General features: G+C 35.6%; 2 protein-coding genes across 2 annotated transcripts; both read left to right on the top strand.

The window, feature by feature from the left end:
- The first annotated feature begins 71728 nt into the window (after positions 1-71728).
- LOC145692451 (juvenile hormone esterase-like) lies at positions 71729-72774 on the top strand. Its single transcript, XM_081767760.1, has 2 exons — positions 71729-71965; positions 72619-72774. Exons 1-2 carry the CDS (start codon positions 71780-71782, stop codon positions 72772-72774), a joined length of 342 nt encoding a protein of 113 aa, XP_081623886.1. The 5' UTR covers positions 71729-71779.
- A 36291-nt stretch (positions 72775-109065) lies between these two features.
- On the top strand, positions 109066-212804 carry LOC145692450 (cholinesterase 1-like). Its single transcript, XM_081767758.1, has 7 exons — positions 109066-109254; positions 110348-110492; positions 125709-125894; positions 181681-181871; positions 208114-208288; positions 210360-210452; positions 212689-212804. The coding sequence occupies exons 1-7, from the start codon at positions 109066-109068 to the stop codon at positions 212802-212804; spliced, it is 1095 nt and encodes a 364-aa protein (XP_081623884.1).
- Positions 212805-248412: the final 35608 nt, after the last annotated feature.

The raw sequence follows: 248412 nt of genomic DNA, 5'->3' as shown, positions 1-248412 counted from the left end.
TATATATAGGTCTATCTCTCACAACTTGGTCAGAATTTACAACATCGGGTTCTGTTTCTATTCCCGAAAACTCACTTTCACTACTTTGTTCAACTTGCTCAACGTTATCTCCTTCATTGTCACTGCAACTGTTCATTATTTCACTTGCACTTTCATCTGCGTCTTCCCTTATGTTCATCTCCCTTTCCACCTCATCCATCCATTGTAACACTTTTTGTACAGTTTTGTCATCCATAGTTTAATATATTTACCTACAGTCAATGTATTTGTAGTATTCAGCACTGCCAGAAATAGTAACGTAACAGGGCGCAAGGTGAGATAAAATCTCACTGAATTGCAAAGCTTCTAACAATGCACTGCTAACAAAAACAACGATTCTTCATCAACAAGCTGTAGTTGCAGATTGAAGCTAAAAATAGTGAACTTGGAATACATAGCAGGATATACACGTGCGCATAACCATTGCGCAGTAGTACATGGGGAAAGCAAGGAGTGAGGGATTGCCTCACCACGCGCCCTGTGCCGGGTTAACAAATATATTTTATTTGGTGCAACTATTGTTTAAGTTACTGCATATTTAGTACAGTAGAGAAACATTTTGTTCTAGGACTCGTAATGAGGGAAACAGGAGTAATGAATCTACTTTAACTAACACAACCCGAGATCTTAATTCTGACAAAATATAAACATGTTGGTTGAATAGTGTTAGTGGGTGGAACTGGACTAATTCCATAAGAATAAAATAATGCGATGTTGTGTAGCATAAGGGCAAATAAATTGGGACCGTAAAAAATCTGATTGAATCTATAAGTATTCATTAAGCTCAATTGTTTCGGCTTGAATTTGTTTCTAGCTTAACGTATTAAATAATTTATGGAATATTCGGTTCATGAGATTGAATTGTATAACTGACATATGTCAATTTCAAATAATGGTGATTAAAAATAAAAACTACAATATGTGGTTGTCAAAGTAGTCTCCGTCTTCAAGAACAGATTCTTGTCAGCGCTTAGTTAACGATTGGATGTGATGAAGATGTAGTTTGAGATGGGAAGAAGAATCAACCACTCAACCATTGTGAGAATTCTTCTCTATGAAGAGAATGAGAACATGCAGGAAAATGTAGTAGTCAGGAGGGAAACCTAAAAAGAATACGAAGCTTTTTCGTATAATGTTTAATCTACGTGCCTTCGGTGAGGTTGATTAGGACATTAAACTGTAGATCCATATTTCATATAGTCTCGTTGCTGAAAGGGGCGTTAGACCTCAAATCGATCAATATTGTCAAGACAACACAGTAAGTGAGAAAGATTTTCCTCCTCTAATTCATAGAGGTGTTACATCGTTTTTTAGACAATATGTAGGAGTGTCCCGTCAAGAGTAAAAAAAAAAAAAATGCCTGTTGATAATTGACTCTTGGGTACAAGTTTGTGGTATTCCATTCACTTCAACTCTTTTAAACTAACCGAAGTAGAGACCCAATTATTGAACTAAACCCATTTCTTTTAAACATACCTACAATTCGATAATTCCCGGTTATTCCGTATTCTTCACTGCACACATTCAGATAAGAACCCTTGTTGGTCGGTTTCAATTCCTGTGTTATCCATGTGATTAAACTTTTCGTCTTACCGATTGTGCGGAGCAGCCGAAAATTTGTATTCTGTAATATCTTATTCATGTGCGATTCATGAACACGTTAGCAAAGTTAAGATTCCATGGTATTTCTGATTAATTTATCAGAACATTTGTTCATCGTGAGCGCTGTGTCTAGGGATGCACGCGAGACTAAACGAGACGAGAAATGGAAAAGTCGCGTCTCGTCTCGTAGCCTCAAATGTTGGTCTCGTCTCGCAAGTGCGAAGTCTCGTCTCGCGTCTCGCATAAAATTTTGTGTCTCATCTCGCGTCTCCTGCGAGACTTTCTCGCATGGTCTCGCAGTTTCGCATATATTCTGGGTCAAAATTTAGCAATGTGTTATTCTATGGCTGTTAATGAATGATGTGATATTCTGTCCGAAGGCAGGTATTTGACCTACAAGTCCCTTGGCAAGGTGAGTCCATGGTGATTTGCCATTTCTTTCGATGGGATGAATGTTCATAACATCCTAAGGAGACGGAACCTAGAGTTCAACATGGTATCCGAACTTGTGTCCCCTCCGCTCCAAATTAAAAGAAAAGTTGTGCTGGAATTTGATTGCTGGATCAGTAATTTTTGTCAAATTAATAGCATAATTTACAGCAAAACCAGCGTAAATTATTGCTGGATCCAACATTGTTTTCCAGCTTAGAGGTCTCTAGCAATATTTTCCAATATGCCATGCGGGCGCATTTTTGCCCCGAAAAAAAGTCGCCAATGTAATTAGGATAGAAAGAATATAACATTTCCGTATATGTTTTCCTGAACTCATTGAACCAAACCCGGATCATTTTACTATATATATATATATATATATATATATATATGTGTGTGTGTGTGTGTATGTGTGTGTGTGTAAATTTCTTCGTCTTTATTTAACCGGATTTCAACCTTGTCTTTTCCTGCTTTTAGTCCGAGGAATGCTTTAACGTCACAATATCCAAAATTCCTTAGAATATGTTTGAACTTTCTTTCCAGAAAGTTTAAACTCTCTAGCATTAAATTTGTGGAAGCAGCAAAGAAAATATAAAAATACGTTACTTGTGTCCAGTGGCGTAGGGAATGGGGACAAAGAGGCTGCCTCCCCAAAGAGGTTCAACAATGTACTTTTGTACTTTGATGTTTGTAATTTTTTATATATATTTTTATGTTTATATATTTTTTGTTTGTAATTTCTCTATATGTACCTATAACAGCAATTGCCCCCCCCCCCAACACACATTCTGGCTACGCTACTGAGGAGAAAAGTGCTGCCATCTATTGTCGCCTATCTCCCTTTACACCAACCACCAAGGAATAACATTACTTGTGTCAACGGACTTGTGGATAACGCAATGTGTTAACAATTGCGAGAATCAAAATATCCAGCAAATCATACTTGATACGAAAAAAGCTTTCTGGATCAATTTCCAGATCATACAGTTGAACTAACTGCAGTGTTGCCAGAATATCAAAACCTGAAAAGTTTTGATTAACCCGACAGCACTGGTGTCAAGCCAAACAGACACAGACCACATGTCCTTTGATCTTGAGCTAAGTAAAATGCTGACCTTATAAGAACGCGGTTTCGTCTAACTTTCTACTTCAACACCTTAGTTGTAGACCGCATTTTATCGCTTGCTGACAGGCATTCTATCCGAAGCCATCTAACTAAAAATATCATGTTATTTCTGCGAGCCGGGTCGGGGATAAACTTTGACGAGAAGGGATTTCCCCGCCATCCCCCAACATTAATCGCTAGTAGTAATGTGAAAAAGACAGAAACAACAGAAATGTCACATTTCGCAGCAATAGGGGAGTCTTGTTCGATTTTCAGACCAAAAACAGAAGTTCGTGTATTCGTGATCGCCCGCGTGTGTGTGTTTGTGTCGCAAAATAAAGTCCTAAATCGATGCTGTAATACATTTCCAATGTACAAAGCTTTTCTTTTATAATGATGTTTGGAAACTAAAGAAGGCTTTAATTCTGAAAATCAACCTTGATAATAATAAATCACATAAAATGTCTATTGCCCCAATCACTTTTTTGTTCCTGGAGGCATTAACGCTCAACTTAGAACACTCAATAAATGTAAAATCACTAAATATACAATTAAAAGTAATTCATAAATGTTGCGAGACTGCGAGAAGTCTTTCGAGATTTCTCGTGCGAGAATTAACCGAGTCTCGTCTCGCATGGTTCAGTCTCGTCTCCCGTCTCGCATAAAATTTTCACTTCTCGTGTTTCTAGCTGTGTCACCGGTATGGATTTCACAAGTGAATGGCTTTACATCATTACTGCATTTATTCAAATTTGTAACTCAATTGCATTGTTTATATATTTGAGTAGCTATATATGAGAATTTTCCTGTTGGAACAAGTAAAGCAAAGTAACTCTCAATTTTGTACTCCATGATGTGCTTTCAAAGAATTCTGTTCATTCATATATTTCTTTATCTGTAATTGGGCATCCTAGTCCATTTTGTGATTGTGTACTGTACCAAGTTTGTGATAAGCAGCTTTCTTCACAGGATGGCGAATATATATATATATATATATATATATATATATATATATATATATGTGTGTGTGTGTGTGTGTGTGTGTGTGTATCTTTGTAGAGCACTGAGAAACGCTTGTTCAATTTGTCACTTAAAAAATTCCACAGCACCATAAAATCTAAATTAACATCTTTTCATCACTGGAAAGTCTGTCTACACTTTACTTCTTTCTTTTCCGATATTCAGAAACGCCAGTCCCTAAGAAATGGGATTATATTAAAATTTTTACATCCATTTTCTTTATTTATTTTTCTTTCATTTCTTCTATTTTTCTTCTTCTCTTTGCATGGATGCTCATACAGCGGTATTAATAATTTACTACTAGTACCATCATGTCTTGGATTGATTGATTGATTGAGTTTTACGTCCCGTTCAGCAGCGTGGCTATATGAGACGTGGACCTACTGATTAACGTGGAATCCGAACCACATGAGCTCCCGCCGGGAATAGAACCCGGGTCTCCCGCGCCAAAGGCACGTACGCTAACCGCTTAGCCACGGAGGAGCTCTATCATGTCTTGGACTTCCAACTTTGGGGCTGATATTTTTTATGCTTTTATCCTACATTTTTAATAGGGAACACTGAATTTTTTAAGTAGTGCTAAGTGTGAAAATTATTTTGTAATGTCAAGATTTGATTGATTCCCGAAAAAATGTTTGTCAGGATATATCTACCTTCTCAACCATCTGTAAATACAGATAATTGTAGGCGTCTAAAGTATTCAAAAACCACTACGCGTATTATTATTATAAATATTCAATGTGTCGGTCACATCCTTTAAATGTGATGCTTTTACGTGATTCCAGTATATTGTATATATGTACTACTATGACCAAAATAAATGACTCGTCTCTTTATTTTCGAGTTTTTTTTTAAATATCTCCGTTTTCTTTATATGTTCGAAATTTCGGAAGGTTTCCCCAGCAGGACAGGTTAATAACAAACCCGTTTTTAATATTTGTATTAGATATTAGCTTAAAATAAATAAATCAGAAGCAAAAAACATTAAATCGACAGAAATCTCGAGAATTACCAACTCTGCTAAAGTGGGAAATTTTCAAGAACGCGAGGGAATTCTGCAGTTCAACACGAAGCAGCGACATCTATTTCATTGAGAGAAATGTGGATTAGATGTACAAACTAAACTTTTAACGAATATTTCTAATATGTCTTATTACGTGCATTATCTGCAAACTCCAAATATATGAATATATGCTAAGTATTAACGTAAAGATAGAGCAAATAGTGGAAATTATTTATGGAAAAGGACGAATTGGTAGCACGATCGTAATGAAATATCGTCTTTACCGGGACAGGCTCACTTTACGTAAGTAAACAAATAGCTCATTTAGTTAAAGCAATAAGTCTGTATGCCAAAAGTAGTGGGTTCCATCCCATGGAAGTGCCGTTGTCATTTTTATCACTAAGGTTATTTTATTTATTTTTTTATGTGGGAAAGAATCAAATTGTAACATATGAGTAAAACTCATGACGATACCAAAAAAAGAAAAAAAAAAATGCCGTTGTCGCACTTGCATTAGCGTCCCTAATTTTGTTTGCAAACAGTTTCGTAATTATTTCCCCTGTGCTCACTGCTCACCATATGCTCGCTGGCGCATAACGAATGTTTCCCAGTAAATGTTAATTCTAATTTGGAGAATTTTATAAAGTTTCACAATATTTCTCACTAGATAGTCTTCTATCTACGTGTTTCGATATTCTGATAACAGATGTTCCTATTAAATGTTTAATTTTCCCTAGATGTTTAATTACGGAAAATTTTACAACGTATTTGTATTGAATTGAAATTGTTTTGAATTTACTACATAAGTTAAGTAGCCCGAAGGAGGAGAACTCAAGTAATTGATATTCTACGTAAAAGCCACCTATTGTAGAATCATGATGCTTCTTACCTTCAGCACATAATCTTTACGTTAAAGAGTTAGACAGAGAAAAATCCTGGTTTTTCCTCCCCTATGACCACCCATCTTAAACCTCTACATATCATTGTTCGTCTCACATAGTTTCGGTGCTCCAAAAACATTCATAATAATAATAATAATAATAATAATAATAATAATAATAATAATAATAATAATAATAATAATAATAATATGTCATCCGTACATAATGTAAGGATATCTTAGTTTCTTAGTTTAAATCTTAAATATCTTAGTTTAAAATGCTTTCTTTAGTAATTATTTGAGCAACCATGTACGAGGGGGTACGACGTTTTATTTTGTCCCTCTCATTTCAATACCCTTCTAACAGAAAGTAATTTCTGATAAGCAGGGCAGACAAAATGAATAAAAAATATATTTAGAGCATCCTCTCCCCTTTCATGATTGGAATATCACGTAAGATTTTTTATTCTACCAAAGATGGCCCTGTGCGGTTAGGGGTAGGTAACTAAAGAAATACCTTATATATAGCTCCCCATGTTTGTAATATTATCGCTTCTTTATTTGTATGAGGGAGCCCCTACACAATCAAGGGTGACAAAAACAATAGGAAAAGTGTCTATTGATTCCAGTGGCGGATCCAGCACGAACTCCTGGGGGAGGGAAGGGGAAGTGAAACATTCTTTTGATGATGTGAAGCTGACAAAATTTACCACTTATCTAAACTAAACAATAGTGGGGTGAACCGGAACCCAGTCAGTTTAAATTGATGTAAAAGTTTAATTTTTGGCTTCATATTTAACTTTTGGTTTCAAATGAGAATTTCAGTCCAAGTGGTCAATGATCAAGTCTCGTAGGGCTCTTCAGTGTAGGCTAATACGGCCCCCTTATGAGAAAAGAAAAACTATTAACATGTTTATAACCTTCCAATTTTTCGTCTATTTTAAAGAAATATTTTGCTTCGTATTAAAGTGTTGGTTCCAAATAACAATTTCAGTCCGAGTGGACAATGATCAAATCTCCGGGGGTGGGTGGGGGGCTATTCAGTATAGGGGTCTACGGCTCCCTTATAGGAAAAGGCAAAAATTGAAAATGCTTATAACTTCCGAATTTTTCATCTATTTTAAAGAAATTATTAACTTCATATTAATTATTTATGGCTTCAAATGACAATTTCAGTCCGTGTGGACAATGATCAAATCTCGGATGGCTCTTCGATGTAGGAGATTCGCCTTCTTTATGGGACAAGGTTCACGTAGTTGATATTGCAAAATTGTTTGTATACATGAGTGAAAACTTGCACTATTTCGTTAATTTTACCTCTTATATTTTGCAGATTCAAATTCCAAGCAATAGTTACTTCGCAGAGCTAAAAGAAGGCACTTACTACTTTCATTAAAATGAAATGTCTTTAATGAGAAGTTGTCATAGAGCAGACGGACGAACAGCTACCAAACGTTGGTTGGGTCGTACGGTTGAAACTCGTTATCCTCGCTTCAATTATTATTATTATTATTATTATTATTATTATTATTATTATTATTATTATTATTATTATTATTATTATTCAAGATCTATTCTCTCAGAAGTAGTTCTCTGCCTTAAATTTAATAACGGCATTTGTGATTTAAAAAAAGATAAACAATGCCTAAAGTTAATAGTTAACTTTTCGAAAAGAAGCTTCATTAAGGGTGAACCTGAAAGATGTCCACAAACTTCGGGAGATGATTCGTGACATCAAAAGGAGACTAATGGTCCTCTTGCAGTTTTCGAATTCAGCTTCGTTGTCGAGATACAGGGTTGCTAACTGGTCGTGTTTGAGAAACTCACTGGAAATAAATTCAACTCCAAGAATAAACTACTACTCATATATTTTTCAGGTCAATTGACTTATACCATGTTGTAAGGTTAAATATTTATTTATGAAGTGTGTACAAAAGTCGCCAGAGTCTTTTCTGAGAAAATCGTCGAGAAAAGTCACCTCCAAGAATAAACTACCCCTCGTAAATGTTTCTAAGAGAAATATCTGATACTGCAATATAGGGTTGTTAATTAAATATTGATTAATGAAAAATAAACAAAATTGTTAAAACCATTTTTGAGAAAAGAGCTTTTTTCGATTTTCGGCTGTTGGTAAACCACACTTATTTTAGGTGGTAGGAAAAAATTGGAAAAGCTCCTGTAGGAATACTATGTAACCCTAAGTTTAAAATTTGTTGTAGATAAGTTGAACGGTATGGCGTCTAGGCGAGTGCATAGAAAAGTGTGCCGAACGGACGGACCGGAAGAACGGGTGTCGAAAAGTCACATTTTCGGAATGTAGACGCCATGAAACATATAAATTCGTTGAAATCTGAATTTGATATATTATTTTCACAATCACTATATTTTCTTCTCTCTTTTGTCGCTCGAAAAAGAAAAGCCTAAGTTTACCACAAAAAGCTGGGGACTTTACCAAAAAATATTCAATTACAGGGCCACTGCACTAAACTTTTTCAATTCAATGTCTTAACTGTGTTAGTTCGCAGTTGTTACTGAAGTGTGTATTTGGATAATACAAATAAAATTATCGTATTATTCAAATATATCGAATGTCAGATTATCGAATAAAAAACTTCGATTGAAGAAAATCCACACTACAAAACTAACTCAGACTTTGAGCACATTTCATTAGACATATAATAGATCAATTAATGCAATTATTGTTTATGAAATATGAAAAATAATCAAATGAGTCATTTTTGAGAATGTCGTTCAAAAAGAACACGTCAGGAGTAACCTACCTCTTGTGAATTGTTTCGAACAATGAGTTAAGATATACTTTTGGTTATTAATGAAATATTTATTTGCAAAATTTGAACAAAATCGCCTGCGTTCGAGAAAATTGTCGGGGAAATAACCTTGACCCCCAAAATAAACTATCCGTTGTAATTGTTTTTCATACAAATTACTTATACTAAAATATAGGGTTATTAATGAAATACTTATTTATGAATTATCAATAAAATTTTCCGAGTAATTTTTTAGAAAATCGTGAGGGAAAAATAACTCCCCGAATAAACTATCTCTTGAGGATTCTTTGAGGGTAAGCGAGTTATTCCGTATTAGTAGGTTTTTAATGAAATATTTATTTCTGAGTGCGAACAAAATTGCTTGACTCATATTTGAGAAAAACCGTGGAGGAAAAACATCCCCAAGAGTAAACTACCCCTCGCATATTTTTTCAGGACAAACGAGTTTTGCCATATTGTTCGGTTATTAACGAAATATTTATTTTTGAAATATGAATAAACTCTATTCAGTCGTTTTTGAGAAAATCGCCCAGACAACACTCCACCAAGAATAAACTACCCCTCGCATTTTTTAGGACAAACGAGTTATGCCATATTGATAAGTTACTAATCAAATCTTTATTTATGAAGTATGAACGAAAACACTTGAGTCCATTTTGAGAAAATCACTGAGAAAAAACTCACCCCTTAGTATAAACTACCCCTTGTAGAATTTTTAGATAAATGCCTTATACCACAAAATAGGATTGCTAATTAAATACTAATTTATATAAAAAAGAAAGAAAACAAGATCGCTAGAGCCAGTTATGAGACAATATCTTTTTCTATTTTCATCGTACAGGAAACTACCCTTGTTTTGGAAGTAGGAGGGAAATTAAAAAAAAAACTATAGGAAATACTATGTAAATCTTAAACTAAAATTTGGTGCAGATAAGTTGAACGGTATGGCCTCTAGGCGAGTGCACAGAAAAGTGTAGCGAACGGACGGACGAACAGATGGCCATGTATCGAAAAATAACTTTTTCGGTGTTAGGGGCTATAGGCTAATACGTGTAAATTCGTTGAAATTTCAAATTTGATTTTTTTCGAACACCATACTTTCTTCTCTCATTTGTCACTTCAAAGTAAAAGGAACTCAGAACTACAGATAAGAGACACCTACTTTTACACATAGACATTTATTGATTTAAAACTTTTAGTTTGTGTCATTTCACTTCCAATTGAAAGGTTTTACAATGATTAACGGCATACCAATGACGAGACTGAAGTTTTCAGGAAGTAAACGCATTCAGAAGTCTAGACTGCATTACGTCTATCAGCCTGTTTTTACTTCTGCAATTGTTGGGAGCTGTAATTTCGTCCAAACGCTACATGAAATACTTTTTGGTTGACGTCATTGTGTTACTATTTTAGTATTGTTCTCTTCAGACTTGGTTGGAGTTTTGTCTTAACGGTTATACATTTTTTCTTATTTCATCGTTACACGTAAGAATAAAATGTTGTGGTGACTGGATAGATTCGAACCTACGAACATTGAGTTTTTATTCATCCAACACTTTACCAATGGACCAAGATTTGTCTTCACGTTAACGCACGGTTACAGGGTTTATTACGATTTAAATAAAATGGCTGGCTGTTAGAGTTTCCTGCTCACATATTTCGATAAAAAAATTTTCATTGCTTCGTAGATTCATAGAGCAATGTTTAGATACACATTTTAGGAGAGTGCATTTTTTTGTATATAATAATTTCATGCCAGATAAAAGCTGGATAAGTTTTGATAACATGTTTCATATGTAGTTCTCAATAATAGGCTTGCTGTTCGGGATGACGTTCCAAGGTTTAGCATTGACTAGCAGTTTTTGTTATTAATATCCCTTTTAGCAATATTGGCAGTGGACAAAAGTTAGCCCGTGTTGAAGCTTTTTGCTCCTAATTTAGTTATTTTACTTTATTATTTAACGAATATATTGAAAATTGTCAGCAGACACGTATGCAGTAATTTATTTCGGCAGGGGTCCGACTTCAATATTAGGATAAATTGTAATAAAATTTTAAAAGATAATCCCCAAAATTAGGGTAAATTTACAGAAAAATTGGGATTTCAGAGGGGGTCCGGACCCCCTGGACCTACCCGTAAATGCGTCCTTGTTTGTCAGTAACGTTTCCTCATTTTGAAACCCTCAAAAACTGCGTATAGACTATATAAAGGAAAACGAGTTATTTTCGTTGAAATATCACTTCAAGGAGACGCGTCAGTTTTATTGCACATGGTGATATCCCACGTTCACAAAGGCAAGAATTCCTTTCTTCTGATTCTCTGTCATTGTGCTCTATCGAAACGTTAGATTTGAAAATATTACTTCTACGAACAAGCATGACTGGCAGATAGGAATACTGAACAGAACTCTACAGAAACGCATGCTGAAGTTACGTTTATAGCCACCCTTTGGTGATTTGCTCTCAAGGTCAATCGAGTGGTAATTCAGTTTCGTCTCTGTTTTTAAGCCATATTCGTATTACGTCGAACAGTTTTGATAATGAAAAGCATGCCTCTTAATATAACAGACTTCTTTCGCGTAAGAAATCGAAACTCAGTTGGTCAGAGCAACTAGTCTGTACGAATTAGGTTGTTAGTTAATTAGGAACCCAGTGCGAGTAAGGGTTTTTATTACTATTGTTTTTATCTTTTTATGTGAGGAAAAATCAAACTGTGACATCGCGATATCAAATGAATTTGGTTAGGTAGCTTTGTCTTACGAGGAAGGTCCATAAACCGTGAGAGTTAAATTTTGATGAAAATTTGTGACAAGATTCAGTTCAAGTTGCTAAGTAATGTAGTAATAGTCACTCGATGCGCAAATGCTTCGTTGAGCTGCTACACCGACGCCATCTTATAATCCAGTAGGCAATGTCCAAGAATACCCTTTTGGCACAAAAATTGAAAAGCTTTTGATGGATATGACTTCAGTATTGTAAACCTATTTAGAGCATCTATATGTGGGAGTACTTCCAGTGCATGGTCGACATCTTGAAAGGCGCCATATTGAATCGCAGTCAAATATGATAAATAGCAAGGGGGTCATGTGGGGTATCAAATAGCACTGAAATTTACTCCTGAATCCATTTCCGCAACCAAAGTTTACATATCTGTTTTCACTTCGGAGTTAAGACGTCTCTTAGCCACAGGAATATATAAAAAATGTGCGAGTTAGGCTTATGTTATGAAACACGTTCGTGCGAGCACTTGCAGGATTTTAACTAATGCAGTAGTTAATGCAGTATAATAGCTACTATAGTAATCAAATCTTGAGACTAGTAAGAGAAATCGTTAATTAAATTGAAATGTCTGTAGTGAAAAATGGAATAGCAGCACTGTAACAAATTATACCTATTTCAAAGTGCGCTATATATATGAGTATGTGTGTTGCGATTATGCATAGCATTTAAATGCTGTAATATAAGTTAGTGCAACGGCACATATGACTTGCTCTTCAGTTGTGATGATGGAGATCCAAAACGAAGTGATTAACACACACCATCATGGAACAGTGCAAACACTTAACAAATTCACTTTTGTCACAATCTTCATGACCACAGACACTATTTTTTACTAGTCTCCAGACATTTGTAAATGAATCAACTATTGCTCCTGTTACGTACCCACATTTCTGCAATGCATATCAAGCATTTCCTTTAGGACTGGCGCACAAAATTGACGATACATAACAGAATGCATTTTCTTTATGAACATTCTGCTATATAACTTGTACGCCGAACAAGTGAACACCTCCTACAATTAGTTATTTATCATAGTTTTGATATGAAAACTAGTCTTGCCCTTATTATAAGCAAGTGTTTTATCGTTAAAGGTGGAAAGATGCAGATATTTAATTATTTAATATTGTAGGAAAAATCAAGAAAGAGGCTTGTTTTATGGATAGCAACTTGGTATTGAATCTTGTAATATTTATTGCCATCTATTTTTAGCAGGTGTGTATGTATTCTCTTATCACTAATAGCAGAACAGACACAAGAAAAGTGAATTCTAAGTTTCCGGGAGTATCTTCTTCTAAGAATAGGCTGTGGATTGATAATTTAAATCCACTTCATTGTTCAATGCGGCAGCAATAAATCGATTGTATTTAGGCAAACTGGCAAAAAATACATTAAAGTATTTAAACTTCGTAATATACACGGTGAATTATAGGTTGTCAAGTATGAGTATTGGAAAAGAACGCAATATTCTGCAACAATGATGGTCTTTGCCTAAGGTTTCAAGATTGGAGAAGAAAACAACACACTAGAACGGACCACGTAAAATTGCCTAAAATAGATTTTTGGCTTGATACAGTTCAACGTCCCACACTTATGCCTGCTACGCTAAAGGAGACGTAGACCTATTGATTATAGTGGAATCTGAACCATTTTGGTCGTTCAAAGAATACGAACCAGTTTATATCATTTTCTAATATATATCCGAACAATCCCTTTGGTATTCTCTGTTCGTCAGCACTATTAGGCATGTGTTTCATCGACCAACAGTCTATTCCATCGCACTTTGAAATAGGTATAATTTGTTACAGTGCTGCTATTCCATTTTTCACTACAGACATTTCAATTTAATTAACGATTTCTCTTACTAGTCTCAAGATCTGATTGATTAGTGGCTATTGCACTGCATTAACTACTACATTAGTTAAAATCCTGCAAGTGCTCGCACGAACGTGTTTCATAACATAAGCCTAACTTGCACATTTTTTATATATTCCTGTGGCTAAGAGACGTCTTAACTCCGAAGTGAAAACAGATATGTAAACTTTGGTTGCGGAAATGGATTCAGGAGTAAATTTCAGTGCTATTTGATACCCCACATGATCCCCTTGCTATTTATCATATTTGACTGCGATTCAATATGGCGCCTTTCAAGATGTCGACCATGCACTGGAAGTACTCCCACATATAGATGCTCTACCTAGGTTTACAATACTGAAGTCATATCTATCAAAAGCTTTTTCATTTTTGTGCCAAAAGGGTATTCTTGGACATTGCCTACTGGATTTCAAGATGGCGTCGGTGTAGCAGCTCAACGAAGCATTTGCGCATCGAGTGACTATTACTACGTTACTTAGTAACTCGAAGTGAATCTTGTCACAAATTTTCATCAAAATTCAACTCTCACGGTTTATGGACCTTCCTCGTTAGCTAAACTTTAAACATCAGTAACCGTCGAAATTATTTCACTAACCGATCACTTACTGAACATTTCAAACACGTCAAACCAGTGGCATAACATGAAGTTAACCGTTCCTCCGCAGTCCTTAGTTATGCGTCCGTACTTTCAGGTGCGGACCAAGGGCCGGACGACTGCCCGGGGCGCCAAAGAAAGAGGGGCGCCAAAACGAGCCTCAAAAATTAAATTTTATAATGTGTTTTCTACTGACGTTTTTGGTTTATATTCTTGTAAAGTAGTGGCAATTACATGATCTTTTTCCATTTCACTATGGAAGAAGAGGGTTTCATAGTACTAAGGGGGCTGTATCGAAAAATGGAGAGATGGCATGTAGAATAAAGAGTGCCGGGAATTAAGTATTGTTTGTTTGTTTGCTTGAGTTTAGCATTCCACGCTCACGCCTTAATGGCCAAGGGAGTTGTGGATACTAATCATAGTGGAATCCGAACCACTTTTATCGTTCAACAGTAATCCACCGGGAATTGTACCGGTACCACAGAAGGCAGGCGTGGTAGCCACTAGACCAGGGGGAGGCGGGGTTCGTATTTCTTATATTCTTTGTGAAGTTTTCCTAGGTAATGGATTTCTTTTTGAAAATGGGTTTAAAACAGGGGCGTCATTTAGGGAGGGCAGGGAGGGGCATTTGCCCCCCTGAGTTTGAGATGTATATAGATTTTATCATTAGAATAGTAGTAAATCAGTGAAAAACGCGAAATTTTACTTATATCAAGAGGTCTTGCCCCCCCAAAGCAAAATCTGAAATGACGCTCCTGGCTTAAAATATTAAAAACACTATGATAAAATGTAAAATATAGGCTAGTACCAGGGGGAAGGCGCCAAACAATCACTTTGCCCGTGCGAAAATTTGGCCTGCTCCGCCCCTGCATACTTTCTGTATTTTTTTGCCTTGCAGCTTGTGCGGTTCCCACGCCACAGGGTTGCGGGGGCGCTATTTACGCCTACGCTTCGAACGTAATTGAATAACTGCTTAAGAAATTCTACCATCAGCGTGGAAACGAGAATATTTTTTCTAATAGTCCCATAGAACTTTCACTCAGAACGCCAGATGCAATTTTTCAGAGTGGGTTCTGGCTAAGTAGAAGGAAGATCTGTTTCCTAAGTAAGTTCCTTTCAGAAAGTTTGCTATTTATTTAATGATGTAAATAAACATACTCATAGTTATTAGTTCGACACCAAACCATCCTGAACAAATCCCTCTAGAACAAGGATCGGCAAAAGTTATTCTGCCTAATTTTATAAGGGACGCAAGGGTGAAACACTTGTTAACGAAAGCAATGCTGTGTATATACTGCCTTGTTTCTGACAAAATATAAAGTGTTTTGTAATCTTTAGACACTTTTCCTATTCTTTTTGTCACCCTTGGTTGTGTAGGGCAGCCTCGAAAAAATAAAGAAGAGGTAATATTACAGTTAAGGGGCGCTATAAATATATTACATATTTCTTTTGTTACCTAACCATAACGGCCTAGGGTCTTCTTCAGTAGAATAAAAAATGCTACGTAATATTCCATTCACGAAGGAGGAAAAGATGCCCTAAATATATTTCTTATTCATTTTGTCTTCCTTGCTTCTCAGAAATTATATACTTTTAGTTGGAGGGTGCTGAAAAGAGAGGGGGGAAATAAAACGTCGTGCCCCTCATACATTTTTAATTTTGTAACGTCGTTGCTCAAATTATTACTAAAGAAAGCACTTTAAACTAAGATGTATAAAGTTACTACATTATGTAAGGGTGGCATATTCAGGAATAATAATAATAATAATAATAATAATAATAATAATAATAATAATAATAATAATAATAATAATAATAAATATGAATGTCTTTGGAGAGCAGAAATTATGTGACACGAATCATTATAGGTAGAGCTTTAAGATGAGTGGTCATAGGGGAGGAAAAAACAGGACATAACGTTAAGATTATGTGCTGAAAGTAAAAAGCATCATCATTCTACAATAGGTTGCTTTTACGTAGAATATCAATTACTTGAGTTCTCCCCCTTTGGGCAACTTTCCCTATGTAGTAAATTCAAAACAATTTCAATTTAAGACAAATATTTATAGAGAAAATTAAACATTTAATAGGGAAATCTGTTATCAAAATATCCAAACACGTAGATAGAAGACTATGTAGTGAGAAACATTGTGAAACTATAAAACTTTCCAAATTAAAAGTAACATTTACTGGAAAACATTCGTTATGCATCAGTAAGAACAGAGGAAATAATTACGAAACTGTTTGCAAACAAAGATTAGAGACACTAATGCAAATGCAACATTTTCTCTTTTTTTAATATCGTCATGAGTTTTACACATATGTTACAATTTGATTCTTTCCCACATAAAAAATGAATAAAATAACCTTAGTGAGAAAAATGACAACAGCACTTCCACGGCGTTCGAATCCACTACCTTCGGCATACAGACTTGTTGCTTCAACTAACTGAGCTATTTGCTTTCTTACGTAAAGTGAACCTGTTCTACAGTAAAGACGATTTTTCATTACGAATGGGCTAACAATTCGTCTTTATAGGTAATTTACACTATTTGCTCTATCTATACGTTAATATTTAGCATAGATTCATATATTTGGAGTTTGCTGATAATGCATATAATAAGACATATTAGAAATATTTCGTTAAAATTTTCGTTTGTAGATCTAATCCACGCTTCTCTCAATGACATAGATGGTGCTGCTTCGTGTTGAACTGCAGAATTCCCTCGCGTTCTTGAAAATTTCCCACTTTAACAGAGTTGGTAATTCTAGAGATTTCTGTCGATTTAATGTTTTTTGCTTCTAATTTATTTATTTTAAGCTAATATCTAACACAAATATTAAAAACGGGTTTGTTATTAACCTGTCCTGCTGGGGAAACCTTCCGAAATTTTGAACATACAGTCGCTCTCACAATGGAGCGTACACCTTGTTTGTTAACATAAAAATGCACAAAAGACATCTACATAAGTGAATTATGTATTTCAAACTTAAAATATTACTCCTGAACAGATCTGGAACAAATTAGAATACATTTTCTTCGTAAACATTATTTAAGTAATGAGCAAAAAAATTAGAAACAAAATAGTATGTGTATTTGGAGTCTCAAAATTGAGTGTACACACTTGAATACACATTTGAATATTGAGCTTACACATTTGATTATTGAACAGAAAAAATATTCAGTATTTTGTGGCACCACCTTTGGCTTTTATTACAGCAGCTAACCTTTTAGGCATGGAGTGTACATATTTGTGATTCAATAAAGGAAGTATTTTGCTCCATTTTTTTTGCAGAACCTTTTTTTCACTCAGTTGTATTCGTTATTTTATGTTTCTGCACTTGTTTTTCTAATTCCCAGCACAAATTCTCAATTGGATTTAAATCCGGAGACTGTGATGGAGTTTCCAACCTTTTTGGAGTGTTATATAATAACCACAGTTTGACAATATGGGCAATATGCTCAGGATCGTAGCCATGCTGAAAAAATACAATGACCCCATATCAAGTTTATTAGCACTTTCCTTGATATTATTATTTAACATTGACAAATACCCGTATTTGTCCATTGTGGTATCAATAAACTCCAGTTACCGACACCAGAAGCAGACATACAGCCCCAGAACATTACGGAGCCACCTCCATGTTTGACAGTAAGTTGTAGATTTTCCTGTTGTTCGGCTTTATTGGTCGCCGCCAGATATACTGCAGTCCATCTGACCCGAACACATTAAACTTGCTTTTGTCACTGAATATTACTGAATCCCAGAGTATAAGAGGCTGTGAAATATACATTTTAGCGAACGCTAATATTTTAACTTTGTTCACTTCACTCATCCATGGGTTCTTTCTGGCTATATGACCATGATATCCAGCTCTTTTCAACGTCCTACGTATCTTTTCACACGAGATTGCTTTTCCCATCTCAAATAGAATTTTCGTGGCCAATTTTGGCACACTGTGACATGACATTCTTCTTATTTGCATAACTACATTTCTCTGCTCTCGCTTATTTACAATAGATTTTCTACCCCTCCCTCGTTTATTGCGCACTGTGACTTTATATTTAAATTTGTTAACAATTTTGTGCACTGTACAATGCGTTTTATGCACAAGCTGTCCAATTTGACGCAATGATTTACCTTTAAAGCGAACTTCACTATTAAGTTTCTGACTTCCATAGTTGTCTCTTTTCTTCCAGTCATTTTGCTCTTGTTTTCACACAAAACACATTCGGCGCATCAAGATAGGTATTGATGAAGCACAACGTTCACTGAGTAAGGCCTATTGCACCTTTGTATCCCCTCTACAATCTTGAAATGGAGACAAATACTAAGGTGTACGCTCAATTCTGTGTCTTTGTTTTTTAGATCCTGCGGGCCCTAGTATGCATACATCCTTCCAAACACAGCAAATTCTTATTTACATTGGCTAAACAAGCTTCAAATTCCTTCAACATAGACCCATGCTAATTTATCGAAACAAAATATTATATACGTAGACATTATAGCAGTTTTAACATAATATCTACAAGTGTACACTCAATTGTGAGGGTGACTGTATAAAGAAAGCGGAGATATTTAAAAAAAACAACTTCAAAATAAAGAAACGCGTCATTTATTTTGCTCATAGTAGTACATATTTTCCCTACATTTAAGGAAGAAAAACAGGAGTGATATATTAGGTACATGTGGCACATACTTTTTTCAAAACACAATATTATAACACATTAAATATTGATACATTTACAACTGTTTTGTGGTCTCATTTGCTATACTTGTTCCTTAAGGAAAGATTGTATGCCATGATACTCAGCATCGACACTGATTTTTAATTTTGATTGCCTACCGTCTCAAAAAAATGAATTTATTTTATTCATTTCTCCATCTGTGACGTTTGAGGTGCCACAGTATTCTTCAAACTCGGCTGCGTAGTCAGCGGAAACCACACCAATGGTCGCTCTGTTATATGCTACGCTTTATCAAATAACATAAAACTCTTCACGGGAACATTGGACGTTGTTCAACAGCCAGCAGTGCCTGCAGCAGTATGTGGGAGGTGGCTTCCCTATCTGCCAGAGAAATTAGCAAAAGTCATTTCTCCTCGAGGCTCGAGGATAGCGATTTTATTGAGATTTAATGTTTTCGGCATAGTGCGCTCGTGGAACCACCGCTTTCATATACAAGTCACTGGTCCCATATTATGTTAAATAAGAGCACCAATGTCAATGGAGGAAAAAGCACATTATTCATTTTTGCTCAATTCTAAAATATGATGAAAAAAGCGTCTTATTCGATGACGAGGCATCTTTAGACTGTATGCAGGTAATGTCAACCCACATTGCCTACTACTAAACTGTGAGTCTATATGTGCCCTTCGCTTACCGTTATTAGGTGGCATACTCGGCTCCTCAGCTGTTTCATGGTGCGTAGTGCTTATCAATTGTTTGTCCTTCCATGCCTTATCAATTCTGCTATATTTTACTTCTTGCAAGTCTCATCCTCGGCGCTTTATTGTAATGGCGAGTAGTGTATTTAAAATAAGTGTTTCTAAGTAATACTTAGGATTTAGATTAACTAAATTATGAATTAGGTATATTATGAAGAAAATAGGATTGTAATAGCCTACTGATTTAATAAAATTTATGCGATACAAAGCTTACAATACAAGTCTGAACAATATTGAAATGTCATAGAAATAAACGTTGGTATTCAATAAATTGTTCTATAATTCTTGAACTTATATGTTATTTAGTAATATTTTTAATGTTCGTATTTCATAATTACTCATCATTAGGCTACGCCAATGACTATTTGGAACCTAACAACTATACTACAGACCCCGAACTTCGAAGAGATCGTTTAGTAGAATCACTAATCAGGCAGTGGGGTGAGTAATATTTGTTAATATTAGATCAATCAACCTTTACTATTCTGTACCTATTCACGAGATGTATGGGCATGCATGCTATGCAAATTTCCTTTCACCATTTAATTCGTAATAATTCATTTCTCATCATTTTCTTTCATCTGCAAGACAGAACATTGGGTATTACAATTAAAGAATAACTAAATAAAATATTTACAAGAAAAACTCGTTAATATTGATACTATACCTACTTCTAAAACGGTATACCCTACCGAATTTTGTAGATGCTAGGTTTTGTAATATTTCTTAAATATAAAACTACTTCTCATTTAACATTTAATAGAAACATTAATAAAGTAACAAATATAAAATCTAACAAACTAAATTCAATGTCAAGTTTCGTAGCAAAAAATCTCAATACGAAGACAGACACACACGAAATAAAATGAACACTTTATAGCTTGGAAGTCGAACTGGAAAAGCTTCATGGCATCCTTCTGAACGAAAGTAAGTTAGTAGCCTGTTATAGAGATTTTTAATTAATAAAAGTTTTAGGTAGGCTTCATTATTTTAGAGTAAGAGAATACAATATCTGAGTTTTTCACAATATAGTACTGCACGGTAGCTCAGTGATAGAGCTCTTAACTGTTGTCTGGTGCTTACCCTGGTTCGATCCTCGTCCAAGTAAGTTTGTTGTGAGCTACCTCGTGCTCGCGGGTTTTCTCAGAGTACTCTCGTTTCCTCCCACTTTTACATTCCATTATCATTCACTTGCTTTAATCATCGCCTCCCTTAGCCTAAAGGGCATTAACATGGGACTTTAACTCAAAGTACTATATCAAAAGTAACGCATTATATACATAGCTCTGGTCACAAAAGTTTCACTGTCTTCCAGAGACTAAGTCGAAAGAAAAATGGACCTTGACTCTTACTAATTCTTAGAACTATATGATAATATGTTGTAACAAAATGTCATCAAAGAGGAAAAAAATATTCAATTACCTACCATGTGATACAACATATTGCGCATGATTATTTGGCAACTTTTACCCATAAAAGGGATCAAGAAGGAATCAAATTTACAGAACTAGATATTTGAGTTCTAGAGAACATTTATGAAAGTTTGTTTCTCAACATATTTTTAAATTTAAGGGGTAGATTAATATACTCGTCCCATAATTTAAGAAGAATATGTGAATGTATCCATACCTTATGAAAAAGATTAAACCTATTTGCTCACCAATATAACCATATAACCTGATACTATATACGTTATTCCAATGACCGTAATTTTTGGGCAACTAGTAGGCACCCTTGTATTCCTATATTCTTCACACGATCTATCTATGAATTCCTCTAAAATATTCTTAAATGATTTTACTAGTGTATTTATGGGAACCTGCAATATCAATTCTTCATCCATATCTTCTATATTTTTGCAGCAATCCTTATTAAATGAATAATCTAAACAGCTACATAGAAATTTCAATTTTTAAATTTCAGTTACTATAAAATTATAGAACTAAATGGTTTATAAACAGAACCCTAAGATTTCTTGGCTGCTTAGTTGAATTGGAGCTTAACGTTTCTTTACTTCACGAACCGTGAAACTACAGTTTAAGATTAGAACAGGAACAAATGAGTTCGCACTGGGAATCAAACGTGAATATTCCATGCTAAAAACATATGATAATTATATAGCCACTAGGAATCTCTCTCGGTCTTTTGTTAACTTATAAATGTTATTCGAATCTTTGTTATTCCTGTTTTATTTGAAAGGCACGGAATATTCTAAAACAACTCATTTATTCTACTACTTGTTACAGTGTAATTAATTATATGATTACTAATAAAGTGTATATAATTTGTTTTCTAAAAGTGTCTTTATATTCTAATAAAATATTACTTTTTCGAGTGTAAGTAAACCTTAATTCATCACACTATATTTTCATAGATATTTCGGATCCTGGTCATGTTCTTGTTGATGCTGTTCAAGAAAAATATCTAGGTTATGCTAATATGGACAACTTCACTGAACTCATACCAGGCATTGTTGATGTGAGTATAATAAAAGTTATTTTTAGTTTCTATCTTAACAAAGATAGGTAAAAATTTAATGACTAGAATGAGGATACTTTTACTATTAGATTAATGAGCCAATTAGGATATTAATAATGGGGAATAAAATAAGCCAGAACAAGACAAAGTGGTTTGAGTTCCGTATTTGAAATAAACAAAATTCGGTAATGACATCTTTTTGGTCACCACTTAAATATAATTATTTTTGACAACAGTAATAATCAATAAATTTACTAAATATATAATTTTAGCAACAATAAGTAAATCACCTTTATATTGCCAGGGATTCCGCCATGTAACGTTTTGAAACGTCACACATGATCTCTTTATCCACATAGAAAAGTCGTCATTCAAAATCATCTCCGATGAGGAAATGAAAAATATTAGGATACATTGTTGCAAGTTTCAATTATAGATACATTAAACTTGATGACGGTGAAATAGGGCCAACGAATATATAATTCAGCCAGGTGTGAATATATATCCGGAGAAAGCTAAAAGTATCACTTTACATTTTTCGTTTACGAATACAGCTAGATGATTAAAAGTACATAAAATGACACCAAATCAAAGGTATTTGTCAAGAAACTCACTCAAACTGTTCTTCACTAATCATAGTTTCTGAGACGATATGAATTCCCAATGTCAATGCTCCGTTAATTTCTTTGGGACATCAACATGTAATTGAGCGTAGAATATCCCTCTGTCCTCCGCGAAACTCGTATTTTATATTATATACATATAGTATTGCTAAATTCCACATCTAAACTGTTAATGTTAATTCTCCTTATATACAGGAACTACGATCATGCTCATATTCTTAATTTTACTTGTAATAAGTTCGTAACATTTTACAAAAATTTTTAAAAATAATTGAATTTCCTCCGTGTGTGAAATATTGTGTACAAGCTACATTTCTTTCGGAAATTTTAATGTAATAATTCACACATTTCATATTACACGAGTCACGTTAAACTATTTCTTAAGAATATAAACATACATCATGATGAGTTCACAAATGTCTATATTATTTTCCTAACAGTTTTTATTTATGCTTCATCAATCTTAGATTCACTATGCAAGTTATGAATAGTATATTTAGTGTTAATTCTCTTCCAAATAATGATTTTGTGATTGAAGACGGAATAGTGAAACGACACTATATATATATATATATATATATATATATATATATATATATATATATATATATATATATATATATATATATATATATTTCAAAACAACATTGGTAACATTTGCGAGGTGATTCCTAACACCAAGATAAGACAAAAGCGTAGACCAACCTGAGTGCACAAATGGTTCCTTTATGAGTTATAGGCTAGGTTGAAGAAAACATGATTTTATTTATTTATTTATTCACTTTCCATGAATAAATGAACTTTAAAGGTCCATAGGTCCAAAACTATGGGACCTTGCGTAGTCGGGTCAATACTTCACTTAGGAACTAGTATGTACCCTATCCAAAAATACATGTTTCAGAATCCTAAGGTACTCACGCAACAATTAGGATAGACGCAGTTTGGCTACAATCATACAATTTTTAGAACTCACCAAGTATCTCTTTAAAATTGTTCCGGAAGTACCCTAGGATTCTGAAATTTGGATATTTGGGTAGGGCACATACTAGTTCCTAAGTGAAGTCTTGACCCGAATACAGTAGGTCCCATAGTTTGTAAGCTATAGACCTTTTACAGTTCATTTTTTCATGTTTTCGGCAGCTTATAACTCCGAATGGAAGCATTTGTGTACCCAAGTTGGTCTGCATTTTTTGTCTTATCTTGATGTCAGAAATCAACCCCAAACGTTGCCGGTGTTGTTTTGAAACAACATATATATATATATATATATATATATATATATATATATATATATATATGGAGGATTTCTATTTTTTCCTTTTTCGAGAAGGAAAATAAAAAATTCACTTTTGTAATAGGCAATGTAATAAGCAAATAATTTTAACAAGTAACAAACAAAACCATTATATTAGTATATTGTTACATTATTGAAATACATAATAATTATTTAGTAATGTATATTTTTAGTCAGAAAATATATATCTGAAACATTTCTTCTTTTGAAATAAATATTATTACTTATACATTCTAATAAGTACTTATGCGAGAGTAGTATTAACACTGTAACCGTGATATAACACTTGAAACGTTAACTCCAATACACGGTCTTTCAGACCGGAACATTAACTTTTATTTATAAACCACACATTTTTGCAATTTAAGCGACAGAAAGAAACTAACATCTTTACTTTATTCTTTCTACGGTTATATATAATGTTTAAAGTTATATTGTGAGTGAACTTCTTCGGTATATATCGTGTTTTAACTAGCAAGTATATATGGAGTATTATAACTCGCAAGTATTTGACAAAAGTATACACAAATGCAATAAAAATAATTAGTATATGCGTTAAGAACTTTTGTTAAATACAAAACTATTACGAAAATGTACAAATGCACCATGGGTATGGTGGACCATTGTCGTTCTTTCTCAGTCGACCAAAAATATACTCAGCAACGTTTCTATTATCAATAAGTAGTCCAGTTTTCTCCGGTATCTCACATTCCATTTCATCATCTTTCTCATTTTCATCTCCACTATCACACACGTAACTTGAGTTTTTCCATGTTTCTTCTTGTGAAAGTACATAATCCGAATCAGTATCGGAGTCATCCATACGATCACGCATTTCACTGCCACTGTCACTAATTTCTCCGCCAAGCGTTTTTACTTGTACTTGACTGTTTCATGATGACTAAAGCAAAGCGTATGTTGCTAAAATAATAACAAACTGTACACTACTATAATTAAACTAGTCAAAATAGTGTATATGGCTTACAACGTAATATGCGGTACGAAAGACCGCTGTGAAAGTGACGTATACTGCAATATCCGGTATATACAAGACCAGGAGTGTTTCGAAGAAACAAACAACAATCGAGTCACCCACTCAAACTGCGAAACAACAAGATTATTGTGTAGAGGATTAAAGAGTGGGAAGGTGCTGAGACGTAGAGGAAGCTAAGTGAATAAGGGCTACCGCACGACAAAAACAAATATTGTTGAAGGTCTCACAGACCGGTATTACGGTTAAGGTGTTAACAGAAATGATGTTACACACACACACACACACACACAGACAGACAAATATATATATATATATATACGTATTAAAGAGAGGAAGTTCTACAATATATATAAAGAAAGTTTTGAACCGGCACCCACGACAAACCGCTTTAGCTACAGACTTGATATCTAAACAGTGCATAGGATTTGTGATGTAAATTTCCCTTAAGGAAAGATTTTTGGAAATTCAATGTAAAGGAAAGGTAGCAATTAATATCTTAAAATGTTGATATCTCAAAATATCTTAAGTACAGACATGAAATTTGGTATATGAACTTCTGGTATAAAATAATTAGACATGCATTTCAACATTTTTTGATATTCTCTCTAGAAGGGAAGAAGAAATTATAGAGTTAAAATTGAATGATAGTATCTCGAAAATTTATAAGCTGAGAGATATTGCATTCAAAACATTTGAAGATGTGTTTCAAGACATTTGGATATTTCTCTTGCAAGGAATGGAAAAAGCGAGGCGAATAAGAAGGAATCGGTTAAAGAATATCGCCATATCTCAAACTTCTTTAAGGATAGCGGCACGAACATTTGTCTTTAACCTTTCTAAATTAAAATTATTAAATATGTGTTTCAGAGCTTTTGGTCATTACTCTTAGAAGAAATGGAAAAAGCCGGAAAGAGAAAACCGGGGTTGCTATTGTTGAAGTAAAATGACTACATCTCGAAATCTCTTAAGAGTACGTACCTGTCAATTAAATACGTGTTTTAGCGTTTTTTGATGTTTTCGTTGAAATTGAAGAAAAAGGGAGGGGATGGCAATTTTTATAATAAGATGGCCACATTTCGAAATCCCGTACGATTATAGATATGTTAGGTATATGAGAGGTGCGACGATGTAGGCCGAGCAAATAGTTAGGTCTAGCAGCAAAATCCTCAGCCAGCTGAAGGTTAATTATAACTATATCTCAGCAGTTGCAGGTCTATGACTGGTATTTGTAAAGTGATCATCCACTTCGGATTTTTGCAGCTATAGAAAATCATCATGAGAATTATGTAACGCAACAATAAGAAGCCGGATAAAAGGAATTTGTCCTATCTAATCCTAATCCTAAGAATTGGGATCGTTAAGTTCACGACATATTCAGTAGGTGCGAAGCAGGTGTATCAATTGATTAGCATCTAAGGAAAATCTACAATCAATTCAGGATTTTACCAGATAAGGATGATAGATCAGAACTGTAAGCTAGTACAGATCCCCAATTATACTTACTGTTGTCTATATACAAGGTTTCATAAATCTGTGAAACATTTTGGAAAACACAATAATTAAACTACGAAAAGACCCCAAGTTTTAGTACACTATAATATTTGACAAATTTGCCTAAATATTTAAGAGATGCTCAGTGCATCCATTTCTCGTGATACAACACATCTCAGAAAATATATTTTCTTTTATGCTCGTAGTAGGATTGCACGTTCCAACAAAGCCCTGCATTGATGATATGCTTTGAGAATAATGGGCTTAGCAAGGAGTGGAGGTAAATATGCCATACCCTTCACAAACGTCTCAAAGTAAAATTACTGGGACTAGTTCCAAAGATCAAGATTGCTATCGCATTAACCTTTTATCGTTTTTGTCCTATTTGTCCCTTCAAACTGTTCGAGCACATTTCAATTTAGATACCTGGAATGTTTTTGCAAAGTAGGTTGGTAGCTATCCTGTTGAAAATGAAATAATTACTCTCTTCTTTAAATTAAAGCATCTGATAGCTGCTTAAAGTCGTGGCTCTGACGTTACCAAAATATAAAATGGCTTTTACTGAATGACATACTTGTTATTATTGTCTCAAAGCGGCACACTAATACCAACAGGACTGATGGAGGTAAAGTTGGGATTGTTTTCCATCATCCTGCGTTAGAATTATGGATTTTATTTGTTTAGTTTATTTGGTGCTATTCCAGAATATTTCACAACAGTTTTTAAACACTAATATTTCTTATTATTAATGCAATTATTTCCATTATTCATAATACTATTTTTTTAATTTTAAGTTCATGAGTGTATCTTACATGAGAGGACATACATTCAGAGCTCTTCAAATCAACTCCAGATACAACACAAGCTACTGGTATGCCTTCGACTATTACCAACCACAATATTCTCAACCCAATGAATATAATATTGCAGGTAAGATGATACACGAAATACTCATGTATTGAAATCTAGCGTTCTCTTGACATACTATCAGAAAACAGGATTTTAAGTGTCGTATTTGAATAATTTTTATGATAGTGATAGGTTTACAAGATACTTAAAGACTATGTGTTTTCAGAAATTTAAATCGTTCTATAAACAGGAAATAGGATTAATTGGAAAATACGATTTAATTTATTTATGACACGAAAAGTCTATCTTGAAAGAAGCTGGAATCAATACGCTTTAAGTTAAGTGAGAGAGCAGATATAATCAGAAAAATAATTTGATTGCATATTGATTTTGTAATAATATTTGTTTTTGTGTCGAGGTTGTTCTTGTTACGAAATACTTTCTGAATAATTGAAACTAAGACGAAAACATAATTGACTTTGTTTTATTAACAAACGTTTATTATCATTTGCTACATTAATCTTCAAGTTTCCGCCAACAGAAGAGTTTATTTTGATTTCATATAATGTAAGGAAAATCATCACCAGTTATAAAAGATATTGCAGAAATAGCTTACGCATGTTGAAATGTTATTTGAAAGGGCTACAAATGAGATGAAAGTATCAGTGGCTGAAAAAAGTATTGATAAAGTTTGATATATTTTTCTCACATCCTACTCTTAATGTAACTTTAAATTTTATGGATAGTTAATTATGAACTTCAGAAGTTGTTTATATAAGTTTTCCGCACGTTCTTCGCAGGTATAGATCATTCTGCAGATATGAAGTATTTGTATCCTAGAGATGAAAGAGGCCAATCATTGGACGAAGAGGGGGAGGAAATATCTTTACGATTGGTTAAGCTATTTGCCAACTTTGCTATATACGGGTAAGTGAATTCATTATTGTTCGATAACAGTATTCACGTTGTTAGACATATGCTATATATCTGCAACAGATCCCAGAAATTATACAAAAATTATATACACGACTAAAACTATTTATAGAAAGAAATACGGGTTGCTCACTAGGTTAGACGCTAGAGATTACTGCGCACTCTATGATTACACAGCTACAATTTTATGATATATATTTGAGATCATAGGCGTGATAGTCGTGCTCTCCATGCTTTCTTAAGACTAATATGCTTCGATCGTAAAACAACAAACTAAACAGCCAGTCATCTGAAAAGAAAATATAAGGGAACTACATATTACACACTACAAGCTTTATGGGTCTTACGCAATATTGCTGTTGCAGCTAAAGCTACTCGAAAAGCGACATTTTTAAGTGAACTGCTTTTCCGCTTTCAATTGTGGACTGGTTGAATTATTGGGGGCTCGGCAGCTCAGTGGTAGAGCGTTCACCTCTGGTGCTTGGGGTCCCGGGTTCGATCCCAGCCCCCGCCAAGTGAACCTTGTGGTGGACAAACACCGTGTGCGTGGGTTTTCTCGGGCTTCTCCCGTTTCCTCCCACTTTCTTCATTCCACCATTTCGTTCATCACTCACCATCACCGTCTCCTTTAGCCTAACCGGCATAACCGTAGGACGTAAAACTTAAAGATTTCATTTCATTTTCATTTGGTTGAATTATTACTCTATACCAGTGTTTACCATTCTTGCTTACCTTGCTTGCACGTATAGTAAACCTTGAACATTTCACGCCTCATATGTGTTTTATGTTTTACTTCTCCTGCGATTTCAGATGCAGCATTAAATCATCAAATCGTTATTATTATTATTATTATTATTATTATTATTATTATTAATAATAATATTATTAATAATAATAATAATACCTATCTTAGCTATCTTAATCCTTTCGCAGCAGGAGAAGTTTTCAAAGGAAGTATAACAAAATTTAAATCATGTTTGTTACTGAAGTAAACTGTATAATAATTTCTGTATGTTTAAACATTGATAGACGGTCTTCATTGTGTTCGTATAGAAATTTGATCAATTTATAGTTGTTTATACGATAAGTAATAATACAATATAATCGTGTCATAAATACTACTTGGAGTAAGTAGTGTTGCCCACGAGACACAAAAAATTAATCGCCTCGTCTTGATTTGAAAATCAAGATGAGAAGAAAAATTTCTCGTACAACAACTTGACAATGTTTTCGGAGGAAATATTAAGAGGTACAATGATCAAATTATGAAAACAGACATATGGTTTCTCAAATAAGAAGACAAATTTTGTTGAGCCTTTGAGTTATCGCTTGAAGTATGTATGTATGTATGTATGTATGAGTGAAGATGGGCAAAATATTGGATCTAAATTAATGAGCGTTGCAGATTCGTCTACTTAGGTAAGTAGCTGCCACTGCCTTAAATGGTATTCGGATCGTCGCATCATCACTATTCATTTCAGTGACCCCGAATGACATGAATGTCACACTAATGCCGGTCATTTTAGGTTGTTTTTACATGTCATTCCTTGGATCTCGTATCCTTGGGGTATCACCCCTTGCATCTCGTATTCTTGCGGTGCCTTAATCCCACATTACTTTTTTTTTTTTTTCAAATTGTAAGTCGCATGTCTACCAAGTTTGATTAAAGTTGCTCCGGTGTTCCAGGGTAAAGCTGGAATATACATTCATATGCTTAGATCCAATTATACCTATATAAAAGAATAAACAACGCTTTTGGCGTTGCACCTGTAAATTACCAATGCAGAATACATGCCCTTTCTTGTTTAAACTTTGTCTTAAATGGCATCGGATGTCACGCGATAGATTGGCGACCCTAAAAATGATGAGTTCGACAATATTTAAATTTCTTGAGCCATTTTAGTTTACACTACTTCTGACCTAACATGCCACTCAGAGCTGAACGCGGACTTCAGCGGTATCGATAACTTGATTATTTATTTCACCGACCACGAAAACTATGAATGCGACACTAATGTCGGTCGTTTTAGATTATTTTACATTTCTCCATTTTCACCTTAAGAATCCACATATTAGTAAACATTGTCTTAAATTGTATCGGGAATTACATTATTCAGCTCACCGATAGCGAAAACTATGCATTCATCACTAATATGTATTGTTTTCGATTAACGCTACACTCTTCCACACCTCTGTCGGTGTGCTACTTGAATCTTAACCCCATAGTATTGTTATAAAAGCTGTAAGTATTATGTGTACTAAGTTTGGTTGAAATTGGTCCAGAGTTATGCTAGATCATACATGCATTCACACATGCATCAAGGTGACCAGACGTCCCTTTTTTCCAACCGTTGTCCCGTTTCTTTCTGACTCTCGAACGGGACGCCTAAATGTCCCGTTTTTAAGTAAAAAATGGCCTAGGTGTCCCGTAATTATTATTCAAAATATAAATCGTCAATGCAAATTCTCTCTTCCGTACCAACACTCGTTGCCAAGGCCCAGCCGTGTCTAGAACTTTTGAATTTTCAAAATGGAAATTGAGTGTTCGTGGTTCAAGTGGGAATTCTGAGTGTTCAGCTAGTTAAAAGAACGCGCAATCGGGAACCATTATTTGTTATGTGGTACACGTAAAGTTTGAAAGGGTGTGTTATCACTCTTGTGTATTTTGTAAATTGAGAACACTGCTGAGTCCCAAAATGCAATGTGGAAGTCAGATATCCCCCCCCCCTGTAGCAGATTCGTATGCGTCCCGTTTTCGCAAGTGAAAATTCTGGTCACCTTGACATGCATGCATCCATTTATATGTGAGCAGGTCGGGCAAACTTTCGATTAGAGCCACTTCCAAAAATAATTAGTTATCAGATGCAGTTCATTGGGAAATATTTCTGTGAATGTCAGGGGAAAGTTTTGGGCATGAGTCATTGCATAGAAGTGATGAATCTTCGTTTCCAGTTTTCTCGAAAGGTAGAAAGTGTGATGCATCATTGTATTTCCCTTAGTCGCTCATATATATAGATCTCAGCCCATGAACAATTTTTATAATTTTTCATCTCATATCGTTAGTCGACAATTTGTTCAAAAATGTTTACTAAATTCTGTTCTATAACTTTTAAAACGTTAGAGACGAGAAAATCAAATATCTTGTATCTTCTCGAAGTCCACAAAACGTTCGATTGCTTTGGTATTTAGCGTCCCTTTCAACAGATGGGCTATTTGAGACGTAGACGTGCGTGTTAAATTGGGATCCAAACCACATATGCGCCCTCCATTCCTCCCTCCATATGTGACATTATTTCCGTTATTTAGTTGTGTGAGTTAATATTGGGTCATAATTAACCTGCGCCACCGTTTTACTGGTGCTAATGGCCGAGAAATTATAGTCGGTTATCTTGTGTTTCTTCTGTTAGATTGAGATTCTACGCTGATCTGCAATTATTGATTGAAAAGGTTTCGAAATTATTTAATTTGAAATAAAGGACTTTTCAAACGATTGTTCAAATTGAATCCAGATTAAATTGTAGTATCTTATATATATATATATATATATATATATATATATATATATATATATATATATATATATATATATATATATATATACTAGTGATTGTGCCTGTACATATTCAAGAGCATACTTTTTAATAAGTTGTTACGGTTTCCATACCAAGTGACATTTTGCCTTCTGCAATTAAATGATCATCCTTTTCGTATTATATGTAATAGTGTACAAACCTATTATAATGTTTTATTTATGATGTTATAACAATTTTAATTGAATTAAATAATCACATGTAATTTAAATGATGAAGTACATTAAATAAATATTAATTATGTACAGTGATGAGCAATTCATATCCAAAACAGTAGCTCTAATTTTGTAACTTACATATTAGTATGGTCAAATATTGATATGCTCGTGGATATTGTACCCTACTGCAATCGTACTGCCTTGTCTGTATAGATTGTCACTCGTAATGAACGGACAACTGTTCGTGCGCTATATGCGGCAAAGATAATAAACTTGATCAACACTCTAAAGCTGTATTTTATTTAATTGTCATTTTAATTAACATATTGCGTACCCATTACTGATGTACTATTTAACATAGTTAATGTATCCTGTTTTCTTTCTTATTGAGCTGTTCTGCGTTGACAACATACTGGCAGACATAAGTTCGACGCAATACTGTTGAGGGAGCAGATATCAACATGTATTATTAACCGATCTCTCACGTAACGTATATTTGATTATATGTGGAAAGCAGAGTGGTTAACTCAAGACTGGTTTCACCATATCTCAATTTGTTCATTAATATTGTTGTTAAATGCTGAGGAAACTTGATTTTTCTTGCTCGGAATTAGATAAAGGATAATAATAAATTATAAAGAAATAATTTCGGGCTTGGATCAGCCTTTGGACCCTTGTACTTAGAAGCTCGGCTCAACGTAACAGTATAAACAATACTCATTGCGGATTACCTACGCCATACCAGAAATGCAATAGACGGGACATCCCATGTGCATAGAACAAGGTGCAGAAGAAGTAGTAGGTTATCGTGAACACAAAACGACTAAAAAAACATGGGATAAAGAACATATGCTACAAAAATGAGGGAAACGCGGAACAGTTTAGAAGGAGGAAGGCAGAAAGATGTACAGACAATGAGCTGCGAAGGAAAATAGACAGAGCAAAGGAAGAATTTTACAAAAGAAAATGCTAGAACACGTAAGAATTACGGAGTTGGGAAATATCACAAAATGTACAAGGATGTGAAATCAACGGAACTTCGGAGGAAACAAAGGGCTATTACTATGGCAGTAGAAAATAAGAATGGGAAGGTAGTCAGCTAGGGAAGGGAAGTTTTAGGAAGACAGAAAGAATATGTTGATCACTTATACAAAGAAGGTTAGTAGAAAAGAGGAAAGAGGCAAAAAAAATGAAATAAAATCTTTGAGTTCTACGTCCCACGATTATGCCGGTTAGGCTAAAGGAGATGCTGATGATGAGTAATGAATGAAATGAAGAAAGTGGGAGGAATGGGAAAACCCCGAGGGAACGCACACACGCACCACAAAGTTCACTTGGCGGGAGCTGGAATCGAACCCGTGACCCCCAGCACCAGAGGTGAACGCTCCACCATTGAGCGACAGCGACCCGCAGGAAAGAGATGTATGTTGTATTTACTGATCTAAGAAACGATTTGGACCGCGCGAAATTCGACTTTTAGTTGGAAGTTCTAAGGAAAACTAAGTTGGAATGAAAAGAGAGGAGGCTCATAAGAAGCTTTTTTATCAATCAACAAGTAAGGGTTAGACTAAGGGAAATAACAGAGGAGAGTGCAATTGGAAGGGGACTTCAACAGGGATGGTATCTGTTGTCAACTGTACTTAATATGTACCTAGAAGAAATAGTGAAAAAGAGGCTATGAAATAAAAAAGGCATTTTATAGGGGTAGAATGATTAGATGTATATGGTTTGCAGATGATACGGCGCTTGTTGCAGAAACTGGAAAGAAAATCAATAATATATTAGGAAACTCGAAAAAGGTTTCTAAAAAATATGGGATAAAAATAAATGTTAGAAAAACAAAAGCCATGGAGATTGGAACGAATCGGTCGGTGTCCAATATATATGTAGTAGGGGAGGAAATAAAAGAGATGACTAGTTTTTGATACCTGAGTATTATTATAAGTGATGATACAAAGTGTAAACGTGAAATAAAAGCAAGGATGGAAAGACTTTAGGAGGAAGAAAACGGTATTTTGTGAGTTTGAATAAGGAGGTGAGAAAATGATTCATAAAATGATTCGTGTGAAGTATTGTACTGTATGAGTCAGGAATATGGACGTTACACAAAAATGATGAAAAATGAGTGGAAGCCTTCAAAATGTGGGTGTAAAGAAGGATGGAGAGAATTAGCTGGGTTAAGCGGTAAACAAATGAGAGGATATTAGAAATAGTGAGGGAGAAATAAACAGTTCTAGATATTATTAAGAAGAAGAAGAAGAGAAACTGATTGGGACATTGGCTACACAGTATGGTGGGAGGAAAGAAAGGAAGGGGGCAAAGAAGGCTAGAACTGATAGACAATATCAAAATAGAAAAATCATACTTGAAGTTGGAGAGGTTAGCAGAATTCTGTAAAGCATGAAAGCTTTTCAGTTGCGGTAAGTGACCTGCAAGTAAATGCAGAATACTTATAATGATGAACTTCAAACGTACAAAGAAAATTTATATCTCTAACAAATTTCATAGTTTTAACCCTTAAATGCATAACATGGGTCTCAGAGGCCTAACACCTTGCACAAAATACATTAATATGGTCATTTTTCAGATTTTCACCATAGACGTCTCTGACATTTTTCAAAGTATATTCAGGGCTAACTTCATAGAAGCAATTTACTTAAATTGTCAGACATTTCTTGACAGCTTTTCACTTTTACCCGTTATTACATAACATGGGTCTCAGAGGCTTGCTAAGCTTTTATCCTACTTTGTTCTGTATGTCTCACGGACACATTGTGCTTTTCGTTTCTTAAATTATACTTACGAGTTTTTCTGCTTTTAAAGTGAATGGTATCGTAGAATGGGGCGCTTCTGTGGTTGTGGCGTACCGGTGTTACTGTCTAGAGGAGAGTACGGTAAGAAATTTTTATCTTTTATATGTATTATTTTTTCAGTTTCAACTATATATAAAAATAATAATTGTGAGTGATCCATTTACATGTTTGTAAACCCTAAGAATGGTGGAATACTCAAACTGGTTTCCAGACCTTAGTCTATATTTAGTAGAATAAAAAGGTCGAAAATGTTAAATTCCCTGTGTATGATATGAGTGGCCTAAGATCGATTAAAATCTAAACATTTAATCTCCCTTTTGGCGTAGTTGTTCGGTATAAATAACGTAACTTAACTGAATACATATTTGTTACTAAATACATTTATCAGATTGTAATGTATTTACAATTTTACAGCCAAGTCACAAATCAATATGTAGCTATTTCTCATAAAAATCTATACTTGAGTAACTTTATTTTCAATATCAATGAAATACAGATAATAATTTAATTTTGCTGTTCCTAACTTATTATCATGTATTTATTTCGATTTGTTTTTTTTTCTTTTTTTAGGAGAAAATGGAAGTACCGTTAGATGATGAGGATATAAGAGATATATTACGAAACGATGACTAGTAGAGTAAAGAGGAAGATAGACCAGGAATAAGAGTACATGCCTCGGATGAAGAAGATCCAGATTGGGAACAGTTACCCTCAACGTCTTCATGTGAATTGCCAGATCGTGTGATAATACTGCAAACACAAATGCTTCTTCATGTGGGCGTACACAAACGATTCAAGTGAATAGTCATATGTCTAAGTCTGCTGCAATTTGGTCTTGTGATCCTCCATCAAACTCTCATACACCGGTCCGGAACATACTACGTTTCAGGGATGGACCAGCTCGTTTCGTAATTGCTTCTGATATAAGAAGTTCATTCGAGAATTAATCGAATTCAGGACGAACTCTGACTTTTGATAATTATTTTCCTCTGTTTCTTTAGCGAACGAACTTTTTGCGAGACAGTTAACAATGGTTGGTACTATAAAACAGAACAAGAGAGAAGTTTCACCTATCATAAAAACAAACAAGGAAAGTTTAGACCAGGTAGTTGAATTTAGCTTTTCTGAAAACACGACAATGGTAAGTTATGTCTGCAAACAAATCAAACACATAGTTCTTCTTAGCATAACATAGAGACAAAAATATTATTCCAGAGATTAAAAACAAACCAAAGATAACTATATATTACAGAAAATCGAAAGTAGCAGTGAATTGTCTAGACCAGATGACAAGAACCTACATCAGCAAAAGAAAATCGGAATGATGACCATGTGTTTTGTTACTCAACACGCTAGCATGTAATCTTTTTATTAATATATGAGTCAAACCATGTAGATTTCTTTCCCAAGAATTCATCTAAGAGAAGAGGTGTTCTTAATAAGTTGGCAAAAGAAATACTGTTACCTAAATGCAACAAAAATAAAGAAAATGTCCATGTCTGAAAACAACAAGAACTGTATTCAAACTCTGTGGATTCAATAATCCCGCTGACGACAGCCACGATCTTCTTCCGGGAAAACGAAAGAGATGCTATAAGTGTCCACCAAGCAGAGACAGAAAACGTAAACTGATTTGTGTCGACTACAAACAAACTGTACTGGTGAGCACAGTATAATTGTGTGCAGAGAATGCAAGTACTAATACCTCAGCTTCATACGGAACAATTTATGGGAGATGTATCACAGAGAAATTTAAACTGGTGCTATTGTGTAAGTTGAGTGTAAACGAACTGCAAAGTTTACCGTAGACGGTAATGAGTGTATTAACGCAAAAATATTCTGTGTTACAGTTAGTAGAAAACTTGGTAAAAAATTGTTATATACTAATACAGTTATATACTATATTGTTACATACTAACACAGTTTGTAATATATATGGGCAAGAAGCAGAATACAAGAAAACAGTCATTTGACTTTTAGCTATATTAACCTCTCTGTTGTAATTCTGAAATATAATAAAAGTTATATAATAAATGCAGAGTTTTCATTTATTTGAAAGGCGGGTCTGAGAGAACTATGTTATTCACTTGTGTAGGAAAAATTGGCCATGCATTAGAGGATTGAAAACTAGCCTGATATTTAACTTTCTTCTACCACAATTATTTTTCCAGTCGTTGTACTATTAACTGATAATTTCAAACTTACTCAACTTTCGTATACCATTTTTTAGTTGACAGCATTCAAAAGGACACAAGCTTGAATATTAATATGTGAGTTTTAAAATACACGTTTTGTTATTTATGGGCATCTTATTGAAATTTATTTCAAACACCAATAACAGCACATTAGACAACTTTCACTAATATGTTGAATAAACATTTATAAGTTACCGTACTCTCAGTGTACATCTTCATAACCTGCTCATCATTTATTGAAACTTTACATTTGTGTCATTATTACGTATCCAGTTCGAATTAGAACAACTCAAAATTGATTCTCTTAATATGATGCGTGCAGTGCATAATGGAATCAAATCAACGTGTGGTTATTTTGGACATATTTAGTTATCAAGATCTTTATTTGAAGCTACTTTCAGTGGTTAAAAGATTCATGTTCAGATATTACATACAAACAACTCTCATAATAGAAACAACTCTTCCGTGTACTTAAGCGTGCGTCACAAACTGGCACACATCTTGTTTTCTCACAACTTTCAAATTGAACTTGTTTTTCTTGCGCTTTTGATTCTCCATACGTCTGGCTTTGAAACAACCATTAAATATATTTTTTCTCTCTTTCAAACCGAAATGGGATGAAATATTATACTATAAAGGTTTTCTTGTTTTGTTTCTTACAGAGATCCTACAGCTCCTGAAAATCCTGTTGATGGCGTTCGAGAATGGCCTCCCTACACAAAAGAAGATGAGCAATATTTAAAGATAGACAAAGAGTTTGTTGTTCTTCAGCATTTTAAACATGAATTTACAATTTCAGCAGAGGAGGGTTTACCACAACCCCAAAAGCCGAATTACTAAATTATTCTTTCCACCAATATTACAAAATAGTTGTCTTCCGCTAGTGAAACAATACATATGAGTGAAAAATTTATATGAATAAGGAGGAAAACAGTTTTTAGTATAGAACATAAAATATAATATTCTATTTCACTTTCTATTAAATGAAATGACAATTTTGATTCTTTCTTTTGCCACTAGAAATATATCAGTGATACTCAGTCGATCAATTTTGTAATGTTGACATAATAAATGATAACTCTTAAGTACAAAATATATCACAGCTCAACAAGCACTTGACATTGTTAAACAATGAGAACTTCAATGAATGAAAATTGACAACTTTTTATATTTTTATTGTGATGGTGACTAATAAAGACGAAACAAATCATAAGTTTGCTTCCATTTCCCTTTTACACATATCTCCATATATTGGGTAGTTAGAACAAATTTACTCCAGGGGAGAAACTCTGTTACAAGTTTGTCGATCCACAATCTCAGTTGGTAGTTATTGAATCAGGTTGTTTAGGAAGTATTGATACTTTGGAGGTCTAAACTAAAGACGTTTATTATTATTAGAAAATAATTTTATGAAACCACTTGTACAACATTTTGTTCGATGACCTGTAACTTTTATGGCAACATCATATTCCCTTCGCATAGAACTTTGTGGTTTCTGGTCAAACAATAGTTATACATGTTTGTTTACATGCTTTACCAACATTCAACAAGTTATGCAGAGACCAAAACAAATAATTGACTAACGATGACGGGACAAGGCTAGACGTTAGATGCATTAAAACCTTTTAGCCATGGTGCAGTGATGGGCAGTGGGAATATTCCCGGTGGGAAGGAAAATAAAAATGGGAATATTCCCTGGTTTCTTCCTGGCATATAAATTCCCGGAAAGGAATTTATATCAATTTCATTACTTTATTTTCTAAATCATATAGAAAACATATAACTAATTACCTTATCTTCATTTATTAGCATTTACTTTTAGGTTTAAAATAATTTAGAGCTTTCAAAATTGAAATTCGTTGATTGTACTTTATATAACTAATTAATAATACGATTTTTCATTTTGCATTTCCATTTCCACTAGAAAGTAGCAAAGTACTAATTTATAAATGATCATACGGAACCAGTTTGTAAAGTAATCTAGTAATTCTATAGAGTTAGAGGTGAATTATTATCAATACACCGCGAACCATTATCAGTAATAGATTTCGGCCTGTCTGCTGTCTCGAATTTTGCACTCAGAGAAAGAATCAGATATTGAATAAAGAAATCTCTGTAGCCGTAAATACATATACTTTTAAAATGTAATGTTTACATTAAAATTAGGGTTGCTTCTCAGGATATATCATTAGTACCGGTGTTTCCGGAACTGTGTTAATTAGGATTTCTTTGCTTCCTTTTACGTATGCACCAATGTACCAAGCTTAGTTGGCAAAATTTTGTAACACAGTGTATATTGTTCGAAATAGATTATCTTCTTAAATTAAAGATCTAATAGTACACAGTAAGAACACAGTAACAAAGCACAGTGTACCTCAAATCAACATTCTGTAAATATGTTATCCCATACACTGGTAACCTTACGAAATTTTGGAGAGATTTCTGGCAGTTACCGACCCAATTTGTTTATAACATTTTAAAATATAATATACTTATAATATTAGTAGTCGGGTCAAGTTTAGAAAATCCACTTACATATAAATTTAGGTGGAGCTTTACTATATGGATCCAAAGATTCTTAAATGTACAGAAAAAAATTGAGGAAGTCTTTAACTTGCCCATTTTATGTCGAGAACAGAAGCCAACAAAGTCCTGAGGGGATTCTAACCTGTTCCTATTACTACTACTACTACTAATATTACTACTACTACTACTACTACTACTACTACAACCATGCTATGGATCCGTATAATAAAACTGCACGTAAATGTAAACTGTTTAGCGGTGTAAAGGTATGTGGACTTTCTATACTAGATGTTTTACCTACATAAAACATATTGTAAGTAAATATACATTTATGTGTAGTCTCTAAATAGGGTAAAATAATAATAAAATAATATAATACTGTTGAGAATATACATTTTAAAGAATCCTCTGGAGGCAGCACTCACAAGTATATTGAGATTAAAATGAATTTGATTTTAAAATCATAATATAGTAACAGAATGCAATTTTTTATGTTTTAAATAAATACCCGGAACATTCCCATTTTTGGGAATCTTCCTAGGGAATATTCCCGAAAAATGTTTTCCCGGGAATGTACCCATCACTATCCAAGTCATCTCAATTTCTGACGAGTCGTTAAATGTTTATTTGGTGTAGCGTTGTCAATAGAGTATATTACAGCCTCTATGTTAAACTGTTCATGTCATTTCTTTTGAAGTGGTAAGAACACTCACACTAATTGTCGACAATACCAGTCCAAATCTATCGTTCTGCCTGGAAGCACTAGCTTGTAATGTCCTTCAAATCCCACCAAGCGCACATCATAACCTTTCTGGACACTAGTGTACTCTTTGTCAGAGACTGTGGAACTGTGAAATGCAATATATGAGTTTTACCTCCCACGATTATGAAGTCTAAGCTAAAGGAGACGGTGATGATGAGAAATGAGTGAAATGGTGGAATGAAGAAAGTGGGAGGAAACGGGAGAATCTCAAGAAAACCCACGCACACGGTGTTTGTCTACTACAAAGTTCACTTGGCACGAACTGAAACCGAACCAGGGACCCCATGCACCAGGTGAGAACGTTTTACCACTGAGCTACTGCTGCCCCTGTGGAACTGCGAATAGAAAGTTTACACGATCGTTTGTTCGCCCGTTGTTGTTCTCATAGGTTATGTTCTTGAACACTCGTGAGGAAGCATTTCGGAAATGACTCGAGTTCATTACGTTTTAGTAGGGATTCGCACGATCTAGTAGACGCTTTTTAATCAGATCATGTGGCATCCAAATTTAGAATTTTGTATGCCTGTTTTCTGCAAACGATTAAACGCTGCTTGATGATTTCAAAACTGGTTAAATGTTAGTCGTGTTCGACTTTTGGCAGAGTATCATTTATTTTAGCTGTAATTAGTTACCCACTGAGCGTAGTATCTCAAACATGGAAACGTAAGACACTAAAGCAACTGAAATACCTTTCGGATGTTGTGTTTTATAACATCATATATAGCTTATATTCCCCACAAGTAGCTTATATTCCCATTCTTATAGAAATGAAACTGTAAAAGTTAGTACAGTTTTGCGGAAAGTTTGCTCATTTTCAGACCATAATTCCTTAAGTCTGATTATAGGACGTCATTATTTCTTGCGCATCTACTAGTTTGAAGTGTTAGCTGTCAAATGAAGCTAAACCTCGATCAAGGCGGCTAATATATTCCGAGACTTAGGAGAATAATTATATTTCGTGCACAAACAGCAGAATTATTTTTACATTACCTAATATTACAATTATGTAAGTAACATTCTTTTCCTGTAGCTTTACACAAAAACCAGGGATACTGTATGAGTACTGTGGACATATTCAGCAACCTCTATAGAGACGGTAAGAGCTTGGTAGTTTTTTTCGATAAATAAATACGACACAACTTTATGTAAAATGTGATGCTTTTTGTGTTATGTGCATTGGTAACATTATTTTCTGAAACTTGCGTGTCACATCGCTATTAAAACAGACTCCCACACTTATTTTGCTGAGAAATCAGTGATTCAAATTCATTTTCAATGCCAGAAGTTGCTTGTACTTTTTGTGCCAACAATATCGAGAATATGATTAACAGATAAAATGCACTATGTATTTTGCTATACTCATTGGTTATAAATAGACGACGAACCCTGCAAACAACTTTTATTTTCTCAAGGCACTCACGACAAAACAGGATACTTATATGAAAAAAGCAAACTGAGGAACTATGTTAATACTGCGTCTGGCATTCGTCTGGTTCTACAAGAGAAAAACTGTTTGTGTTGGAACCGTCTGTAGAGATTCTAATGAAGCAAGCACGAAAGCTCCAATTAAGGTACTTTCAAGATACTACCACATAAAATGATTTTAAATTTGATATAACTGTTCCTTTTCCTATGCCCCACAGAAGTAATTACGACATAATTTGTCTCATAAGAGATTTGAATCTTGATAAAAATAAGGCAGAACGTTTAAAATTAAATCCTTTCAATATTGTAAAAGAAAATTGTATCTGAAGAACCGTACTAGGAAGAAAATCTACATTATCTCCTTAATTGTGTAAGCCAGTATTGTGACAATGTTAATTTGCACAGAGTAATCGTTCATGAACGGGAGAACAACCGGTTTGGTCACCACTGTAATATACACTTGAGCTATCATGGTGTTAGGAGTAATCACTAGAGAGTTCCTGTGGTTATACGAAATCCCTCCCCATACCATAATGCCCGGGGTCGGACCGGTATAAAAACGACTAATGCAGCTTGGCAACAAACATTCATCAGGCCGCCTCCTAACTACTGTACGTCCATCACTGATACCGAGGGAGAAACGGCTCTCCTCCGTAAATAATACAGAGTTCCATTCGGCTCTCTCGAGACATCACTGTAGACGGTTTTGACGGTTGGTAGGAGTAAACGGCATCACTCCACAGGAAGTCTAGAACGGAGCCCACACTCCAGTAGCACTTTCACAACAGTTCTTGTACTCACGCTAGGTGTTACTGCAGCTCACATTTCGGCTGCAGACACCCTCCGATCCGCTAGGGCTATCCTCGCCGGTCCTCTCTTTCTCCGGTGAACCGGCAAGGCTCGGAACCCGGTCTTCTGGTAGTAGTTCCTTCCCGGGACCATTGCTGCCAACAGTTGTATATTATGGAGATGTCTCTACCGATTCTTGCTGCGATGTCACGAAATAAAAATCTACCCTCTCAGCCCTACCATGCGGCCCCGTCCAAACTGCGTTAACTGCCGGTAAACAGCTCGTTGTCGTCTTCAATACGTTCTGTACACTCGTAGCACGCGTTATCGTAGACTGGCATAATGACACTTCTGCTTCTCACGTAGCACGTGTCTAATGGTTCCACTCATTCCATATTTACATAGCAGTGCACGTGCGCCCTTGGAGTTGTGACTTTATAACTGGTATCACTGGAATAGAACATGTAGATGAATATTCTGTGTAAGTTCCATTCACCTACCGTACCTACTTCTTGGTGCTGGGATTTTCCTTTCCGTCAGTGTAGTAGTAAGTTATATTCACTCTCAATTTGACATGATTTTCATGCGAAAGATGTTCGTAAAAACACGAAAAAGTTATTCCAAATCATGGTTTGTAATCACTTTCAGCTGCTAATTTGTAGAGACCTAAAAGTAATTTAAATTTTACTGAATAAGCATTTAGTTTATGTTGAGAAATGTTGATTTATTTGTTAATCTAATTGTAGGCTTCGTTTGTCTTGGTACTCCAAAATAAAATGGCATTCCAGGAAATATTTGCAGGTAGGTAAGGAGTACATTAAATGTAAAGCAATATTTGACCCGAATAGTACTTCCCTTTCACTGTGACAACGAAATTAAGAATTTAAACATATCAGTGAAATGTTTGATGTTAAGACCTTTATCTATTTAACGGATATATTCCCTCGATTAAGTGAGGGTAAATAAATAAATCCAGGCATATTTAAATGTAACAATATTTGACTTTTCAGAGATCTCAATATCATTGAATACTTAGGCAACAAAGATGATGAGAAAGATATATAGTAAGGTTTCGAGGTAGCTTTTTCGGAATTTCTACGAAGTAACAGAGCACACAATTGAAGCCATTACTTCAATAACCATACCAGTCCAGCTGAAGAGATATTAAGAAAATGAATAAAAGTTGAATATGTCTTGGAAATTTGTACTTTAAATATGTCAAAATCAGATTTTTTCATACGTACAGTTTGCTGAATAAGAAATGTCAATAAATATTAATATAACGAGTATTATAAGCAATTTGTCTATAATAAAATAATGAAAACATTGGACTCGTGCTATTATGAAACTCATTAGTCTGTTACATTGGTCTTAGATACTATAACTCTGATTTGGAAAAGGAATATAGTGCCGTTCATTAGCGGTTCGTCAGGTCAGGCAGGTGAGGCCTGACCTCACCTATACTTTTGAACAAAACTAAATAGAATTTCTGCAATAAATTTCAAATTAATCAACATTTCTGTGTAATTTTTGAAATAAATAAATTCAATTTATTTAATGTATAACACAAAACAGACTTGTTAAAATTCATTTGCTCAAGTGTAGAAAATGTTTGTAAAATATAATAGAAATTAAAGACAAAAGCAAAAATTTATATTCTTTGGCATGATAATTTCAGTTTTAAAAATTCCAATCCTGTATTGAGGACTGAAACAGATTTGGCCTCCTCAGCAGCAAAGCATTGTGGACAACGAAGGCATCCCTCTTGCAGCCTGAAAGGGGTGAGAGGTAACCTAGAAGCAATAGTTTTGAGTTAGGAATTACTCCAATGTTCCGTGTCTCAAAGGCGGCCAATTGAAACTGTGCCTGTCCACACGCACTGCGCTTGCCTGAACCAGAGAATGACACTTGTCATACTCTCCCCTGTTCCCCAGATTAGAGCATGCAGTGTAGCAAATTCAATAAATTTAAACGTAAGCGCTAATTACATGCTTTTTTTCCTACTAACATTTAAACTTTTAAAATGTTCTACTCAGGAAGTATAATATTTCCTTTGAAGAGAATTTTTAATATCTTGCTTCATACAGTAGTCCAGTCGCTGTCCATAAGACCCGTAGGAATTTTGAGGTGGACTAAGTTTCTCTTCAGATCCAAGTAAGACACGTCTCAGTGATGGAAAAAGTCTTGGGTGATCATCTGGCAACCCGGGCATAAGTTGGCAAATTGGAAATTCAATATGTCGGCCATGTGAAAATGCCATATTTACCTAAAACACGAATATCTCATCATTAAATGAAGCTAGAAACTTCATTCTTGTACCGAATTCAAGATAATGAACACTGTAATCAAGAAACATTCGTAACGTCGAAACATAGTGCCGCCATTTTTAAATATGGCGGCAGATTTTTCGAAATTTCGATTTTTTTCGTACAATATTATCATTTATTCGAAGATAACTACGAAACTATAAGAGATACCATAAACATACCTCAAATAAACGGGATAGAGCATAATGAGAGCTTTCCAACGGTAAAAATATCTTTTTCCTATCTTTAAATGTGACGGAGTTATTGACATTTTAGTAGCTCAAGGTGTTTGGCTTCAGATTAAGTTAAGAAAGGTTAAGCGCTAAAGCAAAACTATCCATGATTTTTCTGCACAAGTTTTAATGCTGATAAATTACTCTAAGATCTTACAGTGAGATTTCCAGGTAAAAGTGCAAATGGTTAATAATAATAATAATAATAATAATAATAATAATAATAATAATAATAATAATAATAATAATAATAATAATAATAATAATAATAATAATAATAATAATAAATCGTGGTTGCTAAAATAATAATTCAACAATTTCAGTAGAAAAAAACAATATAATTAAAAGTGATGTAAAGTTAGTACACTAATACAAATAATAATAAAAGCACCATATTTATAATATAACAAAGCTTTATGAAATTACTTGGTTTTGGTTTTCTTACAATCCTGTGAGAAATATTTTGATCGGTCTTGTTGAGGGCAACTAATTAAATGTTATTAATAAGTTCGTTACATATTTTGTCTATATGGATTGAGTTACAGTTCGTAACATTACCGATTATTACAAATCATTTTGCACTTACAGAAGGTCGTACAACTAACAATTTTTTAAGGTATTTGCATCGTCTTGTAGAACAGCTCTTGCAAGTACATGTTCGAATAACATCTTCTGGTAGCTCATTAATGCTAGTATCCGGTGTGAGCGATGAATCATCTGCATTGTATGTCCATCCAAAATCCGTTGGATCTAATGGTTCTTCTGCGCCTAACACTGTAGAATACGAATATACCATGAAAAAGGATCTTTTCAGGTGACCCTGTAATGACGAACTGGTGCAAGGTAATTCCTGTAAGCTATGAAGACTACTTTGTTTCATAATTTCAAATCGGAGAGTGTCAAATGTCTAAGATCTTGAGCCTGATTTTACAACCCTGACCAAATATTCTTCATCAAGTTCAAAGCACTCAGCACTTGGATAAAGACTTCGTCCAAATTTGCACATATACTTTTCCGGTTCTGCCTTAAGAGCGGATATTTTGTTACCTATCTTACTGGTAACATCAGACCCTGTAAGAAAGTGTGCTGCAGGAAGGGCATCTGTTGCTGCAAATATTTCGTTGACAAGTGTGTGAATTGGTCGGATCTCGATTTTCGCATCCATAATTCTGAAAGTCCATTTTCATGTAGGATCTTGTAAAAATGAATCAGTAAAACAAACACATCTGTGCCATTTGAGAGCACTGCAACGCCTTGTATCCCATGCTTAACCGCATGGAAAACGTGAGGGATAATGCGTATGCCAGCCTCCTCAACAGCTACTTTGAGAGTTCCTGATATTTCAGTGAATCTCTTATCTTTGATTGATACAGCTGGAGTAGGATCAGCGTCAAGCAAGACGCCACTGAGAATAGTTTCCCAATCTCGATTTATTGTAACTGTGTTCAAAAATTCAGCCAGAGCAGCCTGAATCAAAAGTTTGTTCTCAGATGATGCCCAAAATCTGTCCATCTGTACAGGAAGTGTTGTGGTAGTGCTTATTGATGTCAATGGTAGTGGCTGTACAGAAGATCTTCTTTCCCTCTCAGCACTTTTGATTGATGTTGGAAGATAGCTATCAAACACATAGTCGACACGGCTGAATTTGCAGGCATTATTTACAATGGTGTCAAGTGATGTGAACAAGTCTTTAAATGTAACATTTCCTTTAACTTTCAGTCTTCGAAACTGGTTCATTACATAACTACAACACAGGTTTCGAGAGGATCATATTTCTGGAAATTTATGGCCGTGGTATCTAATCTTTTTCTCAAAATATTCATAAGCTGAGATTTTGAGGGTTTCGTAGTGGCGCCGTTCTCATCTAGTAAGGGTGAAGGTGAAATATCATAACTATGAATTTCTGCCATCGACAATCCTCTCTCCTTGGCAATTTCTACTTTTTTTGAACCAGTAATTGATCCTTAATAACGCTTCTCACAGTTTTCTTTTTCATCTGCATGCTAGGTTGTGTTATATTTCAAAATGTAGGATGATTTTGTCTGTGAATGGGTGCCATCAGTAATTTTGAGCGAGATATAAACCTTTCCTGTCGGAATGTGGCAAAAGCTTCTTCGGCAGTCATCAAAAATTGTAAAAGTTTCTTAGCACTCTATTCCGGGACACAGTCATTGGTTAGAAGTTTGTGAAGCTTCAGTTCGCCATTCACAATATATGATTTTTTTTCTGCTCTCAATGTACTGGAACATGTTTTGGATGCTTTCTTCCATTTTATTTCTGAGCCTTCCCATTAATTCATGATGCATTTTTAACTCATAATCACACGGTATAACATTAAGAACAGACTGAAATGTTTTTCGTATGAGCAGTACTTCATGGTAAGCAAGCTCCCATTCTGCAATATATTCCTTCCTTTTGGTTTGGCCAATAATCCCTCCAGCTGATTTTTGAGAACGATTTATTGTCTGTTCGAGAGCCATGTCAATACCCACAGCGTTAAATTTTCCACTTGTCCTTCGTACAAAAAATGTCCTTGTTTGAACTTGTTATATATTTCAGGATGGCGTGTTTCAAGATTCAGCATTTGCTCAAAGAATAGTGAACCCCATCTCAAATAGTTTATTCTGTCAAATACCTGAAAAACTGGAAGGATATCTTTTAGTGTTTGAAAATAGAGACTCCAATTACCTTCTCTGTCAGCTCTTATGAGGTTCTTTAAAACACTTATTAGATGTAAGAACCCCTCAAGGAATTGACACTGCTCAGACATTCTCATCTGCTCTTCAGTGAAAACATTTGAGGCTTCCAAAACTTCCTGTGATGCTGCAATCAGCTCTTTAAACTTTGTTTGCGCATCTTCTGTTGTTGAGTGATTCATAGCAGTAAGAACTTCTGCAACTCTTGTAGATAACTGATAATCATCGTCAGAAGTATGCAAAAATGCTTTCCACTTTAATCTCTCCACAACTTCTGCTAACATTAACATTCCTTTGAGTGACCTTACATAATTACTCCCTTGAAGGACACTTTCAGCAACTTTAACACCAAACACGTGATTTTCGATGAGAACATTTTCTAATCCACTCCCATTTATGTACTTACCGATACAAGAAAGTAAAATTTTGGTCATATGGAAAGATCCCAAGAGCAGCACTAGGTTTGGAAATTCATTTGAAACTAACTGAATTTCTGCTGCAATATGAAAAACGCCTTCATCACATGAAATTGGCAAAGCTGGTTGATCGAGAACTGAAAGCAAGCTTTGAAAGTTTTTCATACATGAATATACAGTATCATAAGATGTTACTGGATAAGGCAAAATAGGGAGAAAACCAACTTGTTGTAGTGGAACATCAACTTCTGAAATAACAGCATGAATTCCAGACCATGTCAATGTTTTTTTGTTTGTCAATCCTTCAACAGCTTGCAACATACTTATCACTACTTCTTCTTTCTTGATCTCATCACACGGCAAAGTGTAAGCATCTTCAATGATTTTAAGATCCTGTGGAATGTTCAGCGGTGTTGATGGTTTCTGGTAATCTCTAATTTGTTGACATGGTAGAAGGACACCAGTTCGTTTTCTGAGTTTGTTAAGAGCTACTTCAGATAGTGGTGGCTTACTAGGATTTACACTTGGAGTTTTCTGGAATAATACCGTAACAGTATAATGCGTACCCTGTAGACCGGAAAGGCTTGCCTCTTCGTGGTCAAAGTTATCCATAGCACCTACAGTAAAGTTACTACTGACAAAATGACTTGGAAGTGCAAGGTTCTGTGAGCATGCCATCATAGTGTATTGTGCAAGATTATGACGAGATTCCATAACTTCATTATAGCTGACTGATAACCCAGCTTTATTGAATAATGTTATCAGCTGTTTGCTCTTACATTTTTCATGAATTGAATGGCCAGTCACTAAATGCAAAGGAGTTTTCCTTTTTCCCTTATGAACATTATAAAACATTATCTGGAAAAGGACTTTAACTCGATTTGTTATAGGAGTTTCTCTTCTATCGTTGTTGTCTTCAATTTCACTGCATTCTGCTTCTTCTTCGTCTGAGCTCATAAATGCTTGAATGTTATCATTGATGTGAGAAAACAGTGTCAATTTATCCACGTTGAATACATGAGAGAAAAAGCCAATTAGCGGTTGGGGAATAGGTGTTGTCTTCCATGATTTTTCTAGTTGATTCGCATCTTCAAATTCATTGTCTAGGTTGAAGTCTGTTTCCAGAAGTGATTTTCTAATTAGCTTTCCAGCCTCTCCGACAGAAGAAACAGAACGTAGTTTGTCAGCTATTTCATCAATAGTGAGGTTTGATGAATAAACAAGTTGGGACTGCTTTCTTTGTAGTGGTTGGCAAAATTGAATAGAATCACCAAATATATTTTTCATGTATAGTTTGACCTCTTTGTTAGTAATTAAATTCTCTCCAGCCTGCTTGTTAACATAATCAGGAATCTCAGAAAGGGTTAGGCCATAGCCATTATTTAGAATGTTCTGAAAAAGTAGTCGACTATCCTCCATTAATTGACTTTTTGTTTTTTTGGTATATATTCTTAAGGCAGAACCGGAAAAGTATATGTGCAAATTTGGACGAAGTCTTTATCCAAGTGCTGAGTGCTTAGAACTTGCTGAAGAATATTTGGTCAGGGTTGTAAAATTAGGCTCAAGATCTTAGACATTTGACACTCTCCGATTTGAAATTATGAAACAAAGTAGTCTTCATAGCTTACAGGAATTACCTTGCACCAGTTCGTCATTACAGGGTCACCTGAAAAGATCCTTTTACATGGTATATTCGTATTCTACAGTGTTAGGCGCAGAAGAACCATTAGATCCAACGGATTTTGGATGGACATACAATGCAGATGGTTCATCGCTCACACCGGATACTAGCATTAATGAGCTACCAGAAGATGTTACTCGAACATGTACTTGCAAGAGCTGTTCTACAAGACAATGCAAATACCTTTAAAAAATTGTTAGTTGTACGACCTTCTGTAAGTGCAAAATGATTTGTAATAATCGGTAACGTTACGAACTGTAACTCAATCCATGTAGACAAAATATGCAACGAACTTATTAATAACATTTAATTAGTTGCCCTCAACAAGACCGATCAAAATATTTCATCACAGGATTGTAAGAAAACCAAAACCAAGTAATTTCATAAAGCTTTGTTATATTATAAATATGGTGCTTTTATTATTATTTGTATTAGTGTACTAACTTTACATCACTTTTAATTATATTGTTTTTTCTACTGAAATTGTTGAATTATTATTTTAGCAACCACGATTTATTATTATTATTATTATTATTATTATTATTATTATTATTATTATTATTATTATTATTATTATTATTATTATTATTATTAACCATTTGCACTTTTACCTGGAAATCTCACTGTAAGATCTTAAAGTAATTTATCAGCATTAAAACTTGTGCAGAAAAATCATGGATAGTTTTGCTTTAGCGCTTAACCTTTCTTAACTTAATCTGAAGCCAAACACCTTGAGCTACTAAAATGTCAATAACTCCGTCACATTTAAAGATAGGAAAAAGATATTGGTACCGTTGGAAAGCTCTCATTATGCTCTATTCCGTTTATTTCAGGTATGTTTATGGTATCTCTTATAGTTTCGTAGTTATCTTCGAATAAATGATAATATTGTACGAAAAAAATCGAAATTTCGAAAAATCTGCCGCCATATTTAAAAATGGCGGCACTATGTTTCGACGTTACGAATGTTTCTTGATTACAGTGTTCATTATCTTGAATTCGGTACAAGAATGAAGTTTCTAGCTTCATTTAATGATGAGATATTCGTGTTTTAGGTAAATATGGCATTTTCACATGGCCGACATATTGAATTTCCAATTTGCCAACTTATGCCCGGGTTGCCAGATGATCACCCAAGATTTTTTCCATCACTGAGACGTGTCTTACTTGGATCTGAAGAGAAACTTAGTCCACCTCAAAATTCCTTCGGGTCTTATGGACAGGGTCTGTATTACAGTCGGCTATACTTAATTTCCAGTAAACATGCTAAGAACGTTGACGGTAAAAGCAAAAAAAGAAAAAAAAACAGTTATTGCAATACAGTGAAACACATTTATGTAGTCAGAGCTTGAAAATCGACGGAGAGCAGGTGTAAATCACGATTTTTCTACATGTTTATGTGTTTTCAAGCGGTATTATGCGTTGTAAGATATTTACTTGTGGTTTTATTTTTAAGTTGTTTTCAAGCGCCATTGTTCGTTTGTAGGATATTTATGTATGGGTTATTTTTTTTGTGTTTGTGATAGTGTGTTAGAGGATGCTTGTGGTGAATTAATGTATACATGAGGGAGGACATTGCTTCGAGTGATATCATCCTTTCGTTGTTAAAGAATTTTCTAGGCGAAGTGAAGTGGCTCAACGAGTTATTCTTAACAATGAACCAATATCTCTAATTTATCATTGATTCAAGTAGATGGTAAGAAGGCTAGATCTTTTAAGAAATCTTGGTACTATGCATTAGTATTGTAGTTGGTTTACAGTGTTTCTTTCAAATATGTTTTTGGGGGCACTGTCCCCCGGAGGAAACCAATATTATACATTCGTAATATAATAATAAATCTAATAGTACAAGAAGTGTCCCTCCGAATACTAAGTGTGCCCCTTGGAAAATTTTTCTGAAAGAAACACTGTCGTATACCTGTTGGTATACATGAAGAAAGAAAAGTCAAAACCGATGAGCTTTATCTTATTTTTTTCTTATATTTTGTTATTTTTGTAACAAAATCTAAAAAGGAAATATAGGTTAAAGAATCACTTCTTCCTCTATGGATATAACATTATCAGTGACGTCAATAACAGCTCTAGAACGCGGAAAACCTCGACTTTTATGCCCCCCTCAAGTCATTAATTTCATAGATTACTAGGAGCCCTAAACTCGGGGGAAATCCAGCAAGGGGGGAGCAAGAGCAAGTTTCAGCGCCAGTTAACACTACTACCAGGTTTTGTGTGCCTTACCTATTTATTTAGCCATGAACCGCCCTTGCTGAAGTTTGAGCAATAGTCTTTGGAAATGAAACAAAATACAGTCACACTTCCTACACCCGGTCTTTATTTTCACAATAGTGTTATAGATCTAATAACACATTTAATTTACACGTCTTTCTATCACTTAATTAGAAACCGACACTTCATTTTCTTATTCCTCACCACTTGGAGTCTGATTATTAACATATTGGTCCAAAAGTCTCTGAAAGTAAGGTTACTCTACAGGTAAAATTGAGGACAAGTATTTTTGAATATCCCTGGTTTTAGGTGCTTTCACGGAAATGTCAGGTATATATGCTCCCTCAGAAAGATAAACAAGATACATAAAGGGCGGGGGGACCGCGACATGAAATACTGTGGTTATTACACCAGGAGCTCGATCAATATAAACTATTTTACTGGCAACATATATTGGTTTGTTAGGATAATAAATTGAGGATATGAGAGTAATTATTTTAATAACAAACTATGAAGAAATCTCGAGTAAAATAATTTTAAAAAGTATTGAAAAAGACTACAATATTTACGTTCCTTGCTTTGTTCATTCATATACGTATAACAATTTCACTTACATTATGATCTCAACTAAAAAGTACATATCCCATAATGTCTTCTAAAATATTTTACAATATTAGCGTTCCCTTGTCTGTTGAATCAAATGTTAACAGAACTTTCTTTCCATATAACTTGTTTTCATTGTTCCGTCAACTACTGTCTATTCCAAATCACAGGTTAAAGGAGCAGTAGAAAACTTTTTCTCAAATAAAATGTTTGATATTCCAGGAAAGCGACGACGAAAACTTATGACGAAAATGTCTACACTGGTACAGAACGGCACTATGCTTTCGAAGGCTTGAAATTTCCCTCAGTAGTAGCAGAAATTTCTAGAATTCCGTAACTTTTCTACAAATTTCAAATTCCCTGATTTTTCCAGGATATCCCGCTCATTCCCCACCATGTACTGCAAGTAATACAATTCTCCTCATAAAAAGATTAACCTAAAGCTTGTTGTAGTTTGTTATTTTTAATGCCGATTCTTTTTCTTGTTTCTTTTTGTTTCATCCTTAATTAAGTTTTTCATTTCTGGTCTCGAAGGGGATGGGGCCGGGCCCCCATCGCCCTTGGCTACGTGCCTGTTCTTTAACTGTCACCATTAATATTTCTATAACTAAGCCCCTTGATGTCTTACTTACACTTATGGTTTTCGATTTGTATTCAGTTAAATTAAAAAATGTAACTTTTCATTCTTCTTGTTCTTCAGTAACTGGAGACGGTTCTTTAATTTAAGAAAAAGATCAGCCTTAATATTTTTAAACAAACTTTGCTCCACTTTAACCACATCAATATTTCATGATGCACTTTACTTTTCATCCTATCACCAGGTATGCTTACAACGTCCTGCTTACAGTTAATTAGTAGAACGTAGTGTTGTTATGATTCACATCCGTTCTAAATTCGTGTCGGCTGTTTGCTTTCCAGAACAACACAGGCCCATGGAATTTTTGTGTTAATGGAACTCAACACGCGGAAGATTTTGGAAATTGTGTGGTTTCGAATGTTAGACGATTACAACGATATAACTCATACAGTGCCAAAAAGTAGACTTGTGTTGTTATGGAACTCACGTCTTCAACTACAATGAACTGGTAAGAAGTTGCTCTTCTCCAATGAAAATCTTTGCTACTTCGGAACTTTCCAGGTCCATATCCTTCATTTTAAACATTTTCCCCGAATTTTGTTAGAGTATAGTCAATGACCACGCTAAGTAATTTAATCAACATATTACAGCAGAAAGTAGAGGGAGTAATAAAAGTATAGCATATTACTCCCGCTCTACAACCTGCACAAAAGAGTTTAGCAAAGCACATTCTTCTTTTCTCTGGTATTAATAAATATTAGTTTTAAACAGGATTATTTCTTACTAGTTTATGTATTAGCAACCTGTGTTTGATATATGTCGATGCTCGCAATCCATTGAATTTAACTTCAAAATTCCTAACAATATTCCACTTACTAGGGAAGTACTAGAATTGGTACGTGGGGTACTGCATGTATATCGTTGGAAAGGTGACACCGAGTTCACCACACGTGTGAAATATCTCACTTGAAGGGCCCTGCAGGGGGCGTGGCGATCATTTGAAGAACAGAACAAGGCACGTTTTGAAACATTAGAAAACGTGGACAAAATAAGAAGTTATGATGTAATTGTTTCGAGACGTGGTGTATATATAGTTTCAAAGCTACCTAAATGCGAATATGAAATCAAATGTTTAAAAATCAAAATGGTGGATCCAACATGGCGTACACAAATTACAAAAGGAACAAGCTATGGATCTGAAATTTAGTATATGGACATATTCGACGTCGGTATGTGTGAATCGGACACAAAAAGTGTAAAATTCGAAACGGCGGATTCAAGATGGCGCACAAAATACAAAACACTCCTATGGAACTGATAGCTGGTAGGTTGGTAGAGGTGTTCGTGGTCGCGGAGTACGAATCCAATGTTAGAAGTAGAAAATGCAATATGATGGATCCAATTGCGGGAAAAGTGCAAAATGTAATATAACGGATCCAATATGGTGGACAAATGTGTAAACATAAGTCCAGAACGGACATATGAGATTATTGCACATGTAGTAGCAAAACGTATAGTACATAACGGGGCAAGTATGTGCAAGTGATATTTTACAAGAAACGTGGAGTGTGTTTGGCTATACAGCCATGCCAAAATTGGGGCCTTTAATCATAGGCAATTATTTAACTATCAACTGCTCCCGCCCCCGAAGAGATACGCTGGGCTCCGAATGGGCTATGTATCGCTGGAAAGCTTGCACCAAGTACACTTTAGATCTGTAACATCTTGCTTGAATGACACCTGTAGGGCACGTTGCGATTATTTGAAAATACCATCTGAAGATCCGAACAATGTCACTGAAAAGTGCGCTTTGGAGTGTAGAACATCGTTATGTTTTCCTAAGTGTCTTTCCGGTATTACATTATGTCGTGTATACTTGTGAGCCGAATGTATGACAAGTGTCCACTGTCATGAGTAGGGACGGTAAAAACACAGAGACTAGTCTCGATCTCTCCTCGAATTTGGAGACCGAGACAAAGATGTGCTGTTCCAAATTAAGACGAGACCGAGACGGAGTGTATTTTCGTCTCGATACCATACCTACTCATGAGGGTTTTCCAGAAACTCAACCGCCCCACCCGTATTAGTGTGAAGGTGAGTGATGGTAAAATAAATTTCGTGGCGGTGAGTGAGAATAAAATCATTTGATCTTTGTGAGAGTATATGAAGATGAGGCCAAGTGGTTGTCGTGAGGATGAGCGGAATTTGGGCCAAATGGTTAACCTGAAAGTGAGCGTGACAACGTTGCAATTAAATTAAAGATCTTTCTGTCAGGTTCCACTGCTGCCATGCAGCCACAGGGTGGGTTTTGCTACCATCAGTGGAAAGATTTTCTGAAACAGTTCACCAAACATGCCTTCCTAACAGGAAACGAAGTGCTGCTGTACAGGCGTGAAAATATCTTGAAAATTCAAAGCCTCATTTTGAATCAACTTCAGTCGACACTTTGTTGGCTCTTGCTTAGGTACGCCTGGTACAAAGAGGGTTTTGATGAACCACACATTCCATTTCAAGGTGTCAAATAATTTTTCTTTCGACGAGCACATTTGCCATAACTACAAACAAGAAGAATCCTGCATTGCATGTTCTTATGCATCTTGTCGTAAAATCCTGTGCTACACCTGTTTCTTTGACCTCTACCATTATCATTAGTCATTTTACACTCTCTCCCTTATCATCTTACACGCATGTTACCCACAGCAGTGCATATCTAGGGTCTAAAAGTGGAAATGGCATAATGTGATACCAGATAGACGGTTGTCAAAACATAACCATATTGTCACTCGAAAACGCGCACCTTTTCACTGTCATTGCAATATTTCAGTTCCGTAGCAGTCTTGCATTTTGTCCGCCATCTAGGATCCACCATTGTGTTTTTTACACTTTTGGTGTCCGATATAGCAACATCGAATATCTCTATATACCCAATTTCAGATCCATAGCTTGTTTTCTTGTAATTTGTATCCGCCATTTTGATTCTTAAACATTTGAAGGCAAATTCGCATTTACCTACCTTTTAAATCTTTATACAGAACGTCTCAAAGTAATTGCATCATAACTTCCTATTTTGTCCACGTTTTCTAATGTTTCGGAGCGTGCCTTGTTCTGATCTTCAAATGGTCGCTATGACCCCTACATGGTACATTTAAGCGAGATATTTCACACGTGTGGTGTACTCGGTGTCTACTTTCCAACGATATATGACACATTCAGATCCCCGCGTACCACTTCTAGTACTTCTCTAGTTAGATTTATTTTAACATAATGTAAAACACTTTCAGATAAATATTTAATTGTCATCATTCTGAAAATAAAGCTAATATTTTCCCTTCAAGAGAAAATTTTCAAATACGCTGAAACCTGTGCTCCATTATTTTTATTATGAGTTTACATGCCAAATTTTACATCTCTAACTGAAGCGAATCCTCACATTCGGTAATTTGTGAACAAATAAAGTGTGAATAAATAAACACTCGACACTGCTGTTCCACTGCGCCTGACGTAGTATCGAGACCGACCTAACACACCGCCACCAGCGGTCCGGCGCTGCGGGCGCCACGACACCACTGCCAACTATACATCTGACGTGTTGCCAACTACAGGTGTTTCCATTTTTCTGATCACAATATATATATATATATATATATATATATGTATATATATTTACATCTGTTAATGATTGTGACATCAAACACAATTCCAAGCTTTCTTGCACCCACTGGAAAACGTGAAGTATATTAATATTTATTTGCATATAATTTTATTGTAAACTGTTCCCATAATGCCCACCGACTTCGATTTTATAAAATTTGAGAAATAAATTTCACTTTTTATTTTGTGGTCAATTTGAAGGCATTTTGTTATACTACCATTAAGAAACCCATATACATCATATTACGAATCAATCATTAGGGAACAATTTCATGTGTTACAGGCAGCAGTGGTACCTATCTTTGCAATTTTCATTTACAACATTTTTCTTTTTTTAATTGATTTTGTGAGTAATGGTGCATTCAGTATAAAGGTACAATAAGATTTCTCTCTCTCTCTCTCTCTCTCTCTCTGTGTGTGTGTGTGTGTGTGTGTGTTCCTAGTTTCCGGCGTAAACGTGTGGATACTACCAAATATACTTCCGTGTGTACATATGCTAGTGTGTGTGTGTGGCGGGGGTATATGAAGCATTAATTGGGATCGTGCATTAGTGGAACTTATCAATATTAGTACGTATATACATGCAGCCGTTACTTCACACGATAGCTTTGGAAGAATGCGAATTTTTTTAATTCTGGTTTTTGCAATAAATAAGTAGAGTGATTCCTCTCGAGGGAATTTGTTAATAGAGGTGATTCGCCAACTGGAAGTGGTAGAAATAAGACATTTCCGATTTTAACCTTGATCACTATAGAGCGGAAAAGGTAATAAATAGTAAAAAGCAGTTTTCGGCAATCGATAAAGGGTATCAAGGATAACTTTCAGCTTCATCCTTAACAGCCTGGTAAAACCGGAAGAGATAGAAATTAACTATGATTTCTGGCTTCAAATTAATCTACATAGTGAGATAAGAAGAAGCTGTTTTAAGAATGAATTTAGCATTCCCACAATGTACTTTGAAATGTTCAGTAACTGATCGGTTAGTGAAATAATTTCGACGGTTACTGATATTTAAAGCTTAGCTATGATAAAGTTACTTAACCAAATATATTTGATATCGCGCTGTCACCATTTGATTTTTCCTCGCATAAAAAAGAGAAAGGCAATAGTAGTAAAACCCCATACTCGTACTGGGCTCAAACAAACCACCTAATTCGTACAAACTAGTTGCTCTGACCAACTGAGTTTCGAATTTTTACGCGAGAGAAGTCTGTTATATTACGAGGCATGCTTTTCATTATTATCGTGCTGTTAATTTATTCTTTCGATAGGGAGTTTCCACTGTTTGCTTTATCTATATAGATAAATGTATGTATTCATATAGTAATAGTCTTTGGGTAATGTGTATAATAATTTGACGACAAGTATACTTGCTTAAATGTATGCTATGATTTGCCCTGATTGTTCCTTTGGTGGTGGGAAAACAAATACGTCAAAACTGTTCGAAGTAATACGAACACGCCTTAAGAACAGGGACAGAACTGAGTTATCACTCGATTGACCTTGAGGCCAAATCACCAAAGGGTAGCTATAATCGTAAGTTCAGCATGCATTTCTGTAGAGTTCTGTTCAGTATTGCTATCTACCCAATCGCATTTGTTCTTAGGAGTAATGTTTTACAAACCAAACTTTTCGATAGAGCGCAATGGCAAAGAATCAAAAGAAGCAATTCTTGCCCTTGTTAACATGGATTACCACCATGTGCAATAAGAATGTAGCGTCTCCTTGAATTGATATTTTATCGAAAATAACTCGTTTTCCTTTATATATATTCGACGTTTTTAGGATTTCAAAATGAAACAATGTTACTGACAAACAAGGATGTATTTAGGGATGGGTCCAGGGGGTCTGGATCCTCTCTGAAATCCCAACTTTTCTTAAAATTTAACCTATTTTTAAGGATTATTATTAAAAATTTTATTATAATTTATCCTAATATTGAAGTCGGACCCCCCAAATACCTTTGGACCGCTCCCAAAATAAATTCCTGCATACGTGCCTGCTGACAAATATATTTTCAATATATTCGTTAAATAATAAAGTAAAATAAATAAATTAGGAGCAAAAAGCTTCTACACGGAATAACTTTTTTCCACTGCCAATATTGTTAGAAAGGATATTAATAGCAAAAACTCCTAGTCAATGTTGAACCTTGGAACAGCAAGCCTATTATTGAGAACTACATGTGAAACATTTTATCAAAACTTATCCAGCCTTTATCTGGCATGAATTTATTATATACACCAAACTGCACTCTCCTAAAGTGTGTATGTAACCATTGCTCTATGTATCTACCAAGCAATGAAAATGTTTATCGAAATATGTGAGCAGGAAACTCTAACAGCCCGCCATTTTATTTAAATCGTAATAAACCCTGTAACCGTGTGTTCACGTGAAGACAAAGCTTGGTCCATTGGTAAAGTGTTGGAAGAATGAAAACTCAATGTTCGTATATTCGAATCTATCCAGTCACCACAACATTTTCTTCTTACGTGTAACAATGAAATAAGAAAGAAAAAAATTATAACCGTTAAGACAAAACTGCAACCAAGTCTGAAGAGAATAATACTAAAATAGTAACACAATGATTTCAACAAAGAATTATTTCATGTAGCGTTTGGACGAAATTACAGCTGTCAATAATTGCAGAAGTAAAAACAGGCTGATAGACGTAATGCAGTGTAGATTTGTGAATGCATTTACTTCCTGAAAACTTCCGTCTCTTCATTGGTATGCAGTTAGTCATGATAAAACCTTTCAATTGGAAGTAAAATGACATTTTACACAAACTAAAACCCATTTAAATCAATAAATGTCTTTGTGTAAGAATATGTGTATCTTATCTGTAGTTCTGAGTTCGTTTCACTTTGAAGCGAGAAATGAGAGAAGAAAGTACGGTGATCGAAAAACAAATCAAATTTGACATTTCAGCGAATTTACACGTATTATGGCCCCTAATACCGAAAAAAGTTATTTTTCGATGTACGTCTATCTATTCATCCGCCCATTCGCTATACTTTTCTGTGCACTCGCCTAGAGGCCATACCGTTCAACTTATCTGCACCAAATTTTAGTTTAAGATTTTAATACCTAGCTAGTATGTCTACTGTTTATTTATTTCCATCCTACTCCTTAAAGAAGGGTAGTTTCCGGTACGATGAAAATAGTTAAAAAGGGAGTTTCTCAAAACTTGCTCTAACGATCTTGTTTTCTTTCTTTTTTATAAAATAATATTTAATTAGCAACCCTATTTTGTGGTATTAGGCATTTATCTGAGAAAAATCTACCACGGGTAATTTATACTTAGGGGTGAGTTTTTCTGTGATTTTCTCAAAATGGACTCAAGCGTTTTCGTTCATATTTCATAAATAAATATTTCAGTAATAAAGTGACAATATGGCGAAAGTATTTTGATCCGAAAAATGTACGAGGGGCAATTTATTCTGACCTTTTTTGAACAATTTTCTCAAACACGACCTAGGAGATTATGTTTACATTTCATAAATATTTCATTAATAACAACAATATGACATGACTCGTTTGTACTTAAAAAATGCGTGAGGTATTTTATTGTTGGTGGAGTGTGTTGTCTGGGCGATTTTCTCAAAAAACGACTCAAAGGAGTTTATTCATGTTTCAAAGTAAATATTTCGTTAATAGCCTAACAATACGGCAAAACTCGTTCGTCGTGAAAAATATGCTGGTGGTAGTTTACTCTTGTTTTTTTTCCTCCACGATTTTCTCAAAAATGAGTCAAGCAATTTTGTTTATTCTCATAAATAAATATTTCATTAAAAATCTAATAATATCGAATAACTCGCTTATCCTGAAAGAATTCTTAAGAGATAATTTATTCGGGCAGTTATTTTTCCCTCACGATTTTCTCAAAAATTACTCGGGCAATTTTATTGATAATTCATAAATAAGTATTTCATTAATAACCCTACAATTTAATATGTCATTTCTATGAAATACAATTACGACGGATTGTTTAGTTTGGGGCATCAAGGTTTTTTCCGACAATTGTTTCGAGCGACAGGCAATTTTGTTCAAATTTCGCAAATAAATATTTCATTAATAACCAAAAGTATATCTTAACGAATTGTCCGAAACAATTCACAAGAGGTAGGCTACTCCTGACGTGTTCTTTTTGAACTTCTTTCTCAAAAATGACTCATAATTTTTTTCAGATTTCATAAACAATTATTGAATTAATTGTTCTATTATATGTTTAATGAAAATGTGCTCAAAGTGTGAGTTAGTTTTGTAGTGTGGATTTTCTTCAATCAAAGTTTTTTATTCGATAATCAGATATTCGACGTATTTGGATAATATGATATTTTTATTTGTATTATCCAAGTACACACTTCAGTAACAACGGCGGCCTAACACAGTTAAGAACTTGAATTGAAAAAGTTTATTGCGATGTCCCGTACCCTATAATTGAATATTTGTTGGTAAACTCCCTACATTTTAGTGGTAAACAAAGGCTTTTCTTTTTCGAGCGACAAAAGAGAGAAGAAAATATAGTGATTGTGAAAATAATATATCAAATTCAGATTTCAACGGATTTACATGTTCTAAGGCGTCTACATACCGAAAATGTGATTTTTCGATACCTGTCTTTCCAGTCCGTTCGTTCGCTACACTTTTCTGTGCACTCGTCTAGAGGCCATACCGTTCAACGTATCTGCACCAATTTTAAACTTAGAGTTTACATAGTATTCCTACAGGAGATTTTTCATTTCTTTTCCTAACGCCTAAAATAAATGTGGTTTACTAGCAGCAGAAAATCGGAAAAAGGTATTTTCTCAAAATAGTTTCAACAATTTTGTTTATTTTTCATTAATCAATATTTAATTAACAACCCTATATTGCAGTATCAGATATTTCTCTTATAAAAATTTACGAGGGGTAGTTTATTCTTGGAGGTGACTTTTTCTCGACGATTTTCTCAGAAAAGACTGGCATTTTGTTCCTACTTCATAAATGAATATTTAACCTGACAACATGGTATAAGTCAATTGACCTGATAAATATATGAGTAGTAGTTTATTCTTGGAGTTGAATTTATCCCCAGTGAGTTTCTCAAACACAACCTAGTGGATTTTGTTTATATTTCATAAAATTTAAAAAAATAGGGTGAACCTAAAAGATGTGCACAAGCTTTAGGAAGTCATTCGTGACATCGAAAGAAGACAAAAAAAAGTCCTCTTGCAGTTTTTAAAATTCAGCGTCGTTTCCGAGATACAGGGTTGCAACGCGAAATCCTAAATCGACTCACTAAAAGTTTGGAAATGAGTACAAAAATGTGGAGAAGCTTCTGGAGGTGATTCTTGAGATCAAAACAAGACAAAAAGTCTTTTTGGTTTTTTTTTTAATTCAGCTTTGTATTCGATATTGCTAGCGTGGAATCAAAAGTCGAATCCTGATGATTGGAAGTTAATAAAAACAGGTGGACAAATTTCTTAAGGTGGTTCCTGAGATAAAAACAAGAATAAAAAGTCCTCTTGCCGTTGTTTTGAATTCAGCTTCGTTTTCGTGATACGGAGTTACCAACTTAAATAGACTCCTGACAATTGGAATGAACACACACATGTAAGCAAACTTTGGGAGGTTATTCATGAGGTCAAAACAAGAAAAAAAGTCGTTGTTGTTTTTTATTACAGACTAGTTTTCGGAGTCGATGTTGCAGTCCAAGTTGGCAACCCTGTATCTCGAAAAGGAAGCTGAATTCGAAAACTGCAAGAGGACCATTTGTCTCCTCTTGATGCCACGAATTACATCCCGAAGTTTGTGGACATCTTTCAGGTTCACCCTTAATGAAGCTACTTTTCGAAAAGTTAACTATTAACTTTACGCATTGTTTATTTTCTTTAAATAACAAATGCCGTTATTAATTTTAAGGCAGAGAGCTACTTCTGAGAAAATTGATCTTAAAAAATAATTTTAAAACTTAGACTTATGTTTCTGAGACATTCCAGACAAGTCGAGACCTTTTACAAACTATCTTGTATCCAAAGCATTTGACACGTTTCATCTTGGATGCCACAAAGCGGGTCTCGTCTCTTTCTCGAGACATGTCTCATCTCTTGCGCATTCTTTAACACTTAGCACAGGATTATCTTTCTACTCAAGCATTGTTTTTATAATAGTTGCATATTTATGATAATTGCCGTCAACATAAATTATAGTCCTTTCAGTTGAATTAATTGTTTATTATTATTATTATTATTATTATTATTATTACTATTATTATCTTTGAAATTAAAATTAAATGGAATTTCTAGTTTAACGTTGTACGTTATGCACCTACGTTAAGGGAGAATGATGATGAATGAAATGGTGAAATGAAGAAAGTAGGAGGAAAAAGGAAAATCCCAAGATAACCCTTGCACACGGTATTTGTCCACCTCAATTTTCACTTAGCGCGAAGTGGAATAAAGCCACGGACCCCTAGCACCAGAGGTGAATGCTCTACCACTTCTTTTTACTTCGTCCCAACGGGGATACTCAATTCTATTGCCAAACTTTTTATTCGATCCTTTGGTCACCTATATACGGCAGGGACATAAACACAGAAATATCAAGAATATTTAAAATCACAAAGGTTCTTACACCGGGAATGTAACCCGAGATCCCGTACAGTAAAGGCGCACATGTGTTAATAATTAACAGGACAGGATACGAACAGGGTCTCCTGTTTTGCAATTCCAAGCCTTATCTTTACACCACACATGTATAATATAATAGTAAAAATTGGGAATAGAATAGAAATACTGATCTCAGCAACTATGTTATTTTGTTTTGAAAATACTAGATTGTGAACAATGAAACTTCTTGTTACTTTATTTTTCATTCGAAACAAAAGTAGTATACTAAATGTTAAAACTAAATACTTCAAATCAATGAAAGGTGGTTGCATGTCTTTCTACTTCTTTTATTATGAAAAAAATAAGAATATTAAATTTACGTAGCCTACTAGTGCGGTTATAGCTTTATTTGATAGGGTTCCAAACCTTGCGTGAAGAACTATCTTCTAAAAGTAAATACTGTACAGATATAAAAGTAGATTAAGTAGATAATAAAGATAAAGTAGATAATAAAAATAGTTATTAAGAGAAAATCGAATTGGAAAGTGCAAATATTAGTCTAATATCCTGTTATGGAAAAATAATTGACTATGGTAGTTCTTGTTGTTAATAACACTATGTTTAATGACTATTAAAAAACTCATTTGGAACAGCATATTATTTCTGGGAGTTTGATAATCTTTACAACCCTTTGAGCAAATACTGATTTAACGCACTTTGCACACTCCCGCCAATTTATAAGACTCACAAACAAGAATTGCGAAGTATCCTTCATGGAAAATAATTTATCACATAAAAAGAAATAATCATGAATTACAGAGCATACAATGATGGCGTTGATGTTTAGTTCTTATTATTTCCTTTATACAAATTCAAATAGTATAAGATTACTTTCTGGGAGTGACTTATTTATGATTTTGTTTTACAGTCTTACAAGGAGAAAGCAGATTTTGGCAAATTAATTTCGGAGCCATGTTTCGCGAGGTAGTAATGGACATTTAAAGTGTTGATATTACAAACTGATAGAGCGCAATAGCCAGAAATAGCTCAGAAAAATCGTCTTAAACTTTCCGACTCGGCGCATATATGCTATGGGACGTAGAGCTGTCAAGTGACGGCGTGCAGGAATGAGGAGCAGCTGCGACTTCCAGGCAATGGGTCCCGGGTTCAATTCCACAGGAATTAACCTTTTTTGATTTAACCAATAACTTAACCATTTGTAACTACAAGTAAAAATTTGTGACCACATATTTATAATGCATAAAACAATAAAATGTTCAAATCAGTTGTAAAACAGTTTCATGTTAACCAAAAATGTAAACTGTTTCGTAAATATATTGACATCACGAGCTATATTATGGTTACCACAGTCGTTGTGTAAAAAATGCTTCGATGCTTTCTGTCTATATCTGTGGACAGTGTAGTTAACATGGAACATTCAATGGTTTTACAACTGATTTAAACCTTTCTATTACTTTATGCATTATAAACATACGACGAAATAATATTTTATTTGTAGTTACAAATGGTTGGCTACTTTATTAGTTAAATAAAAAAAAACGAAAATAAAAGCTTACCCGAGCAGAAATCGAACCCGGGACCGTTTTCACGTGAGTCATAAATGCTCCTCACTCTGTCATACCGCCATTTGATAACTTCACGCGCCGTATCATATATGCAGCGAGTCAAAAACTTTGAGACGCCTTTCCTCTGCTATTTCTGGCAATTTCGCTCTATCAGTTTGTAATTTTAACACTTTAAATGTGCATTACTATCTCGCGAAAGATGACTCCGAAGATAATTTGCCAAAGTCTGGTTTTTCCTTGTTAGTTCAACTCAGTATAAGACTTTCGAATGTATAACGTTCAGTAAAGCATATTGCAGTTTTGAATAATGAAGCGCAAAGGTTCATCTCGAAAAACTTTGGGGCCTTACTCAGGAAATACTAATAGTACGAGACAAAAACAACCACAATCACTTATTATTGTTATTATTATTATTATTATTATTATTATTATTATTATTATTATTATTATTATTATTATTATTATTATTATTATTACTAATAATAATAATAATTGAAGCGAGCTTAAGGAGTTTCAACCATTCGACTCAACCAACGTATGAGTGCTTGTTCATTCGGCTGCTCCATGACAATAAACATATTTCATTTTAATGAAACTAGTAAGTGCCTTCGTTTGGCTTTGCGAAGTAAGTATTGCTTGAATTTCAATCTGCAAAATATAAGAGATAAAATTAACCAAATGGTGTAAGTTTCCACTCATATGTACAAAACAATTTTGCAATATTAACTACGTGAATCTTGTCCCATAAAGAAACCCTACACTGTAGAGCCCACCGTGATTTGATCATTGTCCATTAGAACTGAAATTGTCATTTGAAGCCAAGACGTTAATATTAAGCCAATATTTCTTTTTAAATAGACGAAAGCTTTGAAAGTTTTAAGCATTTTAATATTTTTGCCTTTTCCCATACGGGGTCATAGCCTCTACACCGAAGAGCTCCCAGAGATTTGATAATTTACCAAACGGACTGAAATTCTCATTTGAAACCAAAACTTTAATAGGAAGCCAAAAATTAAACTTTTATATCAATTTGAACTGACTGGATTCCGGTTCATCCCACTATTATGTTTAGTTTAGTTAAGTGGTAATTTGTGACAGATTTACATAATCACAAAAATCTTTCACTTCACCGCCCCGCCCCCACGAGTCTGTGCTGGATCTGCCACGAGTCACTAGATACTTTTTCTATTCTTTTTGTCACCTTTGGTTGTGTAGGGGTTCCCTCGAACAAATAAAGAAGCAGTAATATTACAATCAAGAAGCGCTATATATTAGGTATTTCTTTAGTTACCTGCCCCTAGCCGCACAGGGTCATCTTCGGTAGAATGAAAAATGCTACGTGATATTCGAATCATAAAGGGGGAGAGGATGCTGTAAATATATTTCTTATTAATTTTGTCTGTCCTGCTTATCAGAAATTTCTTTCTGTTGGGAGGATACTGAGATGAGAGGGGCAAAATAAAACGTCGTGCAACCCTCCCAAATGGTTGCTTAAATTATTACTAAAGAAAACATTTTAAATAACATGTCTTAGGTTACTACATTGTGTAAGGATGGCATATTCAGGATTATTATTATTATTATTATTATTATTATTATTATTACTATTATTATTATTATTATTATTATTATTATTATTATTATTATTATTATTATTATTATTATTATTATTATTATTATTATTATTATTATATGAATGTCTTTGGAGCACCGAAATTGTGTGAGACGAACCATAGGAGGGAGGAAAAACCAGAATTTTTCTCTGTCTGACTCTCTAACGTAAAGATCATGTGCTGAAGGTAAGAAGAATCATCATTCTACAATAGGTTGCTTTTACGCAGAATATCAACTACTTCAGTTCTCCTTCGGGCTACTTACCTCATGTGGTACATTGAAAACAATTTCAATTCAAGACAAATACATTGTAAAACTTTTCTAACGTCCAAACAAGTAGATAGAAGAATATTTAATGATAAAATTGTGAAACGTTATAAAATTCTCCTAATTAGAGTTAACATTTACTGGAAAACATTCATTATGCACCAGCAAACATATAGTGAGTAGTGACCACAGGCGAAATAATTACGAAGCTGTTTGCAAACAAAAATTAGGCACACTAACGCAAGTCCGACAACGACATTTTTTTTTCTCTTTTGGTATCGTCATGAGTTTTATACATATATTAGAATTTGATTCTTCCGCACATAAAAAATAAACAAAATAACCATAGTAATAAAGACAACAATTGCACTTCTATGCGATTTGAACCAATTAGCTCCGGCATACAGACTCGTTGCTTTAACTAACTGAGCTATTTGTTTTCTTACGTGGAGTGAACCTCTTCTACGGTAAAGGCGATTTGTCATTATGATCGTGCTACCAATTCGTCCTTTTCCATAGCTAATTTCCACTATTTGCTCTATCTATACGTTAATGCTTGGCATAGATTCAGATATTTGGAGTTTGTACATAATCTTTATATACAAACATAATAAGACATATTAGAAATGTTTCGTTAAAAGTTTCGTTTGTAGATTTAATCCACATTTCTCTCAATGACATAGATATCGCTGCTTCGTGTTGAACTGCAAAATACCCTTGCGTTCTTGAAAATTTTCCACTTTATCAGAGTTGGTAATTCTCGTAATTTCGATCGATTTAATGTTGTTTGCTTCTAATTTATTTATTTTAAGCTAACATCTAATACAAATATTAAAAATGGGTTTGTTATTAACTTTTTGTGCTGCGGATGCCTTCCGAAATTTCGAACACATAAAGAAAAAAATCTTTAAGTTTAACGTCCCACGGTTATGCCGGTTAGACTAAAGGAGACGGTGATAATGAGAAATGAGTGAAATGGTGGAATGAGGAAAGTGGGAGGAAACGGGAGAACCCCGAGGAAACCCACGAGCACGGTGTTTGTCCACCACAAAGTTCACACGGCGCGAGCTGAGATCGAACCAGGGAACCCAAGCACCGGAGGTGAGCGCTCTACCACTGAGCCACCGCGCCCCCCTCATATAAAGAAAACGGAGATATTTTGAAACAGCTTCAAAATAAAGAGACGTGTCATTTATTTTGATCATACTGGTACTTTGTCCTTAAGTTTATTTTATTTTATTTATTTTTATTTGTTTATTTTTATTTATTTATTTATTTATTTATTTTGCTGAGGTCAAAGAGCATATCTTACTACAATATCTCGAGCTCATTTTTATGTTTTCACATTTTCAGCATCGGGTTTGAAAATAATTTGAATGTTTGATAACCAAAGCGTATTTTGCTCACCTGGGATCTGTGTGTACTATTTTCGTTTTATTATATGATACGATATATGTCGCAAACTTATATTGGCAGTTTGAATATTGAATTTTTTGCCTCTAATGTTGAGTTCCTACTTTTCCCCCAAGGAAGCGATTGAAAATATCAGACGCTATTAAAAAATAATAGGAGTCCCAGTCTCAATGTAATGTAAACATCAATGCAAAAGAATATTTATACTTCAATTTTTCAGAGATACTTCAATTGTCAGGGAAGGCAAAAACGATACGCCCTACGTTGACATATAGGAAACTGTCATTTCTTGGAACTTAGAATTCTTGAAGTACAACTCCACGATGAGTTGTTTCACTCTTAAATGTTGCAACAAAATAAATGATTACCTGCAGCATGATCTTTCGCAAAAGGGGTAAAGTTCAGTTTATTGTTTTTTTTAGTAATACACACACAAACACACATACACATATTTCTGAGTTTTTGTCATATAAGATTCATCTGGAAATAAGAAATGGGAAAGGATATGGAGAGTCATCATCAAAGACCTGGTTTGAATATTGTATTATTTCGGAATTTACAACAGTTTTTTTTTAGGACGAAAGACATATTTTATTTTTTTCTTATTTTGCTGATCCACCTGTTATCGCGTAACTAGAATTTCTACAAAAAAGTTTGTAAAAATTATAAAATTTAGAGAAGTTTAGGTAATCGAAAAAACTTACTCATATCGGAAAACTTAACCCGGGAAAGGTCGACAGGTGAGCGCAACGCTCACCCTGGTTTATGTTTTCGTTTCAAAGCCGCCCTAGTGGGGTCACAGACTTGAGGCGCCGTCTAGCTGTCTCTTGATCTGTCTTGTGTCTGAGAGTCAAATGTAAACTTTTCATTCCCTTCTGTTGGAGTAGCACTGGCTTTATAAACGTGACTATGCGTAATTTGTGAGTGCCACGCTCCCGTGTCAACCGACGCCGAGAGTGATTTTCCGAGATCATGGACAAAAAGAAGGAGCAGATTCAGCTACGGCTTGCGAGAAACAGAAGAAAACGGTACGATATGATGCCTGTTAAGTGCTAATCTGTGGGAAACACATTGTCAGCATCTTCTATAAGTATAATGGATAACATCAGTACAGTGATGAGATATGCAATCAAACAACGTCTTATTGAAATACCGACTCTATGTATCAAGAGACATAATTACAGTGTTTACTCTAAGATATTTATACCTTTAATTTCATTAGAAATTTCCAACTCAAAATACGAATAATTCTAACATATGAAGCATGTACTGAAAACTCGCTCTAATTATGTAAATATTTTTTTTAAGAAAATGTAATCCTTATGTGATATATGTGATAATGATAATAAAAATATAATTTTATGTGACAATGATAATCAACTAATTGTATTGTTTAACGGATAACAGAAGTTGAATTCATTAAAAAAAACCTTTAATAATAAAAATAGATATAACTTTAAGAATAAATGCTAATAAGAAATGGTTTTATACAAACGCATCATAATTTTATTTGCGATTTTATTTTAAAATAATAATAATAATAATAATAATAATAATAATAATAATAATAATAATAATAAATGACAAAATCTCAACATTTAGAAATGTGTCCAAAATAAATCCCATATAAAGTCATTAACAGATATAGAAACGATTTTATTGCAAGTGAGGCCGCACTCACCTGTCGACCGCTCGCGTCACAAAACAACACTCGACCGTTCCCGGGTTAATTCAAATTATTGATCATTGAACTTCCTGGAAGAGACCATGACCCTTTTTTCCCTGAAGTGGATTTCCAATAACAGCACATTATTTTCTTAACATTATTTGACAATTAGACAGTATTTTTGGATTATAATTTATACTTACACAGTTCTACAAGCAGTTGCAATCTTTTTCAGAAATTCTTTTTCCAGGTATTAACAAACGTAACTTAGTAGCTTCTGACTGTAGTCTACGCTGAGTCAGGTTGGCAGTAAAGTAACGTTCTTGAAGATTGTGTAACGTGGATAACATTATTTAAATATCATACAACAAAGAAGTATTCTATACATCAATTTAACAACTATATTATAAATACAAATGTACAATATTATAAAATGTAGATGCATGTAAGAGACATCGTACAGTATAAACACATGCAGCTCTAAATCTCATATAGGATCGTTGCTAAAAAGGGACGTTAAGCTCAAAATCAACTCGAATCAAATCAAGTGAAGCTGTAACTGTACATTTTATATTATGCTGGAGTCTAATATGTTAAAATATAATTAACTATGTAAAATTAATTTTACTTCCATTCTGTATTCTTAACATTCTTCTTCGCTTATTGTCTTACACATATACATACTGGAATATGTCATCTTCAGAAATATGCTTTTAATTTGCTATATTAATTAGTAGCGTCATTCGTCAATATTCCCCGCCAGGAATAACTAAATTCTATATTCAACTAGTTTGTTTTATTAAAGTTAGAAAACCGAGATTACTTTTATTTGAGAGAAAACTCTATCATAAACATAGTTTCAGTTGAAGAATTGAACTAGAAGTTAAGAGAAAACTTTTAAACGATTGTAAATTTTGTATTACTAAATATTTTAAAAGAAACATCTTAGCGTAAACATTATTTACGTAGTAGCTGTTAAAAATTTATCTGCTGCTGATAAGTATCTGACCTCTAAATTCAAAAATCAGTTTCGTAGGTGATATATCTACGTGAACGCTGTTCTTTTCTGATACTAGTTTTGTTTTCTTTTCAAAACATTCGTAACTCGTGATGCTGTAACAAATATAGCATTTTGATAGAAGCTTATCAATTAATTTTGAAATCTCAATGTTTGCCCTAGTAAGATAATGTGAGTATACATTTTAGTTTACGATTCTGATGTTTAGATACTAGATACTAGATGTTACAAGTACCTAGTAGGATGTTATGTTCTGGTTATTATTTTAACATGTCAAAGCTAAACCTTTTCAACAAAATACCAACATAGCCAATTGCCATGTGATCATTTATGAATAATCTCTTCATTCAATTGTCATTTATATTTTATTTCATGTCAAGTTTTATTCCAAATTTTTGAGAATACATTTTAGTTACTTTACACTATTGTCATGCACCTGTAACTTCCAAATATGGGGCAAGTCAATGTTTAATTTATGTTTCTAGTAATGGCATTAAGTTAAGAACTGATATATCTGTCTTATCATTTTATTTATTCGCTGATATAATTTAATAATAATATCAGCTGAAATTCAAGCAAAATTGTAAGTCTCAACAACTACGAGAGTATCTAATCTAGAATCTTCTTTTGTGATATAAACACGAACTTAGCATTTATCACATATTGATTATTTAATCTCTCTTGATACTACGAAAAAAGTGCATAAATGAAGTGACTTTGTAATAGTTGTAGTACAGTTTGGCTTAACGATGAAAGAAATTTGGATACTTTTTGCGATTGCTTTTGCAACGTATGCTCAAAATAATCCAGTAGTGAATATTCCGGGACTCGGGGCTCTCAGAGGGACAACTCTATTGACCAGAGGAAACAGGACTGTCCTGTCTTTTCTAGCTATTCCTTATGCAAAATCACCAAGTGGTGAGAGAAGATTTCTGGTGGGTACATAACAGTTCTACTGAAGCAATTTAGCTAACACTATATAAGTACAATTTTTGTTATACTCTTTTGGAAAACGTTCTTATGCATTTCTATTTTTATTAGTTTACTTCGAAGGAATATATAAATAACTACAAGAATGTATATATAATATCATTAGCAGCAGTATCCAGTACTCTTTTGGAAAACGTTCTTATGCATGTCTATTTTTATTAGTTTACTTCGAAGGAATATATAAATAACTACAAGAATGTATATATAATATCATTAGCAGCAGTATAATAACCAATCACTGAAATTGTAATCTTACATGTTTTCTATCATGCAGGTTTTAGGTTTAATTTTTTTGTGCATGTCTGGTTCTAACCACATTCTTTAAGGGAAACTTCTCTTACATTATGCAATGATTTTATTAGGATAAGTTCCTTATTCTAATACTAAGTACTAAATACTAATACTTAGTACTAATACTAAGTACTAATAAGAACTTGGAAAGTGTTATGGAATATATTATATTATTATATAGCTTTATAACTTTTACATATAGTTCAATTCTGAAAGAGAACAATGTCATAAATTTTGAAGATAAGACTGTTAGGTCATTTATGTATCAACAGATGCATCTTTAATGTAATTTGATTCTACTTTTCAGCCACCAGTTGACGTCGATCCCTGGGATGGCGAATTGGACGTGTCGAAAGTAGGAAGATTCTGTCCCCAGAATGGCATTCCTGATACAGAAGGAGACATTGAAGATTGCTTAACATTAGATGTATATACACACGAGGTAAATGGCCCATCGCTTTAGAAATAATAGATATATATCTCCACGAAGTTTGAAGTTCTTAATTAAACATTTATAATACAGAGTATCATTACTGGTCTTCCAGAATTGGAAAAATAAAATTTATTGATAATTGAATCGAATTATAATAAAGTAATAGAATTCTACTTCAAATCAATTATTGATTTAAAATTAAATGAAAGATTGAGTAACTTTATCTTGAGTCTTACACTCGCAGTGTATTCATCAGTAATTTCCAATATATTAGTTTGATAATTAAAAAGGGGTAAGGGAAAAAAAGTCATGCGCAAAGAGGGCGCTATAATAATGTAACGTAAATTAGTCGTGATTGGGAACCCTTCATCCATTATGTAGATATTCATGAAACTAGAAGCTTATGTTTATTCATATATCATTAATTTGTTAATTCAGAACGTAGCTATAAGGTTCAACCAAAGTGAGTAAACTTTCATATCGGACTTCCGAAGAGAAATTAATACATAACAAATGACCTTGTTTGTATAAATAGAATTCCTAGTCACGACCAGGGTGGAAAAAATCATGATTTTTTTAAAAAAAATCATTTTTGTTGATTTTTTTTATTTAAATCAAATCTTTCTCCTCGTATAATACAAGTCGCGAACTGAAGAAAAAGCATTAGGAATTAGTATTAAATGCCAATTATGCCATTTAAGTGAAAGTATTGGGGTTGAATTTTGAATTATCCCCAATCGTTAACCTATATCAATCTCAAACAATGTTCCTTAACTCTTTTAAATTATGGCTCTTTTTAAAGGTAAATTATAGACTTTCAGTCAAGCAGCTACAGCATCCTAGGACCATGGTACATACAATAGAACAACTTTTCAAACGACAACATTCACATTTCTCTATCATGTCCCTGAAGCGGGAAATTTTGAAAGTAATCGGATTTTTTTTACTTTTTTTAAAAAAATTGATCCCCTCTGGACTCCCCTGTGTAAACGCACAGATCTTAAAATCAACTGGGAAATACTAAGGGGTGAACTAAATGTGTGTACAAAATTTCAAGCTTCTATCTTGAGTAGTAAGGGTTGAGTTGATTGTGGTTTAGCATCCCTTTCAGCAGCTGTATGAGACATGGACCTACTGATTTACGTGGAATCCGAACCACGTGAGCTCCTGCCGGGAATCGAACCCGGGTCTCCCACGCCATGAGTAGTAAGGGTAAGGGAACTATTTAACAATGAGCTAAGAACATTCCCACAATGCCCCAGATGACCTGGATATAATATAAAAATTTCCTCAGACATCCCTATTTATCCTAGGATCATAATTTGTACATTATTTTCTTCAGAATAAAACAAATTTTCACACGGTACACTTCAAATGTCTACATCACGTATCTGGGGCGGATAAATCACGAGAAAAGGAATTTTCTGTTTTTTTTTTTTATTTTTACCTCTGTGGGCCCCTCCCTCTGTTTAAAGGCAGGGGTCTGAAACAAATCTGAAAAATACTGAGGGGTACACTGAGTAAAGGTGCAAAATTTCAATCTTGTAGGTGCAAAAATAAGCCCGCGAAAAATAATATTCCCCAAATACCCCAGATTCCCGTATAAAACAGGACCCCAGGTAACAGTTTCCTGAGACATCCCTATTTATCCTAGGAGCATAGTACGTACATCATTTTCTTCAGAATAGAACAGCCTTTCAAACGGTACCATTCATGTCTCCATCTGAGGCGGAAAAATCACGAATAAAACTTTTTGTTAAAAATATCCTATTTTAAAAATCAAAAAATATCTTTTTAAATTTATGACGTCATCACACACTATGCAGAAAGGCGTGAAAGCATATGTAACGTGTTCTAAAATGCCTCCAGTCTAGAAGAAAACGAAGAAAAAAGCCTTATTGGTGCTTTTTTAATTGAATAATGAAGATTCTACCCTATCATCTAAAAATAGGTGATATAATTTAAAAGGTTAAGCATTAAGGAAAAAGTACAGCAACGTTTATCAAAAAGACACTTTTTTTTTCACAAAAGTTACTGATATTTGGCAGGGGCCTATTTTTAAAAACTCAGAACTAGCTTGTGGCATGAAATACATAAATATCGCCTAAAGTTATAAAATTAACAAAAAAAGGGGGGATAGTACCCCTCTAAATACGCCTTATTATCTGGGAACAAACAAACAGACACGCACAAAAAAATTTTCATCTTAAATGTCGATGGTGATTTCCCCGTTGGAATAATTAACGATTTTAAAACCCAAACCCAATGTTACGAAAAGAAGAAAGCAGGATTGTTCCGTTACCTGTTCAAAACGGGATTTTCCCTAATCATCCTCTGCATGACACTTGTTTTCATACTATACTGCTGTACATTTGAGTCTCATTGTATTATGATTATTAACTTCCATAATCGAAAGAACAGAACAGAAACGAGATTTTACTTATTTTCACTTTAAATTAATTTATTTAGGAATTTTATTTAAATCAACGATTTTTATTTAAAAAATCAAGTGATTTAAATCTTGATTTAAATCGTGATTTAAATCTTGATTTAAATCGTGATTTAAATCAGACTGGTTTAAATCAATCCACCCTAGTCACGACCCCCTTTTCGGTTTTATTCGAAATAGGAAAAGAAAAGATTAGGAAAGGGAGAGGAAGATAGGATATGAGGAGAGGAGGAAAGGCAAGGAAATGAGAAAAGGAGAGAAAAACTATTCCTGGATACTTTTGAGGAATACAGTGAAGGGAAAATGAATGGTTGTTGAATCGAAAATTTTTTACAAGTACTATTGGGTGAGGATCTATTACGAAGTTGATCAGAGATAGACACAGGTTCACTCATACAGCCCAGACCTAGATCTAGGTGGCCTCGACTACTGTGTTATCCCAATCCGGCCCTGAGAGAGATGAGAAAGTTTAATTTAATGGTTTATCGATTATTGAAAAAAAAAACTCCACTAATGTCTAGTACTTGATGTACAAATCCTGGGATCGATCGTATATTTAAATTGGCCCAAGGAAAAAAGTATTGAACTAACGCATATTCTTTGTAGATTATGGATTCGGAGATTCCATAAAGATGATCGTTTGTTCCGGCTCTTTCTGTTCTCTTTACTTCTCCTATAGAGCCGATTTAAGTTAAGTTTGTATTCTTCTTTAGTAAATGTGATTGTTAACTACTGTTAATCACAGACAATTACACATATATTATGGAAATTAGTACACTGAATTAATATCAGCGTTACAAGTTAAAACTAAATCTACTATTCAACCGCACACACATTCACACAGGACAATGTATAAATCGGGTTATATTCAGTTAAGGTTAATTAATCTAGCTACTTTTTATAAACATTTATTTACATCTGTTTAAAAAATTGAAATAAATGAAAAAAAACAGAAGAAAATTATGAATACATGAATTGTTAAAATTTATGTCATTAACATGCACAAAATGCGTTATTACGCAATAGTAGCATGTAGTATATCTTTATATATATTAATGAGTTTAATTACATTAATAAAGAAATGAGTGACATTTTAGATATTCTAGATTCAATTTGAAGTAACTACATATCAAAGAAAAAGAAAAAATCCATTACGAATTTATAGTTCTATTTGAATAAAAAATCTTTAAAAGAGATTTAGTTGGGTGCTTCGCCTCTTAAGACGAAATTTCGACATTTTGAGTCCTCTCTCATACGTCGACACAGACGTTATTAATCAGTAATTTCATATACATCATTTATAGTGTTCATATTCACTTTTGTTCGGTCGTCAGAAAGAAAAACATATGTATCAAAGGGAGAATATATATATTTATCTCGTTGCATCACACAATAAACTTCACAGAGGTTTAGTCCATATTCACAATTACCAAATAAATATTTGACACATTAAATCTTTAGAACAAAGTTTATACCTAATCGTAGGGAGCATAACTTTCGTTACGAATCATTTTGGTGGATTCGGACCAAATCTTAGGTCCTTTATACCATTTGGAAATGTGTCGAATTAGTTATAAATCAAATTCGGGAGCACCAAAATTTTATTTCGTTTTCGAATCGTAGAGATTTGGATCACTGAACTGGTAAGAGCCAATAGTTATATTTTCAAGTCGTACAGGGAGGATTTGGGGCACACTGTTCCATAATTTATTAGGTGTATTATTCCACAAGAGAACTTTAACTCCGGATTTACGGCTATTTTCACGGCCTGCCATCTATTTTATTTACATGCAATTTCAATCACAACGTAAACAGTTAATGGTTACATGCACTATATTACGAAATCTATTAATAAAAATCTCAAATCTTACCATTTACATATTACGGGGCAGTACGCTACAAGTTAAGCGTTACTCCTATCGGGTGTTCAGAACTATGACAACCTCTACACGTCCGGGGTAGATACCGAGCCCTTTATGCACATATCCATTTACATAACTTCATATAACTTCCTTTACTTAACTTCACTTTAATATCAATTTCACATTTCCTCTATAATTATCTTTCAGCATATATATTTCTTTCATATTTCAATAAACCTTTACACTTTTTGGTTCCATGATCCCGACAAACAAATTTTAATATGGTTGCTACACTACATATACAGTCCCGACATTTTGTAATAAATTGAACATACTACTGTTCGAGTGTAACGATCAATTCAACATTTCATAAATTTACATCGAAAAAGAGGTTTTGATGAATATAGCAGGCACGTAACATCCCAATATATATATATATATATATATATATATATATATATATATATATATATATATATATATATATATATATATATATATATAAACAGAGGTTACTCTAAATGTTTGGGCCCAAAACTACTATAACACCATTACTATTTAGGAAGGTCAATAGAAAGAAAATCAGAAATTGTAAGCAGTTGAGCGAGAATTTTCAACGATCAATGAGAGAGAAAAGACACACACAAAAAGAATTTAGAATGCAATGTTATAGTGTACCGACCCGTCCATCACCTCCGTAGTGGGTCAAAAGTTATAGAAGAAGGTCCTCAGTTGCCGTAAAATACTGAATACCTCCACGAATCGTATCTCTCGATGTCTCAGGGGTTGGCTCACTCAAATGCGTAGCTCGAGGGGATCCTTGTTGCCAAGGTGCAAGTCTGTGGGCCGTCAGATCCTAATCTCACAAGGGTCCGCTTGTAAGATTGAAATCCGGCCCAGACCAACAAGGTAAGAGGAGAGGGGAAGAGGACCAGGTAACTGCGTCCCCAATTTTGAAATCTCTAAATAAAAACATCCGACCCCTCAGAAGCTAATAAGTTCGAGGACAGTAATGAAAACTAGGGTAAGAGTGATAAATAAGATACTCCTAACTAATGATTTGCCAAAATTAAAAAAAAAATAAACTGAATTTTGTACTGGTGATTTATTTGCCAAATCTCACCAGCGGCGTCCCCATTCACAAGAATGCCAAGTCTTGAGATGTCGATTAATTCCGATAACTAACTAATTAAAGCAAGAAAGGAAACAAAAAATATACTAAGAGGGGCAAGGAAAGTTCGACATCTGGGTACGATACAAAGTTTTCCGTAACCAGTTAATTTGATTTGCAATATCCGACCGGTCGTCTTTATGAACACTGTATGATAATCCATGTAAGTAACGTGGGAAAAGATCTCGTAAAGTCAATGGATATTATAGCTACAGCTAACTGAAACGTAATTTTCAACAGTCCCAGCTTTCTCTAACAGCCGTTTTGTTTCGTAATCAATCAATGAACCTTTAGAATCGATTTCTGTATGATATATATCACTACACGGATAAAGATACACTGGGCTCATACGTAGGCATATGGGTGTCCCATCATATATTTACTTTTTACTACAATATATTCATATAATATCTACATTATCATTTTACTCATATGTTTATTCATTTCTCACGACGCCGTACTTTATAGACACCCTATTTTTTATACCTATGCCCAGACTATACGCACGTTGCATTGTATACATTATACTCCTTCACGTCTCGATCACCACACAAAACACCCTCAAACCTAAGACTCTCTTATCACGTATATATACGTTTACTGAAAGTAAAATTATCCACGATAATACTATTTAAATTTGATAAGGGTATGAAAGCAACAATGGAGTTTATACTACAGCCACGGGAAAAGAGAATTTAATAATGTAATTTCAGAATGGAAAGTAGCATCATGCAGACTGACTTTAGTTAACGATAAGGGTATTCATTATTTATCTGGATATTTCGGTTTCCAAACAGAGCAGAATGTTGTAGCTTTCAAAATGGTTCAATTTCATTCCATTTTATTGGTGTAAATTAGGAATAAAAGGTCAAATTTAAACAAACTAAGTCACTAACCCATATGAGGACGTAACGTAACCATTTGCTAATACCAAAAGTGAACACAAAGGCGCTGCTAGCGAAACAGTTTACCCGTGTACTAAAAATATAACCTTTACACTACGGTTGACGATACGATATTATGAATTTTAGTTGATTATAAAGACTTTGAATATAGTAATATGGTTGTAATAGATTAAGACAAACGATACACTGTCCTGACACCAGTAAAACACTCATTCAAACAGACACTACTTGCTATGCAATCACTAAATCACACAATACATATACGAACATATTAAAAACTAAACAAACACTAGTAAATGAACATGCTGGTTACGAACACTGTCCTGTATATTCAGGTTTCACTATTTTATACCGGCTCTATTACACTTCGAGGGGAAAAATGGAATTGAGAAAGGGTCGAACTGACCCTGCCGAAAATCAAATCACACTTATAAATGTTCAACGCCCGGGGGCACGTCAACAACTATTATTAAGGGGCCCCTTTCCTGATGGGGAGAAGGACCCTAGCTAAAACGCTATTTACCCCCTTCCCCGCTGGAAATAAATCAATTTGGGAGGAAATAGGAGCCCTTGTTTTTAATCTAAGCGTGCATGTTAGAGTCACACATCACAGTATCCAAAACTACTAAAAAGCCACGCTAATACAAGGTGTGAGCAATAACCCTAATACTACAGAAAATTCTTTGCCGTCACTGTCACTCACACTGTTTGAAAAGTAATGATGATTTTGAAAGAAACTGGCCTTGCAGATATATCGTAACACTATTAGCAAGATATGGCGTTAATCAGAACTCACATATATATTTCACTGATTTTGATTATTTCCGGATATAATCTAGTTCCTCCAGGCTCCTATTTACTGCCACTCAGTGTATATTTTGAATAAAACTAATGTTACCATATATTTCCTCTATATTCCGGTAATTTTTACCAAATCTTTCGGACAAGCAATTATATCCTGTTCTCCTCAATAGTTCAGCTTCTGGGACGAGAGCAATTGCGTCCAGAAAGATAACGTGGGTAGATTCCTCCAATCAGAACAAAGCATTTCAGCCGCGAAAATACAAAACGAATAAAAAATAGTAAAATCTGGATATAACCGGATCTCTAGGTGAACACGGAATCTTAAGAGGGGGTGAGAAGGCTTTAAATTACCTTGCCAAATTTTACATTGGTCGGAAATTCCGAAAATTTATATCCAATGGTGGGGCTATGTTTCCGTATAACGTCAGAGCGGTAAAACTTGTAACTATTCAATTTACATATTCAGAGGTGGGATTTACGATTTATTAAAATGTAAATAAAGATATTATTTCCTAAAAATATACTTTCTAATAAAATGTTTCAATTCGTTGTTTTAATTTTGAATAAAAGAAGATAAATACGTAATTTAGTTAAACCGAAAAAAAATTTAGAAACTTCACTAGGTACAGTACCTAAAATAATTTCTGGAGTCCTCCCTACAAAAATTTCCATTACACCACTGTAATGTCACATTACATAATAAAACAAATTACATTAGATCCAGCGTCTGTTCCTAGTACAATAATTATTTAATCTCATTGATATTCTATATTAACAAAATGTGGCAGGGAGGCGGTATGCGTTTGCGTAGACCGGCACCCACACAAGAGAGTTTAGTAATTAACCAAAATACTCCTAATTGGTCAACAAAGTTTCTGCAAATTACCAATTAATACTCGAGCGGCAAAGGTATACTGGAACAGGAGCTCAGCTAACAACCAATCTGAAGATCTTAGCTTTTACAAGGTAGCGATGGCCTCGGGCAAGACTTCACTTCTAACTAGAGAACGATGGAGTCGTTATCTCGACGAAAACTTGATAGTTACCAACTCCTGGGGATGTCGTTCCAAAGCAAAAACTCTGAAATAAAGTTCCTTGCCTGCAGTTTATTGTTCCTAAAGTTTACAAGTCCACGAGCTTGGGGTACTAAGTGTGGTTATGTGTTGGTATAAAAAGTGTAACTTACGTGACAGGTTCCAATCGTTAATCAACTGCACAGAGAAGCAAAAAATAAAATAAAACTTCACTAGACTGGGAGGGCACGAGTCAGTCCTAGTAGAAGTTTAGGTGCAAAAGCTGTAACTATTTGATTTTCGTCTGTTTAGGCCAGCTAGGCAATGAACCTAGAGTCTGTCAAAACACACATCAAATAGGGGGAGTAACAGAACTTCGACCGTCAACTTCCTAAGCTCGCCAGCAGTTTCTGGGCGCACAGGTCCCGGCTGGAGCTAGCTTTCAGAAGTAGATTGCCAAGTTCGAAGGAGGTATCTATGACCGTCAGTTTCCTACGCCGACCAGCAATTATGGGCAGACCCCTGGCTGTCGTCAAGCTTTCAGAAACAGAGTGCCAAGTTAGCCACTAGGATAGGGTATGGCTGGAACCAAGAGAGTAGGTTGGCCTCCGGAGAAGCCGAGAGAGTAAGAGGCAGACTGACGGCTAGGACAACTAGGAACTTACTCGGAAGTCCTGGGCTAGATCGTGCCTAAGACATTCCGGGCTCAGTCTAGATAGCACGACCTTGAGGGGCCTTGTCCGACGATCGAGCCAAAACACGACTTTTTAAGGGGCTCGGTCAGCTTTGTACACGGCACTAATTTACGTTACGTGTGCACGATTCTAACGCGTGCAAACATTGCACTCGGACCGTGAGGTCAGAGGTTGGACATGCGTGGTAGTCCGAAAGTTCCTTGGGGAGGAACCCAAGAGTAGCAGGCAGCCTGAAAAGAAAGCAGATTGGTGTGCACACGACACTAAGGGCAAAGTAAGCTGAGAAAAGTGCTTCTCCGAGGGGCGGAGAGAAAAGCAATTGGAACACGTCATGCTCCTAACACCAAGATTGGTTTACAATACGGTGCCTGGGCGGCGCTAAATGAGAAGAGAAGATTATGTTGGTGCGCATGCGTGTATATGTACTCCGTGTTTTTGTACGTGTTATCCCCAAACTCTGGCATAGTGGTATACATCGAGATATACAATATTCCTACATTGAATCACTTAAAATTCATACATTGAATCAATTAAAATATGAAATATAAATGGTTTTAAATACTAAAGAACAAAGATTTTACATATATTTGAACCAAGGATCATCTTACTATAATTTATCTGTAGACCCTTCTAAGATAACATTAATAAACATCTGCAGATTGAGGGCAGAAAAATAATCATATTAGATGCAAAAATGAAAAGATTTTTAAACATACAGATTATATGGACTTCGTTAAAAGTCTTCTACCACTAATAATAATAATAATATAATTAATACAAGACTACATATATGTCATACACAGAGCTAGATATCTCACTGCCGAGAAAGGATGTTGTAAACTACCAGATGGTTGACCCGGAGGTCACGAAGGGGAACTCGGTTGCTCAGAACAGGAAGACAAAAAAGTCTTTCGTTCTAAGAAAAAAAGAACAACACTCAACACGTATTTGTATTTTAAAAGAAGTAAATGAAATACGAATTCTGTTGCAGTTTTAAAAATGCAAAAAAATATATTCGCAAAATGGAAGTTTTTAGAATATGCGTACACTACAAAAATTTCATATATAAGTTTCTGTGACATAATTTTGCAATCCTACATTTACTATGTAAACAAAAAAGTTTCAGATTTTTAGAACTACGGATAATAAAAAATACACTGAATAACGTTGTATGACATTGTTTCGAATAAGCACGGTTATCCATGAAATCATGCTATGTGGAAATGTCTAGGATATACAATTTAGCCAATCTTGAGGAATGTTTTCTCTTGTAGTCTAGGAACATATTACATATTTTCTTCGTTTCTCTCGAGGGTATTGAATTCAATCATCAGTGATTTTTTTTGTGTCGCACAAAGTTCCGGAAACGTTTGAAAAAAAATCGTTTTGTTTATTTTTAGTCAATATGGATAAAAATTCCCATTTTCAAAACAAATACCATGCAAATCATAATAAATGATCTTCAATGTGACGTTTTCTAAGTTTTCAACTTATTAATGTAAATTATGTTTAACCCACGTAATTTCAAGATAAAAGAATCTCATGCAACACTAAGATTAGGTCATTTTTGACAAATGTACTACTATGAGCAAAATAAATGACGCGTCTCTTTATTTTGAAGTTTTTTGAAAATATCTCCGTTTTCTTTATATGTTCGAAATTTCGGAAGGTTTCCCCAGCAGGACAGGTTAATAACAAACCCGTTTTTAATATTTGTGTTAGATATTAGCTTAAAATAAAGAAATTAGAAGCAAAAAACATTAAATCGACAGAAATCTCGAGAATTACCAACTCTGCTAAAGTGGGAAATTTTCAAGAACACGAGGGAATTCTGCATTTCAACACGAAGCAGCGACATCTATGTCATTGAGAGAAATGTGGATTAGATCTACAAACGAAAATTTTAACGAAATATTTCTAGTATGTCTTATTATATGCATTATCAGCGAACTCCAAATATATGAATCTATGCTAAGTATTAACGTATGGATAGTGCAAATAGGGAAATTACCTATGGAAAAAGACGAATTGTTAGCCCAATCGTAATGAAAAATCGTCTTTACTGTAGAACAGGTTCAGCTTACGTAAGAAAGCAAATAGCTCAGTTCAGTTCGGTCTGTGCAGTCGCGGTGTGCACATCGCTCGTCTGCTGTGTGCTTGTAAGCTGTGTGCAGTTGCGAACGCTTCGTTTTTGTTCCTCGTGTTTTGCACATTTGTGTGTGGTATTGGACTGTGAACGTCTTTATTACGACCCAGTGCTATTCTTTTGGTCTTTTGATAACGGTTTTGCGACATGGTTAGTTTACGAGTGAATACTATACGAATTAATTTTCGTCCTGTCAGTAATCGTCCCACGTCGATTAAACTCCATGAGTGGATTGCTTCAACCTTCAAATTATCCCCGGACCAGGTTATCTCAATAGAAATGGACTTCAACAGGAAAATATTGTATATTAAACTCTTAAACCAGATTACTTATGAGCAAATACTACGTGATTCACAAGGTAAAGTTGTGTACAAAGATGATGACAGTGAATTTGTTCTGGACCTTGATTCTGCTAGTAATATGTCGCAATTAGTTAAACTCCACGTATGTCCTAGTGAACTAGATAATGCTAAAATCATCAGTGTGCTTTCTAAGTACGGCGAGGTGCAACATATTGAAGACGAATACTATGATGCAGGTCACATTTATAAAACTCGTACTGGCAGGAAGTTGATACGCATGAACATTAAGCATTCCATACCTTCCTATGTGACAATCGCAGGTTTACGATTGTGGGTCACATATAATGGTCAAATCAAGACATGCAGTTTCTGTGATAGTCCTCTACATTTTTTCCAAGATTGTGATAAGCGTCGCTCTAGTACCCTTCCCCTATCCTCTCGTCCCGTACTCCGATCTTCCCCTTTGTCACGCCCTGCTCCTGTTAATCTTCCTTCCGCAACGCCCACACCAGAATTACTTAATTTCAACACCTTCCCACTTTTGACCTCGCCTCGTGACATTCCTGCTGTCAAATCGCCCGATCCTCCCGTGCACCTTCCTTGTGATTCCATGATGCATACAGCTCCGTCGACTTCTGATACTATGGATTCTGCTAACGGCACAGTGAATATTGAAGAGGCCCCTCCCATTAGTGATGACCATATTGTTGAGCCTCCACAGGAACCTGATACAGGTTTATGTTCACTTTCTGACCAACGTGTTCTCAACAGTGATGACGTTCCTTCTGTGCACCGCCAATCTGATGTGACAACTCTCACCTCTCTGTCCCCTTCTGGTGCCCCACCTAGTGTCAACGCCCCACCTACTAGTGATAGTGTTTTGCCCAGTGATGTGGTTGTTTCTACTGCTAGTAACCTTAGTGCAAGTGAAAATGTGTTTTTGTCCCAAACCCGGCGCAAGAAAAAGAAAACTGAAAGTGGCGACAGTGATTTTTCTTTGAAGTTAATAAAGTCTCAAGATAGTTATATTGTAGAGTCCGCTCGTACCCGTTCAAAGTCTCGTCCTAGGAAAGGGATTGACAGTGCATCGGATCTTTCGTAATATCCCTTCTCTCTCTAATGTCCTCTTCTTTCTCCTTTCTACATTTTTTTTTCTTTGGTGGCTCCAAATGTATAGTTTTCGTATCGCCACTCTAAACTTAAACGGTTTAAGTTCCTTGGTTAAGCAACATGCTTTGAGTGATTTCATCCGTAAAGCAGAGATAGATATCCTCTTCACACAGGAAGTGGCTTTGCCTGAATTTTCCAACCTCTTTAATCACTCCTGGTGCTCTAATTTTAATCCCCAAGGCTTAGGAACTGCAATTATATATAGAAGTGATATAGACTTTCTTGAACACCCTACTCCTCTAACTGATAGACTTACTGTGGGCCAACTACGGACTATACGGTTATGTAACAGTTATGCTCCTGCTGGGAACTCTCAAACTAGGGCACGGAACAATTTCTTCGAAACTGATCTCATGCAGGCGTTATATAATGGGTCCAACCCCTGTATCCTCGCTGGAGACTTCAATGCAGTACTTTCAGAGATAGATGCCCAGCCTCATTACCCCTTCTCACCTTCCCTACACAAAGTGATTGAAACATATGACCTCGTCGATGTGTGGCGTTTCTATTTTCCCAGCGTTCCGGGTCATACTTTTTGGACATCGCATTCATCCTCGAGACTTGATCAAATTTACGTCAGCCGCATCTTATTGCCTTACGTCAAGGACATCAAAATTGAACCTGTGATTTTTAGTGATCATTATTGTGTCGTTATGACTATCAATTTACCTGTAACAAAATTCCTTAAAAGTAATTCATTGTGGTATTTTACTACGTCGATCCTCGCTGAAGCGGACTATCAATCTGTCATCCGTGCTGAGTGGGCATCCTTAATGGAGGAGAAACGCAGCTATAAAGGTACTGTTATGAACTTTTGGGAGAAACGTGTAAAACCTGTGTTTCGTTTTGTTAGTAAACAATACAGTATTCATCGTCATCAGGCCTTCTGTGAACAGTATGCATATTATTCTAAGCTTTTACGGGACTATGTGAAGGCGCAGGCTCAAGGAGAATCTGTTCGGCCTCAAATTCATCAAATCAAGGCTTTTCTTCTCTCTATGCATCGCCGACGTATGTACGGCCATATTGTTCGTAGCAAGATTCCTTCGACTGATTCCACAGAATCTGTTAGTACTGTCCACGTACAGCGAGAACGTAGTAGAGGTAAACAACAGCTGATTTCGCATCTTAAAGACCCCGATGGACATTTATATGAGGGACCTCACGTGACTGCATATCTTATAGAACATTTTAAACATCTCTATGCCACGCCTTCTTTGTTTGTCAGTGATGATACTCTTTTTGAACACATACCAGTTACTTTAACCGATGGTGACAGGGAGCGTCTTAGCCAGCCCTTCACGGTAGACGAGGTCATGACCTCCATTAAACTTGGTAAACGAGGCAAATCCACTGGTGTCGACTCCTTGCCCGTGGAATTCTATGTCACTTTTATCGACATCCTTGCTCCCTTTCTCACTGACCTTTTTAACGAGTATCGTGATAGTTGCATTTTAGGAACCTCCTTACGAACGGGTATCACTGTGTTGGTTCCCAAACATGCAAACGCCCATGACGTTGATGCCCTTCGACCTCTCAGCTTACTGTGTACGGACCTCAAAATTTTGACCCGTTGCCTCACTCTGCGAATGAAAACATACATTGAAGATCTCTTAAGCCCCTGTCAATATGGCCATGGACAGACTCGCCGTATGTATGAAGCGCTATCCAATCTTCGAGATTTTATAGCATATTATGAGTGTAGAACTGATCATACAGTGGCTATTCTTTCAACGGACTACTCTAAGGCTTTTGATAGAATTCAGCATCAATATTTGTTTAATGTGTTAACTCGCTTTGGTTTTGGTGACAAATTTATCTCTATGATTAAAGGTGTCTATTCTCAGAGAATCACTAAGATGAAGATTAATGGTGGTTTAAGTGTGGCGATTCCTTTTAATAACGGAATCCTTCAAGGCGATAGCATGTCCAGTATTTTATTTAGTTTATCTCTGGCTCCTTTGTTATTTTCTGTTCAATCTCTTTTACCAGGGGTCCCTGTATATAATACTAAAATTGTTGCACAAAGCTATGTCGACGACACACATTACTTCGTGAACAGCCCTGTAGAAATTCAACATATTCTGTATTTACTAACCAAGTATCAAAGAATATCTGGTGCAAAATTAAATGACAGTAAAACGAAAATTATGTGTTTAAATGACAATTGTACTCAAGAGTATGAGGTTTATTTTGCGGTTGTCGACTCTCTTAAAATACTAGGAATTGAATGGTTTCCTAATACCACACGTACCATTACTACTAACTTTGCCCACGTTGCTGCAAAAATTAAAAATATTCTTTATTTTCATAAACATCGTCATTTTAGTTTATTAGGCAGAATGTTGTTTCTTAAACAGACTGGGTATAGTGTACTCTGGCACCTCGCCCAGATTTATCCCCTCCCCCACAATATTGCCCGCTCCTTACATAGTTCTGCGTTGTTTTTCCTTTGGCACGGCAAATTATTACGTGTTTCTTCCACTCAGTTACGTTTGCTTCCCAAGGACGGTGGCATTGGCTTTCTAGATATAAACATTCAAGCCAAAGCTCTCTTGTTACATCGCAGCTGTCAGGTCGCGTGTTCTACTCACAGCACTGTCTCTGCAGCGGTGTTTGCAGCGTGTTTTGCCTGTATTGACCTTGAGGGACCTATCAATGCCTTCCCGTGGAGTTGGAAATATCCTCACCTGAAAGACGTCATAATAGACATGGCTTATGCACTTTTGACAAAATGTGAAATAGAATGCATGTCTGTTAAGGACTTGTATTGGTACTATTTAAACATTCATCCCGCAGTTACACCACATATAATAGTCAAGCAACCCTCTCATAACTGGTCTCGTATCTGGTGTAATGTTCATGCTAAATTTCTGAACTATACCCACAAATCTCTTTGGTATGTTATTGTTAATAACGCATATGAAACAAAAGAACGTTTGTATCACTTAAACATTGGTGCTGATAACTTGTGTAATGTTTGCCAACAACCTGACTCTCTTAGTCATAGATTCGAAACTTGCTCCTCAGTCACTAGTATTTGGCAGCAGTTGTGTGTACTTTTAAGCAAAATATGCCGTCTTCCTCCTTCCTCTTTTCGTGCCACTGCTTTAATACTTTACCCAGATTTTAATTACTACCCTGTTACAAAGAATAATACTGTTATTTGGTTTGTGGCACACACTATTGTCTATTTGTTAACCACCCCCGGACCTTATCACCCTGATCTTTACCTTGCTTTCCTAAAATCCGCTGCTACCAGCATTTCTATTGTTCGTAAGCGGAAATATTTTGCTAATTTTTTAACAGTCTTAACTTAATCGTCTGGTCTTTTGTATATACTATCAATATATATTGGTGAGTTTTTTTTTTTTTTTTAATGTTAAACCTTCCTGTGATCTTTATGTACTACTAAGCATGTAAATAAATAGTTTAAAAAAAAAGTTAGATAAAGCAACGAGTTTGTATACGGAAGGTAGACGGTTCGAATCCCGTGGAAGTACTGTTGTCATTTTTATCACTAAGGTTATTTTATTTATTTTTTATTTGGGAAAGAATCAAAATGTAACATATGTGTAAAACTCATGACGATACCAAAAAAAAAAAGTTTGGATATTTTGATAACAGATTTCCCTATTAAATGTTTAATTTTCTCTATAAATATTTGTCTTAAATTGAAATTGTTTTGAATTTACTACATAAGCAAAGTTGCCCGAAGGAGGAGAGCTCAAGTAATAGATATTCTACGTAAAAGCAACCTATTGTAGAATGATGATGCTTCTTACATAATCTTAACGTTAGAGAGAGAAAAATCCTGTTTTTCCTCCCCTATGACCACTCATCTTAAAGCTCTATCTATAATGATTCGTGTCACATAATTTCGGCTCTCCAAAGACATTCATATTTATTATTATTATTATTATTATTATTATTATTATTATTATTATTGTTATTATTATTATTATTATTATTATTATTATTATTATTATTATTATTATTATTATTATTATTATTATTATTATTATTATTCCTGAATATGAGCCAGAGCCCACTCTGAAAAATGCATCTGGCGTTCTGAGTGAAAGTTCTATGGGACTATTAGAAAAATATATTCCGTTTCCTCGCTGATGGTAGAATTTCTTAAACAGTTATTGAATTACTTTCGAAAGGTAGGCGTAAATAGCGCCCCCGCAACAATGTGGCGTGGGGACCGCACAAGCTGCAAGGCCAAAAAATATACAGAAAGTACGCAGGGCGGAGCAGGCCAAATTTTCACACGGGCAAAGTGACTTTTTGGCGCCCTTCCCCTAGTAGTAGCCTATATTTTACATTTTATCATAGTGTTTTTAATAGTTTAAACCAGGAGCGTCATTTCAGATTTTGCTTTGGGGGGGCAAGACCTCTTGATATAAGTAAAATTTCGCGTTTTTCACTGATTTACTACTATTCTAATGATAAAATTTATATACATCTCAAACTCAGGGGGGGGCAAATGCCCCTCCCTGCCCTCCCTAAATGACGCCCCTGTTTTAAACCCATTTTCAAAAAGAAATCCATTACCTAGGAAAACTTCACAAAGAATATGGCCCGCTATAAACAATACCAACTCCACCCCCTCTGGTCTAGTGGCTAGCACGCCTGCCCTCTGTGGTACCGGGTCCAATTCCCGGTGGATTACTGTTGAACGATAAAAGTGGTTCGGATTCCACTATAATTAGTATCCACATCTCCCTTGCCCATTAAGGCATAACCGTGGAACGCTAAACTCAAGCAAACAAACAAACAATACTTAATTCCCGGCACTCTTTATTCTACATGCCATCTCTCAATTTTTCGATACAGCCCCCTTAGTACTATGAAACTCTCTTCTTCCATAGTGAAATGTAAAAACATCATATAATTGCCACTACTTTACAAGAATATAAACCAAAAACGTCAGTAGAAAGCACATTGTAAAATTTACTTTTTGAGGCTCGTTTTGGTGCCCCTCTTTCTCTGGCACCCCGGGCAGTCGCCCGGCCCTTAGTCCGCCCTTGAAAGTACGGACGCATAACTAAGGACTGCGGAGGAGAGGTTAACCTTCATGTTATGCCACTGGTTTGACGTGTTTGAAATGTTCAGTAAGTGATCGGTTAGTGAAATAATTTCGACGGTTACTGATGTTTAAAGTTTAGGTAAGACAAAGCTACCTAATCAAATACATTTGATATCGCTATGTCACAATTTGATTTTTCCTCACATAAAAAAGATAAAAACAATAGTAATAAAAACCCTTACTCGTACTGGGCTCCTAACTAACTAACAACCTAATTCTTACAGACTAGTTGCTCTGACCAACTGAGTTTCGATTTCTTACGCGAAAGAAGTCTGTTATATTAAGAGGCATGCTTTTCATTATCAAAACTGTTCGAAGTAATACGAACATGGCTTAAGAACAGAGACGGAACTGAATTACCACTCGATTGACCTTGAGGGCAAATCACCAAAGCGTAGCTATAAACGTAAGTTCCAGCATGCATTTCTCTGGAGTTGTTTTCAGTATTCCTATCTGCCAGTCATGCTTGTTCGTAGGAGTAATATGTTATAAACCTAACCTTTTGATAGAGCACAATGACAGAGAATCAGAGGAAAGAAACTCTTGCCATTGTGAATGTGGGATACCACACTGTGCAATAAAACTGACGCGTCTCCTTGAAGTGATATTTCATCGAAAATAACTCGTTTTCCTTTATATAGTCTATCCGAAGTTTTTGAGGGTTTCAAAATGAGGAAATGTTACTGACAAACAAGAACGCATTTATGGGTGGGTCTAGGGGGTCCGGACCCCCTCTGAAACCCCAACTTTTCTGTAAATTTAGCCTAAATTTAAGGATTATCTTTTAAAATTTTATTATAATTTATCCTAATATTGAAGTCGGACCCCTCCCGAAATAAATTACTGCATACGTGTCTCCGACAATTTTCAATATATTCGTTAAATAATAAAGTAAAATAACTAAGTTAAAAAGCTTTAACACGGGCTAACTTTTGTCTACTGCCAATATTGCTAGAAGGGATATTAATAGCAAAAACTGCTAGTCAATGCTAAACCTTGGAACGTCATCCCGAACAAGTCTATTATTGAGAACTACATATGAAACATGTTATTAAAACTTATCCAGCTTTTATCTGGCATGAAATTATTATATACACCAAAATTCACTCTCCTAAAATGTGTATCTAAACAATGTACGAAGGAATGAAAATTTTTTATCGAAATATTTAGGCAGGAAACTCTAACAGCCAGCCATTTTATTTAAATCGTAATAAACCCTGTAACCGTACGTTAACGTGAGGACAAAGCTTGGTCCATTGGTAAATTGTTTGAAGAATAAAAACTCAATGTTCGTAGGTTCGAATATATCCAGTCACCACAACATTTTATTCTTATGTGTAACGATGAAATAAGAAAAAATGTATAACCGTTAAGACAAAACTTCAACCAAGTCTGAAGAGAACAATACTAAAATAGTAACACAATGACGTCAACCAAAAATTATTTCATGTAGCGTTTGGACGAAATTACAGCTGTTAACAATTGCAGAAATAAAAACAGGCTGATAGCTGTAATGCAATCTAGACTTCTGAATGCATTTACTTCCTGAAAACTTCCGTCTCGTCATTGGTATGCCGTTAATCATTGTAAAACCTTTCAATTGGAAGTGAAATGACACAAACTAAAACAGTTTTAAATCAATAAATAATGTCTATGTGTAAAAGTAGGTGTCTTTTATCTGCAGTTCTGAGTTCCTTTTACTTTGAAGTGACAAATGAGAGAAGAAAGTATGGTGTTCGAAAAAAAATATCAAATTTGAGATTTCAACGAATTTATACGTATTATAGCCCCTAACACCGAAAAAGTTATTTTTCGATACATGTCTATCTGTTCGTCCGTCCGTTCGCTACACTTTTCTGTGCACTCGCCTATAGGCCATACCGTTCAACTTATCTGCACCAAATTTTAGTTTAAGATTTTCATAGTATTTCCTATAGTTTTTTTATTTCCCTCCTACTCCCAAAACAAGGGTAGTTTCCTGTACGATGAAAATAGAAAAAAGATATTTTCTCGTAACTGGCTCTAACGATCTTGTTTTCTTTCTTTTTTTATAAATCAATATTTAATTAGCAACCCTATTTTGTGGTATAAGGCATTTATCTGAGAAAAATCTACAAGGGGTAGTTTATACTAAGGGGGTGAGTTTTTTCTCGTGATTTTCTCAAAATGGACTCAAATGTTTTCGTTCATATTTCATAAATAAAGATTTCATTAATAACTTATCAATATGGCATAACTCGTTTGTCCTAAAAAAATGCGAGGGGTAGTTTATTCTTGGTGGAGTGTTGTCTGGGCGATTTTCTCAAAAACGACTCAAAAGAGTTTATTCATATTTCAAAAATAAATATTTCGTTAATAACCGAACAATATGGCAAAACTCGTTTGTCCTGAAAAAATATGCGAGGGGTAGTTTACTCTTGTGGGTGTTTTTCCTCCACGGTTTTCTCAAAAATGAGTCAAGCAATTTTGTTCGTACTCAGAAATAAATATTTCATTAAAAACCTAGTAATATGGAATAACTCGCTTACCCTGAAAGAATCCTCAAGAGATAGTTTATTCGGGGAGTTATTTTTCCCTCACGATTTTCTCAAAAATTACTCGGACAATTTTATTGATGATTCATAAATAAGTATTTCATTAATAACCCTATATTTTAGTATAAGTCGTTTCTATGAAAAACAATTACAACGGATAGTTTATTTTTGGGGTCAAGGTTATTTCCCCGACAATTTTCTCGAACGACAGGCGATTTTGTTCAAATTTCGCAAATAAATATTTCATTAATAACCAAAAGTATATCTTAACTCATTGTTCGAAACAATTCACAAGAGGTAGGTTACTCTTGACGTGTTCTTTTTGAACGACTTTCCCAAAGTGACATTTGATTTTTTTCATATTTCATAAACAATGATTGCATTAATTGGTCTATTATATGTCTAATGAAAATGTGCTCAAAGTGTGAGTTAGTTTTGTAGTGTGGATTTTCTTCAATCGAAGTTTTTTATTCGATAATCTGACATTCGATGTATTTGAATAATACGATAATTTTATTCGTATTATCCAAATACACACTTCAGTAACAATTGCGGCCTAACACAGTTAAGAAATTGAATTGAAAAAGTTTAGTGCGGTGGCCCTGTAATTGAATATTTTTTGAGAAACTCCCTAGCTTTTTGTGGTAAACTTAGGCTTTTCTTTTTCGAGCGACAAAAGAGAGAAGAAAATATATTGATTGTGAAAATAATATCAAATTCAGATTTCAACGGATTTACATGTTTCATGGCGTCTACATACCGAAAATGTGACTTTTCGACACCCGTCCTTCCGGTCCGTCCGTTCGGCACACTTTTATATGCACTCGCCTAGAGGCCATACCGTTCAACTTATCTACACCAAATTTTAAACTTAGGGTTTACTTAGTATTCTTACAGGAGCTTTTCCATTTTTTCCTACCACCATTTTTTCCTACCAGCCGAAAATCGAAAAACGCTATTTTCTCAAAAATGGTTTTAACAATTTTGTTTATTTTTCATTAATCAATATTTAATTAACAACCCTATATTGCAGTATCAGATATTTCTCTTAGAAAAATTTCCAAGGGGTAGTTTATTCTTGGAGGTGACTTTTTCTCGACGATTTTCTCAGAAAAGACCCTGGCGAATTTTGTATACACTTCATAAATAAATATTTGACCTTACAACATGGTATAAGTCAATTGACCTGAAAAATATATGAGTAGTAGTTTATTCTTGGACTTGAATTTATTCTCAGTGAGTTTCTCAAACACGACCAGTTGGCAACCCTGTATCTCGACAACGAAGCTGAATTCGAAAACTGCAAGAGGACCATTTGTCTCCTTTTGATGTCACGAATCACCTCCCGAAATTTGTGGACATCTTTCAGGTTCACCCTTAATGAAGCTTCTTTTCGAAAAGTTAACTATTAACTTTAGGCATTGTTTATCTTTTTTTAAATCACAAATGTCGTTATTAATTTTAAGGCCGAGAACTACTTCTGAGAGAATAGATCTTGAAAGATAATATTAAAACTTTCGAGACATTCCAGACAAGACGAGACATTTTACAAGCTATCTCGTGTCCAAAACATTTGCCTCGTATTATCTTGGATGTCACAAAGCGCGTCTTGTCTCTTTCTCGAGACATGTCTTATCTCGTGCGCATTCGTTAACACTTGGGAAGGATTATCTTTCTACTCAAAGCATTGTTTTTATAATGGTTGCATATTTATGATAATTGCTGTCCACATAAATTACAGTCCTTTCAGTTGAATTAATTATTATTATTATTATTATTATTGAAATTGCAATATCTAGTTTAACGTTGGTCGATTATGCACCTACGCTAAGGGAGAATGATGATGAATGAAATGGTGAAATGAAGAAAGTGGGAGGAAAATGGAAAATCTCAAGAAAACACATACCCATGCACACGGTATTTGTCCACCTCAAATTTCACTTGGCGCGAAGTGGAATCGAGCCACGGACCCCATGCACCAAAGGTGAATGCTCTAGTATTATTATTATTATTATTATTAATAATAATAATAATAATAATAATAATAATAATAATAATAATTGTAGCGAGCTCAACGGGTTTCAACCGTTCGACTTAACCAACGTTTGGGTGCCTATTCGTTCGTCGGCTCCATGAGAACTTCTCATAAAAGATATTTCATTTTAATGAAACTAGTAAGTGCCTTCTTTTAGCTCTGCGAAGTAACTATTGCTTGGAATATGAATCTGCAAAACATACGAGGTAAAATTAACCAAATGGTGCAAGTTTCCACTTATATATACAAAACAATTTTGCAATATCAACTACGTGAATCTTGTCCCATAAAGAAGCCGAAACCCCTACACCGAAGAGCCCTCCGAGATTTGATCATTGTCCACACGGACTGAAATTGTCATTTGAAGCCAAGGCTTTAATATGAAGCCAATAATTTCTTTAAAATAGACGGAAAATTCGGAAGTTATAAGCATTTTCATATTTTTGCCTTTTCTTATAAGGGAGCCGTAGTCCCCTATACTGAAGAGCCCCCCCCCCCCGGAGATTTGATCATTGTCCACTCGGACTGAATTTGTCATTTGGAACCAACACATTAATACGAAGCAAAATATTTCTTTAAAATAGACGAAAAATTCGAAAGTTATAAACATGTTAATAATTTTGCCTTTTCTCATAAGGGGGCCGTATTGGCCTACACTGAAGAGCCCCACGAGATTTGATGATTGACCACTTGGACTGAAATTCTCTTTTGAAACCACAACTTTTAATATGAAGCCAAAAATTAAACTTTTACATCAATTTAAACTGACTGGGTTCCGGTTCCCCCCACTATTGTTTAGTTTAGTTAAGTGGTAATTTGTGACAGCTTCACATCATCAAAATAATGTTTCACTTCAACTCCCCTCCCCCAGGAGTTCTTGCTGGATCCACCACTGGAATCAATAGACACTCTTCCTATTCTTTTTGTCACCCTTGATTGTGTAGGGGCTCCCTCGTACAAATAAAGAAGCGGTAATATTACAATCAAGGGGCGCTATATATTAGGTATTTTTTTAGTTACCTACCCCTAACCGCACAGGGCATCTTTCGTAGAATAAAAAATATTACGTGATATTCCAATCATGAAAGGGGAGAGGATGCTGTAAATATATTTCTTATTCATTTTGTCTGTCCTGCTTATCAAAAATTACTTTCTGTTGGAAGGGTACTGAAATGAGAGGGGCAAAATAAAAAGTCGTACCCCCTCCTACATGGTTGCTCAAATAAGTACTAAAGAAAGCATTTTAAACTAAGATATTTAAGATTTAAACTAGGAAACTAAGATATCCTTACATTATGTAAGGATGGCATATTCAGGATTATTATTATTATTATTATTATTATTATTATTATTATTATTATTATTATTATTATTATTATTATTTGAATGTTTTTGGAGCACCCAAATTTTGTGAGACGAACAATGATATGTAGAGGTTTAAGATGGGTGGTCATAGAGGAGGAAAAACCAGGATTTTTCTCTGTCTGACTCTCTAACGTAAAGATTATGTGCTGAAGGTAAGAAGCATCATCATTCTACAATAGGTTACGTAGAATATCAATTACTTGAGTTCTCCTCCTTCGGTCTACTTACCTTATGTAGTAAATTCAAAACAATTTCAATTCAATACAAATACATTGTAAAACTTTTCCGTAATTAAAAATCTAGGGAAAATTAAACATTTAATAGGGACATCTGTTATCAAAATATCCAAACACGTAGATAGAAGACTATGTAGTGAGAAATATTGTGAAACTTTATAAAATTCTCCAAATTAGAATTAACATTTACTGGGAAACATTCGTTATGCGCCAGCGAGCATATGGTGAGCAGTGAGAACAGGGGAAATAATTACGAAACTGTTTGCAAACAAAATTAGGGACGCTAATGCAAGTGCGACAACGGCATTTTTTCTTTTTTTGGTATCGTCATGAGTTTTACACATACGTTACAATTTAATTCTTTCCCACATACAAAATAAATAAAATAACCGTAGTGTAGAGATAAAAATGACAACGGAACTTTCATGGGATCGAACCCGCTACCTTCAGCATACAGACTCAGTGCTTTAACTAACTGAGCTATTTGTTTTCTTGCGTAAGCTGAACCTGTTCTACAGTAAAGACGATATTTCATTACGATCGTCCTACCAATTCGTCCTTTTCCATAGATAATTTCCACTATTTGCTCTATCTTTATGTTAATACTTAGCATAGATTCATATATTTGGAGTTTGCAGATAATGCATATAATAAGACATACTAGAAATATTCGTTAAAAGTTTAGTTTGTAGATTTAATCCACATTTCACTCAATGACATAGATGTCGCTGCTTCGTGTTGAAATGCAGAATTCCCTCGTGTTCTTGAAAATTTCCCACTTTAGCAGAGTTGGTAATTCTCGAGATTTCTGTCGATTTAATGTATTTTGCTTCTAATTTCTTTATTTTAAGCTAATATCTAACACAAATATTAAAAACGGGTTTGTTATTAACCTGTCCTGCTGGGGAAACCTTCCGAAATTTCGAACATATAAAGAAAACGGAGATATTTTCAAAAAACTTCAAAATAAAGAGACGCGTCATTTATTTTGCTCATGGTAGTATATTCTTCATTATAAATGAAGTACGTGTTCAAATTTAAGGTATTTTAAAGTATGGGTAGAGACTCATTAATTATAATTTTTCGACTTTTACCCATAGAGAATGAAAGTTGTGGTTTTTCCCTTACCGTTATCGCGACTTCACTCGTACTGACTAGTGCAAACAGACTCACGATGACCATTAACCTAACTAAAGGCACTTGAGTGGGTTTCCTTAGTTGGTGTTTTTACTTCCTCCAAAATTGAGAGATTGTAGAGTGTAAGCCGTTTGACGAGAACCATGTAGTTGTTTGAGCGGGAAACAACTGTTTTTTAAAAATATAAATTCAAATGTAGACATTGTTTTACTAAACTTAAGTTAAATTGACCCATGCTTAATTATTTTATTAAATTATTACATAAGAAAACATGGCATCAGCATTTTCTCTTTATCGAAAGATTTTTGGACAACTTGGTGAAGAATCATATAACCCACTCTTGTGTGTAATGATTAAAGGATAAAAAATAAAATTTTGACGTCATGTGTCATTTCACTCAACTTCGGCTTTTTTAGACTTTGTTTTATTTTAAGAACAGTAATCAAACAATACATTTATTTTACACCACTTCTGAGGGAATATAATTCTGTTTCTGTAAATCAATCTGTTAAATTGCTTAAATTTGCATTTTAATATCTAACTATTTTCTGCTTTTGATTAAATTACAAAGCGATTAAAACATAGCTAATACTATATTTCTTAATAAAACCCTTTTAAGGAAATCGGAATAAAATTAAGTTGTCAGAATTAAGTGCCTGGTTTACTGTGATGTACTACCATGAGCAAAATAAATGACGCGTCTCTTTATTTTGAAGTTTTTTTGAAAATATCTCCGTTTTCTTTATATGTTCGTAATTTCGGAAGGCTTCCCCAGCAGGACAGGTTAATAACAAACCCGTTTTTAATATTTGTGTTAGATATTAGCTTAAAATAAAGAAATTAGAAGCAAAAAACATTAAATCGACAGAAATCTCGAGAATTACCAACTCTGCTAAAGTGGGAAATTTTCAAGAACACGAGGGAATTCTGCATTTCAACACGAAGCAGCGACATCTATGTCATTGAGAGAAATGTGGATTAAATCTACAAACTAAACTTTTAACGAATATTTCTAGTATGTCTTATTATATGCATTATCTGCAAACTCCAAATATATGAATATATGCTAAGTATTAACATAAAGATAGAGCAAATAGTGGAAATTATCTATGGAAAAGGACGAATTGGTAGGACGATCGTAATGAAATATCGTCTTTACCGGAACAGGCTCAGTTCACGTAAAAAAACAAATAGCTCAGTTAGTTAAAGCAACGAGTCTGTATACTGAAGGTAGCGGGTTCGATCCCGTGGAAGTGCCGTTGTCATTTTTATCACTACACTACGGTTATTTTTATTTTTTTATTTGGGAAAGAATCAAATTGTAACGTATGTGTAAAACTCATGACGATACCAAAAAAAGAAAAAATGCTGTTGTCGCACTTGTATTAGCGTCCCTAATTTTGTTTGCAAACAGTTTCGTAATTATTTCCCCTGTGCTCACTGCTCACCATATGCTCGCTGGCGCATAACGAATGTTTCCCAGTAAATGTTAATTCTAATTTGGAGAATTTTATAAAGTTTCACAATATTTCTCACTAGATAGTCTTCTATCTACGTGTTTGGATATTTTGATAACATATTTCCCTATTAAATGTTTAATTTTCCCTAAATGTTTAATTACGGAAAAGTTTCACAATGTATTTGTATTGAATTGAAATTGTTTTGAATTTACTACATAAGGTAAGTAGACCGAAGGAGGAGAACTCAAGTAATTGATATTCTACGTAACCTATTGTAGAATGATGATGCTTCTTACCTCCAGCACATAATCTTTACGTTAGAGAGTCAGACAGAGAAAAATCCTGGTTTTTCCTCCTCTATGACCACCCATCTTAAACCTCTACATATCATTGTTCGTCTCACAAAATTTCGGTGCTCAAAAAACATTCAAATAATAATAATAATAATAATAATAATAATAATAATAATAATAATAATAATAACCCTGAATATGCCATCCTTACATAATGTAGGATATTTTAGTTTCCTAGTTTAAATCTTAAATATCTTAGTTTAAAATGCTTTCTTTAGTATTTATTTGAGCAACCATGTAGGAGGGGGTACGACTTTTTATTTTGCCCCTCTCATTTCAGTAGCCTTCCATCAGAAAGTAATTTTTGATAAGCAGGACAGACAAAATGAATAAGAAATATATTTACAGCATCCTCTCCCCTTTCATGATTGGAATATCACGTAATATTTTTTATTCTACGAAAGATGGCCCTGTGCGGTTAGGGGTAGGTAACTAAAAAAATACCTAATATATAGCGCCCCTTGATTATAATATTACCGCTTCTTTATTTGTACGAGGGAGCCCCTACACAATCAAGGGTGACAAAAAGAATAGGAAGAGTGTCTATTGATTCCAGTGGTGGATCCAGCACGAACTCCTGGGGGAGGGGAGGGGAAGTGAAACATTATTTTGATGATGTGAAGCTGTCACAAATTACCACTTAACTAAACTAAACAATAGTGGGGGGAACCGGAACCCAGTCAGTTTAAATTGATGTAAAAGTTTAATTTTTGGCTTCATATTAAAGTTGTGGTTTCAAATGAGAATTTCAGTCCAAGTGGTCAATGATCAAATCTCGTGGGGCTCTTCAGTGTAGGCTAATACGGCCCCCTTATGAGAAAAGGCAAAATTATTAACATGTTTATAACTTTCGAATTTTTCGTCTATTTTAAAGAAATATTTTGCTTCATATTAAAGTCTTGGCTTCAAATGACAATTTCAGTCCGTGTGGACAATGATCAAATCTCGGAGGGCTCTTCGGTGTAGGGGTTTCGGCTTCTTTATGGGACAAGATTCACGTAGTTGATATTGCAAAATTGTTTTGTATATATAAGTGGAAACTTGCACCATTTGGTTAATTTTACCTCTTATGTTTTGCAGATTCATATTCCAAGCAATAGTTACTTCGCAGAGCTAAAAGAAGGCACTTACTAGTTTCATTAAAATGAAATGTCTTTTATGAGAGAAGCAGACGAACGAACAGGCACCCAAACGTTGGTTGAGTCGTACGGTTGAAACTCGTTAAGCTCGCTTCAATTATTATTATTATTATTATTATTATTATTATTATTATTATTATTATTATTAATAATAATAATAATAATAATAATAATAATAATAAAGCATTGCAGGGACCTTTGGTGCAGGGGGTCCGTGGCTCGATTCCACTTCGAGCCAAGTGAAATTTGAGGTGGACAAATACCGTGTGCATGGGTATGTGTTTTCTTGAGATTTTCCATTTTCCTCCCACTTTCTTCATTTCACCATTTCATTCATCATCATTCTCCCTTAGCGTAGGTGCATAATCGTCCAACGTTAAACTAGATATTGCAATTTCAATAATAATAATAATAATAATAATAATTAATTCAACTGAAAGGACTGTAATTTATGTGGACAGCAATTATCATAAATATGCAACCATTATAAAAACAATGCTTTGAGTAGAAAGATAATCCTTCCCAAGTGTTAACGAATGCGCACGAGATAAGACATGTCTCGAGAAAGAGACAAGACGCGCTTTGTGACATCCAAGATAATACGAGGCAAATGTTTTGGACACGAGATAGCTTGTAAAATGTCTCGTCTTGTCTAGAATGTCTCGAAAACAAAAGTCTAAGTTTTAAAATTATTTTTCAAGATCTATTCTCTCAGAAGTAGTTCTCTGCCTTAAAATTAATAACGACATTTGTGATTTAAAAAAAGATAAACAATGCCTAAAGTTAATAGCTAACTTTTCGAAAAGAAGCTTCATTAAGGGTGAACCTGTAAGATGTCCACAAACTTCGGGAGGTGATTCGTGACATCAAAAAGAGACAAATGGTCCTCTTGCAGTTTTCGAATTCAGCTTCGTTGTCGAGATACAGGGTTGCCAACTGGTCGTGTTTGAGAAACTCACTGGGAATAAATTCAAGTCCAAGAATAAACTACTACTCATATATTTTTCAGGTCAATTGACTTATACCATGTTGTAAGGTCAAATATTTATTTATGAAGTGTATACAAAATTCGCCAGGGTCTTTTCTGAGAAAATCGTCGAGAAAAAGTCACCTCCAAGAATAAACTACCCCTCGTAAATTTTTCTAAGAGAAATATCTGATACTGCAATATAGGGTTGTTAATTAAATATTGATTAATGAAAAATAAACAAAATTGTTAAAACCATTTTTGAGAAAATAGCGTTTTTCGATTTTCGGCTGTTTGTAAACCACACTTATTTTAGGTGGTAGGAAAAAATGGAAAAGCTCCTGTAAGAATACTAAGTAAACCCCAAGTTTAAAATTTGGTGTAGATAAGTTGAACGGTATGGCCTCTAGGCGAGTGCATATAAAAGTGTGCCGAACGGACGGACCGGAAGGACGGGTGTCGAAAAGTCACATTTTCGGTATGTAGACGCCATGAAACATGTAAATCCGTTGAAATCTGAATTTGATATTATTTTCACAATCACTATATTTTCTTCTCTCTTTTGTCGCTCGAAAAAGAAAAGACTAAGTTTACCACAAAAAGCTAGGGAGTTTCTCAAAAAATATTCAATTACAGGGCCACCGCACTAAACTTTTTCAATTCAATTTCTTAACTGTGTTAGGCCGCAGTTGTTACTGAAGTGTGTATTTGGATAATACGAATAAAATTATCGTATTTTTCAAATACATCGAATGTCAGATTATCGAATAAAAAACTTCGATTGAAGAAAATCCATACTACAAAACTAACTCACACTTTGAGCACATTTTCATTAGACATATAATAGACCAATTAATGCAATCATTGTTTATGAAATATGAAAAAAATCAAATGAGTCACTTTGGGAAAGTCGTTCAAAAAGAACACGTCAGGAGTAACCTACCTCTTGTGAATTGTTTCGAACAATGAGTTAAGATATACTTTTGGTTATTAATGAAATATTTATTTGCGAAATTTGAACAAAATCGCCTGTCGTTCGAGAAAATTGTCGGGGAAAAAACCTTGACCCCAAAAATAAACTATCCGTTGTAATTGTTTTTCATAGAAATGACTTATACTAAAATATAGGGTTATTAATGAAATACTTATTTATGAATTATCAATAAAATTGTCCGAGTAATTTTTGAGAAAATCGTGAGGGAAAAATAACTCCCCGAATAAACTATCTCTTGAGGATTCTTTCAGGGTAAGCGAGTTATTCCATATTACTAGGTTTTTAATGAAATATTTATTTCTGAGTACGAACAAAATTGCTTGACTCATTTTTGAGAAAACCGTGGAGGAAAAACACCCACAAGAGTAAACTACCCCTCGCATATTTTTTCAGGACAAACGAGTTTTGCCATATTGTTCGGTTATTAACGAAATATTTATTTTTGGAATATGAATAAACTCTTTTGAGTCGTTTTTGAGAAAATCGCCCAGACAACACTCCACCAAGAATAAACTACCCCTCGCATTTTTTTAGGACAAACGAGTTATGCCATATTGATAAGTTATTAATGAAATCTTTATTTATGAAATATGAACGAAAACATTTGAGTCCATTTTGAGAAAATCACTGAGAAAAAACTCACCCCCTTAGTATAAACTACCCCTTGTAGATTTTACTCAGATAAATGCCTTATACCACAAAATAGGGTTGCTAATTAAATATTGATTTATAAAAAAAGAAAGAAAACAAGATCGTTAGAGCCAGTTATGAGAAAATATTTTTTTTTATTTTCATCGTACAGGAAACAACCCTTGTTTTGGGAGTAGGAAGGAAATAAAAAAAAAACTATAGGAAATACTATGAAAATCTTAAACTAAAATTTGGTGCAGATAAGTTGAACGGTATGGCTTCTAGGCGAGTGCACAGAAAAGTGTAGCGAACGGACGGACGAACTGATGGACATGTATCGAAAAATAACTTTTTCGGTGTTAGGGGCTATAATACGTGTAAATTCGTTGAAATCTCAAATTTGATTTTTTTTTCGAACACCATACTTTCTTCTCTCATTTCTCACTTCAAAGTAAAAGGAACTCAGAACTACAGATAAAAGACACCTACTTTTACACATAGACATTTATTGATTTAAAACTGTTTTAGTTTGTGTCATTTCACTTCCAATTGAAAGGTTTTACAATGATTATCGGCATACCAATGACGAGACGGAAGTTTTCAGGAAGTAAATGCATTCAGAAGTCTAGACTGGATTACAGCCTGTTTTTATTTCTGCAATTGTTAACAGCTGTAATTTCGTCCAAACGCTACATGAAATAATTTTTGGTTGACGTCATTGTATTACTATTTTAGTATTGTTCTCTTCAGACTTGGTTGAAGTTTTGTCTTAACGGTTATACATTTTTTCTTTCTTATTTCATCGTTACACATAAGAACAAAATGTTATGGTGAGTGGATAGATTCGAACCTACGAACATTGAGTTTATATTCTTCCAACACTTTACCAATGGACCAAGTTTTGTCTTCACGTTAATGCCCGGTTACAGGGTTTACTACGATTTAAATAAAATGGCTGGCTGTTAGAATTCCCTGCTCACATATTTCGATAAATAATTTTCATTGCTTTGTAGATACGTAGAGCAATGTTTAGATACACATTTTAGGAGAGTTAATTTTGGTGTATATAATAATTTCATGCCAGGTAAAAGCTAGATAAGTTTTGATAAAATGTTTCATATGTAGTTCTCAATAATAAGCTTGCTGTTCGGAGTGAAGTTCCAAGGTTCAGCATTGCCTAGCAGTTTTTGCTATTAATATCCCTTCTAACAATATTGGCAGTGGACAAAAGTTAGCCCGTGTTGAAGCTTTTTGCTCCTAATTTAGTTATTTTACTTATTTAAGGAATATATTGAAAATTGTCAGCAGGCACGTATGCAGTAATTTATTTCGGGAGAAGTCCGACTTCAATATTAGGATAAATTATAATAAAATTTAAAAGATAATCCTTAAATTTAGGCTAAATTTACAGAGAAGTTGGGATTTCAGAGGGGAGTCCGGACCACCTGGACTCACCCCTAAATGCGTCCTTGTTTGTCAGTAACGTTTCCTCAATTTGAAACCCTCAAAAACTTTGGATATATAAAGGAAAACGAGTTATTTTCGATAAAATATCACTTCAGAAGACGCGACAGTTTTATTGCACATGGTGGTATCCCAAGTTCACAAGGGCAAGAATTCATTAATTTTGATTCTCTGTCATTGTGCTCTATCGAAAGGTTAGGTTTGTAACATATTACTCCTACGAACAAGCATGACTGGCAGATAGGAATACTGAACACAACTCCAGAGAAATGCATGCTGAACTTACAGCTACGCTTTGGTGATTTGCCCTCAAGGTCAATCGAGTGGTAATTCAGTTCCGTCTCTGTTCTTAAGCCATGTTCGTACTACTTCGAACAGTTTTGATAATGAAAAGCATGCCTCTTAATATAACAGACTTCTTTCGCGTAAGAAATCGAAACTCAGTTGGTCAGAGCAACTAGTCTGTAAGAATTAGGTTGTTAGTTAGTTAGGAGCCCAGTACGAGTAAGGGTTTTTATTACTATTGTTTTTATCTTTTTTATGTGAGGAAAAATCAAATTGTGACATCGCGATATCAAATGTATTTGATTAAGTAGCTTTGTCTTAGCTAAACTTTAAACATCAGTAACCGTCGAAATTATTTCACCAACTGACCACTTACTGAACATTTCAAACATGTCAAACCAGTGGCATAACATGAAGGTTAACCTCTCCTCCGCAGTCCTTAGTTATGCGTCCGTACTTTCAAGGGCGGACTAAGGGCCGGGCGACTGCCCGGGGCGCCAGAGAAAGAGGGGCACCAAATCGAGCCTCAAAAAGTAAATTTTATAACGTGCTTTCTACTGACGTTTTTGGTTTATATTCTTGTAAAGTAGTGGCAATTATATGATCTTTTTCCATTTCACTATGGAAGAAGAGAGTTTCATAGTACTAAGGGGGCTGTATCGAAAAATTGAGAGATGGCATGTAGAATAAAGAGTGTTAAATAATAATAATAATAATAATAATAATAATAATAATAATAATAATAATAATAATAATAATAATAATAATAATAATAATAATAAATATGAATGTCTTTGGAGAGCCGAAATTATGTGAGACGAACAATGATATGTAGAGGTTTAAGATGGGTGGTCATAGAGGAGGAAAAACCAGGATTTTTCTCTTTCTAACGTTAAGATTATGTGCTGAAGGTAAGAAGCATCATCATTCTACAATAGGTTGCTTTTACGTAGAATATCTATTACTTGAGCTCCCCTCCTTCGGGCAACTTTGCTTATGTAGTAAATTCAAAACAATTTCAATTTAAGACAAATATTTATAGAGAAAATTAAACATTTGATAGGGAAATATGTTATCAAAATATCCAAACACGTAGATGGAAGACTATGTAGTGAGAAACATTGTGAAACTATAAAACTCTTCAAATTAGAATTAACATTTACTGGAAAACATTCGTTATGCATCAGTGAGCACAGGGGAAATGATTACGAATCTGTTTGCAAACAAAAATTAGAGACACTAATGCAAATGCGACGATATTTTCTCTCTCTTTTTTTTTTGGTATCGTCATGAGTTTTACACATACGTTACAATTTGATTTTTTCCCAAATAAAAAAAATAAAAAATAACCGTAGTGCAGTGATAAAAATGATAACGGCACTTCCACGGGATCGAACCCGCTACCTTCAGTATACAGACTCGTTGCTTTAACTAACTGAGCTATTTGTTTTTTTACGTGAACTGAGCCTGTTCCGGTAAAGACGATATTTCATTACGATCGTCCTACCAATTCGTCCTTTTCCATAGATAATTTCCACTATTTGCTCTATCTATACGTTAATACTTAGCATAGATTCATATATTTGGAGTTCGCTGATAATGCATATAATAAGACATACTAGAAATATTTCGTTAAAATTTTCGTTTGTAGATCTAATCCACGCTTCTCTCAATGACATAGATGTCGCTGCTTCGTGTTGAACTGCAGAATTCCCTCGCGTTCTTGAAAATTTCCCACTTTAGCAGAGTTGGTAATTCTCGAGATTTCTGTCGATTTAATGTATTTTGCTTCTAATTTCTTTATTTTAAGCTAATATCTAACACAAATATTAAAAACGGGTTTGTTATTAACCTGTCCTGCTGGGGAAACCTTCCGAAATTTCGAACATATAAAGAAAACGGAGATATTTTCAAAAAACTTCAAAATAAAGAGACGCGTCATTTATTTTGCTCATGGTAGTACTTGATTCTCAAAACACATATTATTTTTTAACACTACTCACTTGATTTGTTTAACATTAAAATCACCTGGTCAAGACAAAATGTTACACATGCCAATAGGTGATATACACAAGCAAGTGTGAGCATGGCGATGTTCTATCCACGGATTTATTGACTTAAGTTCAGCGCACAGGAAACATATAAAGACTATTCAAAATGACTTGCAGAGGGAGGCCAAGCTCGATCGTGAATTTGTTGGTCAGTCGTTCATAACAACAAGTGTTACTGCCTAAGGAAACACAGCTTTTTCACGAGGAAGGGCACGTTTCAGGGACAGATACATCAGAGTGTACGTGGTCTCCAATCAAACATTATAAAATACTAACAAGGGATTCAGACCAAGCTTGCAACTTAACCACTCGTACACCGTAACAAGGTTGGAAACTTATTGTTTAAGCCTAGTCTGTGTCCACTTTGTATGAATTGAATACTTTTACTGGAATTGAATACTTTTGTAAGACTCTTTTGATATTGGGAAATGAAGTATGATTAAAAGATTTGTCTACAGGTATCATAATATCATACAAGTAGTTCACAGCACGCGCTTTTATGATTGTTAAACATGTGGTTCATGATTCCATATTGTGATATCCTTCAAAAACCATCACACCAGTGACTGAGTTCTTTGCAATGTAGGAAGCATTGGAGTGGTTCCGATTGATAATACTACATTCAGACGGTCATTTTTGGAATACAATGTACTCCCTAATGTCAATAAATGTACTCCCTAATATGATGTGGAATAAATTACATTTGAACCACATAACTACATACTTGCCACTTGCCTTTATGATCGTGCTCTACTATGGCAGCAGAGTTGAAAAAACCATTTGTACGACGAAATCATAGATGATCAAATAGTATCTGGAATATATTCTTCCGTAACGGATTTCGTTGCAGTCCAGTCATTTTATTCCTGATGACTTGAGAAGTCCTCGGACTCATTCAAGGTAATGAATCCACGCTGGCATATTTGTAGTCCGGTTGACCAGCAGATAAATAGTTGTGATTGGTCGAATAGGTTTCAATATGCCTCTTAAGTTCTGACTTCCCTTAGACATATCAACAACTATCTGATTCTTGTATGTTTATCACTGGAACTGAAACAAAGAATCATAACTTGTTAACACATTGAGTGTTGAAGGAATGTAACTCTACACTATCTCCAGCAAGTATGTCGCATTTTGGTAGTTTATTCCTGGTTACTTACAACACCGACCAATTTGTCTTGATAATTTTGCCTAGTAGTATTTGTTTCTTAAAGATGGTAGTAAATAAATTTTGACTTTTAATTTTACACCAGTTTATTCAAACTTACCATATTCCCAAATGTTGGCAACACTACTAAGCATTAATGCAGCAATAGCAAAACAGCTACAGAAAATTAGATTAATTACTTAGCAAAAGAAACATTTTCAATTGTCTAAATGACATATTGAGGCGAATCAAGTGAAAACTACGTATTTTACACGAAGAATAGTTTTTATATGTGCCCAGAATAATACAGGGTTGTCCATAAGTCTTAGTACAGTGGATTATTTTGGAAACAAACATGATGAAAGCCAATCTGACTAGCGGAGGTTAGACTTGGATAAAGGAGCTACCAATTGATACATGCGTGGTGAATGGCGACCATCTTGGATCCAGGTTATTTTTTTAAAATAGGAAGGTAGGCATGTGACACATGAATTAACTGTTTTTTCAGGGGAATGCAGTCCAGCAAGCAGATATGCGTTATCATTTCCCGTTCCAAAGTAATGACGCCCCAAAGTAGACGGGTTTTTGTTTCCTTGCAGGGATAATGACATGGCACTAACGCTGCAAGAAAGACGTGACGTCCCAAATTTGACAGGTTTTCTTTTCGTTGCATCTAGAGCGAGATGGTACTTTAAAAAAATAAAAATAAAAAAGTACCATCTCTCTCTACGTGCTACGAAAAGAAAACCTGTCACGTCTTTCTTGCAGCGTTAGTGCCATGTCACTTTCCCATCAAGGAAACAAAAAACCGTACCACATGTTTCTGTGTTGAGGATTCTCTATACGAACAAGTGGCATCCCTTCAAGCTGCAGCTTGTCCACAACCTTTCATAAGATGATGCAGACCGGCGCATGGAACTCGCCAATTGGGCTTCGTCACAATATGACAAAGATCCACATTTCGCAGCCAGTGCTGTCTTCACCGACGAGTTAAACTTTTATTTGGATGGGGAAGTGAATCGCCAGAATATGCGATATTGGTACAAACCTGCATGCGATCAATCCCTGCAAGAGTGTTACCCCTGTTCATATCATGGTGTGGTGCGGCATGCGGAACACGTCGATCATAGGAACCTTATTCATTCCTGGTACCCGAAATGGTGTACGATTTCTAGATATGTTACAGGAGTTGGTGTTTCCGTTGCTTCCTTGACCTGATGCCACCTTGCCACGATATTTCCAGCAAGATGTTGCCCTGCCGCCTGTGCTGGAATGCTTGGATCTGCATTTTCCTGGACGTTGGATCGGTCGCCGAGGCCCTGTGGAGTGGCCAACCTGGTCGCCGGACCCCACTACCTTGGATTTTTTATGTGGACACTTAAAATATCTGGTGTATCAGAAGATTCGGGTTGTTACACACCTACAGGGAGGTATTCAGGACGCCTCTGATAGCATCACCCGCATTGTGTTGTTACGGGTTCAGCAGGACTGGATTAAGAGACTCCGCTTGTGTGCTGCAATGGACGGTCAACATGTGGAGCACATCCTGTAGGTGGGACTTTTGGGCGTTATAACTTTGGAACGGAACTTGATAACGAACTTCTGCTTGCGGGACTGCATTCCCGTGAAGAAGAAAAAACAGTGCTAATTGATATGTCACATGAATACCTTCACATTTGAAAAAAATAACCTGAATCCAAGATGGCCGCCATTCACTACGCATGCATCAATTGGTAGCTCCTTTACCCAAGTCCGCCTTCCGCTAGTCAGATTTGCTTTAATCATGTTTGTTTCCAAAATAATCCGCTGCACTAAGATTTATGGAACACCCTGTATAATATAATTGAAAATGATAAAGATAGCTTATAAGCATACCTGAGTAATTGATACTTAAATATAACAATATTATAAACATATAATCGATTAAATTACTTATTCTAAGTAAATAGTTTTGTAAGTTCTTTGTTCAATTTCAAATTAACTGATTATTCGCTACACCATGTCAGATGAGATTCCATAATAATCATATAATGCAACTCAAGCCACATAAACTTCAAAACAGGGAAGTTCAATAAATTGTGGAATTCAAAGACATGAACGGTAAATTTATAGGCTTTACTAAAATCAATATTGTGCCTGCATGAAAGAATGGCCAAATCTATCAACTTGAAGATAAACTATATTTTCCTTCCAGGTGTCTAACGATTCAAATACTCCAGTGTTGTTGTACATACATGGAGGTGGTTTTTATGCTGGTTCCAGTACAGGAATGAAACATGACTTTTTAATGGACGAAGAAATAATTTTAGTTAGCATTCAGTATCGACTGGGACTTTTAGGTAACTTTATTATAAACGTTTTATTTACCAACATTAAATAAATATTATAAATATTGAACTCTAAATGATCTCTTAAATTGTAAGATATAAAATTACTATTTCTAATGAACAGTGTAATACATGGTACAATTTTTCAATTGGGCTATTATTTCTTAATAATTAGAGATTTTAAATTAGAGTTTTGTTGATATATATGCTATAGTATTTTTGTGCAAAGGTTAGCATTTAGTTAAGCACATTTTCTATCTATGAAGTAAAGTTCGGGTAGGAAAATTTTTGTCTACGAGATTTTACGTCGAGAATGGTCTGAAACAAGGTGATACGTTATCGCCATTATTATTCAACTTTGTCCCAAAGTACGCTATAAGGAAAATTAAAGAGAGCAACAGGGCCTAGAGTTGAACGGTATTCATCAGGTTATGGCATATGTTGATGATGTAAATTTAATAGGGGGTGATAGGAGAACAATCGAAAGAAATGGAGAGGTCTTATTAAATGCTTTCAGGGACATGGGTTTAAAAGTAAATGCAGAAAAAACTAAATACATGGAAGTTCATCGGGAGCGTAATAAGGCAAATTAAGGGTGCATTAAACATTAAATAATACTTTTGATAAAGTAGATACTTTCAAATATCTAGAATCAATATTAACAGACGAAAACCATATTCACGAAGAAATTAAATGTCGACTAAAAGCAGAGAATTCGTGTTATTATTCAGTTAAAAATTTCTTGCCATTGCGAATTCTGTCGAGGAATTTGAAGCTTAAAATATATAAAACGATAATCATGTCTGCTGTCCTGTATGGTTGCGAAACATGGTTGCTTATTCCGAGAAAACAACCTAAACTGAAAGTATTCGAGAACAAGATCCTGAGACGAATATTCGCACTCCAGATGAACGGGAATGGGGAATGCCGGAAACTTCATAATGAGGAACTACTTATTTTACACGGTTTACCAAACATTGTTAAGATCATTAAATCTAGGAGGCTCAAGTGGGCAGGTCATGTAGTCAGGATAGAAGAAAGTAGGAACGCTTTCAAAGTCTTAACTGGATGTTCAATAGGAAAACGGATATTAGGAAATCTAGGCGCACATTGTTCTTTTCTCAATTAACGTATTTTATTCAAATCTTTGTCTGATAATAACAAAATATTTTGTTTGTCAGTAATGCATTTCCTTTGGTAGGAATCTAAATACTTCGATCTATCAATAAATAACTATTAGTTTCCAATGTAATATAAAGAACAATAATATTTAACTACATAATGGTTAAGGCCGTACGGATTTCTCAAGTATTGTAAATCTTGTTACGTAAAAAAACAGTTGGCATTTTTACATTCACAAGACTTCATGAAATACGTGTATTTTCATGTTATCAACGACAAGTGAACACAAAAATTAGAAAATTAAATTGAAAACTTTAAGTACATCATTCAGTACAAGCCCAGAATTGTGATACGTTAAGAAACAAATAACATTATAACAAAATGATAACCAAAAAGTTCAAGTCAATTTTATATTGGCCACCTTATCTGTTATAACGAAAGCAGTCAAAACGCACAATTACTAAATCAATCAAAACGTCCAGTCGTCTAAAGCCAGAATGCACAGTGTTCACATAGTTAACAAACATTGTCAGAAAATGGTTCAAAATTAACAGAACATCCAATTTTCGAAGTGAAGAGAAAACTCCATAAACAGAGATAAGGTGCAAAAGCCCAAACGTTCAAAACTTTCATAGAAACGGTCAGAACTCGGTAAAACTGAAACGATGAGAACACCCAATGGACATATAGCCCACAAGAACTGTCATGAGATCAACATAACTGTTAGAATTTCCAATTTCCAAAACGGGCAGACCATCCCCAAAACAGAAGCTGTCAAATAGTGCAAAAGTGAAAGGCATTTTATTAGTTGAATTGGACACATTCCCTTTCACACAAAGTGACCACAATTGACACATATATGTTAGAATTCAAACTAGGAAAATCAGTCAAACCACCCACCTGAGCGATCATAACGCCGAGGGAAATAATCGGAACAGACAATTCTGAAAACGATCAGAATGACTTATAGCGAGAGCGCTGAAGTTGCAGTCGTATAAAGGTTAAAACTCTAGTACCTTAAACAGGTAATATCCCACGGTTACAGAAAATGGGATTAAATAAGCGAAAACGCGAATATTACTGTGTATTAGTTGTAGTAATAAATTAGATTTATTATGATTAATAATAATAATAATGTTTGGGAAATACTTCAAATCTATTTTAATCTAATGTCACAGTAAGGCCATAAGAGCTTAGTAAACATACAAAATTTAATATGGTATGTAGGCCTTCTTTTACCCTCATAATGAGTAATCGAAGTTGGGATATTTATTTAGTAAAATTTTCAGGGATGACCAGGTCATCTGAAAGGTATTGAACATTTTGCAAACGAAATGGCGTTATTGTCCTAACTCTCAGGGTATATAAGCGGGTCAGTCACGATATCTTTTCACAGCTGACAGTTGGAGCTAGTAATTATGCAACAAATTGTTGGAATTCTATCATCGAACGTAAGGTATTGCGCTGTGAAGATGTGTAAACTTTGCGAAAAACTACGCTACATTTAACAACGACCTTTCAATAAAGACGATAATGCGGCGCAACTTGTGAAAAATGAATTGTTATGGGCAAAATAAGTTATCAAAAGATGGTTCCTTTCGTTCTGGAAATTTCTATGTCCCAGATGTTTTTTATCGTGGGTGGTCGAAGTGGAGAAAGACCGGCATTAAGCAATCGTCATGGCCCCAATGTCCTAAACGGCCATCTCTAACTCTTAAACCATTTGGAGAAAGCTAACTACAAAGATAAGCTCATCTGCGTTTATCATCTCTTTTATCTTTGTTTTCATTGTTGCTTCCAATGATGATATCCAATTTAGATCATTCGAGTTACAAAAGACATAACTTTTTGTGGGGTTGGCAACACTGTTCATTTAGTGATATTCAACAATATACGGGCAGGTGTCCTCCTTTCAATAGTTAATTTGTGTAAAATTTCGTTTCTTTGTCTCTTTTGATTTTTCCGTTACCACGATTGTATCTTCTAAATTATAATATAATGTGGAAACGTCAATTCACGACTTTGTCGTCACTTCGGAACGGGTTAACGTTCTCGCAGGGAGCTACTATTTCACAAAGGGGAGTTTACTGTCACATAGTATACATCTCGTGGGTGTGCGTACCATAACACGAAATTACCTTATATGAGGTAATATATAGGTGATATATATGGGGTATGCCAAGTGTAATGACAAAAATGAAACCACAGATTCCTGGCACCGAAAAAAGCAAAACAGTTTATATGATATAGTCAAGAAGTGAAGAGGGACAGAGCTAGACAACTTTGAATGTGGAGAAAAATTAACTTCACACCTGCCTACCGGGAGAATGATAGGAGCTGGATAGACCACAGTGAGCATATAGATTGGACTCCAAGATCAACGGGAGTTGCATCATATTGATTTTGTATTTGGAGACACCTCAAAAACGTTATTTACAACTATCCTATTGACACAGTTGCCGACTTACAAAACAACTCTGAAGATACTTGTGAACAGTTAGGCAACACACAGGGAGTGATAGAACGTATTCTAAACTTACTGCAGCTCCGATTAGCACGTTGCATATATGTGGGAGGGCAGCACTTTGGACATCTTTGAACATCTGTGTTAGATACTACGTTACAAGTAGAGTACGCCATTGTGTATTCTGCCTATTATCTCATTACATTACACGACTAGTTATACTTGTTCTTATTGCTACCCTCCCTCTGCAAATGTCTATCTGGTATACTACTTTCCATTGCTCCCTGAGATTATGCAGCCATGTTCAGTGGTCTTTGCTTTGACTCCCATTGTAAATGAGCGTGGCATCATGCCATGGATAACTACTTCTTTGTGTATGGTTTCCATCTTTACTGAACTGTCTCATTACCTCTGCGGTACAGATATTTGGTGAATCCCTGCATAAAGTACGGAGAATCCCTAACGCAGTTATGTACTATGCGTTTAAAGGTCCAGCCGATTTTATTTTAATTAATTTCTGGACCCCATTCCTAGGTGCTATCATTATTCCATTAGGCAGGTGTGAAATTACTTTCCCCCCATATTCGAAGCTGTCTATCTCCGCCCCTGTCCATTTTCAAACTGTATGTCACATAAACATTTTTGCTTCTTTTGGCGCCAGAATGTGTGGTTTCAATTTTCGCCATTACTTTTGGGAAAACTACATCCCATGTGCACCAAAATTAAATATATCGGATATTCTAAAAATGGCGCCCATGAACTACAGAACACTATTCTACATGTCAAAATAAAGTGAAAAATATATATAATTGAATATATTTCGGGTTCTCGCCTGAAGACGCGAATTCCTAAAAAAAATAAATAAATAAATAAAAAATAAAAAATAAAACCAGAGTAGATATACAAATTCATTAAATAGTTGCATCCATTCTGTACAGATGGCAATTAAGTTCGACAGATGTTAACACTAGAGCCACATATTAGCGTAACAATCAATGTAAGTGCTTGATGGATCACAGAACAATGCTAATAGTCCCAACCTTATTTGCTACTTTGCAACATAGTGATTTTTTTATTTCCCATAGCTGCTAAAAGAGGCAATGGAGGGTAATTCATTATATAGTATTTTCATTTTATTTTGACCTGTAGAATAGCGCTCTGTTATCCGTGGGCGACATTTTTAGAACACTCGATATATATATATATATATATATATATATATATATATATATATATATATATATATATATATATGCTATTTTACATTTTGTGTAGTAAATGGCGATACAAATTGAAATTTGTAAATTTTGTATCCCATTTTCTATACTATAATGAGTAATTATAGATTCATAAAAAAAAGGTCCAATAAATACGAAAGTACTTCACAAGTCCATTCATTATGAATGGAATTGTAAGTTACTTTCGCATTTATTGGATATCTTTAATGAATATATTATTATAATTATTATTATTATTATTATTATTACTATTATTATTATTATTATTATTATTATTATTACTATTATTATTATTATTATTGTTATTATTATTATTATTATTATTATTATTATTATTATTATTATTATTATTATGTACATATTAATAGAAGTGTGTGTGAACAAAAATATTCAGAACCAAATTGAAGGTGACTGTGTTTGTGACTTAATCTCTTGAACCACCCGACCGATCTCGATCAAAATTTTGACGTAGATGCAGTTCTGACCTGCGAGAGTGTTTTTAGCTATTCACTTTGACGGTAGAACGTAAAGAAAGTGAAGGATGGGGAGTTATAAAAAATAATTAAACTTAAAAACTCTTCAACCAAACGACCAATTTCGATCAAATTTTCAACATAGATGACGTTTGTGTCTGGAGTGAATTTTACCCTTTCACTTTGACGATTAAACGTAGGGATGGGAAGGAGAGGAAGATAAAAAAAACAATAAATAAAAAAATAAAAGTGACCATGTTAGTGAGTTAATAACTGTTGAACCACCCGATCGTTCTTAATCAAATTGTGAACATAGATGAAGTTTCGAACCTGGGAAGTTTTTTTATTATTTCATTTTGATTGTAGAACTTAGGAGAGGGGAGAGGAGGAGGGTAAATATATGAAAATGAAAAAAAGTATTAATTCTTAAGCACACGACCTATTTCGATCAAACTTTCAACATAGATAAGGTTTTGAAGTGAGATGTTTTCATTATTTTACTTTGAAGGCACAATGTAAGGGATGGCAAGGGTGACATATATGTAAAAATAAAATGAAATAAAATAAAATAAAATACAAGTGACCATAGGCGCCGACTTTGGGGGGGCAGGACACTTTTGTCCCCCCCCCCAATATTTAAAGGTGGGGTCCTCGCCCCCCCAATATAATCCAGTTTAGGAAAAATTAACAAAGAGGAGTAAGAATTTCTGACGTAAACTTCGTCGTACCTCTAATTCAATATTAGGAACAGCCTTCTTATTCGATAGAAAACGCCACTTTTAAAAATGTTGTGTTTAATAGAGCAGTGAAGCTTCAACCAACATTATCGCAGCACTGATATGACAAGGGAAGATCAATGTGGTGCGCAAACTTGCAGTGAAGTTCCGAAATTTTGAACTTGAATTTGTTTCAGGCAAATTTGATTTCGGTTGTGAATTTCGCAGCGGAGCGGATGGAGCGGGCCGAGATTCTGTGGGGAGAGGCTTTTATCAAGCAGTTGATAGAAAACGTCTGAATATGATGATATATTTAGTCATTGTTTGCCCCCCCCCCCATCGGCGCAAATCTGTCTTCAACATTGGGGGGACCGGTATATATATAACCGATGTTCAAAATATTTATGAAGTTCAAAAACAATGCTGTGGAGGATCAGGGGAGCAGAGTTGTCTTCATTGGCGTATAGGGTGCTATCGCGCTCAAGCTCGCCCCGTAATAAATTTGTTAGTTTTCGCATTCCACTTAGAACAATAATCAATAATCCTTCTTAGCATTTCTAAGAATTTCATTGACTTCCCATTTTCTTATGCTCTTTGTTCAGAAATAATACTGCATTTGTCAAATTTCATTCTAAGTAAGAATTGCGTTCTTTTTCTTTCTTTTGTCCTTTCTACTTTTCTGTTTCTTTTTCTTGATGTTACTTTCTTTCGTTTCGCCTATCATACTTTTGAGCGTTGTCAGTTGTAATTCAAGTCGGCCGTCGTCAGTAACACCAAAACTAAGAGGAGTTGATAAGCGAAACTGATGTTCCACACCAACTTGCGCGGATATCAACATAACGGGGCTTTTGTTATTATAGCAAAGGAAAAATGATATAGTTTTGTTATTTTAAAAACAAGGAAATGTTTGAATTAAAGAAAATCAAAACGGAGGAATAATTAACCCGGAAAATTAGATAGGCCAAGAGTATACTTTCTTTTTCTTCTATGGATAGAATAAAAAGTGAGATTCACTCCTAAATTTTTGTACTATATAGGATTATACTATATAGGATTTATCAGTCTGCAATTCTTGCCATTAAAATTTCAATTTATGCATAAATTAAAATACATTTAATTCTCAAACTCAGGTGGGCAATTGCCCACTTCCTTCCCTGTGTTGGACATTGATCTCGAAGCAAAATCCTAAAGGCACCCCTGGTTATCTTCAACATTGCGAGGTGGGCAGATTTGAGACTTACTCTAGGGAAGGGAGATGAAACCCATATTACGGTAAGGGGCTGCAGTGGCTCAGTTGTAGAGCGTTCACCTCTGGTGCATGGTCCCGGGTTCAAACCCTGCTCCCGCGAAGTGAACTTTGTAGTGGACAAACACCATGTGCGTGGGCTTATTCGGGGTTCTCCCGTTTCCTCCCACTTTCTTCCTTCCACCATTTCGTTCATTTCTCATTATCACAGTCTCCTTTAGCCCAGCCAGTATAACCGTGGGACATAAAACTCAAAGATTTTCATATTACGGTAGATGAATCTGATTTCTGAGGTGAACATGTTGTAGAGTATATTATATATTAGGCGATGTAGATAAAGTAGTAGTAGTACCTATCCGTATTACAAATCACTGCCGTAAACACATTCTGAAATCTGAATACATGCATATTTATAATTGGTATTTTTCCATTTAGGCATCAACAATGATCCACGTTAAAATTTTGGACACTTGTTTTATAATAATATAAATAATGATTTCCCCAAAACTATGAAGAAAGAAAATTATGTATGACACAACAATACTCTTATTTGAGCAAAATGATGATAATCTCAATAGCATTTCAGGAATCGTCACAGAAATCTGACGCATGTCATATACTCTTGCGTAACTCTAGGCATGTTTTTAAAAGTATTTGCTGCGATCAAATTTTTTGAACTCGTTTTGAGACATTTTTTAAAAATATTTTTTCATCAGGACTTCTGGCTAGCAACACAAAAGTTACCTGGTTGGGGGTCTGTGAACACCCCGCGCGAGTACTTAAGGGTTACAGATATAACCTTAAGTTTACGGAGAAAAATATTCCAGCAATTAAATTCTTTTCTTTGCTTACGAAGCATGAGTAGATGCCTAGACTGATACTACAAATAGATGAAATGCGCGTTTGCTGAAAAGATGGGTTCTACTGACATAGGGTAGTCTATATACTCTTCGTGTGCTAGGGCCTAGGAATGAGGAGGAGATAAGATTTCACATCAGGTTACGTCCCGCACAGTCGCACACCTTCATTTTCATTAAAAATGGAAAAGCCAAGAGAAATCAATTTCATCTCACTTTCTTTTGAGGCAGTCGGACACAAATCATCACACTTATCTGCAAAAAGCACTTTTCAAATCGGATTATTGGGGAAGCCTCAAGTTCCAATGTTGGGGGGACATGTCTCCCAATTACTCCGGAATTTGTGCCCGTACCTACAGCTGGGACAATTTTCCAGAATGAGGAGAGGGGCATATTCTCCTCTGGCATCTATTGCAATTTGTGCCCAAGTAGCGGATGTGGAACTAATGCATATTGATGAGACTACTAAACGCACTAGGGATGCGCACGAGACGAGACGAGACAGAATTTTCCTGACAAAATTCGAGTCGAGACAAAGCCCTTCTAATAGAAAAATGTACATTTTTCGAGTCAAGACATCAGTTTTACAGCACATTTTCGAGTCGAGACAGCCCCAAAGTTTGTCTCGTGCGCATCCCTACACTACAGCACGAAGTTCAGTTTGAACTACTACAGAATACGATTCTTTCTAAAAAAAAAAATAAAAAATAAAAATAAATGTACCGGTAAAAGCCAAGAGAAATCAATTACATCTCACATTCCTTTATGGCAGACGGACACAAATCATAACACTTATCCCAAAAAGCACTTTTCACGTCAGACTATTGGGGGAACTGTCCCCCCAGGTTCAAGATTGAGGGGACATGTTCCTCTCATCATCCCGGGATTTGCGCCAGCCCCCCCCCAATATTTTCTTCAAGTCGGCGCCTATGCAAGTGACTGTCTGTTTGACTTCTTCTTGCTTAAATCACCGAACCGTTCTTAAGCAAATTATCAACATAGATGAGGTTAGGACCAGGGGTGGTTTTATTCATATCCCTTTGACGGTAGATCTTAGGGATAGGAGAGGAGGAGGAGGAAAATATATAAAAATAAATAAAACTTAATAACTCTTGAACCACCTGACTGATCTTGATCAAATTTTCAACATAGATGACTTTCGAGCCTAAAAAAAAAGAAAAAAAATTAAAAATATTTTCACTTAGACGGTAGAACCCATGGGAGGGGTACAGGGGTGGGAGATTAATAAATAAAAATAAATAGAACTTAACTCTTGAATCACCCAACCGATCTCGATCAAATTTTCAACATACATGAAATTCGGGAATGGGATAATTTTTATCATGCCCTGCCGCGCAACAAGGGGAGAGGGATATATAAAAATCACCGAAAATGACCAATATCAAAGAGCGTTTTAGTAATAGTAAAAACGAAACATATTATTTTTTTTCTTAATTTAACCCAGCGAAATCGGGGTGCGTTTTAGATTCGAGGACGTCTTAAATTTGAGTAGGTAATTATCGAGAAATTCTTAATTAAAGATATTATTAACGTGCTATTAAAACTACTTTGCTAGTCATAAATATTTTAAATTTTATATCACATGCAATCATTCGGACAACAATATTATCCTGCGCTTGCACAGGACGTGCGCGTTTGCTAATTATTATTATTATTATCTATAGTTACGTAGCATTGAAAGCAAAAAAATTTTGGTAAATCAGAAGCAGTTGGTTGGTTCATTACAAGCTTCATAAACATGGAAAGTAAAGTATCAAGAACATACGTAACAATGAATTAGAAAAAAATAATTTGAATCCTTGACACTTTCAACAGTCCTTGCAAATTACAGTAAAATTCATGCATTAATATTTGTTGGCAAATAAATTCCTTGATAAAAATACAGCAGGAGAAAATTATTGACTACGAAACATGTACCAAACTGTCACTTTATAAATCAGCTGAACTAGTACTCGGTCTGGAGCCATATGGAGCTGTTTCTAGCTTACGTGATTTCTCTTTAAAAATATCTCTGCCGAACTTGATGGTGAAAATGGTGCCAGTGGAGGACCTTCAATAAAAATTCTCATCAACCAGTCAATGTATTTCATTTTTGAATTGATTTCGATAGTCCGTTTTCACGCTATTCATTGTTGAGAATTTACTTTCAAATGAGGAATTGGAAACAAGAAACAACCCCAAAATATTTATCAGATGAACGAATTTCGGAAAATGTTCCCCATTATTCTTCATAACAATTATCCCAAGTTGACTTCCCGGCAAATGTCTCATATTAGCGCACCAGAAAATGTTGAAGTCCACCCACTTATCAGGAATTATGTCAATTAACACTCTATTGTTAATAATAACCTTTCATAATGCTTGCAGAAGAAAATGATTTCATCCACCCCATTTCTTTCTTAGCCATGCTTTATCGAATAGGATTTTCATACAATTTATTAACAGATTATTTTCGTCCAAGTCCGGAAACCTATTGTAAACAATGTCGTGCAGATTTGTCCAAATATCTTTGTAGCTTCTAGAAGCTTCAACGGAAGAAGGATTTGTCAGCGCTATCCTTTCAAATTTCAAATTGTCTGAGTCTGAGGTCCCTTCAATTGTTTCAAAGAGTAACATCGTAAGAAGCTAAGAGAAAATACCGGATTTCGCCATTTAGAGAGGTGTATAAACGTTTGAGAAGGTTCATAGTGTATACAATGTCAATTTCATCCCCTTGCAACGCATGCGATAGTTTAGAGAAGTGATTCAGTATTTCTTTTTTAAAAGAAAGTAGCATTCACACAATAAACTTTGCCGACTTAAGTTTTCGAACCAACCACAATAATTTAGAACCGATTTGATGAGAAAATTTTGAATAGCAAGTGTCTCGAGCTGATTCACAGTAACCCCATAGGTTTTAGGCTGAAAATCCAGGGCCTGCTTTTTGTGAGGAAACCATCGCAGTCCCTCCACCTAGTCAGTGGCACTGAACAATTTTCACCTACTATTAATACAGCCAACTCCCGACACTGATCTAAACGAATGTGGCTTTTACGTTAAAAGTCATGCACGTCCTATAAAGAACTAAGTATTTCTGAATTTCTGAAAGGTAGGTCCATTTGATACAGTCAATTTAATACACAATTCAAAGCGATGACTGAGGCAGTGGACTGTAAGCAACCAAGCGCAATGTTTCTTCAATTCTTTTGTTACACCCTTTCTAGAGCCCAGATTAACGGAAGTCCAGATTAACGGGAACACCTTCATTGTTTTTCGTCATTTTTCACAAGGATGGAAAGAGCAACCGAGATAAACAATTCGGTAAGATCTACACTGACAAAAGATTATTGTCTCTATGAGATGAGGGGACCCTTTCTGAGTGAGGCATCTGCATTTTGAAACTAAGTGCGCTTCCTCGACTACAAAGAACAAGAACTGCGTCACTACTGAACTAGAGGTGAAATTGACTTCGAATTGGAAATAATAGATCTATGCATTTAATTCCGGGGAAAGGCTATAGCGAAACTTTAGAGTTTACTACTGGTCTTTGTATTCCATGCTTATTGTTGGACAAACTGTATATTGTTATATTCTTTGTCAAGTTTAGCGAAATCAGAGTTTTACGATAGAAGCAGATTCAACAATTAGGCTCCGAAAAACAATGAAAAGGCTGTTATTCCTTCATATATATATATATATATATATATATATATATATATATATATATATATATATATATATATATATATATACACAAAGAGAGAGAGAGTGTGTGTGTGTGTGTTTGTCCTTTTGGTCGGGATATTTTTTGAGCTAGGTTCGTGGAGTCTCGCGAGGAGATGTTCCAAATATTGTATGTTGGTTTTTACAAGGGGTAGATAAATACTTTAAAGAGAAGTATTTCGTAAAAGTATAAAACCCAAAGTTCTTTATTGTACATTTGTTACAACGTTAGGAACGTAAATGTAAAAAATACAAATAATAACAGTATTACAACAATTATGAACAATAAAACTCTTTCATATAGGTTCTGTGTTTTTTACTGTTCTATTGGAACAGTTTAGTCCTTACTTATTTAGAAACGTGAATATTAAAAATATATTTGCAACGTTTAACGAGAGGGATTGTAGAACTATTAATGAATTTCCGACCCTTCCCTTTACAATGTGCAACATGGTAACTCATAGTTAGTTCAATTGAAATTGGTTGGATTGTCACTCTCGTTAAACGTTGACACAATTGTTATAATCTATCAAAGAAACAAACAGAAAATACTCTTAAAATCAGAACTAATAGATAAATTATTATGTTCCATTGGTCTCTTCCCATCACCATTACTATATTATATTGATTAAATATGTGGGCAACAACTACCATCTTTACATGCTTGAGCTAATTGATCGTAGAAATACATATAATCTTGCTCCAGACTTCTCTTCGTATTTTGTAAATCACTGAACTTACGTGTGGTTATAGGCAAAAGTTCAGTATACAGGAGTGTGCGTACCATTATAGCATTTGATGTGGCAATGGCATCCACGTATCGCCGAAATTTAATTTAATACTTATTCCGAAATCTATGGTTACATTATATCGTAAAGTTCAAACATTTGTAACTTCAGGATAAACTTTCATTCCTCCGGTTCTTATTGTAGAGTTATGAACAGGACCGTATTTATAAAATCATGGTACGTGACAGATGTAACAATGTACGGCTTTGGATTAGTCCTAGCAGCCTTCATGACGCGGACTACATGAAGGTATATATATATATATTTTTATTAGCGATTTTCCTTTATATCACACTATGTGCGGTATCCCCTTTCATCTGTGTATGCCCAACTTCTAGATATTTCTATGTAATTGCAACCATTGTTTGAATTGCCAGGTGACGTATAGTAATTGGCCATGTTAACATTTCGGTTCTGACTTGTATATCCGTCACTGCATATGATTATCTCTGTTGGATTGTGACTTTCAATTTCTACTTTGAGAAATGATTCCGTAAGTGACGAGATGTTTATACTTCCTACACCCCCGCTTCCCTCATGCCACACAAAGCAACGCTCATCGAGTATGACCATGCTATAAATTACGTATTTGTGTAGCTTCAACCTCGTCTTCTAGTACGATGCAGATGACTTCAGGTTAGGGCACAGTAAAGTTTTTTGAACGTGAACATTATACACTAGAACACGTGAATTATTCATGACAGTTTTTCTCCTCACGAGCTGCTCTTTTTCTTTCTTTCCTTTTCTTTTTATCTTTTTTTTTTGTTGAAGATACTATTCATGTTCGTTCCATGAAAATACTCCTACTTTGAAATGCTGACATTAGTTGCATTGACAAACTGATATTCTTGTGCACAGTACTCATGAATGTTTTCCACCCTCCATGAAATAGAGCATTTCTCTTAGTAGAGAAGGCTTTGTACTCTTCATAAAGAGCACAAGAAGAGCGACAACTTGGTTCTAGGTATGCTTTTCTGGAAGTTGCTCTGCAGTAATGGGACTCCATCTTTGAAAGTGGATCTTAGAACTTCATCGCACTTTGAACATGAGAACTTGAACGTGTTCTTGGTTAGCGTTTATTGTAGATTGTTACGACGATTTTTTCAGTACCTAGTCTCTAACAACTCTTTCACCATTTTCTAAGGAGGATAGAAATATTGTTTGGAATGCACACTGTCCATGACCTCTTATGTGCAGATAATACTGAAGTGAAAATCCCTTGGAGGAAGATTCTGGATATTAATTCTTCCTTCTATGTTGTGTAGCTGTATGTTGAACCCAAGATGTAATTAGAGTCCTCTAAGCATCCCATGACATCTTCCGAAATCTATCAAATACATTTTCGTCCTTCTTCTGTTATTCTACTACAAAAGTAAAATGAAAAATCCTGATTTCTTTTACATTTGCATCGCTCTTTCAACTTTCTGTTTCCTGTTGTTACACCTACCTAATGCTGAAATGGAAGTAGCTGACAATATCTCAACTTGCATCGAAGTAATTCATTGTCGATACAAAAAAGAAAAATCTACATACAACGTTTTGCAGGATTGAAAATCCGCTACAAAAATAAACAACATATTTCAATTCCTTAGACTCTGCTATTATTAGCCGGATACTTACGGTATTTTGCCAACTGATGAAACAAGTTCTGCCAGATACAATCTTGGTGTGAACTAAAAATGCTCTAATTACTTTAATATGCGAGGTATTGCGAGATACAGAACGAATATATATATATATATATATATATATATATATATATATATATATATACATTGTGCTGGTGAAGTAGATCGATAAACCGAAACAGGTCATTCCTCACATCAAAGTAAGGAAATATTTCATATGAATCTGTGATCACAAGGGCATAGTTTCAGAGCTTGAGCTGTCGAAAACCGTGAGAAAATGACATTTGGAGGTAAATATATCTAAAACTATTAGCCGTTGAGCTGGCGCGGCATGTTATTGTTTTAGACTTGTACTCTGCTATATCAAAAAATACAAGATTTTGAATTGTTCAGTGGCGGCGACACAATTGAAAAAAAGGTTCAGAATTTTGAGATCTGTGAAAATATGTGATGGCATTGATGTGTCATAATAATATGTTATGGTAATCGATATAATATACGATTAAATTTACATATGCTGAATGCAGTTCGTACACAACTTAGTGTGATTACTGTAATTACCACTAGTGTGATTACAGTATACGACCAGAAACGACAGTTAACAGTTTCAAGTATTAATTATATTTAGGCTATATTAGATTGGAGTAATTGTTAGATTCAGATTGCCATATGTTATATATCTGGTAAAATGTGTGCAAATATTTTCATAATAATAATAAAAAAATAATTACCAAATTGGCACAAACGATGTGACTTCTGCTGAGTTTTGAACTCTGCTTTCTATTGACAAAGTTTCTAATACAAACTGTTATGTGTATTACACATACTATAAAAATTGCATAGTGCTTTAAGTTTTGAATACCAAATATTCTCAGAGTTCCAGCTAAGAAACTGCCTCTTTAAGCTAATATTTATAGAATGAACCAATATGTTAATATTGCAGCTTTTAATGGATATTATCTTCTTTTTAAAGGTTTCCTTTCGCTTCAGACGGACGAGATTCCAGGCAATGCTGGAATGCTGGATCAAGTGAAAGCAATTCAATGGGTTAATCAAAATATCCAATATTTCGGTGGTGATCCTAATCGCATTACTATATGGGGACAAAGTGCTGGATCATTGAGTGTCCATTTCCATTTAGTCAGCCCATTGTCAGCAAGTAAGTTTGCAATGTTTCAAATAACGTTAAGGAACTTTCGCATATACCTAACATTCAGAAGCTTGTGATTTTTATTTACTAATAGCATCTTATTGAAAAAATTAACATGTCTTGACTACTTGTTATTCGTAATTGAAGCACTGTATGCGTTTATTTATTCTGGTCTAGTTCTTAATTATATTCTATATCTTAATACCACTATTGATTCATTTCTTTCATTATTTTAGTCACCTTCTTCTACAAAAGTCTACTCTACCATTGCGTATAGACTATTGTTGCCTTAACCCATAGCTTCCAATTTTTAAATTTTTTTTGTAGTTTCTCACTTTACTTGGTCTATTTAGAGTCCGAGTAACACAAAAATGTGACAATTCATTTTTCTGAACGTTTACCTGTGCACAGGTGACCGCCCCAAAAATGGGGCAATGGGAAATGGAGGATAGGTTACATAAAAAGGACCAGTAAAGGATAGCAGCAGTTTGGTATATACTTTAGAAGCAAAGAAACAGATTGAATTTGAAAGTTTTGTTTCATTTAGCACATTATGTCTTATATTTTCTAAACTGGAGTAAAGAAGTATTAAAAATATAGAATTGAGAAAAAAGCATACTTATAAATGAGTTGTTTTTGTACCTTTTAGTACTTTGATCAATTTCATTTTCTCATTATGTTAGGTTCTTTCTTATTCAAAATCAATATATATCTTGTACAAATGTTATAGCTGTATATTGTTAACTGACATAAAACTCAGGCACCTCAATAATGGGGCAGTAGGAACTGTAGTCACAGTGGCAGTATTATTTGCATATGTTGTTGGAGTAGATTGGTTACATAACTACCAGCGCACTTTCCCCCTCCACCCCCTAACTAACAAAAACTATGAAGCCGCCACTGTGCACTTTGACACAGAGGGATACCCCAAAGTGAGATTGAATATGCTTTTATGACATTTAAAATCATAAAAACTTACAATCCTACACAAAATATATTTATCGCATCTTAATCTCCAGTTTATAAGCTTTCATTTGACACTTGAATCATGAAAATCCGTTAATAATTAGCTTTAAAAACTCAATGAGAAAGAATACATATAGCTTCGGAACAGGTGATCTGTCACTGATTCATTTTGAACGATTCCAGTACTAACATTGGAACATCACAACACGAGATCATAAGAAGTAGGTTAAATAAATATGTTTAAAAAATCAGAGTTTATTTTAGCAAAACTGCCGTCGCAGAAATCCTAGGATCCATCTGAGAGGTCAGCGCTGATGTTGTTGTTGTTGTTTTCCCCCCAAGATAGATCCTAGGATTTTTTGTTCAATTTCTATGTGCCTTTCTTCTTTCTTTCTTTCCTTCCTTCCTTTGAGGTCTGTAAGTGAACTTGTGGCTTTCCACCCAGCCTCAGTATAGCTACCTATCTGAGTACGAGTCACAACATTCACCCACACAGCTCACAATCTTATTGCATCCATCCCATCCCATCCCTGGCGCCAGGTTCCCCTTCCTTCCCTCTTCCTTCCCCCCTTTTGCTGCCCCAAGTAACAGAGACGCCCAGCCATATCCACACATGAGTCAGAGGTGAGAACACTGTAACCATCTGTGATGAAAGACAGCAGTATAGCTCAGTTCACTTTACAGTTCCTTGAGAAATTACAAATTTATACCCCGGCCGTAGATATAAATTTGCAATTCCATGGCGAGGATTCGAACTTACATTATCAGCTACGAACCACAAGCTTTTTGGAACTGCGCGCTAACCAACTGAGCTACGGATTAACGCTGTATATATGAGTGAAAATTGGTCCTTATATATGAACAAATACTTCTACAAGCAACGCCATCTATTAGCAAAGTGATAAACTACATGATATACAGCACTATCTACTGAGTAGCTGAGTAACTTCTTAGAATGTCCACCTAGCTAGGAAATATAGCTAAAACATCAATGTTCAAAAAAAGAAAAAAATGTCAGTGTTGCCAACTAACTTGCTCAATATTATAGTGTTTACCCAAAATATTTTTAATAGGGTAGTCTTACGTCCCCATAGTTATAATGTGCTAACTCATCAAATAAAAAAGTTGGCAAATTTCTGAACAAAAATTATGAGTTGGTATACACTGCAAAAATAAAAATTCAGACATTTGAAAAATAAAAAATACTAGCATAATCTTCACAAAATTCTAAGACTTTTTTAAAGAATAACATTTTCCTGAAAACTCAAAAATAAACCCGTAAAAAATTCCCGAAATTTTGATTTTTTTAAAAATTCTCTGTAACTTCATCGAATATTAACCGATTTTCAAAATTCAAACGACATTCGACAGAGAAATAAATTTGCCATCTTGCGAATGTATTGTGGGTTGCATACCTTTAAGGATACTATTCCGAATTTGTTATATTTCCGTTGCTTATTAACCGATTTTCAAAATTCAAACGGCAATCAATAGACAAATAAATTTCCTATCTATCTTATAAATTGGATAACTCTAAGGATATAATTACAAAAAACTCAAATAAATCTCTTATTTATGTATGGATATTTAAAATTCGAATGACATTCAAAAGTACTGCTTCTCCTTATGCATTGTGTATGTTTAACGATCTCAGTTTTATGGCTTTATCACCATAAAACACTTAGAACATACTTAAAATTACAAGTTCGGATACTCATAATGGAATCTTCTGTTAACTTCGTTCTCTATAGGAAACAATGACTTCTTAAACTCTGTCCACTGATCGTAATTCAAGCTGAATAGACAACCGTTAATATCAAAAACTACTTGAACTTCGGTTTGCACATTTTTCACAATTACATTGAAGTTATTAGTAAGAATGAACTTCTTTTGGGGATCCATTTCTAAACACTCAATTTTTTACTTCTGACAACATATTTTTGTTCATTTTCGTTCATTTTTGGATTTACATACAGAACTCAACAGTTGGATAGTTACCTTTTAGACCAGTGTATTTGATTTTTATTCCATCTTTAGCGATCTCATCAATCATTTTATCTGTTAAGTGTTTTGTAAATCTAGGTAAAAGAAAAACCTTGAACTTCTTACACTCAGCTAATATGCTCTTCCCAAACTTAGTTTTAATCTTTTCCATTTTCACAATCTTATATTCTGTATTTAATTCTAATTCTCTTAATCCAATAACCTCTTTTTGTTCAAGACTTCCAAGCTTGTTTAAAAAATCAACGTGTTTTGCCATCGTATTTATTATATAGAAAATCAACCTTCAATTTTTATCTTCACCAAAAAAATATTTAATCATTTTTATCAATTTCGTTTGATGGAAAAACTTCCATAAAACAATCGTTAATGAAAACAGTTTGAGGGTATCTTTTCGATACCCTTATGCCCGTTGATATTTTGCTAACTAACTAAAACTCTTCTACTACTTTTTCATTCTTGGGATCATATGTAAAGTTCTTTCGCCCAATTAAAATCGCATAACATATAGTATCACCAGCCACAGCTTCTGCAAAGTCTACAACAATCTTTATGTTTGTTCTCTCATTTACCGATACATTCTTCCTCTTACTACAATTAATCACATACATTGGCCTGTTATCTATAAACTCTTTAGGGTCATAGTACATTTCGGTGTTACCACATGTTATTCTCTTAAACGCAGTATAATCTTCGTACATCTTAAAGTAATCCTTGTTAGCAATATCTAAGTTTCTTGATTCTTTCGGAAATACCTCATTCTTCCCATTCTTAAGATAGATATTATTTACCTTACAATGATCAAACTTACTTGCATCTGCTGTTTGTTTACCACTTCTATCAGTTTGAAACATTACAACTACGAAATCAGGCATATCAAATTGTCTAGAATTAAATTGAGTAGTAACATCAAACTCCAAGAAAGAACCTACAACAGTCTTTTGAACACATTGATAAGTATGGAATGAAAACATGATTTTTGGTTCTTTAAGAATGCTCAACTTTAACTTGTTTTCATAATTAGATTCGTATTCAACAATAGGCATTCTTATCTCCATACTTTTTATTGTTATTTTTCCATCATGAGGAGCTGCTCCTGATCCAGCCCATTTGTACAAGACATCGTTATTGTTGTTAGCTTTTGTAAAAGTTATTCTCAATCCACCTTTCCACCTAACCTCTTTATAATCACTTAAGAAGCCTGGAATTAATCTTAATGGATACAAAACGCTAAAGTCCTTTCTTAGACCAAGTTTATCATCTGTTTCAAATCCTGCTTGTTTTAAATATTCAACTTCTGGCTTGGAAATCTTTAATGTTCCGACAGCTGTAGATGTAATTCCAGGTAGCTCAACCTTATCTATAACAACTCCATGCTTTCTAACCTCAATTTGAGAAAAGAAGAATGGGAAGAAGTTATCTACAAGTTTTATAGTATCATTTGCACCAAATGTTCCTCCAGCTGATGCACCAACAACTTCAAAAGTCATATGACAATCTGCTTTGTGTGGATGTATAAAGCCGTCCCATACGTTGAAATCAAACTCAATATCTTTGTTAGCTTCATTCAAATTATTAAATGTTCTTGTGTTAGCTTTAAAACTTTGTAACTCATAACTTTCAATACTATCCATTTATTATAAAGAAAATCTTGAAACAGCGCTTTATGGTAAACACCATCAAGCTATATAAATATTAGCATTGTCGTAAAGTCGACTGAGGAAAAATTTTCTGAAGCTTATAATCCCCATCCCAACTTAACCTTAGCATTCATAGCAGTACCAACTCCAAAAGCAGCTAATCGTTCACCAATTGGCGCATCACTACTAAATGCTCTTTTCCATGCTTTAGTTTCCAGTTCCTTATCTGCAATATGTCTCGATTCTGTATCTTTATTGTCTCTGTAGTATATATCGTGTTCTTTACAAGCCTCATCTAATGGGTTAATACCTTCATCACCTCTCTCTAACCTTTCTTGAAGCTTCGTAAAAGGCCCGCAAAATCTGAAGCCTGGTATATGTAACTCTGGTATCCCCTTCATGTTTAAAATCTTATTCATTAGTCCTTTTCCAAGCTTCTCATCATTCCAGAATCGTGGTGGTAATGTATTTAAGATCTTAATCAAATAACCTATACCTTTTGGATCATTAGGAATAAACTGTGAAAGCTTATTATTAATCATACTCACTATACCTACTTTCTCATTGTAAAAGTTATCATTTCCAGCCTTTTCTTCTCCATCTATAACTATTAACCTATCTATAAGCTTTCTCACATCATCCATCCATATATATTCTTTAGGTATCTCTGTATATTGTTTAATTCCTTCACCAGTCCTTTTAGGTGTCGTGTTCTTTTTAGGAGTTGGAGGTAAAGTTGGTTTAATATAATTATCCCAAATAGGCTTGATAATATTAATGTACTTTGAACCCCTACTAGATGCTACCTTTTTATCTCGATTATATTTTTGGAAGGCAGCATCTGATTCTATAATTATTTCCTTGTACTGTTCAAAATCATCATCATCATAATCTTCAATGGTTTTATTAGTATTCATCGTTAACAATTCCCATAGACATTCTGTTCCTTTATAAGATTTACCATTAATTATCAAATCATCACCATTCACTTTAACTTCCAAATTTCCTATCTTGTTTATTATTTTTCCATCTTCTTCTGCAGCTCTTATTCCAAACACAGTGTCATTTCTTTTACTATAATATTTCGTTGCAATCTTACCAAATGACTGTGCTGTTGTTAAAGGTTCTACTCCTTCCACTTTGTCTTTAATCTGTTTTCTCATTTGTTTTATTTCTCCCGTTATAGGCGTATCACTACTACTTGGAGAACTATCATAAGCTGTCTTTTTAGGTGTTTCTAATAGACTAGGATCTATTGAAGCCGTCTTATGTGCAACTGGAACAAGTTCAGTTATTAGATTTTTATTTTGCTCTGCTACTTCTTTGATCTCACTTCCCAAGTTTTGAATAGCATCGATTACAGGTTGCTCTTGTGTCTTAAATTTATCGTATATACCTGCTCTTTCTTTCTTCCAAGATTTGAAGCCCTTTATCAAGAACTCCTTCAACTTAATATTCTTATCAATTTCTTTCTCATCCATTTATTGTATAGCAAACGAACGAACGAACGTCAATGAACGTCAAAGAACGTCAATAAACGTCAAACAACGTCAATAAACGTCAAAGAACGTCAAACGTTAAAACGTCAAACGTCAATAAACATCAAACGTTCAAGAAGTGTTTTATCTTGTTCCTATACTTACCATTGTTTACCTTCCTTGTCATATCAATTACTATGAAACCATAATCTTCTTGCCAACATTTTGAACATATCTCTTTAAATTTATCATAAGACATATCTCCCCCAACAAACTCATTATACACATGTTTAAGATTAGTATCATCTTGCCTGAATATACATAGGAAGTTGACGTTATCTCTTATAAGCTGTTTAGGTACTTTTGAATATGTTTGTGCAAGATAGAAACAGTCTAAATGTCTATGCCTACCTCTTGTAAAGTAATTTCTAACAGTATCTTGATTCTCCAAAATGTAATCATCAAACACAACAACAGAGTATTTTTCACATTCATCAATAGGCACAATTGAATCATTACCGCTTAAGAACGTTGCTATTTGCTTCTTAAACTTTAGTTCTGCCTTTTCAAATCCATCTTTTAACTGCTCATACTTTGGCTGATTCATGCTTTTAGAATATATGTAGAAGTAATTATTGTTTAACCAACCTGGCTGTAATAAGAAGTTAAATAGCAAAAACGTTTTACCAGACCCCGACGAACCTACGATAAGACAACGAATATCATCAGGTATAAGCTCTCTATTTCTTTTCTTAGCTGTTGTTTCTTTTATCATCTCTTTTACTTCCCAATTAATAGTTTTCTTACTCATTTATTATAGAGAAAATCGTTCTTTTATGATTAGAGAGTACTGGCCAGACTCGTTGATGAAGATTGCTTTACCATCACAACGGCCGTCGATTTTCCCGACGTCTGTAAAAGACTTAAACTCGCGCCTGTCTTACGTAATGCGAAGGAAACAGTTGAAACGTTTACAAGACTTTTAGGCCCTACACATGTGAAGGGCCAAAGATTAGAGTTCTTTAACAAATCAAAAGGAACAAACAAGCTTGATCTTCTTATCTCGGGCACATACTACCACCCAGACATCATAGTTCACATTGCGTCATGGGTTTCAAAAGTGATTGCTTTCAAAGAGTTTGAGGATGAACTGTAGGGTGAGCGTTTTGCTCACCCTTAAGAACATTTTGGACCTCCGAATACAGCGGGGCAAATTTTATGATCTTATATCTTTAAGTTGTTCTCTGATCTTAAGCAACGTATCTTTTATATATTCGCCATCCATTTCACCATTCAATGTTATTATCATCTCTAACTGTTCTTTAAATGAGTTAATACACGTGACAATGGTTTTATATTCATCTTTTCTTTTGCTTATGTTCAACTTCGAAGACAAACCTGTTATTATAGCACTTCCAGTTGCAAGAGACGTTGTCAATATCGAGTAAATTGTTACAGGTATAAAAATATTAATAAACCCAGTTGTTGCAGAAAGAATAACTGATAACGTGATCAAAGTGTAGTATGCATATTTAACAATTCGTAGTTTTCTATTTTTCTTCTTTAAACTGCATTCTAACTTTCGAATGACATCTTCTATTAACTTGATTACTTTCTCTCTTGGAATATCTCTAGGTAAGTCAAACTCGTTCATTTATTATATAATAAATGGCTAAGGTATTTAAGCTAACGAGTGATACTTCGGTTTTAAAGAAGAAACTCCATTACGAATTAGACAACAAGAGCAACTATTTAAGAATAGGGCTAGTTGGGTTTTACAGTACATATCTGACACCAAACATAACAACACAAAAAAACAGTTTCTCATACGGTGATAGACAAGTTTTTATACCAGAAGGGCAATATAGCTTAAAAAGTCTTAATGAATATTTAAAATCTCATTCCAAAACATAACATTATCAGATCATTTAAGAAATAGAGTTAAAATTGAAACTGATAGTAATGATGTTACAATTGGGAGTATAGGCACTGTCCTTGGGTTTAATGTTTTTGAAGTTTTAGAAAAGAACAAAACACATATTGGAAGTAAGTTGCCAAAGTTTCATCCGTTTGATACTATAAATGTTCACTGTTATATAGCAGATGGCATGTTTGTTAAAGATACAGAATACACACATAGAGAAACAGAGTTCATAGCATCATTCAAAACAGATGCTGAGTTCAAACATAGTATTATTTACGAGCCTACTTATCCATTATTTTTCCCTGTATCCAAAGACAAGGTTGACAATTTTGAGATAAGGATAACAGATGAGAATGATTCCTTAATTGATTTTGGTGGAGCTACAACAACTGTACTTTTACAAACCAAGATTTTCTCTTAAATAAATAGGAAGATTTGTTCTATTAAAGGTTGTATGTTTAGTGTTCCATATAACGAACTATAGGATCTAAATATTGATCATGTATTAACAAAGAAACAACTTAACGATAAAGTTAAGAAAATTAAAGAAGGTAAAGGAATGGATTTAACTTTAACTACTGCACAAATGAAAAAGATTAAGAAAGAGCATATTGGCGGTTTTATTTTTACAATTCCAGCCATTCTAGCAGCTTTAGGAGCAGTTGGTTCATTAGCAGGTGGTGCAGCAGCGATTACTAAAACTGTACTGGATGCTAAGAAGAATAAACAAGAACTTGAAGAACAAAAAAGACACAATATGGCTATGGAAGAAAAGCAAGGGGCAGGTAAACCAAAGAAGTCAAAAAACTAAAACCATTGACCAACTTCGATATAGAGAGGTTGGCTAAAAAACTAAAGATAAAACGATTTAGAGGTGTATTTATGAGTGATGAACTTCCACAAAAACCCTATGTAAATGAGTGTGGTGTAGTTAACCTTGATAAATCTGAAAACATTGGTACTCATTGGATATGCTATTGGAAAGATAACAACATAAAGTACGTGTTCGATTCTTATGGTGGTGTTCCTCCTAAACAACTGGTACAATATCTTGGTACCGAAAACTTACTTTACAATGACGAACGAATACAAGACTTTAACTCAGTTATATGTGGTCATCTTTGCGTTAAGGTCTTAAATCTTCTAAATCAAGGGTATTCTTTTAGCGACGTTATGTATATGATTAAAAATGATTAAGTGCTTTTATGGTTTGTATCAATAAAAGTTTTGCTTTAAGATAAATATGGAAGCTATACACAATAGATTTTTAGATTATTTTGAGAAGCATGAGGATGAACTAGATGCACTAGATAGATATAATTTTTATCAGTATTTTCAGGATTTTAGCAAGATAGACTTAAACGATAAAAACAACGTATACAATGTTATTGATCTATGGAAAAGGTTAATACCAAAAGTTTTGTACACGGAAGAAGAGTTGAGAAAGTTACGTCCAATAATTACCTTAAAGGACTTGTTGTCGAGTTATAGCTCTAGGCCATTACAATGCAGTTATTGTGGTAGTAAGTCATTAACAAAAGGTATGAGTAGTTACATTTGTGATGATTGTTCTGTAGAGAATGGCTGGGTTTACAGTACTTGTGAAGAAACGAAAGCTGCTTGCGTACGAAAACCATGGTATGATACTATAAAAAGATTTAAGTTACAGCTATCTCGTTTGTAAGCTTTACAGGATAGAATTATTCCCGAAGAGGTGCTCAAGGTGTTAAATGATGAACTTAGAGATATACCAAGAGATTTAATATCAACAAAAGATGTTCTAGAAGTACTAAAGAAAAACAAATACACAAAATATTATGATGATGTCTATTTAATACACTATCACCTTACCGATCAAAAACCATTAAAATTACAACATATGGAGGAAACACTTATAAACGACTTCGAAAACTTACACGAGGTCTTTAGGGAGCTGTATCCGGAAAGAGCATTGTTTATTAACTTGAAATGTGTATTGCACTATCTGTTGAGAAAGCACGATGTTCATGTTGATATTGATTTTAAACGCTCACCTAGACAAATAGAGATGTTAAAGAAATGTTTTGAAAAACTGGGATGGGCATTTTCTGTATAATAAATGAGTATCGATATATTTGGTAATGTTAAAGATAGAAAAGGTGATGTTGATATTAGTGAAGAAAAATTAAAATTGTTGGAGAATTTAAATGATGTTGTTAGCGTAAGTCAACTTAGATCAATAGAAGCCCAATTAGAGAACGATAGAAAACGATTTGAAGATGCATTAGAAACGTTACAAGACACATACATAAAGAAAGAAGATTTTCAAAAGATTAGGATGGATACTACTAAACTGGTTATGCAGAAAGAAACCATGCCTCTACTATATCGATTAAAAGTTAAATACGTTAAGGAGCCAATCTTTAGAATATTTAATCTCTCTAACGGTTACAAATTTCTCTATAATGGAAAAATAATGCACATGAACTTAAGTTTGGATAAATACTTTCTAGATATATATTTGGGTGATACTTTGATTAAAGATATACCTTTTGACTTTAAGAAGAACGATATAATTACGATTAAACCAAATAAAAATTCTGCTATGGAAGAAGGACAATTATTGTTTGTTGTAATGTACATAGAGAGAGAGCTTTCCTAAAGACGTTTGCTATATAATAAATATGGATATCTTTGGTAATGTTAAAATGACATCAGAGTTAGATAATGCAGTTGTGAGAAAAGACATTGCTATGTTGAAAGAAGAGCTTAACTTCATCAAACGGAGTTATGATATAGAGCTTCATAGTCGATTGATATCAGAAAATGTTGAAACTCCGTTCTTTTTAATACATAATCTCTCTATCACATACAAATTTCTTTATAAAGGTAGGTTAATGCATATAGAGTCATCTTACAATACGTATTACATAGATCTATATTTAAATGATTCTCTAGTTGAAACTTTTCCATTGCACTTTAATACAAATGATAATTTGGCAATTAGACCATCTAAAGGTTCTGATCTGAAACATGGTAAATTACTATTGCTTCTTATGCATGTAGAAAGAGAAGACGAAGATAGTGATGATGATGGTGAGAATGTTGATAGCATAATATTAAACAGCGATAGTTATTGATTTTCTATATAATAAACAGGATGTATTGTGTTAAGTGTAAGAAATTGACAGATACGAAGAAAGATACCATTAGAATTGAACAAACAAAGAATGGAAGATATCTAAAGAAAGGTATTTGTTCTGTATGTGGTGTTACTAAAACCCAATTCGTTAAAAAGCCTAATTGACTAGAAGAAGGTAAAGGTGTTAGAGAAGACATTGTAGAAGAAATTCACAAACCATCTAGAAAAAACTTTGACAGATTAAGTGTGGTTATAAAAGGTATCGATGATCTTTGGCAAGCTGATCTTGTAGAAATGGATAGTGGTGTGTTAAAAGGTGTTTCCAAAATCAATAAAGGTTATAAATATTTGCTAACGATTATAGATGTGTTCTCGAAATATGCGTTTGCTGTTCCTGTTAAAGATAAGAGTGGGAAGAATGTTACAGAAGCATTCGAATCCAAATTAAGAACGAGAAAACCTAGTAACTTACAAACAGATCAAGGTAAAGAGTTTTACAATAAAGAGTTTAAGAAGTTAATGGATGAAAATAAGATTAATCACTACTCAACCTATAGTGGTAAGAAAGCTTCTGTTGTTGAGAGATTTAATCGAACGCTTAAGCAGAACATATGGAAAAGGTTCACAACACAAGGGAACTACAAATGGATAGAGATATTATCAACACTAGTTAAAGAGTATAATCATCAAATTCATAGAACAATTGGTTTAAAACCTATAGAAGTTAACAAGAAGAATGAGAGAACAATATTGGAGAAAGTGTATCAAAAAGAATATAAGCGTGTTAAGCCCAAATACAAGTTAGGTGATCATGTTCGTATAAGTAAGTCGAAAGGGTTATTTGAGAAAGGATATACACCTAATTGGTCAACAGAAGTATTTGTTATTAGTGAAGTTATTCCATCTAATCCACCTACATATAGAATTAAAGATTTAGAAGAAGAGGATGTGCAAGGTAGATTTTACGAACCAGAACTATTAAAGACGAAACATAAGGATGAATACTTGGTAGAAAAGGTGTTGAGAAAGAAAGGTGATAAAGTATATGTCAAATGGTTAGGGTTTGATGATTCGCATAATAGTTGGATAGATAAGAGTAATGTTGTAGTGTAAATATAAATGTTTGTCTTTTATGGTTATTATGCCATAAAAGGATAGTTTGAACGAGATAAGGGGATAACAAAACGATACCCCTCATAGCATATTTCCGGGGTCGGTATTTCGACTGTGGAAATTATCAAAAAATAAGTGGACCGAATTCGGGCTACTTTGAAAATTCATCTTACACAGTAATGAAACGTTACTCTCATAACATATATTTCCAGCGCTTGTATTCCAGCTGTGGAAATTATCAAAAATTAACAACACAACAAACTTCGAATTCGTCGGGATTCCGACCACTTCAGAAACTCATCTTACACAGTAAAACTAGCGGGTAACGAAATAAGCAGTCTACAGAGTTAATTTCTTATATAAAACCATCACAACGAATTCGTGGGGATGACTTTAAGATTAGTAAGAAGTAAGAAACTACTTGAATATTATGATAAAAATTAGCTGGCCTACATCCAAGCCAGCAAAACTCAACGTATTATATAGAGCCAAAAGGTACAAACAGTGATCAAAGATTTACTCTCATAGCATATATTTCCAGAGCTCACATATGAGCCGATTAAATCTTTCAAAAAATAACACGTGGTAACGAAAATGAAGTTAAAAATAAAGATTTTCTATATATAAATATGAGTACTATGGATAGTTCACTTAGCTTAAACGATATTTGTTATGAACAGATCAAGGATCAGTATTGGTATGGTATTTTTGGTGATTTCAAGTTGATTATAGATAAGAGTACAGGATATTTCAATGCTACCAAGTTGTGCCAAGATGGTGGAAAAAGATTCAAAAAATGGTTAGAAAACAAAGAATCAAAAGAGCTAATAGATTATATTTCCAGGGACCGAATTCAGGCCGATGAAATTATTAGAAAAGTAACAGGAGGTAAAGGTGAAACATGGAACAAAATAAGAGGAACATATGTATGTAAAGAGTTGATTTTGGATATATCTCGATGGGTTTCTCCTGAGTTTTATCTTAAATGTAATCAAATCATTATTAACTACTTCGTTAAAGACTTTCAACAGCTATACCTTACTAGCAACGATCAGCTTCAAACAAGAGTAGAAGAGATAGAACAACAAATGAACGATTTAAGAATAGAGAACACAAGACTTAGAGAGATAGCTGCAGAACATACAGAAGATCCAGGGAAAGTACACAAACTAGTTATTGTTAAAAATAATCTCTCCCCTATTCAACTACAAAAGATATTAGAAAAGTATGAAACAGACAAAAGAGAACAAGTAAAGAGCTATGAGAGTTACAGGTATTGGGTTGGAAGAATTCAAGAGTGTAACGTAAAGACAAGATTACAATGCTTACAAGAAAAATATCCAGACATGGCTATATTGTTTAAAACCAAAGACCCAAACTCGATTAACCTCCTAAACAAAGTAAAAGAAAAGTGTGATTGTGTTATTTCGCATCGTTGTCATGTAGATCTAAAGAATGCAGATGGAGAAGATGATGAGTTTGTTATTGATTTGTTTTTAAGTATAAGAGATTTGTAGAGGTAAAGGTAATAAGTTTTGGTTACAACTGGGGGCCAACAGCACTGGCTCCCTTTCAAACATACAACTTTTATGGTATAATAGCCATAAAAGATAATTAGTTATGCATTAACCCTCTGCTGCAACATCGTACGCTAAATTCAGCATACTACCTAAATCAGGATTATTATGATATTTTCTTATTATGGCTCTCCAATCTACGTAATGTCTAAATATATATATAAAATCTACAGAGAGGTCTTGATAAGTTGAAATGTTAGTCCAATGAACTCTACCTTCGAACTCTGCAATAAATTCTTCTGTTAAATTTTGAGACATTGAAATCATTTCCCAATTTACTTTGTCAGCGTAATCTCTTATAAAGTTTTCTGATAATTGACGAGTTCCAGATATGTACCACCAATTAACTCTATCTGCATGTTCTCGTATAAAGGCTTCAGAGAGTTCGTTTTTGTAAGATATAGCATCAAAATCAACTTTATCTATAAACTCATTAATAAATTCTTCAGATAGCTTTTGATGATACGATACTTCTTTCCAATCAACTCTATCTGCAAATTCTCTTATAAAGTCTTCTGATAAGTCTTGGCTTCCTGAAATAATCTCCCAATCAACTTTATCAGCGAATTCTCTTATAAACTCTTCCGATAACTCTTTCCATAAACATATTTCAATCAAATTAACTTTCTGTAGATATTTACGTATGAAGTCTTCTGTAATGTGATCATAGTTGTATTCCCCCTCATAATCATCATAGCCTATAGATAGCCATTGTTCATCAGTCAGTGAATCTAATATCTCATCTGACAAGTTCATAACGTTCGCATAGAGAATGTTTTGTGTAAGAAATGAGTTGTTTTCTTTAGTAGCCTTCTTGAACAAATGATCTAACATACCTAAGGATACGCTAAAATTTATTTTGTCTTTGTCATTATAACCACCAATATCTAAATGTTTACATACACAATCAAATACAGGTTTGTAAGATAATATTTCCTTAGCACTAGTCATGTTTGTTTTTATTCTTAGATTTTAAAATTTATTTCATTTTTGTTGGTTTTCTATATAACAAATATGGAGAAAGATTTTGATTTATTATATGATAGACTTGAACTAATTCATCATGATCTTAAACTCTTAGCAACACTACTAGAGAAGCAAATACTGTTAATGGAAAAAGAGTTATTAGTAACGCAGCAAAAAACATCTGATTTGAGTAGTGATGATGAATACAAATATGGTAGTGATGATTATGATGATGCTGCTGCTGCTGATGATGATGAGTAAGTTTACAAAAATGATTCAGTTTAAAATGTGTATATGTGACTTTGATGGGTTAATCCCATAAAAGCCGTGTTCTAATACAACGCTTAATATGTAGACAATGGCAGGAGTGTACAATGTTAAGCGTTGTACTAGGACAAATGAAAATGAACTGAAATAACCCGGTGAAGAGTACTAACGAAGATTTTCTATATAACAAATAAGATGAGTAATTATAATAAGTTTACTGTAATAGAGTTAAGACGACAATGTAAAGAGAGGGGAATCAGAAGATATTCCCGATTAAGAAAAGCAGAACTGATAGACCTTCTTAAACAACATGACGATGAACAAAGCAGAAGGCAGATTAGAAATGTATTCCCATTTAAACAAGAAGTAATTGAAGAACCAAGAATCAAAGTTGAATCACAACCAATCGATGTAAAACTTAAAAGCACAGCATTCAAATCAAGATTAGAAACATGGAGATTTATAACAACTTACAAAGAACATGATCCTCTAGAACAATATATCAATTCAACATCAAAAGCTTTAATAAATAGATTGAACATCAGCTTACAAAAACATGGATCGTTAAAGGCTAATCTCCTAATAAGCTGTCAATATAAGAAAGGTAAAGAGATTCAAGACATTTACTTCAACATCAATAACAAAGAGGTATTCCAATCAACCAATCTAAAAGAATTCATAAGTGATGCTAAACAAATATTACGAGCAAGAATGGACGAGTTCCAAGCTAGAGGTTCTGGATGGACTCTTACAAATATAAACTACTTGGAGTTAGCTCTTAATAAATATGCACCATATAGAGGATCATCATATAGAGAACTACCAAAGGAAATCAAAAGAAAACAAGCAGTTATCAATGTAAAGAACAAAGATGAAAAATGTTTCTTGTATTCAATTGCCTCTGCATTGCATCCTGTTGAAAAAGATCCTCAACGGCCACCAAAGTACAAGCAAGTTGTTAAGGACTTAGAAACAATATTAAAAGATATTCATTTTCCTGTAAAACTAAGTGACATCCCAAAAATTGAAAGACGGCTCAATATATCATTTAACGTTTATACATATAGTGATGATGGAAAATATACAATATACGTTTTATATCATACTAAAAACAAGAAAGACATCCATGTGAATTTATTATATGTAAAAGAACAAAATGAAGACCAAGTTAAAACACACTATTGTTGGATTAAAGATTTAAGTAGATTAGTAAGCAGCCAAATAACTAAATGGAGAGCTCGAAAATACTTATGTGATAGACGCTTGTTATATTTTTACTCACAAAGTGCATTAGATAAACACGAAAAAGATTGTTCCACTCACGAAGCTGTTAAGATAGAAATGCCACCGAAAGATACATACGTTGAATTTAAAAACTATCAATTTACGATGAAGTTGCCATTTGTGATTTACGCTAATTTTGAATGTCTGCTACATAAGGTTATGGGATGTAAACAATGTTATCCAGAAGATGAGTCATATACCAAAAAATATCAACAGCACAAACCATCTGGGTTCTGTTACTATATTGTAAAAAGTGATGGAAGTTAAACTAATCCTGTTGTGTATAGAGGTAAGAACACTGCTACTAAATTTATAAGACTGTTAACAAAAGAAGCCAAACACATATCGAACATATACAAACAAAATAACGAATTACCATTAACACGTAAACAGATAAAAGAGTTCAACCAATCCGAATCCTGTTCTTACTGTAAAGTAAAATATACACCTGAAAACCACAAGGTTAAACATCACGATCATATAACAGGAGAGTTTGTAGGACCTCTATGTAATAACTGCAATTTAAAAGTTAAAGTACCAAAGTTTGTACCAGTGATTATACATAACCTATCTGGATATGACTCTCACTTGTTTATAAAAGAGCTAGGATGTAATAAAGAACAAATAGAATTAATACCTAATAACGAGCAACGCTACATATCATTCAGTAAAAAAGTTGGAACCATCAAATTAAAATTCGTAGATTCATTTAGATTTATGGCATGTAGTTTAGACAAATTATCATCAAACCTAACGAGAGAACAAATGGTGCACACACAACACTTCTATCCTGATGAAGAACAATTTAACCTTGTAACAAGAAAAGGTGTTTATCCGTACGATTATGTTAACAATTATGATAGGTTTAGAGAAAGAAAATTACCACCAAAGGAAGCATTCTACAACAAGCTTAACAACACACATATAAGCGATGAGGATTATAAGCATGCAAAGAAAGTGTGGAAAACATTTAAAATTAAGAATCTCGGACAATACCATGACTTATATCTAAAAACCGATGTGTTGTTATTAGCAGATGTGTTTGAAAACTTTAGAGAAACATGTCTTAAAGCTTATGGTCTCGATCCAGCTTGGTATATGACAGCACCAGGTTTAGCTTGGGATGCAATGTTAAAGATGACAACTATAAAACTAGAGTTATTAACTGATTACGATATGGTATTGATGATAGAAAAAGGTATAAGAGGCGGGATTAGTCAATGCTCAAAAAGATATGTGAAAGCAAACAATAAGTATATGGAAGATTACAATAAGAATAAAGAAGATTCTTACTTAATGTATCTAGATGCCAATAACTTGTATGGGTGGGCAATGAGTCAATATATGCCGTATAAGGGATTCAGATGGTTAAGTGAAGATGAGATAAGAGAAATAGATTTCACAAATATACCTGATGATTCTGATACTGGTTACATATTAGAAGTTGATCTTGAATATCCTAAAGAATTGCATGACTATCACAAAGACTACCCATTAGCACCTCAAAACATGTGTCCACCTGGTTCAAAACAATCAAAACTCTTAACAACCCTATATGACAAAGAAAAATATGTAATTCACTATCGAAACCTAAAACAATGTCTTTCACTTGGATTAAAACTTACCAAGATACATCGAGTAATAGAGTTCGAACAATCAGATTGGTTAAAGAAATATATTGATTTAAACACGCAGATGAGAACTAGAGCAACAAATGACTTTGAAAAAGACTTTTATAAGCTCATGAACAATTCAGTTTTTGGAAAGACTATGGAAAATATTAGAAAGAGATGTAAACCTATAAAAATAGAATGTGATCCAACAAGAGTAGAAAAACTAATTGCTAAACCAAATTTTAAAGATAGAATTATTTATACTGAGAATCTATGTGCGATCATAATGAATAAAACAAAATTAACTTTCAATAAACCAATATATGTTGGAATGAGTATCTTAGATCTATCGAAATATTTAATGTACGACTTCCATTACAATGTGATGAAACCAAAATACCAAGACAAAATAGAAGTATGTTATACAGATACTGATAGCTATATATATCATATCCAAACAGAAGATGTGTACGAGGACATGAAAAACTACATTGATTACTTCGATACCAGTGACTACCCTAAAGATAACAAATATAAGATACCGCAAATCAATAAGAAAATACTTGGTAAAATGAAGGATGAGATTAAAGGCACAATCATAGAAGAGTTTGTGGGTTTAAGAAGTAAGATGTACAGTATAAAAGCCCCCCAAATAGATTTAACAGATAAAGACTTTAGAGGTAAGTTCGATAAAGAAAAGTGTTGTAAGAAGGCTAAAGGTGTTAAGAAGAGCGTTGTGTATAAAGAACTTTCATTTAACGAATATAAGGACTGTTTGATTAGCCAAAAAGAATATTATAAGAAGATGAACTTGATTAGAAGTTATAAGCACGATTTGTACAGTATAGAAGTAAATAAGTTAGCTTTAAGTTGCGTGGATGATAAGAGATGTGTTTTAAAGGATGGGGTCAATACCCTACCATGGGGACATTATAAGATAGAAGAAAAATAGTTTTAGATTGTAAGTTTTTAGATGTAAGTTTTTATGATTTTAAATGTCATAAAAGCATATGTGCAGTGCAATTACCCAATCTCGCTTTATGCTATCCTTCTGTGTTAAAGTTCAATGGTCAGTGGCGGATATGTAATTTTTTTGGTAGTCAGGGGTGGAGGGGGAAAGTGCGCTGGTAGTTAGGTAACCAATCTACTTGTTGGTTTGCGTAACTTTACCTGATACTTGCAATGTGGATGTATATAGATAACGATATTTACAATACTTGATTCTTGTATCTGCGTTACCCACATTTATGGTAACTTTAGACTCTCTCTCTCTCTCACACACACACACACATACACACACCTATACACGTATTTGCGTACTTGTTAGCTCCGAGTTGGGAAACCGACTTATTGGAACCAAATGTGCATAAAAAACTGAAAGAGATACAAGAACAAGAGTGAGATCAAAATCCATGACTTTTATTGATATTTGCTGTGGGAAAACACTTATGTTTTTCGGATAGATGAACCGGACTTTTGATCAGGATTTTGTACTGACCAGATCCAACATATGAATTTAAATGTATGGCACATTTGACACTTCAAGGAACAACTTAATTACATTGAAACATGAGCACACAGTACAAATATTGCACATTAGAAAATGACTCTTACAACTTTGGTACCGTTTGTACGTAAATTCTAGAATTCGAAAATGTTGTAATAATCCTGGTCACTGTGTTAGTTAATTGTTGTGGCCATCATTCTTATATTACTGAATGCGTCTCTAACAAGAGAACTTACGGAAGTGTAACTCACCGATTTGAATATACTTTGTAGACTTGTAGAATATCGAAAAATAATCGACACGTATTTTTTTTCGGTAATGCTGCGAGTTTAAGGTCCCTCAGTAACTCTTTGAACATTAGGGAAGATTTTGAAGCATAGACAGAAAACAATCATTTAATGTAGGAGAAAACATAGTCCCAGGGAGGTTTTAGGACAGCTGATTCAGAATCTAACGTCAAAATTAAAAAATTCAAAATGGCGGATCCAATATTATGGTTACAGTTACAAAAGTCTTCTATTTTGAAATGGTTTGCAGTTAGCCAAGAACAATCGTAGTTGGCAGGGGTCACTGCGAGAAGATTGCAGACCGATTTGAAACCCCTTTCTGTACTTATTTTATCGGTATGTTTGGTTAAAGTGAGTTCCCTCACCTCTCGGTATTCGGGGTGCTTGTTTAAAGTGAGTTCCCTCACCTCTCAGTATTCGGGGTGCTTGTTTAAAGTGAGTCCCCTCACCTCTCAATATTTTGGGTCCTTATTAAAAGGGAGCCTCCTTTCCTGTCACTATTCGGAGTACATATTGAAAGTGAGTCCCCTCGCCTCTCACTAGTCGGGATGCTTATTTAAGTGATTTATAGTATATTTTAGTATGAGTTAAACCTCAAAGGAGTATCTCAAAATAGAAACCATTCCTGCAGGGTCAACAGGATTTAGCATCTTGATGTATTCTTCTTTAGGCCATGGAAAAATTTCTTGTACATTTTTCTCACATTGTACTTCTCTATAACATAAATTTACATCTCAGTAATAATATAATTAAGATCCAATCACTGATACATAATCAGCTTTCTTCTCCCACATTTGCAAACATTATTAGGTATCTGAGGTACGAAAGCGGTTATTTTGATTAAAAACCACATGCGTTTGGCAATCCCGTAACATTTTATTGCAAAGATTATGCAGCATTTTGCAATTGGTGCGCAATTATTGCTGTAATAAAGTGTGCGTTCTGTTAACTATGTTTATGCATGACATATCTTTTTACGGAATATCATTACTGTAAAACGTTTTCTCAATAAATTCATAATTATAACAATTGAGGATATACACTGAGAAAATAATGTAGGTGGCGTACTTAAAACGATAGGTTACATGCGTAATTCCTGTAGTTTTTGGACTTAACGTACAGCAGGCGTATAACTGAAAACGCATGTTTTATAATACTTTCCGTATAAGTGTTCCATCTATACATACTTTCCGTATGAAACAATGTAGGCGGTCAGAATCTCACATACTACTGGACGTATATAACATATAGCTGACGAAGATAACATAAGTATATGTATGTGATATACGGAAAACTATTAGATGTCAGACATCCTGCAACGGCATGATGTAACATCTAAGGACAGTGCCTATGTAGCATACGGATAACGTATGCTCCGTACTGATTTCTATAGTAAACAAGAGGATACCATATATTTTACAATGTGCCGCTGTCCGGAGAACGGATTTTTCTCTGTGTATGAAACTCTAACATACTGACAAGTGAGGGGACTCACTATAAACAAGCACCTCGAATAGTGAGAGGTGTAGATATGAAATTTAATCAAGCATCTCGTTAAAATAAGAACAGAAAGGTATTTCAAATCGTTCTGCAACCTTCTCGCAGTAACCCCTGCCAGCTATAATTGTTCTTGGCTAATTGCAGCCATTTCAAACTAGAAGACTTTTGTAATTGTAATCACCATACTGGATCTGCCATTTTGAATTTTCTAATTTTGACGTCAGATTCTGAATCAACTGTCCTAACTCTTCCTCCTGGCAGTATGTTTTCTTCTACATGCAATAACTGTTTTCTGTCTATCCTTCAACATCACCCCTAACTTTCAAAGGGTTATTTCTACTTTTAAACCCACACCATTACCGAAATAAAAAAAATAAGTGTCGATTATTTTTCGATGTTCTACAAGTCTACAAAGATTCATTCAAAACGGTAAGTTTCACTTCCGTAAGTCTCCTTGTGATATAAACATCTTAACCATAAATGTTTAATCTGTCTCTGAAATTAACTTTTTAGCGTAACATTTATCTAAAACATGCATTTTATATAATGTTTGATGATATAACGCTTTTCTCAATATTCACTATCGCTCCCGTGCTCTAGAAAAAATAAGTTGTTTAACGTAATCTCTTGTCGTGCGGAACGTACATGGACATTTCATGTGCCTCTACAGCTTGATTGTTTTTTTGGTTCGGATTTTAACATGCCTGTTGAGCAGTGAATCATTTGAGACGAACTTCTGTCTTACCATCATGTCCGAACCCCTTCAATTCCCACCGGGAATGTCGTTGATTTCAGTTGAGTGTCCCTATATGAGACGTGAACCTACTGATTAACGTGGCAATCGAATCATATAATCTTCCGCCGGGAATCAAACCCGCGTCTTACACCGAACGTGCATATGCCTACTATATAACAATAAGTGAAGTGTGTGTGTGTATATGCAGCGTTTCTCTTGGAAAATTGCCAACTTTTGAGGTGAAAGTGGTCGAATCAGAATCACATTCTAAATCGTTTTTTGAATTTGTATCCGAGATCTGGAATTGAATCTAAATTGGAAATATAGTTCTTTTGAATCGTATTGTTAGAGAATTAGTTTCCCTCTCTTCCTGGCATTTGAATCATATCAATATTGGTAAATGAAAAGAATAGGTAACATAGCCAAATAGAACATTTATATTTCGTCACAGGTAATTTCAGTGAAATTAGGGTTGCCACCCTTTCGGCGTTTGCCGAGCATGTCCGACATTTTATGATTTTTCAATGTCCAGACGTCATTCCAATTATTTTTGAACAGTCTAACATTTAATCATATTTCTATTTGTTCAATATTTTGCTTTAAAAATTAATGTTTCTCAGTTGCGCTAGAAAACTGTCCTTCATTGGTTTTTAATCAAATCTTTATTAAAATTGATACTCGAAAATGTGTCGAAGTCCAAACTTCAAATTTGATCTCCTCTAACTCGGGAACTAAAAGCCTGCACATCATAGTATTTCATATGAGTAAAACGTTGTCAAGATTTACAATCATGCCAAGTTTGATTAAGATCAATGAGTTAGGTTGAAATCGTATTGTATAACTCCCCTTGATCTTTCAGAAAATAATCAATCAAAGACGAAACTATAAATGATAGAAATTTTTAAACGGTTTGCGTTACGTAAGTAGTTAAGCATATAACCTAGGCTTAATAACTCATTATGTGTCCATTATTTTATATGAGTTCTTAGTCTAGAATGAAAAGGGCCTCGCACTTTTCTTATGGATAGTGGTTTTCGGCTAATGTTGTTGAAACTTCGCTGGTTGATAGTTCTTAAAATGTGGATCAAAAGTATCAATGGGCACAAAGACCGAAATCCACTCCTTCCCCCCAAAAAACCGCCTCCAAGTAGCTGGGGAGGGGGGAATTGAACTGATTTCAGCATGTAAAACAATTTGTTGTTTTAATCAACTCAACAAGGACCCCAAACAACCACATGTTAGACTATCAAACTACCCCACTTGACACCACCCTTTGCCCCCCACACATACCCCCCGCGAATTACCTTACGGATGTTCCATATTACTGTAGTTTATAGTTGCGCGTATGTGTTGAAATACATACAGTTTTGGTCTCACCGACGATATAATGGGTTTCACGTATCGCTGATTACGAATCTGAGGTGAGAGTTCTAGAGTTCAAGATTTAGGATCAATATGGCGGATCAAAAACACGAAACTCCTTAATGTAGCCACAAATAGCTGTTTACTAGGGTGTTTTGGGTCGTTGGTTACGAATCTGAGGTCAAAATTCTTGAATTCAAGATTGCAGATCCAATATGGTGGATAAAAACGTCGAAGCCACAAATCGTAGTAGACTAGAGTGTTTTCAGATCGCTGTTTAAGTACGCAACATTTCTTGATACTTCAGCCACCATGTAGAATTATTCTGCACCCTTGCCCTTTACCAAAACCCACCACAGATATCTTAATGCTGAACGGTGTTAAAATAATTCATCAATTATCTGTTCATTATTTTCATCATTTCGGTTTGCAGCATCTAATGTGGTACTTAGCAATGAGTCATCGGGAAATCTAATATTCTGTAAATGTCGTGCATGGCCTAAATACCACAAGACACTTGCAACGTGCGCACATGTACCTAATGTACGAGCACCGCTTTGACATGTACAGTAGTAACCTTGAAGAACATTTTGATCATAATCATGGTCATCTTCATCATTGGTTACATATGCTATGAAAACTTGATGCTTAGTTGCATTGCGGAAGCTTGAGTAGAGACGTATGCGCAGGAATCCCGGTTCAGTTACGTTTTCGTCAAGCTGGAATTGCTCACCGTTATCTCGTATTAGTTTATCTTGGACGTAAGAGGATGAGAGATCTACTTGATATGTGCCTACAGTCAAATCTCGTAAGTAGTTCAAGTTAAGTACAGGGAAATCAATTAGGCCTTGATCATTCAGCGGTACCCATTGACCGTTCGTTCTAATATCATTATCTACCTCCACTCTTGCTTTAACAACGTTCGGCATGATTGACCTATTTCTCATTTCTCTAGCTAATTCAATGGTTGCATCTTGCATGAAAATAACGGGATGGTGTCTGTTCAAAATAGCTCCAGCTATGCGATAGAAACTATTCAGTTTCTTTGCATGTTGCAGATTCAACGTTTGTGCTAGAAACTTAAAAGCAGATCTTAGATGTCCGTTTCTTGCCTCGACTATCCATCGACTTTTAGTAACTAGTCGAGAAGTATTCGCATCTTCTGTTGATAGTTGTCTTTCACGTGGTAGTAGGAGTGCGGGCATTATAGGATGAATTCCTAAATATTCTAGTAAAGGAAATGCATGGCGGTATCCTCTGTCTACTAACACAATGTCACCATTTTGAAACCTGTTTGCTAAAGCACCTGCATCTTTTTGAAATTCTTCGCGAAGTATTTCTGCATCATTATTGTGCGAGTCAGCAAAATATGGCCCAAAAATAGATAGAATAAAACCATCTGGTGCTACTATAAGGGTAGGTTTTAATAGATGACGTTGTTTATGAAGAGAGTATGAATGTCGCAATACCCGAAAGTTCGAACTTTTGTGAATGTAAGCGTAAGTAGCATCAATCACAGCTATTGCTTTCCTTTGTTCCGGTAAGGGATTGTAGAGTTCGTTTGCAAAGTTTGTTACATGCTGTTCTATAAATTGCTGTCTTGTTATGGACGCTAGTCCAATATTGTCAGGAACAAATCTCTGTAACAGCGAAAATCTGACACAATCGATAGTGACACTCACGCATTGCCTACTAGGGTAATCAAAAATCAATTTCAAAACGTCATCAGCCAATCCCTGTCGCATTTTACAAAGAAATGCCAATAAATATTTCCTATTAACTTGTCTCATATTTCCATATAGAAATACTGGATCACAGTAAGTAAGCAGTTCTTCGAATTGATTCTTATTAATTGGCGACAAACTTTCAAAGTCCTCATCAGTCAAGTTATCGAAATCTATACCTGTACCTCTTTTAGAGATACATTCCTCATTTCTTGCAGAAAAACTTCTAATTGCTGATCTTTAATAACATAGGGCCTGTTAATAAATTGTAATCCATTTAAAAGCATATTTAAAAAGCATCCATTTGCATCTAAATGATGCCTACAACTACGTATTATCTGTCAGGAAAGTAAATGTACACTTATTTTTCGAGTCTGGCATTCCTGCGCTCCATCCGTGGAGAGTATGAGAATTAAATCAATCAAATGTTTACTGAGGGGCAAAATGAAAAGTTTAATCTGAATAAGACAATACAGAGGGGCACAAGCTGTGAATACGAATAGTGCATAGTGTAAATAAAGGACGACACCGAAAGAGAAAACCAGAAACAGCTGTTAAACTTAGAAAAAAGAGTAAAAATTGTCGAAGTGAGAACATAAAACATTAATACAACAAATACGCCGACAAATAAACGTTCACCACGCCGTGATCTTGGTGTAGTGGTTAAGGTGCTGGCTTACAAATGCAAAGGTCGCCAGTTCGAATCTTCGGTGAGGACGTTTTTAAAAATTTTTGTTAATAATACATGCAGCTCGTGAGAGATGGTAAAAGAGGTCGTATTTAGTTTTTCGTAGCAATTATTATTGGTAATGTTTAGTACTGATAATACTTTTTGTCTTTGCGTATTGCTTTTATTCTTGTCTTAATTTCGAAAGAGAAGAAAATCCGAACAAATGCCACCAAAATTCCTCATATTTTGAATGTAAACGCCATTTGCTATTAGTAAAGAATAAAATTTGAATGTTCCGATGTAGCTGCAAAAAGTAAAAAGAAAAACATGGAAGTGGAGTGTTCGAATCCATACTCATGGTTATTAAAAATACAATTTCTACATGCCTTACACCTCCCGACCACGTTTCTACGTTAGCAAGTAAGAGGTTTCTGTTTAGGTTAGGCTGCTCAATAAGTTTTGCAAAGGGGCCCGGTTTAGCTGTGACGCACCACAGGTGCGAGAAGGGAGCAAAACACTTTTTCTCTCTTCCTCTGTGTGTCTATTTATCTATCTATCTGTATATATATAACGCTATTTGTGAATGCATTAACTACCCTAATTTTCAGCGGATTGAGACGAAACTTGGCACAAACATTAATTGTTGAAATATCTTGATGAGTTCGTTAACCAGAATAATCAGATGAAATTGTTCAAAATTGTGGCCCTTCAAACTCTTAAAAACTTCCAAGGGAACCAAATTTCTCCCATAAATAGGTATTCAGAAAGTTTGAATAACTTTTCCTCTTTTACTGAAATATTTGTGTGCAGGGACTTATTGAAATATTGGACCCTATTAATCGCCTAAAGCAGGTTCACGCCCTTTCGCTACGGTAGGCTATTTTTTGCAGGAGGGGGGTTATTTTCCTTTCGGAACAAGATGATTATTAGTGATAATATGGAATTACACATTGAGAATGAAGTAACTTGTGAAACGTGTTGTTTGAAAGAATAATATAATAAATGTGCTTTCCTCTAACACAGAGAACTGTAAATCATGTATTTCGAGTTCGGGAGCCTGAATGGCGAGGAGTGTTATTTGATTTGCTTTTTAGTAACACATTGCATTGCAAATAAAGGTAGGCAACATTAGTGGTAAGTAAAATAATAATAATAATAATAATAATAATAATAATAATAATAATAATAATAATAATAATAATAATAATAGGTGTTGTTTGTGGCAAGGCAATATCTTTTTCAATTCTTCTTCAAACGAAATGATTGTAACGCCATATCTCCCTTACATACAAAATATTAGCAATTTATATCGAGAGAACGGGAAATTGTAGAGTGATGGGAGCAACGTTGGACAGTATGCACTCATAGTACTCAGAAAAATAAGCGATTTCAATGCAAAATGAACGAAGAGTCATTGTCATGGGTAGTCATGGGGCCACGGCAGAGCCCTCTTTAGGCAAAATGTCAATAATTTATATCGAGAGAACAGGAGGTGATAGTAAGATGGGACCAACGTTGGATACCGTGGACCCATAAAGCGCATCGAAAAAAATTAGGAGGGCGGGCGCCAGCCAGCCTTACTTACTTCTACATAATAATATAACAGAAAGAGTATGGAATTTTTGATTTAACTTCTCTCTCTTTTTTTCTATTTTTATACTTTGTTCAATAAAAGAAGTCCCATCCTTCTCGTTCACTCTGTCGTTCATTTGCATCAAAAATGAAATTTTCCTGACTAGTAGTGAGAAGACAAAAAAGACTTCTTACCCCCGTCCGCCTCATGTTTTGGTCAACACCGAGGGTCAATATAATGATATCTTTGGGTCAACATTGCTTGGCTTGAACAAAGAGGCTTTGCTTGGGGATGTGGGCTAACGGTCGTGACACCCGCTTCTGAAAAACGAGAAGTGAGGTACCAAGGAAGCAAGGTAGGTTTTATTGTTCCGCCCTGGAGTCAGACGTTGGCAATCGTAGTTTTTGAAAGGCAATTTTCAGAAAAAATAGAAATAATGAATATTTCAATGAAAGGAACTCCGCAAATATCATCAATAATAAAAATTTTGAATTGAGGAAGTGCACACAAATTACACACAGATTGGGATTACACACAAAATGCACACACAGGGAAAAATTGCACACATTTTGCGTAATTACACACACATTGGCAACGCTGGTAAGAACATTTAATCACAAACAAGTTGGGTCTGTATTGATTAAATTGATTTCATTAATTACCAACCAATTACACTTGATGCATAGCCTCGAATTTTCATTTAGAGCTAAAGGTGGATGGTTGAGTTCATCTTGCTTACTAATCGCTACTTGACGTTTATTCCTATTTTCTGCGCCATTCATTAATGCCAATTGGCGTACATTAAATTGCCTGTTACAAACGTTAAGATAGTTAATTACGTAGGCGACTTTGATTCGTTTTAAACGACAATGGAACAATATTCAATAATACTCTCAGAAGCTGAAGCAAACAACGATGCAACTATCTACTGTCCTGATAAAGACAAGAGACAGGCACCACCATAGGCGCCGACTTTGGGTGGGCAGGACACTTCTAAAGGTGGGGCCCTCGCCCCCCCAATATAATCCAGTTTAGGAAAAATTAACAAAGAGGAGTAAGAATTTCTGACGTAAACTTCGTCGTACCTTCAATTCAATATTAGGAACAGCCTTCTTATTCGATAGAAAACGCCACTTTCAAAGTTGTGTTTAATAGAGCACTGAAGCTTCAACCAACACTATCGCAGCACTGATATGAAAAGGAAAGATCAATGTGGTGCTCAAACTTGCAGTGAAGTTCCCAAATTTTAAACTTGAATTTGTTTCAGGCAAATTTGATTTCGGTTGTGAATTTCGCAGCGGAGCGGATGGAGCGGGCCGAGATTCTGTGGGGGAGAGGCTTTTATCAAGCAGTTGATAGAAAACGTCTGAATATGATGATATATTTAGTCATTGTTTGCCCCCCCCCCCATCGGCGCAAATCTGTCTTCAACATTGGGGGGACCGGTATATATATAACCGATGTTCAAAATATTTATGAAGTTCAAAAACAATGCTGTGGAGGATCAGGGGAGCAGAGTTGTCTTCATTGGCGTATAGGGTGCTATCGCGCTCAAGCTCGCCCCGTAATAAATTTGTTAGTTTTCGCATTCCACTTAGAACAATAATCAATAATCCTTCTTAGCATTTCTAAGAATTTCATTGACTTCCCATTTTCTTATGCTCTTTGTTCAGAAATAATACTGCATTTGTCAAATTTCATTCTAAGTAAGAATTGCGTTCTTTTTCTTTCTTTTGTCCTTTCTACTTTTCTGTTTCTTTTTCTTGATGTTACTTTCTTTCGTTTCGCCTATCATACTTTTGAGCGTTGTCAGTTGTAATTCAAGTCGGCCGTCGTCAGTAACACCAAAACTAAGAGGAGTTGATAAGCGAAACTGATGTTCCACACCAACTTGCGCGGATATCAACATAACGGGGCTTTTGTTATTATAGCAAAGGAAAAATGATATAGTTTTGTTATTTTAAAAACAAGGAAATGTTTGAATTAAAGAAAATCAAAACGGGGGAATAATTAACCCGGAAAATTAGATAGGCCAAGAGTATACTTTCTTTTTCTTCTATGGATAGAATAAAAAGTGAGATTCACTCCTAAATTTTTGTACTATATAGGATTATACTATATAGGATTTATCAGTCTGCAATTCTTGCCATTAAAATTTCAATCTATATATATAAAAGAGAACGTACAATTTTTTGTCCGCTCATCACGCTAATACGGCTGAACCAATTTCTTTCATTTTTTGGGGGTTATTAGGATTTGGACCCTAGATGGTTTTTATCATATCACTTTAATTTTTAATTACCAGTGTCTTGAGATAATTGACCATTCAGGTGTCCACAAATCCTTTGTTATTAGTTCATCATAGGTAAAAATAAACGTATTTATATGCAACCCGCATGACCGTGTCACTCGGCGGGTTAACATAAATGACAGACGATATACAGCGGAAAATAGCTTGAATCTTCTGTTTAAAATTTTTTAATTGATTTGCTTATTTTTACAGACACTTTTACAATATGCCAGCACCGGGATGACCGCAGCGAAGCGGGGCGGGTTAACATAAATGACAGGCGATATAATGTTAAGATTTACTGCAATCTTCTATGGTTTTTATCATATCACTTGAAAGCGAAAAAGTAAAAATTATCTAAGTAACAAAGTTTATTGCGTTCCGGGGTGACCGCAGCGAAGCGGGGTGAACGCTGCTAGTTTATGCATAAATTAAAATACATTTAATTCTCAAACTCAGGTGGGCAATTGCCCATTTCCTTCCCTGTGTTGGGCATTGCTCTCGAAACAAAATCCTAAAGGCACCCCTGGTTATCTTCAACATTGCGAGGTGGGCAGATTTGAGACTTACTCTAGGGAAGGGAGATGAAACCCATATTACGGTAAGGGGCTGCAGTGGCTCAGTTGTAGAGCGTTCACCTCTGGTGCATGGTCCCGGGTTCAAACCCTGCTCCCGCGACGTGAACTTTGTAGTGGACAAACACCATGTGCGTGGGTTTATTCGGGGTTCTCCCGTTTCCTCCCACTTTCTTCCTTCCACCATTTCGTTCATTTCTCATTATCACAGTCTCCTTTAGCCCAGCCAGTATAACCGTGGGACATAAAACTCAAAGATTTTCATATTACGGTAGATGAATCTGATTTCTGAGGTGAACATGTTGTAGAGTATATTATATATTAGGCGATGTAGATAAAGTAGTAGTAGTACCTATCCGTATTACAAATCACTGCCGTAAACACATTCTGAAATCTGAATACATGCATATTTATAATTGGTATGTTTCCAATTAGGCATCAACAATGATCCACGTTAAAATTTTGGACACTTGTTTTATAATAATATAAATAATGATTTCCCCAAAACTATGAAGAAAGAAAATTATGTATGACGCAACAATACTCTTATTTGAGCAAAATGATGATAATCTCAATAGCATTACAGGAATCGTCACAGAAATCTGACGCATGTCATATACTCTTGCGTAACTCTAGGCATGTTTTTAAAAGTATTTGCTGCGATCAAATTTTTTGAACTCGTTTTGAGACATTTTTAAAAATATTTTTTCATCAGGACTTCTGGCTAGCAACACAAAAGTTACCTGGTTGGGGGTCTGTGAACACCCCGCGCGAGTACTTAAGGGTTACAGATATAACCTTAAGTTTACGGAGAAAAATATTCCAGCAATTAAATTCTTTTCTTTGCTTACGAAGCATAAGTAGATGCCTAGACTGATACTACAAATAGATGAAATGCGCGTTTGCTGAAAAGATGGGTTCTACTGACATAGGGTAGTCTATATACTCTTCGTGTGCTAGGACCTAGGAATGAGGAGGATATAAGATTTCACATCAGGTTACGTCCCGCACAGTCGCACACCTTCATTTTCATTAAAAATGGAAAAGCCAAGAGAAATCAATTTCATCTCACTTTCTTTTGAGGCAGTCGGACACAAATCATCACACTTATCTGCAAAAAGCACTTTTCAAATCGGTTTATTGGGGAAGCATCCAGTTCCAATGTTGGGGGGACATGCCTCCCAATTACTCCGGAATTTGTGCCCGTACCTACAGCTGAGACAATTTTCCAGAATGAGGAGAGGGGCATATTCTCCTCTGGCATTTATTGTAATTTGTGCCCAAGTAGCGGATGTGGAACTAATACATATTGATGATACTACTAAACACACTAGGGATGCGCACGAGACGAGACGAGACAGAATTTTCCTGACAAAATTCGAGTCGAGACAAAGCCCTTCTAATAGAAAAATATACATTTTTCGAGTCAAGACATCAGTTTTACAGCACATTTTCGAGTCGAGACAGCCCCAAATTTTGTCTCGTGCGCATCCCTATGCTACAGCACGAAGTTCAGTTTGAACTACTACAGAATACGATTCTTTCTAAAGAAAATAAAAAATAAAAATAAATGTACCGGTAAAAGCCAAGAGAAATCAATTACATCTCACATTCCTTTATGGCAGACGGACACAAATCATAACACTTATCCCAAAAAGCACTTTTCACGTCAGACTATTGGGGGAACTGTCCCCCCAGGTTCATGATTGAAGGGACATGTTCCTCTCATCATCCCGGGATTTTCGCCAGTGGCCTCCCCAATATTTTCTTCAAGTCGACGCCTATGGGCACCACACCTTTTAAACGAGTAGCAATGTCCGTCAATTATCTTACAAAGGACCGTTTGACGAACAAACGCAGAATAATACCCAAAGAGGAGACCTCTATTATCTTGAAAAGGACTATAGACAGATAACAGATGATCACACCTTACAAACAACGAGTAATAATATTCGTCAACAATTCCGAAACGTACACTTGCCAAACCAATACTGGGGGCGAGCAAAAGGTAATGTGCTTCCAGACAGCAGGCTCTGGCTCATGTGTTCGACGCCCTTAGCGTTATATGCTTCGGGGCGCTTTTCGTTGTTGGAAGCACCAGTAGTGCCCTGCGCCACCATGTGGTGATAAATGGTACCACACACCTCCCATTGGCTCTTTGAGGTCTCGATGATTGAATAGGTGTTTTAGACGTATTTTCTGCACGCTGAATTCGAATCTGTAACTCAATTCTCGAAATCCGGTCAAGTATTAATTGTTTATATAGCTGTAGTTTATTTTTGTTATTTTCTACAAGCAATATTTATGTTGACATCTACAAATGTTTGTTTTTTCACGAAAGTAATATGAAAGCTGTAAAACGCTGTTACTCTTAACACACGTGTATATCTATAGCTACAATAGGTATACTCAATGTTAAACTTCGGTGGAGTTTTAAAGCAAACACATTGACTTTTCGAACAAAACCCACAAGAATAGTTTTTTTCGATTTCATTGAAATAAACAACACTTTTACTCGAACTTTTTTTTGCATATAACGTCTTTCTACAGTTATCTAAACAATTAATTAATAAACATTTTCCTGCCCTTTCGTAAAACTGAGTTGCAGATTCGACTAACCGCAGATTCGTAATCAGCAATACGCGAAACCCATTATATTGGTGATACCAAAACTGTAGGTGTATCAGTACATACGTGCAACTATAAAATACAGTAATCTGAAAAATCCGTAGGGTAACTCGTGGGGGGGGGGGCATGTCAAGTGGAGTAGATTGATAGTGAAAACTGTTCTTGTTTGGGGTCCTTGTTGGGTTGATTAAAACAATCAATTGTTTTACATGCTGAAATCAGTTCAACCCCCCCCCCGTCAGCTACTTGGAAGCGGTTTTTTGGGGGGAAGGAGTGGATTTCGGTCTTTGTGCCCATTGAGACTTTTGATCCACATGTTAACAACTGTCAACCAGCGAAGGTTCAACAACATTAGTCGAAACCCACTTTCCATAAGAAAAGTGCGAGGTCCTTAACTCTTGCTGAAGAGTGCTGATGGACATTTTTTTTTTTTTTTTAGAAGTTACAATAGCATTGAAATTTCCAGTGAACTTTATCAACTTTAATCTGCGATTTTAGCAGTACTGTAATGCTGCGAGTAAAGAGTTTTTTCTTTAATCAAGCTTAGTGAAAGAAAAGCTCATTAATACAGTCAAGTACGGGATCGGTCATTGTACTAAAATGTACGTAGTTTCATGCACATGAATTATGAAGCATTTTACAAATACTTGTTGCAACAACATAATGCATTACTTACGTTAAAAAATGCTGGCAACTACAATTCTGATCCAAGAACCAATGCAGATTCAACATCATTCACACAATTATAAGGTAAAATGTATTCAAATTTACATTTAAAAATGTCCAGCTTTTTAATAAAAAGTTAGCTATTTTCTGAAAGAGTGTCCACTGTCCGACGACTTCGATGTAATAATCTTAAAAAATCAAAGAAGAAAGAATGAAATGAGAACAAATATTGACCAGTTGGTAACTGTATTTATATCCTTTAGCCCAATCAAAACATCAAATGCAGACTTCCCACTATCACATCAGTACAACAAATATCATAATAATAAATCACAGTATGAGAGTAGATAATAAGTAATAAGAATTAAAATCCCGCAAAACCCCGTCAAATCCAAAACGTGAAAGTGTAAAGGAGATTATAGCTTTACAAGGGTTTCTCATGATCAGATTTTCTTCAAACGTGGTACCTATATACTAGACCGAAAATAAACCGACACGTATTCTTTTTCTTTTTGTCGGAAAATAGGTTAAGACGGGTAAAGGTCATCGTGATGGGTACAATAAAGAAACGAAACTTTGTCGATGGAACGAGATTCCAAAGTAGGAAATATGGGTTTTGTCGTTTTTGCGAGAAAAGGGTTACGTGGGGCTACGGGCCTCTTCGAAATCACAAAGGACTACGCACTTCCTTAAGGAAATTGGATTTCGGTGGAATTGCTTGAAACCGTGATATGTTGTAAGTATGGTGTTCCTGAGAAAAAGTCTCAGTGAACACTACCACAAATCACTGACCATTTGGCTATTACAGGGCCATTTTTTAAAAAATTGCCGAAGAGAACGACGTTTTGGATTCCGGTAAAAATGACTAAAACAGTGATATGTTGTACCTATTGTGATTCTGAGAAAAAGTCTTAATGGGTACAACCACCAATCACTGATAGTTTGGCCACTACGAGGACATTTTCTCGAAAGCAGCCGAAGGTAGTGATATTTTGGATATCGATGAATATGACTGAAACTGTGATGTGTTATAGATATTGTGATTAGGGATGCGCACGAGTCGAGTCGAGTCGAGATTTAAGCATGTCTCGTCTCGTCTCGAGAAAATATTGTCTCGAATCGAAAATGTTTGTCTCGACTCGTGTCTCGACAGTTTCTGTCTCTACTCGACCCCGAATTCGAGACGAGACGTCTCGAATTTCAACTCGAGACAAAATATACGAGTTAAAATATACGCACACATCAGCCAGAACATTATGACTACCTACCTAATTGTCAGTATGTCTACCTTTGGCACGGATAACAACGGCGACGCGTCTTGGCATGGACGCAATGATCCTTGTAGGTCGCTGGAGGGAGTTGGTACCATATGTGCACACACGGGTCACCCGTAAATTCTGGGAAGGGAGCGATGCGCTGTGACTCACGTTAAATTACATCCGAGATGTGTTCGATTGGGTTCAGATACGGCTAGTTGGGAGGCCAAGCACACAGGTCCGTATCCACGGCGGGCTAGGGAGTTCGGGTCCCCTCTAAACTTTGGCTAGCCCCCTAAAATTTTCACGGTAGGCTTGCAAAAGAACTATAATATGGTGATAAAGTACAATATGATTGGGTCGGCCCCCCTAACTTCTATCCCCCCCTAAATTTTGGGGCTGGCTACGAGCCTGCAAGCACATCACTTGGAACTCGCCCTTGTGTTTCTCGAACCACTCCATCACACTCCTAACCTTGTGACATGGTGCATTATCTTGTCCAAAAATTCCAATACCGTTGGGAAACATGGTCGTCATGAAGAGGTGTACGTATTTTGCAATCAATGTGCGATACGCCTCGGCCGTCACGGTGTCTTGCTCGAGCTCCACTAGAGCGTGGATGCTCATGTGAATGTTCCCTAGAGCATAATTAACGCCCCGCTACCTTGTCACCGTCCCGAAGTACAGGTGTCAAGGTGCTGTTCCCTTGCTGTTCCTATCCTCTAATCGTCATAATGAAGATATCGAGATTCATAAGACAATGCAACACTGCCACTGCGCCAAGGTCCAGTGGCGATGGTCACGTGTTCATTTCAGTCGTAGCTGCCTATGTCATGGTGTTAACATTCGCTCATGGATAAGTCGTCGGCTGAGGCCCGTTGTTAGGAGTATTAGATGCACTGTGTGTTCAGACACACTTGTAGTTTGCCCAGTATTGAAGTTTTATGTTAATTCCAGCACAATTCGCTGCCTGTCCTGTTTTACCAGTCTGCTCAGCCTACGACGTCCGACAATTTTAAGGAGGTGGGGGCGCTCAACCCCTCGACATTTGGACGTCATTTCTTCTTGGTTTCGCCACTTGTTGATGGCACTCACCACAGCACTCCTAGAACATTCGACAAGTCCTGCAGTTTCCGAAATTCTCGTGCCGAGTCTTCGGGTCATTATAACCTGCCCTCGGACAAACTCAGATAGATCGCGCGCTTTCCTCATTCTACACACGATCAGCACTCTCACTGATACTACATGCACCGTACGCGTGTCTGACTAGCAGGCATTCCTCGGCAGGTGACTCTGCTATCACCTGGATGGGTTTATATGGAAAGTAGGTAGGTGGTCATAATGTTGTTTTGGATCGACTCGAATTCGAAATTATAGACAGATTTCCAAGACATTCGAGCGAAGTCGAGATTTTTACAAGCAGTTTCGACTCGACTCGAAAATTCGAGTCGACAAATACGTTTATCTCGACTCATCTCGAATTTTACAAAGTGTGTGTCGACTTGAATCTGGACTCGAATTCGAGTACAGATTCGAGACGCCTCTCGACTCGTGCGCATCCCTAATTGTGATCCTGAGGAAAAGTCTCAATAAGCACAATCACCAATCATTGACCGTTTGGCCACTACAGGGCATTTTTTTAGAACAGCAGAAGGAAACGTTATTCTGGATTTCGGTGGAATTGCTTGAAACCATCATATGTCGTAGATATTTTGATCATGAGAAAAAGTTTCAATTTAAGCAACCATCCAGCACTGACCGTTTGGCCACTACAGGACCACTTGTTTTCCTTTTTAAAAAAAGAAAAAAGCTGAAGGTAACGGTATTCTGGATTTTGCTGGTATTGCTTGAATCCGTGATATTTTGTAGACATGGTAATTCTTTTTTTAAAGAAAAGGTCTGAACATGCTAAGCCACCAATCAATAACCGTTTGGCCACTACAGGGTTACTTAAAAAACATAAGGTAACGGTATTCTGGATTTCGGTTTAATTTATGAAACTGCCATATGTTTTAGACATTGTGATCCTGCGAAATAGACTCAATGGACACAACCACCAATCAGTGACTATTTGGCAACTACGGGCCCACATTTTTTAAAAACAACAGAAGGTAAGGATACTCTGGAATTTTGGTAGTATTGTTTGAAACCCTGAAATGTCCTATTCTACAGCCTGGAAAAGGAATGGGCAGAGTAGCGGCCAACATCACTAAAGCATAGACAACATTCAGATGTTGATCTAGAAAAAAAAGGAAAACCCTGGAAAGCCTAGACAATTTTTCAAAGGTTCACTACATCTACAATGTATGACAGTTTCATTCATTTACACCGAGATCGAAAATATTGTTATACCCGGCTGTTTTAAAAAGTCTGGACCTGTAGTGGCCAAACGGTCATAACTCGATAATTCGATGGTTGTGTCCATTAATACTTTTTCTTATGGTAAGAAGATCTTCAACACATCTTAGTTTTACTCAATCGTACCGAAATCCAAATCGTATCGAACATCATTGTACTCAGCTGTTTTTAAGAAAGTAGCCCTGTAGTGACCAAAGGATTAGTGATTTAAGGTTGTGTCCATTGAGATGTTTACTCAGGATGACAATATCTACAACATATCACGGTTTCTGTCATTTTGACGGAAATCCAGAATATCAGTATTTACGGCTCGGCTGCATTCAAAAAGTGGCATCATAGGGACCAAACGGTCAGTGATTAATGGTTGTGCTCATTAAGAATTTTTCTCAGGATCACAATATCTACAATATATCACAGGTTCAGTCATTTTCACCGAAATCGAAAACATCAATATTTTCGGTTGCTTTCAAAAAAGTGACCTCGTAGTAGCCAAACGGTCTGTGAGCAGTACTTGTGCCCTTTAAGACTTTTCCTCAGGATCATAATATCTACAACATTTCACTCTTTCAAGCAATTCCACCGAATTCCAGAATAAACATTATCTTCTGTCTTTTTAAGTGGCCCTGTAGTGGCCAATCGGTTATTGGTTGGCGGCTGCACCTTTTGAGATTTTTTTCAGGATTATTGCAATATCTGCAACATATCACGGTTTCAACAATTCCACCGAATTTCAGAATACCATTACCTTCAGCTTTTTTTAAAAAAAGTGGTCGTATAGTGGCCAAATGGTCAGTGATGGATGGTTGTGCAAATTGATAATCTTTCTCAGGATCAGAATATCTACAACATATCACGGTTTCAAGCAATTCCACTGAAATCTACAATTACGTTACCTTCTGCTGTTTTCAAAAACGTGACCCTGTAGCGGTCAAACAGTCAGTGATTGGTTGTTGTGCTTATTATAACTTTTCTCAGTATATCACAGCATCTACAACATATCACAGTTTTAGTCATTTTCATCGAATCCAGAATATCTCTATCTTCGGCTGCTTTCAAAAGAGCGGCCTCGTAGTTGCTAAATGATCAGTGATTGGTGATTATGCTCATTAAGACTTTCTCTCAGCATCACAATAGCAACAACATATCACGGTTTCAGTCATTTTTACCGAAATCTAGAATGTCGTTATCTTTTGTTGTTTTCAAAAAAGTGGCCTGTAGTTGTCAAACGGTCAATGATGACTGGCTAGTTGTGCCCATTGGGACTTTTTCTTAGAAACACAATATCTGCAACATGTCATTTGGTCTGAGTTTTTGTGAACGACCAAATCGTCACAGACAGCATTGATCGAGATTTTTTGTGAGTCGGTGTAGAGTTTCATCGCAAATTCTTCTGCACGTGCTTTCGTTTCATCCACATTACCAGATCCTATGTTACTTAGCAAGTATGGTTTTTTACAATATACATTCCATGCTTTCTGTTTCCCAATGTCTGCGAACTGACTAGTGGTGATTTGGCGGGTATTTTTGTAAAATGTGTGATGAACTTTCTAAACAGGGCGTGCTCACGAATTCGACTGTTACAGTCCATGTTCTATTCAAGGAGATACAAGATTTATACGAAGAGCGAGAATTTACTGATGACAAATCAGGAGAAATAATGAAGGTCGAGATTGGTCCGATTCTTCAACATTGGAAATGTTTTATTGATTTGCCTGAAAACAAATCTGACCTCGCAACATTTCTTTCTTTTTAGAGCTGATTAGGTTCTGTAGTCAAACAGTTAGTTATCACATCGGGTGGATTTACAGACTTACTTTCATCACAGGGAGAAGACCTACCGCTTCTGAAATATAATCAAGAATAGAGTTATACGAGGATAATACATCGCACATACCATACTTTCAGCTGCGGTTATAAGCAGCTGCTCATTGACTCCAAAGACACTCATGTTCTTGTTCTCCTTATATATTTTTTAAAACAATTAAGTCGGAGGAATATGGATGTCTATTAGAACAGCAATAAAACCACAATTTATTCCAATGCACACAATTGTGAATGAGCTCAACGATGAAATGCCATTCCTTGCCGGCGTTCCTTGTACTGAGTGGAAGCGACACCACCAATCAATTCGCAGGAATTGAAAAAAAACTTGGAATGTATATTGTAAAAAAAATCATACTTGCTAAGTAACATAGGATTTGGTAATGTGGATGAAACGATGGCACGTGCAGAAGAATTTGCGATGAAACTCTACACCAACTCACAAAAAATCTCGATCAATGCTGTCTGTGACGATTTGGTCGGTTACAAAAACTCAGACCAACTTCCATCAACGAAGGATGTTCTAATGCCCAACATCAAGAGAGCACACCTTCAAACCTACAGTTAGCGGCACGTCAGCGACTCGAATATTGATATCCTTAAAAGTCGTACTTTTTGGTTGGCAAACTACGAATGGAAAATTGGTGCCCAAATGGACCACTCAGGATTCTATGGCTAAAAGTTGCCCAGAATTAGTCTTGTACATGTAAACATGCGTGGGACACAAATAATTGCAAGTGTGTGCAGGCTTCAGTGGAGTGCATGGAAACCTATAGCGTAATGATAACAAGTGTTATAACTTACTTATAAACACTTGTGTACCGGAAAATGATTCATCTGATGAGGATTTAAAAAACTAAAGAAACATGTAATTTTGCGCAGATTTGATTTGATAATGTAGAATATTATAATAGGTTTGCTTGCTTCCAGTAATTAGTAAGTATTTAATGAATTTCGATGTAATATTCTCATAAATTACATACAAATAGAGTTATAGGATTTCTGCAAAAACATTTTTAGTGACTATTGAGAAAATGCAGATCATTCTTGATTTTAGAAATACCCTTTAGGTGTAAACGATGTTATCAATCACCCTATATATCACCTGTAAATGGTGTTTGCCCTCACTTAAGATATCTTTACATCTGTTCTTACCTTATTCATATTTTCTGCTTTTTCATTATGGTAAACTAAACAATTTTGTTAAAGAAATAAGGAATTATTTTCAAAGACCGGTAAAAATACTGCACACAAATAGAGTTGAAAAATCTGAATCAACCTGAATATGAGCTGTAAATGGATTTTAACACTATAAAAGATATCTCTACTTACCTCAAAATGTTGTGATCCTTAACACACGTTAGTATCAAGTGACCGCAGACCTAGAAATGATCATGACAGTGCAGGAGAGCTCAAGGCAGAAGGGTGAGAACTGTTATCAGCTTTTATCTCGGAAACAAAACCTTTATTGACTGACGTGAGCTGAAATTCAGTGGTGACATTCGGAGCATCAGCATTCCAATCAAAGTGCACTTTCCTTCAAAATTACCTTGCTGTACGGCTGTTTCTGGAAGTAAACCTAACAATATTGGTAACGTTGGAAAGATTATTTAATGATCTACACACTTAATTGGGTATGTTTGTTTTCATATCAAAACTCATTGGGGAGATACTGAGCAAGAAAGAAAATATTAATTACAAAATATGTCAGTTTTTAATGTTTAAGTTACATTTTCCGGAAACCCGTTGGGTCTATCCTAAGCATGAATAGGCAAAAGCGTAAAGCACACCTCAGAGATGAAACCGGAAAAAGAAATTCATTAATATCTTGATTAGTTTCGGAGATATGTTTTTATTTTATTTGAAATGCTCATTCTTTACCTTCAGTAGAGGAGGGAGGAGGTGTATGGGGGGATCTTCCGTTCACATCAAGCGACCGGCGGTCTGGAAATGCTAAGGATAGGGGACTTGATAATTTAGGACCACCGGTTGCTTTTACTCTCTCGGGTTGATCCAACTTCTTATTTTGGAGACTTTTTCCAGAATCTTCCTCGCGACTAATAGATTTATTAAATGGTATGTATTAGTAAAAAAAAGGAGTGACAATTACCCTCTATGCCCTCCCAAAATGTCGTTGCTGGTGGTGAGGACTTTTGCCTTCTAAATCCACGATTTTTTTTGGACGAAGCTTAAATTTTAATGAAGTAACTTAAAATTTTGGCATTCCTAATAGATACCGTTTATTATTATTTTCGTTTCGTGTTATTAATGACTAGAGTAGCCTTCTAGCCTTCTAGAGTATGTCTATACACTGTCATCAGCCCCAAAATGACGTCGCTTCACTGCTATTGAAGGAGCAGGAAACCTTCTCAAAGCTATGTAACTTGTCATTTGAAAAGAGCTATTATTCCGGTTTCAATATCAATCTCAATACAGGGAGAAAACCGTAAGGGATATCAAGCAGCGGTTCTAGGAATTGATTCGCCATCTCAAGAATAGGTCCCATTTTCTCTGTTAACGCTTTTCTGAAATCGGAAGTAGTAGAAATCAACCTTTTACGGTTTCAACACTGATTACCATAGTAACAGATAGCGACAGGCGGTTTTCTAGAATTAATTGAGCATCTGAAGAAAGTATACCCTCTTCACTCTCTCTCTCTCTCTATTAAACCTTAAATGATAAAGAAATTACTACTGCTTTTAGTGTCAGTATTGATCCCCATTGAGATAAAATTGAAAGATATTTATGGGAATTGGTTTTCTGTGATCGATTCAAGGTCCCAAGGATCCATCCCATCTTTGACCAATTTAACACGAAGTGGTCAAAGTAGACAGTTTCTGGTTTTAACGATAATCTCCAAAGAGCAAAAATGGATATATATATATATATATATATATATATATATATATATATATATATATATATATATATATATATATATTACTCTTATCTCGGCACTAAAAGCGAAACTGGTAAAACCGAATACTACTTCCGGTTCCATTGTTGATTTCCATAGAGTAAAAACGATAATATATAGTGAATTTTTGTTGTGGATTCAACGTCCGAAGAAGATGTCATATCTAGCTTTATTCTTCTATTGTGATCGAAAGCAATATATTTCCTGCAGCCGGTTTTAATATTGAATGTGCATAGGTTCACATTGTGCACGAAGTACAGTTGTTCTCTCTACTACAGTATTATAAAATTCATTGTAGCTCATTGTCATCGCAAGTAGACCACTTGAAACGAATTTTGAATGTTGCGATTCTCAGCAATTTTATCGTCCTGATATGCGAATTGTCAGCTTTAATAACACCATAAATTGTAGTATTTGTCCCTTTTCCTCCCTTATGTATTACCGCCTCTCCTACAAAACAATGTTTTCAGCAGTGATGGCCTATTTTTATCTCCAGTTATGTTCTTTTATTTTCTATTATTCTCTATGGGTTCTGGTGAGTTAGGTCCCTGGTTCTATTACCCCAAATGAACTTTGTGGTGGAAAAACACCGTGTGCATGGGTTTCCTCGGGGTTCTTCAGTTTCCTCCCATTTTCTTAATTCCACCATTTCATTCATTACTCACATTATTCTCTCGTTTAGAATAGCCGACATAACTGTGGTACGTAAAAGTGAGTTTTCGTTTCATTCCCTATGAGCTCTGGTTTTACGTTTTGCACAGGTAAGGTCGCATTTTTTCAACACAAATATTTTCAATAATTTTAGTTTTCTTCTTTAGTTCCCTTGTAACTAAATCGCTGTCGTTACTGTCTTCGATACCGAAAACCTGGATTCTAAAAACATGTCTCATACAACGTAATAAACTAAATTAACCAAGGCTACTATTACGTATAAGCATTACCTACAAATAGCTTTATAGCACCATCATACGAAGACAATCAGTTGGCAAGGCGTATTTCTTCTGTCACTCATGGCGCAAACATAGGTCGAATGCCTGCAAATCCCAGGTATGCTTATCATTTGCATGATCTTGTATAGGACTACCGAGTAGTCTCTTCTTAAATTGTTATAAATGAAGAGTTCCTATGAAAAGAGGGGAATTTTACTAATTTTTTCAGGAAACAATTTTCAAAGTTCAAAACATTTTATTTCTGAAACTAATCGTGAAAAATGCTTCAAATTTGATTTGCAAGTTCTTTATTATATGGGAACTATCTTACAAGATCTTTTGTTGGACGTATATTATTGTGAGTAAAAGAATACAAGAAAACTGGCATGCGATCGGTATATACTGAAAGAAAACAGATCTATTTCAGGCAAAACAATGGATAAAAGAGGCGATTGGTTTTTTTAAATTATAAACAATATTATTAAAAATTGACTGCTTTCTTCGTTTGTCATTTTTATTCTTCTTTATCTCGCTAATTACTCCTTTAGAAGTTACATATAGAAGGCTTGAGCATATGGGCTGCATAAGACTTTCAAAGCTTGCAGATCCTGCCATTTTTCTTCGAGATAGGCAACTTCCCTTTAAGAAAGAGGAAAAATCTAAATCAAACCAATAATTATGATGTTTTTCATAGCATCCTATTCAAACTGTTCTCAACCGATTTATCCCAGTTCTTTAATGTACAACGAAAATTTTGGAAATCTAGTTTTGTCCTCTAATCAGCATCAATTATGGGAGAGTGAGGCAAGGAGAACAAGTATGCTACAAACGTTCATTGATCTCATAATCAAGGTCGCGTAAACGACTAGTTGACATTGTTTAGGGAAAGGTGCAGTTGCTTAAGCAAGTTTGTCGACATTAAAATTTGAAATATCAAGTTCTGGGGCAAGAGTTATATATATTTTAAATCATTTAATATACAGGATGGTCCGAAAGTATCAGTACAGCATATTATTTTGGAAACAATCATGATTAAAGCAAATCTGAGTAGTGAAGGGCGAACTTGACTAAAGGAGCCACCGATTTATGCATGCGTTGTGAATGGCCGCCAAATTGGATCCAGGTTATTTTTTTCAAATGGAAAGGTAGCCATGTGACACATCAGTTAACACTGTTTTTGCAGGGAAATGCAGTCCCGCAAGCAGAAATGCGTCATCGTGTCCCTTCAAAAGTTATGACGCCACAAAGTCCCACCTACAGGATGCTCCACATGTTGATCATCCATTGTAACACACAACCGGAGTCTCTTAATCCAGTCCTCCAGAACCCTAGCAACACAGTGAGGGTGATGCTATCACATGCATTCTGAATACGCACCTGTAGGTGTGCAACATCGCGAATCTTCTGATACATCATGTGTTTTAAGTGCCCCCATAAGAAACTTTAAGGGAGTGAGGTCCAGCGACCGTGCTGACCACTCCACAGGGCCTAGGCGGCGACCAATCCGACGTCCTGGATAATGAAGATCCAAGCATTCCCGCACAGGCAGCACATTGTGCGGTGGGGCACCATATTACTGAAAATATTGCGGCAAGGTGGCATCAGGGCGGAGAAGCAACGCAAACACCAACTCCTGTAACATGTCCAGATATCTGACACCATTTAGGATACCAGGAACGAATAAGGGTCTTATGTTACATTTGCCACACCACTCCATGATATGAGCAGAGACAACCTTCTTGCAGGGATTGATAGCATGTGGGTTTGCATCCGACCAATATCGCATGTTCTGGTGATTCGCTGCCCCATCCAAATAAGTTTGCCTGGTCTGTGAAGAGAACGCTGGCTGGAAAATGCGGATCTCGGTCGTATTGTGACAAATCGCAATTGGCGAATTCTATGCGTCGGTCTGGATTATCCTCTAAAAGGTTGTGGACAAGCTGCAACTTGAAGGGATGCCACTTGTTCGTATGGAGAATCCTCATCACGGAAGCACGTGGTGCGCCTGTTATCGCTGATAGTTGTCTTATGCTGCTCTTCTTACTTTTCACGCTCACAGCAAGCACCACTGTGAATCTTTCCTCATCTGTCGCGGTTCGTGGGGGACCTGACCGTGGTCTGTCGGCAACATTACCAGTTACATTGAATTTCCTATGAGGTAGCTAACGATGTTGTGGATTACTGCAGATCTCTCGCAGTGGCGCGCGTTGAAATCCTGAGCAATCACACGATGGCTTCTTTCCCCAGACATTAGTATGATCTCAATTCTTTTCTGCTTCGTTAGTGCCATCTCGCTCTACCTGCAACGAGAAGAAAACCTGTCAAATTTGAGGAGTGCCATGTCACTCTCCCTGCAAGTAAATAGAAAACAGTCAATTTTGGGGCATCAGTCAACTTTGGAACAGAATATGATAACGCATTTCTGCTTCCAGAACTGCGTTTCTCTACAAAAAAGTGTTAATTCATGTGTCACATGTCTACTTTCTTATTTAAAAACTAACCTGGATCCAAGATGGCTGTCAATTACCACGTATGCATCAATCGTTACCTCCTTTACCCAAGTCCGCCCTCCACTAGCCAGATTAGCTCTAGTCATGTTTGTTTTCAAAATAATTTACTGTACTAAGACTTATGGACCACCCTGTATAATAATTCATGAATATACCTGTATTGCATGCATGCTCATGACAGAACAATATACGGATGTATAATATCATTTTTACAATCCGGGCGAACTTTTCATTCGATTTTTCGTCAAATTTGATTGTAATGTATATGCAGGCCTTTATGCTTTATTGTAAAGTGTTATTGTGGTAAATTACAACATTCATACAATTTGTAGTATAAGCGTTCAGCTTTCCAACGCGAGTCATTTCTGGATGTAAGAATTATTCCTCCAAGAAATCTGGTTGTAGTGGGCCTTTTCGTAATAGTAGGTGAATCTCAGAAGAAAACCGAAGTCCATTAGAAGTGTCTCTACGTATCATAAATCTTGGGCCATTTTCTCTATTCGAAGCTCTATGATTGGTCTAGAGTGAAATGAACATTTTCTCAAGTACAGTGGTTGTAAGAATGATATCCAATCTGGAATCATGAAGCTGTCAAATTCACTTACTTGATATGGTGTAGTTTTCACTCTGCTGCCTTTGACCACATTACTCCAATACTCTGTTATTTCTGCTCTTGATTTTATGTTCACCAGTCCCATGTTCTTATCACGTTCAAGGTAGGAATAACACGAACTGGAAATGTTAGTTAAATGGAAATGAACCTTTGCCTTTCTTGTGCAATGTAATGAAGGCAACGGAATAAAGTATAATCCTTATTTTAACCACTGCAAGAGTCACAGAAGAGCTCAAGGTGATGAATGTTGGGAGATACTTTTTTTACTAATTTTTAAAGAAATAGATTGTTGAAGCTATATTTAGATGTATCACCAATCAACACTGGAACATAAACAGTTGAATATTATTGACAAAAGAGGCAAAAAATAAGAGTAAAATGAATGCCCCTTTCTTCCACTGTAAGTAATGACGATTCTTCTTCCATTTTAGAAGATTTTTTTAAACTGCAATAGCAAGCTAACCGTAAACCTTTTCCCCATTATTGATATATTTTATCTATATTTTATAAATTTCACCCCTCATTTTTCCTGGACTCTTCAAATGTTAATTAGACTTTTGCTATCTTTTATTTAATCGAGTTTTTTTATAAAATAACATTTTTCTTCGTTTCTAAATTTCTCAGCTGTGAACAAATAGTTTTAAAAAAAATCATGACCTTCGTTGATAGTCGAGAATCGGAATACTTGGGTTTTAATTTTGGTACAAGTTCTCAAAGAAATTGTTCATTTTCTCTTAGTTTTCATGTGAAGATTTGTAATAGCGGGTTAATGTCACTTTGCTTTGTCTGCAGGATGCTAGGTGGGGTGAGCTTTTGATTTGCCCACCCATATTTCAGGTGCGGGGAAACTTTTGTATTCCATGGATTTTCTAAATGTTCTTCTGTTTCCTAACGGAGACAACTGGACCAGAAAGTAGATGATTCTCAAAATTGACGACATAATCACGGGCACTCGTATGCATCAGCCGGTATGCATCAGCACAGAACCTACTGAAAGGAGGATATTCGAGCCTACAACGGCACAGAGCCGTAGACATGTTTCATCGTTGACATTGTGCTAAAACGTCATGGTTCGTTATGAAGGCCATCTATGTCAGGTCATATTCATATCATGTAACTTGGCAGACTGTGATTGTCGACGCCGGTTGACGAAGGTGCAACTTATGTTTCTGCATTATTTGCGCCGCAGTCAGACGACGTCTTTTAGTGACAAACGCCGCAATGTCTGGCGCTTTATTCCACCTACTGTTTCACTTCGCTTATGAGGATTTGCCGTCAGTTTTGTAGGTTGTATCACTTTGGACACTGTCATTTGCGGCACACCTTATAGACTTGCAATTTTTATCGCGCATGCAGAACTTGATGGAGCAACAATTTTCCTTCCTTAAAAACTAGATAGAGCGCTTATTTTACACTATCACTGTCTGCTCAGCTCATTGTCCATTTAAGTTCTACTACTCCTCACGAGTGCGGAGTTGGCCATAACACGCCACTGCCATCGGCTCAGATCTGCTGTGGCCGCGTGGCCCTTGGTAATCCAGATATCTGACGTGTTTTCAGCTCCATGTGTTAAAAAGGTAAGCATTTGTAGATCTGGAAGAACATATTTGTACGTTGGGTATATGGGCATTGAGTGGAAGTGTATTTAGTGTATTCGTTGATAGCCGATAGAAAACAATTTTAGTTTCGGATACTCTTAGAAAGACTTACTGGATTTCCGTTTTCATATTCCCTAGTGGCTACATGGTTAGCATGCACGCCTTAAGTGCGTGAAACCCGGGTTCGATTCCTGTTGGGAGCTCACGTAGCTGGATTTCCGCATTAAACTGTATTTCACGTTACCTATAGCCTCGGTGCTGTACGAGATGCTAAGCACTCAACCAACCAACAACTCTTAAGTAAGGATCTGAAGAAACTGATCAATATGATGCAGATATGTAAAGAAAGAAATGAAAATCTGAAGACAAAAGCAACCGAAGATGGAGTAAGGTTGAGTGTTCGCAATGAAAAGGTTTTAAGTGCGCTAATTGAAAGGTTTTTGTGTATTAAAAAAATAGGACCTGTACTGATGATTTGCATGCAAAGTAAAACAGACAGAAAATACAGAAAGAGAAAGAAGGGACATAATAATAATAAATATTACCATTTAGACATCAGATTCGGCTCGAGAGAGAAGTCATGTCCGTAAAAAATAAGTTCTACGTTTACGTTTTTTTTAATTCTGAGCAACACCTACCCTGATTTCAACCCATTTTCCGCTCTTTAATTATGTCATGTGACAGGCAGGCTACAAGGAGTTCAAGCGACTGCGCAAACGAAAATTTCAAGGTTGTATCGGTACCAACAAGTACTGTGCAAATTTACTTGTGTGTTTATTCCTCCGGACGACTCACCTCCTCTTTCCACTCCCCTTACGTTTCTGCATCCCGTAAGCAGGGCAGTGCCAATAGATGTGGTGTGCGTCATATTTACACAGCGTTTCTTAGTTTAAGTGTGAGACCACCAAGAGGCAGGTAATTCGGCAGAGCATACACACGGTTAACACAAATTCTCACATTTTCTATAATTATTGGGACCTTCCCGAAATTCGTCCAGGAGGCCCAGGGGGTCACCACGAAGCCCTGTAGGCTTAAAAATTGTTGGCACCCGAAAATGACCCAACAATTTTTCCGGTCCAACTGGTAAGGTGTTAAACCATATGCAGGTACCAACAAGAATAGGAATGCGGGAACACACACACACACACACATACACACCCACCCACACACACACACACACAAATAAAATAATGGACAGCATATCTTATCAGTCAACGAAAAAGTTGCGGATTGAAATGCAACGCAAACAATACAAGAAGTAATTATACCTGGTAGTCGATTACCGGAATCTAAAACACAAAATTTGTGTTGAGTTGATGCAAACGCTACCGAGTGAGACTCACAGAACAGACCAGTAGCCAGCTCAAAATGCGGGGGGAGCCCGGCGGAAGTTAAGAGGCACGATCCAATCATACATAGTTCATTTGCAAGCCTAGCGTGAACATTTAAGGGGGCCAGCAAATATTTACGGGAGCCGAGCGTGCCTAGGTCCCCCCTGAATATGGTCCTGTCTTAGAATATGTAAAAAGTACATTGCAATGTCGAAACGTTAATTAGATGTTGAAATAATAAAGGTTGGTAACAATATAAGACACTATTTAAAAAATTGGAGAGGGGGAATTAAATGGTTCTTTTCGTTTTAGTTTCCGATCGCTATTTTTGCGTTGTATTGCGATACGCAACGTTTGAGTATATACCGCTAATTGCTTCTTAGACGGTACATTGTAAAAACTTTCATTTGTGTGTTTGTGCCTAAAGTTATCCTGAACGTGAGTAATGCAAATACAACAAGCAAAGATTGTAAATATCGTTTTCTATTTACATCCAGATTGCAAGTACCAAATAAAGTTATATAAACCAACAACTTCTACAGATTACACTTCCATCATGCCTACGGTTCTCATTGCTAAATTATTGAGGCGCCTGAGTTTTATGCCAATTAACAATATAAAGCAATAATATTCGTACATGATATATATTTTTTGAATATGAAAGGATCTAATATAATAAGTAAATGAAATTGATCAAAGTTAAAATACTAAAAGGTAGAAAGAAACTCACGTTTTCAGACTCCACATTTTGTTGAATTTCCGCCAAATTCACTTCTTTCCATAAGCATTTAATAAACAAATGGCAAGATGAAATTGCAGGTTTAGTGTTGCTAGATACCAAAGAAATCTAATAATAAAATAATTAATTTTCAATAACATAGAAGGTAATAGAAAAAACGCTCCATTTTTGGGACAATGGGAAGATATGTGTTAAATTTCGGATTCTCTCATTTATATATTGTACACTCCGCATCAACAAATTGCGACAGCTAACGCCGTGCAGCTAGGCCACCCAATATACACCTTCTTATCCCATAATCGTGTCTGGTAAAGAGAACCCTTCTCTCTCTTTCTTTCTTCTCTCCCATACTAAAATTAGCTAACAACATGAACGTAATTCTAATTTCAAACTACACATGTATTAGAATCGATAAAGACGAAACAAGATTCATAAGTTGATTTAGGGAGAAACTGAAACACGCACAATGAAAAATTGAAACCAATGGATGTCTATTACACAGAGGTTCAGAAATGAGGCAGAGAGAGAGAGAGAGAGAGAGAGAGAGAGAGAGAGAGAGAGAGAGAGAGAAGAGGAGAGAAGAAGAAAAAGAAAAGCGAGAACAGATAAAAATGTGGAATTTTAAACTTAGTAAAAAAATAACCTAACATTATAAATTCCCGTTACCAGAAATCGGACAGTAATATAGAAATAACGTTTGTTTTCATATATTTTTCAGGACTGTTCTAATACGTAGAGGACGCTTGAAACATTCATTAAGTCACTTTCAAAAAGCATAGCATACTCAATTTCCAGTAGATCTGTAGATCTCATAGACACATCTAAGATAATGTCAACAGCCTAACGCAATGCTTTGTTTTTGCTTGGTTCAGTTGTAAATTCGGTAGTGTTCATTGGACGTACTGATGCAAAATACATTCTAATAAACCCAGTAGGTCAGTAGGTAGCGTAGTTCATATCTACCATATCAGACTACTAATGCAAAGTGAACAAAAAAGAAGAAAGAAACGAAAAGAAAAAGAAAGAAAGAAAAAAAGAAATATAAAATTTAAGAGTGCTATTTTACAGGTATTTTTTTTATCAGAAATATCCTATATTAAAAGTCGAAACCATATCATAATGAAAAGTTACAAATGTTCAAATGGAAAATTGGATGTTCCTTATAGATGTAGCAGACCTTGCATGTTTCAAATTTCAACGTGAACAAATCACATTGAATTATAGGATGGAAACAAATTTGTGTCGAACTAGTGTAAATAAAATTTTGTTTCCAAATTTTGTTTCAAAGAACCAAAGAGGTTGCCATTTTGTGGTCTTTTCCGAAGATTTATCTGTTCCGAACATTCAGCATTACTTTCATCTCTTGCGAATATAACGTTGTAACTTGCACAGATAGAATGAACATGCTAGAGCTTAAACAGATCATAGTATCAGTCGGATGATATTTGTTAGCTTATGGACCACCACTGGGTCGACTATTCAAACCCGTAGTTCCCTGTGAATTCGAGTCATACTCGGTTACACAGATGATAAAAAAGATATTTTGCTTATTCCGTTCTTTATTCCGTTCTTAAACAGTATTTTTTCAGAGATTACCAGGACTGGAGAGGTAATCCTCAGATAACGAAAAAGTCGAAGTTGAAGTTCCCAGTTAATTACGTTTTCCAGAGCAGGTCTATCGGTCTCTTGCTCCGTCTCTTGCTCATTTGGAACACACACACGCACATGAACTGCGTTTGTATGTGTGAGAGAGGGGGAGAAATGAAAGATGCAATGAGGATAGGGAAACGTCAAGAAAGAAAGAGAAAGAGAGAGGGAGAGAGAGACGAATGTAAATATGAAGCATACTTATCATTATAGTGTATGACGAAGAGCGCACACACTGTTTATTCGAATTCTCGTCAGTTATGCGTTGTAAGTTCTCCAACAGAAGATAAATCTCTGTTTGCAGCCATTATTTTATGCGATAAAGTTATATTACCTGACGGGGAATCGAACCGAGATTTTTCTCGTGGATGTCTGGTACCTTACCACTGCACCACCGATTAGTTTACCCAAACTTTGTCCAACAAATGTTGTAATATTTCTTTCTCAGAACGTTAACGCGAAAAGTGTTTACTGCAGATCAAGGAAGGGTTTCGAATGTCCTGGTAAATCCTTTGCCCTTTCCCAACCAACATTCGTAAATCGTCTCTATCATGATAAAGGTGTTTGCTTCCACATTTTTAAGCATTGCACGTCTAATATGAGAAATCGATTCTTCACCATCACTTTGTAAAAAATACAACTTTGTCGTGAACAGGACTCGAACATATGATGGGCAGCTGTGTTAATCGTTACTCCATTACGTTACCACTACACTATTCTGCCACCCGAAACTAGAAGCCAAATATTACTTACCTTAGCCTTGATCATTGCAACGATCATGCTTCTTCCTGTAAGGTTATTTCAACCTAAGTCCACAACGAATATTCACTCATTCGACGACCTAGAGAGAAATTAGTACCAACTAACAAAGGAAACCACATTCAATTCAAAAAAAAAATACAGAAACAAAACATATTATGCAATTATTTCGCCGTGCAAGTTAAAAAGTACGCAAATAATAATAATAATAATAATAATAATAATAATAATAATAATAATAATAATAATAATAACCTATATTATAAAATTGAAAGTGACTGTGATTTACAGTCTCTTGAACCACCTGACCGATCTCGATCAAATATTCAACATTGATAATGTTCGGACCTGTGAGTATTTTATCTATTCGATTGATGGTGTTACTCAGGGGAGGGGGAGTATGGAAAAATATAAAAAATAAACAAAACAATAAGTCTTGAATCAAATTACCAATTTGGATGAAATTTTCAACATAGATTACGTTTGTGCGTGGAATGCTTTTAATCATTTCACTTTGATGGTGGAATGTAGGAAAGGGGGAGGACGGGGAGATATACAAAAATTAATGTAAATAAAAATAAAAATGACTATGTTAATGAGTTAGTAAGTCTTGAACCACCGGACAGATCTGCATCAAATTTTCCACATGGATGCAGTTCGAGCTTGGAGTGGTTTCCATCATATCAGTTTGACGGTAAAACGTAGGGCAGTGGAGGGGAGGGGAAATATATACAAAAATAAATAAAACTTAATAACTCTTGGGCCACGCGACCTATCTCGATCAATTTTTTAACGTAGTTGAGGTCGGGCCTGATCTGTTTTTTTATTATTTCACTTTGATGCTAAACCTTAGAGAAGGGGAATGGGTAAGGGAGATATATAAACATAAATAAAATTTATTAAGTCTTGAACCACCGTACCAACCTCGATAAAATTTTCAACCTAGATGAAGTTCAAACCCGAGATTTTTTTTCATATCATTTTGGTAGTGTAACTAAAGTAAGGGAGAAGGATAGCAACATTTAAAAGAGAACGAAAAATGACCGATCTTAGTATCGAATCTATAAGCTTTGGAGTCGCTGAGATGAACAGTGACACATCTGATGCTGTTTAAATCCAAATTCAGCCCGCTACATGGAGGAGGGGGAGACATAAAAATGATCAAAATAACCAATATCAATGTGGAATTTATAGTTTTCCGTGTGGCAGAGATAAACAATGACACTGAAGATGCCGTGCTCTGCAACATGGGAAGGGGAGGGGATATATATAACTCATCGAAAATGACCAACATCAAAGAGCGCTTTAATAATAGTAAAAAGTGACTGAATAACGGAGCATATTATGTTTCTCAATTTAGCCAGCAAAGCGGCCCATTGATGCTATTATTATTATTATTATTATTATTATTATTATTAATAATAATAATAATAATAATAATAATAATAATAATAATAATAATAATAATTTCTTCTTTTCGGATTGGGAGAGGGCAGAATATGTATTACAGTGTTTTTACATAATCCTTAGTATTCCCTACGGATAAAGGAGAGGAATCCCCAAAATATAAAAGAATGTGTTTTCATTTTGTAGTGATGTTGATGACATTTTAATTATGCGCACAGTTTTAAAAGTATTTTTCAATTAAACAAATTACTATAACAGAACAAATGAATGCATGGATATATACATTGTTTTAGTTTTCCCTTTTTTCGGAGACCCTTATTCATATATAGCAGCACATGCTATACATATACACAATTTTACTTTTTTCTTTACCTTAATCTTCCGCAATTATGCTGCGAGGCAAGGAAGAGGTTGATGAGATGGATGACAGTGATGAAATGATGAAAGTTGGAGGTCAAAGGAGAACCGCGAGAAAATTCCCGCACCAGGAATTTGTCAACTACAAACCCACGTGGTGGAAACTGGAATCGAAACAGAGGTCAACGCTCTATCACTAAGCTACACTGACCCTAATATTTATCTCTTTTCCAAACCCGGTAAAAAAGTGTTGTATATAAATAGCGTAGTAACGTAAATTAACAATGATTGTTGATTTTGTTTTAAAGGGAAATGTTGGTTAAATCAATTCCAGTAAATATACTTTAACAATAAATGTAAAAAAAAATGAGATTGAAAGCACTTTCCTGTTAATAGTTCCAAAATATTGCTTGGAAAAGACAGAAAGACACATGGGAAAAAGAAATTTGACCGTACTTTTGTAACAGCAACCTTTCCTCCTGCAGATCATGAACAACTACAGATACGTATATTGCTACGTGGAACTATTTAATATGAAGATTGATTTTTTCTCATACGGTGTCCCACTTCCGAAAGTGAGATGTTGTCCAATATTTTATAAATAACTGATATCAAGTGTATTCATCTCACTGAGAGTTACGTGCGTAGGCGCTGTGAGACAGATTGTGCTAATCTGCGTCGTGAGCTTAACATGGAAGAAAGAGCGAACAAGTTTTGTTCCCGTCTGGGTAAGACTGCTACAGAAACTTATCAAATGTTGCAACAAGTATATGGGCCACATGTTTATCCTATGAGCGTGTATTTGCATGACACACGTGTTAAAGGGAGGAACAGGAGCCAATCGAAGACGACGAATATCCGGCTGCAACAAGGACAGTGAGAGTAAAAGAATTGATGGGGGAAATCAGGACAGCTATCACGGAAGACCTAAATGCAACATTGTGAATCCTTGCTGAGGAGCTACACGTGCTTAGAAATACTGCGCAGTAGGTAATAATTCTTGTTTATAAGTACAGGAACGTATGTGATGTTTCGTACCTCATTCCTTATTAAATGACTAACAAAGAGACAGGGAAGATCATTGGAAAAATCTTATTGCTACCGCCAATACGAACCCTTACTTCCTCTTAAATATAGATGCTGAGGATTAGACATGGGTTTTTCAATATCGTAATGCCAGGCTCCAGAGCTGAAGTCTTCTAATCTCTACGACCCAAACATGCACAAGACAACATCCAAAATTGAGCTATTGCTCATTGTATCTCACAATTGTAACAGCCCTGTGCATAACGAATTTGTGAATACAAGAAGACAGTTAATAGCCTACGTCAATTTATCTTCAGGTATTGATGAGTTATTCCAAAGTATCAACATGTGAGGCTCACGTCTGCCCCATTGCAATGCCCTAAATTATAAGTCACAAGGCAATAATTTTGCAAAACATCTGGTCCTAAAATAGATCTGTGAGTTATTCTACCCTTCCTATTCAACAGAACAATGCGATTATTTTCTGTTTCCTAAACTCAAATATACACTTAAAGGTATGTACTTTAATAAAATAACGGTTATCATTAATGTTACGAAAATAGTTTTCAACAGCATTTCACAAAAGGATTTCCGCAATCCTTCTACAGGTATATACCAACGGTCATGGCGGAACAATACATATATGTAGGAGAGTCGTAATTCGAATGATTTAAGGCTGGAAACTTTCTAGCTTTAGTCACCTTTCTTCTACTACTCCAGTCTCGATTTCAAATTGCCCAAACAATTTGTTTGTAAAACGTTTAACAAGGTTTGTAGGTATAAAGTCAAATTTTGTAGTCACAGAGTTCTATTAGATACCGTATATTTTACTGAATTATTGTTTATTGACTAAAATAATAATTTCATATCCTTATTTATCTTGATTCCATTATTATACTAAGTAACTTCTTAGCCTTTATTTAGCATTTAACAATTGAATGCAGGAATAAGATTTACTGAGTTTTATTACTACTCAGTTTTATTTACTACAATTGAAAGTGACGGAAGCTAAAACTAGTTTAAAGTTTAGTAATTGAAAATAAATGTTATATTTTTTAGATCTTTTCCACCAGGCCATTTTAGAGAGTGGATCAATTCTCACTTCTGACGCTATCGACAGGGATCCCCGTACAACCGCACTGATTATGGGAGAAATAATGGGTTGCTCGTCGGAGAATCTAACATCCCTGGCAGCTTGTTTCCGCTCTGCCCCCGCTCCTGATTTAGTTGCAGCTCTTGGAGAATATCAAGTAAGTGAAAGCATTTCAGTATTACAAATAAAAGTATTATGTATATTCACATGCAACAGAAGAATAAAACTTTAAGTATCATACTAATAAACAAATTCATAATAATATGTAAAAAGTATAACATTACTTCATTAGTCCAGTCAACGTACGTAAAAACGACAGTTTACCTTGAACAAAAATTGCAATAGAAAGAAACTGCGCCAAAATGATGCTGAGCACATTCTAAACAAACCTAGAAAAGTCCTCAAGAATTTTCAGTCTGGAAGGTCGTTAAATCTAATATGACCGCCGTTGGTGGTCATGTATGTCAGACATAATAACAAACGGAGTAATAATGTGTCTTTGTAACAAAATTACAACCTCAATCCCTTATGAAAGTTGTTCACCATCATGTGTCCTATCGAATGAGGCATCGAACATACCTCTAATGTACAGGGTGTCTCAAAAGTCCCCCGACATTGAGTAACACGGAATTATTTTCAGAGTTACAACAAAATGTAAGGAGGAAACAGTCTCCAAATATAATATTTTCAATGCAAACTGAAGAATTTTTTTTTAGATAGGACGAGCCGTTTGTGCTGTACACTCTTTATGCGCCCAGTGTTAAATAAATGTTAACCCGGAAGTGCTCATACCCTTTTTGTGACAATAGTACTCGGGCGGGGGTCCAGTAGACCCTCATATTGATATTTGTTTTATTACAATAAAAATATAATTTTTTAAAATAATTAAGACAATGTAGCCTAACTCTAGAAATGTTTTTGAAAGTAAGTGCTGCAATCAGATTTTTTGAACTCGTGTTGGAACATTTTCAAATATTTTTTCATCAGAACTTCTGGCTAGCAACACAAAAGTTACCTGGTTGAGGGTCTGTGAATACCCCGTGCGAGTACTTAAGGGTTAAATGAAAATGGACTGTTGCCATTTACCGGGAGATTGATAAATTTTGTAAGAGTATGATGAGTGGTTGCATTTTTGAAATGGGGGATGGCCATCGACACGTTGGCATAAATGACAGTAACTTCATTCACTTATATTGTGGTTTCCGGTACATGGCAACGTTGCAGTTCCATTTAATGTTTGGCGCATAGAGTGTATAGCTCAAACGGCTCGTCCGATTAAAAAAGAACCTTAGCTTTAAGTTGAAACATCATATTTGTTGATGATTTCCTCTCTTTCATTTTGTTGTAACTGTGATAATAATAGATTTCCCATGTCAGTGGATTTTCAGACATAATGTACTTTATTCACTATCTACACACAGTATGTTCTTTTTGATTCTTGTAAGTGTAAATGTAACTCTGTTTGTGGTTATTGTTCAAATGGCTGAATGGTCGAATACTGAACTGTAACAGGTGATTTTAATTTTACAATGCAAGTTTCATGTTCGTCCTGTTCTGTCTTACATCTGGTGGAAACATTGAATATGATACTGCTCACTAGTCATGGAGAGTTTCATTATACGTAAGAAGGTATTCACAGAAGATAGAAGACCCACATGTTTATCTCAGAAACAATGCCAAGGAATTCAGAACGTGAGTGAATCATGTATAGCTGCAATGAGAGCCAAATCTAAAAAAAAAAAAGTATATCATCAATGCCGAACGAAGTATGTAAATTCGAGTCAAATCAAGAAGGATACGCAATCAAGAATACCGTCCAATGAGGAGATATCTGCAAGTATTCTGCGTTCAAATTTGCCTGCATTTAATTTTCCTCTTAACTGTTTGTTTTTTGGTGAGCCGGAGAGATATGACGGTAAGTGGAAGGATCACTGTCTAATTCCACTAAAAGCTAATACCTTTCAAGAAACAATATTCAAATTATGTGAAGAATTCAATGATGATTGGGCCATGACTGTAAAAGGTCATATTGAATATGCCAGAGATTTGTTTTCGAAAGACGCAGTATACCACACTACTTGCAGTGTAAATTTTAGAACAGGAAAGGGGATTCCAGGAAAGATGAGGAACCGAATGTCATCAGGTGAATACGAACCATAGAAAAAAAGGCAGGCTCATGTAGTCTAAAGGAGAGAATACTTTCTTGCGAGTAGTTGAGTATTTGGAGATGAAGGATAATGAGCAGGTTACCATATGTGATTTAGTAAGATTATGGAACCGGAGGCGTGGTATTCAGAAGAGCAAGCGTTCTCTGTCAGACAAATGAAGGCTAAACTATTGAAGTTATTTGCAGAAAGAATCACTATAACTGAAATAACTGGAAAAGTAGGGTTGTTACTTTCGAAAACACAGCTGCAATTATCTTTCAAGACTTTTGTGAGGAGAACATCAGAAAAACTACTGTGGAGGAGCACTTGGGGTTAGAGAAAACTAAAGCAAAGTTAATAAAAGTATGCAATAAAGACCATGGAATCATCAAAGAGTACAACCCTTCCACTGAAGGGTACAATCTTGAAAGCGCTATGTCATTTTTGTTGGAGTGTTAAGAGTATTTCTGAAAGAGATCGCTACAGTTGCACATATTGAAACCAAAATTGCTTCTTTGGGACGGGTGTATAATCTAGTTATTTCCACCAAAAGTCATGCAAGGTCCACTACAGGTTGATTTAGGCGTGCAGATGCACCACAATTTTGATTCCCGCTTTCTATTGGATACCCTGTACCGTCACGGGGACTGAATTTTATATTCTGAGGTGCAGTGTGTTCTCCTCATAAAAGTCTTGAAGGATTGTAGTCGATGTGTTTTAGAAAGTAACAATTTTACTTTTCCATTTATTTCAGTTATAGTGATTCTTTCCGCAAATAACTTCAATAGTTTAGCCTTCATTTGTCTGATAGAGAACGCTTGCTCTTCTGAATACCACGCCTCCGGTTCCATAATCTTACTAAATCACATATGGTAACCTGCTCATTATCCTTCATCTCCAAATACTCAACTACTCGCAAGAAAGTATTCTCTCCTTTAGACTACATGAGCCTGCCTTTTTTTCTATGGTTCGTATTCACCTGATGACATTCGGTTCCTCATCTTTCCTGGAATCCCCTTTCCTGTTCTAAAATTTACACTGCAAGTAGTGTGGTATACTGCGTCTTTCGAAAACAAATCTCTGGCATATTCAATATGACCTTTTACAGTCATGGCCCAATCATCATTGAATTCTTCACATAATTTGAATATTGTTTCTTGAAAGGTATTAGCTTTTAGTGGAATTAGACAGTGATCCTTCCACTTACCGTCATATCTCTCCGGCTCACCAAAAAACAAACAGTTAAGAGGAAAATTAAATGCAGGCAAATTTGAACGCAGAATACTTGCAGATATCTCCTCATTGGACGGTATTCTTGATTGCGTATCCTTCTTGATTTGACTCGAATTTACATACTTCCTAGGGATTTTTGATGTACTTTTTTCCGGAATTGGTTGTCATTGCAGCTGTGCATAATTCACTCACGTTCTGAATTCCTTGGCATCCTTTCTGAGATAAACATGTGGATCTTTTATCTTCTGTGAATACCTTCTTTCATATAACGAAACTCTTCATGACTAGTGAGCAGCATCATGTTCAATGTTTCCACTAGCTGTAAGACAACAATAACGGATGAATATTAAAAACGTGCATTGTAAATTTAAAATTATCTGTTAGAGTTCAGTATTTTACCGTTCAGCCATTTGAACAATAATCACAATCAAGGTTATTTACACTTACAAGAATTATAAAGGGGCTACTGTGTGTAGATAGTAATAACGTTAAACTGTCTAAAAATTCCCGGACACAGGATAATCCTGTTACTATCAGATTTACAACAAAATGCAACAGAGGAATATGATGTTTTCAATCTAAAGTTAAGGATTTTTTAATCGGACGAGCCGTTTGGGCTATACACTTTATGCGCACAAAGTTAAATGAAACTGCCACGTTGACATGTACCGGAACCCACAACATAAGTGAATGAAGCTATTGTCTTTTACGCTAACGTGTAAATGGCCAGCTCCCATTTGAAATATGCAACAAATCATCATACTCTTACAAAATTTATCCACCTCCCGGTAGATGGCAACGTCTCATTTTTATTTAACATTGGGCGCATAAACAGTGTACAGCAGAAACGGCTCGCCGTATCCGAAAGAAATATTGACTTTACATGGAAAATATGATATTTGGAGACTGTTTCTCCTTTACATCTTGTTTTAACTCTGATAATAACTCTGAGTTACTCTATTTCGGGGAACTTTTGAGACACACTGTATATTAGAGGTATGTTCAATGCCTCATTCGAAAGTTCCTAAGATTGTGAACAACTTTCATAAGGGATTGAGGTTGTAATTTTGTTATAAAGTCACATAATTACTCCGTTTGTTATTATGTCTGACGTAAATGACCACCAACGGCGGCCATATTATATTTAACGACCTTCCAGACTGAATATTCTTGAGGACTTATTCAGGTTTGTTTAGAATGTGTTTTGGATCATTTTGGCGCATGTTTCATTTCTATTGCAATTTGTTCAAGGTCAATCCTCATCTTGACTGGACTATATGTACACATTTTTCTAATTAGAAGTTCCAATGACTTGTTACGGAAATTTAAGACTCATATTTAAACACTGGCACAAATACAGAATAGAAGAATTTATTCCAAATATAATAGCACACATGCATCACTCACTTCACATGCATAACATACTGATCTGCAATAAACTGCCACCAACCAAGATTAAAGTCTAGAGTTATGAAAGTGATACATAGAATTTCTATTATGTGCTTCCAATTCATCTAAAAATACGAGATACATTTATGTTATTCGATAGGTTAAATTACGAGGTTCACTCGCAGAATCACAGAACAATTCTCAATTTCTGAACTAAATGTCATATTTATTAGCTTCTTTCAGTGATATAATGTATATAATGTTTATAAGTCAACAGTGCTGGATAACAATGTATTTTTTAAACACACACAGTACAAGAATAAATAATGTCTGGTTTCAGCAAAATAAAAACTGTCAATAATTATTCAGTACGAAGGACACAGTTGTTGGCGCCACAAAAATAGCTTTTTTATTTTGTAGAACACTACTCGTGAGGATTTATCCTCGTACATGTAATAATGTATTCTACCGACTGTAACAATATATTCTACCGTCTAATGTTTGGACAATATATTTGTCAATTGGTATATTTTCATCATTAGACATTTTATGTAGTTTTATATATGGTTAGGGTATTGTATGGGATATAATAAACTCACTTCCAAATACCTTCTTATGATGCTGTTGATCATGGTGAAACTAGGTGCTTATAATTAGGTAGATTAGAGTTTGACCAAGAAGCCACACCAAGACAAAAATCAGACGAATAGATGGCGAAAGTGAAAACACTTCACAGTAAATACAGAAGAAACAGGATTGTTTCTGACGGAATCTTATTTTGATATCTTCCTTGCAAAGCAAAAGTCTTAATGTCTGCGTACATATATCAATTTCAAAGACTACTCAAGTATGACTGACTACTTTTCTTGATTATTAATTTTATTTGTATCTTTCCTTGTGTTACTAAATGTGAAGTTTTGTTTCACAAAACTTTGCGTTTCGATTCTTGAAATAGTTTGGTGAAAGATATAATACAAGTACGATATTACATATGAGTTCCACATCTTGCAATATTATTATTACTTTTACTACAGCAGCAAATAATATTAATAATAGTGCATATATCAGAAGTAACAATTAGGTTTCTACTACAAACTTAATATTAAATTAACCGTAAAACAAAAAAAAACGAAACAACTTTTATGTTCTGAAATTGAAATTCCTGTAAAATTAAAATTTAAAAATCATTTCCAGGAATAAAGTTTTTCCGGTTTTCCATTCCTTGATAACTGATACATACATGTAAAGTTAATAATTACCTCATTTTTGTATTTCCAAAATAATAATATTTTTCTTATTACTTTTATTTTATCTGCATAAACCAAACAATGAAAACATTTTAAATGTTACATATTTGCATTTTGATTTCTGAAAGAGAAGCTATTAAAATGTTATGTATTCTTAATCATTCACTCAAGCAAAAATTCTCTAAAGATTACACTTGAAAAAGGATCTAATCCCAAGTGCAATTAGTAACTAAGAAATACAAAATATGTAATGTGGGGTATCTGATAATCCTACTCGTATACTTATGTTACGATACATGACACATCTACTGAAGGGTTAAAGTTTAGGAATATATTGGATTGTTCATAAAGAGCTTATCTGAAGAATAATTAACTAATGTAAAATGAGAGTTCGCAATCAGAAGAATATCACGTTTAGACTCTGAATCCCATAACATTTATGTGAGATTTGACACTAATTGTTCTCCGTATCATTTAAGCCTAACTTTCGGTCTTAAAATTTGATATTTACCATTTGAATTATCAAAATTTATTTTTAAAAATTTGAGATCTATTTTGTAAATTTAAAATTAGTATGGCTCGTACTGAATGACGTAAAGCTCTTAAATGAGGATAATTAATTATTGAATAATTCATTAAATAATTAAATGTTGAGGGGCTATGACAATAGAGTGATAATGGAATTTTCTATGTCCAATATTATTAACATTTAACAAAAAGCATCAATGGGTGACTGTAAAACCTTACATAATTTTCCAAAGAAAGATGATTAGAAATGTGGAAATTAATGCTGTACCAGCACATCTGCACCAAGGTAAAACTGATACTCAAGTATACCTTGAACTAGCTTTTGATTATCACACTAACAAGATGACAGTAAGTGTTATGATTAATGAGATGCACTAATATCATTAATGTTCAATTTCCATTTCGCTGAAATAATGTTCAAAATACACATCATGTGCAAAATTTGAAATCAAGGCTGACTTGGTTTTTCAATATGTGACGCAGCTATGCAACTGAGCCGTCGTGTAAACGAAAGAGAAATGTTTCGTATGAGGGCGTGGTGAAAGTAGACAGGTGTTGCTAAGCTAATTCGTAACTTCAATATGTAACTAAGATCGAAAATCAACTTTTATACACATCTGAGTAAAACTGCTATAAATATTTATGAAATGTTGCAGTTGATGGAAGGGGCTACTTGTTTATCCAGTTCTAGTGTATGTGAATGACGCGGCATTTCAGGGAAGAAAGCGGAGTCAATTGAAGATAATGAATATTCGAATGCAGTAACATCAGTGATAACAAAAGAATTATTGAAGAAAATGAGCACACTGATCAGTGAATACCTAAATGCCATATTGTGAAACCTTGATTAGGAATTACTCGTTTTAATCGACGTCTCTCGTAGGTGCATAACGCACTAGAGGTCTTAGTGCTTAATTTCCACTTTGGTAGTTACTTATTGCTAGAATCTGGGGAATGGAATTATATTCTTCTTTCGATCATTCATCAATTTATTTTACAAATAAACAAGTAGCTACGGGTATAGTTCATTTTGACGTTGCACAAAGTGGCTCATATTCAACAATTTTACACAGTTCCAGATTATTATTTTATAAAAGCATGTCCAGAAACAAATATCATATACAATAATTTAACTATTATTACGAGGAACGTATGGACAATAAGAACACGACCATACGTGGAATTTAACTAAAACTGCCTTTCAAAGCAAGAGAAAACTAGAAGAAAAAGGTTAAGTAAAACCTTTACAGTACAGTAATTAAATAAATATTCTACATATGATCATCTTCCTACTCTCCATAGCACCAAACACTTTTACATGTTTATATCAGTTATTAATCACAAATTAAATAGACTACTCCAACACAGTGTAGCACTGAGGAAAAAATCGAAGTTGACTTCGCAAATTACCTAACTACAATACACCGAGTAACGGGTTGAAAATTTTAATATTAGCTCCCATACATGACAGCACTATACAGTAACTCATTTTTAGTCATCAAGACAACCCGACATCTACAGTAAATCTCTGAGTTTTAAATGTCTCTAGTTGCCATCCGTCCTTTCTAATTATTATAAATATTATTTTTTAACATTACTATTATGAATTTCCCAGCTTGGGGCTAGAAATTACAAAGATAATAAGGAAAATATAATTTGCAATATTGACTCATATGATGTATACTAACATGACAAATATTCAAATTCTCTGGTTCTTAGAATTAAGTCCAACAGCACAAAATTACATAATCGGTTGCATCTTGATTCGTACTGTCTTGTAACATGACATGTTCAGCCAACAATCGATGAATATATTAAGGTATATTCTTACTGTTAGTACGAGCCCAAAATTGACTGGACAAGAACAAAGTTGTTTCCTAGCAGTTGTGGAGTTCTTCCTAACTACAAGTCTAGTCGCAAGAAAGATCCTATTTAGGTAGTCACGGCAACTTTCTACCTAGAAGAAGGGCGAAACAAAACTTATTACTGTTATCAATTAACAAATATTTATACTCCATTTCCTGTTGTAATAAAATGATAATTCTATCTGCATATTCATATTATTGCGTTCATGTGTAAACCTTAGAAACTTCTGATACATATCGTACGTGTTCCCGTGAATAACTTGGACAATGTGACTTTTTCTTTCCCTCTTTTATAGGTATAATAATAATAATAATAATAATAATAATAATAATAATAATAATAATAATAATAATAATAATAATAATAATAATAATAATAACTAGATTGATTAGTCAAATCCTATAACTTTAAGATCTATAGTGTAGAGCAGTGATCTCCAAATTTATGAAAGTTCTGAGTTATCGTACAGTTTTTAAACCCAACTGTAAGGTATCAACCAAAAAATTACCAATTTTTCCTAAGAAAATGCTACTTTTATTTATTACCTACAAACTTACATTTACCTACAAACTTAAAACGATCTATCGATAATGTCCCCTAGAGTTATTAATAGCCTGCGATCGACGGTTTGGCGATCGCTGGTATAAAACTTTATCTACCACAAGACACAGGGCAATGTTTATTTTAAAATGCCTGAGAAATGCTATTCACTAAATCATTGTCCGTAGTTTGGGCTCCAAGAAATGATATTTCTTCGTGTTAATGTGCCTACGAAATTGAATTGCTGTCTCTAAAAATTTGCTTGTCTCGTTTGATTCGATAATTTAAAAAAAATATAGTGGTAAGGAAACCAAAACATACGGCTTGAGCGGGAATAGGTTTCAGTACCCAATGAGCTCGAGTCCACCATATTATCTATTACACGACAGTAGTAGGCCCCGGCGTATGGCTCGCCGAGTCAGCAAAAATTTTCTCGATTCTGATTGGCTGAGAGAGGTCACGTGACGTTAGGCCCCGCCCACGCGGGAAATTCAAATTTTCAGGTCACGTGGTATGACGTCATGAGTCACCCTGCGGGGAAATCCCTCACCAGAGATTTTTGAAATTTGTTCCCTTTTACGGGTAAGATGAGTACTTTGATACTTGATTCTGATTAGTTGACAAATGTCACGTGATCTTAGACCCCGGGATATTTGAAATTCGTTCCCTTTTACGTGTAAGATGAATGCTTTGGTACCACGATGTTGATTGGCTGACAGAGGTCACATGATCTTAAGTCCTGTGACTTTTGAAATTCGTTCCCTTTTTACGAGTAAGATGAGTGCTTTGGTACCTCGATTCTGATTGGCCGACAGAGGTCACATGATCTTAGACCCGCCACACGGTGAACAGATTACATGGTATAACGTGGGAAAACCCCTCACTCATTTGTTTCCATTTTACGGGTAAGATGATTGCTTTGGTACCACGATGTTGATTGGTTGATAGAAATCGCATAATCTTACAGCCCACCCCAATGCTAGACATTCAGAGTGCTATGACGGCGATCCACCCTAGACCTGGATTTTAGAATTTTGTTCCCTTTTATGGTTATCCTTAAAGTTCCCATGGAGGGTTCAACCTCCTCTTAAATAACCTTTTTGGTATCATGATATTGTACTGAAGTTTACATTAAATATTATCATTCTCTTTGGCAGATAAGATGATTACCAGCTTTCTTACCTTGATGGAGATCCTGTCCTTGAATTAGTAGCCTATGTCTCTGGAAGTAACAATGGTGAAAGAGGGGTCCATCGTTGTCGCTTGTAGATTTCTTATAACACATTGTTGTAAGTTTAAGCGATTTTTTAAACGCTCAGTAAGCGCTTCATTAATGGAAACAGTGTTGCCAGATTTTTTCTTACCTAAACTGCTCCGATTCTTTTCGAAACGGTTCCGGCAGAGTGCAAGAAATTTTAAACTAAAATTTTTTCGAACTAAAAAAAATTGTAACAAAAATTTCAAACAAAAAATTTTCGAACTAAATATTTTGAAACAAAAATTTCAAAAACAAATTTCGAACTAAAAAATTTAAACAAATTTTTCGAAAAAATTTTTAAACAAAACTTTCGAACTAAATTTTCAAATCAAAAAAATTTTCGAACTAATTTTTTTTAAATTTTCGAACCCAAAAAAATTTCGAAGTAAAAAAATTAAAAATTTTTCGAACGAAAAAATATTTTAAACTAAAAACTTTCGAACTAAATTTTCGAACCCAAAAAATTTTCGAACTAAAAAATTTCAAAAAAATTTCGAACTAAAAAAATTGAAACAAAATTTTGTCGAACTAAAACATTTTTTAAAAACAAAAGTTTCGAACTAAAGATGTAAATCACATCTAAAAATTTTCAAATCAAACTTTTTTATCGAACTAAATTGTTAAAATTTTCGAACTAGAAATTTAAACCAAGTTTTAGAAAAATCCTAAGAAATGTTTCTCCAGGAATCGAACTCAGGTCTTTCAAACCAAAGACGTGTATCCTAACCGCTTAGCTATGAATGAGATCGGATTTAATCATGCTTGGTGGGTTTCGAACCATGGTTCTTGAAAAGGATACACATATACTTTAAGAAAATAAATCTGACAGTGTAACGCTTCCGTTCGTGGATTAAAATAAAATGCTGATAGACTTCTTTGTGTGTTGACATAGAAGCACATATGATTGAAAATGCAAACGTCAGCGGATGTTGTATTACTTTTGTTTTACTACGAACGTGTCAGCATGATTCATGAAAAAAGCAAACATTGACATTCTCGTATGGAATATGAGGAAAATGAAATGTCGTCACAGTTACGACAAGTAGTAACATGTAGAAATCATTTGGATGATGTCATGATCGGAATTGCGATACTAGATGTTGTAACTATTGAGAAACGTGAATGACGTCACGTTCGATTGTTACACATCGTTTTCGTTCGTGATTCATGACAAAAGCAGCGAGCGTTTTGATTGGTTCGTTGTGATGTCATTTTATAAATTTCCTCGTTTCTGATTGGTTGATGATGTCGTTTTCATAGCGACCTAAATAAAAATCTAAATTTCGTTTTTCAAATCCTACACCGCTCTCAACTATCAAGTGAAGAAGATCTACTTTTAAAAGTGTCTTCATTTAAGAAGCTTTACTGCACCGACTTTTTGTTCATTGAATTTGAGGTAAGTTCAGTGAGATTTTATTTTTCACACAAGATTCGAAACTCATTTTTATTTCATATTTGTGGTTGTGGATCACTCATACAATGTTTTACTTTTAGTACGAAATATTTAGAGTATGAAGAAATTAGTGGAATGGGAAAGTGGGAGTACGAATCAGGAACCCCCACACATTAAAACTAAGCACGATAAATGATATGGTTTAGCGTCCCTTCAGCTTAATGTTGAATGTGAACTCCTGTCGGGAATTGAACCATGGTCAAAGATGTGTGCGCTTAGTTTTGAAAAGAATGCATTACAAAATTTCAGAAACTATGCCTGAGAATAATATTGTTCGATACCCTTTGAAACCATTGTTTTAGTTTAGCGTCCCTTCAGCTTAACGTGATATTCGAACAATCACCCGAGATTGAACCTGGGCCAGAGGTGTGTACGTCAACTATTTAGCTTAGTTTTGAAAAGAATGTATGATAACGCGTGAGAATATTACATTTCAGAAAAGGCTTGACAGCGATCCGATGTGAAAAGCAAACCCCACCGAGGATTGAACCAGGGCCTTCCACGTTAGAAGCATGTACGCTAACCACTTAAATAAAAAAAGAGTGCATGAATATTTGGTTAAAAGATTTACGCTATACAGATTTTGTTTTGACAATTACGTATGTGTAACGTTAATGGTTGGTGAATCTCTTCAACTTGCAAACGCATCATTTAAAGGTCGTTGTGAGTAGAAAAAATGCTTACGCGTGCTTTATCACATCTCAGTACTGTTGAAACATTCATTCATGCATTCTTTTTATCACTATAGAATGGTAGGTCAGTTACATGCTGATGCAATGGTCTCCAGTATGACAGCAATAAAACACTCATTTCAGTAACATAATAATTTTTATAAAACTTTGATTTCTAGTACACGTGCTTTCATAATGAGATTCTGAACGCCACCGCCAGGGAATCAAACTCAGGACCTTTACATGAATTACTTAGTTAAGAATTTATCATGAATGTTATGATTTCCTGTTTATCAGATGATTAAGATTTTTCTTTCTTCTTTTCTTTTGTAGTAAATTCACGCTGCTCAATTCCTTTTTTCCCATTACATATTTGTTTTACCGTACCTGTTTGTTTGTTTTCATTTTTAATCATGGCCGAATCGGGTTTTACTGTTTGTAATGAAATCACTCGTCATTATAGACGATTTATGAACGTTTATGTATTATGAGGTGTGTACGTCAACCATTTAGCTTAGTTTTGAAAAGAATGTATGATAACGCGTGAGAATATTAAATTTCAGAAAAGGCTTGACATGCCCCCGACGTGGAAAGCAAACCCACCGAGGATTGAACCAGGGCCTTCCACGTCCGAACCATGTACGCTAACCGCTTAGTCACAATAATAATAATAAAAAAAAATACGCTATGCAGATTTTGTTTTGACAATTACGTATGTGTATCGTTAATGCTTGGTGAATCTCTTCAACTTGCAAACGCATAATTTAAAGGTCGTTGTGAGTGGAAAAAAATGCTTACGCGTACTTTGTCACATCTCAGTACTGATGAAACATTCATTCATGCATTCTTTTTATCACTATAGAATGGTAGGTCAGTTACATGCTGATGCAATGGTCTCCAGTATGACAGCAATAAAACACTCATTTCAGTAACATAATTATTTAAAAAAAACTTTGATTTCTAGTACACGTGCTTTCATAATGAGATTCTGAACGTCACCGCCAGGAATCAAACTCAGGACCTTTACATGAATTGCTTAGTTAAGAATTTATCATGAATGTTATGATTTCCTGTTTATCAGGTGATTAAGATTTTTCTTTCTTCTTTTCTTTTGTAGTAAATTCACGCTGCTCAATTCCTTTTTTCCCTTACACATTTATCGCAATTGTACCTGTTTGTTTGTTTTCATTTTTAACCATGGCCGAATCGGGTTTTACTGTTCGTAACGAAATCACTCGTCATTATAGACGATTTAACATTGAGGGCAGAATGCTCGAAATTCAATTCAACGCACCACCCGTAGGAACCGATATTATCCAATATGTGCATAATAGTTTCCAATCAATGCTGGACCATTTATTAGCCAATGTCGACGATGAGGCGATGGTTGGTTTATCGGTAATATCGCCACGCAACACGAAGAACCCGTTTTGGGTGAGTTTTCGCCAAGCACGAAACCTAACACTGGAAACAATGTGGGCATCGTTCGAAAGAGTTTTACAAAGTAACAATTCATTTCTTCTTCACGAACCATTTACCGTTCATTTCCATCGTGTGGATATTCCACGTGGCTACGGCGGTGGTTTGCGGCAAGGAATACTTCAAAACGAAGAATTGTTACGAAGCAAGCGAGGGATTGTACGCGTAAGAAATCAAGATTCAAGGTGTCTGGCGTACGCCCTTGTTATTGCTATTGGCCTGAAAAAATACAAGAATACAGATATGAAACGACATAAGCAATATAAAAATCAGAGAAAATGTGTTATGGACGATGAAGTGAATGCGTTATGTGCAAATGCAGGAGTGAATTTGGATCATGGTGGAAGTGTAAATGAAATACGACAATTCCAGTCATACCTCAAAGAATTAAATTACAGTCTACACTAGCTTCACAGGCCATGATATCATGTACGAGGGGCCCAACGATGAAAATCGCACTCCCATAAATTTGATTTGTTTGGCTGGCCACTTTGATATCATCCAATCTTTAACTGCTTGTTTTGCAACCAATTTCTACTGTGAGGCGTGCCATAAAAAGTATAGTAAACGTAATGAACATGTGAAAAATTGTCCTGTAACATGCTCCAAATGCTTACAAAGACCACTATGCGACAATAATCAAACGCTAGTGCTGTGCAACGACTGCAATCGTCAATTTTACGGCGAAGAATGTTTTAATAATCATCGTAATATTGTATATCATCAAGGAGAACCTGTATGCAAAATGGTGAAGCAATGTACTAAATGCTACAGAGTTTATTCTTTTGTACGAAGTGGACAACGCATTCATGATTGTAATGAGATCTTTTGCAATGTTTGTAAGAAGATTGTTCCAGGATCACATCAATGTTTTATGCTTCCTGATCGACAATGCTTGAAACCTGGTGTTCCTTCACTCATGCACGCAAAGAAAGCCTTGTTGATTTTCTACGATATAGAATCTATGCAGGACAAAAATATTGACGATAATACGTATGTACACGTTCCGAATTTATTGGTTGCACAACAAGTATGTTACGCATGTGTTGAAAACGATAATATCCAGCAGTCTTGCAGTACGTGTGGTCAGCGCCAGCATATTTTCCAAGAAGACGATCCAGTTTATAATTTTCTCCAGTACTTGCGGGAACGTCGTCCCAATATAAATAGGATTTTCTGTCTCGCTCACAACTCGAAGGGCTACGATGGATATTTTATTCTAAAGACCATGGTCGAACAATGCCAATGGAGACCTGACGTCATATTAAATGGGACCAAGATATTGAGTTTAATGTTGAATAATCTGACGTTCATTGACTCTTTGAACTTCCTGCCTATGGCATTAAGCAAATTGTCAAAAGCGTTCAATTTACCCGCAACCAAAGGCTACTTCCCGCATTTCTTCAACACCAAGGAGAATCAATCATATATTGGACCACTTCCAGAAACGAAGTATTATGGTGCAGATGAAATGGCCGTCGAAGACAGGAACAAGTTCATGCAGTGGTACAACGATCATCGTAATGACACGTTTGATTTTCAGAAGGAAATTCTCAAGTATTGTATTCAAGATGTCAATGTACTGCGACAAGCATGCGTTTCGTTTATGACGTCATTTGAAGCAGAAACCAAAGTGAATCCCTTCTTGGAGACGATCACGATTGCAAGTGCTTCCAATTTAGTATTCCGCCGGAATTTCCTCAAAATCAATACCATTGGAATTCTACCGGCACATGGCTATCGATGGAGAAGTACCCAATCGATCGCTGCAATGCAATGGCTGGCCTACATTGAAAAAACCGAAGGAAAGCAAATCTTACATGCGGCCCGACAAAAAGAAGTGTTTATTGCGGGATTCCATGTTGATGGCTACTACCAAGATCCTGAGACGTTAGAGGAGCACATCTACGAGCATGCCGGCTGCTTTTATCACGGGTGTAAAGTATGTATTACTACAGGTCGTAATCAGCCCATCTACGGCAATCCAGAAGACACTATGGAATTCCGTTATGAACTAACGCAACGAAAAAATGCAAGACTGCGTGAATTGGGGTACATTGTACATGAAATGTGGGAGTGCGAATTTAATCAGTTCTTGAAACAAAATCCAGCAATGGCGACGTATCTGAAGAATCACCCGTACATGAACCGCAGACCATTAAATCCAAGAGATAGCTTTTTTGGAGGAAGGACCAATTGTGTGAAATTATACCACCAAGTCGACGAAAAAGCAGGAGAAGTAATAAAATATTTCGATATTGTCTTGCTTTATCCTTACATAAATAAGTGTGCTAAATACCCTGTAGGCCATCCTAGAATTTATCTACAGGGTGATGAAAATATACCACCAATAAATAAAGTCAATGGTCTGATCAAAATGACGATATTACCAAGTCGCCATCTTTATCATGGTCTCCTGCCTTACCGATGCAACAAGAAACTACTCTTTCCACTGTGTGCTGCGTGTGCCGAAGAAATGAACCCAGACCCTACAGCAACGTGTACACACAACGATCAGGAGCGATGCCTCACTGGAACATGGGTATCATATGAAATACAGAAGGCAATAGAATTAGGATATCAACCGGTGGAAATTTTTGAAATTTGGGATTATGACATTGAACAATATGATCCCATCACGAAAACAGGTGGCTTGTTCACGGAATATATCAATACGTTTTTGAAATCGAAAATGGAAGCGTCTGGCTGGCCCAGTTCCTGTGTCAGCGAAGAAGACAAAACAAAATTTATACAAACCGTCCTGGAGCGTGAAGGTATTGCATTGGATCCGTCCAAAATTGAAAATAATCCTGCACGAAGAAGTTTATCTAAGCTTTGTGTTATTCTCTATGGGGAAAGCTTTGTCAGCGTTCAAACTTTAGCCAGACCACAATTATTGATCGGCCGGAAGAATTTTATGAAAAACTCACTTCCCCCGACATTAAACTCCATCAAATTGTACCCATCAATGATACGATGTTATATGCGTTCTGGGAGTACAATGAACATGTGCCTGTTCAAAACCGAAACACCAATGTCGAGTTAGGTGCATTTACAACATGTCAGGCACGTCTGGAACTGTACAAGTACCTGGAAATGTTGCAGGAACGTGTTTTATATTTCGACACGGATTCTGTGATTTTTACAGAAAAGCCTGGGGAGCCAACCATTGAACCTTCTACGTACTTGGGGTGCTTATCGGATGAGATGGAGTCTTACGGCCAACGAGCGTACATCAAGACATTTGTTAGTGGAGGACCAAAAAATTACAGCCTAGAAATATACAATCCAGATACCAACGTCACCAGCTGCATATGTAAAATTAGAGGATTTACATTAAACTACAATGCAGGACAGCAATTAAATTTCAACACGCTAAAAGAAATGATTACAAATCAATGCCGTGGACAAGTCACCATTACCATCCCCCATAAGATATGCAGGACCAAAGACCATACCATCGTCACACGCAAAGAAGAAAAAATGTACAGCATCCAGTACACAAAACGTCGATTTAAAGAACTCAATTCTTATGATACGGTTCCGTACGGGTACGTTAAAAAACAGAAGTTGGAACTGGAAAAAGAAGATGAAGAAGAAAAAACTGTAAATACCCAATAAGGCCGCCATTTCTTTTTTCCTTTTCCTTTTTCCACTCCTTAACCACAAAGCAGCAACACCAAGAAGAAAAAAACGCAGTACCCAGAAGAGTTCATAAACCATCAACACCATCAGTGGAAGAAATGTAGTCATCTCGTACCCAAGGGGGAACCTTGACCATAAAGCAGCAACACCAAGAAAAATGCAGTACCCAGAAGAGTTCGTAAACCACCATCAGTGGTAGAAATGCTGTCATCTCGTACCCGAGGAGGAAGATGAGCCTAAACAGATCCATCTTTTACGTGTAAGTTGTATTTCTCTCTTATCAATATTGACTCGTTTTTATTGCTTCAGGAAAAAAAAGAAATTCATAAAGTAATCCGTTGTTTCTTCTTTTTCTTTACAGGATACGTCTACAACATTCGAAGATGATGATACGTCCAACATATTTATTAAACTAGATCCTGTATTTATTATGTTAATAAACTTGTATGAGAAGAGCACATACCTTTCGTTAAAATACAACAAGTTGAAAAAAATTATGTTTTATTATTTCTTGAAACCCTGAACACTTGTTTTCAAATAAATGGTAATCTTGAAAATTTAAGGTGGAAAATATATCCAAGATTTGGTTTAAATGATTAGTTTGAAATTATTTTGTTCGAAAAATTAATTAAAGAATTTTTATTGTCCAAAATTTGGTTTTTAATTTAGTTCAAAAAATTGATTTGAAAACTTTCAAATGTGGTTTACAACTTTAGTTCGAAACTTGTTTTTAAAAATTGGTTCGAAAATTTTTTGTTTAAATTTTTTTTCGTTCGAAAAATTTTTGTTTAATTTTTTAGTTTGAAATTTTTTTGTAATTTTTGTTTCGAAATTTTTTTGTAATTTTTGTTTCGAAATTTTTGTTTGAAATTTTTGTTTCAAAATTTTTTGTTTGAAACTTTGGTTTGAAATATTTAGTAACAAACTTTTTTGGTTCGAAAATTTTTAGTTTTGAAATTTTTTTAGTTCGAAAAAATTTTAGTTTAAAATTTCTTGCACTCTGCGGAACCGTTTCGAAAAGAATCGGAGCAGTTTAGGTAAGAAAAAATCTGGCAACACTGTTTCCATTAATGAAGCGCTTACTGAGCGTTTAAAAAATCGCTTAAACTCACAACAATGTGTTATAAGAAATCTACAAGCGACAACGATGGACCCCTCTTTCACCATTGTTACTTCCAGAGACATAGGCTACTAATTCAAGGACAGGATCTCCATCAAGGTAAGAAAGCTGGTAATCATCTTATCTGCCAAAGAGAATGATAATATTTAATGTAAACTTCAGTACAATATCATGATACCAAAAAGGTTATTTAAGAGGAGGTTGAACCCTCCATGGGAACTTTAAGGATAACCATAAAAGGGAACAAAATTCTAAAATCCAGGTCTAGGGTGGATCGTCGTCATAGCACTCTGAATGTCTAGCATTGGGGTGGGGTGTAAGATTATGCGATTTCTATCAACCAATCAACATCGTGGTACCAAAGCAATCATCTTACTCGTAAAAAGGGAAAGAATTTCAAAAGTCACAGGGCTTAAGATCATGTGACCTCTGTCAGCCAATCAGCATCGTGGTACCAAAGCATTCATCTTACACGTAAAAGGGAACGAATTTCAAATATCCCGGGGTCTAAGATCACGTGACATTTGTCAACTAATCAGAATCAAGTATCAAAGTACTCATCTTACCCGTAAAAGGGAACAAATTTCAAAAATCTCTGGTGAGGGATTTCCCCGCAGGGTGACTCATGACGTCATACCACGTGACCTGAAAATTTGAATTTCCCGCGTGGGCGGGGCCTAACGTCTCGTGACCTCTCTCAGCCAATCAGAATCGAGAAAATTTTTGCTGACTTGGCGAGCCATACGCCGGGGCCTAAAACTCACGACCAAGACGCATTACTTATCGAGAGAGCGAACGCACTTCACATCGAGTCTTACTTCTTGTCTCGTTTTTATTGCGTTTACTCTTTGCGTTATTCGTACAATGCATGAAAGAAAAACAAACACACATTTCGCTACAGTATGCAAGAATATTTTTCTAACTTATCAAGAAATATGAATGTACTGGCGAAATGATATGCCGTAATACGTAGTATTTTATTTTTATACCATCGATAGAAGGGAGGGACAGATATATTATCCGTGAAAAACATATATATAAGTTTTTTAAAGAAAGTAAAGCAATGTAGTGCACAAACTTTTGTGGTCCCGAAGTGTCGTTTCCTCAAACGACATCGAAAACACATATTCATCAGAGAAAGATTATACTCTGTGCGGTGGAATCTCAAAGAATGCTTTTACTTAAGAACACGAATATCGATTCCGAAGAGTATGTCGGTAATTGAATAGTTTAAATGAAGGCATCATCAAGAAACGGCCAGAACTCGTTGACAACAAAAAGACCTTGTTCCATTACGACAAATGGAAACCACACACAAATTTAGTCACCCGTAAAAGAACTCAGAGCTTGGATGGCATCTGCTGCCACACCACTGAGCTTGTTCTGACAAAGCTCCACTTGTTTCTCTTCAACATTCCTTCTGTGCTCTACATTGAATTCCGATGAGGCTGCATATCAGCGCCTTCCTCAGTTTTTCGCGGATGATATCAGGTCCTACTATGAATCTGAAATTCTGCAGCTTGCTGAAAGATGACACAACATCATTGGACAAAATAGACCATATGTCATTGATTGAAATGTTTTTGTGTTAAGTAATACATGTTGTGAACCACAGATCAAAATTGTCATGACTTCCGACGATCTGATAACAGGACTACCTGAATGTGATTTAATACTTTCTCTAAGCATGGTGACTATCCCCCTCCTGAGAACGGAAATAGTATCCAAAACGAAACGCGCAAATATATACAAAATCATTTCGAAAAAAGGTATGAAAGGTAACGTTCTTCGAGCTCAACTTGGGAAAAAACGATGCCGCGACATCCGATACTATGATGTACTTTAGTAACCCAGTGCAATATGTTGCAATGTATGTGGTAAATTCCCATTTATTAATTAACTATTATCTATGTATATAAGAAGTAATAATGAATGTAGCTATAGGACAATATCTTCTCATATAATGGGCATAGTTATCATTGATAGTAAGAGTTATGAACTTCAGTGTTCCGTAACAGCGAAGTCATGAAATTTTCTTAAACTAACAAAAGGAAACCGGAAATTGGTAAACGAACTTCGCGACTACCTTTGGAAGGCAGTATTGCACATTTGAACTGTTCAAATTATGAGCTGGAAGAGAGCAATAGCCATAAATAGCGGACAAAAAGTAACTTAAGATTTCTCACTCGCCGCATATATAATACGACGCATAAATTATATATATATATATATATATATATATAAAACTACATGAGCTGACATAAATTATTGAGCACTTCCTGTAGGGCTACAATGATTAAATTTGGCACGATTGTAGCTTTCCGGAACTAACCCACAGGAAAATTGTCAAAAGTGAATATTTTTAATTTTTAGGGGGTCTAAAGAGGGGATGAAAAATTTCCCCATGTTATTTAAATGGGCCTTTTTATGAACTTATAATCTCATGTTTTAGGTACTTAGAACTGGAATAGAAACTTGAAATTCGGTATGGTTACACATTTTCGTTAGCACTACCTAAGTAAATCAGTACAAGTAAAAAATCCCGACCTTAGAGTGGTTTTATAGGGAACTGAAAAATCTTTCCCATGTTATTTATATGGGACACCTTTTACACCCTCAAATTATTAAGCACTTCCTGCAGGGCTACAATGATTAAATTTGACATGATTATAGCTTTTCGGGACAAACCCACAGGAAAATTGCCAAAAGTGAATATTTTTAATTTTTAGGGGGTCTAAAGAGGGGATGAAGAATTTCCCCATGTTATTTAAATGAGACTTTTTCTGGACCTATAATCTCATGTTTTAGGTACTTAGAATTGGAATAAAAACTTCAAATTCGGTATGCTTGTACGTTTTCGTTAGCTTTACCTAAGTAAATCATCAGAAATGAAAATTTCTAATCGTAAAGGGGTTTCATGGGGAACTGAAAAATCTTTCCAATGTTATTTATATGGGACGTCTTCTATACCCCAAAATGTTTAGGCACTTCCGGCAAGATTAGAATGATGAAATTTGGCATGATTTTAGCCTTTCAGAACTAACCCACAGAAAAATTGCCAAAAGTAAAAAATTCCAACTTTAGAGTGGTTTTATAGGGAACTGAAAAATCTTTCCTATGTTATTTATATGGAACACCTTTTACACCCTCAAATTATTGAGCACTTCCTGCAGGGCTACAATGATTAAATTTGATATGATTATAGCTTTTTGGAACAAACCCACAGGAAAATTGCCAAAAGTGAATATTTTTAATTTTTAGGGGGTCTAAAGAGGGGATGAAGAATTTCCCCATGTTATTTAAATGAGACTTTTTCTGGACCTATAATCTCGTGTTTTAGGTACTTAGAATTGGAATAAAAACTTCAAATTCGGTATGCTTGTACGTTTTCGTTAGCTTTACCGATGTGAATCATCAGAAATGAAAATTTCTAACCGTAAAGTGGTTTCATGGGGAACTGAAAAATCTTTCCAATTATTTAATGGGACGTCTTCTGAGTGACGTATTCGCTCACGGCCAACTGTACGTCGCACTTGGACGTGTCCGATCAAGGGATTCAGTTGTATTATTGGTTCAGTCTGAAAGAATAATTGAAGGAACCGCTTTTGTAAAAAATGTTGTATACCCACAACTTCTACGATAGTTCCTTTTAGTGAGTGATAGCTATGGAATTACCCAGGGAACAACACCATTGGACTTTCATTTCGGAGTATGATACATGTCTGCTGCAAAAATTCCTTTCCACTTATACTTGATGGTAACATAAGAGTCTACGCAAAAAGAAATCCCTTTAAGCTTCTTTATGGAGAATCCTTTTTGCCTGTCCAAATACAAATCATATTGAACTTGATTTTGACACTATGATACGAACCTTCCCAGACACAAATACCACTTACGTTCCAGTTTTTTTAGTATACGAAAGACATGACGAAGCAAAAGCTTTCATTCAAAGGAGTATGCGTGTAGCAGGATACCACAGGGGGGGTGTGGAAATACTACAAAGTTACAAGAAAAAGAATCGACCTTTGTCTTACAAATATGCAAGAGTTATGGTCGAACAAAAATCCCACATTTCTTTTTTGAAAATTATAAATAAGAAAAAAAAACCTCTGAAAATGAGAATCCAACATCACCATTCATTATATAATAAGTCGATAAATTGTGGTTGACAAAACAAAGGTTGCTATAAAAAAAATAAACTGTGAGTTATTAAGCAAGGAGCAAAGGATGATAAATATGAGATCTGGGGATGTTGGGCCGATTTAAGGAAACATCAAGAATAAATGCACGAACATATGACATGCGAGGCCGTAGGCCGAGCAAATACGGGGGTCTGGGGGCGAAGCCCCCAGCTGGCCAAAAGGCTAGTCCGCATATATAATCCTCGCCGCATATATGTTATCAAGTGACAGTGTGGCAGAGTGAGGAGCATCTACACTACATGGTCAAAGGGTCACGGTTCGATTCCCGCTTGAATTAGGTTTCGTCCTTGAACCTATAACCATTTATAACTACAAGTAAAATTATTAATTCATGTTTATAATGCATAAAGCAATAGAAATGTTCAAATCAGTTGTAAAATTTTCCAATGATCCATGTTAACTAGCAACAAAATGTAAACATTTCGTAATTATATTGATATCGCGAATCATATTATAGTTACCACAGTCGTTGTGTAAAAACTGATCTCGACGCTTTGCGTCTATATCTGTGGACAATGTGCAAATTACAAGGCTGATGAAACTACCTTTGAGGAGGCAAGAGCATCAGCGATATAGAACTCACGTTTTTACTAGTATATTAGTAGACAATCAATTTAAGTATATGTATTCTTCTAACTCTTCGGGTGGGGGCAATTGCTCACTCTTGCTCCAATAGATGATATCCCTGGTTACAAATGTCATAAGTTCCCATGCTATTGTCAACTGAAATGACAACCCTGGCTCTAGCATACATCCAGTATTACCGAGGGGATTGCCCCTCATCTCCCTTGTAATTCGCACCCTTCCCACAGATATAGACATGAAACATCAATATAGATATAGACTCATTTCCCACAGATATAGACTCATTTTACACAACGACTGTGTTAACCGTTTTATAATTGGTGATGTCAATATATTTATGGAATAGGTTACATTTTGTTGCTAGTCATCATGGAAGATTACAAGGTTTTACATATGATTTGAACATTTCTATTGTTTTATGCATTATAAATATATGACGAAGTAATATTTGACTTGTAGTTACAAATGACTGCTTAATTGGTTAAATGTAAAAAAATGAATCAAGCGGGAAGCGAGCAGAAAATCATTCGCACCTTAGGCGTAGATGTTCCTCGCTCGGCCACGAGGTCACCTGATAGCCTAACTTGTGGTATCATATATGATGCGAGTCGGAAACTTTAAGACGCTTTCTGTTCGCTACTTCTGGCTATTGAGTTGTCTCAGTTTGTAATATTAGCATTCTAAATGTGCACTACTACCTCGCGAAAGATGGCCCCGAAGAAAGTCTGAACTTCCCTTGTAAGATGCACAGGCTCGTACTGTTCTTACATTCAAACCATTAGAGTTCGTATAGGGATAATAGACTTGGTTCTACATGAGATAACTTTTTAATAGTGAACGAGGCTCGAAGCTGACAAATTTCTTTACATAAAAGATTTTTTATGGGATGATTTGTTTTTTATTAAAACAAAGTACGAATTATTGTTACTACTACTACTACTACTACTACTACTACTACTACTACTAATAATAATAATAATAATAATAATAATAATAATACTACTAATACTACTACTACTACTAATAATAATAATAATAATAATAATAATAATAAAGGAATAACAAAATTAAATATACCGATTATGTTAACAATGCCTTCCAATAAGAAGAGTTCCACTGATGGGATTGGAAGCCGGGTCGCTGCCATAAGATTCTAGTACTTTCACAGTAAATTACAAAAATAAACTAGTGGTTACAGAAGATAAAAAATAGAACTTTCTATTTCGACATTTGTTGATAGAATTCAAAGAATGTGAAAATATTTTTTCTCATCTTTCTTCTTGGGAAATTGGAAGTTACAGTGAGTAAAAATATTAATGTAATTCGGGACCATAGTTGTGTGAAGTAACTGTGTATTGGATATGAAGTGACGATGAGATAATTGTATAAACTCTAATTTAATTCACTAAATTCGTTTCTTTTATTAAATTACATTATTAACGATAGAATCATGAACTCTTGAAAACTCATTGGAAGAAAACTTTGATCTGGATTTTACATTCTCAGACACCTGTTGTAAACACATTTTTGTTAATAAACTCGACTAGCTTCCTCATTACCTTTCCGCATACCTTCAAGCATAGCGTGATACTTCCCGATTCTCTGGACGCTTAACTCTTCATTCTTCAGCCGAACAAAACCACGAGGAACACAACAACAAAGGGTATTCGACACACGATTAGGATAGGTGCATGATCGACGAGATAAGCAGATTGCACCGTTGGAGAATAGCCAGCTCCATAAGTCAAGAGTACCATTATGTTGTGTTATCACCGCAGACACTTTTGAGTTCGTCAGCAGACTAGTGGAATGAAGGTGTAGAAGGACATCATCATAAAGACGCATTATCGACGCCGCTTGCAGACCAACAGGATAGTGATCCAGATGTTGACTGTCTCCAGCTTATCCAGGCTCCTCCAGAGAAAGATATTCATCGTTCCAGATGACTAGGACAACGCCAGCCTCGTTGGAACTATTAGGCTAGTGTTCATTCCTATTTCTTAGTTACATCCTTTCTCTTTCTCACCTACTTCCCACAACTAGTCATTTTTCAAATTTAGAAACATTTGAATTTTATTTAAATTCAATCATAATTTAGTTGTTAAGTACATCAGTTACATCCCCAATTGTTACATTATTCTATGAGTATTTTTAGAGATTATGCTGACCTACAACTGATGGCACAATACCGGCACAGTTGAAAACGATGACATAGTCTCAATTTGATAAACGTTTCGTGATATTTTCCTTATTGAGGAAGATAAATATAACTTGTTTTTGAGTTAAGGAAGGACATCTCGAGTAAGTCATTGCTACACTCACATAAGCAACGTCTCCTTATACGAGCATTGGTATCTTGCGTGTGATCTTCCATGAAACGATTTTTACTAGCCACTAATTTGGGTGGAGATGAAGTTACGCGGTAGGTAAGTTGCTATCGTACTGAACTTCTATTCCGGAGACTTCGATTCAAATCCCGGTCAGGTTCAAACTTTTTTCAAATGTTTCAATATCAATTTCAATGCATACTCAGTATGACAAGGAAAATCTTCTCCTCAACACAAAGGAAAAGATGTTGAAATGGGAGAATTGGAGAATGTGTGTCAATGGAGAATTGTTTCGCGCGTTATCTACTCAAAAGTTTAGTTGCATAAAGACCTGACTCGGTGCTACCAATTGCTGTCAGTGGCGAGAACAGTTACATGTAAGTTGAGTTGCATTTGTCCAGACGTTTTACAAATTGCAAGGAATCTGGACTCCAAGGAATGGAATTAGAGCATTCAGGGGGAGATACTTATTTTGTGAAAGAGTATATTAAGGTTTCTGGATAAGATGTCTGGATTGCATGCCATATGCTTGATATACATTGGAATACTCTTTTACGTGTACAATTTCAATTTTAGAAAAGAATTAATGTTTCTTTCATGCTTATGATAATTATTTTCCAATTTTGTATTTCATAAAGATAATTAAAACACAATTGCACTGAGAATGCTTTTTGTAATACAGAAATAATTAGTTCGATTTAAATTTCAGGGTCAACAAAGTAGTCTTGGTTTGAAATCTTCAGCAGGCAGAATTGCTATACAATCTGCTGGGGACGTTATGTTTTTGTATGAGGATCCAGTGGAAATGTATAAACTTGGAGTTTTCAATCACGTTCCAGTGATGGCTGGAACAACGAAAAACGAAGCATTGGGTTTATTTCTAGGTGTGTAATTATATGAAATAAATATTTTTTAGTACGTAAATGTTGAAGTAATTTCCGAAGGGACAAAACGAACACTTATCATGAATTCTTTCGTTAAAGAGATATTTTTGTTATCATAGTGATTTCTTGTGAGATGCCTATTGCCAGAGCTCTCTTAAACACCCTGCGTAGTAGTGCATAATGAATATTTATGTAAAATAATCTGAATGCCATACATATCTATTGTGTATAATTATATGTCAAATTTTGCCACCCCTTGGAAAGGCATGTCTTGAACATACGCTGGAACCGATTCTACTACTTCGTTTCTCACAACTGTGACTTCTGGATCTCTAATGATATCCCTTAGAGTTGACATCAGAACTATGAACATTAGGAGCATTTCAGTCAACTTTATGGATCTAATACCTTAAATACAGTTAGTAAATATACATAGCGATATTACCTGTTCAATTATGCATATCCATTACATCGTAAGATGACATTTTCTTTTCCAAGATATTTTTGTTTCTAAAACTGCTTCCTCAATATTATCGAAGTCACAGTGTATACTCACAAAGTATCTGATACGGCATTTGTGTATTTAAAAGTTGTGTTCTTACATTTCAATTTTCCTTTTCTATTAAGGGAATTAAACAACGGAATTCTTATAATAAACATCTGTAAAAATAATGCTAATTGAACTTAGTTAAGAGCCAAAGGCATTAAACCTTTTGTCGACTTAAATAGATGTTATTAAATACAAAAAAAAACCTTCAGAAAGAATCCAATAGTGAACTATTGTATTGAATACTTTTACTTAATAAAATTTGTGTAGCAGACCTATTTAATGTATTGTATGCCAATTTATTTTGATACAGAATAAGGAATTTCGTTTTTTACTGAACATTTTTTTTAATTTTATTATATGTTATAATTATGAAATTTGATGCTATGGCTCGCAAGTATATACAAAGAGATAGTCCAGGTAACCAATGTATCTTATAGACTGTATACATTAATCCATTACAAAACGAAGAAAAAACACCTTGTAAAGAACCTTAAGGAAATTCGTGAGGATCTATGTTAGTTCATTCTGTTTGACTTCAACTCCGAATGTAGTTTAGATTTTTATGGTAAAGAGCGTACAACATGGCACCATCTCGAAAAAAAAAACACCTCTTTGTCATCACAAGTTTAAACTAGGTGTTTGATTGAATGTTTAGAGTATCCTGAATCTCAACTCTTCGCTACAATACTAATGCAAGTAACCGGGAAAACCAACATTAGGAACTTGTAAAAAAAAAAAAACTACAATTGTGGAATGTAATTGTGAAACACAATGGTGCTATTGTGCTTCTGGATAACCTAAAGACAGCAAGTGCTGACATTGGTTACAACACAATTATCCTGCGTGGTTGAATATATATGTTTTGGTGAATTTTTTTATTTACTTACCTTGTTATTTATTTAAGCATATAGGGAAGAATACTACTGTTAAGTGTTTTAGAATAAAAGTGGACCTTAACACTGTAATAAAATCAACAAAAAATCTGAAAATAAATGCTAATATTCTGCTGATTATAGCCGTTAATATATTTGGTTTAGTAGATCATTTAGATACATTTTTATCCTTCATTAATTGCTGTTTTCGTTCCGAAATTAAGTTTAAATTTTAAAGAAGTACAAATGTAAAGTGAGTATGAAAACGTTTCTGTATAACGATGTTAGGTTACAATATTGGTATATTCTGTCATACTTCATATAGATGTTGAGGAGACAGTGGTTGAGTGGCAGAGCGTTTACCTCTGGTGCACGGGGTCTCCGATTTGATCCGCATCTAAGTAAATCTATGGTGAATAGCACCGTGTCCTTGCGTTTTATCAGGGTACTCTCGTTCGCTCTCACATTATGATTGTACAAATTCTTCCACCATAATTCACTTGCTTATATCACCCGTCCCTCTTAGCCTAACTGGAGTAATCATGTGACATTAAACAGATTTTTTTAAATATGTGTTCTAAAAATGTATGTGCTTAATATAGACGACACATAAAATGTCATAAGTTAACACCTATATATCACATTTTAGTTTATGCCGATGATTATCTGGAACCAAATAACTTTACTACAGATGTTCAACTTAGAAGAGATGGTTTAGTGGAAGCTTTGCTTAGACAATCTGGTGAGTAAAATAACTAAAACTTACAATAATTTTTCAATGAATTATGAATATTATATATATATACTAGCAGCGTTCACCCCGCTTCGCTGCGGTCACCCCGGAAGTTTTCGCTTTCAAGTGATATGATAAAAACCATAGTAGATTGCAGTAAATGTTATCATTATATCGCCTGTCATTTATGTTAACCCGCCGAGTGACACGGTCATGCGGGTTGCATATAAATACGTTTATTTTTACCTATGATGAACTAACAAAGGATTTGTACGTTATGGACACTTGAATGGTCAATTATCTCAAGACACTGGTAATTAAAAATTAAAGTGATATGATAAAAACCATCTAGGGTCCAAATCCTAATAACCCCCCAAAAATAAAAGAAATTGGTTCAGCCGTATTAGCGTGATGAGGTAACAAAGGATTTGTGCGTTCTCTTTTATATATATATATATATATATATATATATATATATATATATATATATATATATATATATATATATATGCATATCTGAATATATTAGATATAAAACGTAATATGATTTGAAAAGTTAAAGCCCAAAATTCTAAATATTGCAGAACATGAAACTTCCTTGAGACCCATGAAGTCTAAACGTTTTTAAATTTAAGTGATCAGAATACTTACAATCATTGTGAATAGAATATTAATATAGGAATCGAAGGTTGTTATTGCATTGCGATCTATTAAAATTCTTTTTAAAATTTGATCGAAGCTTTTCTTTTCATCTTATGTAAAGTATGTCATAAAGTGAGCAAGTATATTCATTCGATAAATATAAGTAGATTACTTCTACATATATCACTAGGATATGCTTTTTGTCATTTGAATATCTTTTATTTTTATGTTCATTATAACTATATATTGCTATTAGGTAATCGTTTCTAAAAGAATGAGTTACTAATATTTTGATAATCGTTGCATATCCCCTGTTTATTAGGAAATGATTTATAGAAATTTCAGAAATACTACCAATAGTCATTAATTTGGCTGGAAAGACGAAAATTAAAAGTCAATGATCAAGACAGTGTAAAGAATTGTCAAATCAATCTTTCAATTAGCAACTAGAACGGAAATTGTATTAAAGTATTGAATATATCTAAAAGACTTGAAAGAAAACAGAGGTTATTCTAGGGAATGTAAACCTGCAATAAAGGCGACCGTAAGCCTGGAATGTAACTATCGTTCGAACTAAACCTCTGCATTTAAGCCCAACCAGGATTTCCACACATTTAGAAGAGTTAACTTCTCTTAGCCTTGCTGTTGTAGCGTACCGAACGAGTAGATGTATTGAAGATTAATGTTAAAAATTATATTTAATATTGAGACCCATGCTCTTGGAAAGTACCGTGTAAAGCATATTTTGTCTCTCTACCTCGATATTTCTTTTAATACCATTTCTTTTAGTCGTTTTTATTTTAAAAGAAAACACATAGGTGCTTGTGGAAACAGTGGATGGTGCTTTCCGACATGCCTTGACAGCAGTCGAACAGCCACTGAACATCAAATTAAAAATAAACCGTTTTAACGTTTCTGCAGAATGATAGCTGCATATTTAATTGCAACATGTAATAAAATGAGTATATGCTTTAGCATATAAATATTGTATCCATGTAACTCAATTTTATGTAGGAAAAATTTGTAGAAACACTGTGTACCAGCATAAGATACAAATCCTGTAGATATTGTTTACTTGCTTAAACTTCCAGAACTAGATTGAAGTCATACATGGAGCAGATACATGATAATAAGGTGGATTAAAAACTAAATAAAAGACGAAATTAGAAGATAAACAAGATGTATTATGTATCACATTAAACTTAAGACTTTGCGGTTTATTGCCAAACTATTAGAACTGAGTGACATGCAATTGCTAATAGTAAAGTAATGTAAATAGGAAAACCAAGGTAATTGAAGGTCTCTATATCTCACAGGAAAAAAAGATGTCTCTTTCGCAGATACAAGGAGAGGGTTTTGACTCCTTTAAAAGGTGATGATGTAGAGAGCAAGCTTTTTCTTTCTCGGATTATTCAGTAGCTAATAAAAGTAAAACGAGGGGAGGTTTTGTAAACAGTATCAATGAATCTGTAGTTTTAATCAGTCTTCTGAGATTAAAATCTTCTGAAAGTCGTTTTAGACTTTTTTCTTTGAATAATGTATCAGTCTTCCGTCTGCTTAGTTTAATATTCCATTACTAATTTCAGTATTGATTATTCTGCAGTTGGTCATTACTCTGAATTTCGGTCAATTCTTCAAGCATTCGATCGGCTGCTTTTAGCCATTATGCGAAGTGAAGTCACACACATTTTGGAGAACAATATTCACGTACTATCCTAGTGAATTTTTCGATATTATACGAGAATCAGGAGTGAAGTGTAAATATTTAGTGGAGTACTGGTAGTAGAAAGCCAAACTCCAAGGTGTGAAGATCTAAGCTATAACCTCAATACTAGGTAACGAGATTGTTAGCCGTTTGAAGGAAGCTCCAAGTCAATTATATGTAGCCTTTGGGATAAAATAATTCCCACTCTGGATTGAGTGTAAACAACCTAGGAATGCTGTCCTGCTATTTCATGTAAGTCACAAGAATTTAAGGCATGGATATACTCAAATCGCAAATATCAGACAATTTAAATGCATGTGTAATGCATCTGAGTTAATATCTCAACAAATACAGTGTTACAATGTTCAAAAATACTATATTTTGCTTCCTCTATGTCAAGTTCTTTCATAAGAAAAAATGAGACAGGCTTGGAATCTGTTTCAATGAAATTATCAAAGGAAATAAAATATTATCGGTTAAAAACAGTGATACCAGTACTAACTGAACTAAGAGACCTATCCAAAGCTACTAATATAGCAGTTTCCATAGATTTTATATATGATAATGCAACGCAAAATATAAGATCAAATTATAGCTATTATGCTGTCTACTGCGAAATAATTTGTGAATTTTATTTTGCGTTGACGCAAATCGGATGGAAATGAGGACTTAAATGTCTCTAAATTCATTATGAGTGTTTGTGGAAAGTGTTCCTCCCCCATCTCAAGAACTGCTAAAAAATAAAATAAATTGTAAAGAGTGTCATACCTCCTTTCATACTGGCTGTGCGAATTTGCATAAAAGTGGAAAACCGTAGCTGTGCAATGTTTGTATGTCAAAACGTAGACCAAGTCGTGAAATGTCTGATAGCGAGGTGAATACGGAAAAGACTAAGATGGATGTATTATCAAAAAAAGACTTAACATTCTTGCTTGATCATTTTAAGGAAGATATACTAAAAAGTTTAAAGAAAATAGAAGAGGATTTGGGTAAATCTCTTGAAAACTGTCATGAAAAGCTCGCAGACAATAATAAATTAATTTTGAATCAACAACAGATCATTCAAAACCAGAAAATTCAAACTGATAACCTAATAAATGAAAATGCTCAACTTAAGAAAGAAATTAGTGTACTTAGTTTGAAAAATGACGAAATTGAACAGTATTCTAGGTCTAATACGTTAGAAATTTACGGGGTTCCAGTAACACCAAACGAGAATGTGGTACAAAAAGTATTTGGTGTAGGCAAAGCTTTGGATTTTGAAATTAATGAGAGTATGATTGACGCATGTCATAGATTACCGAAAGTAAATAATAGACCAACTCATGGTATAATATTCAAATTTCTGCGCAGACCTGATAAAGAGTCTTTATTACAAAGAAGGCGTGTTAAAAGAAATCTTTCTGCCATTCATTTAGATTTGACTGAGAATAACTCAATATACATAAACCAATCATTGACCGCAGCAAGACGGATTATATTCGTCAAAGCTAAAGTCATTCAACGTGATAAGAATTATAAATTTCTGTGGGTTGACAAAATGGGCCGCATAAAAATTAGAAAGAATTAAAATTCACCTGTAATTGTTTTGAGCTGTAAACAAGATATTGACAAATTGTAAGAATGTTAATGACAAACATAGGTAATAATGAATTATATACATCTAAAGTCGGAAACACACTTAATTGTTTGCATATTTCCACAAAACATACAAACACCAAATTTTGCATACTTGTTCGTCATGGGATGTGAGTAATGGGAAAATTCCGATATCACGAAAAAGGCGACATTTTCCATGTAAATGAAGTGTCGAAATTTTTCGTCGTTTCGAAATGCTGGTTTTCAGAGCAGTTTCGCACACTATAGAAACGTCATATTTTGTCAGGCAGTGAATCTAGGAACATAGTTTATGATAGAAAAAAGAGCATTAAAATTCTTTTTCGTTTCGCGGCGCAAATCGAAAAAATGTGAAATTTGTAATTGCTGTATCTAGGATGTTGAAATTTCGAGGTGATGTTTATTCTGATGCGTAGTTTGCGAATCCGCCCTTAAACTTGAAAAAAATAGTCATGTTCGGTGTCAGAAAGTGCTAGGAATGTTATAAGGGGGCGTCTATTTCTACACAACTTGTAGATATGGTGGAATCACGAAATTGCGTTCAAGTGTGTAGAGTACAGCTCATGTGAGGGGAAAAATCCGACATGTTGGAAAAGTCGTCATCTTTGATTCAAAATGGCGTCTCAAAAATTTGTAACCATGAAAATTGTAAGTTGTGCTCTTGGTATGTAAGCCAGGTTTCGCTATGTTATTAAGAACGTAGTTCAGTTTAAGTGAAGAAACAAATCATTGGAGAAGTCGCCATCTTGAATTCAAAATTGCCATATTTTTGAATTGCCTTCATTTGGCCTCTTATGTGGTATTTTGAGTAGAAAGAACAAACAGAATTCAACGTAGTAAGTTAGCTCCGCGGTAAAGTGTCTGCTTTCTGAATAGCAGGTCTGAGTTCGAATCCCCGCAGACCATGTTTATCTTGCATTTTTTTCTTATCACGTTGCTTCATTTTACCAAATAGTTTCTGTTCGCATTGTGTGAACAAAATATTTTCGTTATTACAGACAGACGGAAAGGATATATTTATACGCTAACTGTTGAGATGGTCTCGAAACTAGGCAGTATGTTCGTGTAAAGTTTCGAGACGATACTGAAGTATTTAAAATCAAACATATGTAGCTTTGGAAATGGAGCATCACCAGTGTCTCTATCGGAAGCAATGTTCGGGGGGGGGTATTACCCCTGGGGCACGGCTGATAACATTCTATTTGTTATTGTATTATAAACGTATTATTTTGATTTCGCCAGGGGCGCTCTGAGGAGGCAATGTCCCCCAAAAAGAGTCTGAAAGAAACATTGGGCATCATTTTCACGATATAGTGTCCATACAAGACAACAATTCATTTTGTCTCGCGACAACAGTGTCTGCTTCAAACCGGAAACGATTGCAAAATATCTCTCTCCCCTTTTATGTTCCTCGTTAAGATATATGCGTATACCAAATTTGAAGTGAATACCACAAATGGAAAGTATAAAATATTAATTTTAAGGAAATACACACACACACAGGGACGTACGCAGGGGGTGGGTCCTGGGGGTCCGGACCACCCCCGAAATTCAAACTTTTGAGTAAATTTAGCCTAATTTTTGGGACAAGTTTAGGAATTTCAATATAAAATACACTGATATTGAGTTTGGCCCTTCCCGAAATAAATTCCTGCGTACGCAACTGCGCACACACGCTCATACACGCACACACACACAGACAAATGGGAACCTTTGAAAATTGTCTCGTCGGCAGCGTACATAATTTTAATATATAAGATACGTGGAAAAGTGCCCCTTTCGATTTAATAGTTTTAGTTGCGGGTCCGGTTGGAATGAAATGCCGTATATAATAAAGTCAAGCTTATTTTCAATCACCTATGCTATAAAAATAAACTTTCAAAGAAAGAAAAAGTGAGAGAAAAACTTGTTAGGGATCGAACGCAGGTCTTTTGCACAGTAGGCTCACGTCGTTCCCCTACACTACTCAATTCCCTAGGCTTCGGATTTCCTACTTACTGCTCACATAGTACTGGTACGTAGCGGGCCCGCGTCCGTGGAATTATATACCTCTAAAGTCGGAAACACACTTAATTGTTTCCATACTTCCACAAAACATACAAACACCAAATTTTGCACACTTGTTAGTCATGGGATGTGAGTAATGGGAAAATTCCGATATCACGAAAAAGGCGACATTTTCCATGTAAATGAAGTGTCGAAATTTTTCGTCGTTTCGAAATGCTGGTTTTTAGAGTAGTTTCGCACACCATAGAAACGTCATATTTTGTCAGGCAGTGAAGCTAGGAACATAGTTTATGATAGAAAAAAGGGCATTAAAATTCGTTTTCGTTTCGCGGTCCAAATCGAAAAAATGTGAAATTTGTAATGGCTGTATCTAGGATGTTGAAATTTCGAGGTGATGTTTATTCTGATGCGTAGTTTGCGAATCCGCCCTTAAACTTGAAAAAAATAGTCATGTTCGGTGTCAGAAAGTGCTAGGAATGTTATAAGGGTGCGTCTAATTCTACACAACTTGTAGATATGGTGGAATCACGAAATTGCGTTCAAGTGTGTAGAGTACAGCTCATGTGAGGGGAAAAATCCGACATGTTGGAAAAGTCGTCATCTTTGATTCAAAATGGCGTCTCAAAAATTTGTAACCATGAAAATTGTAAGTTGTGCTCTTGGTAGGTAAGCCAGGTTTCGCTATGTTATTAAGGACGTAGTTCAGTTTAAGTGAAGAAACAAATCATTGGAGAAGTCGCCATCTTGAATTCAAAATTGCCATATTTTTGAATTGCCTTCATTTGGCCTCTTATGTGGTATTTTGAGTAGAAAGAACAAGTAGAATTCAACGTAGTAAGTTAGCTCCGCGGTAAATTGTCTGCTTTCTGAGTAGCAGGTCTGAGTTCGAATCCCCGCAGACCATGTTTTATCTTGCATTTTTTTCTTATCACTTTGCTTCATTTTACCAAATAGTTTCTGTTCGCCTTGTGTGAACAAAATATTTTCATTATTACAGACAGACGGAAAGGATATATTTATACGCTAACTGTTGAGATGATCTCGAAACTAGGCAGTATGTTCGTGTAAAGTTTCGAGACGATACTGAAGTATTTAAAATCAAACATATGTTGCTTTGGAAATGGAGCATCACCAGTGTCTCTATCGGAAGCAATGTTCGGGGGGGGGGGGAGTATTACCCCTGGGGCACGGCTGATAACATTCTATTTGTTATTGTATTATAAACGTATTATTTTGATTTCGCCAGGGGCGCTCTGAGGAGGCAATGTCCCCGAGAAAGAGTCTGAAAGAAACATTGGGCATCATTTTCACGATATAGTGTCCATACAAGAGAACAATACATTTTGTCTCGCGACAACAGTGTCTGCTTCAAACCGGAAACGATTGCAAAATATCTCTCCCCTTTTATGTTCCTCGTTAAGATACATGCGTATACCAAATTTGAAGTGAATACCACAAATGGAAAGTATAAAATATTAATTTTAAGGAAATACACCCACACACAGGGACGTACGCAGGGGGTGGGTCCTGGGGGTTCGGACCACCACCGAAATTCCAACTTTTGAGTAAATTTAGCCTAATTTTTGGGACAAGTTTAGGAATTTCAATATAAAATACACTGATATTGAGTTTGGCCCTTCCCGAAATAAATTCCTGCGTACGCAACTGCGCACACACGCTCATACACGCACACACACACAGACAAATGGGAACGTTTGAAAATTGTCTCGTCGGCAGCGTACATAATTTTAATATATAAGATACGTGGAAAAGTGCCCCTTTCGATTTAATAGTTTTAGTTGCGGGTCCGGTTGGAATGAAATGCCGTATATAATAAAGTCAAGCTTATTTTCAATCACCTATGCAATAAAAATAAACTTTCAAAGAAAGCAAAAGTGAGAGAAAAACTTGTAAGGGATCGAACGCAGGTCTTTTGCACAGTAGGCTCACGTCGTTCCCCTACACTACTCAATTCCTTAGATTGTGGATTTCCTACTTACTGCTCACATAGTACTGGTACGTAGCCGGCCCGCGTCCGTGGAATTATATACCTCTAAAGTCGGAAACACACTTAATTGTTTGCATACTTCCACAAAACATACAAACACCAAATTTTGCATACTTGTTCGTCATGGGATGTGAGTAATGGGAAAATTCCGATATCACGAAAAAGGCGACATTTTCCATGTAAATGAAGTGTCGAAATTTTTCGTCGTTTCGAAATGCTGGTTTGTAGAGTAGTTTCGCACACTATAGAAACGTCATATTTTGTCAGGCAGTGAATCTAGGAACATAGTTTATGATAGAAAAAAGAGCATTAAAATTCTTTTTCGTTTCGCGGCGCAAATCGAAAAAATGTGAAATTTGTAATTGTTGTATCTAGGATGTTGAAATTTCGAGGTGATGTTTATTCTGATGCGTAGTTTGCGAATCCGCCCTTAAACTTGAAAAAAATAGTCATGTTCGGTGTCAGAAAGTGCTAGGAATGTTATAAGGGGGCGTCTATTTCTACACAACTTGTAGATATGGTGGAATCACGAAATTGCGTTCAAGTGTGTAGAGTACAGCTCATGTGAGGGGAAAAATCCGACATGTTGGAAAAGTCGTCATCTTTGATTCAAAAGGGCGTCTCAAAAATTTGTAACCATGAAAATTGTAAGTTGTGCTCTTGGTAGGTAAGCCAGGTTTCGCTACTTTATTAAGAACGTAGTTCAGTTTAAGTGAAGAAACAAATCATTGGAGAAGTCGCCATCTTGAATTAAAAATTGCCATATTTTTGAATTGCCTTCATTTGGCCTCTTATGTGGTATTTTGAGTAGAAAGAACAAACAGAATTCAACGTAGTAAGTTAGCTCCGCGGTAAAGTGTCTGCTTTCTGAATAGCAGGTCTGAGTTCGAATCCCCGCAGACCATGTTTATCTAGCATTTTTTTCTTATCACGTTGCTTCATTTTACCAAATAGTTTCTGTTCGCATTGTGTGAACAAAATATTTTCGTTATTACAGACAGACGGAAAGGATATATTTATACGCTAACTGTTGAGATGGTGTCGAAACTAGGCAGTATGTTCGTGTAAAGTTTCGAGACGATACTGAAGTATTTAAAATCAAACATATGTAGCTTTGGAAATGGAGCATCACCAGTGTCTCTATCGGAAGCAATGTTCGGGGGGGGGGGGGGTATTACCCCTGGGGCACGGCTGATAACATTCTATTTGTGATTATATTATAAACGTATTATTTTGATTTCGCCAGGGGCGCTCTGAGGAGGCAATGTCCCCCAAAAAGAGTCTGAAAGACACATTGGGCATCATTTTCACGATATAGTGTCCATACAAGACAACAATACATTTTCTCTCGCGACAACTGTGTCTGCTTCAAACCGGAAACGATTGCAAAATATCTCTCTCCCCTTTTATGTTCCTCGTTAAGATACATGCGTATACCAAATTTGAAGTGAATACCACAAATGGAAAGTATAAAATATTAATTTTAAGGAAATACACACACACACAGGGACGTACGCAGGGGTGGGTCCTGGGGGTCCGGACCACCCCCGAAATTCAAACTTTTGAGTAAATTTAGCCTAATTTTTGGGACAAGTTTAGGAATTTCAATATAAAATACACTGATATTGAGTTTGGCCCTTCCCGAAATAAATTCCTGCGTACGCAACTGCGCACACACGCTCATACACGCACACACACACAGACAAATGGGCACCTTTGAAAATTGTCTCGTCTGCAGCGTACATAATTTTAATATATAAGATACGTGGAAAAGTGCCCCTTTCGATTTAATAGTTTTAGTTGCGGGTCCGGTTGGAATGAAATGCCGTATATAATAAAGTCAAGCTTATTTTCAATCACCTATGCTATAAAAATAAACTTTCAAAGAAAGAAAAAGTGAGAGAAAAACTTGTTAGGGATTGATCGCAGGTCTTTTGCACAGTAGGCTCACGTCGTTCCCCTACACTACTCAATTCCTTAGACTTTGGATTTCCTACTTACTGCTCACATAGTACTGGTATGTAGCATGCCCGCGTCCGTGGAATTATATACCTCTAAAGTCGGAAACACACTTAATTGTTTGCATACTTCCACAAAACATACAAACACCAAATTTTGCACACTTGTTCGCCATGGGATGTGAGTATTGGGAAAATTCCGATATCACGAAAAAGGCGACATTTTCCATGTAAATGAAGTGTTGAAATTTTTCGTCGTTTCGAAATGCTGGTTTGTAGAGTAGTTTCGCACACCATAGAAACGTCATATTTTGTCAGGCAGTGAAGCTAGGAACATAGTTTGTGATAGAAAAAAGAGCATTAAAATTCGTTTTCGTTTCGCGGCGCAAATCGAAAAAATGTGAAGTTTGTAATGGCTGTATCTAGGATGTTGAAATTTCGAGGTGATGTTTATTCTGATAAGTAGTTTGCGAATCCGCCCTTAAACTTGAAAAAAATGGTCATGTTCGGTGTCAGAAAGTGCTAGGAATGTTATAAGGGTGCGTCTAATTCTACACAACTTGTAGATATGGTGGAATCACGAAATTGCGTTCAAGTGTGTAGAGTACAGCTCATGTGAGGGGAAAAATCCGACATGTTGGAAAAGTCGTCATCTTTGATTCAAAAGGGCGTCTCAAAAATTCGTAACCATGAAAATTGTAAGTTGTGCTCTTGGTAGGTAAGCCAGGTTTCGCTATGTTATTAAGGACGTAGTTCAGTTTAAGTGAAGAAACAAATCATTGGAGAAGTCACCATCTTGAATTCAAAATTGCCATATTTTTGAATTGCCTTCATTTGACCTCTTATGTGGTATTTTGAGTAGAAAGAACAAGCAGAATTCAACGTAGTAAGTTAGCTCCGCAGTAAAGTGTCTGCTTTCTGAATAGCAGGTGTGAGTTCGAATCCCCGTAGACCATGTTTTATCTTGCATTTTTTTCTTATCACGTTGCTTCATTTTACCAAATAGTTTCTGTTCGCATTGTGTGAACAAAATATCTTCGTTATTACAGACAGACAGAAAGGATATATTTATACGCTAACTGTTGTGATGGTCTCGAAACTAGGCAGTATGTTCGTGTAAAGTTTCGAGACGATACTGAAGTATTTAAAATCAAACATATGTAGCTTTGGAAATGGAGCATCACCAGTGTCTCTATCGGAAGCAATGTTCGGGGGGGGGGAGTATTACCCCTGGGGCACGGCTGATAACATTCTATTTGTTATTGTATTATAAACGTATTATTTTGATTTCGCCAGGGGCGCTCTGAGGAGGCAATGTCCCCGAAAAAGAGTCTGAAAGAAACATTGGGCTTCATTTTCACGATATAGTGTCCATACAAGAGAACAATACATTTTGTCTCGCGACAACAGTGTCTGCTTCAACCCGGAAACGATTGCAAAATATCTCTCTCCCCTTTTCTGTTCCTCGTTAAGATACATGCGTATACCAAATTTGAAGTGAATACCAAAAATGGAAAGTATAAAATATTAATTTTAAGGAAATACACCCACACACAAGGACGTACGCAGGGGGTGGGTCCTGGGGGTTCGGACCTCCACCGAAATTCCAACTTTTGAGTAAATTTAGCCTAATTTTTGGGACAAGTTTAGGGATTTTAATATAAAATACACTGATATTGAGTTTGGCCCTTCCCGAAATAAATTCCTGCGTACGCAACTGCGCACACACGCTCATACACGCACACACACACAGACAAATGGGCACCTTTGAAAATTGTCTCGTCGGTAGCGTACATAATTTTAATATATAAGATACGAGGAAAAGTGCCCCTTTCGATTTAATAGTTTTAGTTGCGGGTCCGGTTGGAATGAAATGCCGTATATAATAAAGTCAAGCTTATTTTCAATCACTATGCAATAAAAATACACTTTCAAAGAAAGAAAAAGTGAGAGAAAAACTTGTTAGGGATCGAACGCAGGTCTTTTGCACAGTAGGCTCAAGTCGTTCCCCTACACTACTCAATTCCTTAGATTTTGGATTTCCTACTTACTGCTCACATAGTACTGGTACGTAGCGGGCCCGCGTCCGTGGAATTATATACCTCTAAAGTCGGAAACACACTTAATTGTTTGCATACTTCCACAAAACATACAAACACCAAATTTTGCATACTTGTTCGTCATGGGATGTGAGTAATGGGAAAATTCCGATATCACGAAAAAGGCGACATTTTCCATGTAAATGAAGTGTTGAAATTTTTCGTCGTTTCGAAATGCTGGTTTTTAGAGTAGTTTCGCACACCATAGAAACGTCATATTGTGTCAGGCAGTGAAGCTAGGAACATAGTTTATGATAGAAAAAAGAGCATTAAAATTCGTTTTCGTTTCGCGGCGCAAATCGAAAAAATGTGAAATTTGTAATTGCTGTATCTAGGATGTTGAAAATTCGAGGTGATGTTTATTCTGATGCGTAGTTTGCGAATCCGCCCTTAAACTTGAAAAAAAATAGTCATGTTCGGTGTCAGAAAGTGCTAGGAATGTTATAAGGGTGCGTCTAATTCTACACAACTTGTAGATATGGTGGAATCACGAAATTGCGTTCAAGTGTGTAGAGTACAGCTCATGTGAGGGGAAAAATCCGACATGTTGGAAAAGTCGTCATCTTTGATTCAAAATGGCGTCTCAAAAATTTGTAACCATGAAAATTGTAAGTTGTGCTCTTGGTAGGTAAGCCAGGTTTCGCTATGTTATTAAGGACGTAGTTCAGTATAAGTGAAGAAACAAATCATTGGAGAAGTCGCCATCTTGAATTAAAAATTGCCATATTTTTGAATTGCCTTCATTTGGCCTCTTATGTGGTATTTTGAGTAGAAAGAACAAGCAGAATTCAACGTAGTAAGTTAGTTCCGCGGTAAAGTGTCTGCTTTCTGAGTAGCTGGTCTTAGTTCGAATCCCCGCAGACCATGTTTTATCTTGCATTTTTTTCTTATCACTTTGCTTCATTTTACCAAATAGTTTCTGTTCGCATTGTGTGAACAAAATATTTTCGTTATTACAGACAGACGGAAAGGATATTTTTATACGCTAACTGTTGAGATGATCTCGAAACTAGGCAGTATGTTCGTGTAAAGTTTCGAGACGATACTGAAGTATTTAAAATCAAACATATGTAGCTTTGGAAATGGAGCATCACCAGTGTCTCTATCGGAAGCAATGTTCGGGGTGGGGGGAGTATTACCCCTGGGGCACGGTGATAACCTTCTATTTGTTATTGTATTATAAACGTATTATTTTGATTTCGCCAGGGGCGCTCTGAGGAGGCAATGTCCCCGAAAAAGAGTCTGAAAGAAACATTGGGCATCATTTTCACGATATAGTGTCTATACAAGAGAACAATACATTTTGTCTCGCGACAACAGTGTCTGCTTCAAACCGGAAATGATTGCAAAATATCTCTCTCCCCTTTTATGTTCCTCGTTAAGATACATGCGTATACCAAATTTGAAGTGAATACCACAAATGGAAAGTATAAAATATTAATTTTAAGGAAATACACCCACACACAGGGACGTACGCAGGGGGTGGGTCCTAGGGGTTCGGACCACCACCGAAATTCCAACTTTTGAGTAAATTTAGCCTAATTTTTGGGACAAGTTTAGGAATTTCAATATAAAATACACTGATATTGAGTTTGGCCCTTCCCGAAATAAATTCCTGCGTACGCAACTGCGCACACACGCTCATACACGCACACACACACAGACAAATGGGCACCTTTGAAAATTGTCTCGTCGGTAGCGTACATAATTTTAATATATAAGATACGTGGAAAAGTGCCCCTTTCGATTTAATAGTTTTAGTTGCGGGTCCGGTTGGAATGAAATGCCGTATATAATAAAGTCAAGCTTATTTTCAATCACCTATGCAATAAAAATACACTTTCAAAGAAAGAAAAAGTGAGAGAAAAACTTGTTAGGGATCGAACGCAGGTCTTTTGCACAGTAGGCTCACGTCGTTCCCCTACACTACTCAATTCCTTAGATTTTGGATTTCCTACTTACTGCTCACATAGTACTGGTACGTAGCGGGCCCGCGTCCGTGGAATTATATACATCTAAAGTCGGAAACACACTTAATTGTTTGCATACTTCCACAAAACATACAAACACCAAATTTTGCATACTTGTTCGTCATGGGATGTGAGTAATGGGAAAATTACGATATCACGAAAAAGGCGACATTTTCCATGTAAATGAAGTGTCGAAATTTTTCGTCGTTTCGAAATGCTGGTTTTTAGAGTAGTTTCGCACACCATAGAAACGTCATATTTTGTCAGGCAGTGAAGCTAGGAACATAGTTTATGATAGAAAAGAGAGCATTAAAATTCGTTTTCGTTTCGCGGCGCAAATCGAAAAAATGTGAAGTTTGTAATGGCTGTATCTAGGATGTTGAAATTTCGAGGTGTTGTTTATTCTGATGCGTAGTTTGCGAATCCGCCCTTAAACTTGAAAAAAATAGTCATGTTCGGTGTCAGAAAGTGCTAGGAATGTTATAAGGGGGCGTCTAATTCTACACAACTTGTAGATATAGTGGAATCACGAAATTGAGTTCAAGTGTGTAAAGTACAGCTCATGTGAGGGGAAAAATCCGACATATTGGAAAAGTCGTCATCTTTGATTCAAAAGGGCGTCTCAAAAATTTGTAACCATGAAAATTGTAAGTTGTGCTCTTGGTAGGTAAGCCAGGTTTCGCTATGTTATTAAGGACGTAGTTCAGTTTAAGTGAAGAAACAAATCATTGGAGAAGTCGCCATCTTGAATTCAAAATTGCCATATTTTTGAATTGCCTTCATTTGGCCTCTTATGTGGTATTTTGAGTAGAAAGAACAAGCAGAATTCAACGTAGTAAGTTAGCTCCGCGGTAAAGTGTCTGCTTTCTGAATACCAGGTATGAGTTCGAATCCCCGCAGACCATGTTTATCTTGCATTTTTTTCTTATCACGTTGCTTCATTTTACCAAATAGTTTCTGTTCGCATTGTGTGAACAAAATATTTTCGTTATTACAGACAGACGGAAAGGATATATTTATACGCTAACTGTTGAGATGGTCTCGAAACTAGGCAGTATGTTCGTGTAAAGTTTCGAGACGATACTGAAGTATTTAAAATCAAACATATGTAGCTTTGGAAATGGAGCATCACCAGTTGCTCTATCGGAAGCAATGTTCGGGGGGGGGTATTACCCCTGGGGCACGGCTGATAACATTCTATTTGTTATTGTATTATAAACGTATTATTTTGATTTCGCCAGGGGCGCTCTGAGGAGGCAATGTCCCCCAAAAAGAGTCTGAAAGAAACATTGGGCATCATTTTCACGATATAGTGTCCATACAAGACAACAATACATTTTGTCTCGCGACAACAGTGTCTGCTTCAAACCGGAAATGATTGCAAAATATCTCTCTCCCCTTTTATGTTCCTCGTTAAGATACATGCGTATACCAAATTTGAAGTGAATACCACAAATGGAAAGTATAAAATATTAATTTTAAGGAAATACACACACACACAGGGACGTACGCAGGGGGTGGGTCCTGGGGGTCCGGACCACCCCCGAAATTCAAACTTTTGAGTAAATTTAGCCTAATTTTTGGGACAAGTTTAGGAATTTCAATATAAAATACACTGATATTGAGTTTGGCCCTTCCCGAAATAAATTCCTGCGTACGCAACTGCGCACACACGCTCATACACGCACACACACACAGACAAATGGGAACCTTTGAAAATTGTCTCGTCGGCAGCGTACATAATTTTAATATATAAGATACGTGGAAAAGTGCCCCTTTCGGTTTAATAGTTTTAGTTGCGGGTCCGGTTGGAATGAAATGCCGTATATAATAAAGTCAAGCTTATTTTCAATCACCTATGCTATAAAAATAAACTTTCAAAGAAAGAAAAAGTGAGAGAAAAACTTGTTGGGGATCGAACGCAGGTCTTTTGCACAGTAGGCTCACGTCGTTCCCCTACACTACTCAATTCCCTAGGCTTCGGATTTCCTACTTACTGCTCACATAGTACTGGTACGTAGCATGCCCGCGTCCGTGGAATTATATACCTCTAAAGTCGGAAACACACTTAATTGTTTGCATACTTCCACAAAACATACAAACAGCAAATTTTGCACACTTGTTAGTCATGGGATGTGAGTAATGGGAAAATTCCGATATCACGAAAAAGGCGACATTTTCCATGTAAATGAAGTGTCGAAATTTTTCGTCGTTTCGAAATGCTGGTTTTTAGAGTAGTTTCGCACACCATAGAAACGTCATATTTTGTCAGGCAGTGAAGCTAGGAACATAGTTTATGATAGAAAAAAGGGCATTAAAATTCGTTTTCGTTTCGCGGCCCAAATCGAAAAAATGTGAAATTTGTAATGGCTGTATCTAGGATGTTGAAATTTCGAGGTGATGTTTATTCTGATGCGTAGTTTGCGAATCCGCCCTTAAACTTGAAAAAAATAGTCATGTTCGGTGTCAGAAAGTGCTAGGAATGTTATAAGGGGGCGTCTAATTCTACACAACTTGTAGAAATGGTGGAATCACGAAATTGCGTTCAAGTGTGTAGAGTACAGCTCATGTGAGGGGAAAAATCCGACATGTTGGAAAAGTCGTCATCTTTGATTCAAAATGGCGTCTCAAAAATTTGTAACCATGAAAATTGTAAGTTGTGCTCTTGGTAGGTAAGCCAGGTTTCGCTATGTTATTAAGGACGTAGTTCAGTTTAAGTGAAGAAACAAATCATTGGAGAAGTCGCCATCTTGAATTCAAAATTGCCATATTTTTGAATTGCCTTCATTTGGCCTCTTATGTGGTATTTTGAGTAGAAAGAACAAGTAGAATTCAACGTAGTAAGTTAGCTCCGCGGTAAATTGTCTGCTTTCTGAGTAGCAGGTCTGAGTTCGAATCCCCGCAGACCATGTTTTATCTTGCATTTTTTTCTTATCACTTTGCTTCATTTTACCAAATAGTTTCTGTTCGCATTGTGTGAACAAAATATTTTCGTTATTACAGCCAGACGGAAAGGATATATTTATACGCTAACTGTTGAGATGATCTCGAAACTAGGCAGTATGTTCGTGTAAAGTTTCGAGACGATACTGAAGTATTTAAAATCAAACATATGTAGCTTTGGAAATGGAGCATCACCAGTGTCTCTATCGGAAGCAATGTTCGGGGGGGGGGGAGTATTACCCCTGGGGCACGGCTGATAACATTCTATTTGTTATTGTATTATAAACGTATTATTTTGATTTCGCCAGGGTCGCTCTGAGGAGGCAATGTCCCCGAAAAAGAGTCTGAAAGAAACATTGGGCATCATTTTCACGATATAGTGTCCATACAAGACAACAATACATTTTGTCTCGCGACAACAGTGTCTGCTTCAAACCGGAAACGATTGCAAAATATCTCTCTCCCCTTTTATGTTCCTCGTTAAGATACATGCGTATACCAAATTTGAAGTGAATACCACAAATGGAAAGTATAAAATATTAATTTTAAGGAAATACACCCACACACAGGGACGTACGCAGGGGGTGGGTCCTGGGGGTCCGGACCACCCCCGAAATTCCAACTTTTGAGTAAATTTAGCCTAATTTTTGGGACAAGTTTAGGAATTTCAATATAAAATACACTGATATTGAGTTTGGCCCTTCCCGAAATAAATTCCTGCGTACGCAACTGCGCACACACGCTCATACACGCACACACACACAGACAAATGGGCACCTTTGAAAATTGTCTCGTCTGCAGCGTACATAATTTTAATATATAAGATACGTGGAAAAGTGCCCCTTTCGATTTAATAGTTTTAGTTGCGGGTCCGGTTGGAATGAAATGCCGTATATAATAAAGTCAAGCTTATTTTCAATCACCTATGCTATAAAAATAAACTTTCAAAGAAAGAAAAAGTGAGAGAAAAACTTGTTAGGGGTTGAACGCAGGTCTTTTGCACAGTCGGCTCACGTCGTTCCCCTACACAACTCAATTCCTTAGACTTTGGATTTCCTACTTACTGCTCACATAGTACTGGTACGTAGCATGCCCGCGTCCGTGGAATTATATACCTCTAAAGTCGGAAACACACTTAATTGTTTGCATACTTCCACAAAACATACAAACACCAAATTTTGAATACTTGTTCGTCATGGGATGTGAGTAATGGGAAAATTCCGATATCACGAAAAAGGCGACATTTTCCATGTAAATGAAGTGTTGTAATTTTTCGTCGTATCGAAATGCTGGTTTTTAGAGGAGTTTCGCACACCATAGAAACGTCATATTTTGTCAGGCAGTGAAGCTAGGAACATAGTTTATGATAGAAAAAAGAGCATTAAAATTCGTTTTCGTTTCGCGGCGCAAATCGAAAAAATGTGAAGTTTGTAATGGCTGTATCTAGGATGTTGAAATTTCGAGGTGATGTTTATTCTGATAAGTAGTTTGCGAATCCGCCCTTAAACTTGAAAAAAATAGTCATGTTCGGTGTCAGAAAGTGCTAGGAATGTTATAAGGGGGCGTCTAATTCTACACAACTTGTAGAAATGGTGGAATCACGAAATTGCGTTCAAGTGTGTAGAGTACAGCTCATGTGAGGGGAAAAATCCGACATGTTGGAAAAGTCGTCATCTTTGATTCAAAAGGGCGTCTCAAAAATTTGTAACCATGAAAATTGTAAGTTGTGCTCTTGGTAAGTAGGCCAGGTTTCGCTATGTTATTAAGGACGTAGTTCAGTTTAAGTGAAGAAACAAATCATTGGAGAAGTCGCCATCTTGAATTCAAAATTGCCATATTTTTGAATTGCCTTCATTTGACCTCTTATGTGGTATTTTGAGTAGAAAGAACAAGCAGAATTCAACGTAGTAAGTTAGCTACGCAGTAAAGTGTCTGCTTTCTGAATAGCAGGTGTGAGTTCGAATCCCCGTAGACCATGTTTATCTTGCATTTTTTTCTTATCACGTTGCTTCATTTTACCAAATAGTTTCTGTTCGCATTGTGTGAACAAAATATTTTCGTTATTACAGACAGACAGAAAGGATATATTTATACGCTAACTGTTGTGATGGTCTCGAAACTAGGCAGTATGTTCGTGTAAAGTTTCGAGACGATACTGAAGTATTTAAAATCAAACATATGTAGCTTTGGAAATGGAGCATCACCAGTGTCTCTATCGGAAGCAATGTTCGGGGGGGGGGGAGTATTACCCCTGGGGCACGGCTGATAACATTCTATTTGTTATTGTATTATAAACGTATTATTTTGATTTCGCCAGGGGCGCTCTGAGGAGGCAATGTCCCCGAAAAAGAGTCTGAAAGAAACATTGGGCTTCATTTTCACGATATAGTGTCCATACAAGAGAACAATACATTTTGTCTCGCGACAACAGTGTCTGCTTCAAACCGGAAACGATTGCAAAATATCTCTCTCCCCTTTTATGTTCCTCGTTAAGATACATGCGTATACCAAATTTGAAGTGAATACCACAAATGGAAAGTATAAAATATTAATTTTAAGGAAATACACCCACACACAGGGACGTACGCAGGGGTGGGTCCTGGGTGTTCGGACCACCACCGAAATTCCAACTTTTGAGTAAATTTAGCCTAATTTTTGGGACAAGTTTAGGAATTTCAATATAAAATACACTGATATTGAGTTTGGCCCTTCCCGAAATAAATTCCTGCGTACGCAACTGCGCACACACGCTCATACACGCACACACACACAGACAAATGGGCACCTTTGAAAATTGTCTCGTCGGTAGCGTACATAATTTTAATATATAAGATACGTGGAAAAGTGCCCCTTTCGATTTAATAGTTTTAGTTGCGGGTCCGGTTGAAATGAAATGCCGTATATAATAAAGTCAAGCTTATTTTCAATCACCTATGCAATAAAAATACACTTTCAAAGAAAGAAAAAGTGAGAGAAAAACTTGTTAGGGATCGAACGCAGGTCTTTTGCACAGTAGGCTCACGTCGTTCCCCTACACTACTCAATTCCTTAGATTTTGGATTTCCTACTTACTGCTCACATAGTACTGGTACGTAGCGGGCCCGCGTCCGTGGAATTATATACATCTAAAGTCGGAAACACACTTAATTGTTTGCATACTTCCACAAAACATACAAACACCAAATTTTGCATACTTGTTCGTCATGGGATGTGAGTATTGGGAAAATTCCGATATCACGAAAAAGGCGACATTTTCCATGTAAATGAAGTGTTGAAATTTTTCGTCGTTTCGAAATGCTGGTTTTTAGAGTAGTTTCGCACACCATAGAAACGTCATATTTTGTCAGGCAATGAAGCTAGGAACATAGTTTATGATAGAAAAGAGAGCATTAAAATTATTTTTCGTTTCGCGGCGCAAATCGAAAAAATGTGAAATTTGTAAAGGCTGTATCTAGGATGTTGAAATTTCGAGGTGATGTTTATTCTGATGCGTAGTTTGCGAATCCGCCCTTAAACTTGAAAAAAATAGTCATGTTCGGTGTCAGAAAGTGCTAGGAATGTTATAAGGGGGCGTCTATTTCTACACAACTTGTAGATATGGTGGAATCACGAAATTGCGTTCAAGTGTGTAGAGTACAGCTCATGTGAGGGGAAAAATCCGACATGTTGGAAAAGTCGTCATCTTTGATTCAAAATGGCGTCTCAAAAATTTGTAACCATGAAAATTGTAAGTTGTGCTCTTGGTAGGTAAGCCAGGTTTCGCTACGTTATTAAGAACGTAGTTCAGTTTAAGTGAAGAAACAAATCATTGGAGAAGTCGCCATCTTGAATTCAAAATTGCCATATTTTTGAATTGCCTTCATTTGGCCTCTTATGTGGTATTTTGAGTAGAAAGAACAAACAGAATTCAACGTAGTAAGTTAGCTCCGCGGTAAAGTGTCTGCTTTCTGAATAGCAGGTCTGAGTTCGAATCCCCGCAGACCATGTTTATCTTGCATTTTTTTCTTATCACGTTGCTTCATTTTACCAAATAGTTTCTGTTCGCATTGTGTGAACAAAATATTTTCGTTATTACAGACAGACGGAAAGGATATATTTATACGCTAACTGTTGAGATGGTCTCGAAACTAGGCAGTATCTTCGTGTAAAGTTTCGAGACGATACTGAAGTATTTAAAATCAAACATATGTAGCTTTGGAAATGGAGCATCACCAGTGTCTCTATCGGAAGCAATGTTCGGGGGGGGGGGTATTACCCCTGGGGCACGGCTGATAACATTCTATTTGTTATTGTATTATAAACGTATTATTTTGAATTCGCCAGGGGCGCTCTGAGGAGGCAATGTCCCCCAAAAAGAGTCTGAAAGAAACATTGGGCATCATTTTCACGATATAGTGTCCATACAAGACAACAATACATTTTGTCTCGCGACAACAGTGTCTGCTTCAAACCGGAAACGATTGCAAAATATCTCTCTCCCCTTTTATGTTCCTCGTTAAGATACATGCGTATACCAAATTTGAAGTGAATACCACAAATGGAAAGTATAAAATATTAATTTTAAGGAAATACACACACACACAGGGACGTACGCAGGGGGTGGGTCCTGGGGGTCCGGACCACCACCGAAATTCAAACTTTTGAGTAAATTTAGCCTAATTTTTGGGACAAGTTTAGGAATTTCAATATAAAATACACTGATATTGAGTTTGGCCCTTCCCGAAATAAATTCCTGCGTACGCAACTGCGCACACACGCTCATACACGCACACACACACAGACAAATGGGAACCTTTGAAAATTGTCTCGTCGGCAGCGTACATAATTTTAATATATAAGATACGTGGAAAAGTGCCCCTTTCGATTTAATAGTTTTAGTTGCGGGTCCGGTTGGAATGAAATGCCGTATATAATAAAGTCAAGCTTATTTTCAATCACCTATGCTATAAAAATAAACTTTCAAAGAAAGAAAAAGTGAGAGAAAAACTTGTTGGGGATCGAACGCAGGTCTTTTGCACAGTAGGCTCACGTCGTTCCCCTACACTACTCAATTCCCTAGGCTTCGGATTTCCTACTTACTGCTCACATAGTACTGGTACGTAGCGGGCCCGCGTCCGTGGAATTATATACCTCTAAAGTCGGAAACACACTTAATTGTTTCCATACTTCCACAAAACATACAAACACCAAATTTTGCACACTTGTTAGTCATGGGATGTGAGTAATGGGAAAATTCCGATATCACGAAAAAGGCGACATTTTCCATGTAAATGAAGTGTCGAAATTTTTCGTCGTTTCGAAATGCTGGTTTTTAGAGTAGTTTCGCACACCATAGAAACGTCATATTTTGTCAGGCAGTGAAGCTAGGAACATAGTTTATGATAGAAAAGAGAGCATTAAAATTCGTTTTCGTTTCGCGGCGCAAATCGAAAAAATGTGAAGTTTGTAATGGCTGTATCTAGGATGTTGAAATTTCGAGGTGTTGTTTATTCTGATGCGTAGTTTGCGAATCCGCCCTTAAACTTGAAAAAAATAGTCATGTTCGGTGTCAGAAAGTGCTAGGAATGTTATAAGGGAGCGTCTAATTCTACACAACTTGTAGATATAGTGGAATCACGAAATTGCGTTCAAGTGTGTAAAGTACAGCTCATGTGAGGGGAAAAATCCGACATGTTGGAAAAGTCGTCATCTTTGATTCAAAAGGGCGTCTCAAAAATTTGTAACCATGAAAATTGTAAGTTGTGCTCTTGGTAGGTAAGCCAGGTTTCGCTATGTTATTAAGGACGTAGTTCAGTTTAAGTGAAGAAACAAATCATTGGAGAAGTCGCCATCTTGAATTCAAAATTGCCATATTTTTGAATTGCCTTCATTTGGCCTCTTATGTGGTATTTTGAGTAGAAAGAACAAGCAGAATTCAACGTAGTAAGTTAGCTCCGCGGTAAAGTGTCTGCTTTCTGAGTAGCAGGTCTGAGTTCGAATCCCCGCAGACCATGTTTTATCTTGCATTCTTTTCTTATCACTTTGCTTCATTTTACCAAATAGTTTCTGTTCGCATTGTGTGAACAAAATATTTTCGTTATTACAGACAGACGGAAAGGATATATTTATACGCTAACTGTTGAGATGATCTCGAAACTAGGCAGTATGTTCGTGTAAAGTTTCGAGACGATACTGAAGTATTTAAAATCAAACATATGTAGCTTTGGAAATGGAGCATCACCAGTGTCTCTATCGGAAGCAATGTTCGGGGGGGGAGTATTACCCCTGGGGCACGGCTGATAACATTCTATTTGTTATTGTATTATAAACGTATTATTTTGATTTCGCCAGGGGCGCTCTGAGGAGGCAATGTCCCCGAAAAAGAGTCTGAAAGAAACATTGGGCATCATTTTCACGATATAGTGTCCATACAAGACAACAATACATTTTGTCTCGCGACAACAGTGTCTGCTTCAAACCGGAAACGATTGCAAAATATCTCTCTCCCCTTTTATGTTCCTCGTTAAGATACATGCGTATACCAAATTTGAAGTGAATACCACAAATGGAAAGTATAAAATATTAATTTTAAGGAAATACACACACACACAGGGACGTACGCAGGGGGTGGGTCCTGGGGGTCCGGACCACCACCGAAATTCAAACTTTTGAGTAAATTTAGCCTAATTTTTGGGACAAGTTTAGGAATTTCAATATAAAATACACTGATATTGAGTTTGGCCCTTCCCGAAATAAATTCCTGCGTACGCAACTGCGCACACACGCTCATACACGCACACACACACAGACAAATGGGAACCTTTGAAAATTGTCTCGTCGGCAGCGTACATAATTTTAATATATAAGATACGTGGAAAAGTGCCCCTTTCGATTTAATAGTTTTAGTTGCGGGTCCGGTTGGAATGAAATGCCGTATATAATAAAGTCAAGCTTATTTTCAATCACCTATGCAATAAAAATAAACTTTCAAAGAAAGAAAAAGTGAGAGAAAAACTTGTTAGGGATCGAACGCAGGTCTTTTGCACAGTAGGCTCACGTCGTTCCCCTACACTACTCAATTCCTTAGATTGTGGATTTCCTACTTACTGCTCACATAGTACTGGTACGTAGCCGGCCCGCGTCCGTGGAATTATATACCTCTAAAGTCGGAAACACACTTAATTGTTTGCATACTTCCACAAAACATACAAACACCAAATTTTGAATACTTGTTCGTCATGGGATGTGAGTAATGGGAAAATTCCGATATCACGAAAAAGGCGACATTTTCCATGTAAATGAAGTGTCGAAATTTTTCGTCGTTTCGAAATGCTGGTTTTCAGAGTAGTTTATCACACTATAGAAACGTCATATTTTGTCAGGCAATGAATCTAGGAACATAGTTTATGATAGAAAAAAGAGCATTAAAATTATTTTTCGTTTCGCGGCGCAAATCGAAAAAATGTGAAATTTGTAATGGCTGTATCTAGGATGTTGAAATTTCGAGGTGATGTTTATTCTGATGCGTAGTTCGCGAATCCGCCCTTAAACTTGAAAAAAATAGTCATGTTCGGTGTCAGAAAGTGCTAGGAATGTTATAAGGGGGCGTCTATTTCTACACAACTTGTAGATATGGTGGAATAACGAAATTGCGTTCAAGTGTGTAGAGTACAGCTCATGTGAGGGGAAAAATCCGACATGTTGGAAAAGTCGTCATCTTTGATTCAAAATGGCGTCTCAAAAATTTGTAACCATGAAAATTGTAAGTTGTGCTCTTGGTAGGTAAGCCAGGTTTCGCTACGTTATTAAGAACGTAGTTCAGTTTAAGTGAAGAAACAAATCATTGGAGAAGTCGCCATCTTGAATTCAAAATTGCCATATTTTTGAATTGCCTTCATTTGGCCTCTTATGTGGTATTTTGAGTAGAAAGAACAAACAGAATTCAACGTAGTAAGTTAGCTCCGCGGTAAAGTGTCTGCTTTCTGAATAGCAGGTCTGAGTTCGAATCCCCGCAGACCATGTTTGTCTTGCATTTTTTTCTTATCACGTTGCTTCATTTTACCAAATAGTTTCTGTGCGCATTGTGTGAACAAAATATTTTCGTTATTACAGACAGACGGAAAGGATATATTTATACGCTAACTGTTGAGATGGTCTCGAAACTAGGCAGTATGTTCGTGTAAAGTTTCGAGACGATACTGAAGTATTTAAAATCAAACATATGTAGCTTTGGAAATGGAGCATCACCAGTGTCTCTATCGGAAGCAATGTTCGGGGGGGGGTATTACCCCTGGGGCACGGCTGATAACATTCTATTTGTTATTGTATTATAAACGTATTATTTTGATTTCGCCAGGGGCGCTCTGAGGAGGCAATGTCCCCCAAAAAGAGTCTGAAAGAAACATTGGGCATCATTTTCACGATATAGTGTCCATACAAGACAACAATACATTTTGTCTCGCGACAACAGTGTCTGCTTCAAACCGGAAACGATTGCAAAATATCTCTCTCCCCTTTTATGTTCCTCGTTAAGATACATGCGTATACCAAATTTGAAGTGAATACCACAAATGGAAAGTATAAAATATTAATTTTAAGGAAATACACACACACACAGGGACGTACGCAGGGGGTGGGTCCTGGGGGTCCGGACCACCCCCGAAATTCAAACTTTTGAGTAAATTTAGCCTAATTTTTGGGACAAGTTTAGGAATTTCAATATAAAATACACTGATATTGAGTTTGGCCCTTCCCGAAATAAATTCCTGCGTACGCAACTGCGCACACACGCTCATACACGCACACACACACAGACAAATGGGAACCTTTGAAAATTGTCTCGTCGGCAGCGTACATAATTTTAATATATAAGATACGTGGAAAAGTGCCCCTTTCGATTTAATAGTTTTAGTTGCTGGTCCGGTTGGAATGAAATGCCGTATATAATAAAGTCAAGCTTATTTTCAATCACCTATGCTATAAAAATAAACTTTCAAAGAAAGAAAAAGTGAGAAAAAAACTTGTTGGGGATCGAACGCAGGTATTTTGCACAGTAGGCTCACGTCGTTCCCCTACACTACTCAATTCCCTAGGCTTCGGATTTCCTACTTACTGCTCACATAGTACTGGTACGTAGTGGGCCCGCGTCCGTGGAATTATATACCTCTAAAGTCGGAAACACACTTAATTGTTTCCATACTTCCACAAAACATACAAACACCAAATTTTGCACACTTGTTAGTCATGGGATGTGAGTAATGGGAAAATTCCGATATCACGAAAAAGGCGACATTTTCCATGTAAATGAAGTGTCGAAATTTTTCGTCGTTTCGAAATGCTGGTTTTTAGAGTAGTTTCGCACACCATAGAAACGTCATATTTTGTCAGGCAGTGAAGCTAGGAACATAGTTTATGATAGAAAAAAGGGCATTAAAATTCGTTTTCGTTTCGCGGCCCAAATCGAAAAAATGTGAAATTTGTAATGGCTGTATCTAGGATGTTGAAATTTCGAGGTGATGTTTATTCTGATGCGTAGTTTGCGAATCCGCCCTTAAACTTGAAAAAAATAGTCATGTTCGGTGTCAGAAAGTGCTAGGAATGTTATAAGGGGGCGTCTAATTCTACACAACTTGTAGAAATGGTGGAATCACGAAATTGCGTTCAAGTGTGTAGAGTACAGCTCATGTGAGGGGAAAAATCCGACATGTTGGAAAAGTCGTCATCTTTGATTCAAAATGGCGTCTCAAAAATTTGTAACCATGAAAATTGTAAGTTGTGCTCTTGGTAGGTAAGCCAGGTTTCGCTACGTTATTAAGGACGTAGTTCAGTTTAAGTGAAGAAACAAATCATTGGAGAAGTCGCCATCTTGAATTCAAAATTGCCATATTTTTGAATTGCCTTCATTTGGCCTCTTATGTGGTATTTTGAGTAGAAAGAACAAGCAGAATTCAACGTAGTAAGTTAGCTCCGCGGTAAAGTGTCTGCTTTCTGAGTAGCAGGTCTGAGTTCGAATCCCCGCAGACCATGTTTTATCTTGCATTCTTTTCTTATCACTTTGCTTCATTTTACCAAATAGTTTCTGTTCGCATTGTGTGAACAAAATATTTTCGTTATTACAGACAGACGGAAAGGATATATTTATACGCTAACTGTTGAGATGATCTCGAAACTAGGCAGTATGTTCGTGTAAAGTTTCGAGACGATACTGAAGTATTTAAAATCAAACATATGTAGCTTTGGAAATGGAGCATCACCAGTGTCTCTATCGGAAGCAATGTTCGGGGGGGGAGTATTACCCCTGGGGCACGGCTGATAACATTCTATTTGTTATTGTATTATAAACGTATTATTTTGATTTCGCCAGGGGCGCTCTGAGGAGGCAATGTCCCCGAAAAAGAGTCTGAAAGAAACATTGGGCATCATTTTCACGATATAGTGTCCATACAAGACAACAATACATTTTGTCTCGCGACAACAGTGTCTGCTTCAAACCGGAAACGATTGCAAAATATCTCTCTCCCCTTTTATGTTCCTCGTTAAGATACATGCGTATACCAAATTTGAAGTGAATACCACAAATGGAAAGTATAAAATATTAATTTTAAGGAAATACACACACACACAGGGACGTACGCAGGGGGTGGGTCCTGGGGGTCCGGACCACCACCGAAATTCAAACTTTTGAGTAAATTTAGCCTAATTTTTGGGACAAGTTTAGGAATTTCAATATAAAATACACTGATATTGAGTTTGGCCCTTCCCGAAATAAATTCCTGCGTACGCAACTGCGCACACACGCTCATACACGCACACACACACACAGACAAATGGGAACCTTTGAAAATTGTCTCGTCGGCAGCGTACATAATTTTAATATATAAGATACGTGGAAAAGTGCCCCTTTCGATTTAATAGTTTTAGTTGCGGGTCCGGTTGGAATGAAATGCCGTATATAATAAAGTCAAGCTTATTTTCAATCACCTATGCAATAAAAATAAACTTTCAAAGAAAGAAAAAGTGAGAGAAAAACTTGTTAGGGATCGAACGCAGGTCTTTTGCACAGTAGGCTCACGTCGTTCCAATACACTACTCAATTCCTTAGATTGTGGATTTCCTACTTACTGCACACATAGTACTGGTACGTAGCCGGCCCGCGTCCGTGGAATTATATACCTCTAAAGTCGGAAACACACTTAATTGTTTGCATACTTCCACAAAACATACAAACACCAAATTTTGAATACTTGTTCGTCATGGGATGTGAGTAATGGGAAAATTCCGATATCACGAAAAAGGCGACATTTTCCATGTAAATGAAGTGTCGAAATTTTTCGTCGTTTCGAAATGCTGGTTTTCAGAGTAGTTTATCACACTATAGAAACGTCATATTTTGTCAGGCAATGAATCTAGGAACATAGTTTATGATAGAAAAAAGAGCATTAAAATTATTTTTCGTTTCGCGGCGCAAATCGAAAAAATGTGAAATTTGTAATGGCTGTATCTAGGATGTTGAAATTTCGAGGTGATGTTTATTCTGATGCGTAGTTCGCGAATCCGCCCTTAAACTTGAAAAAAATAGTCATGTTCGGTGTCAGAAAGTGCTAGGAATGTTATAAGGGGGCGTCTATTTCTACACAACTTGTAGATATGGTGGAATAACGAAATTGCGTTCAAGTGTGTAGAGTACAGCTCATGTGAGGGGAAAAATCCGACATGTTGGAAAAGTCGTCATCTTTGATTCAAAATGGCGTCTCAAAAATTTGTAACCATGAAAATTGTAAGTTGTGCTCTTGGTAGGTAAGCCAGGTTTCGCTACGTTATTAAGAACGTAGTTCAGTTTAAGTGAAGAAACAAATCATTGGAGAAGTCGCCATCTTGAATTCAAAATTGCCATATTTTTGAATTGCCTTCATTTGGCCTCTTATGTGGTATTTTGAGTAGAAAGAACAAACAGAATTCAACGTAGTAAGTTAGCTCCGCGGTAAAGTGTCTGCTTTCTGAATAGCAGGTCTGAGTTCGAATCCCCGCAGACCATGTTTATCTTGCATTTTTTTCTTATCACGTTGCTTCATTTTACCAAATAGTTTCTGTGCGCATTGTGTGAACAAAATATTTTCGTTATTACAGACAGACGGAAAGGATATATTTATACGCTAACTGTTGAGATTGTCTCGAAACTAGGCAGTATGTTCGTGTAAAGTTTCGAGACGATACTGAAGTATTTAAAATCAAACATATGTAGCTTTGGAAATGGAGCATCACCAGTGTCTCTATCGGAAGCAATGTTCGGGGGGGGGGTATTACCCCTGGGGCACGGCTGATAACATTCTATTTGTTATTGTATTATAAACGTATTATTTTGATTTCGCCAGGGGCGCTCTGAGGAGGCAATGTCCCCCAAAAAGAGTCTGAAAGAAACATTGGGCATCATTTTCACGATATAGTGTCCATACAAGACAACAATACATTTTGTCTCGCGACAACAGTGTCTGCTTCAAACCGGAAACGATTGCAAAATATCTCTCTCCCCTTTTATGTTCCTCGTTAAGATACATGCGTATACCAAATTTGAAGTGAATACCACAAATGGAAAGTATAAAATATTAATTTTAAGGAAATACACACACACACAGGGACGTACGCAGGGGGTGGGTCCTGGGGGTCCGGACCACCCCCGAAATTCAAACTTTTGAGTAAATTTAGCCTAATTTTTGGGACAAGTTTAGGAATTTCAATATAAAATACACTGATATTGAGTTTGGCCCTTCCCGAAATAAATTCCTGCGTACGCAACTGCGCACACACGCTCATACACGCACACACACACAGACAAATGGGAACCTTTGAAAATTGTCTCGTCGGCAGCGTACATAATTTTAATATATAAGATACGTGGAAAAGTGCCCCTTTCGATTTAATAGTTTTAGTTGCTGGTCCGGTTGGAATGAAATGCCGTATATAATAAAGTCAAGCTTATTTTCAATCACCTATGCTATAAAAATAAACTTTCAAAGAAAGAAAAAGTGAGAAAAAAACTTGTTGGGGATCGAAGGCAGGTATTTTGCACAGTAGGCTCACGTCGTTCCCCTACACTACTCAATTCCCTAGGCTTCGGATTTCCTACTTACTGCTCACATAGTACTGGTACGTAGCGGGCCCGCGTCCGTGGAATTATATACCTCTAAAGTCGGAAACACACTTAATTGTTTCCATACTTCCACAAAACATACAAACACCAAATTTTGCACACTTGTTAGTCATGGGATGTGAGTAATGGGAAAATTCCGATATCACGAAAAAGGCGACATTTTCCATGTAAATGAAGTGTCGAAATTTTTCGTCGTTTCGAAATGCTGGTTTTTAGAGTAGTTTCGCACACCATAGAAACGTCATATTTTGTCAGGCAGTGAAGCAAGGAACATAGTTTATGATAGAAAAAAGGGCATTAAATTTCGTTTTCGTTTCGCGGCCCAAATCGAAAAAATGTGAAATTTGTAATGGCTGTATCTAGGATGTTGAAATTTCGAGGTGATGTTTATTCTGATGCGTAGTTTGCGAATCCGCCCTTAAACTTGAAAAAAATAGTCATGTTCGGTGTCAGAGAGTGCTAGGAATGTTATAAGGGGGCGTCTAATTCTACACAACTTGTAGAAATGGTGGAATCACGAAATTGCGTTCAAGTGTGTAGAGTACAGCTCATGTGAGGGGAAAAATCCGACATGTTGGAAAAGTCGTCATCTTTGATTCAAAATGGCGTCTCAAAAATTTGTAACCATGAAAATTGTAAGTTGTGCTCTTGGTAGGTAAGCCAGGTTTCGCTACGTTATTAAGGACGTAGTTCAGTTTAAGTGAAGAAACAAATCATTGGAGAAGTCGCCATCTTGAATTCAAAATTGCCATATTTTTGAATTGCCTTCATTTGGCCTCTTATGTGGTATTTTGAGTAGAAAGAACAAGCAGAATTCAACGTAGTAAGTTAGCTCCGCGGTAAAGTGTCTGCTTTCTGAGTAGCAGGTCTGAGTTCGAATCCCCGCAGACCATGTTTTATCTTGCATTCTTTTCTTATCACTTTGCTTCATTTTACCAAATAGTTTCTGTTCGCATTGTGTGAACAAAATATTTTCGTTATTACAGACAGACGGAAAGGATATATTTATACGCTAACTGTTGAGATGATCTCGAAACTAGGCAGTATGTTCGTGTAAAGTTTCGAGACGATACTGAAGTATTTAAAATCAAACATATGTAGCTTTGGAAATGGAGCATCACCAGTGTCTCTATCGGAAGCAATGTTCGGGGGGGGAGTATTACCCCTGGGGCACGGCTGATAACATTCTATTTGTTATTGTATTATAAACGTATTATTTTGATTTCGCCAGGGGCGCTCTGAGGAGGCAATGTCCCCGAAAAAGAGTCTGAAAGAAACATTGGGCATCATTTTCACGATATAGTGTCCATACAAGACAACAATACATTTTGTCTCGCGACAACAGTGTCTGCTTCAAACCGGAAACGATTGCAAAATATCTCTCTCCCCTTTTATGTTCCTCGTTAAGATACATGCGTATACCAAATTTGAAGTGAATACCACAAATGGAAAGTATAAAATATTAATTTTAAGGAAATACACACACACACAGGGACGTACGCAGGGGGTGGGTCCTGGGGGTCCGGACCACCACCGAAATTCAAACTTTTGAGTAAATTTAGCCTAATTTTTGGGACAAGTTTAGGAATTTCAATATAAAATACACTGATATTGAGTTTGGCCCTTCCCGAAATAAATTCCTGCGTACGCAACTGCGCACACACGCTCATACACGCACACACACACACAGACAAATGGGAACCTTTGAAAATTGTCTCGTCGGCAGCGTACATAATTTTAATATATAAGATACGTGGAAAAGTGCCCCTTTCGATTTAATAGTTTTAGTTGCGGGTCCGGTTGGAATGAAATGCCGTATATAATAAAGTCAAGCTTATTTTCAATCACCTATGCAATAAAAATAAACTTTCAAAGAAAGAAAAAGTGAGAGAAAAACTTGTTAGGGATCGAACGCAGGTCTTTTGCACAGTAGGCTCACGTCGTTCCAATACACTACTCAATTCCTTAGATTGTGGATTTCCTACTTACTGCACACATAGTACTGGTACGTAGCCGGCCCGCGTCCGTGGAATTATATACCTCTAAAGTCGGAAACACACTTAATTGTTTGCATACTTCCACAAAACATACAAACACCAAATTTTGAATACTTGTTCGTCATGGGATGTGAGTAATGGGAAAATTCCGATATCACGAAAAAGGCGACATTTTCCATGTAAATGAAGTGTCGAAATTTTTCGTCGTTTCGAAATGCTGGTTTTCAGAGTAGTTTATCACACTATAGAAACGTCATATTTTGTCAGGCAATGAATCTAGGAACATAGTTTATGATAGAAAAAAGAGCATTAAAATTATTTTTCGTTTCGCGGCGCAAATCGAAAAAATGTGAAATTTGTAATGGCTGTATCTAGGATGTTGAAATTTCGAGGTGATGTTTATTCTGATGCGTAGTTCGCGAATCCGCCCTTAAACTTGAAAAAAATAGTCATGTTCGGTGTCAGAAAGTGCTAGGAATGTTATAAGGGGGCGTCTATTTCTACACAACTTGTAGATATGGTGGAATAACGAAATTGCGTTCAAGTGTGTAGAGTACAGCTCATGTGAGGGGAAAAATCCGACATGTTGGAAAAGTCGTCATCTTTGATTCAAAATGGCGTCTCAAAAATTTGTAACCATGAAAATTGTAAGTTGTGCTCTTGGTAGGTAAGCCAGGTTTCGCTACGTTATTAAGAACGTAGTTCAGTTTAAGTGAAGAAACAAATCATTGGAGAAGTCGCCATCTTGAATTCAAAATTGCCATATTTTTGAATTGCCTTCATTTGGCCTCTTATGTGGTATTTTGAGTAGAAAGAACAAACAGAATTCAACGTAGTAAGTTAGCTCCGCGGTAAAGTGTCTGCTTTCTGAATAGCAGGTCTGAGTTCGAATCCCCGCAGACCATGTTTATCTTGCATTTTTTTCTTATCACGTTGCTTCATTTTACCAAATAGTTTCTGTGCGCATTGTGTGAACAAAATATTTTCGTTATTACAGACAGACGGAAAGGATATATTTATACGCTAACTGTTGAGATTGTCTCGAAACTAGGCAGTATGTTCGTGTAAAGTTTCGAGACGATACTGAAGTATTTAAAATCAAACATATGTAGCTTTGGAAATGGAGCATCACCAGTGTCTCTATCGGAAGCAATGTTCGGGGGGGGGGTATTACCCCTGGGGCACGGCTGATAACATTCTATTTGTTATTGTATTATAAACGTATTATTTTGATTTCGCCAGGGGCGCTCTGAGGAGGCAATGTCCCCCAAAAAGAGTCTGAAAGAAACATTGGGCATCATTTTCACGATATAGTGTCCATACAAGACAACAATACATTTTGTCTCGCGACAACAGTGTCTGCTTCAAACCGGAAACGATTGCAAAATATCTCTCTCCCCTTTTATGTTCCTCGTTAAGATACATGCGTATACCAAATTTGAAGTGAATACCACAAATGGAAAGTATAAAATATTAATTTTAAGGAAATACACACACACACAGGGACGTACGCAGGGGGTGGGTCCTGGGGGTCCGGACCACCCCCGAAATTCAAACTTTTGAGTAAATTTAGCCTAATTTTTGGGACAAGTTTAGGAATTTCAATATAAAATACACTGATATTGAGTTTGGCCCTTCCCGAAATAAATTCCTGCGTACGCAACTGCGCACACACGCTCATACACGCACACACACACAGACAAATGGGAACCTTTGAAAATTGTCTCGTCGGCAGCGTACATAATTTTAATATATAAGATACGTGGAAAAGTGCCCCTTTCGATTTAATAGTTTTAGTTGCTGGTCCGGTTGGAATGAAATGCCGTATATAATAAAGTCAAGCTTATTTTCAATCACCTATGCTATAAAAATAAACTTTCAAAGAAAGAAAAAGTGAGAAAAAAACTTGTTGGGGATCGAAGGCAGGTATTTTGCACAGTAGGCTCACGTCGTTCCCCTACACTACTCAATTCCCTAGGCTTCGGATTTCCTACTTACTGCTCACATAGTACTGGTACGTAGCGGGCCCGCGTCCGTGGAATTATATACCTCTAAAGTCGGAAACACACTTAATTGTTTCCATACTTCCACAAAACATACAAACACCAAATTTTGCACACTTGTTAGTCATGGGATGTGAGTAATGGGAAAATTCCGATATCACGAAAAAGGCGACATTTTCCATGTAAATGAAGTGTCGAAATTTTTCGTCGTTTCGAAATGCTGGTTTTTAGAGTAGTTTCGCACACCATAGAAACGTCATATTTTGTCAGGCAGTGAAGCAAGGAACATAGTTTATGATAGAAAAAAGGGCATTAAATTTCGTTTTCGTTTCGCGGCCCAAATCGAAAAAATGTGAAATTTGTAATGGCTGTATCTAGGATGTTGAAATTTCGAGGTGATGTTTATTCTGATGCGTAGTTTGCGAATCCGCCCTTAAACTTGAAAAAAATAGTCATGTTCGGTGTCAGAGAGTGCTAGGAATGTTATAAGGGGGCGTCTAATTCTACACAACTTGTAGAAATGGTGGAATCACGAAATTGCGTTCAAGTGTGTAGAGTACAGCTCATGTGAGGGGAAAAATCCGACATGTTGGAAAAGTCGTCATCTTTGATTCAAAATGGCGTCTCAAAAATTTGTAACCATGAAAATTGTAAGTTGTGCTCTTGGTAGGTAAGCCAGGTTTCGCTATGTTATTAAGGACGTAGTTCAGTTTAAGTGAAGAAACAAATCATTGGAGAAGTCGCCATCTTGAATTCAAAATTGCCATATTTTTGAATTGCCTTCATTTGGCCTCTTATGTGGTATTTTGAGTAGAAAGAACAAGTTGAATTCAACGTAGTAAGTTAGCTCCGCGGTAAATTGTCTGCTTTCTGAGTAGCAGGTCTGAGTTCGAATCCCCGCAGACCATGTTTTATCTTGCATTCTTTTCTTATCACTTTGCTTCATTTTACCAAATAGTTTCTGTTCGCATTGTGTGAACAAAATATTTTCGTTATTACAGACAGACGGAAAGGATATATTTATACGCTAACTGTTGAGATGATCTCGAAACTAGGCAGTATGTTCGTGTAAAGTTTCGAGACGATACTGAAGTATTTAAAATCAAACATATGTAGCTTTGGAAATGGAGCATCACCAGTGTCTCTATCGGAAGCAATGTTCGGGGGGGGGGAGTATTACCCCTGGGGCACGGCTGATAACATTCTATTTGTTATTGTATTATAAACGTATTATTTTGATTTCGCCAGGGGCGCTCTGAGGAGGCAATGTCCCCGAAAAAGAGTCTGAAAGAAACATTGGGCATCATTTTCACGATATAGTGTCCATACAAGACAACAATACATTTTGTCTCGCGACAACAGTGTCTGCTTCAAACCGGAAACGATTGCAAAATATCTCTCTCCCCTTTTATGTTCCTCGTTAAGATACATGCGTATACCAAATTTGAAGTGAATACCACAAATGGAAAGTATAAAATATTAATTTTAAGGAAATACACACACACACAGGGACGTACGCAGGGGGTGGGTCCTGGGGGTCCGGACCACCCCCGAAATTCAAACTTTTGAGTAAATTTAGCCTAATTTTTGGGACAAGTTTAGGAATTTCAATATAAAATACACTGATATTGAGTTTGGCCCTTCCCGATATAAATTCCTGCGTACGCAACTGCGCACACACGCTCATACACGCACACACACACAGACAAATGGGCACCTTTGAAAATTGTCTCGTCTGCAGCGTACATAATTTTAATATATAAGATACGTGGAAAAGTGCCCCTTTCGATTTAATAGTTTTAGTTGCGGGTCCGGTTGGAATGAAATGCCGTATATAATAATGTCAAGCTTATTTTCAATCACCTATGCTATAAAAATAAACTTTCAAAGAAAGAAAAAGTGAGAGAAAAACTTGTTAGGGATTGAACGCAGGTCTTTTGCACAGCCGGCTCACGTCGTTCCCCTACACAACTCAATTCCTTAGACTTTGGATTTCCTACTTACTGCTCACATAGTACTGGTACGTAGCATGCCCGCGTCCGTGGAATTATATACCTCTAAAGTCGGAAACACACTTAATTGTTTGCATACTTCCACAAAACATACAAACACCAAATTTTGAATACTTCTTCGTCATGGGATGTGAGTAATGGGAAAATTCCGATATCACGAAAAAGGCGACATTTTCCATGTAAATGAAGTGTTGAAATTTTTCGTCGTTTCGAAATGCTGGTTTTTAGAGTAGTTTCGCACACCATAGAAACGTCATATTTTGTCAGGCAGTGAAGCTAGGAACATAGTTTATGATAGAAAAAAGAGCATTAAAATTCGTTTTCGTTTCGCGGCGCAAATCGAAAAAATGTGAAGTTTGTAATGGCTGTATCTAGGATGATGAAATTTCGAGGTGATGTTTATTCTGATGCGTAGTTTGCGAATCCGCCCTTAAACTTGAAAAAAATAGTCATGTTCGGTGTCAGAAAGTGCTAGGAATGTTATAAGGGGGCGTCTAATTCTACACAACTTGTAGATATGGTGGAATCACGAAATTGCGTTCAAGTGTGTAGAGTACAGCTCATGTGAGGGGAAAAATCCGACATGTTGGAAAAGTCGTCATCTTTGATTCAAAAGGGCGTCTCAAAAATTTGTAACCATGAAAATTGTAAGTTGTGCTCTTGGTAAGTAGGCCAGGTTTCGCTATGTTATTAAGGACGTAGTTCAGTTTAAGTGAAGAAACAAATCATTGGAGAAGTCGCCATCTTGAATTCAAAATTGCCATATTTTTGAATTGCCTTCATTTGACCTCTTATGTGGTATTTTGAGTAGAAAGAACAAGTAGAATTCAACGTAGTAAGTTAGCTCCGCAGTAAAGTGTCTGCTTTCTGAATAGCAGGTTTGAGTTCGAATCCCCGTAGACCATGTTTATCTTGCATTTTTTTCTTATCACGTTGCTTCATTTTACCAAATAGTTTCTGTTCGCATTGTGTGAACAAAATATTTTCGTTATTACAGACAGACAGAAAGGATATATTTATACGCTAACTGTTGTGATGGTCTCGAAACTAGGCAGTATGTTCGTGTAAAGTTTCGAGACGATACTGAAGTATTTAAAATCAAACATATGTAGCTTTGGAAATGGAGCATCACCAGTGTCTCTATCGGAAGCAATGTTCGGGGGGGGGAGTATTACCCCTGGGGCACGGCTGATAACATTCTATTTGTTATTGTATTATAAACGTATTATTTTGATTTCGCCAGGGGCGCTCTGAGGAGGCAATGTCCCCGAAAAAGAGTCTGAAAGAAACATTGGGCTTCATTTTCACGATATAGTGTCCATACAAGAGAACAATACATTTTGTCTCGCGACAACAGTGTCTGCTTCAAACCGGAAACGATTGCAAAATATCTCTCTCCCCTTTTATGTTCCTCGTTAAGATACATGCGTATACCAAATTTGAAGTGAATACCACAAATGGAAAGTATAAAATATTAATTTTAAGGAAATACACCCACACACAGGGACGTACGCAGGGGGTGGGTCCTGGGGGTTTGGACCACCACCGAAATTCCAACTTTTGAGTAAATTTAGCCTAATTTTTGGGACAAGTTTAGGAATTTCAATATAAAATACACTGATATTGAGTTTGGCCCTTCCCGAAATAAATTCCTGCGTACGCAACTGCGCACACACGCTCATACACGCACACACACACAGACAAATGGGCACCTTTGAAAATTGTCTCGTCGGTAGCGTACATAATTTTAATATATAAGATACGTGGAAAAGTGCCCCTTTCGATTTAATAGTGTTAGTTGCGGGTCCGGTTGGAATGAAATGCCGTATATAATAAAGTCAAGCTTATTTTCAATCACCTATGCAATAAAAATACACTTTCA

Source organism: Thermobia domestica, chromosome 8, assembly GCF_964235325.1.
Source record: "Thermobia domestica chromosome 8, izTheDome1.hap1.1, whole genome shotgun sequence".
Lineage (NCBI taxonomy): Eukaryota > Metazoa > Arthropoda > Insecta > Zygentoma > Lepismatidae > Thermobia > Thermobia domestica.
Note: the sequence above shows the minus strand (reverse complement) of the source record. Positions and strands in the feature narration are given on the sequence as shown.

Excerpts from the sequence above, each read along its gene's own strand:
- LOC145692451 (XM_081767760.1), top strand. The coding sequence starts at position 71,780 with ATGAAAGAAATTTGGATACTTTTTGCGATTGCTTTTGCAACGTATGCT. Across the intron at positions 71,966-72,618 it reads GTGGTGAGAGAAGATTTCTG|CCACCAGTTGACGTCGATCC; the intron begins GTGGGTACATAA and ends TCTACTTTTCAG.
- LOC145692450 (XM_081767758.1), top strand. The coding sequence starts at position 109,066 with ATGGAACTCGCCAATTGGGCTTCGTCACAATATGACAAAGATCCACAT. Across the intron at positions 109,255-110,347 it reads CCTGTTCATATCATGGTGTG|GTGTCTAACGATTCAAATAC; the intron begins GTGCGGCATGCG and ends TTTTCCTTCCAG. Across the intron at positions 208,289-210,359 it reads AGCATTGGGTTTATTTCTAG|TTTATGCCGATGATTATCTG; the intron begins GTGTGTAATTAT and ends ATCACATTTTAG.